This window comes from Anastrepha ludens, chromosome 6 (genome assembly GCF_028408465.1).
Source record: "Anastrepha ludens isolate Willacy chromosome 6, idAnaLude1.1, whole genome shotgun sequence".
Lineage (NCBI taxonomy): Eukaryota > Metazoa > Arthropoda > Insecta > Diptera > Tephritidae > Anastrepha > Anastrepha ludens.
In genome coordinates, this window is record NC_071502.1 from 88874310 (window position 1) to 89162667 (window position 288358).

General features: G+C 37.2%; 9 protein-coding genes and 1 long non-coding RNA gene across 12 annotated transcripts; 4 read left to right on the forward strand and 6 right to left on the reverse strand.

The window, feature by feature from the left end:
* The first annotated feature begins 1326 nt into the window (after window positions 1-1326).
* LOC128867671 (procathepsin L) lies at window positions 1327-26072 on the forward strand. Its single transcript, XM_054109105.1, has 3 exons — window positions 1327-1596; window positions 19908-20273; window positions 25164-26072. The coding sequence occupies exons 2-3, from the start codon at window positions 19936-19938 to the stop codon at window positions 25873-25875; spliced, it is 1050 nt and encodes a 349-aa protein (XP_053965080.1). The 5' UTR covers window positions 1327-1596; window positions 19908-19935; the 3' UTR covers window positions 25876-26072.
* LOC128867672 (uncharacterized) lies at window positions 9841-11484 on the reverse strand. Its single transcript, XR_008455006.1, has 2 exons — window positions 11149-11484; window positions 9841-11093 (listed from the first exon to the last, which is right to left on the reverse strand). It is a non-coding gene; the product is annotated as an uncharacterized LOC128867672 (long non-coding RNA).
* A 6273-nt stretch (window positions 26073-32345) lies between the features above and the next one.
* On the forward strand, window positions 32346-32988 carry LOC128867968 (protein CTLA-2-beta). The gene is made up of 2 exons (XM_054109617.1): window positions 32346-32506; window positions 32571-32988. Exons 1-2 carry the CDS (start codon window positions 32375-32377, stop codon window positions 32829-32831), a joined length of 393 nt encoding a protein of 130 aa, XP_053965592.1. The 5' UTR covers window positions 32346-32374; the 3' UTR covers window positions 32832-32988.
* An 11173-nt stretch (window positions 32989-44161) lies between these two features.
* LOC128866348 (synaptogyrin) lies at window positions 44162-90324 on the reverse strand. Of its 3 annotated transcripts, none has more exons than XM_054106994.1 (6): window positions 90175-90324; window positions 89223-89462; window positions 54274-54508; window positions 54001-54140; window positions 48307-48484; window positions 44162-48231 (listed from the first exon to the last, which is right to left on the reverse strand). In XM_054106994.1, exons 2-6 carry the CDS (start codon window positions 89349-89351, stop codon window positions 48173-48175), a joined length of 741 nt encoding a protein of 246 aa, XP_053962969.1. In that variant the 5' UTR covers window positions 89352-89462; window positions 90175-90324; the 3' UTR covers window positions 44162-48172. The 3 variants fall into 3 exon arrangements, with proteins under 3 accessions (XP_053962969.1, XP_053962968.1, XP_053962967.1); XM_054106993.1 differs by having other exon boundaries at window positions 90080-90324; XM_054106992.1 differs by having other exon boundaries at window positions 89886-90324.
* A 5932-nt stretch (window positions 90325-96256) lies between these two features.
* LOC128868647 (probable enoyl-CoA hydratase, mitochondrial) lies at window positions 96257-103113 on the reverse strand. Its single transcript, XM_054110960.1, has 4 exons — window positions 103029-103113; window positions 102813-102936; window positions 96559-97277; window positions 96257-96458 (listed from the first exon to the last, which is right to left on the reverse strand). The coding sequence occupies exons 2-4, from the start codon at window positions 102907-102909 to the stop codon at window positions 96393-96395; spliced, it is 882 nt and encodes a 293-aa protein (XP_053966935.1). The 5' UTR covers window positions 102910-102936; window positions 103029-103113; the 3' UTR covers window positions 96257-96392.
* Window positions 103114-104389: 1276 nt separating this feature from the next.
* Window positions 104390-107219, reverse strand: LOC128868644 (rac GTPase-activating protein 1). The gene is made up of 4 exons (XM_054110956.1): window positions 106917-107219; window positions 105907-106861; window positions 105032-105843; window positions 104390-104951 (listed from the first exon to the last, which is right to left on the reverse strand). Exons 1-4 carry the CDS (start codon window positions 107002-107004, stop codon window positions 104881-104883), a joined length of 1926 nt encoding a protein of 641 aa, XP_053966931.1. The 5' UTR covers window positions 107005-107219; the 3' UTR covers window positions 104390-104880.
* Window positions 107220-107544: 325 nt separating this feature from the next.
* On the forward strand, window positions 107545-109083 carry LOC128868645 (enoyl-[acyl-carrier-protein] reductase, mitochondrial). Its single transcript, XM_054110957.1, has 2 exons — window positions 107545-107886; window positions 107961-109083. The coding sequence occupies exons 1-2, from the start codon at window positions 107649-107651 to the stop codon at window positions 108818-108820; spliced, it is 1098 nt and encodes a 365-aa protein (XP_053966932.1). The 5' UTR covers window positions 107545-107648; the 3' UTR covers window positions 108821-109083.
* A 305-nt stretch (window positions 109084-109388) lies between these two features.
* Window positions 109389-110248, reverse strand: LOC128868646 (proteasome subunit beta type-6). The gene has a single exon (XM_054110958.1). The coding sequence runs from the start codon at window positions 110139-110141 to the stop codon at window positions 109482-109484; it is 660 nt and encodes a 219-aa protein (XP_053966933.1). The 5' UTR covers window positions 110142-110248; the 3' UTR covers window positions 109389-109481.
* A 5946-nt stretch (window positions 110249-116194) lies between these two features.
* Window positions 116195-153204, forward strand: LOC128866177 (uncharacterized). The gene is made up of 2 exons (XM_054106705.1): window positions 116195-116621; window positions 151960-153204. Exons 1-2 carry the CDS (start codon window positions 116489-116491, stop codon window positions 152973-152975), a joined length of 1149 nt encoding a protein of 382 aa, XP_053962680.1. The 5' UTR covers window positions 116195-116488; the 3' UTR covers window positions 152976-153204.
* Window positions 153205-154264: 1060 nt separating this feature from the next.
* Window positions 154265-157559, reverse strand: LOC128866176 (SET and MYND domain-containing protein 4). Its single transcript, XM_054106704.1, has 3 exons — window positions 156610-157559; window positions 155430-156553; window positions 154265-155351 (listed from the first exon to the last, which is right to left on the reverse strand). The coding sequence occupies exons 1-3, from the start codon at window positions 156871-156873 to the stop codon at window positions 155015-155017; spliced, it is 1725 nt and encodes a 574-aa protein (XP_053962679.1). The 5' UTR covers window positions 156874-157559; the 3' UTR covers window positions 154265-155014.
* Between the last annotated feature and the right edge of the window lie 130799 nt (window positions 157560-288358).

The following is a 288358-nucleotide window of genomic DNA, read 5'->3' on the forward strand; positions in this document are numbered from 1 at the left end:
GACCCACTTTTCATCGCCAGTCACAATTCGATGCAAAAAACCCTTTCTTTTGTGCCGTTGAAGCAGTTGTTCGCATGCCATAAAACGGCGTTCAACGTCTCTTGGCTTCAATTCATACGGCACCCAATGGCCTACCTTTCGGATCATTCCCATGGCTTTTAAACGTTTGGAAATGGTTGATTGATCAACTCCCAAAGTTTTTGCAACCTCTTCTTGCGTTTGAGCCGGATCTTGATCGAGCAATTCCTCCAATTCGGTATCCATGAACTTTGGCGGCGCACCCTCGCGTTCTTCGTCTTCCAAGCCAAAATCACCACTTTTAAAGCGTGCAAACCACTTCTGGCACGTTCGCTCAGATAGAGCATGCTCACCATAAACTTCCACCAAGATACGATGACTTTCGGCTGCTTTTTTCTTCATATTAAAATAATGAAGAAGAATTCCCCGCAAAAACACATTATTTGGCACGAAATTCGACATTTTCAAGTGTGGTAAAAATATTGTTGTTTACGCTTCAAATAAAAAACTTATACTGACGTTTGTGCCTTACGACAGTAGCTCTCCAATGAATGTTTGGAAATGTGGATCGATGGAATAATAATCAAGTTACGCCATCTGTTGTAAAACCGTAACGAACTTATTCATAGTCCTATTATTAATAAAACTAATTTCTCTTGTCCGATTGATTTTAGATGAATCTCCAAGGACTTGTGTTGATCATCGCAAGGGACTTCTGGAGAAACGGGCTCCACACAAATAGCGATAACTTTTACAATTATTAATTTTTTTTGGAAATTTTGCTAAAGTCAAGTCGAAAAATTATGGTTTTGCAATGTTTTTATTTTTGTAAAATAAAGAAATTGGCTAGCAAAAAAAAATTATTGAAAATCATAATATTTTCGGGCCTCTGAATACTCCTAACTCCTTAATGCTTGACAGATAAAAGGCGCTACATCGATTTCAATTATTTTATCAAAAGCACACAGATGCATAAGTACGAGTATTTACTTTACATGATTTCACTTAGATATAATAAAAATATTCTTTGCTGAATTTAAAAATTCACTCTCGTGAGTTAAAAATTATATGAATAATAAAAAAGAATTTAATTTCGTGTATTAAGAAAAATGTCTATTTTATCATCTGCTCTATTGGGAAACCCATTACTTTCATACGTACTTACAAACACTCATACACATCAGTATTTATTTCGTGCGGGGCAGCCCGTTGATTTGACGACCAAATCGAAGATTGAATGAAACTTTGGTGCTGTTATAAATATGTTTTCAAACAATAAAATCGGTTTATTTCAACTTCATTGTTAGGTGCTAACGGACGGCACGGCGGATTGCCACGCAACTCGCGGATTTATACAAGAAAACGAACACATTAGCCATACGTACTGGTGTGTATATGAAACGGAAAGTGAATAAAAGTGAAGTGTGAGGGAGTTTTTTTTCGTTTGTTTACGTAAACCGGACAACGTATTATTTATTATTGCATATCAACAAAAGTTGCATTGCCGGAAGTGTGACGAAACTAAAGCGCATCGGTCGATGATAGAAAAAATTTAAATAATATTACTGCAGTATTTGTGTAAGTGAAAGAAAATCGGCAATAATGAAAGTTGAAATTACAAAATTGTGCTTTACGAAGGAAACTCACAATAATTAATTACAATTAAAGTTAATTTTACTGTTAACTAAAATTAAATTAAAATTTCTTATTATTAGATAGTTATTAAAATATGATTTAGAAACGCATACAAATTTTGTGTTAATTCAAATTTTACAATGTTTGCAGAGCTGTAAAATATCAAATGATAAAAAGTGATTTGTCTAAAAATAGTTTAATAAAAAACAAAATAAATTAGTTTCTTTCACTATTTTTAAAGGTATCGCTACTTTGTGTAAGCGATGCCAGCGTTTCGCATGATGCCTATCTTAAAGCGACCTACTATAATTCAGTGCCTTGGCCAAAGCTTTTCCCAATATCACTAAATAATAAAAAAACGGTGCTTGTCGACAGCGAGGTGTTCCAATATTATTGAAAATTTCAAAGAACTTTACCAACTCATGTCCACCTTATTAGATCCTTCAACTGTTTCTTCCCTGTCTCACTTTCGGAAACAGTCCTACAGAACTGCTACGTGAGTCTTGCAATAAATTTGTCTTCGTACCAGGATTTTCAAGTATACGATCATTAGAGGCATTTAGGTCAATCGAAAAGTGTCCTAAGTGTATAAATGCTTAGAGAACCCGACACAATAACCAACAATTTTTTAATTGCTTGAAGAGTCATACAAAGTTTTCTTCGGTACCTTGCGGACCCATTAATATATTTTTAGCTGCTTAAAGTTTATTACATACAATAATACGACATTTACGACACCAGGGTGGGTACTCCACTTATGTACTACATAACTTCGAAATGCAAACCTGTGATAAGAAATTATTATAATTTTCTTTATTTGAGTTCATTGATTCGTTTAACTATTGTATTATGCTTTAACACATCGTGTTTAGTCCAGCAGTGCAAGTTTTCGAGAGTTTGCAATTAAAACTCGACAAGATACCGTCAAAATTGGGAAAAAGACGAAAAAATTAAAATTTTATTACCAGTTTGTTCGACTTACTGATTGGCATCTAAATTTATACGAGTATAATAGCCTTGATTTTGTTTTGTTTTACTAAATTTAACACAGGATTCCGAACAAATCGTTTCGAAATATCCAGAAAAAAAGTTTGATGAAAATTGATCAGCACGCAAACAAATCGCAGATTGATTGTTTAACACAGAATCCCACACAAATTGTTTGGATATCTTTGAAGGTCTTAGTACTTAATTCTCTTGAAATTTGCCTCTTACAGAAAATAGTGTATTCAATATATTTGCATCGCATTTAATATTTCTAGATCACGCCTTTAAACTATATATTTCTGTTGTCAACTAAGTTTATGATGCTTCGTTAGTTGTGAAATCGTGTTGCTCAACTGAAGACAATAACAAAGTAGGCAATAATAAATGCCGAGTGCATTTCTGTTAATAAAAGATTTCTCTTAAAATTAACATCTGCTGTTCGGAAGCAGCATGAAACTCTCGTAGTGGTGAATTGATGAAGAAGAGTTTGATCTAAACTTTAGCATTGTGTAAGCTTTTACAGTTACTAAATGCTCGTTACGGAATGAATGGTTGAAAGCAAATTTTCCTTTTGTAACTCTACCCTAAACCCATATGCAGTCTTATGCTAAAGTTGAAGATCGCTTTAAATTATTGCTTAATTCTAAAGAACACAATTATCAAAAACGGGAAGAACTCATTTATTTAAGTATTGGTAAAAAAATATGTGACATGGGCTACTAAAGTCCGGCTAGTAAACTACTGCGCATACACAAACTTGGTTTAAGTCAAAATATGAAAGCTCTGTAGTAGCCACTATTAAGTACGGACCCTAAAATTATTAAACCGAAACAACCGAAATCGACGCTATAAAACGCGAAATGCTTGACAAGGTGATGAGAAACAAAGAAAAAGGATCGCAGTTTCGGATTGCTAAGAAAGGTGGCCACTTGATTGATATTGTATTCAAAAAATTGTTTTAATAAATTGTTAATAACCAAACCAAATAAAAATACCTCACTTATACAAATCAGTTGTTTTTTTTTCAAAGTTATTCAATGTTTTCATACCAACATAAAAGATGGCGCACCTTGTATTGCTCGGAATTTTTGAGTAATCGCGTTGTTGCACGGATAGTCCAGTCAAAAGAGACAAAAAAAAATAGCCAACTAAGTAATTTTAGGAGTATGCGAGTTTATGGTTTTATTATGTAAAACCCATGAACTTAAATTTGAGTTTTCGGGGTCGGGGGTTGTGTCCCGCGGCCGCCATATTGGAAATAAGGGTGCAACTGGTTTTTGCGATTATCTCGTGAATTTCGAAAGTTACGAAAATTTTGTTAAATACTTTTTTGTAGATAATAATATTATCTACAACTTTCATTCAAAACTTTTTATTGTAAAATTAATCATAAAGAAGTTATAAACAAAATTACGCGAAAAATTAAGGGATGAATTTTTTTCAAGCGTAATAACTTTTTGTTTATTGATTTTATGGAAAATATACATCAGAGCTTTTTTATAGAGCATTCTTTTGTAAACATTTTTGTCCATAAGTTTTTTCGCTATCTTTATTTAGTCTTATGATTTTGAGCTGCTAAGCGGAGCAACCATTACATTAGCGAAGCGCGTACATGATTACACAGGCCGACAAAATTTAACCAACATTCAGACCCAGAAACCAGACCATATATTTCCGAAGGTTTATGATGTGCTGAATCCAAATCTGGCCTCAGAATTGCTCTATCAGCTCTGGTTTTCGAGATATCCTAACCTAAAAGTGCAAAAAACACCGTTTTTGCCAATATTTGAGATAATGTAGCCTTGCAGATATTTTCTTTCACCAAAATTAAAGGATGGCATCTTTAAATACAAGCCTTCTTTTTTCAAATGGCGTTGAGTTTGCTCAAATATCATTTTTTTTCGCTGAGATATCGCATTTTGAAATTTTCATGTTTCTAAATTTTCCTACACCTGAAAATCGATTGAGATGGCATAGACATGATATAGTCGATTACTAATTTTCTTGAATTGAGTCTTATTTTTCTTAAAATTTTGTCTCACACCATAAGTGTGCTAACTCACACTATCTAACCCACGGGTACCGAGTCAGACACAGCCCTAACCCCTAGAAACCACCCCTACCATACCGCAAGCAAGTGTAGGGGTGTGGTGAGTCAGCACACTTATGGTGTGAGGCAAAATTTTAAGAAAAATAATACTCAATTCAAGAAAATTAGTAATCGACTATATCATGTCTATGCCATCTCAATCGATTTTCAGGTGTAGGAAAATTTAGAAACATGAAAACCAGAGCTGATAGAGCAATTCTGAGGCCAGATTTGGATTCAGCACATCATAAACCTTTGGAAATATATGGTCTGGTTTCTGGGTCTGAATGTTGGTTAAATTTTGTCGGCCTGTGTAATCATGTACGCGCTTCGCTAATGTAATGGTTGCTCCGCTTAGCAGCTCAAAATCATAAGACTAAATAAAGATAGCGAAAAAACTTATAGACAAAAATGTTTACAAAAGAATGCTCTATAAAAAAGCTCTGATGTATATTTTCCATAAAATCAATAAAAAAAAAGTTATTCGCTTGAAAAAAATTCATCCCTTAATTTTTCGCGTAATTTTGTTTATAACTTCTTTATGATTAATTTTACAATAAAAAGTTTTGAATGAAAGTTGTAGATAATATTATTATCTACAAAAAAGTATTTAACAAAATTTTCGTAACTTTCGAAATTCACGAGATAATCGCAAAAACCAATTGCACCCTTATTTCCAAGATGGCGGCCGCGGGACACAACCCCCGACCCCGAAAACTCAAACTTAAGTTCACAGTGATGGACTTTACATAATAAAACCATAAACTCGCATACTCCTAAAATTACTAAGTTAAATCTTCTTTTGACTGGACTAGGAGTTCTGCTCATATTTCTCAAATAAAAAAGTTTTCACTTTCAAAGCAATTATGCAATTTTCTAAACTCGAAGATTTATGAATAAAAAATTTTTAATTTCAAGTCTTACAATTTTTCTTTTTATGAAATTGTATTGCATAACGTACTTTCATCGTAAATTCCTCAACGTGCCAAGTACGGCATGGACTTTTGGCCTAACGGATATTCCGAAATTTTCTTTCCTTGGAGTTCTTAATTCATATTTCGCGGCTGAGAACTAAATCTAAAACTTCTCGAAAAAAACACTTAAAGCTTCAACCCATTTCAAACATTCAAGGGGTCATAGTTGAACATTTCAAACATTCAATGGGTTATAGCTGAACTTGGCTCCTCCATTTGTTATTATGCTGCGTTCCACTTAACAGAATTTTGCTCACGCCTCTGCTATTTATTGCCGTTCTCGTAAAATGCGAATATAAAAAGAGTACAAAAAATTAACTTTTCTTAATATTAAATGAAGTTAAGAAGACGCAATCACAGTTTGTAACATCTCTTTCCAAAAAACCTTTATTAAAGATCGGCGAATGTATGCAGTTCAGATATTCTTTCTCACATTCTTTCTGAGTTTCTGTATTAGGTCAATCAATATTACATATACGTCTCAATGTGCAAGGCACTGAAAGCTACTTGTAACTTTTTGAAATATAGCATGCTTACACGGTGGCACAAAATTAATCATCCAATGTTGTTTTTCACTAAATAAAAAACAAAATGATTTTAAGTGATGGAAATCTTTATTTTGATCTTTACGCACTCCATGGCTTGTCTTTTTGTATGCCGCAGCTGTCTAGTTCACAAGTGTCAAATATAATTGACCTGTGACATTTTTAAATATTATAAATTTTTTAATTCTTCTTCTTCTTCTTCTTCTTAATTGGCGCGATAACCGCTTACGCGATTTTGGCCGAGTTTAAAAAAGCGCGCCAGTCGTTTCTTTCTCGTGCTAACCGGCGCCAATTGGACACACCAAGTGAAGCCAAGTCCTTCTCCACCTGATCTTTCCAACGCAGAGGAGGCCTTCCTCTTCCTCTACTACCACCAGCTGGTACCGCATCGAATACTTTCAAAGCCGGAGCGTTTGTATCCATTCGGACGACATGACCCAGCCAACGAAGCCGCTGGATCTTTATTCGCTGCGCTATGTCTATGTCGTCGTAAAGCTCATACAGCTCATCGTTCCATCGTCTGCGATATTCGCCGTTGCCAACGTGCAAAGGTCCAAAAATCTTACGCAGAATCTTTCTCTCGAACACTCCAAGCGTCGCTTCATCGGATGTTGTCATCGTCCAAGCTTCTGCGCCATACGTTAGGACGGGCATGATGAGAGTCTTGTAGAGTGTTAGTTTTGTTCGTCGAGAGAGGACTTTACTGCTCAGTTGCCTACTTAGTCCAAAGTAGCACTTGTTGGCAAGAGAGATTCTACGTTGGATTTCAAGGCTGACATTGTTATCGGTGTTAATGCTGGTTCCTAAATAAACGAAGTCTTTTACAACCTCAAAATTATAACTGTCAACAGTGACGTGAGTGCCGATACGCGAGTGCGCCGACTGTTTGTTTGAAGACAGGAGGTACTTCGTTTTGTCCTCGTTCACCACCAAACCCATTCGCTTTGCCTCTTTATCCAGTTTGGAGAAGGCAGAACTCACAGCGCGGTTGTTAAGGCCGATGATGTCAATATCATCGGCATACGCCAACAATTGTACGCTCTTATAAAATATTGTGCCTGAGCGATTAAGTTCTGCGGCTCGTACGATGCTCTCCAACATCAGGTTAAAGAAGTCACACGACAGCGAGTCACCCTGTCTGAAACCTCGTTTGGTATCAAACGGCTCGGAGAGGTCCTTCCCAATTCTGACGGTGCTGCTGGTGTTGAGCAACGTCATCTTACACAGCCGTATTAGTTTTGCGGGGATACCAAATTCAGACATAGCGGCATACAGGTAACTCCTCGAATGCAGCTTTGAAGTCGACGAAAAGATGGTGTGTGTCGATTCTCCTTTCATGGGTCTTTTCCAAGATTTGGCGTATTGTAAATATTTGGTCGATGGTAGACTTTCCAGGTCTGAAGCCACACTGATAAGGTCCAATCAGTTGGTTGACAGTGGGCTTCATCCTTTCACACAATACGCTCGCTAGGACCTTATAGGCGATATTTAGAAGACTAATCCCGCGGTAATTGGCACAAATTGCAGGATCGCCCTTCTTATGGATTGGGCAGAGCACACTTAAATTCCAATCGGCAGGCATGCTTTCATCCGACCATATTTTGCATAGGAGTTGATGCATGCACCTTACCAGCTCCTCGCCGCCATGTTTGAATAGCTCAGCCGGCAGTCCGTCGGCGCCCCCGGCTTTGTTGTTCTTTAGCCGTGATATTGCTATTCTCACCTCGTCATGGTCGGGTAACGGAACGACAATTCCGTCGTCAACGATTGGGGTATCGGGATCTTCACATTCTCTATGACATGCGCAGCTGTCCCCGTTTAGCAGGTTCGAGAAGTGTTCCCTCCATAATTTAAGATTGCTCTGTACGTCAGTCACCAGATCGCCGTCTTTGTTCTTACAGGAAAACGCCCCGGTCTTAAAACCTTCTGTAAGCCGCCGAACTTTCTGGTAGAATTTTCGGGCGTTGTTCCTATTGGCCAGCATCTCAAGCTCCTCGCACTCACGTATTTCGGCCTCTCGTTTCTTCTGTCGGATAATACGTCTCTCTTCCTTTTTCAGGTCTCTGTAGCGATCCCACATGGCTCGCGTTGCGCCCGATCGCAGCGTGGCTCTATAGGCAGCATCCTTTCTTTCTGCGGCAGCATGACATTCCTCGTCGTACCAATTGCTTTTTCGGGCTCGCCGGAATCCGATTTCTTCTTCGGCGGCGGTACGTAGGGAGCGAGAAATGTTGCTCCATTGCTCGCGCATGCCGATTTGTTGGGCAGTGCTCTCCGAGAGCAGGAGTGAGAGTCGAGTAGCGAATCTTCTGGCTGTCTGTTGTGATTGCAGCTTTTCGATGTCGAACATTCTTTGCGCAGGTAGATGTACGTTTTTTGCTGCACAGAGGCGGGTGCGCAGTTTGGCTGCAACAAGGTAATGATCCGAGTCGATGTTGGGTCCTCGGATCGTACGTACATCTAATACACTAGAAGCGTGTCTTCCATCTATCACAACATGATCGATCTGGTTTCGCGTTTTTCGATCAGGAGACAGCCAGGTAGCTTGGTGGATTTTTTTATGCTGGAATCTGGTGCTGCAGACTACCATGTTTCGGGCCCCGGCGAAGTCGATCAGCCTCTGTCCGTTACCGGATGTTTCGTTGTGCAGGCTGAATTTTCCGACTGTGGGACCAAAAATTGAAGTCGCCAAGCACGATTTTTATGTCGTGGCGGGGGCAGCGCTCATAGGAACGTTCCAAGCGCTCATAGAAGGAATCTTTGGTCGCATCGTCCTTCTCTTCCGTCGGAGCGTGGGCGCAAATTAGCGATATGTTAAAAAAACGCGCTTTGATGCGGATTGTTGCGAGACGCTCGTCCACCGGAGTGAACGACAGTACTTGGCGACGAAGTCTCTCTCCCACAACAAATCCGACACCGAATTTGCGCTCCTTTACATGGCAGCTGTAGTAGACGTCGCAAGGTCCTATGTTTTTCTTACCTTGCCCCGTCCATCGCATCTCTTGGATGGCAGTGATGTCAGCCTTTACTCTCACGAGGACATCAACCAGCCGGGCAGAGGCACCTTCCCCATTAAGGGACCGGACATTCCAGGTGCATGCCCTCAAATCATATTCCTTATTTCGTTTGCAGGGGTCGTCATCAGTAAAGGCAGTTCTCATCCGAGGCTTTGCAGTTCTTTTCATTGGGGGGGATTTTTAAGTGGCGGGTCCCAAACCCAGCGCACAACCAGCTATCCTGGAATGTTTCGCCTTCTCACGTTAGCTCACTCCCGAACGGGTGTTCGGAAGCTACCCAGAGGATACGTGGGCTAATCCCGGCCGTTGTGAGCTGCTTGAACCATATGTAGAAGAATCGTCCTGGCCACTCCCAAGTGAATGGCGATCAGTAACTTTCCCCACTTGCGTGGACTTCTACACATGGTGATTAATTCTGAGCCACCTTGTAGAATCCATGATTTCTGTGGCAACGTTCTCTAAAACCAAGAAAATCACTCTTTTTGATAGCTACCCACATTTGAGAAACACTCTTGTAATTTTCTTGAGTATTTACAGCCAATGCATCTTGAAAAAAATTTACAGTCACAGCTTAATCATATTTCGGACGACTCTATTCGTACCTCAGAAACTTAAAGTTTTGATTTAATGAAATCAATTAAATCTTTCAAATCATCACAGTACACAAAAGATTCCATGACGTCCGACTCTTTGTTTCCTATTATTTGTAATATTACGGTCCTTTTACTTACAATAAATTAAACTGATTTTCATACTATTCTCGTTATGCGCTGTGGCTTCTTTTATCATCGCGAACCGAAAACTCTGAAGTAAAATGTTCCATGAGTATTAAAATAATCTATGAATACTAAAATTTTTGGCCTTTTTAAAAGGACAAAATAATTTCTATCTGAATTTTAAAACGTTTTAAACGGACCCGTAAGAAAAATCCAGGTTGGCAGGGTCTCTTACCGATTGGCCAATCAATAAATATGTGACCGATACTAAAATTGGCTTTTCTCGCCAGTCACCGTTAGCCGATCTCGATTTTGTTGCGAAAATTAGGACTTTATAACCACACGCAGAATAAGAAAATCCGGGATTAGAAAACTTTCAATTTAAAACTGGGTCATCGTATTGTGTTTTTATAATTAATTCAACTGGAAAAAGTCTACTGAAATGTGAATATGAGCAAAACCTTGGAGAGCTCAGAAAATATATTTTTGTATATAAAGGGCCTTTCAAAAGACGCACCAAGCTGTCGTTCTAAAACAAAATATGAAAAAATGCAGTCCCTTTGAGATTGCACAATTTTTATTCAAAATGAGGCTCTTAACAATTATATGTAAAAACGACATCCATTAAATGCCCCCCATTAACACGTCTACAGGCTGTCATACGAGAATAAAAATTGTCAGGGACTCACTCACACATTGTCGCATTGAGTTGAGCACTCTCGATCCGAATGTTGTGTTTCAGCTATAGAATCGTTATTGACTTATTCGCATAGATTTTACTTTTCAAAAAACCCTAGTCTGGTCTACCAGTTCTTTTTCCATCCTCAACAGAACCAGTTTCTTGAAATTCTTCCACCAACCTTTGACTACTCATTCGGGCGATTACTTCCACCAAAAAAATTGCGAATTTTGCGATATGTTCTTGTTCAAGATCGACAATTTTCATAATAAGTTTTAATAATTTTAAAGCGTTGTTCCATCATGTAAAATTGTAGATCCATCTACTTGACAAACATCAAAGATGGCAAAGCAAAAGGTACCTGTCGCTGATGTAGTGGCGCGAATTCAACAAGATCCAATCTATAGACAATTCCGCTTGGTTCCGTTTATTTCTAAAATTTAAATTAACAAGTACATAAATATAATAAATAATTAAAAAATATTCACCACGATGCGTTCTTCCACTTCCTGGCTGACCGGCGACTGCTTAAAGTATGTTCTCGTCCTGTTTATATACAATTTTAAGTGAACGGTTTTACAAATTGCATTTACCGTAAGCAGCCAGAAAAGTGGAGAAATTCATCCCGCTTTACAAAACCGGTGGTTATATACATAAACTGGAGAAATAAGAAACAGCAGATTTACAATAACAAACGGCGAATAACATAAGCTGGAGAAATGATAAACGGCAAATTTACAAGAACAAAAAATAAAGAAAAATAACTTAAATGAGTAGACGCGTAATTAAGCGAAACTCCGCAACAGTATCGACTAGGAATTATACACTACTGACCTCTAAGCGCTACTTTTGAAAGACCTTTTACATATTTCTAATTATTTTAAAATGCCGTTATATATAAAATTGTTAATATATTACAGTCTTTGAAAAGAAACTCTTTCACGTCAAAAATCAAATGTTTGTCGAGGTGCACCGATTTTGGGAAAAACCATTTCTTATATGATCTTTCATACATTATGTGGGATGACTCGCACAAACAACCACGCAAAGCATTCACGGCTACAGCAGCCATCAACAAATTACCTATAAAATTAAAAATTAAAAATTACATAAAAGTCCAAAACACTGTATCACTTCGCATAACCCATCATTGTCATCTTGTACGACTGCCACGCAGCTGCTGAATATGAATTGTAATTTGTATGAAGTTGGTGGGCAGCCAACGTTGTATTTGTACGTATGTATGCAAATAACCATCATGCTTATGTTGATCTATGTATTTGTTCACTTATGCCGGTTTGATGATTTGTTTGATTTGTTTTTTCGTTTTTTTTTTTTTTGAAGTGGTTTTGTTTTCGTGCTTCAAGATGATTATGCACTAGAGTTTCACCTTTCTTTGATTTTATAATTTTTGATAGTGGAAAATTTGACCCACAGATGAAAGCTATAGGAGCAATAAATGGCAGTTGCGGCACAGGAAATAGTGCAAGTGGTTTAACTAATGATGTGGGAGGTGTACAGGTGGTGACTTGCATATATAGATATGTAAGTAGAAGTGCATTCCCTGCAGAGAAGTCTGAAGTAGTGAAATAAATTACTGTACTCGTAAACAAAACTTTACTCATAGCTCATCACTGGATATATTTTGTTATTGTAAATTTAAGCCTATTAGTTAATCATATTGAGCTTATTAATGATCTTAGTTAGATAGTGCGACCTAAATTAGATCAACTGGAAATCTTAAAACATCCTAATTTATTTGATTTTGAGAAGATCTTCATTATTTTAAGATTTGCGATCATAATTTTTGGTATGTGACTTGTACAATAAAGGTGAAATTTTAAAATTTATTTTTTTTATTATATTTTTGTTGACGGCTGCCGTAGCCAAATGGGTTGGTGCGCGACTACCATTTGGAATTCACAGATAGAACGTAGGCTCGAATCTCGGTGAAACACCAAAATTAAGAAAAACATTTTTCTAATAACGGTCGCCCCTCGGCAGGCAATGGCAAATCTCCGAGTGTATTTCTGCCATGAAAAGCTCTTCATAAAAAACCATTTGCCGTTCAAAGTCGGCTGAAAAGTGTAGGTTCCCCGATTTGTGAAACAACATCAAGATGCACGCCACAAATAGGAGGAGGCGCTCGGCCAAACACTTAACTGAAGTGTAGGCGTTGTAAAATTTGTTTTATTTTTTTTAAACTAGCATTATATTCCGGGAGGCGGGTCATTTTGACCTCATCATTTCATGCCGACTGATTTTAATACTGAAGGCAGACGCTATGCAATGGATGACGAAACCAGCCGTCAGTTGGTCCGGCGGACACATATGAAAGTACATATAATAATGATGATCAGCTGCGTTTATAGCGGTGGAAAGACCGTCAGCCGAAGCATTGAAAATTCCGCGCGCCGCCGAAATGTATGAACGCAATGATACATTCCTGGCTCGGCTGACGGTCTTCCCACCGCTATAAACACAGCTGACCATCATTATCATATTTTCATATGTGTCCAAAATTAAAAAATTTTTATGAAAAAAACTTTTTATGAAAAAAAACTTTTTTTTTTAATTTTTATTCACAAAGTATATAATTATGCATAGGAAGAAAAGAGCGCTCAAGTGTCTTTCCAACAGTATTAATTTTTTTAAGTTCCTCAAAATTTTTTTGAAATATAAAATTTTTAATTTTTCGAAAATCTAATTTTTGACCCCTTACAGCCTATGTAATATAATTTGAGCAAAAATAGTCATAAGCTCTTTAAATAGGTAGTATAAGCGTGACCCGACCATATTTTTACCTTTATAGCTGTTTCCACACATTAATTTTAAATATTTTTTTACTAAAGCTCCTATTTCGCACTTCGACGGCGCACATCTCGGTTTCGGAGGCTCACTTTGAAAATCGGAGAAATTACCTTTTCACTTATTACCAAATCTCTTCAAAAAAAATTGATTTGTTTCAATACCTGGAAAAAAGTCGATTGCCAGCCAGATTGATGTAGGCACATCTGAAGTTTTTTTATTTTTATTTTTGAAAATATTTTTTTGAAAAATGAGACAGAATCAAGGCAGAATGAAAATAATTCCTGTGGCACACTTCAAATCATTACACTATGATAAATATAAATATGTACACATAATAAAAAACACATACATAAGAAATGTAGAATTAAGTTTTCAAATTTTCATTTCACATCAGTTCAAATCAAGTGTAATGTCCTACAGGGTCCATAACAACAGGCTTTTTTGCGGTCTCATCTTCACTGCCTTCATTGCTACGAAATGCGGCAGGCTTAAACTTCGCAGTTGTGTTATTATTTTTTCTTTTATACTTATACAAATACTTTTGTGGTCAAGTGTGCGCACGGGTTGGTCGCTCCTTTCACTTTTCAAGTGATTTTATACAAATACTGCGTGGCAGTTGAATGCCGCTGAAGGCGTTTTGGTGCTTCAAAATCAAGTTGAATGGTAATAAATTTTTTCTGCCTCTGCTCTTCAAATGATTTTCGAATAAGCCACTTGATAATTTGTACTTTTGCCAATAGTCTCCCCTAAAATGGAGAGAAAAAATGTAATGAGCAAGACCTTTCTCTATATATTTAACACTGAATGCAGTACTTTATTTTGGCGGAGGGGAATTACATGTTAGCTAACCGCCCAAAAAACATGAGAGAAAAGCAACACTTGCTGTAGCCGAGTAAAAATATGCATGACTGCATGTATATATATATATAGACACATTCAAATCAGGAAAGTAACCGAAAATTCTCAACTTTTTCAAAAAAAAAAAAAAATTATTAAATAAAAAACAACATATAAAATGTATGTCTAAAATAAGAAAGGGAAATATGATTTTTGAAATTCATACATAATTATCAACGCCGCATATACGAGTAAATTGAGTCACTAAAAAATATTACACCTCGCTGTACTGCGAGGATTGCCTTTTATATTTTGCGCCCAGTAAAAAAATTATGAAAATGGCTTTATTTTTTTTCTTGAAAGTCAATGCACTTCCGCATTTGCTTGAAAGAGGTGGATACCTCCACTTTAATAGTGGATGCCCCCAAAACGAGCAGCTTAGAGGCTTCAACAGCTTCTTCAGGCGATGAAAAACGTTGGTCTTGCTTTATATTTTTGATGTTTGCGAATAAAAAGAAATCATTAGGTGGCAAATCACGGTTCTAAGGCGAATGATCCATTAACTCGAACTTTTGAGTGTTCAAAAGCTCTGTTGTGTGAGCGCGTGAAGGATGATTTGTTTCCAACGGTAAGTTCTCCTTAATTCTCTGAAAACTTCTGGTAAACAAATGATGGTGTACCTCGCAGTTTCTCAAGTGGTGCAGTTGCGTCATAATCAGATTTCCCAAAAAAACAGGCGACCATTTGATTTGAGGTGATTCTTTCGCGAACAATTTTTGTTGGATTAAGCTCGCCTTGGAACACTCATACTGTCGACTGCTTCCGACTCATATGCGTAGATCCAAGATTTGTCATCTGTTAGGAGCTCATAGATGTGCTTTGAACCACCACGGCTCAATTCCTTCAACGTTTCTTTATACCAAACGACACGCGTCGACATTTGGAAAATTATCAAATTATGCACTACCCAACAAGAGCAAATCTTCTTGACGACCAACTGTTTATGCAATATTGAATGTATGCTGGTGACGATGTGTCACATGACGATCTTTCGTTATCAATTGACGCACTTCATCGATTGTTTCTAGCACAAGAACGATTTTGGGACGATCTTCACGAAATTCCTCATGCAAAAATCAACGGCAGTGCACTCCTGTCATCATAAATCGTTGCATGAAAATTTTCACGAGTTAAATCTCTTTGCAGGAAACCCACTACCTCGTTTATTGCCTTTGATAAGGCCGATCAAACGGCTTCAATGTCAATGAATCTGGATTTGCATTTGCATTATCTGTCAGAAAAATGTCCCAGATAAGTTGGTTTATATAATCCAATCCCAATACATTGATTTCCAATCTAGAGTACTACACGATGGTAGGCTATCTGACCCAATCTAAGCAGTCACGGGAGTGAGACAAAGATGTATCCTGTCGTCACTTCTATTTCTAATCGAGGTTGATGACGTGCTGAGCAACGCTCTTGATGCCCAACCAGAGCAGAGGTGTTCTTTGAAACCCAATCAGCATGGAACATTAGGATGGCCTCGACTATGCTGATGACATTGCTGGCGCAACAAATGGGACACATGCAACGCAAGCTAAATTATATAGCTTCGCATGGTGAATGTGTTGACTGGGTACTAATGTTGGAAAAACGAAATCTATGGTCATTAATGATACTCGGCCTGGCACTTTAACGCTGTGCGGTCAATCTATCGAAATTATTAATAGGTAGGTAGCCAAGTCACACCAGACGGCAGCACAACTGCTGACAACGAACACAGGATATTCAAAGCCAGGGCGTATTTCGCCACACCTAAAATCATGTGGCACTCTAAACAGTTGACTACCAGAACAAAGCTCCAAAGCTGAGGATTTTTAACTCAAATGTTAAGTCTGTGCCGCGAAATATGGTCTGTAGCAGTCTTAAGCACAAAAAGAATTTAACTTTTATAAATCGCTGCCTATTCTGCGTATCATGCCACCATTCAACCTCTGCTATGATTTGGTGAGCCGTGTCTTGTAAAGGCACATCTTCACCGTTTTCCATTTCCTCTCTTCCGTTTCATCTATTACATCTCTCGATTTCTGCTAAGATTTCTGGTTAAGACCGGAGCAAAAGTGTACCAGGAGGATGTCTTAGAAGGCGTGGTGACGCAGTTGAGCAGTACTGTCTTCAATGGCGAGCGTTGAATCTTCTTGTCTATAAGACAAAAATCACCGAGCGGTGGTTAAAAACGATATTCCTGAGTTCATAGCCGCAGATGATTGGCCGTCTGGAAATGCAGATCTGAATCCATTTGACTACACAGTTTGCGGTCAGAATTGGCGAACATGGCCTGTCAAAGACTTCACAAAAATTTTGAAAGTCTCAAACAATCTTTGGTTCGAGCAGTGATATCAATATCCATGGAAACCGTGCGCGCTGCAACAGCTAAAAGACCTAATATTTTGAAGGTTTGTGTAAAAGCAAATGGTGACCATTTCGAATGAAAATTAAAAATTGTTTTTCTTAATATTTATATGATTAAATAAAATGGACTTCATTAAAAAAGGTATACTAATTTCATATCTATAACAGACTAAACTTGTAACAGAACTTATGGCGGAAAGAAGTATATCCATTGTTGACTTCCTCTACAGTCTATTAAAGGAGACCGGATTGAGAGTTATTTCTGCAATTAAAGGGTTTGGGTGCGATTGGAGTCTTATATTGTGTGATGTGGCAAGTTTTTATTTCTTCAGCTATTGTGAGAAATTTGAGATAACGATGTATTTAGGCATTTGTTGTTGTTGTTGTATGTAGTACACTCAACGCTGTCAGTGTAGTGCAGATTACCAGTCGTCTTCGTCTAGCTCATCTAACGGTAGGCCCAGGAAGCTTGCTGTTTCGACAGGCTGGGTCCAGAGGGAGAGGGGTGTTAGGTGACTAGGTTTGATGGGGTATGTGAGTAGGTTGTTAGTGTCTTGCGGGGTGTCTTCACATGCCGGACATATGTTTGGTATGTCGAGGTGAATTCTCGATTGGTAGGAGTTTAACCAGAACGACATTGTGCCAAGGTTACGCGGGCCTCTCGGAGAAGCTCTTCGTCTGCAATCGGTGGTGCTTGGACTCCGATAACGGCATTCGGCAAGAAGATGCTAAGTGTCTCCCAATGAATGTCATTAACTGTCTGCCTGTACAATGTCTGGTCCAGTAGTTGTCGGTCTGTTTTGTCCTGGATTTCGTCGATGTAATTGAGGAGGTGTCTCCTGACGGGCTTGTGAGACGGCTCTGGCTCAAGTAGGTGTCTGCATGGGTGAGACCAACGATAGCACCCTACCAGAAATCGCTTGCTGAGCAGTTTGTTGACCTCCTTCACAGGAAGCATCTGTGCCTCTTTATGTAGGTGTTACAGAATAGACATCAGCAGGCATCCCGTCGCTGACCGAATACCAGTATTTTGGCAAGTCTGAAGCTTCGTCCACAGGGTATCACTAGTTCCAAGCGACCAGACAGGCACAGCGTAGTTTAGAACCGGCCAGCCAATTGCCTTAAATGTCGCCAGCAACATTTCTTTGTCTTTGCCCCAAGTGCTGCCAGCAAGCGATTTGAGGACCTTTTTGCGATTTTGGACTTTAGTGGCAATAGCGATTGTATGCGCAGAGCTTTACTTCTCTGTCAAAGGTTACACCCAAAATTTTGGGATGGTTAATAGTCAGAATTGGTGTGACGACTTTTATCTTAAGTTGCAGTTTGACCTCCTTTGTCCAGGTGGTGAAAAAGGTCGTCTTGAACTTCGTGGGGAGAGTTGTAAATTCCTCGCAGTGAAGAAGCGAGAAAGGCAGGCGAGGTATTCGTTTACTTTGGCGTACAGGCCATCAATGTCATTGCCCGACTCCATCATCGTACAATAATCGGCGTAGAAGGCCAGGAGAGGGAGTCTCCCAGGTGTCTCGGGGAGTTTCGAGATGTAGAAGTTGAAAAGCTTTCACCCTGCGTAACCTGGTGTTATTTTCCTATGTTTGCAGTTTTGGTCTCGAAATATCACCGATGATTGTCGACCACTCAGATAGTTCGCGGACCACCTCTTCAGCCCTGGCGGGAGTGTCGACTGTAAAATGTCATCTAATAGCGTGGCGTTGCTGACAATATCGAAAGCCTTCTTTAGGTCCACTGCTACTAGGACAGTCCTCTTGCAGGGCGGTTTTGGTTGAGCCCGCGGTTGATCTGGGTATTTATGACGGTGAGTGCTGGGGTGGTGCTGTGCACTCTTCGAAAGCCATGGTGGTGTGAGGCTTGATCGTTGTTTCGTTTAGAGTGGGCTTCAAGAGTCTTCACTACTGGGGAAGGGAAAGTTATGGACCGATAAGACTCCTCTTGGTTTGCGGGTTTCCCAGGTTTCAGTAGTGGGACCTCCTTCCCTTATTTCCACTTGTCAGGAATTACGAGAGTGTACATGGAGATATTGAAAACCCTTATGAGGTACTCCACTCCCAATGGACCAAGCCTTTTCAACATCACCATGTTTAGTCCGTCAGGGCCAATTGCTTTTAATACTTTCATTTTGTTGATATTATATGGTTTGTTTCGTATTATGCTAAAAAATACCAAACTTTTGGATAAAACTGTCGAATTACAGCTCATCGTCAACGTAGTATTGCAAAGGCGCAAAGTATAAAAGGCAACTTTCATCTTCAAAATAAAGTTAGAATCAATTTGATACCTCACACAGTTTTTTTTGTTTTTTTATTTAAGTTTATTTTCTTATCATTCTTATCTGATCATCATTTACATTTATATTACAGATGATAATGGGGCTTAGAAAATATGTATCTGAATAGAGGCGCGAGGTTTTCTCAACGGTTTGACACTTTGATATATATCAATAAAAATATCGGAAGTATTTACAGTCACAATCGCTCAATGCCATCAGCTTGAGAATTCAGCTCGTTAGTGTAAATGTATTTTAGCTCTTAATCAGGTATTTTCACACTGATTCAAATGCATAAAAGTTACTATATAAACGCGTGGCAAATCCAAATTAAAGCTATTTTAAAATCATGTATATGTGTGAGTGCATATGTATTTAATACATGCATACGTAGCCACTAAGTGAGCAGTGGAGTCTCGACCTCAATATTGAAAGCAGCATTTGAAATATTTTACTAATTAATTAGCTAAATAATTTAAATTTTTATAAGAGCTGACTAATGATTTAAGTATTTTTTCTAGAGAATCCTAAAACTTGACGCCAATGCCTACGTCAAAGTTAAACAAACCGTGCGCGTCGCGGTACTTTACTTTATTTGCGTTACTCATTAAGTAAAATTTCTTTCTGAGCTTAGATTTAAAATCTAACAAATAAATAAATGAATACTCGTACATGGAGGTGGATCGTCAAATGAAGTATCATTCAATAGCTGTGTGATTTATAGCGAATGATGCTATATTTATAACTATTTTAACTACAGTTAAGTACTTGCAAATATGAACTAGAAATTAGCACTTTTCATATGTTTAATTTATCGCTCTAAACAAGCAATGACAATTTCTAAGCCACTTTATTTTTATGGGTAAGAAAATATCCCCTTCATATTTGCTTTTTTACATTTTACAGCTTTCTAAAAACTCAACTGTTATAAAAAATGTACTTCGCACGCTTTTCACATCTTCTGTTGCCCGCAACTGTTTGTTGCCTCCTCATTTGGCACACGCCCACATTGGCTCAACAAACTTTTCGCAAATTATGTGATGTACAAAATTTCGATGACTATCTGACACAAGCGGGCAAAGTTTATACGGATGCAAAGGAACGGGCATATCGTGAATCAATCTTTATTGCGAAGAAATCGTTGGTGGATTTGACAAATAAAAATGCCGCACTGGGGATTAGTTCCTTCCAATTAACCATTAATCCGTTGGCGGATTTGACGCGTCAGGAAGTGGGCAGATTGACGGCATCAAGGATCACATTTATTGGCGAGTGAGTAGAAATGAAATTTGTAATTGGTAATTGCAAAAGGCGGAATAAGAGGCGTCAAAACCACAACCATAGCCATAGTCATAAGCATAAAGTTTATCTCGCTTAGTTGTGGTATAAACATAAACAGCTGTTTTGAAGTAGAAGTAGCAACAATAGCAATAATAAACAAACAAAAATAAGAAAATCCAAAATGTGATAAGAAAATCATCAAGTCATCCAATTTTTCGCCATTTACATATATCTAATTTAATTTTTTTTTTTAAAAAAGGACAAACCTTGCTACAAAAAATCGCGTAAAAAGTTGTAATTCCATGCGCATCGAGGAAAAGTTGTAGAAGCTTAGGTTAGGTAAGGTTAAGTTGAAGCGGTTGTCCCCTGTGGGATACACTCAGGCTCATGGCTCATGGCTCATACCGCGTGGGGATGGTTCCTCCCTTATCCCTCCTAAAACTAATACTTTTCAATATACATTTCAAAAATTTTGTAAGGTCCTTAATTTCGACAGAGCCGAGATCTTCTAATTCATTAAAGGATTGTCCACCCAAAATGGCGAGCCTACGTCTGGATAAAGCAGGACAATGACACAGAAGGTGCGGGATCTTCTCTTCCTCGTCCAGAAAACTTCTACAGAAGTCATGTGTTTGCACACCCATTCTCTGGGCATGCCTACCGATTAGGCAGTGCCCCGTAATATATTAACTGAAATCAGTGTTTTGAAACTGTGCTTATCTCTTCTTAGTAGAAATTCCGTGCGTTTAGCATTGAGAGTCGCCAATTACGCCATCTTTCATTCTACTCTTACAATTTCTTCGCGGATACGAAGTTTACATATTTGCAAGGGTATGCCTCAATCATTATCTATGTACTCATCAGTCAATTTGGTACCGATTTTCGCTAGTTCATCGGCTCTGCAGCTCCCCTCAATATCACAACGGCCAGGAACCCATGTTATCATTAGGTGAAATAACTTAGCGATCTCGTTGAGAGATGCGCGGCATTTCATGGCTACCTTGGAGGTTGTCAACTATATTGTGAGGTATTTTATTGCCGCCTGGCTATCAGTGAAAATGTACATGTAGATGTCATCTCCAGGTATCGCATCACTTTAATTATTGCCATCAATTCAGCCTGAAAGACACTATAGTAGTTGGGAAGCCGAAAACTGAAGGAGAACCCCAGATGCTCGGAGTATACACCTCCGCCCACCCTGCCTTCGAGCTTTGAGCCATCTGTGTATACATGGATGGACTCGCTCTGTCTTACCACGTCCCGTTCAGACTCTTCCCTCGAGGGTAAGATGGTAAATTTAAAAACAATTTTTTTTAAATTAATATGACTTGACTTCTTCTAAATAAATGCGTAGTTTTCCAAAACCCTTTTAACAAACTAAGCAAAAGTTGTCATATTTTCCTCACAGTTGGAGAATTAACGCAACGAACAATTAAAATAAAATACGCTAAGCCTTTAGCGTATGACAGAATCGTGACTTACGGCCATTTTCGCATCTCACCAATAGAGCATAGACAGCTGGTTGCACTGATGGCGGGCCACTTTCTGTGGGCGAATCACATGGAAAAGGTAGGCATCTCAGACAGTGCACCCTGCCCTCAGTGCACCCTGCCCGGCTTGTGGAGAGGAGGATGAGACGGCCGACCTCTTTCTGCGCGCCTGCCCGTCCTTCACTCGAATCAGGTTTGAGGTCTTTGGCACTAATGTATTTAGAAGAGACCACCTTGGCTCCTTGGCACCACAAGATCTACTCGGATATCTTCGGAGGTCGTGTATATTTAACGAAAAGTAAAGGGAACCCGAGTGCAGTACAATGGACTTGTCTGAGTGCTATAGTGGCTAGTTTGTCCCAACAAAAAATAATGCAATTCGTCAACCAAAAATTTTTCAGTTACGAAACTACGGCAACGCACGCACACTGCTCTAGACTTAAAAGTAACTCAACAAACTTCAGCTTTTGGTTTCGGATTCTTAAGTTCAAATTCAGAAAATACAAAATACAAGTTTATTCCTTAGAAGTGATATTATTGCCTTCAAAGTACTTCCCATCAAGTGCAACGCACTTATGCCAATTTTTGATCCAGCTGTCGATACGTTTCGTGAACTCTATTTTCGGTATAGAAATCAGAAACATCTTCGGTTTTACCTTTAGATTACTTCCTTTCTGCTGTTAAAACCCGTTCTTCCTAGTAGTTTTTCGACTGTTGATGGCTGTTTGATGTTATTCGTTTCGTTTTTGGCCGAAAATTCACATAAAATGATTTCACTGATGATGGTGCGTTGGTTTGAACCATACCCACGAGCTTCCCCTAAATCCTTTCTTTTTTTGGCGAATTGATTTACGTAAACGTCTCATACCGCAGAAATAATAACTTACTAACTGCCTGACCTCATTGCAAAAACTCGTGTAATCCACATAAACTATGATCCATAAAAACCATGAGCATCGCTCTTCTTTTTGACTGAAAACGACGCGGTTTTTGGTTGCATTCGAAATTCTCGCCTCACTCGCCTGATGTCTGGATTGCGTGTCGTATTCATAAACCCACATGGCCATGCCTCGTCTCCAGTAATAAAGCGTTTGATAAATTAAGGTCGGATTCAGTCTTGAAAATCATGTATTTTGCGAATCAACGCGGTCCCTTTTTTGCATGAAATTCAGGACCTTTGGGACCAGCTTTGCAACGACATGCCGCAAACCCTACAACGCAGGAATAACTGAAGTTATGAAATCGTGTCCAGCAGAGTCACTGAATGTCATACTAAATCTGTTACCAATAGACTACGACTAACAGCAGCAAATACCGACATCTGAATAAAAAAGGGTGTTGGAATGCTAGGATGTTTGGTCATAATACAAATTTTGATAGCTGAAGACTAAACGGCCATCCATCAGACTACATTGCCACTACCCTAGACTACCCTTGAATTTAGACGCGAAAGGAATGGGAGTTAAATTTAGTAGTCAAGTAGTCGCACTTTACGCCGATGAATCCAAGATGGATTACGGCGTCGAAGCGGGTGTATATTCGTAAGTCCTCGAAACTTCCAAATCCTTTCCCCTGGGGAATCGGAATAGCATCTTTCAAGCAGAGGTTCTCGGGATAAGGGAAGCTTGCAGGATAATCAAACATCGTCCACAACAACTATCGGAAGTAGTTATTTTTATAGATAGTCAAGCAGCCATCTTAGCTATAAAGTCACCAACAACTAATTCCAAAAATTGTCAGACAATACAAAGAAGAATTAAATGCCTTAGCACGCAGAACAGACATCACTCTCATTTGGGTACCTGGCCATAGGAACATAGAAGGAAATGAGAAAGCTGATGAGTGAAAGCAGTGAGCTTCTCCCAAAACGTCTACAAAAGGAAGATTTACTTGCGATTCCAGAAGCAGGCTGTTGAAAAATGGACCAACACCGATACCTGCAAAATAGCGAAGGAGACGTGGCCAGATTACAATAAGTCCAGAACTGACGCGCTTTTAATAAAGCCAAGAACAGACAACTACAGAGTTACCGGTAACGTATAATGAATGACAATATCCGACCTTTGGCTTATCGGAGACCATTCTAGGAAGATGGGTTCGTCGCATAACAGTAGATGTAGAATCTGCAATCAAGAAGATTCTGGGGAGACAGTTTTCCACTATCTATGTGAGTGCCCAAGTCTGGCTGCAGTACGACAGAGAATTCTGGGAGAATTCTCAATGAACAACTTAGTAGAAATTGCAGGAAAGAAAATAATTGACATAGGCAGATTTATAGTCATTTACAGTTTGGTTAAATAATGGTAGTGGTTTCACTAGTGGTGTACCAAAATGGCACGTTTGGTGCTAATAGAGTCTGGGATGTGGCATTCAGACAGCACCTCTACCAACCAACCAATCAACAACGCCTTGAACGGACCCATCCCCTGCCAATTCTCCGACCTTTAATTAAAAGTTTAGTGATTTGAACTGTTTCTGAAATTAGCAGTAGGTATTTTAATAATATTGCCGTAAAATAAATGATTATATTTAAAATTCTGTTAACACTTCGAATAATGAGGGGAAGTGCTTACATATTTTCCTTATACCTATGTACGGATGCAGAATTTTTACAATACAGAACACAAGAAGTTAAAAAAAATTCAAATGAGCCGATCTACGGCTGCCACATTATTGACTTGACTTGTGCTCGACTGTTAAAATAGGACGGAATATTGCCGCTCGTCTTGAGAGGAAAATATGGATACAAGCAGATGGTGAATTTGCAAATGTGTAAGTGGGTAAGTGTGTTGGAAATTGAGCGACAATTGCTGAAAATTGCCGATTTGTACATTAAGTGGACCGATAGTGCTCACATTTTCTATAATTCAATACTTTGTAGGAATAAAAGTTTAAAGTTGTATGTCATTGTGATATTACTTAATTTATATTTTAATAAACCAGCGCATGGTGGTCAAAGTTCGGTTTCCGCTTGAACTCAGACACTCATCTACTGGTGAATAAATTTTTTGTTTGTTTTGCTTTTTTTTTTTTTTTTGTTTTTGACCACACAACAATACTATTCATGTATCGAATTCGACTTAATGGTGAAGTTTAATGGCTTTAAATATTCATTGACCAGCCTTGTGAATTCTATGAGTGACTAACCTACTTATGGTTAAAGCGAAACTATGGTTGTGATTATTATTTTTATTTTGTTTGTTTCTCTGTATTACATTTCTAAATGATCCAAAAACAATAATGAATATTTCATAAAAGAGCTAATCTAAAATGCATTGTGAAGGTATTATAAATAGCGATAAATTATAATATTACCCGAGTATATCCGCCTTTTGCATATACAATTTTTTTTCTTTCACATTTGCTTATTATCTCCTCTTTCTAACCGCAGGGAAATCACCTCCAAACATACCAACTTCGTCACTGCTAAAGCGAATATCCAAAATTTGCCTGACTCATTTGATTGGCGTGAAAAGGGCGGTGTTACGCCACCCGGATTTCAGGGTTTCGATTGCGGTTCATGTTGGTCATTTGCCACTGCTGCCGCACTCGAGGGTCACCTCTTTCGCCGCACTGGCATACTGGTGCCACTTTCACAACAGAATCTGGTCGATTGTGCCGAGGAGTATGGCAATATGGGCTGCGATGGTGGCTTTCAGGAGTACGGCTTCGAATATATACGCGATTATGGCATTTCGATAGCGAACAATTACCCCTACACACAAATGGAGAATGCGCAATGCCATCGCAACGATACGGGCAAAGGTGTACAGATACGTGATTATGCACGCATTAAGCCCGGTGATGAGGAGAAAATGAAGGAGGTCATTGCAACGCTGGGGCCTTTGGCTTGTTCCATCAACGGTTCGCCTATATCATTTGAGCAATACATGGGCGGCATATACGATGATAACGAATGCAATCAGGGAGAGGTGAATCATTCGGTGGTGGTGGTCGGTTATGGCAGTGAAAATGGGCGCGACTATTGGATTATTAAGAATTCGTATTCGGAAAATTGGGGCGAAGGTGGCTTTATGCGTGTGCTGCGGAATGCGAATAGCTTTTGTGGCATTGCCAGTGAGTGCAGTTATCCAATATTGTAGAAAAAAGTGGCAGAGGCAGAGGCTAATTTTGTAAGGTACATAGATAAGTAGTACAATGTAACGGTACTAATGAGAGTATTATAATGTTTTTGTTTTTGTGGTATTGAAATAATTTCTAGAACAATTTTTTTACTATTTTAAGAAACAAATGTTGTTAAGTGACTATTTCTATTTATATTTATGTTGAATAAAGTGAAAATATTAAAAAAAAAAACGTTTATAATAATCACAACAAGATAACAAGCACATTTGCAGTAAAATTAAAGGCCACTGGCCTGTATTTGACACTTGTGACGTAAATTTTAGATGCTATAATCTTTGTTTAATTACTTCGGAATATTTAGCTTGAAAAAAAAAAAAAAAGAACTCAGAATCTCAAGGTGTGCAAGAATTGAAATGTATGTAAGTATAAATAAATAAATTGTTTTCACTTTTAATATTTAATGAAAAAACAAATATAGTATATGTATATATGTAAATATATACAAAAACAAATAAACAAATAAGGCCATTAAAATAGGTACGTTGCCTTTATCTAACGATTTCCTTGTGCCGCTCGAAAAATTTCAATAATTGTGAATTGTTGTGAATTTAAAATATCCGTTATATATACATATATATATATTTTTTTTTATTTTACCACCATTAAGTAATTGGTGTGAGGTGTTGAAATTAAAATATCCCTTCCCTTTGCAAGAGATCATTATTGGCTTAAGTGGTAGGTAGGTGAAATGGTTGAAGTGCCAGTCTCTCACTTCTCAAGTAGCATTAAAGCGCCGTTTTGATTCCATTATGAGACCTCCAACAGCAGATATCTACAGCCAGCCAGAGCTGTTGATATAACGGAGAAGATTGATGGAATTTAGATTGGCGCACTGCCCAAGTTGTCGAAGAAAGGAGCACCCAGTGATCTTAATCGTCTAGCTGCCAAACCCGGTCATTAACAGAGAAAGTGCTCTACAGTCTCCTTCTCTGAAAGGTCCTCACAGCTTCTGCAAAGGGGGCTAAGTGGTAACCCTAGCTTTTCCGCGTGTGTGCCGATCGTCCAGAGACTGATAAACACAGCTACGAGTTTGGAAGTTGAAAGGCGTGGAATCCAAAGGACTTTCTGAGACCTTCGGATATCGTATTGGGGCCAAAGGGTTTTCGAAATAGCACATGAAATAATTTGTGTAGTTCCCCCTTTAACAACTGTCATGGGGATACCGATGACCGGATAGGAGGTCTCTGAGGCCAATTCAGTCCCTTTCTTGGCAAGTTCATCAGCAATTTCATTTCCCTCTATCTTCCTATGTCCTGGAACCCAGATTAGAGAAATTTTAACTGCACACCCAAGAGATTTGATCTCCTCCTTACAATAGTTTACTAATTTCATTCTGCACCATAGCGTCGTGAGAGCCTTGATCGCGGTTTGACTATCGGAGAAAATGTTAATATCTCCCTCGCTCCCGCACTCCCTAAGCATTTTGCATGCCTGCAGGATCGCAAAGACTTCTGCTTGAAAAACATTAGCAGTATGCGGCAGTTTAACGGAGATAGATAAATTGGCTGATTTAGAGAAACTCCTGCTCCGAATCCCGATTCCATCTTGGAATCGTCAGTGAAGTCAGAGGTGCAAGCTTCTGTGCAGATTTTCCCCTCGATCCAATCCTGTCTGCTTGGAAAGTTTGGCCTAGCACGGCTCTCAAACTCTAGTTAGCGGATAGAGAGATATGTTCAAAGTTTGGAGAAATACGGTGTTAACTGCCCGAAAATGCTACCCTGTCCCTTGAGAGATTGCCTCCAGATGCCAATCTCGTTTAACCGGATTGCACTTTGAGCTGCGATGAAAATGACGGAAAAGTCGATGGGAAGTAAGTGCAAAAGGACATTCAGGGCAACACTGGGGCAAGTTTTACATAGTCCGGTGATGCCAAAGCATGCAATTTAGTGTTATTATAGCCCTTCCGAAGAGCTTCCCACCAAACCAGGCTTCCATATGTTAAAATTGGTAAAACCACTGCGTTGTACATCCACAGCACAACCTGTAGCTTGAGTCCCCATTTTTTATCGAACATAGATTTGCAGGAGTAGAAGGCTATACCCTTCTTTACCCGATTTTCAATGTGTAGCTTCCAATGGAGTTTGGAGTCAAGTATCACTCCAAGATACCTAACTTCCGATGAGAGCGGGAGAACGTGGTTGTTTAATTTGGGAAGTCGAAAGGGTGGAGGTTTATATATTCTGGTAAATAGCACCATCTCCGTTTTGTCAGAGTTGACTCGGAAGCAGCTAGTGGTAGCCCAGCGACTGAGTACAGCCTTGATGACCTTTCCAAAATCTCAACCATGACTGAGGGAAATGGTCCCGATAGCCTCAGGAACAAGTCATCGACGTATGCTACAACCTTAACCCCACCCTTATTTAACATTATCAGAACTTCGTCAATAGTAACTAGCCAAAGTAGGGGCGGACGGACACCACCATGCGGCGTCGCCCTGTGAACGAATCCTGTGACTTTAGCGCCTCTTGCCACCGCATTAACTTCCCTACAGCCAAGCAGGGACGAGATCCTCTGTCTCTGGTCTTTCCACCTCTAGGCTAAATGAATTGTTTGCCTTCTAGAGATTTTTTAACATTCCCTACGACCCCGTGTAAGGCTGATTCGGTGGATTTACCTCTCAGGTAAGCACGTTGAGCTTTAGTGGTATTTAGTTAAAAAAATTTCTAACATAACATGGATATCTATAATTATATAAGGGAGAATGGGGAGTTGTGAGACGGGTTTTGTTTTTGGACCCGTATTACTCAAAATCTTAATATTCTGCATATGTCAACGATGGAATCTTTAGTCAATGAATACTGGAAGCTATTGGTATGGCCTATTTAACAAAACTACAATTTTCCTTAAAATTAAAATTGTATATAATAATATAAAATATAATATATTACAAAATACAAAAATGTGGGGAGTTGTGAGACACCATGGTTTAAATCAATAAAAATGACTTATTTTAGTTGTTAGTTCTTTATTAAGATGAAAAATAAAAAAGAAAAGACAATTGTTATAAAAAAGTGTATAAAAAATGCCATGCCATCAATCTGATGATTCGGAGTGAGAATATGTATAATAACCAGTTCGTAAATTGGCACACTTTAGGTGCACAGCTCGATCGCATACATTGCAATTGTTGTTGTTTCGGCGTAACTTTTTCGGCATTGCACCTTTGCAGATGATGCAAAAATGATATATATACAAACAATGCATGAATATTGCGAGGTACTTATGAAAGATGCGTTAAAACGTCGAAAAAAACGGTGTCTCACAACTCCCCACGTTTGTTGTCTTACAACTCCCCAAATCGTTTTTTTATAAATGGCCGCGTAGTCATAAACACATTGAACGTTCATGCCCAAGTGAATGTGTAAATTCAAAGCTAATAGGACAATGAATAATTTGTATATATTAACATTTGCAATTTGCTTCAACAACTGATCGAATGTATCGCAAAACAAATGATGAAAAAAACTTACCGAGGAATTCCAAAACACAGTAACTGGAGAGACGCGTCGAATGCGGGTAAATATGACCAATGCTAGCTGAAAAGTGAGATCGCATCGAGAACACTTGTTGACACTTAAAATCGAATGTAAACAAATGAATAATGCCAAAAGGTAACAATGTCTCACAACTCCCTGTGTCTCACAACTCCCCATTTTCCCCTACGGTTATCAATATAGAAGTATCGCATTTTAAATTGAAATAAAACAACGAAAATTCAAATGGATTGGGCAATCTTTATTATTTTTAGCTAGCACCTTTCATGGCATTCATTTTCTAAAGGTAATCCCTTTCAAATGTTGGCCGCAACTGCACCGAAATTCGGTCATCCCTAAACACGAAGTTGAATGACTCGCTTGAGGACTTCGGTCTGTGTCTTGTGTATAACTTTAGTAATGTTGGCTTCCAATGCCTCTATCGAAGCTGATTTATCCACAATGCATTTAGACTTAACATACACCCTCAAATAAATTTTCCAAGGTGTGATATCACACGATCTTTGTGCACAAGCCACTGATCCGAAACGAGAGATAATTAGCTCACCGTATTGACCACGTAGTAAATCCAATGTTTCACTGGCTGTGTGGCAAGTAGCGCTGTCTTGTTAGAGCCAAATGTTGTGGAGATAACAGGCTTCAATTTCCGGCATCAAAAAGTCGTTTATCATGGCACTATAGCGTTTTACCATTCACTATTACATTGACGTCCGCCTCGTCTCTGAAGAAATATTGGCCGCTGATTCCTCCAGTCCATAGGCCACACCAAACAATTGTTTTCAATCGACGTAAGTAATGGCTGCTCTTGAATGGCTTCGGGTTGCTCTTTAGCCCAAATACGGCAATTTTGCTTTCCGACTTAGCCATTAAGCCAAAAATGGGCTCATCGCTGAATACCCTAAGTTAGTCTCAGTGCGCGATGAACACTTTTCTCAGCGGTTCTTCTCGCTAGCGCGAACTGAAGCCAAATGAAATCTAAATGTGCACCTGTTCCGTATATTTCCAGAATTTTTGTAGAACTTTTCCATCCCTCATTATTTGAAATCCTCCTTTGTTGGTTCATTTTAGAGGGCTCTCAAATGCAGTATAAAAAAGTGGATGCAGGTTTTTTGTGGGCCGTAGCTACTATTTGCTAATGCGTCTCCCAACTGTATTAAAGAATATCTCAGACAATTATGGTACATCGCTTGCAGACTAAAGCCCTGTCTTCGAACTTTTTTCTCTTCATTGAATAAAAATTTCACGCAGCTCGTTCAAAACACAACATGAAATTCGCAGCAGACGTGTTTTATTGAAACTAAATAAGAGGCTTCTTGTCTCAATTCCTGCTCATTAGAAAAATAGATAGATAGTTATTAACCGCTTAAGCCTAAGAGACCTTCAGCATCTCTCATGAATGCTAACAATTTTTGGTAGATGAATTATTAACGCATACGGGTTAGACTCAATAGGAATCTCAGTCTCTCAATGACCAACACCAAATATTCTGTAAATATGCTTGGGCATCTCATCCAATCCAACCGGTGCATGTGACCGGCTGGGAAATGTCACCGCAACCACTTAGTGTTTTTTCTACCGAACAGTGCCTTCTACTTTCTGTGGACACCGATTGCTCGTCAGTACTTACACACTTGAGTTGACCCACTCAGTAATTGGAATAATGAATATCACCAGCTAAGTCACATAATAATTCCGCTCCAGTAAAGTTCCTCCTCTTAACATCTGTTTGCGCGGCTTCTTTGCCTTCGATCTCGCAAGTGCCGGAAATCCGTTCAGTTATTTTTTTTTTTGCTGCCAGAAGCTGAAAGGTGTCACTTGAGACTTATGCTGACGCAGGTCAAAACCGTCAACATCTCAGTTTGAAGAAAATTTGCTTCAAGACTTCGTTACCATACCCATATATGAGTTTGGGAAAAAGAAGTCCATTATTTTTGCGTAAAATTTTTACAAAAATGGTTTAAAACTATTTTATAATCGATCTTTAGCTCTTGGGCGATACTTAGACTACAAATATGCCGGTAGACTTTGATTATTTCTGTGATGCTATCGACATTTTCGACATTTTCTTTAACATCAAAATTGGCTGAACGGAATTGACGAAAACAAAATTGCCCCTAATCAGCTGTTACAATATCGCCACCATAAACACCATTCACAACTTCAGCGGCCTGGAGTGCATTTCGCGTATATCAAAAAAAAAAAATGTAAAATGAACAGAATCTTCTCTTTGTTGGCTTCCATTGTTAACACTCTGTAACTCACAACTTATGGAACATATGTACCTATATGTACCTTCTCCGCCTGCTCATCTATACTATTGAGTATATGTAGAATTTAGGTGTGCAAGCCAGACTCTCCAAACTTCGTAATCGAGAATATGAACTTTGAATTTCCCGCCGAGGCATGCTTTTCTAGTCATATAGTCAGTAGTCTTGCACCCTCCCAACCGGCGATTTTTGCATTTCAGAAATTTGCTATCAGCAGAGTTCCGCCGGATAACCATTTATGCATCTCTATCGATACTAAAATTTCGAATTGCCTACCCATGTACTCTGTGTAGAACTCCTATGTTTTTGTGCTCTTATTTTCTGCTCCCTTAACTTTGCTCCATTTTTTTTATTTGACAAATTTATTAGCGTCTGATTATACGCGGATGCCAGAATAATAATTAAACGCTAATGAGGAATAAATTGTGTACACAGCTTTGTTCACTACCATCCATTGGAACTCATTATCAAGCTGCCTATTAAAAGGCCAATGAAAACAAATTAAGAAAAAAACATTGATTGCTTCAAACGCTTATCTGAAGCGCGTGCATGGACCCCACATGCACACACCCGCACAAAATAGCACAGCTTAGGTTCATTAAACAAAGCTTAAGGTGTAGTATAAATTTGGACGCAGCTGCTAAATATTCAAGTATTTCATAACTTGCTGCAAAGCCCTCAAGTTCAAGAGGAGAATGGAGACCTTTCTAAAGTCATCACACTTCAAGGTATCACTGCTGCTCACACTCTCAATGGCAGCAGTTGTTTGCAGCAGCGCCTATGGGGTGATGGATGATTGCAGTAATGAGAGTTGGCATTTGTACAAAGTAGGAATTAGAAGGGGAGAGTGTTTGATGCGGGAAAATTTTAACTATTTTTCTATCTCTACAGACTCAATTCCAAAAGCAATATGGTTCAACGGTCGAGGATGCGCGTCGACGCTTAATATTTTGTAATAACATGCACATGATTTACGCACACAACGAGCGTTATAAGAGAGGTGAGGTAACTTTTGAAATGGGCGTTAATCAGTTCGCCGATTTGACCACTGAAGAATTTCGTCGTTGGTTGCATGGTGGGAGTATTGGTGGTGGTGGAGGAGTAGTCGGCGAGAGTTTCACTAGTGCTGGACCATATTCTAAAAGACATTAAGTTGATGCGAATATTGTATTTCTTATTTAATTATTAGTCCCAAGTATTTATTTTTTTAATTAAATTAAAAATTAATATTTATATTAAAATAATTTTTGTTTTTCACACGTAGAACATTATTTAACCTTAAAGAAATTTTACTAATTAAATTTACTCAAAAGATTTCTTCCGTGCATTTTGTAAAACTTAAATTTGGATGTCTTTACTACCAGAAAACACCTTCCACATGAGTAATTTTATTTCCAACTTACCTATTTGTTATAGCCTATAACGGGTGATGACAAAAAATGAGACTTTTATTAAACGTATCTAATTTAAAAGCTAACCCATCGCAGGAGTAGGCGAAAATTTTTTTTTTTTTTTTTGTAGCTATGGATATTTTAGCTCGCTACCAAGGCGTAATTATTAAAGGTGGTTTCGGCAAAACCACTGTGACTGTGAGTCCAGAATGAAACAAGGCGAATTTATTCTTTGTTTTCTACTTTCCCAAGGCTTTGCTTTGGCAATCAAGCGTGCAAAACATTATTGTTGGTCTGGTGACACCATCTTGAATGAAAGCGCCTTGATCGGTACGTAGTTTCTGTTTCCAGAAAGAGACAATAGTTTTCATAAAGATGGCGTTGAAGCAACCATCCACGAGCTCATTTGCCAGTTCTAAAAAAACTGAAAGTCTTGACAATCTAGGAGTTCCTAAATCTGCTTTATATATAATTCTTTATTTACTCATTTATTTATCGAGTCTATGAGCATGGAAAAAGAGCGAGGCAGTTGAAGAATTTCATTGATCATGACTAATCGGGGCCTATCCAACCAAAGAGGTTGTCTGTAAAGTAGGTTTACTGACGATAGTTTAACGTGACAGAGTCTTAAGAAAATACTGATGGAATGGTTGCATTTTTCAAAAGAAAATTTTAATTTTATTTGTTTGATAGATATTTTGTATAGATATAGAGGAGGAGGTAAATGGAATTGCAATGGAATAGGTCAAGTTACATTTACACAAACGTGAAAAATGACGAAACAAATTCAAGAAAAATATCTTCAATTTCGATTGTGCATCAGACGTTAATAAGTCAACAACACTAAGAGGCAACATCATCGATTTGCCTTTTTCAAGACACTTTACACTCGAAACCCTCTCTTTCATTTCCTACTTCTCTTAACATCGTCCTATTCTCAACAGAGAAATGGTTCATTACCATGCAGACAGGAAGAAGGCACATGCAAATACAAGTATGTGAATTTATATACCTACATATGCGCATATACATACATATATAATATATGCTCACTCAAGTAGGACAGAGCCAGATGTCGAACGTTGCCGAACGCGGGGACCGATTGTGCTCTTTGTCGTTCGTTCCGCGCTCTCGCTTGCAGTTCAAGCACATTAGCTTATGCGCATGCTTTGCATGCTTATATACATATATTAGTATACAACATATCTTATAAGGTATGTGGTAAATATTACCATACATTTTTTCCTTCATATATATTGTAATATAATAAAAAAATTGTAATATATATAAAAGTAATGCTCTACATCGCAATATCCGTTAAAGGAATTTCGAAGTCAAGTGACCTTACAGCGAACCAAGAACTACACCTGAATTAATGTTTAGGCAAAATTTTGATTCCTTTTCTTAAAAAGTGCCATTGTGATGGAAAAATGTATTATGGCCTGCAAAAGTGGCGTCCCATTATAGCGTTAAAGCGTTGGAGTTAAAAAAAAAAACAAAGAACTAAGCTGTACCAAAATACTGGAATCCCACAAACTTGTTCTACTATCGTCCAATAGAGGATGGCTCTGGAAGTTTAAGTTCAGTGACATACAAGAACAACTGTAGAGCTAAAAACCGCGAAGAACACAAAAAAGGAATCTGTGCATGTATTTGTAAAATAGACAAAAATGCGATCCCACAGACATTCCTGACATATGGCTGATGAGGGTTTTTTTCAATTATAAATTAATTTTTCTTAATACTTAAGACTAATAACAGTTTAGTCTGTACCATCAAAAATGGATTTGTTTGAAGGCAGCATTAAGGGAATATAAACGTGAATATGCGTTTAAACAAGAGTGCGTAATTTTTCATCGTAAAAATACTCGGCCTCATTTCGCTGTAACGGTTAACAATTATTTACAAACCTGTGGAGGGGAAATTCGATTAAAACTGCCATCTCTATTTAAATCTCATAGTTATACTCTTTCTATATATTGTTTCTTGATATTTTCACTCGCTTTACTCAATGCAGGAAGCTCTCTCAGGTATACGGTATACTTGGCTTGGTTTTTTCTCTCTCTCTCACCTCAAAAGATGAACTCTGTTTTTGACAAAAGTATCCAGAGAGATTACAATTGCGGCCGCCGTAGCCGAATGGTTGGTGTGTGACTACCATTCGGAATTCAGAGAGAACGTAGGCTCGTTTCACAAAAAAATAGTAGATCTCTCCATTTGTGGAACAACTTCAAGCCGCACGCCACAAATAGGAGGAGGAGCTCAGCCAAACACCCAAAAAGGGTGTACGTGCCAATTATATATCTATCCAGAGAGATTTCCATAACAAAGGACTTCGTTGGGCAAAATTTATATAAAAGCATGCCCGTTGTTGCATAACTCAATTCCTATTTTTGTAAATAAAAATTGTTTTTTCTTTTGAAGTAAACATACCGATTTAGTGAGTAAAATGAATACAAATTTAATTTAATTTTATCAATTTATTTCTTTATATATTATTTATTCTTATATATGCCATAATAATATCAACTGAACAAAATGCCAATACTTACATAAGTATTTATAAATGTATGCATGAGTATTTGCCATTCAGCGAAAACATTTTACTAATTTTATATAATTTATTTTATGGGGTTTCTTTCAATTTTTCATTTTTTTATATCTCTGTATATGTGTATTTATTTTTATTGTTGCCAGTTATCTTTGTTTATCAGTTTTGTGTACAGTTGTTTACTGTTTGGAATTTTTTAGTTCTTGTTTAGGATTGGCTCTATATATGATACTTTTACTACATTTTATTTTATTTTACTTTTTCATTACTTTTTCCCTTATGTCTTGTGTGTATTTTTATGTGTTTGATCTAAGTTTACCAATATAACGCACATCTACTACAACTATAAGTAAATACATGAAGCTACATTTGTGTTAGTACTTATCTATGGATGTATTTTAAGAATGTATAGGTAGGTATATGTATATGTGTGTATGTATGTATTTAAATTATGTTATAATGCGATTTAATTGTATTAAACCACTTTCTTCGAGTCACAAATTGTTAAATGAAAACCTAAAGCGAAAAAGGAGGAAAAATACTGATGTCGAAAAAATTATTTAAATGCCTAAATAAAAAATTAAGTTAAATAAGTAAATCGTGTTCTAATGAAATATTTACCTTTTTTGGAATAACAAAAAAAATTAAATAAAAATGTAATTTAAATAAATAAATCGTGTTCCACTTTAAATATTTAAGTTTCAAATTTGAATCAAAATTTAAGTGAATAATACTTTTCAAAATTATCTATAATTTTATTGAGAATATAAAGTAACCCATATCCGGAATATATCTCAGTGCACGCATGGGGAAAAGCTGTTCAGAGATGTATGGTACTGCCTAGCAGACCGTAATTCGGCTCTGAGCGAATTTGACAGCTATGCCGACGGTATTCGTTTTGTGTTTCACTAAGCGAAAGCTAAATTTTGTGAAACAGAAAACGAATGACGTCAGCATTATAGAATTCAAAGGTCTCCTCAAAATTTTTTTCACCATACCCAACGAGGTATCTATCTGGTATCTATCTATCATCCTTGCAGCGCACGCATAAGCTTTCGCGCGCTCTTTACAATGTTTAAAGTTTTAAAAACGAGTTGCGGTCACTTTTTTTTGCTGCTAACGCTAGATTGGTAGCTGTGAAGACCTCATTAAAGTGCGGTCAGTTTTTAACGCAATGTTTAAGTTCCAAATTTAAATTCATTTATATATATTTATAATTTATTGTACAATATAATTCAATACTAGGTTTGCTGCTTGTAAGCAGCTTTCTCGTTCTCTCTTAACAAATCGGCTCTCTGGGTTGCTAACTCTCAAAATTTGAGTAAAAGTGAAGGAGAAGTGAAATTTGTAGGAGAAACTCGCTCAGGTATCGGCATGTCCAAGATGGAGGAAGTGCTTTCTAGGTCAGATTACTTTAAAAATACATAAGTTATCGTAGTAGTCATCGTGCATTTAGCAATATATCCACAACACCGCAAGTTTTGCTACTCGTGGTCTGTTGCAAACTGATGAAACCGAGTGGCTTCGGCTGGAAAATTGAAAACGCTTTCTTTCTGATGATGAGGTGATGCTAAATTAATTCGAACTAGCATTTAACAAAGAGCGAAATAGAGAGATGAGTAGGATAGGCTCCACGAAGGGGCGTTGGAATACATTCCAGACTTCATTATAAGAAAGCAGTGATTGGCGGAACATGTTTCCAATGAGACTATCTTTTCACGTATGAATGGCGTTTCAGAGTGCTGGAAAGTACAAGGCCGAAGCGACAGCGCGTTTTTCTCAAAATGGTGTTTTCAAAGTCGGTGACGAACCCTCCTCGAAAACGGCTAGACCGATTAGTCTCACATTTTAACTCGAGCTTCTTAAATATATTTTTTAGTAATTAATCGAAGATTTTTTATCACCGATAAATATTTTTTTTTTTCATAAACAATTTAAGGCCGAAATTTTGGTCAAAAATTTATTTTTTTTTTTTGAGAAACCGCCATTTTGACCAAAAAATTTATTTGCCTTCGATTAATTACTAGATTTAATATTACTTTAACGAAATCTGTTTTTTTTTATTTCAGAGGATCCAGTTCAGAGATATAGTGATCATCGCAAAACGTTTTGTTAGAGAGGAGCTGCCGGAGATCAGCTGTAGCTCCCAAATATGTACTAATTTTTAGATCAATAAATTTAAAAGTTTTCTCAAAAAAATGTCTGGAAAATTCGCTTTTTTTCGGCTTTCTAACAGTATATAACCTCTGAAGTGTCCAGAGTACTTAAAATTTTAAACCACTTCTGTTTGTTTCCGTTTATGTGGAAAAACAATTTTTTCTACCTATTTTACCAAAAGGGATATAATTTTTTCCATACATATAATTAAATATGCCCGTGAATATGGATGCAAATATATGTCGAAAAAAATAAAAGTTTAAAAAAGTTCTTTTCAAAAAAAACCAAAAAAAAATGTATACTCGTATTTATGTGCACAACGTTGGTAATCGTAATGGCGTGCCTAAGCATAACAGAGGCCATGAAAACTATGCCAACTGCTGGCATGAAAGCGCGTTTAAATTTACCACCGCTACATTTAGTAATACAAGAGGAAGCTACTATGCAAGCACTCTCTTTTCGTATGAAAGAAACACTTAAACCAGGAGATCTTACTGCACTCCTCAATATCTTGAACAAGATTCAACACACAGTATGCATAACCCAAGCGAATGACTACACGGAACCTGTACTCAATTTTATAAAGAGATACATGGTTATCTTCTCGTCTAAGGAAGAGTGGAACACTAACCCAACATGGCTAAATGATGACTCACAAAAATGGTACACAGATGGTTTCAAAACGCTCCCAGGAGTAGGAGCAGGTATAGTGGGGCTTAGAGCACACAAATATCCTAACACTAAGTACAGATACCACAATTTTCCATGCGGAGCTCTTTGCCATAATGGAAACAATGGGAATCATATCCAAAAGAGGGTTCGAGAAAGTAAAAATTAAAATACTCTCAGACAGCCAATCGGTTCTCAAAGCCTTGAATAGCTCCACATTCAAGTCAAAAGTCCCAACAGAGTGTATTAATACACTCAACAAACTGGCCACTCACAACCAGGTCTCACTGGTTTGGGTACCAAGGCATGAGGGACACGAAGGGAGTGCGAAGGCAGACTTTTATGTATGCCAAAAAAGGGGCAAAAGAGCTATTTATTGTTCCAACCCCATTTTTCGGCTTTAACAAAAATAATATAAAACAAGGTACCGAAAAATGGATCCAAACTAAAATCAGGGAACACTGGAACAGCGCAAGCGGCCTTAATCACTCCAAAAAGTTTTTGAACTTCAATGCCAACAGAGCAAAATCTGCGCTAACCCTAGATGAAAAAGGCTTCAGTGTACTCTGTGGAGCACTTACAGGTCACTTTGCCTGGAATAAACCCTTTAACAAATAGGATTATCTAGTACAAGATCAAGCAGGTTCTGCTATGATGAAGTCTATGGAACACTGAATCACCAACTGTGAGGAATTAGGCCACAGGAGACACAGTATCCTGGGCTCGTACCTACTGGTTCATTCTGTGGTGTACTAAATAATTGTAATTAAGTAATTAGGTGCGCACATTAGATCAATCTGGTCGCAGTGCATAAAGGCCTTAACCTAACCCGTACAACCATTACCATTACCCAACGTTAGCTTAATATAAAAAGGAAAAGCTAAAAAGAAATAAATTGCAGTGATTTGGTATTCTCGTCCCCTCAGTCAAAGATAACCATGCCCATAAATCCTTGCTTCATTTGGGCATGCAGCTCAATCGTATAAATGTTGTGACTGAACAATAAACAGCAGATTTGATTACCCGGCTTTTAGAACTATTTAGTATTTGTGTAGGTGTTCCCTTATCAAGTGACAGTAAACAAACCTCAAATAAGGTAATGACTAGAAAAATTGTATACTTATTTGTATTTAAGTGCAATTAAATTTAAAAAATTACCCACAAAGTAATAATTCAACTTTCGGAACTGATAACAACTTCTTGGGAAATTAAGCAAAGCAAACATAGTAAAATAATAGAATATGCGATCGCGAAAAATAGACTAATAAACACGAATGAAGAAAATGGTAAATAAAAGTTACTCATAATTATTGAGGTTTAAACAAATGTAAATAAAGAAATAGAAATTTAAGTCTACTAGGTGAAGTCCAAAATAAACAAAAACTGGCGACATAAAAATGTTTTTGATGGCGCCTTCTTTTTAATGAGTTAGTGCATCCCTAGCTGACTTCCAGTGAAAGCTTGGTAGCATTCGGTTCAGTGGAAGCGAAGTTATTGTGTCTAAAGTGTCAGTATGTTTGTGTCATCGGTACAAAAATGAGTTTCGGAGAAAGAGCTAATATCAAATTTGGTTTTAAAATCGAAACATTTGAATTAATGAAAAAAGTTTACGGCGATGATTGTCTATCTCCTGCCAGAGTTCAAGAGTGGCTTACACGTTTCAGAGATGGTTGTGAGGACATACATGACAATGAACATTCGAGCCGCCCAAAATCAGTAATCACCGAAAACTCATCGAAATTCTTCGTAAATTTATCAAAAACGATGATGAAATTCATGGAATCGTAGTTGAATATCTCCAAAACATCAATTTATTGCATTTTAACTGATCATTTGGGCTTACGAAAGGTCTATCTATGCACGTTTCATTCCGCACAAGTTAACTGAGGACCAAAAATTGCTCAGAATTCAACATTCAAAAGACCTCATGAAAGAGGCGAGAAAAGACGAGAATTTCCTTTTCCACCTTGGAACAGGTGATGAAACGTGGTGTTTCCAACATGAACCTGAAATTAAGCGTCAAAGTGCCGAATGGAAGGCCCCAGACGAGCCACCAACAAAAAAATCGCGTTTGGAGAAGTCGATGCTCATTTGTTTTTACAATTCCAAGGGAATTATCGACAAGGAGTTCGTGCCAACGGGCCAAACCGTCAATGCAATTTTCTATCTTGTCATTTTGAAGCATTTGTTGCATCGCATTCGTCAAATCCGCCTAAATGCCGCGAAGGAGGAAGCTGGCGCTTATTGCATGATAATACACCAATTCATAGATCCACTCTTGTGACTGATTTTTTGGCTAGAAACCGCATTTTAACCATCAATCACCGTATTCGCCTAATATGGCTCCCTGTCTTCTACCTATTCGGTAAATTGCATTTGGCCATGAAAGCAAAAGGTTTTTCGTCCCTAGAGGCCATCTAAAAGGCTTGTACCGACATCCTGAAGGACATTCCCGTCAATGACCTGAAATACTCTTTCGAAAAGCTTTTAGATCACGCAGAACAGTGTATCGTGGCCAGAGGGGACTATTTTGAATAAATAAACTCAAAGTTATCAGAACAAAGCTTCTGACGTTTCTATTTTAGCTCAGTCTTGTTTGTTTTGGACTTCACCTTGCACAGTTTGCATGTGTTCGAGCTTCCACTGTTATTTTTTTATATAGATATGTAGCAACTCGTTCTAAGAGAAAATTCAATAACAGTGGCAACATCGCAATTTCTATCAGTAAAATATTGAGAATCTGCCGCTCAGCACTAATACAACAATACAAACTATTTTAATGTGTAATGAAATTGAGAACGAAAAGTAAGTTGTTTGGAATAAATGTTATTTTGAACATTAAAACATAGTTTATTTATTGATTTTAATGAAAAATTAAGTTCGACTGAAACCAAGTCGTTGGTTGATTGGCCTTTGGAAATGAGCTTAATTTGAAAAATAAATCGGTTTCTTACAGCAAAGTACTGGAAAATTTAAAATTGATCAGATATTCCACCACTTGTCGCAGCGGTGCACACTGCTCTCGCCGCTAGCGAACAATCAGGTGCCTTTCGTTAGCTTCGGTAGGAAGTCTAATTTGTATATCCCAGATATAGATCAATGCTTAAATCCAGAGAACCTATTAATGGGATCTCAGCACACTTTCTACACCGACGAATCCAAAACCCGCGCGGGTAGCGGATCTGGATGGTACTTGGATGAAGACACTAAGTACTCTTACGCTACAGGAGAGATGGCTACGGTATTTTTACTGTATTCTGTAATGTAGCATACAGGCTGATTGAGAAGCAGTGGCGGGGTAGTAGTATTGGAATTTGTAGTGACAGTCAAGTTGCACTGAGAGCCCTTGCTAACCTACCTCTCGAAATTAGTCGGTGAATGTAAGCCATAACTGATCACTGTTGCAAAACAGAACAAAGATTATCTTTTATGGCTACCTGGACTTTGTGGTATTACAGGAAACGAGTTGGATTATAAACTGGCTAATGAAGGCCCTCCAAGCATACCACTAGGCCATGAACCCTTTCTAGGTGTCAATTCTGCATCCATTCAACTAATAGAATTAGGCTTAGGCTGTTGGGGTGCGATGTACTGAGTATGGGTAAAGTTCATACTCTTCCTCTTTCGGATCTCTAAAGATTCATCAATGAATCCAAAAGATTGGCGGGAGAGTGAACTCAAATCAAATTTTTCAGTCATATACCCATCTATCCTGCCTCTCTATTCCTTCTACTGTAATCTAGCCGGGTGTAATACAATGATCTTCCTGACTGAGGGCTTGGAATTGTCTAACCATTTGTACTGTAATCGCTTTAAAGAAGAAAGAGATGCACTAGAAAGAGTTTTGGAGCATTCTACAGCTCGAAACACCCTCACGAGAGATATGTGTTCAACTTGCGGCAAGTGGGAGTCAGTTCAAGCTTTCGCAGCAAAAATCATAATGTGTCTACGCCATATTGACGAGAGCGCAAGGCACGGCAGCAATTAATAGTAGCAACACCAGGCCAGACGCAGCATCACCATTAGCAGCAGTGTAGCAGTGAGGCTGATCGAAATTGACGGACCGACGACAACCAAAGACACTTCACTCATAAACTCGCAATGGCGTAGACACACAAGAAGACGAGCCTATATGTAGCACAAAGATGGCTACAAAAATGGTAGACCCAGACGTGGGTGAATAGAATTGATCCTTTTTATGGATGCCGTCATGGGCCGCCTCGAAGTAATGCGGGAAGTAGTCCCGGAAAGGGTTTAGAAGAAGAGAAAAGACTGTTTTAGTTGACACATCACTCAACGCAGTAGACGACAATGGCTGTAAGTGCGAAAGAAATTTGGATCCTACCTCACCCACCAGCAAAAAATAAAAACAACAAAAAAACCTTATCACACCAATTAATGACAATTAGTTATTTTGGCCTGAATCTTTGTGTAAATATTTTTAAACTAAGAAATTAACGAAAATGTGTTTTAATTAGTTTGGAAATACATTTTTTTGAAATAATAATACAAAAGTTTTGTATACAATATTATACAATCAAATTTCTTGCGGAAATATTGTAGTAACCAATAAGTCACCTTAGGTATTAGTACCAACAAAAATATGTATACATAAAGACAGAAAGTCCCAAAGAGTCTCGTTACCTAAGCTCTCCTATCTCATTCCACCACGCAAATGTTAAATTGGTTTCTGTATGAGGTATTAATAGAATTTCCCCTCTATTAATTTTAAAATTTCCCACAGCTATTCGAAAACGCGCTGAAAAAATAATTTTAAATCTCGGACCACTTTGCAAATGCCGAAATCTCAAGGTTTTGAACGTACAATCGCGTAAAAGGGCTACGGAATATTTCGGCATTCAGCACTGAAGTCGTAAAATTTGTTTGTCTGGTTCATTGTGCTAAAATATGATATTCGCACTACTCTTCACATTCAGAGCGTGTATGTGTAAGCATGTTTTGGGTGTCTACATTTATTTAACATTCTGTTAAGCGTCGCTGATTCGGCTGATGCTGTAATGTTGTATCAATAAATAATCCTTCACTGGCATTTAAATAGTCTCTGATTACTTTTTTGAATGTATTTTTAATTAAATAATGTTTTGTTTTGTTAGTAGCAATTTATATAATTTTTTCAAACATAACTTTAATTTTATTTAAATCAATTTGATACACGGCACCCAACAGAAGGTTAAGAAATAATGAGCTGTATATTTCAGCAAATTTTTTGTATGCTAATTTGTTGATTTACATTTAAATTAGGTTAAATTTGAATAAAAATGTGATTAGAGAAATCTTAACTTAAGATATTTGCAACGATTACTCAGCTGGCCACTGTTTGTTTTTGTATCTTGAACAAGTATTACATTTGTTTAAAAATTAAATTAGAGGTGCCATAGCCATAACCACAGACATCTGCTGATCGAACCAACCTATAGGCAAAACTGTAAGCGATTTGAGGTGACATTAATGAATAAACCACTAATTTCTTCGCACTGCTCATTTTGCTATGCTTTATTTAGGCTCTGCACTTTGGAAATGCACACATAAATGACAATATATTTAAATCTCAGCTGTTTATGGCTATGGAGCCAGCATTAACACCAATAACAATGTCAGCCTTGAAATCCAACGTAGAATCTCTCTTGCCAACAAGTGCTACTTTGGACTAAGTAGGCAACTGAGCAGTAAAGTCCTCTCTCGACGAACAAAACTAACACTCTACAAGACTCTCATCATGCCCGTCCTAACGTATGGCGCAGAAGCTTGGACGATGACAACATCCGATGAAGCGACGCTTGGAGTGTTCGAGAGAAAGATTCTGCGTACGATTTTTGGACCTTTGCACGTTGGCAATGGCGAATATCGCAGACGATGGAACGATGAGCTGTATGAGCTTTACGACGACATAGACATAGCGCAGCGAATAAAGATCCAGCGGCTACGTTGGCTGGGTCATGTCGTCCGAATGGATACAAACGCTTCGGCTTTGAAAGTATTCGATGCGGTACCAGCTGGTGGTAGCAGAGGAAGGGGGCGGCCTCCTCTGCGTTGGAAAGATCAGGTGGAGAAGGACTTGGCTTCACTTGGTGTGTCCAACTGGCGCCGGTTAGCACGAGAAAGAAACGACTGGCGCGCTTTGCTAAACTCGGCCAAAATCGCGTAAGCGGTTATAGCGCCAATTAAGAAGAAGAAGAAGTTTATGGCTATGGCACCAATAATAGGTGATAGTAAATATCGTTACGGTTAAGGCCGCGGTTAAGATTATGGTGTTATGGTATGACACCTCTAATTTAACCTTTACAGTTCGTCTCCTATAACAAAGCTTTTTTACGCACTTACATACATAACATCTGAGTTTACAGCAAAAACAAAAAAACAAAAAACCGTACAACGACAACTGTCTACTTATAATCTGCAAAAACCTTTGACATCACCATTCAACAAATTTTAAATCAAGATTTATTGAAGCAAATTACGAACTGAAAAATGCAAACGATAGGGAAAGTTTTCAACTGATACAAATATGTGTATTAACACATACATACATATGTATGTATATGTCGCATATGTCGATAAAGCGGATTGCAAAAGCCGATAAAAACCATGGTGAAAAGATTTCTAATGCGAGCCGTTAGCCGGCTCTCAGCGAATTATACAGAATCTGCGAATGAGCAGTGCCGCAGCAAGAGTTATGAATCGGTTTGTTTACGAAAAAACTAAGAATGTGTGAGTGATATACACGTTGCGTTGCCGTCTTAACAAACTGCCGTCCAACTGATTGGACGAGTGTGTGAATACATGTGAAATGGTCGTGCAGAACTCGGCTGGGGAATCACTCCCGTCACATGGCAGCCGATGTTCCCGACACAATTTTCTTTTTCATCAAACCTTGGATAAAGACCAACATAACAGAACTTGGAACCACCGATTTCACTCGCAACTCTGCCATAAGTTCATATAAAACTGTATGCTTATTGTTTCATACAAATTTTAAGCGCAAACATATGCGTGTTAAAAACGGCTACAGTCACATCAAATAAGCTATTTTCGAAAATAATTTCTAAATACATTTATTATTAGGAATTTTAAAATCGAAGATATGCAATTCACTGCTCACAATTTACCTAAGGGCGAAACTTGAGAATCTACTTAATTTAACACAGAAGAAATCTACACATTCCTAAGTTACGTTAAGTTAAGTTAAGTTGAAATAAATCGCTAACACATATTTGCATTTTCAAAAAGTTGGTCGAAATATTACGTTAAGTTAGTTAATTAAGTATACACTTACTGAGTTTTTAGCGTATATTTATATAGTGATACCTCCCTTGGGCATACACTCACCGTTGGTCGACTTTTGCCCGTTCAAGAGAGGTGTCCACTCAAAAGAGCGTAACTTTTTCCCATACATAAGATTTGGGAAAGAAAAAATATTCGCTCAGGGGAAGTGTCTGGCTAATAAATAGAGATGTCCGACTAATAAATAGAGAAGTCCGTTAGGAGCGGTGACATTTGCGTGGTGAAACGATTTTTAGAGGTGTACTACCTAGCAGAGCGTTACTCGGCTCTGAGCGAATTTGACAGCTATGCCGACGTTATTCGTTTTGTGTTTCACTAAGCTAAAGCTAAATTTTGTGAAACACAAAACGAATGGCGTAGAATTCAAAGTTCCCCTCAAAAATTTGTTCCCCATATCTAAGGAGCAAATCTGGTATCTATAATCCTTGTTACATTTCTATTTGTGTCATAAAAATGGTAAATTTCTAAAAGAAGAGTAGCGAAAAATTTATTTTTGCTTTATAAAAATTATACATTAAATAAATCCTGGGATCTCCTAAGCTTAAGCCCGATAGTACGGGATGTGGCAAAATTTTAGAGTAAGGCTGACGAAAATTTTGCTTAAAAAAAAAAAAAATATATGTATAAATCTCGGCACACCCAGGGTTCGGGATGTGGAAAAAAATTAAAAAAAACGGGTAACGAAAAATTTATTTTTGCTTCCAAAAAAAAAAAAAACATTACATATAAAACTCGGCATCCCCAAAGCTTAAGCCCGATAGTTCAGGATGTGGCAAAATTTTAAAAAAGGGTAACAAAAAATTTATTTTTATTTAAAAAAAGTAAATAAAAATCAATCGAAAACAATAAATCTCGGCATCCCCTAAGCCTAATCCCGCTAGTTCGGTAATGAAAAAAATAATAATGCGAAATTGTGGATACCCGTATCAGATGCCTTAACGACAACAAACACAAACATCTAAGTATGTTTTATGAGTTTTCGTTATTGTTGTTATATTTATTGTTAATTTTCTATAACTAAATAATAAGTTATTCAAAAACCACTAATTTTCTACGATTTACTTTAGTAGGTATGTAAATTTCAATGTTATTGTGCATACATAAATATTAAATATATATATGTATGTATGCACGTGTGAGTTACCGGTATGCATAGTGACATAAAGAGATTATTTGCATATGTATGTGTGTATATGAATTTATGACATTCGAAATGTATTCTTAATTCTTGCCGGCTTTGTTGATATTTTGTATGTAAATTTACAAACATTCGCTTGTTTGCTGTAAATTTTAAAAATTTTCCAGTTATTTATTTTAAATTATTGGCTTGCTTATGTATACATTAGGGTTGTGTGTTTTGTTAATTTACCAGCAATAAATAACTTGTTTATTCGCAAAGTCTACATAATCAGCTATAGAAGCTTACAATTGGTCACTGCAAAAATATGTGTCTATATGTGTGTATGTATGCGTCTGGGCATACATACATATGTGATTACATTTAATAAGTGTTCCTTCGCTCCATGCCTCTAACTTTTATTAACAAATATTTTTTTACTAATAACTACTTATTTATTTCCACTTACGTGTATTTCTCAAGTTGAAGCCAAAGCATTTTACAACTTTTTTGCATTTTATTACATTTTCACGCGCTGTACACACCTATGATAAACAGCAATTCATCGTTTAAATGCGACATAGAATTAATTTATAAAATTTACACAATTACAATTATAAACTTTTGCACTTAAGTGTTTGCTTTTAATTTAATCGCTTTTTCATGATTTTTTTTTTCTTTTGTAAGACACGCGCACTCATAGTTAGAAATATTAGTTGAAAAAATATTAAAATAGAAGTCTTGCGTACACAGTAAGTCTTCCGCCGCCTCAGCCTCCTCAGAGTAAGCTTTTTTGCATAATTTCTTTTAAAGAAATCGCATCGACTCGGAGTCAACTCTAATTCCAACTATGAATGCACGTCATTTCATTTGTGAGCGCCATTTTACAATTCGGTTGGTAGTAGTGCATACGGGTGTATCTGTGTATGTGTGTATGCATGTGGTGTGTTTAGTTCTTCAGTTTCTTTGCTGCTGCTAACTTTTTGCACAAGTTTTTTGTTTTTGCACTCAATTGCAAATACATAAATTTACATTTTCTTTAATTTTATTTCAAATGAGTATATTTGTATATTTGTCTACATATGCATGTATGTGTGTATGTATATGTTTGCTATCGGTGTTTTCGGTTCAATTTGTTATTTGTTTGTTTTAATTTAAAAAATTAGCTTGAGTTTTGCTACTGCTGCTGCTGCTTTCTACAGCACAAATCAAGCGACGCTCTTAAAGTACCCAATTCCATGAGCCTAATTGGCAATCACTTGCCAATCGTTTTTGCTCATATTTTGTTATTTTGGCTTATCTTGCTCTAATAGGTGGGCTGTTGATATTCCATGCCTTGCTGTTCCATTCCTTGCTGTTCCATGCCTATTTGTTACGAAAAGAAAAATAATCAAAATATTATTTTTTATGTGAATTTATTGCAAAATAATTCAGGCATACCTTGTTGTTGTTGGCCACTGAACGGCGACTTACTGTACTGATCGTTGTCGTTGTCCATGGAGTAGCTGGTGTAAGCTTGCTGATGCACCACGTTCGCTGGGTCTGTTTCAAAGGCAGATGTGAATTCATCGCCGGCGCCGATAAGAAAACGTTTGTAGGCGAGAAAGGCGCAAAGGGCCTGCGTTTACATGAAAAGAATGGGGCATAATTTTGAAAAAAAAAGTTATTGCATGGATGCTCTTATAAATATTTGACTGCGTAACATAATACATACAAATTTCTAACTAAGAAAGATTTAAATGTATAAAACCACATTTAAATCTTTCAATTTCCAAATATATTAATGACTTTTAAGGTAATTGCTTATGATTGACATAATATTCATTTTATTTGCATGAAATACACACTTAATTTGTGCACAGAACAACACTCAAATTATTTAAGATCTATCTGCTTTATGAAAAAAGTCTCATTTCAAACCCTTTCGAAGGCAGGACTAATCCATAGGAAGTCCTTCGCTTTCTAATTATGATCAAATCAGGCTGGAAAAATGGTTTGTACTAAAGTTAAGACCTTTAAGAATCTCTGTCTTCATCATTATTTTTATCTTACCTTTTTCTTTATCTTTGGTTTTGTCTTTGTGTTTTTCTTTATCTTTAGCTCTATCTCTAACTCTATCTCTATCTCTATCACTATCTATATCTCTATCTCTATCTCTATCTCTATCTCTATCTCTATCTCTATCTCTATCTCTATCTCTATCTCTATCTCTATCTCTATCTCTATCTCTATCTCTATCTTTATCTCTATCTCTATCTCTATCTCTATCTCTATCTCTATCTTTATCTCTATCTCTATCTTTATCTCTATCTCTATCTCTATCTCTATCTCTATCCCTATCTCTATCTCTATCTCTGTCTCTTTATCTATCTCTATCTGTATCTGTATCTTTATCTCTATTTCTATTTCTATCTCTATATCTATCTCTATCTGTATCTGTATCTGTATCTGTATCTGTATCTGTATATGCATCTGTATCTGTATCTGCATCTGGATTTGTATCTTTATCTCGATCTATATCTCTATCTTTATCTTTATCCAAGCACAAGACAATAACCATCTCTTTCTATGCCCGCTTATTCTTACTCATCTAATACCCTTCTCTTGCTGATACCATCACTCAAACCTTAACTTTCCTAGACCAATTGAAATATGATATCAATGGCTACTATTGATGGTCTAACCGCAGGAATTAATAAGCAGCTACAGCAATAATAACAACCTCTCTGAACCATGTAATACCAAACGTGATTCCAAGTATAGTGACTCCTGATGATGACTATAATGCTGAAAAATATTATTCGAGCTGCAGTACTAAATCGTTCAGGTGTAATCTTTTCAAAAGAGCGTACGATTGGTGGCGTATGCTTGATATGGATCGCTGACTTCAACAACTGCGTTTTCTGCCTTTTTAAAACTGGATAAAGAAGCAAAGTCAATGAGTCTGCAGGTTAACGAGGGCAAAAAGAAAACTTCAGTCGAAAGTTATTATTTCAATGCCGTGGAAAACCTCCTTTGCCTGGGAAACAAGCAGCACCATTAAAATTGTTAGCCTTGGCATTCAAGTGCAGCATTGCAATTCAGGAGTAAAATCCTTTCTCGCCAAACACAGCCCAAACCCTCATCATACCCGTCCTATTAAATGGCGCAGAATCCTAAACAGTGTCAAGAACTGATTAAGAGGTCCCCAGAATCTTCGGGGGAAAAAATCAGTAGAGGATCACTATTAAAGTGCGTCATAGGTGCTGTAAACTGAATAAAGATCCACCTGTTCGACTAGATAGGTTATGTCATGGAAATGGATACTTTCTAGCTCTGGTGCCCATTGAAGCTAATGGAGGAAATATATAGGAAGGCCTCCTCTGCATTAAACACACCTCGAGGTTTCTAATTGGCACTAATTACCCCGCCCCACAATGCGCCAGCTTATTCCGCACTGTCTGTCAAGAGCTTTCTAGCCAAACATAGCATGCGAGTCTAAAACCATCAGGGATCGAACTGTCATCCGAACACCGACAGCCACCCGATCGAATTAAACCAAGGGTGTAAGTAAATTGTAAAAACGTTTAACTAAATATGGTTTTTGTAATAAATTTATTATAAGACGAATTTTAATAAACTCAACTCCAACCAAAAAGATGTCATGGTGCAGTATAGGGCAAACAAAGAGTGCAATTAGAAGCCCTACGGGACAGCTTAGGGAGACCAGTAGCTGAAATTTTTCATCTCCATCACTTTCACTAGAACTCATATATGAAAACAAAGTCGGATGAGTGATAAAGATCGCGAAGAGGCACCGAAAAAATTCGAAGATACTCAACTACAACAATTATTGGATGAAGAGGCACGTCGAACCCTTGATGATATGTCTAAAGATTTGGATGTTGATGGTAAACGTTTGCACGTGATGGGAATGGTCCAGAAAGCAGGTAACTATGGCACCCAGGAGGAGAAGGAGAGGGATATCGAGAGGCGTTTGTTAACGTGTGAGATGCTTCTTGAACGGCAGAAAAGAAAAGGTTTTCTGCATCGCTACCGGCGATGAAAAATGGATCTATTATGATAACCTTAAGCGTCGAAAATGTTGGAGCCTGCAAGGTGAACCAGGTCCATCGGCAGCGAAAAAAATATTCATGCTTCAAAGGTTATGATGTGCATCTGGTGGGATCAGAAGTCTGACATATATTATGAACTCCTTAAACCATTTGAAACAATCACTGGCAATCCTTACCAACTGCAGCTAATGCGTTTGAATCTAGCTCTCAAAGAAAAGAGGCCGGAATGGGGCGGTACACGTGACAAACTGATTTTGGTGCATGACAACGCCAGACCACATGTTGCTAAATCGGTCCAGAAATATTAAGAGGGACTTGCCCTAACGTCGTATGCCCCAGGCATTGCACCTTCGGATTACCATCTGATCCGATCAATGCAGTCAGCCCTTATTGAAGAGCGGTTCACTTTTTACGAGAGCATCGGAAACAGGCTCAGTGAATGGATCAAGTCAAAAGAACTCGAATTTTTCGTCAGAGGAATCCGTATGCTACCTGAAAGATAGGGTAAAGTTGTAGCTTCCAATAGCACATACTTCACATAATATTCTTGTATTATTTAATTGTTTAAACAATTCGTAACTTTGCTTAAGAAAGTACGAAAACTTATTCCCAACAGTTTTGAGAGTTCCACGTTATTATGACTTAAAATACGAACCAAAGAATTGTGGAACTTAAAAACTGTTGTGAATTGAAAATAAGCTACGATCCGTTTGCATTTGTTGGTTTGAATGCGATTCAGATTATACGATTGGCGTATCACGTAATTTTCTTTCGAACGGTTGTGGATCGGTATACGGATGTGATGATTCCACCCCAGATTTAGACGCCAGGTTTTTCGCCGTGTACATCTACGAGGTGTGTTCAAAAAGTATCGCGAATTTTGAACTTTCGCAGGTTACGTAGATTCGAATTTCAATTCTTTTGTGGCGATATGTTGGTACTCATGCTGACGAGTTCGGCAAGTTTGAATTTTCAGTTAATTACACTGTGTGACAAAAAAAAAATTAAATATACTTTTACGGAGACCTAGCACAAACACGTCCTTATTCCCATTTAGCGTAAGTTATACCTACATACCAAATTAGCAAAAAACAAAAAAAAAATGTTAAAACCCACACAATTCTATTAATTTTAATTCAATTACAGTCAAATATAGCTCATTCGACGCAAAATTATATTTACTATTACAGTAGTGTAAAAAAAACATCGTCAATATCGGTTAATATCGTAAAAATTATGACAAAGTTAAACAAATAGAGAAAAAATAAAAAAATTCCAAATACTTCCGTCTACAGTCTCGTCAGTTGTCATTTCAGAAAAATTGTCAAAACACTGTCAAAAAGGCTTGTTTTTGTTCTTTCAAACTAAAAAAACAAATTCGAAATCGGATCGAAATTGGCAAAGTTAGGAGTGATTGTTCACATCAACCTACTGAAAAACGGTTTTATGGCCATAAAATGAGATTTTGGGGGTGTATTGGAAATTTCTCCTATACCATTTTTCTTAGTTTTACTATACCTGCAAGTTGTACTAGGTCTCCATAAAAGTATAATATCGCTGTCGCACAGTGTTATAGACAGCTGCTTTGCTTGCACGTGTTTCGGCTTGACTTCGATTTTAACCTATTCAAAAAGATGGCTCAAAGAACCTGTATCAAATTTTGTGTGAAAAACGAAATTAAGTGCGCGGATGCATTCCGAATGGAGAAGCTACTTTGAACCCAAGCAAAGTTTATCGGTGCTACAAAAAGTTCTCAGAAGGCCGAGAAGATGTGAACGATGAAAAGCATGCCAGACGCCCGAGCACTTCAACAACAGACGAAAAAATTGATGAAGTGAAGAAAATGGTATTGGCCAATCGTCGAGTCACCGTTAGAGAAGATGCTGAGGACCTAGACATATCGATTCGCTCGTGCCATTCAATTTTTTTCAATGATTTGGGCGTGAGACGGGTCGCCGCAAAATTCGTACCAAAACTGCTTAATTTCGACCAAAAGCAGCATCGCATGAACATTGCTAATGAGATGTTGGACTCTGTCCGCGACGATCCAAATTTGCTCCAGAGGGTCATAACTGGTGACGAATCGTGAGTTTATGGTTATGACGTGGAAACTAAAGATCAATGCTCTCAATGGAAGCTGCCGTACGAACCAAGACCGAAAAAAGCGAGCCAAGTTCGGTGGAATGTAAACGTTTTGCTTACCGTTTTCTTCGATTGCACGGGCGTTGTGCATCATGAGTTCTTGCCTCACGGTAAAACGGTGACTAAGGAATATTACCTGCAAGTTATGCGCAATTTGCGCGCAGAAATCCGCCAGAAACGCCCGAATTTGTGGAAGAACAAAATTTTGTGGGAGAACAAATCTTGCATCACGATAACGCCTCTGCTCACACATCGTTGCTTGTGCGCGACTTTGAGGCCAAAAACAACAAACTAATGATGCCACAACCATCGTGTTCCCCAGATCTGGCCCCCGGAACTTTTTCTTGTTCCCGAAACTGAAGAGGCCAATGAAAGGACGACGCTACGCTACGCTACAATTGACAAGTTAAAGACGGCATCGAAGGAGGAGCTGAACAAGATAAACAAAATGATTTTTTGAAGTGCTTCGAAGATTGGAAAAAACGTCGGCACAATTGCTTAATATCTCATGGAGATTACTTTGAAGGGGACAAAATATATATTAATGAATAAATAAATAATTTTTGAAAAAACACAAATTCGCGATACGTTTTGGACACACCTCGTTCAAGCTGAGAAAGAAAAAATGACAGACGACTGGCAGGAGCTGAAGTAACAAGATTTCCAGTAATGCTGCGAACAATTTTAGATTCCCATGGAGAGTAAATAAATATCCAATCACATAACTTATTTTAACGCATTAGACCCTTAAACATACCTATATCCACTATCTATACCTTAGTACCGCATTAATACCCGAACAGAGTGGATGCATACATTTCTCAAGAATAGTTATATAAACCTAACTGGAATAGACTTTCAATTATAGATTTACCAAAACTTTTTATATCATCAACTCTTATTTTATATTCTCTTATTTCCATCTCTACTTACTCACCCACACAAAAATGGAAAAGAATGAGAAAACAATGGCCGCCTGCATGTTTCCAACGCCGATACCTCCGGGTGGCATGGGTGACGAGGACCATTGTGACCACAAGTACACGAACGAAATGAAGTACATGAAAGCCCAGGCAGCTAAAAATTTTAATAATAATAAAAGAAGTTTATTTTAATTAATTTTTTTACACACAATTTCTCTGCTTCTCTGCAGCTGTGTAAATATGTGCTGACATATGTACTTTATGCATGTCAAGTCAATTCAACTTACCTGAGAATCCCATATCCGCCATCACATACCGTTTCCGGCTCTTCACCGATGACATGCGTTCGAATAGGAACTCACCACCGATGAAAGCCATCGACGCCAAAAAACCGAAAACACCAATTGTATTGCCATACTTGCATGCCATGCCATCACCATTGTACAGACACACTTCCTTGCCATTCTCGTCGGTGCGCCAACCCTCCGATGAAATGCAGCCGAAGACAATGATAGAAAATAGCTGAAAGCACAACGAACAAGAACAGAGAAATTATAGAAATATTAGCTGTGCATGTGCATGTACATATATGTATGTAGATGTAGATGTGGACTTGTAGGAATGTTTGTAATTTTGGATGAGTGTTTGTTGAGTATTGTATGATGCACTGTGTTAATTATTATGCAAGCAGTTGAATGTATTTTCAATTATGAAATTCCCTGCCACACTGTTAATGGACTGAAAAAGAAATATGACTTTGAGAATTTTTTAACCTTGAAAATCATATTTATTTTTTGCTTTGATTGCTGTACTATACATATATACAAACTTACATATGTATATGTATGTAAAGTGTTTGTGGTCAAGGGAAATTGGAAAGAGAGGAAAAATGTTTTATTAATTCTTTACAAACTACTTTTTATAAAACTACAAAAAATTAGCTTTGCATTATAAACATACAAGTGTATGTGTATTTTTTCGACAGCGATCATAGCAGCTTCGCATTCTTCAAATACATAAAGTTTCGTATATAAGAAAAATATTCCATAAGAGCATAGGGCCAAAGTCAATTGCGAGCCATTTAATTTTTAAAAGAATTTATTTTTATTTACTGCGAAGTTAAGGTGAATATTAATACGAGTATTAACGAAGGCAATATGAGGTACCTACCCACCTGGTGAAATGGTTGAAGCGCCGGTCTGGCACTCCTCAAGTAGCACTAAAGCGCCGTTTTGATACCTTTATGAGACCTCAAATAGGCAGATATCCACCACCAGCCAGAGTTGTTTTGATGTAATGGAGAAGATTGATAGGATTTAGGTTGTCGCGCTGCCCCAGGTTATCGAAGAAAGGAGCGTCCAGTGACCTTAGTCGTCTAGCTGCAAAACCCGGACATTTACATAGAAAATGCTTAACAGTCTCCTTCTCTGAAATGTCCCCACAGTTTCTGCAATGGGGGTTAAATGCTAACGCTAGCTTTTCCGCGTGTGTGCCAATCGTCCAGTGACCAGTAAACACAGCTACGAGTTTGGAAATCGAAAGGCGATGGGTCCAAAGGACTTTCTAAGTCTTTCGTATATTGTACTGGGGCCAAAGGGTTTTCGAAATAGCACATGAAGAAATGGAGCTTCATCTTTTCTGCGCTTTGCTGAGAAATAATTTGTGCAGTTCCCCTTTAACAACCGTCAGGGGGATAACGATGACCACGTAGGAGGTCTCTTAGGCCAATTCAGTCCACTTTCTGGCAAGCTCATCAACAATTTCATTTCCCTCTATGTTCCTATGTCCTGGAATCCAGATCAGATTTGTTCTCCTCCTTACCAGAGGTTACTAGTTTCGTTCTGCGCCATGGCGTCGTCAACGCCTTGGCCAGTATCGCAAAGGCTTCTGCCTGAAAACACTAGCAGTGTATTCGGCAGTTTAAAGGAGACAGATAAACTGTCTGATTTAGAGAAAACTCCTGCCCCGACTACCGATTCCATCTTGGAGCCTTCAGTGAAGACGGAGGTGCAAGCTTCGGTGCAGATTTTCCCTTCGGTCCAATTCTGCCTATGTGGAAAGATTGCCCTAGCACGACCCTCAAACTCTAGTTTGCGTATAGAGAGGTCTGTTCGAAGTTCGGAGAAATACGGTGTTAACTGCCTGAAAATGCTACCATGTCCCTTGAGAGATTACCTCCAGAGGCTAATCTCGTTTAACCTTGAGCTGCGATGGAAATAACGTGAAAGTCGATGGGAAATAAGTGCAAAGGGACATTCAAAGCAGCACTGGGACAAATTTTACATGCTCCGGTGATGCCAATGCATGCAGTCCTTTACACCCTCCTCAGTTTAGTGTTATTATAGCTCTTCCAAAGAGCTTCCCACCAAACCAGGCACCCATACGTTGAAACTGGAAAAACCCCTGCGTTGTACATCCAAAGAACGACCTGTGGCTTGAGTCCCTATTGACGTGATAACGTCTTATAATTCGATTTAGCCGGCTGCACGCACGAAAAAATGTGTCGTTACCTTGCTCATTAGTGTTACCTTGCTCATTTGTCGTTCCCTGGCTCATTAGTGTTACCTTCCTCATTGCCGTTACCTTGCTCATTTGTCGTTACCTTGCTCATTGCCGTTACCTTGAATGAACTGCAAGCGAAAGCGCGGAACGAACGACAAAGCAAACGAACGGCAAAGTTCGACATCTGGCTCTGTCCTACTCGAGTGAGCATATATATGTATGTATATGCGCATTTGTATATAAATTCACATACTTGTATTTGCATATACCTTCTTCCTGTGTGCATGGTAATGAACCATTTCTCTGTTGAGAATAGGACGATGATAGAAAAAGTAGGAAATGAAAGGGAGTGTTTCAAGTGTAAAGTGTCTTGAAAAAGGCAAATCGATGATGGTGCCTCTTAGTGTTGTTGACTTATTAACGTTTGAAGCACAATCGAAATTGAACATATCTTTCATGAATTTGATAAATGTTTCGTCATTTTCCACGTTTGTGTAAATGTAACTTGACCTATTCCATTGCAATTCCATTTACCTGCTCCTCTATATCCATACAAAATATCTATCAAACAAATAAAATTAAAATTGAAGGAAATGGTCCCGATACCCTCAGCACCAAGTCAGCGACGTATGCTACTACCTTAACCCCACCTTTATTTAGCATTATCAAAACTTCGTCAACAGCATCTAGCCAAAGTAGGTGCGAAAAGCATTATGAATCAATTTTTTTTTTTTTTAACCTATACTTGAACAATTTTTACACGAAGAATTTAAGCCTCCAAAAGTAAAATATTCAACTCTAATGTCAAGTCCATCCTTATGTACGGCTGCAAAACTTGGAATATTGCAACCACAGGCTTGCAGCTCTTGCAAGTATTTGTGAATCGTTGCCTCCGTAGGGTACTTCGCATCTTCTGGCCCAACACCTTATACAACCAAAACTTATGGACCATGACAAACTAAACTACAATGCGAACGGAAATACTCAAAAGTAAGTGGGGGTGGCTTGGACACATTTTAAGAAGAGATCCGAATGACATCAACCTTAATGCGATTGATTGTAACCTGCAAGACAGCCGACGCTGAGACAGACCATCAGTAACCTGGAGAAGAACCTTAGAAACGGGAATAGCAAAGACAAAGAAAAGTTAGAACGACTGGCGTCCGACAAAAACCAATGGAGTAAGCTTGTTGTGGCCCTTTGTGCCCTCGCGGAATCTTAGGAACTTATATATATATATATATTGTTGTTTTATTCAAATAACCACAAAATTGTGCTACAAAGCTAATTATTGTATTTTTTTAATATTACAATACGAAAAGTGTATGTAATTTTTTTATATGTAAATTAAACTAAGATTTACAAAAAAATTAAAAAAAAACTTTAACTTTAAAAAATTTACTTAAACACTTTACACTTAACAAAAACGAAAAACAATTAAATTTAAAATAAAAAAAAAATATTGAAAACATTTTTGATTAAAAATATTAAATTTTTATTAAAAACTTTTTTTATTAAAAGTATTAAATTTTTATTAAAAAAAAAATTTTATGAAAAATATATTATTAAAAAAAATGTTTATTAAAAATATTAAAAAAATGTTTAACCGATCATTTTTCTTTTACAATTAACAACGTATACACAGATATTTTAGTTTTAAATCCTTTTCGTTTTCAACATGAGAAGTCTTATTTCTACTATCATAGCCATTGGCTGCTTTTATTTTCCTAAAGAGCGACTCTTTCTAAATTTATGGAGCTCGAAATTGACTTTATAGTTATGCTCTAGTGGCCTTTTTCTATGTAGGATCCATAACTGTTAAAAACGATGACGAAAAAAATCGTTTCATATAAATTGACCCACCCTAATGTGCATACATACTCGTATGTAGTTATATCTGCACAAGGTCTGAAAAGTATTAATATTATTTGTTAAATTCTACACGTACAGTATATAAAATTAAGTTTCCCGTTCTTTATATGATGTTATAAAATGTTTTCAAATTTATTTTGACCTTCACAAATAGAACTTAAGCGTCACTTAGCTACTCGTTCTTAGTCACATAGGCATTGCATATTGAGTATTCCTTGATTGCTGTGCCTTGGCCTACCTCTCGCGCGCACACAAACACACACCCATGGGAAAAGGTGCACAGGCCGATTTGAGCCACAAAAATTTAACTTTATTTCACTCGAATGCAATATAAAATTTTATTATCGAAATTGAACGTGCAAATGCCAGCAAGGATTCCTGCATAGCTGATGGCATTAAATATTTTAACTGAATTCAAGTGGCATTTCTAAGTGAGTAGACGCTTAGTTAGTGGGAAAATAAAAAGCCAAACATTTAAGTTGAATTATGAATTTGGTTAAGAAAGCCGCCTTTTGGATAGAATGACAATTTTCGAAAATGCGAGTTCTGAAGTCAAACTACACAAATTCTGCGGAACGAAATGAATCGTTTTACACGTGAACAATATTGGGAAATATTGCAAAAATATTGGGTAAGGATTGAAAAATTTGCCGGAAATTTACTCGAAAAATTATCATTACTAGCGAAGCGCGGCGTTCATAACAAACGAAACTGCGGCATCTGGGGATCGGAAAATCTACAATTGATCGCCGTGAAGTCAATGCATTCTCAGATAGTTGGGTGCGAATTTTAGAGCGGTCACATCATTGGCACATCTCGGCTTTGTCTGGCCGTCTCGGCGATGCCAATACGAGGTAGCCAAGCTGTCACTCGAATTTTTCTGTGGAATGCCGTGAAATGCCGATGTGTTGTGAAAACTCTACGTAAGTTCTTAGGGTAAATATTGAGCAAGCCATTCGTGAGCTGGAGCCTGAAATCGTCACCAACGTCTTCAAGAACTGGGTTAACAAGCTGCGCTACTGCGAAACCAGCTAAGTCAGCCACATCAATGAAATCGTGTTCCGTAAATAATGAAAATGTTTGTTTTTCGGGATAATGCACTAATATAGCGCAAAAAATTGATTTGAATTTTTAAAAAGAAACCACAGAATGGACTACCCGCTACACCAGACCCGATAGCATTGGTTTTTATATGTGTCTTACTTTAGAATTGTTAAGCCAATACAGATAATTTCAACTTACCTTGAGTCAAGGATTTTTAGTAAACTGTATATAAAACTTTCATCCTCGGCCTGTGTCAAATGCCGCCGAAGGCAGTCTGCTGTCTAACCTAAAAACTAAACTTGCAAAATAAACTATTTTTGAACTTTGTAAATATATTAGAAACAATTAACTTCGGTGAAAAGTAAAGCAGTAAGGGCGATAATTATTCAGGACTCAACTCGTGGAGTCAGTATATACCTACCATTGGAATTATTAAGGACCCAATGTGCCTGTCTTGCTTGAACGAGGTGGAAAGCCATGATCACTTTCTCTATGAGTGTCCTGCCTTTGCTAGTGAAGGACTACGAGTTTTGGGTTCCGATGTCGTGAGAATGAGTAATATTCGTTCTCTAAAACTGGAGGATATTTACAGATTTACCAAAGAATCTGGAAAATTCTCACTATATCTTTCCCTAATACTTTTCTCCTTTCACCCTTGACTATCTACCCTCTTTCCAGAGCTCTAAATACAATGGGCCTTTTAGCCTGAGTGTTTTAGGAGCCACCAAATCTCTTGGTGCTCTTTGGCTCAACCAATTCCAATTTCAATTTTAAGCAGTTACGAAATATAGAATATGTTATTGCCTTTAATTTGATATATAACCTGTTTTGATCAATTAACGAATTCTCCAGATATTAGAAGTTTTTCTGATCTACCTCTTTTCCTTAAATCCAAAACCATTATTTGGCGATGTCTCGAAAACTATAATATATGGCAGAGAAATATGTAGATTCTTGGATTCAGCGACCGATTGTACTAAGGGATTGAATGGTCCCGTTCCTGGTTGTTTTTTTTTTTTTTTTAATGTAAATTAGTTTTATTTTTTAGTCACTTGGACAAAAATCTATAAAATCAGCAACTATTATTTTTCCACCACCGAATGAAAGTATACTTTCCCAAGAGATCTTTGAAATGGAAAGGATAGAAAAATGATTCTAAAGTACTATATTTTGATAAATTTGAGTTATGTACGATCTCTACCAGAGTCATTTTAAAAGCCTGTCCAAAGTCATAGAGATGTCACGACTGGCACGTACTGAGATTATGTTTAGTTAGTAGCATCTCTTGGCATCTTTTTTGAACGAACTGTTCAAATGAGTGTCGTAAAAGTGGATAGAGAGCACCTCATACATTTTGACATAGACAACTGAGACAATATTATGAAGAAGCGTAAAGGACCAAATTGGCGTCACTTAAGAAGGAAATACTTATTAATCAAAAACTATGCCGCAAACCCGGAATAAACTTCTGAAGTAGCTATCACTCATCTAAATCCAGGAAATTACGCTAGTCTTTAGTTAAATTGCAGATTGCTGCTGTCATACATACATACATTTATACAGATTTGTGCATAAATTTCCTCTTGATTGTCGCACCAACACTCAGTGTTATCGTCCATTATCGAGTACCACTTCAACCAAAGCATCAATATCCATTATAATGAATTTGTACACAAATTACTTACATACACACATCATCTTGACGCTTTTTTACACAATCACGAACGCGCAAACATTCCTAAATATAAACAACTATGGTAAAAGCTTTTCGCACAATTGCACACACGCACTGGCTGTATTTTTCTTCCGCCGCCCACTAATCAATTCACTAAATTCTCATACCAAGTATCCAACAATTGGCCCAGTTACTTTGCGCGTTTTTTCCTTCATTATATGCATCGTTTTTATCACCATTACTTTTCTTCTTTTATGTATTTTCCAATGCCCATACATTGTCCATTCGTTCCTTTGCTTGCAGTTGACATCGACGCCGATGTCGATGCCGACGCCTACATTGTTATTACCATTGTTTTGTGATGCGAAGTGGTTGGCGTTATGTCGTAAAAAAATCTTCTGTCCTATTTACTGTTGTTGCTATTTAGACATTCTTTGCACGATAAGTAGTAGGAAGTGATGTATGACAAAGCTAAGGAAACGCGGTACAAATAGAAGCAGCTAAATAACAACAGCAACAGTCACAGTGGCTTGACTCATTCGTATGCGCAGAGCCGTGCATACACACATACTGGCATGAAAATGAAAAGAGAATGCGCTCGTGCAGCGATTATTGCTATATGGCGAGTCATGGTATGCCTTTATTGGATAGTTGCTTGAAGGCAGTTGGCAAGGAAGTGCAAAAACAAAAAGAGAGCGAATTCATGCATTAACATAAAAAGTGAATGCGAAACGTGTCTAAAATAGAGGACAACATAAGACGGTAAAAATAAAAGTGTACTCATATTTGATTGTAGGTATCCGTAGGGGGTTTAATATTTATGCAAGTTAATGTTTAAGCTTTTTTATATGAAAAAATATAACAATAATAATCGAAAAAATATAAAAAATTTCGGATCTCAGAAGAGTGGGGCGTATGAGTAATGTGAAGTGGCTTCTCTTTCACTTTTTTCACCTTTCGCTTTTATATTAAGAATTTTATATTTCAAAAAGAAAATCAATTTATTCATAAATAGTTGGCACCTGCACTTTTTTCTTGGCCAAGCTGCACCTCCAATTTGTGGTGTGCGTCTTGATGTTTTTCCACAAATGGAAGGACGGTGCGACGGAAAGTTTTATGTCGCCTCCGAATGGCAGATGGTTTTTATGAAGAGCTTTTTCATGTCAGAAATGCATTCACATGTTTGCCATTATTTTCCGAAGCGTAACCGCTCTTTTTTTGCCATTTGGTGTTTCTTGCCGGGCATTATCGAATTGTAGTCACTCACTTAAACATTCAGCTACGGCAGTGGTATATGTATTAAATAAATGAAGTTATTTATTATTGTTATCTTCTAATCTTAATACGATTGACCGATAGTCAAAATAGTGAGAAAATAAATTTTTCGGAAATTAAATCGAAAGTTTCAAGTAAGTAATACAAAATATGCATTAAAAAGAACGTAGCACTGTTAGGAGTGTTTCGGTAAAGTTGAGACGTGATTGATTTCACCTAAAATTAATTTGAAAGTCCATACATTTGTGATAATACATTAGTGCTTTTCAAAGCAAAAATTGCAAAAATTCCCTTCGGAAGCACTTGCTCGCATTCATTCAACAGAGACCAGTTAAAATTTGCCTGGTCTTCATAATGTATGCACTTGGTGATACATTTTTATATATAAAATACTCTTAAGCATAAAAGTACTGTTATTATAAAGAACGGGCCACAAAGATCTTTTAGGTCGCAGTGTTAAATAGCCTCATAATAACAATACTCAAAACAAAAAAAAATATTCATTAAAGTAAACTCTGCTTATTTTAATTATAAAGGTTAGGTTTTTAAGTTTTTGTACCCTTCACATTTATCTACTATTGAATTCTATGCGATTGCTTTTCGAGTCAATTACCTTTCGATTCATAAGTAAAATGAACTACATAAGCAACAAAAAGCATAACACAAACAACGGCATTTTCTCGTGACATAACTGTTCGCTCGTACTCGCTCCGTACTCGAAAGCCAATGAAAATAGTTATAAGGCGTGCTTTAAAAGAGAAGAGTGAACATTATTGGCTCTCAACTCCTGCTAACATTTGTTGTCGAGTGAATGTTGATCGTCTGCTGTACCGAATCAATGCTAACATCGGCAATTGCACTGAATCACACTGTGTGGAAAGAGAATCAAATGAGCTTCTGCAGAAGTTTAGTAAATACACATCAAGCCAACTATTCGTTTCAAAGGCCTTTTATGTTTGTATATATTTTTATTTATTCATTTTATCGAATCGACCAGTCAATGAATTTTAAATATTACCTACGATAATTACCGAAAAGGAAACCCGCAAATTGCTTTAGAATTAATTTACATTTACTGAAAGCTTTGCTAAAATTAGGTTTTCACAATTATGTTGCCAAGATATTTGTAAGGGCTTACTGTTCTGATAGTAGAATTTGGTTTGGTTTGGTGAATACAGTCATAATTATATTACATAAATTTTTATAAATAAATATGTAAATATAAATCTTAATACATTTATATAAATTTGTATCTATTTACATGTTTAATTTAATTTATGATGTGTGAAAAAGTGGCGTAAAATTAATCACCCTTTTGGAAAAATTATAATTTTGTAATCCGATAATAATATTATGAAAAGGGCAGACCCAGTGTATACATAGGGATTTCTAAGGATTTTAAAATTATAAGCATTAGATGAGCAGAATATGATAGCATGGGATCAATAAATTTCAGAGACTTAAGGGCATATTTCTGACAAATTTTCTGCACACGTTCGATTCCATTGATATCTTGCTGACTACATGGTCCGCAAATAAAATCAGCATATTCTAAATGAGACCTAACAAATGATGTGTAAAGTAACTTGGTGGTATGGGGATCAGAGAACTTAATGGCACTCCGTCTGACGAACATGGAGAAAAATTTTTGAAGTAATATAATTCATATGGCTATTAAAAGAAAATTTTGTATCATACACAACGCCAAGGTGCCTAATCTTACTGCCACACTGAAGGACACAAGTCGAGACACTGTACTTGGTACGCCCAATGTTAGATATTTTCGAGAAAGACATTTGAAAGCAGTGAAAGACGGGATTTTTGGCATCACTAGCAAACCCTATCAATATCGGTTTGTAGATGAATGGCATACTCCTGACTCTTGATTGCTGAGAAGTTCTGAAGGTCATCAGCATAAAGCAAAAATTTAGCTAATAAGAAACAACTTTTAATATCACTAATAAAAACACATATAAGAGTGGCCCCAAGCAGGGCCGTAGAGAGCATATCCGGGCCCCGGGGGAAAATTCGGGCCCCAGGGGAAAATTGCAAATGCGGGCCCTTTCCAATGATGTCTAATTCATATAACTACGTATAATCTCCAGTCGGGGCCCCTCTGAAAACTCCGGGCCCGGGGGAAAAAGTACCCGATCGCCCCCCCTCTCGTCGGGCCTGGCCTCAAGACACTGCCGCGCCGAACACCAGAGGTGGCAGCAACGACACGCTTCTTCAGAGACTTGCTTTTTGCATATATTATATACATATAAGTATAGCAGCGGCCCTAATTTGGATCCCTCTTTGGACTCTACATGTTCCTACTCTTTGTTCCTTATATTCACTTCTAACTTTTACTGTGTATGTACGTACGTAGCTCTAGATAGATTTTACTCAAATTTTTTCTAAACATTTTTAACAAAAATAAAAGTTAACTGTATTAATAAGTATATTTTATCCTAAAAAGTAAAAAAAAAATCATAAGAATATTAAAAGGTACCCACGATGTTTCTTCTTGAAAAACTCTCCACCTAAATTTTCAACATTATTACAAATATTACAAAATACTTGTTTTTAGTATTTCCTAAATCTTCATCTTCTATTCATACTTGAGTTCGGCAAATGAGTTATCCCATCTTACAGTAGTTTGTGATGCTAAATTTCTGTTCATATTCAACTGCATTACGATATCGCAAAGTCGTACTCTATGCTTACTTGCATTCGTCGCTTTAGCTCAGATTGCACTGATTCATATCATCTTCATATGGAGGTTGTACTACGAGGTGTGTTCAAAAAGTATCGCGACTTTTGTGTTTTTTCAAAAATTATTTATTTATTCATTAATATCGATTTTTTCCCCTTGAAAGTAATTCCCGTGAGGTATTATGCACATGTGCCAACGTTTTTTCCAAACGAAAAATCATTATTTTTATCTTGTTCAGCTCCTCCTTCGATGCCGTATTTATCTCGACAATCGTAGCGTAGCGTCGTCCTTTCATGGGCCTCTTCAGTTTCGGGAACAAGAAAAAGTCACAGCGGGTCAGATCTGGGGAACACGCTGGCTGTGGCACCATTAGTGTGTTGTTTTTGGCCAAAAAGTCGCGCACAAGCAACGATGTGTAAGCAGGTGCGTTATCGTGATGCAAGAGTCAATTTTTGTTCTCCACAAATCCGAGCGTTTCTGGCATATTGGTTAGCGCAAATTGCGCATAACTTGCAGGTAATATTCCTTATTGACCGTTTTACCCTTTGGCCAGAACTCATGATGTACAACGCCCCTGCAATCGAAGAAAACCGTAAGCAAAACTTTTACATTCGACCGAACTTGGCGCCCTTTTTTCGGTCTCGGTTCGTGCGGCAGCTTCTATTGAGAGGATTGAGCTTTGGTTTCCGCGTCATAACCATAAACCCACGATGCGTCACCAGTTATGACCCTCTGGAGCAAATTTGGGTTGTCGCGGACAGAGTCCAACATCTCATTAGCAATGTTCATGCGATGCTGCTTTTGGTACGAATTTTGAGGCGACCCGTCTCATGCCCAAATCATTGAAAAAAATCGAATGGCACGATCCAACTTCTCCAACGGTGATTCGACGATTGGCTCATACCATTTTCTTCACTTGATGAATTTTTTCGTCTGTTGTTGAAGTGCTCGGGCGTCCGGCATGCTTTTCGTCATTCACATATTCTCGGCCTTCTGAGAACTTTTTATACGACCGATAAACGTTGCTTTGGTTCAAAGTAGCTTCTCCATTCGGAATGCATCCGCGCACTTAATTTCGTTTTTCACACAAAATTTGATACAGGTTCTTTGATCCCTCTTTTTAAATAGGTAACAATCGAAGACGAGCCGAAACACGTGCAAGCAAAGCAGCTATCAACAATTAACTGAACATTCAAAATGGCCGAACTCGTCGGCATGAGTGAGAGACATGAGTACCAACATATCGCCACAAAAAAATGGAAATTCGAATATATGTACGTAACTTCCGAAAATTCAAAATTCGTGATACTTTTTGAACACACCTCATATGTCTGCCATATAAAACGGCTTGAGCGAACGTATTTTTCTATTTACTTTGTCGTCCTTTGCTTTTTAGTCGCTACGATTTTATGATCCGATGCCTTCCTAAGTATCTGTTAATTAGCTTCAAATCTCTAAATATTAGGAAAATTCCTCTAAATATTATTATATTGACATTTGTTTTTGATACGAATATAATGCGTGGTGCGATTGATTCGTCATTCTTACTTGAATGCATTCGTTTTGATAATCCATTCAAAAGCCGCCCAAAATGTGATATTTTTGTATTAGATTTAGTAAGAACATTAATGCTTCTGATTCAGCAATTGCTAGAGCGAAGAAATAACATATTCTTTCTTTATAGTTACATACATACATATGCTCCCAATTTTTTTTTTATCCAGATTTTTCCCTACCAAAATCTAGATTCAGGCAGATACTGACAAAATTAGTTTAGTTAGTAATTATTTGGTTGGCAACTAAGTAATTGCTGACTTTTTTTTTTAGAAAATCAAAGACAATTTTTTCATGGAACTAAGTAACTTTATTTTGTAATGTATTTCCCGTTTTGATCAATGACCTTTTGCCATCTTTCAGGCAGCATCATAATCCCACGTTCATAAAACTCCTGGTTTTTATTAGCAAAAAAACTGAATCAGGTACGATTTAACATCATCATCATAATTGAAATTTTTACCATTCAAGGGGTTTTGTAAAGATTGAAGCAAAAAGTTATCAGATGGTGCAAGGACAGGACTATATGGTGGATGTGGCAAAACATCTCAACCAAGCTCCAATAATTTTTACTGAATGGCCAAAGATGTGTGTGCCCTTGCATTGTCATGACGGAATACAATACTTTTTCGATTTGTCAATTCGGGCCGCTTTTCTTCAACTGCATTGTTTAATTTCGTTAGTTGTTCAGTGTAGACATCAAAATTGATCGTTCGGTTGGGTGCTAAGAGTTCAAAGTAGACAATTCCTTTGTAATCCCACCAAACTGATAACAAAACCTTCATTTGATGAATATTCGTTTTTGATGCTGTTTGCGTTGGTTCACCTGGCCTGCTCCACGATCTTTTCCGACGCTTGATATTGTTGTGAACAACCCATTTTTCATCGCCAGTTATCAGTCGTTTTAAAAATAGCAAATCGCAGCTGTTAATGCGTTGCGTTAAATGCGTTTCTTTCAGTTCGTGAGGAACCCATATAACGAGTTTTTAAACATAGCCAAGTTGTTTTAAGTGATTTTCAATGCACGAAGCTTCTCTGCAATCTCACGTGTTGCACTGTGTCGATCCGAATCGATTATTGCTTTGATTGGGGCGTCATCAACTTCAACTGGACGACCAGAGCGTTTTTCGTCTTTGAGTGAAAAATCAGCAGAACGAAATTTGGCAACCAATTTTGACACTGCCGTTCTTTTAAGGCTTCGTTACCATAAACAGCACATAACTTTTTATGAGCTTGCGATGCGGTTTTCCCTTTGCGGAAATAAAAAAGCAAAATATGACATTTGCGTCCCTTTTGATTCTCCATTTTTCAACGAACGCCAAACGAAAACCACGCAACCGATCCACAAACTAAAAATTCAACTGAAGCCATATATGAGTAATTGTGCATTTACTTAGTTGCCAACCCATAGAAACATAATTTAAATTTAATTTAAACAGATTTTTTTATTTTTCCGATCATAACTAAATAAATATTGTAAATAAATAAAATTTATTTCAAACATTTTTCCAGCTAATTTTTTCTCAAATCTGTAGTTTCTCAAGTCTACAAATAAATCGATTTTCAGAAAATTTTACGACAATAAGCAAAATAGATCAAAATTAGATCAGTTGAATGGAATCGCTCAGCTCTCCTTTTAGTGAAGCCAGTTGTGTATTACAGCATTCCAGAATAAAGTTAAGACAAGTGAAAATTCGATACATTTTTCGGTAGCACTACGGACAAGGTAACAAGACGGAGTAAGAAACCACAAAATATGGGTATAGGTACCCATTACGTCATTGAATGCAAGAGTGTTGCTCTGTGGCGCTGGTAGCCCAAATATCGAAAATGTGGATAAAATTATGGGAATCCTAGAGTTTAATCACTATGTGAGCACTCATACTATTGCGCGGGTATTAATATTTAATTAGTCTGTAGACTAAATATTTGTAACCACTTGCATAGGCATAATTATAACTGCAAGTAGGTTTATTCCATCGTCGTTAAGAACATTTTACTTCACCTAATATAAATTTTCAAACCCCTCCAAAGTCATCACATTTGCCTGTAGCACGGATGCCCTTGCTGCATGCCATTCATCTCCACTATCAAAGCTGCATTATCTGTTTTCTATACCAACATCAACGACAATGAGTTGTGAAAATTATTGATTACACTTATCCTTATGTAAACATCACATACACATATGTATATACAACTACATATACAAACTTTGAAAAAAAAGGTATGTATATTTGCATGCTCAGCGTCATCTCCCACACCCGTCATCTCAAAGTAATAAATGAATAATTGAACCCTTAGCCCGCTGCGAAAGTTCAATAAAAGGAAGAAAAAGCCAAGATCACCCACACATGGACGTTAGAAAATGGAATTAGAGGCGTCAGTGGCGCCGCTATGCACTCAAGCGAATCTATAGCATTTAACAGCAAAGCTGAGAGTTGTGAACAAAAGTCAACGTATGGATGACCCAGTTTAAAACGGAACAACAAACATTATTTTTGCACTATTTTTGTTGTACTCGTCAAGGCCAAGTTTACAAAGCTATGTTAACGAGCTGGCAACGGCGACTACGCAATCATGGCTGCCAACCAGGATTTGGATTAAATTAAACGTTTATAGGCAATACGAAATCCACATACAAACATACACACACACACCTACTTTTGCTAATGGATATTGAAAATTAGAGTAATAAAATAGTAGAAGAGAACCATAAAAGAAAAAACTAACACATCCACATACACTTACTCATTTATATATGTAAGTATGAGTACATGAACTAGTGAACAGGAGGGGGCATTGGATAATAAAAGAGCAATTCACTGTTGTAATCATCGCATGGGAAATATTTAGAAATAATGCTTTCCATTGCTTTGCTACCAACAACAACAATAGAGGCACAGCAGAGGAGAACTTATGCAATAGCAATGACAGCAGCAAGCACTTTGTAAATGGCACGTCAACTAACGGGCACAAGCCAATGCACAGCTGACGCCTCTAAACCATGTGCTGGGTGGGGGCGCGTGGGAGTGGGGTTGGTTTGGGAAGACTTTGTTCGCACAAAATGTATAATATACTCGTATATGTACGTAAACAAATATACCTTTGTGTGTGTGTATTTTGTTGTATGGGTTTATATCAAGTATAAATAAAGGACTTGCATGGCAGCAACTAATGACTAAGACAAACGTTGTGAATTGAAGAGCATTGCATGTCCTTGTGCGGGCGAATGGACGAAGACACGAGTAAGCGAGCATGCTCAGCTGAGCAGCAGATGATTTCAATGTGAGCTAACTGACATATGTACATAAATGCACACTAGTAGGAAAAAGTTAGAGCATACAAGTACAGAGAATCGCAAGAGCGTTTCTTTCGCATAATAAGTGGCACAACTTATTCTTTTCATTTATATTTCTTGAAAAGCACAAGAGAAGGTATAAATTGTATCAAGTAAAAAATATATTTCAAATTATATTCTCCAATATTCAAGTGCGATTATTCTATTTTAGCCAAGATATTTCTGACAACGTAATTTACTTCAATGGCGGGCGCTAAAAAAAAACATCATTATTGATTGAAGATAATGGGCTTGTACAGACTTGAGCTTCAACAAGATGGAACACCATGCCATAGTCATCAAAAAGTCGATGTGAAGTGGTCACCTTATACTCTTTGTGGACTACTGGGAAAATGTCTATTTCATTAGAACAGTCTAAAAGTGGTTCAGGTTTCGGAAACTTAGATTTTTCGGATGTGCTATTTAGTCTAGTCAACAATCAATGAATTACCACAAATTCTCAGGTTTTGGCGTTGGCGTACACAAAAAACGTTCCAGGTAGGGACAATTGAGAGCACAAAATGGCAGTTGACTTGAAGGGGAAGTTCTAAATTCCTACTGCAAAATTGTCACTATCGAGGATTTGTAAGCAAGTAAACAGCTGATTAAAGACAGTTGCAATTTAAATAATCAAACAAAGCGACAAAGAAGCGATTTTACAGTTTAAAAAACAAGAAATTCAATAGAGATTACATTCAATACTTTTGTAATAAAGAAATATTAGCGTTTGCTTAGTAAATTTGAACCATGTAAACAGCGTGCCTGCGGACTTTTTTGTATGTTGTTGTTTAAGAGAAAGTTTTGCACTACTCTCTTGCAAGCCGCTGCTGAATAATTTTCATTGGAGATTAATTCGAACAAGCTGATTATAAAAATATGAATAAAATCTTATAAAAATTAAGTATAAAATTTTTAAACTTTTCTGTGTTTTGTCATTATTTATTTATTATTAGTGCTATTATTATTATTCATTTATTGTTGTAAAGTATTACATCTGTATTAGAAATTAAATTTTTAAAATAAAAAAAAAAATTTCAATAAAACAAAACAAAAAAACTGAAATTAAGAAAAAAACTTAAATCTTAAAACTTAAAACTATAATTCTGTATTGTAAAAGTCTGCTCTCTAAAAATTCTTTATTGCGAAATGATGTATTTTAAAAATCTCTACTGCAAAATTGTATATTGTCAAACTTCTGCTTTTTGAAATTCCGTATTAAAAATTCGAAGAACCGTACATATTTACGTATTTTTAATACAGAAGCTTATAAAAGGTGGCGCAAAATTAATCATCCAATTTTGCTTTTGAATATTTTTTTACTAAATAAAAACAAAAATAATTTTGAGTTATGGAAATCTTTATTTTGCTTTATGCTCCATTGTTTATCTGTCTGTATGATATAGCTGTGCAACTGTCAAATATGATTGACGTACGACTCCATTTGCAAATATTACGATAGGGCGATTAATTTTGCGCCACTTTGTATTATTAAAATAAATAAATATTATTAATAAAAATATATAATATTTCTTTATTATAAGAGATGTGTATGTGTCGATATTCCAGTAGGAGCTCTTCGTATCTACATTCTTGGATTTCCTTACATTAACATCGCGTAATTTCGATGCATAAAATGTGGCAGTACTTTGACTTACACTGAAGAGCAAAACTGTAACAAAATGTAATACTTTCTATTTCAACACATTTTTTTTTAGACATGTTTTAACAAATCAAATATTTTTTTTGCATAACTTTATTGGCATGTATGTACTCTCTCTCTCAAACCGGTTTGGTGTCAATGCAACAACAACAACACTAGTAGCAAGCAATAATGCAAATAAAGACAAATGTTACAGTTTTGCTCTCACTCTTAATTTTCAAATTTTCCGTTATTTTTCTCGTAATTATATATTTGGTGGATTTTTAATTATTATAAACGTGACCGTGAATAAGACAAAATGTTAAATCGGGAAGTACAACGCCAAATAATTGATTTGCTGAAGAAGGGCGAGTCTATAAGAAAAATAGCTAAAAAATTCGAAGTGAGCCACATGGCTGTGCAAAGGCTGCGGAAAAATGTACCAGACGCTGTTCCCAGTAACAAAGGAGGCCGGCCAAGGAAGATAAGCGACCGCGATGCCCGCCATCTGGCAAATTTGGTAACAAGCAGCAAGGCGGTCACTCCCAAAGAAGCACTAAAGATACTGGATATTGATGCCAGTCAGTGGACAGCCAGGCGCAGCCTGTCAAAACTGGGGCTAAAGGCAGCGGAGAAGAAAACCAAGCCAATGCTGACAAAAAGACATGTGCGGTTGAGGCGGGATTTTGTTGCGGCTCACCAAAGCTGGACAGTTGAAGATTGGGATCAGGTACGTCTTTATAAATGGATTATAAAAGACCTTTTTTCATAAAATTTCAAAACGATTGCAGGTTATTTGGTCTGATGAAACCAAAATCAATCGATTTCAGTCAGATGGTCGGGCCTGGTATTGGGTTAAAGACCCAAATGCAGTCCAGCCACATCACATCAAGCAGACAGTAAAACATGGTGGTGGCTCCATTATGGTGTGGGGCTGCATTTCCAAAAATGGTGTGGGTCCTTTAGTACGAATAGACGGTATAATGCGGAAAGAGGAATACCTGGCCATATTGCAACAAAATCTGCCGGGTGTAGTGGAAAGTATGGGTCTTGCTGCTGAAAAAGTAATTTTTCAGCAAGACAATGACCCTAAGCACACCGCACATGTTGTACGAAATTGGATGCAACGCCAAAAATTTCGTAACTTGAAGTGGCCTCCACAATCACTGAACCCAATCGAAAATTTATGGAGTCATGTAAAATCGAAGCTTGCCGAATATTCAAGTCCGCCCAGTGGAGTTAATGAGCTGTGGGAGCGAACACGCGATGTATGGGATGCTATTTCGACTGACTTTGTCTTGAGGTATACACGAATCGTATCCACGAGCTGAAAAAATCCAAAGGATATTGGACATCTTATTAATATTTATTTTATTTATTGTAAAAAATAAAAAATGGGTTGAGTGCAAAACTGTAACATTTGTCTTTATTTGCATTATTGCTTGCTACTAGTGTTGTTGTTGTTGCATTGACACCAAACCGGTTTGAGAGAGAGAGTACATACATGCCAATAAAGTTATGCAAAAAAAATATTTGATTTGTTAAAACATGTCTAAACAAAAATGTGTTGAAGTAGAAAGTATTACATTTTGTTACAGTTTTGCTCTTCAGTGTACATACGACAATAAAGGCAGTTAGAGGTTCACATATGGATGAATATATTTTAACATCAATACCTATACCTTCAACCTATGGGGACTCTGCTCTATCGCGTGCACGAGTTTTCCAGTGGTACAAAACGTTCAAAGAGGGCCGAACATCGGTTGAAAACCTTCCTCATGAACGGCGTCCAGCAACATCAGTAAACGACGAAAACATCGGAAAAGTAAAGGAAATTGTGCTTGAAAATCGCACAAATCGCAAAATCGGTTAACGCTGAATATTATTTAGACGTTTTAAAGCGTTTGCGCGAGAACATTCGTCTTAAAAGGAAGGAATTGTGGGACAACAAGTCATGGTTCTTGCTTCACGATAATGCACCAGCTCACACATCACGTCTTGTTCGAGATTATTTGAAGAAAAATAATGTTAATATCGTTCCGCAAGCACCGTATTCGGCTGATATGGCTCCATGTGACTTTTTCCTGTTTCCCAAGCTCAAGTTGCCGCTCCGTGGAAAACATTTTGAGACAATTGAAGCCATGAAAGAGAATTCGAAGAACACACTCGAGCTTGACTTGTTTACAGTAGCACAGAAAACAAACTATGTGACATATCACGCTGAAATTTGCCATGTAAGCTTATAACAGTCCTAGCAAAAAACAAAAAATTTATTTTTGGCCATATGTCATCCGCGGACCGTTTTATTGATAACGTCTCGTTCATATTTGAGCAGAAGGTATTATTGTTGGATTACCATTTCTTCATGTATTTTTTCTATGGAGAAAATTCGCAACACCGTCAAGAGAAAAAATTATAAGAAATCAACGGAATTCTCTAGCAACTTAAAGCTCGCACTTCATTGTACTAAAATTCAATGGGCTATAATATTCAATGGTACCGGATTTTTTCTTTAATTCTGAATCAAAGATATGCAATTCTTTTCAAAATTGGCCCAATTATTATTTGCCAAATGGCACGAAAGTCCATATTTAATATTTCTTTTTACCTAAGTAAAAGAAAAACTTGCATAAAATTTCAGCGAAATCGAAGCGCGTCTACTATTTGTGGCGACGTTTCACTGCGCATCGAATCAATTCAATCAATTCAAATTCCCCTAAGCTGCGACCACTGCAACGGCAATCGTTTGGAGAGTACCCCATTTTATTCAATAAATAGTGGCTAGTAGTGATTCTGATCCTAATAAGAGCACTAGGACTTTCTCTATAGAATTTAGGCCGGATATGACATACTATTAAGTGCGTTTTTGTTCGCCTTTTCTAGGGAGCTTGCTTTAAGACAAGTTTTCCAGGATGATACCGGAGCGATGAGAGGTATTGGTAATCATATCAGACAATTCATTCACTTGCAGTTCTCTGGTATATCTCTCATTCCTAGTACATATGTGTGTCTTATATTCAATATGCGACTATGCAAAGCATTTAAAAATATTATAATAATAACTGCCTTCGATTCGCCGTGCAAGTGATCTAACAACTATCATAAATAAACACTGGAATAGAGCTGCTAAAAATGTCATACCTACCTAATTTTTCCGGCAGATGACTTTTAAACGTTTGTTAATTTGAATGAAGTAATATATACAATATTGTAATTAGTCTTCTAAGATTTTTTTTTTTTTTTGGAAAAATAAATGAATCTAAGTACCTTTTTTTTTTGTTGGGACAGACTAGCAAGTACAGCACTCAGAACAAATTAAGCCCATTGTACTGCACTCTGATTCCCTTTTAATTTTCTTTAAATCTACCGAGTAGATCTTGTGGTGCCAAGGACAAAGATGATCGCTTCTTAGCACATCAGTGCCAAAGATCTCAAGCCTGATTCGAGCGAAGACCGGGTAGACGCACATAAAGTGGTCAGCCGCCTCATGCTCCTCTCCACAAGCTGGGCAGAGTGGACTGTCTAGGGTGCCTACCTTTTCCATTTGTTTCGCCCAAAAAAGTGGCTCTGGATCTGCGACAGTCGGTCGGACATGACAGGTAACATCAGTTTTGTCCATCTTCAACCTCTCTCAGCCTACCAAGCTCGCTTGTGGGTTTAAGTAACCTATTTGCTAACCGTGGCTTTGATACCTGCAGAAGGGAGTGGCAGGGCGGGCTCTGAGTCAAAGAAGTTGGCCTTAGAGCCCATCCTAACTAAAGAGTCAGAGATCTCGTTACCCGCGATACCCACGTACCCCAGACCAGTGTTAGCATCAAGCTGTTATGTCCACTGATATAGTTCAGTCTGCATTTACAGGGCTCAACTACCCTTGAAGTTGTTGGAGGCCTGTCTAAGGCCATGAGCGCAGCTTTGCTGTCACTGCAGACGCACATAGATCTTCCTCTCCATCTGTTTTCCATAACAAAGTTCATCGCTTCTTGAATAGCATAAACCTCCGCTTCAAACACAGATGCGTATATTTCAAGAACAAAGTATAGTTTTGTCCAGCTGGATTCCACGTAGACACCAGAGCCAGAAATGTGCTCAGTCCTAGAACCATCCGTGAAAATGCGAAAACAGTATTTGCCAGGCTCATTTTCAGGGTTTGACCACAATTGAGACTTTGGCAGCACCACACTGCACCATCTCTTTTCAAGTACGACTCTTGATCGCTTGGAGTTTACTATCTATCTATTTATCCATCTAAATAGCATTTATTTGGAAGTAGAGTAGAATGGGGTAAGATAGGTATGGGGGCACAATAGGTAGGTGGGGTTTTCGTCGCACTGTTTTTGCAGAGGTCACTCGTCTTATGTGAATTGAATACGTGGTGGGGAACAACGTTTGCGACTGTCATTTCGGCCGTCACCATTCATTAGTTATCCTAGTTCTGGCGTCGTTTAGTTTTTTGTGAGCTTTTCTCCGACATAGCATTTTTTTTATTCTACGGTGCAGTGCATTTAATGTATGTAAATATTTGTCAGGTGAGTTTTATTTTACGTAGAAAATAATGCTGAACACGAATAATGTGTTAGTTTTTTGATATTATTGTTTAAAAAAAAAATAGCGACACTAACATAAAACATGTGCTTGGGGGCGCTATAGGTCAGCCGTCTGGGGGCATTATAGGTCACTACTTTTAATTGAATAAAATAAATTTTAATTGTTTTTGCAGCAAAATGGTGCGTAATTATGTGCGAAAAACGCCGAAACGAAATGAAGAGGATGTAAAAAACGCAATCGCGGCAGTCCGAGATGGCGCTAGTGTTCGATCAGCCTCTAAACAATTTAAAATTCCGTTCGTAAATAAAAGTTAAAACGTTAATTTCCAAGCCATGTACATTGTTCTTTTCCTCTCACACATAGTAACCTATCGTGCCCCCCGATTTTGAAAATATCGAAAAAAAGTACCTTTGTCTTATTGAATGCAGCTTCCAAAAAATATTTAGCCAAACATAAGTCAGTATAACCAAAATGTTAGCAGATAAATACCCTTTCAAAATCTTGCTTATTTTTCAAAATCAATGCAAAAACACCGTAGCAAGAGCTCTCCAAAAAAAAAAAATGACCTATCTTACCCCATTCTACTCTACTTATGTAGAAACATTTGTTGCTTCAACTCGTTTCTTGTGATGCTCGTGATCAGTCAACACCCTTTGTGTTCTCGTTCTGCTCAATATTGTTGTTGACTGTAGATCATTGCAAGCATCGGACTGAGAGTGAACCAAAAGAGAATTCGCAAAGTTGAAGCAGCAAAAGACTTTTTATATGAAACTCTCTTGAAGGAGAGTTGTTGGCATTGAAAATAAAGAGTTATACCAGTTGTGAGGTATAACCATACTCACTAGCGACGAGACTTACTCGATATCTTTGTTGTTACTTTCCCATGAGCAGAGCCCATGCATAGTGAGCAGAGAAAAATACAAAAAAAGCGAAATGCATGTTTTTTTCTTTTAATTTTTAACATTTATCAAAATTTTTGGGGATCGGATAAAAATTGTTCGACATTTGTGACGGGAAATAAAAAGAGGTATTAAATAATAAAACCCGTAAGGGAGCAGAGGTCGCGGTCGACCAAGAAACACTTAGAGAAGGTCGATGTTGCGCGAACAAGCAGATACCGACATCTCATGGGACGGTGCAAAAACAACAGCACAGAACTATGTACGATGGAAGAGTCTTGTCGTGGTCCTATGTTCCCGATAGGAGTGAACAAGGAAAAAAATATAATAAATAATATCGATTTAATACTAAATTTACGGAAAAGTGTATTTTTCTTATGGAAATTCAATAGTAATTTTTAAAGCGTTGGTGGCACAAGTAAAAAAAATAAAAAAATTAAAAATAATAAATAACAAAAAATAAAAATAGATATCTCATTGTTTGGCACCCTAGAACAAATTTAGGGGTAGCATCAAGAAACAGAAAAAAACGTGCATACAATGGAAGAAAATATAATATATCCATAAGAAAATAGCTGCTCTGAATACTTTCGAGGCACACTGTTTCAATACATGTATTTATGTATAAGTATTTGTGAACGCTGCTGACAGATTGGGTCTACAAGGGTAGCGAAAGGATACGCCTTTGTCTGGTAAGAATTGAAAATTGTGTGGCAAGCAGCGCACAAAGGACTGGGAAAGAGCTGTACGCGTGCATACATAAATAATTTTGCCTCGCTAATAACATCACACACATGCATATACATATGTACATACATACAGCTATAAATTAATGTTTTCCCTGTAAATATCAAAGCTACGATCAACTCAAATCAGATTGTCAACAATCAAGTAACGAGTTCATATTTCAGTTTAATAACCATGTAGAAATTGTGTGTGACACGTAGGGAACTTTGAAGGGCAATAATATAAATATATTTACTTATACATACATATATGTATATGTGAGCACATATGTGTGGTGATCCGTGTAGTTACTATGCAAAATTCGAATAAATTAATTCGAACTATTTTGCATTAAGTTTTAAATGTGGCGAATTGGAGAAAAAGTAGAGAAGTCTTATTAGACAAAATCAACAAACGAAGTAAGAGTTTTTACGAGAGTGGCCTATATATTTTGCGCCCAATAATGAAACACACTAAAATAATAATGAAAATGGCTTTAGCGTTTTTCAAAATATTCTCCTTGGAAGTCAATACATTTCTGCATTCGCTTGAATCAATTTTCACAGTACTTTGCCACTTAGAAGTGGATGCCTCCAAAACGAGCTGTTTAAAGGCTTCAACAGGTGAACAGGCTTCTTCAGGCGATAAAAAGGTTGATCAAGGCGTATCTATAGATGGTGATATCAGTAGAACAGCTGATTAATTTGCTTTGGCCGAATTCGGCACATCTCCTGAAAATTTCGGTCAAGGCGAATTTTTCTTTGTTTACATTTTTCATTGCTTCTTACATTAAAACTTAACTCTTTGGCTACAGGCTGTGGCCTAAGTTTAAACGCGCGTAAAACAGAACTAATGCTATTTATGGCCAGACATAAGGTACCAATTTGTACCCTATCAAATATTAACGGACAAACCCTCTCACTTTCAACCAGTGCAAAGTACTTATGGGTAATTCTGGACTCCAAACTTAGCTGGAAATTCAACATTGAAGAACGGGAAAAGAAAACAGAAATCGCTTTATATGCCTGTAAACGTATGCTAGGATGAAGATGGGGTCTTCAACCCAAGTTGGTTGCATACGGCGGTTATACGACCAATTTTAACGTATGGCTCTGTGGTTTGGTGGAAAGCCCTAGAGAGAGAATACAACATCAAATTATTTGGCAGAATACAAAGATCAGCCTGTGCAATAACAGTCGCTGCAATCAGACCATGTCCTAGGGAGGCTCTGAACGCACTGACACTCGTTATTCCGGTAGATCTACATATCAAGAAGATGACAACCCTGAGTGCATTTAGGTTAAATGAAGCGGGTCGCTGAAAGGAAAAAAGTCTATTATTGCGACAAACCCAGTATACCTCGAAAAGGACTGATTACATCGTCCCGACGGTAACATTCAATAGAAATTTTGTCACTCTCTTTCCATCTAGGAAGGAATGGAATAAGGGATTCTCACTAAACAACTTCGACACTACAGTTTATACAGAGGGCAGTAAAATGGATTGTGGTGTTGGAGCTGGTATATATTCTCATAGACTTAAAATTGAAAAATCAGTGCGTCTCCCTAATGCTTGCAGTGTCTTTCAGGCGGAAGCACTGCCAATTGGGGAAGCTTTTAGGTTACTAATCATAGATCCCTCTTTTAAGGGCAATATCGCTATTCTTTCGGATAGCCAAGCTGCAATCCAGGCACTGGATTCGGCGACAACAACCTCTAAGCAGAACTAGCCTAGAACAGAAGCAGAACTAGAAGGTGGTACCTTGAGTGAAAACCATAAAGTTTTCTTAATCTGGGTCCCAGAACATCGGAGCATTGAAGGTAATGAAAAAGCAGATGAACTGGCAAGAAGGGGATCTGCCATAAATAACGATCTTGCAGAATCGGATGCAGAGACCAGACGAAATGCAAAATTAGCACAATGTTATGGCCCACCTACAACCATAAGCAAATGTCAACCTTGAACAGCATGAAATGACGGAACGCCTGGAGACTAAAGGCAGTCATAACCGGCTTCTGGTGTGTCGGAGAACAAGCTGCCAAAATGGGCATACCTCACAACACACACTGACACAGTTGCGAACAACCGGAGAAAAAGGAAGCAATATTCCATTTCCTCTACGAATGCCCTGCCCTCTACGAATTTGCCTACCCTGGGCAAAACGCTGTTCGAGAGTCTCGAGCAACTGTCTGGCTTAGATGTCAACTACCCAATAACGTTCCTGAACCGCACAGACTGGATATAGTCATGCTGCAAATAACCGTTAAATAAGTTGGTAACGAGGATGTGGCAACAAAACGGTGCGGAAGCGCTAGTTGGATTCTGGATGAATCACCACATAAACCAACCAGCAACATTAAAACAACAACAAAAAACATTTGTTAAATCTACCTCCGGTTAGAAACAATTTTCAACAAAATCAACAAGGTAAAGTAAAAAGTATTGTAGAGTAGGCAATATTTTTGTCTTAAGTGCTTCAATTTATAATTTAAAATTTCAGATCTTAGTTATAGCTAGAGCTAGTGAGGGATTAGTACGTTCATATATGGTATGTCAAGATGCCGCGGAGGGCGATGTGCTTATTTTCGTAGACTCACATACTGAAATTAACCAGCAGTGGGCTGAACCTCCTGTCCACGCAGTAAAGCATGAAAACTCTACTACAGCCGTTCCGGTTGTGGATCTGATTAGTCCCTATAAGCTTGAATATAGCGCAAGTCCTTTGGTGCATTATGGCTTTAATTGGCTGTTACATTACAATTGCACCGCTTTGGCAAAAGGCACTGTGAAAAAAAATGAAGATTTTAAACACGTCCATTTAAAACACTAACAATGGCTGGTGGCTTATTTGCGGCAAATCGACAGTTTTTCAAACAAATTGGTGCTTACGATAACGGAATGGAGGGGGTGAAAATATTGAAAAATCTTTAAAAATATATGCGTGCTTCCACGTAGGACACATTTTCTGCAAAAAACGACGCTATTGCGACCACGAAACACAATTCTTTAAGTACCGTTCACGTATGGATGTACGAATACAACGAGTTTCGTTTACGTTTCTTTTTTATTTATAACCCAATTCCCCCTGCAAATAATTATTTTGACACTTGAGTGCTCAAAAACTCTCTTGCGAGAGCCGGTACATAAGAACTCGTATTGTCTTGGTTAAAGATGATTCGTCTGCCGAAAATTTCTGGCAAACAAATGGTTGTGTATCGCTCAGAATTGGCTGTTTTAAGTTTCTCTAGTGGGATAATTGCGACATAAGCAGAGTTCCCGAAAAACATGCGACCATTTGCTTTGCAATGCTTCTTCCGTAAACAACGTTTGTTGAATTAAGTTCGTATTGGAACACCCATATCGTCAAATTGCTGTTTTATTTTCGGCTCTCACGCATGGATGCAAGATTCGCCACTTGTTACGATATCATAGACGGGCTTTGAATCACCGCGTCTGAATTTCTTCAACATTTCTTTACTCAAAAAGTCTAAGTAAGTTGATCAATGCATTCCTGTCTCGATAATCTACGTAGAAAATCGTAAGAAATCAACGTACGAAAATTTTCACGACTTCACTCCATTAAAGCAAGGGCGACAACTGGAGAAGACCTGCATTTGAAAAGAAACTCCACGAGTGTCTAGGGTAGGTCCCTAGTACACAGATGGCTCGAAGACCACAAAGGCATAGACGCTGTAATTTACGACCCCAGAACCAAGCGGCCTGGGCTGATGGGCAGGTTTCCAAGGTTCTTCCAACCGGAAATGTATGACATTTGTCTATGAGCACAGATCAACTTAGATAGAAATCTCCGGATTGAGCGAATTGCCATTCTGAGTGATATTCAGGCGGCACTCATGGCCCTATCGTCCTGTAGGATCGAATCCTCACTGGTCCTTGAGTGCATCAAGAAACTTAATTTACTAGGAACGCACAATTGCATCCGGCTAATTTGGATCCCAGGACACAGGGGTATAACGGGGACCGCAAATGCGGACGCATTGGCAAGAGGGACTGCGGCCTCGCCTTTAAAAGGACCCGAGCCCCTCCTTGGTATGGGACAACACATCTCCAATGAGAAGCTCAGGTGAAGAGCTGGGGCTAAAGGAGATTTGCTGGTATCAAAACACGGGATTATGCCAGGCGAAATCCCTTCTTGCCGAACACCATCAGCAACTACGCGGTGTGGAGATCAAAGAATGAGAAGCCCATTCCATGATAAAAATCAGCGCAAAAAGTGGCGACGAATAGGCCACACGCTTAGAAAACCACCAGATAGCATCACGAGAGTGGCACTGAAAAAAGGAATAAACAAAGGTCGTAAGTGAAAACGTTGCACGTAAGTTTATGCTAAAAAATACCAAACTTTTCAATAAAAGCATCGAAACACAGCTCGAAAACGTAGTGTTACAAAGGCGCAAAATATAAAAGCCAACCCTCGTATTACTTACAATAATTTGCGGTTGGGTTTCATATTTCGTATGGTATGGATTTGTATGTAAGTAGCTGCTTTCGATTCACGCACACCTTGCGTAGTAATGAATAAAATGAAGTAATTCACCCCGAATCCAATGTTTTGTATGATTTGGCAGCACTGCATTGTTTTCCATTTCTTTTGAAAGCATTGCGTCCGAAAGTAAGCAAAATGGTTTAATCCCGACGCACGACGGTCAGAAGCCAAGCGTCCTGCTCCTCGCCCCAAATGGCTCAAACTGTTATGAAATTCCACTGCTTTTCAAAGCATTGTGCCTAAAGTATACAAGGTTAGGTTAGGTTAGCCTGGTTGACATTAGGCCACGAATAGGCCTTTTGGTCCCTAGCAATACCAGATGGAGACCAACCTCTATAAATATTGAAAGTAGGAATCCCAAAGTATGCAAAGTATAATACAAAAATTATCCCTACTTACACTTGTCGCTTGTGAACTAAGCAGCTATAAACGAAGACGCTTGTCTATCGCTAAATTGGTTTTACTTTCACAGAAAAATGTTTCCCTTGGCGGGCAGTGGAATTTTCTTCCGTTCAGAGAAGTGATAAATCGAAAGCAAAAAATATTTCAAAACTACTCGTACTTACTTTTGTTTCTTCCTCCATCATGTTTTAGTTCTTAATTTGCAAACTGTAAACACAAGCCAACTTATGTGTATATGTATGTATGTACATATCCGAATAGGCAAAACAGCTAATTGTGTATTCCAAAGACGTCTCCAAATACGGGTGGTATATTAATCGATATACTCGTGCAGAGATAAAGAATTTTAAGTCAAATGTTCTGCGTCAATTGTCGCTATTTTCCAGTACAAAAGCGTCGACTGAAAATTAAAATTCGGTTTTAAGGGCATAAAAATCGCCGTGGGATTTTACATTTTACCCCATGCGGCCTAATGAGAGAGTACATATTGAGGTGTACTCAAACTATGGCGCATACGACAGTTGGATGTTAAAGGGCACAGCAATTTAGTCGGATAACTAAACACATGCGTACATTCAGAATTTTTATTTGGACTTTTACTTTACTAAATTATATGTGAAGATATTCAGATTATTCCTATTTTTATTTTTCCCCCTTTTTGTGTTTGCATAATACGAGTAATAATACTAAATAACTCAAATATGTGGTGTGTGCCAACTGTAAGTTCTTATACGATATGAAAGACAATTTCTGGAACTTATAATCAACAGAGGGAGGTAAAAAAAGCTAATAAGCTAAAAAGCTTTAATATTTAAATAAATTTAGTTGGTTTTAAGTATTTAGTAACTATGTTTTCTATGGCGCTGTGAAAAAAAATGGAAAATGGAGAGTGAAATATTGTGATTCGATTAATTCATACAGATATGTTTTATATACATTTGGCTTTTGCTACAGAATTGGCAGGTACTGGAGTGTTTTGTATTAAAAAGATATTGGTGTGTCCTATGTCCCTGACGGATTCTTTCAAATTTATTGATGTCGATTCTATTGGAAATTCATCAACTTCAGCTTTTCAAATACGATCCGATATTTTATTTCAGAGAATTGCGTGTTTTATACCAATCGGTGCGTTATTAAAAGTGCATTAGAAAGACAATAAATCATGTATCTCTCTTCGAATTTGTAACCCAGAGAATTTCTTCTTGTATCTTACTTTGCGCACTCATTCACGTAACAGTAAATACCTAAATACGCGCGATATTTTTGTGATTAGTGTTAATTACCACAAAAGCACACAAATCACCAACGCTTACAGCTGGGACTGATTTGCGTGTTGTTTGTGTTTAATTGTCAATTGTGGCTGCTAACCCTAAAAGAAGGCAACAGAAAATAAAAAAGCACGCCACCGCACTCAAGGCATAGAGAGCGATGTGCGTTTGTACATTGATAAGCAATGGCAATTAATGCCTTTAATAAATGTTTATTACTTCATATAAATTTAGTTATAAAAAATAAAATGAAATAAAAAAATAAACATAAATTGAAATAATAAAATTAAATTAATTAATATTAAAAATGCATTAATAAAATAAGAAATACATTAAAATAAAATAATATTAAATTAAGTAAAATATAATAAATGGAACAAATAAAAAAGTTTAACAAAATTTTTTAAAATAATATAAAATTGAATTAAGTTAAACTAAACAGAGTAGAAATAAAAAAATGATTTAAAATAATATTAAATTAAATTAAGTTAAATTAAAATATTGTTTTAATTAAAATATTATTGGTTGGTTAGTTGGTTGATTTAAGGGTGACCCCGCATCGGAGTGCCACATAGACCGCAAGTTGGGTCCGTTGTGTTGCCCTAGAGCTCAGTATATTATATGATTTTCCCACCTAACCGAGATTTTTATTATAGATTTTGGCCCAAGATATATTATTATGTAATTCGTTTCGAGAATTTAATGAGAGATTCGATTTTCAGGTCCGAGAGTACTGAAAGATTTTGAATTGTTGGAGAAAATATTATTAATTATTTATTTTTATTAAAATACTGATTTAAATTTCATTAAATAAAAAGGAATAGGAATAGAATTAAAAAGTAAAAATTAAATCAAATAAATTCAAAATAAAATGGTTTAAGTTAAAATAAAATTAAAATAATTAATAATAGTAATAAAATATTAAAGAATAAATAGAAAATAAAACATTTAAATTGAACGAAATAAATTTAAATTAAATATAATAGAATGGAATAAAATACAAAAATTAAATAAATGGTTTAAAATAATATTAAATTACATTACTAAATAAACTAAAATAAAATAAAAAATTGAAATAAATTTTATGAAATAAAAAGGAATAGGAATGAAATGAAAAAATAAAAATATTATTTAAATAAAAAAAATATTTAAAATAGGAATGAAATAAAAATAATAAAAAAATTATTTAAACTAAAAAAATATATAACAAAATAAAACAGAAAAAATAAAATGAAATAAAAAACTAAATAAAATGGTTTAAAGTAAAATAAAATTTTAAAAATAAAATAAAATAAAACATAAAAGAATTAAATAAAATGAAGCAAAATTAAATAGTATAGAATAGAGTAAAATAAAACAAAATAAAATTAAATGAAACAGAATAGGAAAAAATAAAATAAAATAAAATAAAATAAAATAAAATGCAATGTAATAATATAAAATAAAATAAGGTAAAATAGAATATATAGCAAATTTAATCTATTTAATTAAATTAAATTAAATTGGATTAAAATTAAATGGAGTTAAATTATATACAATAGAGTAAAATGAAATAATATAATTAATATGATCATAATTAATAATAAAAATAAAAATATTAGGTAAAGTAAAATCACAAAATTAACAAAATTAGTTTTGATTGAATAGAAAATATAAAATGAAATTTGATTAAATAAAATGAGGGAATATAAAATAAAACTAAATAGAATAAAATACAAGGAAAAAAATTAAAAGAGGAAATAAATTAATATTAAAAACATAAATAAAATAAAATGAAGTAAAATAAAAATAAACAAATTAAATTTAATGAAATAGACAAGATAAAATAAAATTTAATTAAATAAAATGAGAAAATACATAATAATATAATATTAAAAAAATTAATTTAATAAAATGAGGTAAAATAAAAAAAAGAAATTCAATTAACTTTAATTAAATATACTAAAAAATTAAACAATTTATTTATAAAGGAATATAGAAGTAAATAAGATAATATTATTGGTGCGCAACTAAGTTCTCGCTGTTTTTTATGAAAATACAACTTTATTCAGGAAAAATGGTTACAAGTGAATAATTGAAAGTACTGCCCATCGCTGGCTACTACTTTTTCCCATCTTTCTGGTAGATCTCGTATACCGTCGCGGTAAAACTGTTCATCTTTTGAGACTATCCACGGATCAAGCCATTTTTTGAAGTCTTCATATGAATGTAACTGCTGGTCAGCTACACCATGCGCCATCTATCGGAACAGGTGATAATCGGACGGCGCAATATCTGTAGAATGTGGCGGATGGGGTAGGAATTCCCATTTCAGTGTTTCCAGGTAGGTATTGACGGATTTGGCAACGTGAAAAAACGACGTTCAACATCCCTTGGTTTTAACTCATAAGGATCCCAAGTCCCCTGTTTGTGAATCACTCCCAAAGCATGCAATCGCTTGGAAACGGATTGGCGGGTTACTCCTAATACTGAAGCAAGCTTTTCTTGCATTTGACATCCTCATTGAGCAATGCCTCCAACTCAGCGTTTTCGAAGGTTTTTGGCCTTCCTTCACACGGACGGTCGTCAACATTAAAATCACCGACTTTGAAGCGACGGAACCAATCTCGGCAAGTTGTTTCACTTAAAGCAGCATCTCCATAAACTTTTTGTAGCTTTCGATGCGCTTCAGCCGCCGTTTTTTTTTTTTCGAATGCAAGAGGAAAATCAACACTTCCCGCAAATGACGATTATTCGGCACAAAATCAGCCATTTTCACAAAACCAAAAGTATACCAAAATATACCAAAACAAAATCACTAATGTGTCGAAGCAGTTTGTTTATCATATGTCTAAGCTTGGTTTATGAGGTTTAGGTTATGTTAGAATCGACTAGCACACACTGCTAATAAATTAAATTAAATAAAATTAATTAAAATGAAATATAATAATAATGCTGAATTTAATAGATAGAATACAATAAAGTAAAACCAAATAACAAAATGAAAGAAAGTAAAATGAAATAAAAAATTAAAAAATAAAAAATAAAGAAAAAATTAAATTAATAAAACTAAAATAAAAAATAAAGCACTTAAAAAAAACAACAAAAAAAATTAATTCAAATTACAATAAATTAAATTAACTTAAATAGGGTACTTTGTTCCACCGAGGAATATATATATTCATAAATATATACATAACTAAAATAAATTTAAATAAAATGAGCAAAATTTAACAAAAATACTGTAAAATAAAATGAAGCAAAATAAAATTCTAAGACTAATTGTAGATACATTTCATTATTTATTAAAAAAGTCAGACTTTGATACATTCCTTTTATAATAACGATTTTAAAAATATGGTACTGTATCCACTAACTACGTTAAGCCATTAGCTGTGACATTGCTAAATTAAATCAAATGAATTAAAAAAAAATTAATATAAAGAAATAAAAAATTAATTAAAATAAAATAACAATTAAAAGTAAAAATAAAATAAAAATTAAAAATAAAAATAAAAGTAAAAAGAAATATTGTACAATATAAAAAATATAAAAACATGTTTTATACTTTCTATATAAGAAACGTATATATATATTAAATTAGCATTTAAATATTTTATTATCCAACTCCAGATACTGAAGACACATTACTGACACCCTTTACTTAACATACTTAAGCCCTAGGCTCCAAATAGGAGTTAAAGCAACCTATTACTAACTGGCTGTATAATTTGCGCAACATTTTTAAAATATACGATATTAAAAGCCGGGTAAAGAGGAGGAAATAAAAACGAAAGTAAAAAAAAAAAATGTCCCTTAAGTCACGCTGTCATCGCGGACCGCATTCTTAAAATAAAGGGTGATTTCGTAGCTATTATCTTTTTAAACAGTTGGTTTAAACAGATTACGCACGTTTCGTGTTTTCTTTCATTGTCAAACATCTTCAGTTTGGTCTATAATTTAACCATGAATCGTCTTACAAACGAGCGACGCTTGCAAATCATTGAATTTTATTATAAAAATGCATGTTCTGTTATGAAAGTTTAAAGTCGAAAAATTGTGTTCAGCGACGAAGCTCATTTTTTGATCAATGGGTATGTAAATAAGCAGAATTGTCGATTTTGGAGTGAAGATCAGCTAAAAGAATTGCAAGAGCTACCAATGTATCCAGAAAAGGTCACAGTTTGGTGCGGTTTATGGGCTGGAGGTATCATTGGACCGTACTTCTTCAAAGATGCTGCGAATCGTAACTGTGAATGGTGAGCGCTACCGTGAAATGATATCCAACTTTTTTTTGCCCAAAATGCAAGAGCTTGACTTGCATGACATGTGGCACATGCCACACAGCAGGCGTAACAATGGACTTGTTGAGAGGCGAGTTCGGTGAACATTTTATTTCACGTTCGGGACCTGTCAATTGGCCACCCAGATCGTGATATATAACGCCTTTAGATTATTTTTTGTCAGGCTATGTTAAAGCTCATGTCTATTCAGATAAGCCTGCTTCAATTAACGTATTGGAAGACAACATTAAAGCATTTATATGTGAGATACCGGCCGAAACATTGGAAAGAGTATGCCAAAATTGCACTAAGCGGATGGACCATTTGCATGAAATAATCGTCAAACATTAAATAATATGGACTATACTATCGATTTAAATAAAAATTTCATGCATTTTTCTGAATTTTTTTGAAAAACTTTTCTATAGATCTTAAAAAATCACCCTTTACTTGAAACCTGCTGATTCGTTGATACATATACTGATTAGCAAATTGCTTTTTAGAACCCCCTGCCAGTTCCTTCCATCTCTAGTCTACAATTAATATAATGATTAAATATTTTATGCGCACAGGAAGCCGATAGTCCGGAGATATTAATAACCTCCTGGTATAACAGGCAGTGAGTAGCTGTCTGGGCATTAGGTTCAAATGAACTCTCTGATAAGGGACCACTCCCTCTATACATACTTAAATAGAACTAAGTAATTTAATTTTAAATAAAAAGGTATAAATGAAATAAAAATTTGTATAAATGTATAATTTTAACTCAATCAACTTTTTTTGCGGACTTTAGAATCGATAAATTATTTGCCTGATTATTTCGCATTGATCACATTTGGGACAAAATGCTCTTTCAATTTTCGCGTTTGTGCAATGATATTTCTCACAGGCGGGTTTTCGCAAAAAATATTTTTAAGTTACTTAACAATTAAGTTGGGCTTACAACATTTGAAATGGCTTTTTTTAGAAAAAGTGTCACTCTATGTACATACACATATCCGAAAATATGCCTACCAACGTCAACTTACCCAACAGAGGGCACGTATCACCACTTGAGGCTTCATCGCGAATGTGAGTGGATCAAAGGCGCCACCCGCTTTGCCACCGCCATACGCGCCACCAGCATTCATATTCAGAATCTGAGCTAAGACATCCATTCTGTTGGTTTGTGTTTGTGTTTTGCGGGTGCAGCAATTGATAGTTTTATTTTAAATAATTTTATAGTATATATATTTTTTTTTTGTTTTGTTTTTTGTCCTTATGCAAATCTGGAAAAAATATGAGTATTATTTTATAAGCTATTTTCTTGTCGCTTTTGCAAAACTATAATTTGAAATATTTCCTTTTGTTGATTACAAAACCGAAAATACACACACACACGCATACGCACGCGTTTTTGAAACAACTTTAGAGGACGAACGCGCACATACACCTGCAACTGTGTCGATGGTATGAGGCACTACGGCATTCCAACGCGTACACATAACCGTTAACGCGCACTTATGCTTTCACATGGCAGTGTTAATGAAATTAACCTTTCCAAAGCATTTATGCACACAATCACTCACTCGCTTGACACTTTTGTATGAAAAATATTTACTGCTCAGAGCAGAATTTCGCACAAATTTTGCAAAATATGGAAATTGCGCTTGAAATATTTCGTTTTGCTTGTGAGTGTGTGGTGTACTTACATCTTCAATTATGTATGTGTGTATGTATGTATTGAGTTATTTTTTTCGTTTATTTTCTATTGCATTTATTTAAATCTCTTTCGCCAACATTCAGAAGTGGCCAAGAAAAGCGCGCCAATAATTCTCACTTCCCACACTTTTCTTTTCTATTCATTTATTATTTATTTAGAAACAATTTCTTGATTCCTACATACATATATTTTCACTATACTCGTATCACTCTGGCGAGTGGGTGTGTGTGTGTGTGTAAAATATTATTTATTGTAGCGACGCTCCAACAGCTCCTTACTATATGTGTGTATACTACGCTTATTCGTTGCTCGTTTGCTCGGATTGCAGCAGAGCCACTAGCCGTGCCTTTACAATAGCAGTACACTTTTTTCCGGAAACAAGAAAAGTACTGAAATCGTTGCGCGAGCTTTTCCAACTGTTTTCTTCTACCTTCAAATTTTCACGAGCAAGCCAATAGAACCAGTATCATAACTGTGTAGGGGTGTGTATGAAATTCTGCGCATCAATGATGCGACGAGTATAAATTGTGAGAAGTGTATATGTGTATGTGCATGTCCGAGGTGCCTTCAGGAGAGGTTGGCATGACTGGATGGCTGATAAAAGTGTAAACACATGAAAAGCTTTGCAAATAAGTCTTTGGGTGAATGAAAGCTCTATGAAGCTAAATTAATGGGGATGTGCGTTGGTGAAAAGCACTACCATCAAGAATTTGAGAATCACAAAAAGGGACAGCGACAAACTAACTGAGAGCTAAGAACTGCCAAGCTAAATAAAATTATCAGAGAATTTACAGACATTTTTACTAAACCGTTGGTTTTATTAACGGATTGGTGTTTTTGTTTTTGCTTTTTTTCTAGGCAAGCCGTGTGCCTCGAATTGCTCATTTAATTCGTTTAAGTCGTATCGTGATCACGTCTAACTAGCACGACGAAGAGAGGTGCGAGGAAAACGGTTTCAAATTCTGAATTTCATCTAATGAGTTACTGTTAATAGGTATTGTCAAACATTTAGTGGTAATTATGGCATGAAATTATCTAAAAAACTTAATTTTTTTAAGTTTTTTTTCATTATGGGATTATATACAGTTAGAAAGCCAAAAAAAAGCGAATTTTCCAGAATTTTTTCAGAGAAAACTTTTAAAATTATTGATCTAAAAATTTGTACGCATATTATGTTATCTTTTAACTGTATTTTAAGACTTAGTATTAGTAAAAATATTTATTTGGAAAGGAGCTACAGCTGATCTCCTCTCAAAAAAGACGTTTTGCGGTGACCTCTGTGTCTCTGAACTGGATCCTCTGAAATTAAAGAGCCAAACAGATTTCGTTAAAGTAAGGTTTAATCTAGTAAATAATCGAAGGAATAAGCAAATTATTATTTTTTTTTTGACAAAATGGCGGTTTCCCAAAAAAAAAAAAAATCGATTTTTGATCAAAATTTCGGGCTTAAATTGTTTATAAAAAAATATATATATTTATCGGTGAAGAAAAATCTTCGATTCATTACTAAAAAATATATTTAAAAAGCTCGTGTTAAAATTTGAGACCTTTCGGTTCAGCTGTTTTCGAGTAATGTTGGTCACCGACTTTGAAAACACCATTTTGAGTACAGCCTTGCACTTTCAAGCACTCTGAAAATATTCACCGTAATGATATTAAATTTTCTGTGTGTATTTTTAAATATATGTATGTACAGTAAGAAAAAACAATAAATCCATTTCGTTTTTTAATTCTAACTGTATATAACCCCTTCATGCAATCTGAATGGTGTATAATCATAGCCCTGCGTTAACTCAATTTCCGAGAATTCGCTCTCAGAGATAAAAATATTAAAAAAAGTACATGAATGCAAAACCAGTAACATTTGTAAGTTTTACAAACAACTGATTAAATTGTTGGCGGGAAAAATCAGAAAAAGGAAAAACAAAATCAGTTGAGCTACCGCGTATTAAATTTAAAAAAAAATAGAGCAAATTAAATTCAAAATAACGAGCTTTACATCATATGACTTTATTTTGCCCACAACAATTCGTTCCATTTCATCTTCGCTGTCAGCTGAAGATCATTCCATTAGCAATTGTTTTTTTGTATTTTCCTTGCTTCCGTCTATGCATATGTATATGAGATATTGCCAAATAAGTTAGTAACCAAGAAGTACATGGTACAGTTTAAAACACAAAAGATACCTTCAATGTTTTATTTTTACTTTGCGATCAGCTGTTTTTCTCACTTGCAAATGCTTACAAGTAAAAATTTAACCAGTAAAAACTTGCAACTTCCCCTCAAAATGAAGTGCCATTTTGCTCTCTCACTTTCCCCTACTTTGCAAGTTTTTTGCGCACATGAACACCAACAACAAATCATTTGCTTCATCAACAGACCTAATATCATTTGGCAAATGTACGTTTCTGTACGTTTATATAAAAGGGGCAGAAGAGGAAAAAGTAAGCAAATTTCACATAAAGTCTTGTATTTGATAATACAAGGTGCATACGATAGATAAGCGCATGCATATATGTACTTGTGTGGTCTTGAGGGGGACCTCTTATCAGTGGCTTCAAAAAAAGGTGTTTTTTCTAAATTTTTGTTCGAGGCGAAAAAAGCGACACACAGGAATAATCTTTTGCATTTATTTGAAGGCATGACTGAAGAATAATAAACAATTTTTTAACATAAATAAAAAAACAAAATGGCGGACATATGAGGGATCTCGCACAGCTTCTCGTTGCGCGCTAGTAAAACGGCGTGTAAGATTGCGGTCGTAGTTTTCACCTGAAACACAAAAGAAAAATATTGTCTTATTCAGAAGGCTTTCCCGCATATAATAGACTACTCTTGTATAAAAATATGATAAAATAAACACACAATTAATTATTGAAAAAAAGTGCTTTTTTCGCTATTTTTTTCAAAAAAGGTGTTAAATAACATTAAAAAATGAATTTTTTTTGTATTTTGTTAGTTAATTAGTTGCGGTTTTGAAAACGTGTTTCAAAATTTTCAGAAGGTAGAGTGTATACACGAGAGACGTTACACAGGCCAATAACTCCGAATTGAATTCCGCTATAAAATTTTGAGGGCATATTCTCCTATAATATATCTATCGATTGCAATAAAAAAAATCAATTTTTTGAAGCCGACTGATAAGAGGCCCCCCTTAACTTCCCGAAACGTTTATTATTTTCCTTTTTGCTCTTTTTTAAATAATACATAAAGGACTACAACTCAACACAAGAAATTAAGAGGGATGCAGTTATCGTCGCTTTATATGCAAATCACACCGATTTAGAAATCTCTAATTTTTTCTAATCTATTGCAAAACGTAAAAAACACGAGAAACGTTCTGACACTGTCCGATCTGTAAAATTTATTCAACAAGTTTAGCGATCATTGACGAGGGCCTTTCAAAATGAATGAAGGCCCTTGCGAAGTAACTTAATGTTTTTGAGGGTTTTATTCATCGAGTTTTTCATGAAGGCCTCCGGTATAAAACTACTTTATGCGCGGAAGACAGTTTATAGTATGTGGGAGTAAATACGAGAATAGCGAGTTATCCGATCAAAACGCCTTGTAGGCATAATTAAACAACCTGAAGCGCCTGAGATGTTATGGTTTTTTATAGTACAGAATAGCAGATGGCATTGAACAGAATAGCAGATGGCTATATTACAGGCTGGTTGTTGTTGTTGTTGTTGTATACTTAACCCTGTCAGTGTTGTGTAGATTACCAATCGTGTTTTTCTAGCTCATATAACGGTAGGCCCAGGAAGCTTGCTGTTTCGACAGGTAGGAGTTGAGCCTGCTACAGTATCCAGAACGGCATTGTGCCAAAGTTACGCGGTCCTCTCGGGGTAGCTGAAGCTCTCCATCTGCTGTGGGGCAGCGATTACGGCATTCGGAAGTCGGAAACTTTAGAATTTGTTAAGTGTCTCCCGATGAATGTCGTTAATTGTCTGTCTAAACACTGTCCGGTCGAGAGTAATTGACTTGCTTGGGAGGAGGCTCTGCTTCAAGCAGGTGTCTAAATGGGTGAAACCTGCAGTAGCATCCTAGTAGAAACTGTTTGCTGAGTAGTTTGTTGTCCTCATTCACAGGGAGCATCTGTGTTTCATTGTGAAGGTGTTGAAGAGGGGACATCAGGAGGCATCCCGCCGCTGTTCGATTAGCAGTGTTTTGGCATTTCTGAAGCTTTGTTCACTGCATATCACTAGTTCCAGGCGACCAGACAGGCGCAGCGTAGTTTAGAGCCAGCCAGCCAATTGTTTTAAATGTCGCCAGCAAAATTTTTTTGTTATTGCCCCAAGTGCTGCCGACAAGTGATTTGAGGACCTTGTTGCGATTTTGAGCTTTAGTGGCAATTGCGGTTGTGTGCGCAGAGATGGAGAGCAAATAGTCAAAGGTTACACCCAAAATTTTGAGATTGTTAACAGTCGGAATTGGTGTGTCATCGACTTTGACCTTGAGTTGTAGTTTCAGCGCCTTTGTCCAAGTGGTAAAAAGAGTCGCCGCGGACTTAGTGGGAGGAAATTGTAAATTCCTCGCAGTGAAAAAGCGAGAAAGGTAGGTGTTCCAGGTCTGTAAAGTTTCCTGTTATCATGCACTCAAAGTTTCCAGCCACTGTTATAGTTTTAGGTGTTGTGAGCAACAAAGGACAACAATCCAATAATCATAAGACACCCCTAATTTTTCAAAGTATTTTAATGTATAGATTTCAGAAGCAAATAAAAACTTTACTCATCGATTAAAGTAACAAAATTTATCTGTTTCATTACAGAATTTAGAACTTTTTTAATAAATACATAAAGAAAATTTTTAGCAAAAATGTATTTCCAGGCGTTTCAAAATTATAAGACACTGTTCAATTAAAGTGATCGTTTAACAAACGAATACATTTTTCGAATTTTTTTTTCTGTCGTCTAGAATATTTTAGTATTCTATGGAATCACCATTTGCTTTAGCGACTCAAAATAACCTTTTTTTCATCGATTCTGCTAACTTTTTAAGTCAATTTACATCTAGAAAAGCCCATTCTGCCTTAATTGTCGCTTTAAGCTCGTTGGTGTTGTCAAATTGGCGATTGTTGGCGTAAACTCGTCTGAATAATATACCCCAAATGCTTTCTATTGGACTTAGATCTGGAGAACACGCCGGCCAGTCCATAGATTCTATGAAACAATCGGTCAGATACTGCCTTGTTTCCGTGTTTACGTTGATTCAGACGTTGTCTTGCTGAAAAACGAAGAGCACTTCCCGATTATCCCGAGTCCCCACTATTCATTCGGGATGATGTAAACTGAATATCAAGAGTTGCTTTCGATGTAAATTCACCACAAATCATAGCAGAACCTCCACCGATGTTGCTTTTTGGAAAATAAAAGGGGGCTCTCGCGCAAATCTCTCCAATAATTTAAAAAACCATCGGGTCCATCAAGATTCCATTTTTTTTTCATCCAAAAATTTAACCTTTTTAAAAAATAATATGAAATTGGGCAACATTAAAAATATTCCAAATATCTTACTGTGTCCCAGTTGGTGCTTAGGTTTTTTTCTGCAAGCTGAAGACGTGCCAGCTTGTGCCCTGGCAAAAGATGGGGTCCTTTTCTTATTTTTGATAATTTTAAATTATTGCACCTCTGTAATGTGCGCGAAACTGTTGTTTTTGAAACCTTATTTTGAACAACAGCGGCCAAGTTGGTGCAAGACTTAATCGAGTTAGAAAGCTTTTCTTATGATTGCTCGCTGTTCTCTACTTGATAGAGATAATTTTCCTCCAATGGGCTTCAAAATTTTGTAATTCTCAGGACTCCACAAAAAATTCCGGATAACACAAAGACTTCTGCCTGTTTTTTTTTTTTTGCAATTAATTTGAATAACAGGCCTGAATCCTTGTAGGCCAAAATTTTTCCACGCCCCTCTTGTGATAATATTGAACCCCTCGGCATTTTAAGTTAAATTGAATAAAATTACAATTAAAGTCATTCAAAATAACAATCAGCACCTTCTATCTCTTCAGAAGCTTACTTTCGACTAGTGCCTTATCAATATGAAACGCCCAAAAGACTAGCAAAAGGGCAGCTTCTTGGAAAACGATAACGGTTCTACAAAATAGAGTGAGCTTTCGCACCAGAAAGAATTGACGGAAGTCTTAAGTGTATAACTGTTAAAATGACGCAAAATAAAAGCTACTCCGGAAAGTAAAACTAGAAATTCAAAAATTGTATACCAAAGTTGGCTTATGATTATGAAACGCACCTTATGTATCTTGCCCTCCCAAAAATATGCAACGAAGTGCGTTTATAAATATATATATATATATATATATATGTTCTTAGAAAGGAAGAAATTACAACTCTAGTTAAAAAATCATTTGAAGTTAAAGAAATTTTACTGTTAAAATATAAATGTACATAATATAGAGATATAAATGCAAATTCTGACATGCAATTCCACGCAAATGAACAGTTGTTCAAATCCGAGAGCGTTACTCTGACTTAAAACTTTAGTTATTCTTGAAGTTCGCTGGGCGCTTCTCGACAAAGGCTGTCATACCTTCCTTGCGGTCCTCCTACGTATTGAAAAACAATAAATAAAAGAAATAAGTAAACAAATCCACACAGCAATAAATAATGCAGAACTTCTTTTTAGAAATTTTAGTTTATACTCACAGTCGAGAATGTCGCATGGAACGTCCTGCGTTCGAATTTCAGACCTTCTTGCAATGTGGTTTCATACGCTGTATTCACACTCTCCTTGCAAAGTTGCACAATCAGTCCTGAGTGTGTGCCAATCTTCTCACCCAACTTAACAGCTTCACTGACCAACTGATCTGCGGGCAGCACCTTGCTCACCAAACCCATTTTCTCCGCCTCAACGGCCGAGATCATGTTGCCGGTCAAGCAGATTTCCATAGCCTTGGACTTGCCAACAACGCGCGTCAAACGCTGAGTACCACCAGCGCCGGGGATGGTGCCCAATGCAATTTCTGGCTGACCGAATTTCGCCTTCTCTCCGGCATAAATGATATCGCACATCATGGCCAATTCACAGCCACCGCCCAAGGCGTAGCCATTTACAGCGGCAATAATCGGCTTCTGACAACGCGAAACACGCGTCCAGTCACTCAAGAAATTACCCATAATACATTGGGAATAGGTATTCGGTTGCATTTCTTTGATATCAGCGCCAGCGGCAAACGCCTTCTCGCTGCCGGTGATCACAATGGCGGCAATATTTCTATCACGCTCGTAGTCATCGAGCGCTTGACTCAACTCCTTCATGAGACCGTTGCATAGGGCATTGAGGGCTTTGGGGCGATTCAATGTGATGACGGCGACATTCTTCTTTTCGCCAGTTACTTCATGTTTGATGAATTCCAAATTGGTGGCTACAAAAACAAAATTACTCGGTGTATTAGGATTGCAATGTGTAAGAAAAGTAAATATCAAATTTTGTATTTGTATTTGGTCTTTGCGCACTTATGTATGCATGTACAGTAACTCACAGCTTATTTGATGCAGGCAAAAAAAATTATTAAAAATAAATTATAAAAAAAAATTATTAAATTCAAAATAACGTTGAGAGTTGGACTGTGTGCAGGTGTCTGTACTACATGCGGGCAGTTCCATATAAGTCAAGTTTTTACAATACCAGACGTATGCTTGGAATCGTTGTCTTGGTAGAACCTAAACGAATCCCTAATGCCCATTTTATCCACCCTTTGTACTAAATTATCTTTTAGCAGATCCAGATACATCTCTTTATTCATGTTTCCTTCGATAAATGTTAATTTCCGACACCTCAATAGGACATGCAGCCCCATACCATCACACTGCCCCCGCTGTGTTTAACTATAGAGCGCATATTCATGGTTGAAGCCCGGTGTTTGGTTTTCTCCAAACGCAGGACTTCCCATCAGACCTGAAAAGGTTAAATTTGCTTTCATCCGCAAAAACAACGGACTTCCAGAACGAAATGTCTTTGTTCAAATGTTGTCTGCAAAACTCTATTCTTTGTTTACTGTTACGAGCATTAATCAACGGCTTTTTTCGGGCAGTCCTTCCATGAAAATTTTCTTCGCGCAGCACTCTACGAACAGTTTCTGGGTTACAGATCTTGCCTAAGTATTTTTCGACTTCGTTCCTTTATTTTGGAGCGCGTAAATCGGGTTTTTCTTTAACTTTGCGAACAATCCACCTCTTATCTCCATCATTAAATATTTTATTTGGCGCAGATCTGCCCTAATCTTCTATTCTGTCTTCGTGGCGAAACCTTTCTATAATATGCTGGACAATTGAGGAACTAAAAGTCACAATTTGACGTTGGCTTTTGACCTCTTTATAATGACAAATAACGTCTTCCCTTTTTTCAAGTGAGGTCCGTTTTTTCAAGTTGTCCTATTGTAAACAAAATTAATATTATTCAACTTTTCTTTACAAAAATTCTTTGAGAATGACTTAAGACGCCAAGTTAAACAGAAAATAAATACATTTTACTGTTATGGCATTCTCAGAGAAAATATATAATACCCTACATCATTTAAGCTGTGATCAAAAATGAGAAATATGAGAAAATTATTTGTTTCTATATTTTTTCAGCAAGCTTTGTTTTTGTTATTGTTATTTCTGCAATGGTAAACAGTACATACATATCTCATTACAAGTCGCATACATTTTTTTATTAAATTTAATAAACATCGCGGCATTTTCTTTTTTTCTAAAAAAGTATTACCTGCATCAAATAAGCTTTGAGTCACTGTACATATTAGGAATGTACATTTTTTCGATTTTAACGATCCCGAGATCTTCGGGATCTCGCTATTTCAATTTCGGAAATAAACAAAGGATTTTGTCCAAAAAAAAATTGTAAAAGTAAGAAAATGTATAATATGACACGTTCACATATAAGCAGATTATCTACTTTTTCGTGCTTAACTCCCAATCCGTAATTAAAATGCGAGATTACCCATACAAATTTTCTCTCCCGTAATTTGAGATTATAAAATAACCCAAGATTATAACCATGCTTTTTTAAATACAACCCTGTTTTATCGGTATATATTTTAACGAAAGACAAACGTCAAAGTAAAAACTAAATAAAATGGCCGCCAGCAAAGAAAACAGGTTTGTAGACATAATTCTAATCAAATTTTTCTTAAATATTACTAATTATGCATTAATTTTACAGAAAAAAGCCTGTTGTTGTTGTTGTAGCAGCATAAACATTCCCCATACTTACATACGGGGAATGCTGCTGGAGTGACAGTCCTTGGCCGGATATAAATCCGGGTCGTTTCGGTAACGTAGAACCGACTGTCGTGGAAACGGAAACCTGTCTCCATAGACGCTTTGGCCGGTTATTGCTTATTATAAAACGTAATATCGAATTTCGAATGCGTATTACTGCCATACTTTATTGAAACCTCAGTAGACGTCGCTTATGGATTTCCTTCAACTGTCTATTACTAGCAGGCATTTGCGCAATTAATATAGTTAAACCTTTTCCGTGTCTTTTCTTTGTACCGTTAATAATAATTAAACAAACCATAGACTCCAAAATATTCCACCAAAGCAATTTCTATGAAGAAAAGCCTTTCAACGCAGTGTTGACAGCTCAAAGTACTAAGATTTTCAGGCGAGACGAAAAACGTTTTATGTAAAAATTATTGTAATATTTAAAGAAAATATTGTTCCATCATGAAAATATACAACATTGAAGAAGGTTCTACTATATTTTTTTCAATTTTATATTATGTTTGCGAAAATAACACAAAATTTTGATTTATGACTCTTTAACTGAAATTTTTTCGATTAACTAGTGATATTATCTTAAGTTGTGCCTTTTTAACTGATAAAATGTTTTAATTTTATAAGTTTCCTAACATAATTGAACTCACTTTTCACAACTAAAGAGGCACAATGCAAAATAATATACCACGAAATTTATTACTTTTTACAGTTATAGAGGCAGAACTCAAAATAAAACTCTTTATGTGTAATAAAAGTAATCAGCTGTTCTTGAGCCCATTAACGCAACTAAAAATAATTATCTTTAGTTGATCGTGCAAAAGCAACACACTTGACATAAAAATAGACATAACTGTATTTTTCCAGTTAAAGAAGATATATAGTTATGTGAACGAAAAATGTACAGCAGCTAGAAATGTGTACTCTGAATTAATTTATGCAAAAAACTCAGTTTTGGAAAATTTCGAGTTGTGACCCTTTTGTATTTAGGGTGCGATATGTGAACGTACTTTTAATCACCCTATCGGAAGCCTCCCCTCGGCAGTCAGTTCTACGTTATTGGAACGAAGCTGATTTATATCCGGCCTATCTATCTTTATCGGATGATTTATAATTATTGCAAATGGCATCGTACGTCATTCATATTAGACACTTGTGAATTAAAACGCTGCAGTGTACAAATAGACAAGCGTTAAGGCAAAAATAACGATTTCCATCGCTTAAAATCATTTTTTATCTAGTAAAAAAGTTAGTCGAAAACAAAATTGGATGGTGAACTTTTTTATCTCGTACCATTTAAGCGAAAGTATTAGACTTTAATACATATTCATTTACGTTAAAATAAAATGAAGGAAGTAAATGCAGCTTTTTACAACAGAAACATATCCATATTTGGCATTATTATCATATCTAAAGTTTTTTTTTCGTTTTACTAAAATAATAGGTTTTAATACATATTCATTTATGTTAAAATAGAAAGTCAAGGAAGTCAATGCAATTTTTTACAACAGCGGTATGCATTCCTATATTTGATCTACAGATATGTATATTAATGTGGTTTGCACTTCGACCTCATGGTCTTTTGTGCCCCTCTACCTCATCCAAGCCCAATTTCTTATTAAACTCAGGATGGAGCTGGGTTGGATTGAGCGTATGTGCCTTTCCTGTGACTACAGTTGGCCAATATATCTCAACCTTCTCCGCACTGAATTCCAGGAGAAGGTGCATTCGAGTATTTCTATATTAAATATTTCTATATTCAAAAGAAAAAATAAATAAAAACGTTCCAACATATCCATATTTGCAAAAAAGTTAATATCAAAGTTGTTTTTTTTTTTTTTGCTATGAAGAAGAAATTTTCTGCTACCATTTCGTATGCTTCGTAAGAAATTATTGTACAAATTCCGTAAATCCCTGGATTGTAGGCAAACAGTCACGGGTCTCTGGACTTTTATGGTGCTCACACTCACCAACGTAAACGTACGCCCGTATACGCGGACACAATTAAACTAATGAGAGCCACATGTAAATGAATTCTCACCGCCATTCCGTTCCGTAGTATCGTAGCTGATACGGGCCTACGGGCGTACGTTTACGTTGGTGAGTGTAAGCACCATTAAAAACACCAAAATTCCGGGATCACAGAATTGGCATCTCTTGTCTCATATATAACTTTTGTTTACCCTAAACGACACTCTTGCACAATTTAGACACTGAGGTGCGCGTGATGACAACAATTAGCAGTTACATTAGTTGCGCTCGAGAACACAATAATTTGTAATATGGTAGTTATTTCTCATTTTTGCAAGCAGACGTTCGTTAACGCCGAAAAATTATTCATCACTGAGAGAGCAAAATGACTGTTCGATGCTAGAGAGGCAAAATTTTGTGCTGGAGAAATTTTAGCCAGCAACAATCATCCGGCACAAAAACAAAAGATTGAACAAAATTTATTTCTTTGTGCACTTCTGGCCTTGAGCTGTCCTGAAATTTATAAACACAAACGACAAAGTGCAAAATGTAACCACAAATGTGGTTATGTGAGCATATAAGGTAAAATTATGCTAATTTTTTTGGACAACACAAAAATTTCCAAACTATCTCAGCTGGTATCTCTTCTTCTGCCGGTCTTGCAAGTGATGGACATTTTTTTTTTGTTTTTTCTGCTCTTTGAGAGTATTTTTGCTTACGCTCTTGATTTGGATTAATGACTGGTGATGGCTAATTTTGTTATCGAAAACAATTGTAATGAGAGAAACTATTAGTTGTGACTTTTTATAAACAATGCATATGAAAACGATATACTAGTATTATATAATATTTTTCATTTACTATATATGGAATTGCTATAGGTGGAGAAGATTTATTGTTTTTCCCCGTCGCTAGAAAAAAATGAGTAGTTCGCTAGGCACTTTTGTAATTATTCGTAATAATAATATAAACAATTATTTGGAGCTCGGCTTTGTTGCGGGGCAGCAATATAATTTGTATACACGCGCCTGCATATGCAAATAAAGCGCAACACCCGGCATTTGTGGTTTATTGAACTAATTACATGCATACAGAAGTGAACCAGGAATGCGAGAATAAATTTGTTTCTGTACATCGTACAAGTGCACATAAATGTGCAGCCCTTCTTACAATTTTTTATTTTTTTATTTTTAGATAAAATTTTTTATTTTTAGTGTTTAATTATTATGAATTTTAAGTTTAATTAAGAAATTATTTACTTATTTCTTTACCACCATACTTCTCGCATATGCACATACATATATGTAAAAGACAACGATAGAGAATTGTATGAAGCGACAGTCAAGCCAAACCAAAACACGCTGCTCAAAATTAGTTGCTCAGTCATCATTGCGTAACCGAGAATTTAACACAAAACAACTTTCACATTCCAATTATTAGCTTTGCACTTGCATTCAGCAATAGAAATGCAGATGCATCAAAGAAAGCAATGTGCAAATACCCAATAACACCTATGCAAGTGCATAGATATGTTTCCTTTCCAAAGTTCAAGTTCCGGGCTCTTGCAAATGTAAATACATATGTACATCTGTATATACATACGCGTAAGATTATTTTAGAGGTGATAAGCTGACACGGTGAAGAAACATTCTATCATCCTCGATAAGTTGATATTTTGTGTAAAATTGACAATGGTTCTTACTAACCTGAAGCAAAGAAACGTGGCGTTAGATGCGGCTGCTTTGCGGCTACTTGGAGTACATGTTGAACGCGGCCAGCCAGTAACTTTGCAATGTTCGCCATCTTTATATTTACTGAATATAACACCCACTACAATAGAAATGTATATACAGGTTATAGTATTTTCACATTTTATTATTTTCTGAGTAAATTTGCCAGTACCACCAGCGCGCGTTACTTACGCTTCCAAGTGTAGAAACGGAATAAATAGCTGTAGAGAATTTACAAAGCTGAGAGGGTGCAAATGCAGAAGAGACTCTGATAAGTGTCGCGATTTCGCTAAGCTTTTTGGGCACCGAGAGTATAAGAATAAAATTTGAGAGTACGTTGATCGTTGGCAGCTTCGTTGTGCCGGTTCTTATTATCTTGACTACGAATGTGTATTTGTGTGTGGCTGCTCCACATGAACTATACACGTATAAGTTTGCCTTGATCCCATCGAAAAGTATGTAAATATATTTGTTTTTATATTCCGTTATGTGGGGTGGCGCTCAATTTATTTTACGCAACTGGATTACATCTTTAATTTAAGCCAATGTTAAAAGTTGTAACAGTTTGCATTAAATTCTAATCGAAAATGAAGACCACTGAAGTGAGTTGCGCAATAAATGCACGGCTACTATATTCGTTTTTAAATAAAATGTTTAAAATTGATTACAACTTTAAATTGGAACTTGGACAAAGGCATAAATTAAGCAAGGCTGGCGGTGGCGAGTAGGACACAGGCTTGTAAAAATACCCCATTAAACAACATACCCCCAACAACAACCCCATTAAATAATGTCACTGAATACGCTCCCATATCGTCAAGTGTCTTCTTTGTAGTTATTTCTGAATTTCAGTTGTAAATAGCAAAAATACTAGATTTCGTAGAGATGTTTCCTAAAGGAAGAAACTTATCGGCTTCCCACAAAACAACAACTGTTTGAGCTTGATAACAAGCCATAACGGCATACAGTAACAACAACGGCATACAGTACAAGTAACAAATTCACAATCTCTTGACTCGTGAATGTCGTTGGTATTAAGAAGAGCACAAACGCTCCGCTCCCATAAGAGCCTCGGATTTATATCCGATCAAGGACTGTCACTTCAGCAGCATTCTTCGTATATGTATGTATGAGGAATGTTTATTCTGCTACAATAACAACAAACAAAAAAGCTTACTGAAAATCGTGATGTGAGTACCGTAAGCGAAGAGCTTCAGCAACCTCGGAACAGACGCATTTCTCTGTCACAATTATTTGTCTGCTATTGTAACAGGTTGATCTCGTACCTATTCAAATTATATAACACAGGCTCGGCATGTTTAAACCTGCTTATCCAGAACTTACCCCGCCAAAATTGCACGTTTCCTTGTCTACCGTAAAATGATATCGATGACAACTTATGGTTTAACCGCTTTAAACAGAGTTTGAGCTACTACAACAACCACCCCTCATAGACTTTTTAGGAATACTACCTGAGTTACAGCAAAGATCTACGCATTCCTGTGACATCTACTTACTTGTACTTAATACATAAAATAAAAATTACTACTAAATTCACTTCAGAAATATTCAACATTTGAATTTTTATTGTAAACATAAAAGAAGTGCCTATTTTAAGGCGTATTTGTAAAAGATTATAAAAAAAATATTACTTTTCTACTTTTAAGTATCCACTCATGTACGGTATGGGTCATGACCATTTCCTTTGCGATTCTAAGCGAGGAATTTAGATATACTATATGTACGTACAGCGGTCGTACTCATATAATATAAATTTATTATGACAAGTGATTGAAAATTATAATCAAAAATATTTAATTCAAAGCAAGGTACTTAAGATATGCTAATCAAATTGTAATTCATTGCGAAGTGTAAATGTGTGCCATCAAAATAAATTGTGTTGATAGCAAACTAACGAATATAAATTGCAAACGCAACTTGTAATAAATGTAAAAATCTATGTATGAATATAAAGTGTTCAAAATATTTTATGACAATATTTAATATTTCGACGGTTTTTTTTTTAAATGGCTTTAAAGATTTTTCACTTTTTATTAGGATAAGGCGGCGTGGCGTGGAATTTCCGCTTTTTGAGTGTGCTTTTAAATGGTGTAGCTGCGAACGTTAGAACAAAAAGAAATGCCATTGATTATTTTAACATATAACAATCACAACACAATCAAGGGCTAACTCACCATAGAGGGAATAGAGAGACTCCTTATTGTTGCGACTCGGTGTGCGCGTAATTGTATTGGACGAACCGTTTGTTTGATGATTCTCCTTATCTACTTCCAGTGAAATGTATTGCGTCCAATAATCACCAGCGATCTTCAACAGATTTTGCATGGTGGTGAACTGCATGTATACTTCTGTAAAGATAGCGTGACGATCAGGATCTGCTGACGAATAACCAACAATTGTTGGACCAAATACACGTGCAATATTATCAATCGGCATCAAAACTTCGCGACATTCTGCCACACGTTGAAAATGCAAAATCAAGAATGCTAAAGTATCGCGATTTGCTTGCGGCATAACATCAATTGCCTTAAAAAGGTCTCTTTGTATCTCAGCTTCAGTGGGCTGTTGCACTGCATTGCAGAAATCTATCCATAAATTAGTAGGTATAAGTGGCTCACGTAGTGAACGCAAAAAATCTTTGACACAACCGCACAGCACATGCACATCAATATTGCCCAGGTGTGGTGTGTGTTTGCCACGCAAGAAACGCTCCTTCAACGCCTTTACCTCACGCTCCGAACCCGACACACGATATATACCGACCTCATTGAGCCCGCGCGATTCAATTTCGTTAACGCAGTGCACAATAAGGGCTGGTACCATCGGTGCCACACTCGGTGCATAATCACTTATGTATCCCATCATACCCTTGGTGGTGGGTGTGCCTGACTGCGGAACGCAGCTTACTGTAAGTACCAAACGACAATCTGCATGACAACGAACTGGACAATCCCGGCAGCGCATACCAACTGTACCGAAACGGATTCTGTAAGCCAATAACGAATTAGCAAATAATTTGAAAAAAAAAAAACAAATTTAAAAAACTTACTTTTTTTGGCAGTGTGTACAAGTGTCGGTGCGTATGAAAGTACGTGATGCGAAATTGTGTTGACGCATCAACTGGCCACGCATGGTGGATATTTGGGGCGAACATAAATTAACGGCTGGTGGGCATTTAATTGCAGTCATCGGTGTTATTGGTGGAGCAGTAGCATTCTTGTATGGTGTGCCAGTAGGTGTTGTGCAAACAACTTCCACTGGACTGTCTTCTTTGTCCAAAGCAACTGTAGCAGTAATTGGCTTAACCGGCATAGATTCAATGGTCGATTCAGCGCGTATGGCACCATTTCCGTCTTGTGGAATGGTAACTTTCGTAGTAGCACAAATGCGGTCTGCAGCAGGTGCCACATCTAACACATGTTGTTGTGTACCTACGCCACTACGACGTGTAGTAGATCGTCTTGAAGAAGCAGATGGCGTTGTTGGCAGCCCACCACCACTAACACGCGAGCGCTTTCCGCCAACACAAGGTATAGGATTTTTCGGCAAAGAAGGACGATGCTTCTGCCAGGCGGCGGAAGGGCGAATATCGAGGAAATCATCCTCCGATTGCGTAATAGACAAGTCGGATAGAAATGAACCTGTAGAGTTGATATCATTGCCGTATTTTTCTTCAACAACTCGGTTCATAGATCTTCGCTTGCGTGGCAAAGTGTTTAGAAATGCTAGCTTGTCTCTTGTTTCATTGTTTATGTTGCAATCTTTTTGAACCAAATCCGCTACTGCTATTATTTTCTTTTCCATTTGGTCGCGCTCATGTTCTGCCTCTCGTCGCAACTTGTTTTCTACCTCGAGCAATCGGCGTGCATGATATAATTTTGTTTCTAAATCTGCCATTGATTCGAGCGAAGCATCCAGTTCTTTCTGTATGCGTTGAGCTTCCTTGGCAGTTTCCAAGCATTCTTGACGGAATTGATCTTGTAAACGTAGTACACGTAGAAATTCTACCGGGGAAAGGGTTAGTATCGGGTGCATATTTTAACTATGATGGGAATTTACCTTCTTCTGCGGTGCCATCGGTTAGTACTTGTATGCAACGACGAATATCGTCAAACGTCGCCAAAGTGGACAACGCGGCTGCGGACATATTTATGCTATGTTTCTTCTTTAATACCGTTTAATCACTTTAAGTACAAGTTTACCGCTACTATATCTAACAATTTTCAATGTATTTAGGCAATCTAATCTCTTTACATGTGTGCAATTCACAAATAAAAACAGTTTCTGCAAAATAGCGCACAGATTTGTGCTTTCGAAGAAATTTTTGAGGCAGTTGACCGTTGAATTGAAACAACAAAACCACAGCTGCTGTCAAATGACACGCCGTTAGTTATACTTCAGTGGAAAAGATGCCAGATGTCAGCGCAGAAATTTATCAAAATTTTTTTTAATAATATTTATAATTATTTTTTGAACTGTATAATTTTTAAGCACAAATTTTGTATGAATTTTGAGGTTTACATGATGCAAAGCCAACTTAAATCAAGAATAGATATAATAAGTATAAGTATAATAAGTATAAGTATAAGTATAAGTACCAGATAAAATATGGCACGGAGACTTGAAAATCACTCAACTGTACTCTTTGTTTTCATATGTCTCCATTTTTATATTTCAAAGATACGGTTGAATTGCACACCTGTGTTACATCGAGCAGCTGTTTCTTTCGATTCTGACGGGTGGGAAAAATTAGCAACCAATTTTTACGAATATCTGTGATAACAAGCCGGCATGTTTCTAGCCAATTTATGTCAACACACTCGCTATGTGCTGCGAAGCCCAATCAAATCTCTAGAGTTTGCTCGTAGTATGAGCGTAATGGTAAAATCGCTCAAGTACGCCAAACATGGCGAACCGGTTGAAGTGATGGAGATTGTCGAGGATCAGCTGCAGCAACCAAAGGATAATGAAGTGTTGGTAAAAGTGCTAGCAGCACCCATTAATCCCGCAGATATAAACACAATACAAGGTAATTGTAGTAGCAAACGCATATAGCTTATCTTTCATTTTATGGTTCCACCCTATAATAGTATCTAAATTTAGGTAAATATCCAGTTAAACCAAAGTTTCCTGCCGTTGGTGGCAACGAGTGTGTGGCTGAAGTTGTATCAGTTGGTAAGAAGGTTTCAAAATTGTCTACGGGACAACATGTTATACCTTTCGCCACTGGCTTGGGCACTTGGACTTCCCACGCTATTTTCGCCGAAGAGCAACTTATGCCTGTATCATCGAAAATAGGACTTGCCGAAGCTGCCACTCTTACCGTTAATCCCTGTACAGCCTATCGTATGCTGAAGGATTTTGTAGCTCTCAGTCCAGATGATTGTGTTATACAGAACGGCGCAAATAGCGCGGTTGGGCAAGCAGTGCATCAATTATGTAAAGCATGGAATATAAAATCTGTGGGCATTGTACGGGATCGTCCGGATATTGGACCTTTAAAGAATTATTTAAAATCGCTTGGTGCTACTGAAGTATTAACAGAAGAAGAAATACGTTCTAGTCCACTTTTCAAAGAGAAACATTTGCCCCGACCGCGCTTAGCGCTGAACTGTGTCGGTGGTAAAAGTGCGACTGAGGTGTCGCGACATTTGGCCGACAAAGGTGTTATGGTTACCTATGGGGGTATGTCGCGTGAGCCGGTTGTTGCTAGTACAGCGGCTCTGATCTTTAAAGATATAGCATTCCGTGGTTTCTGGATGACTCGTTGGACAAAGGAAAATTTCGACTCACCACAGCGTACACAAATGTTCAATGAATTATGTGGAATGATTGAGGAAGGTAAATTCGTTGCACCGGTACATGAGATGGTACCATTTCAACAGTTCAAGGAAGCTATGGCGGCAGCTCTAAACTTCAAAGGATTCACTGGCAAGAAATTCATATTGGATATGCAAAATTAATCAAATTAAATGTGTATGTATCTATTGTTGTTTGTTTTGGGAACTTTAAAATTCAATTTTTTCTAATCAAAAATTGTATTGGCTACTGAAAATTAATTCATGCAAATCCAATGCATACGTGCACACATTTATTTTGTATAAGTACTAGGTGTCGTTGTAATTGAGATAATTGACTTCAGAATAAGGTAACAGAATGCACTAATTTGTTATGTAAATGTATAATTCACCCAATAAATGTTTCAAGGCAACTTTACACTACTCCACACTGCAGATCTTAAACATAACATTGGTTTGTAAAATGGCAGACAAAAATTGCTAAGTCAGGATTTATCTCCAGTGTGCAGTCCGCGTTCTTGTAATAGCGTACACATTCCCCACAAATGTTAGGAGAACACTGGTGGAGTGTCAGCTATGTGGAGAACGGTGATGTGTGTGTAGTTGTTATTACTAGCAGTAGTACCTGAAGTTTTACGCCGTAAGATATTATTTATAAGTTGTTTCCCATGGCTGATACGAGCTCGAATGTTTGCTGAGCCAACGAATAGATAATAGACAAATGAAATTAACATTCTTACGTTTTTTTCGCAAATATTTATTTGTAATAACACATTTGTAAAAATCCTTTGTTAGTAAATCATTTATTATCGAAAAAAAGTACTCTTTAATTGCCGATTTCAATTGGATTACCAGACTCTGTATTGAAGAACACTCTCCGTTCGATGCCATCCTCTGTGATAATGCCAACACGTACCACACCACCTGAGCTACCATCATGGTAGATGGCATGTTTCACAGCTTTCACTACAAAAGCCACACAATCTTCTTTGCTCATTTGAGGGCGGTAAGCTTCACGCACAAAGCCATAGATATAGCTTGAACCCGAGCCGCCAATTGTCACCGACTCGCGTTTCAACATGCCACCCAGTGGCACAGAATACACTTGTCCCCCATTACGTTTGTCCCAACCAGCAACAATAATACCAGCCAGTAAGCTGTCACGATAGTTGTAGCAATAATTGCGGAATTCTGATGCTGCTTCTGCTACCAGTGGCTCTTCACCGGACTGATTTTCGTGATAATTCAAAGAGTAGGCGACAATATCAGCAATGGCCTGTGTATCGGCAGCGGAACCACTGCGGCAGCAATAGATTTTATCCGTAATGCGAGTCAATTTGTCTGTAACACGATTGGCTACGAAAAGGCCAGTGCTAGTGCGCGAGTCAGCTCCAATAACTACGCCTCCATCGAATTCCACGGCCATGATGGTGGTACCTGTGCTGACGGCATTATCATGGATACCATAGTCTTGTGAGAAATCCATGTTGCTATATATATTGAATTATATGAAAATTTTAACACAGCGGTTAGCACAAACAAAAATGCGATTCTTCTCCGGTGACTGTGTGTATTTAGAAATGACAGCAAATGCCAAATAGTTAAGTCATGTTCGTGACATTTATGATGCTGCCAGATGATAGCTTCGATTAAATGACTAATTGGAGATTTCGATGGAAATGGAGGAATCTGTGCGTGTATTTATAACTAATTAGCAGGAAAAAATACATTTGTAATAATTATTATCGATAGCACAGAAAACACAGGGTTGTATAGCGAAAGGATATTTATAATATGAGATTATTTTATAAGCACGGATTTCGGGAGAGATAATTTTGTATGCGTAGTCTCGCGTTTTAATAACGTATTGGGAGTCAAGCTCGAAAAACTGTATAATCTCGATATAACTTTACAACACTGGTGATATCTGTCAAAAAATACCATATATGGGAAACTTGGGAACAAAAATAAAATAAGAGTAGTAATTCTGCTGATGAAAATATACATTTCGCCTTGGGAATTCTGATTAATCTTTGGTTTATTTCGAAATAGAATATTTGGGAAATATTTTTAATATAGGCCGAAATATAAATTATAATTTATTTGGTGTCTTTATAAAATTAAATACTACGCAACACGATTTTATTTAGTTGCTTCCTTTCTTTAATTTTATTTGTGTTAACAGCTGGGCGATATTACCTAAGTACCCTCCAGGGGCGCATTCACAAAATTCGGTTTTTTTTTAACTGAGTAATAGCATTGGACTAAGTAGACAACTGAGTAGTAAAGTCCTCTATCGACAAACAACAACTAACACTCTACATGGCTCTCATCATGCCCGTCCTAACGCATGGCGCAAGAGCTTGGACCAATGTGGATTTATTATACATAGGTGACAGCATTCACCCAGCTGAATTTTTCGCCATAGATATGGCTTACGTCAAAATGATATGCTCTGGTTGTATGTATTGGTATGTTTACATTCGTATGTTTACATTTGATTACTGATTTTGACGTGATGCTTGGACCAAACGCAACAACAAATACATGGAGGGTTTTACTTATATGTGGTTGCTGTCACCTATAATAAATTCGCCTTGGCTTGGACGATGACAATATCCAATGAGGCGTGCCTTGGAGTGTTTGAGAGAAAGATTGTGCAGAAGATTTTTGGACCTTTGCACGTTGGCGACGGCGTAGCGAATATAGATCCCAGCGGCTATGTATTCAAATTGTCTTTTTGGTAGACGGTGGCGTTGATCCGGATTACCGTATTATCGAGTGGTATGCAAATTTGCGCACTGGCTGGGATCGTACCCAGTTGTCTCGATTGTTGCCCTCAAGGATGATATTTATAATATATACTTATATACAATTGGTGCTTATGGCGTTAGTCCAGATTACCGGGACAGTTAATCTGATTAAAATTGTAGTGTAACAGACGACTGTTACGTGAATTAGTGAACAGTTGATTTGTTTGGTGGAGAGTTTTGTCAGTAAAAGGTAGATCGCAGGCAGTCAATACGGGTATTAGCATCCCTGTACTAAAAAAAAATTATATATTTTAAAAATATTAAATTGCAATTTTTTAATAAAAAAAAAAAAAATTGATTATTTCTCATTCACAATTCATTCACTGGTGTTTACCGGCAGTGTTGCCACCGAAAATTCCTCTAATACGCCTAAATTGTGGGTATTAAGCTGAGTAGTTGATCCGGATTAGTTGCACTTTTAATTAAGGGGCTATATACAGTTAGAATTTTCAAAAAATCGATTGTTTTTATTTTTTTTTCTTAATGTAAGTACATATATTTAAGAATACACATAGAAAATTTAAAGTCGATGACCAACATTACACGAAAACGGCTGAATCGATTAGTCTCAAATTTTAGCACGAGCTTCTTAAATATATTTTTTAGTAATTAATCGAAGATTTATTCTCACCGATAGAAATTTTTTTTCAAGCAATTTAAGGCCGAAATTTTAGTAAAAAATCGATTTTTTTGAGTTGAGAAACCGCCATTTTGTCAAAAAAATTTATTTTGCTTATTCCTTCGATTAGTTACTAGATTTAACATTACTTTAACGAAATCGGTTTTTTAATTTCAGAGGATCCAGTTCAGAGATATAGAGACCGCAAAACGTCTTTTTTGAGAGCAGCTCCCGGAGATCAGCTGTAGCTCCTTTCCAAACAAATATTTTTACTTTACTTTATAAATATACTTTATACTAAGTCTTAAAATACAGTTAAAAGGTAACATAATAGATGTACAAATTTTTAGACCAATAAATTTAAAAGTTTTCTCAGACAAAATTTTGGAAAATTTGCTTTCTTTCGGCCTTCTAACTGTATATAACCCGTTATATAATCCTGACTAGCTTATTTTGTGTTGTTTGTTTAAATGCATCTTTCTAAACTACCCAGTGTTTTTTTGCAGGTCGGTTATAAAATAATAAAAATGTAAATGCGGAAGGTACCTGATGGTAGTTTCACCAAAAGCGGTAAATTGTGCCAACCACACGTGGAGCACACTTTCAAAAATACTAAATGCCGTTAAGCCATTCAGTTTTCGAGCTAGATTGTGCCTAAACTGTTCAGATATTCGATTCCATAGAAAACTTATGCGGGAATAAGGCGAATATTCATAAGTCAATTCTCCTTGTGTTGGCCGACGTGAACATGATGTTTTGCAGTTGTGCAGATTAGTTAACTTACTGTTAGTAGTCTGGCTCAATCCTCAACTTTTGGAAACAGGGCATTCAGCAAAGCGTTTGTATTTGCAGCAAATTTATCAAGTCCGTTCTTAGACACTTTCCTTTAGAGTTCATCGAATGCCTTCTCTACCGTAATACCATGATACCAAGGCATGCGGTTCAGATTAACTCCGTGTTGTCGAAGATATTGTATACTCGTAGATCTTTAACATTTTTGAGTACCTCGCGAGTTAAAAATAAAAAAAATAGTTGGCGCGTACACTTCTGTTAGATGTTTGGCAGAACTCCTTTTCCTACTGCGTGCGTCTTGATGTTATTCCACAAACCTCCACCTTGGAGTTAGTTTTTACCAAATTAGGGGTAGGCGGGTTTTCAGCGAGCGTGGACCATCGTAACATACTTACCAGCTTTATCGACATACTAATTCCATACAGCTCGGCTGGAAAACCGCTCTCAAAAAGAGTTGCTGGGAAAAGATACCAGATCCTTCTTCGATACACATCTGTGAAGATTATAATTCTCTCATTACTTAGAATGATGCCCGATGAACACTTCTGCCGGGGAAGTTAACGTTGAAGTTGTGTCAAAAGGCGACTGTGTGATTTGATGGTCACAGCTTTTATGTTACATTTTTTGTCTTTTTAAGATAGAGACATGATCTCTGTCCGCCATCCGCAGCCTCTTAGAGGTCTTAAGCCTTAAGGCACTCTTGCTTGCAGATAATTAAAAATACTACAATAATTTTTTGCTTATAATTTTTGGCTTTCAAAACTTAGGACTTGTTATAATTGGCGCGTACGTCCTATATTGAATAAATGAAAACAAAGTTTACACTTCGACCTTAAGATCTTTTGTGCCCTCTACTCATCCAGGACCTCATCCAAACACAGTTGAGTCAATGAAACTAGAATAAAGCTGGCTCGGATTGAGGATATGTTGCCTTTCTTCTGGCCGTACCAGGGTGAGCTGTCGACTTCTTCTTCTCGCTATGACATCACATTTGAGTAGAATTTTTTTTGATGTTTGTCTGGAACTGATCGCAGAAAGAATAGCCTCGCTGCATAATCTGCAGTGACCTATGAGAATGCCAGTGAGCATTCTTAGTTTGTCCTTGGGGAGGTTTATGAGATTAGGTAGGGCACCAATCTCTCTCTTTTGATTAGGTAGGGCACCAATGTTAGGTATTTGGATGAAATTATTCTCCAATTTCGGGTGTGAGTCTTCTTAAACGTACGCTGGGTATTTCACTCTCGATTTCGCACCTATTTTCATGTGAAAATATTTTCAATTTCAAATGATGGTTAAGATAAGATTTTACAGTTACAGTCTGCGTCAGAAGGTTAGTGTTGACGCCAGTACTAACTCAGGTTAGTGTCGTTGGAAACTTTCCCGTAAACGCAACCAAACAAAAATGAATGAGAAGTACGCGAAGCGGTATTTTTATCGGAAATTATCTTACGCCACGGGTACAAAAGATATTAAAAAATCAAAAAAGTGTGTTGTGATGTAGAATCAGCGGTATTAAGTGTACAAAAATGTTGATGACTTTTCCGAGCGTGGCTTGAAGCGAGTGACGACAAAAAAGCAGGATAAAGCGATCGTCCAACTTTTTAAGCGGGACCCTTCTTTGCGACTACGCCAAGCACGCTCAATTCTTGCTAAAAAGGAAATAGGTGTGAGTATCAACACCATCGAACGACGACTGAAAGAGGCGGACATATCTTACCGTCCCATATATCAAAAGCACATTGAGAATCAACAAAACAAGAAAATGGCTTCACAGCAATGGGCTGGCGTTCCCAGTCCCCAGACGCCAATCCCATTGAAAATGAGTGGGGAACTATGAAAACGTAGGCCAGTCCATGATTTGAAGCAACTCGTGCGTCAAGTTCGCAAAATCTAGTCCTGTTTGTCGACGAGCTACGCAGAAAAGCTGGTTCAAAGCATGAAGAAGAAGCCAGGCTATACTCGACAACGATGACGACTACACGGCTTTTTGAGTAATTGTGACTCGTAGTTTTGTACATACTTTCATGCAAAAAAATTTTAAATTTATATATATCTTCGGTTCCTCTTTTCTGACACAGACTGTATATACGTTTTAAAACCACCTTGGATTGATTTAATGCTGAAGCTTTACAGCCGGCAACTTATTGCTTCAGTGGTGTAATTATTTCACTTGTATTATTCCCTTGTTGCTTCTTAAATTTGCTGCTTCACAAATAATATTTGCTTATTTAGTACATTTAATATTTATTTACTTTAATTGCAATTTAGCGACACAGTGGCACACATAAATATTAAAAGTGCAACACACATAAATCCTTTTCCAAAAATTGTCGATGGCATAAATACCGGGCGGTGGATCAATAACTTTCACTACTATGCCTTTGGCAAGTCCAAGTAAGGTATTCTCTCTAGTAGCTGTCAGCTGTCTCTAGCGGCTTACATATTATATCTAACTATATGCATACATACATACATGGGCACATATATATAAAAGATTTACAAGTAATAAACTGGCATTACCATTATTAGGAAACCCTCTCTCCCCAACAATTATTTCATTTGCATTTGCATATACTTATGTATGTATGTAGGTATATCTAAATTAAGGTATAAAGTGTGTACATATACACACACACATGTATTTTTTAGTATACATCTTGGCGCTTACTCTTTTATTTACACGCCAACCAAATAATAAAACACAAAAAAAAAAACAAAAAACGAAGTAGTTACATACCTTATATCGCTCGAATTGAAGATTCGGAATGGAGTACGTGGAGTAAGTCTGAGTGTTAGCCTAAAATGCAGGTCTTGCGTGTCGTGCAGTCCGCCAACTCTACAATTCGGTTAAAATAAAAATAAAACACTGTTAATCTATAGTATCGCAAGTAAGTACTATATACATACATACATACATACATACTTATAAGAAATTCATATTTCTCCACATACCAAAGTGACGGCAGGTAGCCTGCTCGATTGTCTTACTACCTGAGTGACTGACTGCCCGATTGCCTGACTGACGACGACTTGTTCACTTGTTTGCTTGCTAGCGATAATGCTGCTACTAATTGTCCTGCAAGCTCCAATGCGATGACGATGCGAACCAACACGAACGCGCTGGCGTTAACATCGCTGGCTCCAATGCTTGTTCAACGCTTGCAGCGCTTTCTGGGGGCAACGAGCGGTACGCGCGCGCCAACCAACAATGAAAACAGTGACAACATCAGGCGCACTTCAGTCAGTCGCACAGCGTACATGTATGTAGTTAGTGTTTATGTATGTGTGTATGTGTGTGGCTGGTGACGGTGTGGGGGCGCTTGTGTAACATATTGACTCCTGTGTACGCCTTCGTTCTGATTGAGTCAGTCTTCATTTGGATCGCTGGTTTGTTAGACGTTGCGCTCCGGCTAAATTGTGTGCTAAGAAAATAAATTAACGAAAAGAAAGCGAAAGAGTTTGTTATCATATCGAAAATCTATCGTTAAGATATTTTGATTATTTGGTTTTTAAAACAGAAGCACTGTTGACTCGCTCGCATCTAACTACTGTTTACTGGCTACCCCGCGTGTGGCGGGTGGTTTATTTACACACGTCAACAACACCACCATGGCGTCCTTGAGTCGCCAATGTAATCCGCGCGCCAATGTCTTTCTAATGGTCAACTTGGGCTGTGAAATGCTCTATGTGATTGATCAGCGTTTGAAGGCGCAACAAATTTGTGAGGAAAAGTCAACACAAGGTAAACAAAAACAAAAATAAAAACAAAGGTTCTGCTGAGGGTATGTGTGCACGAGGAGCGTGGAGGAGTGCGTGTATATGGGGTGAAATTAGCAATTGAAAATTGGCGGCTTTTGTGCGGTAAATGAACAAGCATTATGGGAATTCGAAGCGGGTGGGCTAATATAATATTTAGAATTCGAATATGAATGGATATGTGTGTATGGGTATGCGCTTACTCAAATTAGACTGCAAGCCAATACAAATTGGAGAAATAATGAGAACCCATCAACTAGGCAAACATTCTTATTGGAATATGAAATTAATGGAATTGTGTGAAAAATTGGTATGCAACGGAATGTGTTATTAAAATGTGGTGAAAACACATTAAAATGAAATAAAATAAAATAAAACAAAATAAAATAAATGCGGTGAAATAAAATCAAGTGAAACAACTTAAATAAAACAAAGTTAAATAAAACACAATATAAAATATATAATAAAATAAAGCAGAGTAAAGTAAAATAAAACGTGAAATAAGATTAATTAAATAAAATTAAAATGTAATAAAAATAAAATAAGTTAAATTAAAATTGAATTAAATATAATTTAAAAAAATATTGAACAAAATATATTATAATAGAAAATAAAATAAAATAAGTTAAACTGGAATGAAATAAAATGAAATTGAATAGAAAAAAATTGAATAAAATACAATAGAAAATAAAACAAAATAAGTTAAACTGAAATCAAATAAAACATAGTAGAGTAAAACAAAATGGCATGAAAGTGAAAATAAATTAAAATTAAGTTAAATAAAATTAGAATGTAATAAAAATAAAATAAGATAAAATGAGTTAAATTAAAATAAAATAAAACAGAGTAAAATAAAATGAAATAAAATTCAATTAAATAGAAATAAAATAAGTTACAACTATATTAGGTTGAATAAGTTAAATTGAAATAAAATTAGAGTGAATAAAATAAGATAAGATAAAGTGGCAGAAAATAAGTTAAACTAAATAAAAAAAATATAAAATAATATTAATAATTTAAATTAAAACAAAACAGAGTAAAGTAAAATAAATAACTTAAGTCCAATGAAACACATTAAAGTAAAATAAAATGAAATGAAATAAATAAAATAGAATAAATTAAAATTTAATTAAAATATAATTAAAAATAAGATAAAATAAGTTAAACAAAAATAATAAAATAAAATAAAACAGATTAAAATAAAATGAATGAATATGGGGAAAACATATAACATAGGGCAACACAACGGACCCAACTTGCGGTCTATGTTGCACTTCGATGCGGGGTCACCCTTAAACCAACCAACCCAAAATAAAATGAAAAGAAATTAAATAAAATTAATTAAGTTAAAGTCAAATAAAATAAAACAGAGTAAAGTAAAATAAAAGAAAATAAAATAAATTAATTTAAATTCAAATAAAATAAAACGGTACAATAAAATAAAATAATGTAACATTAAAATATTTAAATTAAAATGAAATCAAATAAAATTAAAATTTAATCAAATAAAATTAAAATAAATAAAATTAAAAGTGAATATAAAATAACATTTAAAATAAAAGTAACAAAATAAAAGTTTTTTTTTTAATAAAGTGGCTTTAAATAAAATTGAGCAAAATTAAGAGGAACAAAAATTTAAAAAAACCTAAATTAAAATATAATAAAAGAATTAACTGGGACACAATAAAAAAAGGGTGGAATAAATTAAAAATAAGATTTAAAACATATAAATTACACCAAATTTAACCACGCAATAAATATTCTATTATATATAAATAAATATTTCGGGTTTTATAACTTGATCCGAAAAATTTCTAAATAGTCTGTCATCTTACTTTTTGGCCCCAATCTCAATTATCTGTACAAAATACGATAATAAACTTTCTCAAAGATTCTAAACTTATTTACTTCATATACCAGCCCTACATATGTACATACATACATACTTTCGAAATTCAACATAGTACATAACTCTATTAGAAGTAGCAAATCTAGTAAATGTACTTTTTAATTACACTTAAACAAATTTTGAAAAAAAGTTGAAAATTTGAAGTAATAAGATTGGTATAGATTTTATTCTGTGCATTTTTTTAAATTTAAGTTGCTCAATACATTTTTAAGAGCAACACAATGTATGTGTTTCATCATCATCACCCTGTTTCTCCCATCGGAGCATAGGCCTCAATGTGTTTGAACAACGAATTTGTGCTCATATAATTAATTTGGACAAAATTCATGTTGCATTAAAGGTTAAAAATGTATTAAACAAAGTATTATAAGCCCGCGTACACACAAAAAAAAATTCGAACGAAATAATGGACTAAAAATAATTAAAACCTGAGTTAGCAGTTACATTCACACATAGGATGTGCCGCCGCTTTAACTGTTATTGGTGCCCTTAAGTTTTTGATTCACTTCAGTAAGTTGTAGATAACATACAAATAATTTAATGAAGCAAAATAAAATAAACTTAAATAAAAGCAAAACAAAAAATAAATATTTTGTAAGTAATACAATAAAACAAAACTAAACTACTTAAAAACAATTAAAATACAAGCAAAAAAAATGTACCTAAAAAATTTATTCCGCATTCAAGCACGAAAATATAATTTTATTGCTGGGTGCTATAACTTAAATACTTAGCAGCACCTATACATGCTTAAACGGCACTGTTTAAAACTCACTCCTCCTACGATCGACAATTTGCATACAATAGTTAATTCTTAACCTGCATAATGTCGCAAGTTTTGTCACAACGGAACTTGCTAAATTAATCCTTAATTTAAATTAATTCAACTCAATTCAAGATCAACGTTTAACGTTTTTGCGCCCGTAATACTGGCACTGCTCCGTTCATAATGTGTTTACTGATTGCCGAATTTATTGCACTTGAAGAAGCGTGCAATTTTCTCTTAATATCTTCTCTTTCTTTTTGTTAATCCAACAATTGGCCTTGTTGACATTCTGATATTTTTTTATAGCTCTTTCATTGAAAACGCAATGCGGCATAAATTTACAATTGTGTTGCAAACACAAAGAAACAAAAACCTCGGTACTTGCGGCCAAATATTTAATGATTTTTTGTTTTTACTTACATATGGACATGCATACATGCATACATACATACAAACATGTATTTAGGTTTGAACTGACAATTAGCAACTGGTTGATTACACTATACAACAAAAATGATGTGCATATGTAGATATTTTTTATATTTGGTTGGCTGTAAAGTATTACGTACTTCTTTTAAGCTAAATTAATATCATATGTGAATAGCGGGAAAGCGGGTAAGGGGGAACTTTCTTCAACCTACTCTTACTTTTCTCTATACTATTCCTACTCATAGGGAAATTTAGTTCACACTTCAAACAAAGCCATATCTATGCCCTGCAGGCTTACGAAGAAATACTCTTTTAGAAAGGCAAAGCTTGACATGCGCTGTGCTGGACATGCGCACGCGTATAGCTTAGAGTATTCCGCTTAAAATTATCAGACACTCCAAGGAATCTGATTATTTAGACTCGATTCAGCAGATTTCTCGTTTGATGAAATATTTCTATATCCTTGAATGCAGTACTAATTGAAGTTATGCCGTTGAAGATAAAATGTGAGAATATTCGATATTTTCGATTACGATTTATTTATTCATAACGAAAGCGAGTTTGTAGGCGAAAGTGTTTAAGGTCCACCAGCGCTGCTGACTGCCGCTCGCCCGTTCTACGTTACCGGAACGACACGGATTTATATCCGGCCAAGGACTGTCACTCCAGCAGCATTTGCTGTACATGTATGGGGAATGTTTTGGCTGCAACAACAACAACATCAACAGGTGATTTGCATAGAACTCGACTTGAAACCCCTTACAATATTCTAGGGAGTCGCTGCGGATGCTAGATTTAAGCTATATTACCATTTCAATCTACTTGTATATGATTTAAAAGTAGAAATTGCAGAAAACCTGAAACATAACAATATATGAAACTAGAAGATTTGTACGGCATATCGCAGAGGACACCAAAAGTCATGGTTTATAATACCACTGAAGACATGAAGCAGCAAAATATAATAATAAGAAAAAAATTTCTGTAGCCATTACTTTCAACAGGCAAACTTCTCGTAAAAACTAATTGTCTTTTAAGATGTGATACACAGTGAAACCTCTCCGTTGGGCGGACAGTCACCGATTGTCAAAGTTGACAAGCGTTGACAAAAGTAGACTGACGGAGACTGTCCGATCAAGAGACTGGTCCACTCAAGGGGAGGGTCGCTTATTTCAGAAATGTTTAATTTTTTAATTAATTGAATATTATTTTTTATTTGAATAAAATATATATCAAATGAAATACATATAATAAAAATAAGGTAAAACAAAGTAAAATAAAATAAAATGAAATGAATTAAAGTAAATCAAAACTAAATTAAATTTAATTAAAACGTAAAAAAAAGTTCAATTAAAATTAAAAAAAATAAAATTGATTCAAGTAAAAGGAAATGAAATAAAATTAAATTCAATAGAATTAAAACACTATAATATGAAATATACTAAAAATAAGTTAAAGCAGTGTAAAGCAAAATGAAACAAAATAAATTAAAACTAAATTAAATAAAATTCGAATGTATTAAAAAATAAAATAAAACAAGTTAAATTAAAATTAAGTAAAACAAATCAAAGTAAAATAAAATGAAACCAATTAAAGTAAATTAAATAAAATTAAAATCAAATAAAATAAAATTTATTCAAGTAAAAGGAAATGAAATAAAATTAAATTCAATAGAGTTAAAAAAATATAAAATGAAATACAATGTAATAAAAATATGGTAAAGCAGAGTAAAACAAAATAAAATAAAATCAAATGAAATAAAATAAATCAAAACTAAATTAAAAAAAACTAAAATGTAATAAAAAAATAAAATAACTAAATTAATATTAAACAAAAAAAAAAAGATCAAAATAAAATGAAATAAAATAAATTAAAACTAAATGAAAATATAATAAGTTAAATTGAATTAAAATTAGGCAGAATAAATTAAGATAAAAATAACAAAAACTAAAATAAAATATATCGGCATTACATCATTCAAACAAAAATGTGTACGTATTTTTGCAAAAGCGCATAGGTGCAAATAAAGTAATAACGAAAATCTAAAATAAATATTACATTTCGGTCAATAAACTATAAGTGCGCAACTAAGTTCCCGCTGTTTGTCAATAGATGCCGCCAGCAGTGTTGCTAGTCAGTGTTGCTAACATAACCTAAACGTCATAAACCGAGCTTAGACATTTGGTAAACAAACTGCTTCGACACATTAGTGGTTTTGTTTTGGTATCTTTTGGTATACTTTTGGTTTTGTGAAAATGTCTGATTTTGTGCTGAATAATCGTCATTTGGGGGAAGTATTGATTTTCCTCTTTCATTCGAAAAAAGTTTATGGAGACACTGCTTTAAGTGAAACAACGTGCCGAGATTGGTTCCGTCCTTTCAAAAGCGGTGATTTCGACGACCGTCCGACCCTTCGAAGACGCTGAATTTGCCCATTGCTCAATGAGGATCCGTGTCAAACGCAAAAAGAGCTGGCTTCAGTATAAGGACTTACCCGCCGATCCATTTCCAAGCGATTGCATGCTTTGGGAATGATTCAGAAACAGGGGACTTGGGTTCCTTATGAGTTAAAACCAAGGGATGTTGAACGTCGTTTTTTCGCCTGTGAACAACTGCTCCAGTGGCAAAAAAGGAAGGGGTTTCTTCATCGCATCGAGACGGGTGATGAAAAATGGATTCATTACAGCAATCCAAAGAAAAGAAAGTCATGAGGACTGCCCGGTCATGCTTCTACGTCGCCGCCTCGGCAAAATATTCACGCTGCGAAGGTTATGCTATGTGCATTTTTGGTGGGACCAAGTTGGTGTTATTTATTATGAATTGTTAAAACCAAGCGAAACCATCACTGGGGATCGGTATCGACTTCAATTGATGCGATTGAGGGGAGCACTGCGCGAGAAGCGGCCGAAATACGCGGAGAGACATGAAAAAGTAATTCTACAGCGTGACAATGCTCGGCCTCACGTTGCCAAACCCGTTAAAACATATCTTGAAACACTGAAATGGGAAAACCTACCCCACCCGCCACATTCTACAAATATTGCGCCGTCCGATTATCACCTGTTCCGATCAATGGCACATTGACTAGCTGACCAGCAGTTATATTCATATGAAGACATCAAAAAATGACTTGATCCGTGAATAGCCTCAACAGATGAACAGTTTTACCGGGACGGTATACGAGATCTACCAGAATGATGGGGAAAAGTAATAGCCAACGATGGGCAATATTTTCAATGGTTCACTTGTAACCATTTTTCCTGAATAAAGCTGCATTTTCAACAGAAAAACAGCGAGAACTTAGTTGCGCACCAATACATAAAACTAGATAATTAGATTCATTACATCAAAAACTTGGAAATTGTCGATTGCAGTAATTTTTTTTGTTTTTTTTTTAAAGCAAACTAATTGGCAGATGGTTTTACAATTTTTTTGTAACAATTCGAAACTAGTAAAGGCATTGTCCCCCCACATCCATTTTGACCGAATAATCTCTTTATTTTTGACGATGAGCGCAGCTTTTCCCAATTTTGAACCTAATATGGAAAATCGGACTTATTTTTTTTTAATTTCATGCAGAGACTCAGTGATGACATTATTTTATCTGGAAAAATTATGTTTGCTAGATTTGCAACACAGGTTTTTGTTTGATTTGTTATTAAAAGAAATCTTAATGTCCTCTAGTTCGCGTCCGTTGAAGTGAGGTGTTTGTGCCAATTTTATGAAAAATAACTGTCCGTACCCGGCCAAGAGAGTGTCCGCTTAAGAGAGAGAGTGAGTAATTTGTTCCGCAATTTATACTTAAAACTTGGTATAGGCAAAAATGTCCGATCCAGGGAGATGCCCGTTAGGAGAGGTGTTATTGTAACTACAATACATATTTACATAGGCATACATATGTAGTACTAAAAGTTCACCCATTTATAAAAACCAAATGGTTTATGAGCTCATCCTGTTTAATTTATCTGTTACAGTTTAAAGGTTTACAGTTACATCTTTAACCGTTTTTAATGTCATAATTTTTTAAAAGATCTGTTGATTAGTGTTACGTTTGTCCACACACAATTAAGCGAAATGCATCGTCAATGGCGGTTGTACCCTTTGACAAGATATTGCGGATATTCTAAGAATATGCACGAACATACATACATATGCACATAAGTTCGTAAGTATGTACAATAAAAATTAAATTTCATAGGCATTCGCTTGAACGGATGATTTTGTATTTTTGTATTTGTTTATCAATTGATTGATTTTTATTGATCGCAACTATCGAAAGCAAATTATTCTGGAAAATAGCTAATAAACGAGAGCAATTAACAGAAATTGTATGAATATTGGCAAATGGATATATATACATATACAGTGCACTCGCGGTAACTCGAATAGCCGCTAAGTCGAACGACGTGCTAACTCGAACACATTTTTTTCCCTATTGACTAGTTTGTAACTCGAACAATATTAAAGCGCTATAACTCGAACAAAAAAACAAATTTATTTGTACACACATTCTTTTCAAACATGTACATTTTGTACATACATACATATGTAATAGTATATGTATATAAATTATATGTATACTAGTGTATTGTCCATATGAATATTTCGACGTTAATATCCCCTTAGTTTTCTGGGAACAACATCTTGCATTGACCAAATTGCTTTAAATTTGTCATTTGTAGTGTATCAGTGCATGTGAGTAATGGATCGTAAAAGGTTGAAGTGTTTAACATTAAAAGAGAGGGCTGAAGTCCTTAACAAAATTAAACGTGGATGTAGTTTTACTTCTCTAGCGAAGGAATATGGGGTAGCCAAGTCCACCATAAGTCTTATAAAAAAGAAAGACAAGGCAATTTTAAAAGCAGTAAACAACACGTTTTTGGGTCCTGGGAAGAGGAGAACTTTAAAAGCTCCTGAGTTTCCTAAAATGAAAGCCGCTTTATACAAATGGTTTCTGTCCCAAAGAAAAAAGAATTACCCAATAAGTGGACTCATCTTGAAAGAACATAACATGAAAAACATAATTTACAGGTCGAATTTACGCTTTATGATGTTAACAAATGGAATGATGGTGCCGAATTTACCGACACAGAAGTAATAATTGAAACTAGTGATTCTGAGTCTGAGTTTAACAACACAACTGAGACATGTGAGCGGATATCATCTGAGGAGGCAGTTAGCTCTATCAATAAGGTAATTCAGTGGGCCACAACTGAACAAGTAAGCCCCGCAAAGGTTAACACTCTTCAATTGCTGCGTGAAAAAGTCATATTCAACATTGCTGCAGGCAAGAAAAGACAAACACACATTACAACTTTCTTTTCGGCCTAACTTTTCTGTTAAAGCTGACTTTTTTTGTGTAACTGACACAAAGACTGCCAAATATTTGATGAAAAATATTGAAACGAATTAATTATTTTAAACATATTCATGTTCATATCCATATGTAAATAAATAAATAAATTTAATTGAAAAAAATCGATATCGAAGACTGTTTTTTTAACATAGCACACTCAATTGATAAGTCGAACAAATTCGATAAATCGAACAGCGCCTGTTTTAATTAGTTCGAGTTATCGCGAGTGCACTGTATGTATATAAATATGTAGTATATGTAGGCGTATGTGTGTTTGTGTAGAAATGTGCATTAGGGCCTCTCCATTACGAGTATCAGAAAATCTTTTATTTTTAAGTAAATTGCCAAATTGGCAGAAAAAATCGTATGTTAAAGCATCATCATTTTTCTATCTACGAGATGTGAATTACGCAAGTGTCAAAGCGACCAATCGCTGCTTAGCGCAAATCCTTCTCTATCGAACGCAGTAGCTCTTGCTGCTCTAAATAAATCAGTAAATTCAGTGACATATTTCGCATTAGAGTTGATTTTTTGCAGTTGCTGCGACGCTTTTTACTAAACTGCGAGAAAAAAAAGGATTCAAAATATGGAAAGATGAATCATGAATTCTCCACGCCATAACCAAGCACAACCTTATTCATCATATATAACTTCGTGCGACCTATATTTGTTTCTGAAAAGGAAATTCGTATTAAACGGAAAAAGATTTAGGCACACGTTTAATGCAGCTAGCAGAATAAGAGGGTGGTGGCGGAACTTCTCTCTCTATCTAAAGGAGCATTTGGCTCATCGTCAAAGTTGTTTGCGGCAAGATGTTGGCTTCCTGGAAAACAACATCCTTCTTATTTGCCAATTCTGTTCACTTTTTAGTCTATTCTCTGCTTTAATTTGTTTGCTTAAATTGGTTGTTGATAGTAGATGTCTTATGCGAAAAGCTCACAGTGCATGAATCTCTTCCGGTCTCACCAAATACTCAGCAAAACCTTCTTAGACGTTAATACTGGATTGCCGCTCATTTGATCGTTTTTTCTTTTAGGTTCACGTATGTGACCTATTATTCATCATCTGCTACAAAGATTAGTCGACTTCGTTAAGCTTTAGTAAATAATCGTAGGTGTCAGCTCGTTTTCCCGAGTGTTTTTTGTTTAATTTCGTGTGGTACCTCGTCGAGCTTCTTCATGAGACCAGCCTTATGCTAAAGATTCCAAACGGATTTCTTGTAAATCTACTGTACAGTAATGAAATAAGTGCTCATATGCTGGTCCGACTCCACGAGTTTTATGATTTTATTGACATTTTTGACAATTGGTCTACAAGACAATTGGTCTCTTTGTTATTCGAGACTATATTGGACTCATAAATAGCACAGTTTTTGGTCGCCTATTCCGCCTCTGATTTGGGGCTTGGTGATAGCGAAGAATGTGTCGATTTTTATAGTTTTTAGCTCTATTTTGTGTATGATGGCTGGCACACAACTTCTAAAGAAATTTCTTTTATATGTAAGACCACCCTAAATTCGCGGTGGCCCATGTTTACATTGCGAGATACATACATAAGTACATACGTACATAGCATCCCACAAAACACTTTGCTGAGTATTTTTTACTTCACCAAACATAACGGTACATATTATGAGGAAGCAGCATGAAGAGAAACATTAGGCCGATTATTGTCCACATATCCACATAAGTAGATAAAAAAGCCGTACTAATAAAATATAAAAAGTTGTATTACTTCTGTAATAAACTCCTGCAACCGTCCATACTTTTGAAGTTTTAATTCAAATTATTCACCAGAGATTTTTATGATGCCAAGCGCTGAACACGAATACAGAACGTTTTTGGAGTTTTTGACAAATCTTAGCCTTAAAGTTATCTACAATTTTATCAATAAAATGATCTTACGTCTTCTTCCATTGTAGCGCCGTTTTATTATCTATTATTTGAAAAGCAACAAAAAAGGCAGAATACAAGCAAATCGTTTAATCGAATGGATCGTATTGCTTATGACATCTTCTTGTGCCGTAACTGTTACCTCGCTCTGTACTCGAAAGGCAATTAAATTAGTCAAACGACCAACCGTTCTTGCTTCAGAAGAGAAGAGTGAACTTCATTGCCCCTCAACTCTTGTTAACATTTTTTGTAGAGTGAATGCTGATCGGCTTCTAAACCGAATTAAAGCTAACAACAGCAATGAAAAACGAATGAGCTTGTGCAGGAGTTTAGTGGATAATCAACAATAGTAAATACACCCAAAGAAACACATCTGCAGTAGCATTGATTGATTATGCCATATATGGCACAAAAATCTCAAATCAACATACTTCTATGTGGTGTTTCGTTATTCTTCGGCTAGACAGTTGCACGCAAAGCTCATTACACAGATTTATTATGCGACAGCTCTCATGACATGCCACGCTATGCTAAATGTGTACTTATTAATGATAGGTGCAAGATTGTGCATATTGAAGTGTATAAGTGTTGTGCATACTAACACTGCCGTATTTGTAGAGGTGAGAATTTTGAAGAGTGTCAAAATAGCAAAGATTTGTAAACAAAAATGAAAAAAGTAAGGTTATGATAAGGTAAAGAAATAAAGGTGGAGAATAGAAAGAAAAAAGTTGTTTGCAATAAAAAAAAATTAATGAAAAAAAGTTCTACTATTAGGTAAAACATGTAAAAGTATTATATAATATATACATATTTATATTATCAAGGAATACGAAACAAAAAAATTGATACTCTACAGTATTTGCCACATGGCACCGCTTTAACTATTTATTATTCATCATAAGTTCATTCAATTATGTCGAAGTAGGCCAAAGGCCATGTAAATTTTAATTTGCCGTTCTTTCTTTAAAAACTTTTGAAAATAGACGGGTACACTTCCATTTTCTTAAAAGCTACTTTACCAAACTAGCTAGCTATTGATTTCTCTTCTACCTAAATAACCAACCGCTCGAACTTTGGCCGAAAATTTCTTTAATATTCTTGTTAAAAAATTGCGTAGTTTTTGTAAAATTCCTCCATTCAAAGTCAAGATTTTCCATTCAAAAAAAGCTGTTTGCTCAACCATCGAGTGGTATCTAAAAAAAAAAAATATTATCCATAGTATTGTAGCACAAATAAATGTATGTAAATATTTTTTGGGAAATTAAAAAAAACTTTTTTAGTTTTGAGTTCGGCTTGAAACTGATAAAATTTATTTATTTCATTTATTTATTTATCAATTAGTATTTTAGCCGAAAGTCTTAGTTACTCGAGCTCCTATGTTGTAGTTAGGCGATTTATCGTTTAATTTCTGTATTATAAATAAATAGTATTTTTTTATTGCTTCCAAAAAAATATTACACCCGTTTATACATATTAACAAAAAGTAATTTTTTTAAAGGTATTTGTGATAGTTAAGTGATACTGTAAGGCCATTGTTCTTCAGGATCATTTAGGAATATATAATTTATTTTTAAGATATTTACTATGATAGTTTAGATAAGTAAATAAGCATATTTCTTATTATTATATTACATGAGGTCTGTTGGTGTTTTTCGTTTAAGGCTCTTTTAATTGAATTTTTCTTCAGCGGGAGCTTCTTCATCGTCGGATTTGTGTGCGTTAGAAGTCTGCTTATATGCCTTCTGCTCGCAGTTTATATATGTAGGCTTGTCAACTGTGTCGATGTTTAAGTCGCGCTGAATGTCAGCGTTTGATATATACCATGGTGCATTTATGGAAGTGCAACTTCTTAGGCGTCGATGGACGAGCGAGAATGGAGAGTAAAATTTCAAGGCCATGCAACATTTTGGGCATTTTCGTTCCGCGAGAGAGAAAAAAGATATAACGTAGAGGAAAAGGAGAGTGAGAGCTATACCTTATGTATATCTTAGATACACTTGAGCCTATTTTTCCTTGTGGTTGCTATTTTCTAGTGAGAAATAACACTGTCTACTTTTTGGAGCTTGTTTGTTGGTGCAAACTTGTAGGAAATACATTTCTCGTGCCTACTTTTTTGCGCTATATTTCATTGGTGCCTAGTGTTTGGGGCATTTTGTGGTCCCAATTTTTTGGCGTTTTTTGTTTGGTGCCTACTTTTTGGCGCTTATTTTCGTTCCCTGGCTAGTGCTTGTGCGTACTATAAAGTGCTATCCATTCCGGCGTCGGATTTATTGGTATTGCCTTGCGGTAATTTGTGCCGTTGCTGCGGTCCTGGAATGTTGCGTTTGTGCGGGTGATAAACCCTCGGAGTAGTGCGCGTTGTTGTCACGGTTCGTGTTCGGCGTTTACCTACACCGGTCGACCCTTCTCCGTTTTTTGTAAATTTTGTCTATTTGTATTCTCTGCAAATGTTGTGAATTTATTTAGATATATATTCTTTCTCTCTCATTCTCTCTAGGGTCTCTTCCTCTTTCTTTGTCTGCCTTGAAAGTTTCACTTCTTTTATGTGTACTACGCTACACGCACTTTTTTATTGTTCTAAGTATCTTCGGCTAGGCACGTTGCAGTATTGTCAAATTGGATTTAGAAGCTGTGAACCATACTTCCAAATTGATGCAACTGTCGTTATGTATGTAGATTAAGGTTTCGTTTTGCAGCGAGAGCTTTGACTGAGGTCCTGCAGCCAAACATAAAATTTTCTATCTAGGACGTAGCTTTTGAGCATTAGAAAGTAGTCATTTGGCAACCAAGATTGAAGTTTACGCAGTAATCCAGGGTGCCATGCTTTGTCAAAGGCTTTAGCTACGTCGAGATATACAGCCACGCATACTTGTTTATTGAGCAGTCTTTGTTAAATTTGAGAGTGAATCTATGCACTTGTTGGATTGTCGAATGTTTTCGACTAAATCCGAACTGATGTTGGGGAATTCAATTTATTTTGTTATGATAGGCTCTGTGAGATTGAAGAGTAGCTTCTCAAATATTTTTGAAATTGTCGGCAGCAGACTTATTGGTCGGTACGACGAACCATCTTTGTTGGGCTTTGGGATCGCAATGATTTCGGCAATTTTCCATGTATTTGGGACGTATTTGAACTTTATAGCAGCGTTGAAAACGTTCCTAAGATAAATTATTGCTCTGTCGGGCATATGATTTAAAATTTTTCCCGAGATGAGGTCATATCCAGGGGACTTGTTATTTTTGAATGTCGAAATTAATTGCTTTATCTCTGTTATATATGTATATATTTGGCGCGTACACCCTTTTTGGGTGTTTGGCCGAGCTCCTCCTCCTATTTGGGGTGTGCGTCTTGATGTTGTTGCACAAATGGAGGGGCCTACAGTTTCAAGCCGACTCCGAACAGCAGATATTTTTATGAGGAGCTTTTTCATGGCAGAAATACACCCGGAGGTTTGCCGTTACCTGCCGATGGGCGACTTCTATTAGGAAATTTTTTTTCTTAATTTTGGTGTTTCACCGAGGTTCGAATCTACGTTTTCTCTGTGAATTCCGAATGTTAGTCACGCACCAACCCATTCGGCTACGGCGGCCGCCGCTTTATCTCTGTTAGTGAGGTATTTTTGATGATTTGCTCGTCTTTATTACTCTTTGTATGAGTCAAATCGAATTTGGTGTTATTTTCATTTTAAATATATTTTTTAAATGTTGAGCTAAACAAGTTGCTTTTTTCGATGATGCTCGGGTCCATTGTCCATTTGTGGTTCTTATTGGAGGGAGCTGTATTGTAGCTCCGACCATCTTTTTTGTCGCCTGCCACAATGTATAGTTTGTAGATTTTGTTGCATCAATATTTTTAACCAAATTCTTTAGTTATTTGTCTTTTTCATGTTTTAATAGTTCTATAATCATCTGTATATCTTGTAGCCTGCCATTTTTTTCTCAGTTTTCTCTTTTGTTTTAGTTTTTTTTAATTGCGCCAGGAAGTTATATTTTATATAGGGTTTTCCAATAACAGGTGTTATTGGTGAATGGATTGCGCTATCGAGAGTTGGTTAACGATTTTTTATGGCCGGAATTGGATGGTATTGATCTGGACAACGCTTATTTTCAACAAGATGGCGCTACGTGCCACAGAAGCAACGAAACCATTGATCTTTTACGGGAGAAGTTTCCGGACCGTGTTATCTCTCGTAGAGGTAATCACAATTGCCCACCGAGACCTTGTGACTTTTTTCTTTGGGGCCACGTGACAGAGAAGGTCTACGCCAACAGCCCCGGGTCGATTCAAGACATCAAAGATGAACTTCGTCAGGCTATCGAAGACATAGGGCAGCCACTTTGATATCGGTTATGGAAAATTTCATGAAAACGATATTGTCCTGTAAGCTGGGTCGAGGTGGTCATTTACCAGATGTTATTTTCCACTATTAAAGCCATACCTTCCTCCTTATAATGAAATGAACATCCGATCACTTATATTAAAAAATAACATTTTTCTTTGAATATCAAAATAACACCTCTTATTGGAGAACCCTTTATTATAGTTTGAAGTTGTAGAGCTGGTGTAGGTCGGCCTAGTGACATAATAGTCGTGTCATTAAAAAAAGCTATTGCAGTTTCATTATTGTTGATAGTTTTTAATGGGATTTTTCTGCCCACGCTTTGTTGCATTATTTCCATAAAAGCCTTGAATTGTCAGGTGAATGGTCAGACGAAAGTTCAAGGCAGAATTTAATGGTCAGCATTTTTAAATTTCTTGATTTTTTTATGAAAAAGTCCCGCAAGTCTGGTACTTTGCTAACACAAGTTGACCAGTAAGTGGGTTCCCCTGTGCTTAGTATTCGAACCAAAAATTTCCTACAGACTACTTAGGAGAAATAAAAGTCGATATACGAGAGAACGGCCGCCACAGCCGAATGGGTTGGTGCGTGACTACCATTCGGAATTCATAGAGAATGTAGGTTCGAATCTCGGTGAAAGACCAAAATAAAGGAAAAGTGTTTTCTAATAGCGGTCGCTCTTCGGCAGGCAATGGCAAACCTCCGAGTGTATTTTTGCCATGAAGAAGCTCCTCGTAAAAAAAATATCTGCCGTTCGGAATCGGCTTGAAACTGTAGGTCCCTCTATTTGTAGAACAACATCAAGACGAACGCCACAAATAGGAGGAGGAGCTCGCCCAAACACCCAAAAAGGGTGTACGCGCCAATTATATATATATACGAGAGATCTACGTTATAATTTTCTTCCTTTCACCATGCACTGGACATTTAAATTTCGGTTCTGCCCGAACTATTCGAGTAAAGAAACTCTTTTACAATATAAGAAATAATTTTTCATAGAATAGAGGTGCATTTCAATGGAAGACAATTATGTTTAATAGTTGGTTTAATAAGAATAAATGCAGGTTAAACTCAGAAAATTAGTTTTTGGTCCTCAAAATTCGTGTGTTAAGTTACTCATGACTTTCTCATACAAATTTCGAATACAAGGAATGTGAAATGAAAATTTACTTTTACGAGCATACAGAAATAACTCTCTACGTGCAAGAAGGTTATCAATTATCAATATACAAGTAAACGTCACAAACCTGTCAAGGTTGCATGCATCGCGCTGCTATAAAATACTCATATTATTACTGCCACAAAGCAAGGGCCCGCATGCCCGATGTCCACATGTGTATTTTAGTGGTATTTAAATTTCAAATAGAAGCAATATTTTTAAAAGCAAATGATTTATTATTAAGCCCGGCCGATATTACTTTAAAAAAAAAAATATTAAATTTACGATTTTGAAGCACCACTGCTGCAAAGAGACAACACAGAAAAGAAAAAAAATCAACAAATAATTTCAAAATTATCATAATAAATCAATTTATCTCTTCCCTCAAATAACCCCTTATATGTATGGTACACACATACATACTCTTATATGACTGATACAAAACCAAAAAAGAAAAAAAAAAGTAACATTTAAGGATAGGCAGCTGAGTGGCCAACCCTTCCTTTAAGTCACATTACCACTGGGTGTGGTTTTAATGGCAGTGGTCAATGTTCAAAGGCTTCCTTTATGTTTCAATTCAAATGTATAGGTTTTTCTTGAACTGCCTATTGAGAAATAAAAAGAAATAAAAACTCTACATTAACTAATTCAAATGACCTTATTTATGTTCTCTTATTTATGTTTCGTGAAAAATTGAGATGACATAAAAATTTATTATTACAAATTCTATTTTATGATAAGAGCAGATAATAAAGGGTCCTTCGCGCTCGATTTGCTCCTTTATAATCCAATTAAGCACATATTCTAAATGGAAATCCATTATCTGTTTATTAATTTGTGGTATGGCGGTCTCCAATGTACAGATGTTGATCTTTTCTCTGAAATTTTCGATTAAATGAAACACAATTGGCTCCTTTTCTTAGAAATTTCAAGCAGAAATCTATCTTTCAAAGCTTCAACTGGCGCTGATTTACTAAAAAAGCTTCATATTTGAGATGAACTCACAGAATAAAGTCCAATGGCGTTAAATCTGCCAATCCTCAGGGTCGAATTGTTGAAGAATATCGTGAAATTACGCCTACTCGATATTTCGGTTGATTCGAAATTCGTTGAATTACATTTGTCCGATTTATGCCAAAATTTTTCCAATTCCAACCGCTCCGTATTGGTGGTGTGGCATGTGACATCGTCTCGTTGCAACTACATATCTTTATTACCTAAAATATCATCAATACAATAAAAAACGCTTGCATGAAAAAGTGTCCATACATAAAAGAAGGACACGGCAGTTGGTTCTACGTAACCGGAACGACCCGGATTTATATCCGGCCAAGGACTGTCACTTCAGCAGCATTCCCAGTATATGTATGGGGATTGTTTATGCTGCTACAACAACAACAACAACAACAACAACAACAACAACATGTAAAAACCTTAGAAAACAAAACTTATCTAGATTTGGCTACTTTGTTTTTGTTTCTTGTTCATTAACTTATTGTTTCTTATTAACTTATTAAAATTCTGTAAAAAAATCAAAAAGGTCACATAACGAAATTTGTTTAAACTATTTTTATATACTTAGTCTTGTCATAAATTCTGCGACAAATTTACAATACATACAACGAGAGTAAATTCGCAGAAAAAAGTTCCGTTATTTTTGCTTTTGTTTGTATTCATTGCCTACTCATAAATTATACTCATATCAGTTTCGTGCAAATTTCGCTTAGAGAACGTTAATTTATAGAGAAGTCTCAATGACGGGAACGCATGGAATTTTGAGGAGTATTCGTATACATTAAAGTTCTTTGTTTCTCTTGTTAATAATTGAGCGGAGAGCTAAGAAAATCGAATTGCAATGATTACATTACAAAATGTGGTAAAAGTTGAAGTGAGAGTGAGTTACTATTTCGAGAATGTTTGAAGTAGTCCTCCTCCCGTGGTTCGAATCAATGCAGCCATGAAAGCCGTTCATGAAAGAATTCGCAAAAATCTTCTTAGAAAGCAGAAAAGCATGTCCAGGAAAATAAATGTATCGACCAGCTCCATGTCAAGAATAATTAGAGATGATCTCCGCATGCCTTTCGTCGCTCAACTGGTCATCTTTCGACAATACACTTGAAGAAACTTAGACTTGGCACAGGCAAACAGCTTCTTCGGTTGCACGCGGCCAATAGCCATGAAAATATTAATACACTGTTGAAGAAGTTTTTAATTAGCAAAACGACAAAATCTATGCTAAAACTTCTAAGGATGCAAAAATGGGCAGCGTCCTGTGTCCTATGAGTGGATCTTCCAGCAAGATTCCAACCGAGCCCATAAGGCAAAAACCACCCAGCAGTAGCTAAAAAATAATATTCCTGGGATCATAGCCACAGAAGATTAACCTTCTGGAAGTGTAGATGTGAATCCACTGGATTACAGTTTGTCGTGAGATTTGAGAAACATGGCCTCACAGAAATTTGGAGAGTCTCAAATAATCTTTGGTTCGAGTAATGACGTCAATATCTATGGAAACCGTGAGTGCTGCAATAGCTAAATGGCCTAATCGTTTGAAGGCTTGAGTAAAAGCAAATGGTAACCATTTCGAACGAAAATTTGACACAATTTTTTTGTTTTGTAATTTTTAGACTTTTTAAACAAACTTTATTCAAAAAAGTGTTATAATTTCATATCTATAACGGACTTAACCTCTAACAGAACTTATGGCAGGACTATGTACATGCATGCGAAAAGTACGCCACTACACACTGGAGTAAATTTCACCCAATCACTTTTTTAGATCTGCATAAATTCGGTGCACACCAACTGCATCTGAGGACTTACTACATGAATTCGAAGAGTAAAATCGGCATTGCTAAAATACAGTTAAGGTATATTTCCAGATGTTAGCAATAAACAAACTACAACCCATCAAACATGGGGGTGGGGTGACTTCCACTCCAATGTGTCTTCCCAAGCTTAGATTAGGTTAGGTTGAGTTGACCGGCTGAAAGCCATCACATAGTCTTATTGGTCCTTAGTGGTACCAGATGGAGCTTCATCCTTACTTTTTCTTGTATGGTGTAGGCTTATTTTAATAAGCCTGCGTTTTTTACGAATCTAAGTAAGCTCTGAAGCTCTCATATTGTAGAGCTCCTAATCATTTCATTCGGGTTCTAGCTAATTCAGGGCAAGAACATAGAAGGTGTTTAGCGTTTCCCTCTCTTCTAGTTCATTGAAAAATTTGCAGCTATCGTTGTTAGCAATTCCCATCTTTTATGCATGTGCCGCTAGCAAATTGTGGCCTGTCAGCATACCTACAATAGTTCTGCTTCCTTTTCTGGACAGAGCTAATATAGTACGAATCAGACGTGTTTGTCTGCATCCTGTGTACTCATGATTTCGCGGTTTTACAAGTGGCTAGATTATTCCACCTCCTGTCTATTCGTGTTTTCATGTCCGCAGCGAGGCCATTGCACATATACCGTTCTTAAAGGTTTCAGTATGTCGTTTTCTTGTTCGAATTGCATGTAAACAGCGCTTTTGGCGATTTCTTCTACAATTTCGTTTCCTGCAATGCCTTTATGTCCGGGTAGTCAATAGATGTGTAACCGTCTGTCTGCGACTAGTCTCTCTATAGCTTCCCTGGTCCTAAGAACGTTTTTGGATGAAATTTCATATGAGTTTATTGCCTTCATTGCCGCTTGTCTGTCAACGTATATATTTATGTTGGAGTTGCTGTTGTTGTTGTTGTAGCAGCTTAAACATTCCCCATACATGGACGGGGAATGCTGCTAGAGTGACAATCCTTGGCCGGATATAAATCCGAGGTCGTTCCGGTAACTTAGAATCGACTGTCATGGGAACGGCTGAAATTGCTCGATGTCCTTGCTAGTGCTATTTCTGCAGCCTTTCCTACCGCAAAGACTTCTGCTTGAAAAATACTGCAATGACCAGGGAGCTTGATTGGCCGCCTGATGTCCAGCCTTGCGCAATAAATCCCTGCACCTACTCCGTCCATCATTTTCGAGCCGTCAGTAAATATATTAAGCGTATTGGGGCTATGTTTCATACCTCTTTTCCCAAGGTTACTATTAAAAAAGGCGAACAAACAGAAATGAGATCGGATTGACTACCAACCGCACTGGTTTCTTAAAGTGTTATTATAAGCGTTTTCTTTACATTAAAATAAATTGTAAATTGTAAATTGTTTACGTTATTGACTTGAACGGTGTTTTTGTTGTACTTTTAAAAAGAAAGCCCAGTCTGATTTCACGTACTCTATAAATTTCGAAATTTTGTCATCGTCGAAGTCGTATAAAGATTCGATAAGACAAAAATAAGCCTCTTTAGAAAGTTTATTTGTATAAAAGAAATCTTGCAGAATATTCTTATCTCGAGATAAGTTAAGTTATCAAATGTTCACATATTATATAAAATTTAAAATATACTTACATGCATACATACATACATTTACATACATATAATTCCAGACTAGTATATCACAAGCAATTGACCAGCTTTCTGTGCATTACAGTAAATACCCAAAAATTGTAAAAGTTTTCTCAACTTTCGTGATTTTTGGGTCCAATTAAATCCTCACTCCTGGTACAGTCTCGGGCATGACGCACACTATTACCAGTGTATTGCATCTACATAAGCATACATAGGGATACATATGTACATATGCGCTTATGCACTCGTATAAGTACTAAAACCCCAAATTAAACATTACCCTATAAAAAACTAAATTTCCGTTACAAAAACCACGCACTGCACCACACCGCACCGCACACATTGTAATCCGCTGACCCAATCGTTTTATGCCCGTTTTGACGCAAGGCTTTAAGGCGTATTAAGATTTAATGACTGTTTATGGCATTTTGCGTGCTGCTTAGTTTGTAGGCTCTCTGAGTGAGGGTGCTTTTGGTTGCTGCTGCTGCTGCTGCTGCTGCTGTTGTTGTTGTTCGTAGGTATATGAGTGCGCGCAAGTGCTATATGTACATTTGTACAAATGCAAAGGCAGTAACGAGGAGTGGACATGTGGGTACGAAAATGTTTACTCATATGCTCGAATGCGTGTACTTTTTTGTGTGCAACTGTAGAGGATTGTGATTTTGGGTATGTTAATGAAAACTGGTTGTCACTTGTATTAATGTATTAAGATATGTATGTGATAAATATTGCAGGTAGAATATCATACCAATATGGGCAATCAAGGCACCTAGAGATCCTACGTTCTTATAGTTATACTTGTGTACATTCATATGTATGTATGTGTGTGTGAGTGTGCAGTACGAATCGTACATACCTTTAATTTCCTTTGGTGCTGTTGGTCAATTCACTTTCATTTGCTAGTCTTTTATATTATTTTTTTTATTGTCGTTGCCTTTGCTTTACAAGTTTTTTAGTTTGATTTTTATTGGCAAAGCCCAATTCACGTACAATCGTACACAAGTACAGCTATGACCAAAATATTAGGAACTTCATGAGTGTATCAACCTGACATATTTTTTTTTTTGAGAAAGGATCGATTTTTAACATTTACCTCAACCGAATAAAACTACCTTTTAGTTAATCGTAGTATTTTTCGTCCGATTTATAATTAAAAACGTGTTTTAAATTAATACAGAAATTATTAGTATATATATAAATTGGCGCGTACACCCGTTTTTGGGTGTTTGGCCGAGCTCCTTCTCCTATTTGTGGTGTGCGCGTCTTGATGTTGTTCCACAAATGGAAATTATTAGTACAATTGAAAAAAATACTAATTTATTTGTTGACATTTTTTTTTTATTATTTTCATAAACAAATCTTAATAATTTGTTAGTAATTTTTATTAAACTATTTTTTTTTAAATTTTTGCTTTTAGCTCTCTCCTCATTTGAAATGGTGTTTTTTGGGTGTTTCTTTAAAAGCATGTAAAATGGAAACGAAAAAAATGATTTTTTCTTTTTGTTTTCAGTATTTTATTTTCTGATCGATTGGTAAAAAACAAAAGTTTTTATTCGCCATACGAGGTTCATTCAAAAAGTTGTATTTTGCTTCATTTACTTGTATTCAGGTTGGAAAGTAAAATTATTATATACAAATATTTCCTTATTCAAACCAAAATTTTCAAATTTCCCTCTTTTCCGTTATTTAAGGTTTGGTACCAACCAAAGTTTTCACATTTTTCTCAAGAATTTTTTTTTCATATTAAAATTTATTTGATTGATTGACATGAATATTTACATCAAATATTATTAACAATTTTTTTTGTTTTGTTTTTTCAATGAAAAATCCTGCTAGTAGAGCTGACTGAAGTTAGGCTTATTAAAAAGCAAATGACCTGATATTTCAAGTTTGAAGGAACCCAAGCAAAAAAAAAAACAAATCGTTATTAACACATTACATTCCGTGTGCACACATTTGTGCTTTTCATTGAACTTCACGTAAATCCTGTGTACACATATTTGTGCGTTTTGTTGAATTTGAACTCAAACGTCTCTATCAAATAAGAGAAAACGCCTGTACAAGATAATGAGCGAGGTAACGGTTAATTTCAAATTGTTTTCATCCGTAAAGTTAAATAATCTCGTCTGATCTCAAATTTCTCATAACTCTCAAATTTCTCAAGAACTTTCACTTGAGTTCTCATTTGTCCCGTATAGTAACTATCTCACAAGAGTTTTTATTTCCCCGTGTGATCTTTCTTTGTCTATTATATAGTCTCCCGTGGAATTTCGCATGGTTTAGCACATACTTCAAATTTGGTGTACAAAAACCGGTATTTTCTATATAAGAACGATTTATTTGCAGTTTTGAATATAACTCGACGTAAACAAATACATATAAACTAAAATTATTTTTAGAAACCATTTCAGGCAAGGTAAAAAAATCGTGTAAAAACTGTTATTATACAGAATACCGTTATATATAGGTAGCTATATATACTATATATATTATATATATATTTATTGATATTAAATTTTATAGCAAATTCCATATTTTTGAACCCATAAAGCGGAACATGGATGAAATCGAAAACGTAAATTTTAAAACGATTTTGAGAATATCCTCTCAGACATTCCCAGCGAATATGCAGAAAGTGATGAGCCTTCTGATTCTATAATTCCCGTACCAAGACAACGAGTAATGAGATTGTCAGATTCCTCGGAAAATGAAGTAGTGGACGAAAATTTGGATTGGTCAGAAACTGATATGCCGAGAAATCTAAGGGATTTTGAAATTGCTTCAGGAATGAAAATATTTCCAGAAAATCGTGCAGGGCAGATAATGTAACATCGCTTTTTATTGGTGATGATCTTTTCTCTACTAAATATACATATGCGAAGAAAGAAATAAATATTACTCCCAAAATCGTCACAAATACAAAAAAGTGATGCACACTGCAAAGTGGTATGATGTAACTAATAACGAACTGAAAAAGTGGTTTGCCCTGGCAATAATTAAGGGCTGGGCAATATAATAATATAAAAGCTGATTGTTGGTCAACACACCCTCTGATTGAAATGCCTATTTCCCCGAAAACTATGACCCGTAATATATTCCAATAAATTCTGGCATTCCTTCATTTTTCAGATAATTCTATTATACCATCAAATTCGAACCGTTTCATCTTTTCTTCTTGTCATACCAATAAAAAGTACTAAGCTGTTTAATTATCTATGCAACAAAATTATTAAAATATATTATCATTTTAAAACTACTGAACTATATTATTGTACAACTTCTAATTGTTTATACTTTTGGTTATTCGAAGCTGTTTGTTAAAATTTCTGAAGCTAAAACGCATTTAAAATATAATTATTTATTTTTTTTTTTTAATTTGCCCCGGTGCCAGAAGAAAGTTTGTTAGAAATTACTCCGGTAGATAATGTGTTAATAAAGAGTAGATTTGTTGTTTTGACATACATTTCTTCTTCTTCTTTCTTAGCATGACAGTCCTGGGCGTACCACTGCTTCCGCACCTATCTTTCTTCAGATTTCTCGATTCGATGCCAATCGCCACGAGTTTTGTATGTTCAGCTCTTTGAGGTCATTAATAACCGAATCCATCCACCTTTTCTTTGGTTCGCTTCGCAAACGGTTGCTACTTGAAGACTCGTTTTGGTGCTTTTTGCTCTGGCATTATTTCTACATTTCCAAGCCAGTGTATTCGGGATTTTATATATTTTATGATCTTTCGCCGCTTTGTAAGGTGTTCAAGTTCTAGATTTTACTATGCACTACAATGGTAAATTTCAAAAAAAAAAATCTAAAATGGCGGATAAATTTAGAAATTTTATTTAAGCCGGAATTTTTTTGAAAATTTGATAAATATTAATTAATAATTATGATCATAATTTATGGTGCAAAGACTTTTGCCCAAAATAAGTCGCAAAAATGTTAGCTTGATCGGACTAATAGTAGTGTTTAAAAAACAAAAAAAAAAGGAAAACAAATTGGAAGAAAAACCCTAACACCGTCCACAAGAAAAAATTGTCAAAAATCAAATTCATAATAAAATTCAACGGGCTATAAAATTGCATAACCAGAAAAATTCTGGTTAAAAATTTTGGTGAAATCTTGAAAAATCTCCAAAAATTTTAAACAAAGTTTGAAGCTCTGCGTTACATGGTTTTTATTGTAGTATGAACTATGTTTTTATAAAAAAGTAGTGGGCAGTTTATAATGTTGCAATGGGGTGTATGTGACAAGAAATTGTAGGGGTACGAATTTATAGCGGTTAGGGCAAGAGATAATAGCCAAACACGTAAAATGCCCGCCCTGAGTGTTTGAGATGCTACACGTCAAATACCCGACTTGCGCTTGAAACTTTTTTAGCAAAATAAGGTTTTCGGCAACACTTCCACAAATGTTTGCTCCTGCAATTACTTGTCAAAAAATTTTCGTTTAACAACTGCGCTGAAAACATTTCCCTTGCCACATCTGATGGCTCGTTTAGGAACGCACATTGAAGGCACAGAAATTGAGTCATATAGGCAAAAAAAATTCAGTAATATTTTTTATTCTTTATTATGCCAATATGCAGCAGCATAAGCCTGTTCATGTGTCTGTTATTTTAGCCACAGCTGTATATGAATACATACGAACATTTTCATGTACCTTTTTACCTGCCTGCTACTCAGATTGCTTATTTGTTGCCACAATTTCAAAAGTCAATTGCACGCCATTGCGCTCATTCAGTTGTTTTTATACCCGCGCGCTGTTGCACCCAAGGGTATTATAGTTTTGTTCACATATTTATACATACAGGGTGAACGATATGAAGTGTTACCAACTTCACACTGCATGTATATGTAAAACAGCTCATGACATCAACATCAAAATTGTTCTAATGACAGTTCAATATATTGTTTATAAGCCATCAAAAGCATTTGCGTCTCAGTTTTGTTCAATTTTTTTTCTGTGATGGAATTCAAACGTAATAGTGTGATTGCGTTATATTTGGCTGCAAAATCACAACCAGCCATTGTTCGTGAGCTCAGTCACCTCAAAGTGAATAAAATGTTTGTGTATCGCACTATAAAACGTCAACAAAGATACTGGTAGCATTGCAAAACGCTATGGAGGTGGGCCAAAAAAACCGCAACAGCGCCAGACATGGTTCGGAAAGTAAAGGCTCGACTTGAACGAAATCCACGTCGAAGTGGAAGAAAAATGGCCAAAGAACTGAAAATATCGCAAGACAGCATTCGACGCATATTGAAAAATGAGCTCAAGGTCAAGGCTTACAAGTTGCAAAACGCACACGATATTTCACCCCAGCAAAAATAAGTTCGGTGCGAAAGAGCAAAGGAGTTGTTGCGCTTGCACGAACGTGGCGAACTTCCTAACATTGTGTTTTCTGATGAAACAAATTTCGCTCCAACAGGACTCGCACCGTCTCATAAAGCTCGTGTGAACCAAGAATGGTTAAAAAATCTTGTTCCACACTTCATTTCGTCCACATAAAGGTTTTCGAATTCGCCAGACGCGAATCCGATGGACTATTCCATCAGGTCCATTTTGGAGAGCAAGGTGAGGACAAAAAAATATGCCAGCGTGGATGCGCTGAAAAAACGATTATACGAGAATGGGCCAAAATACCTCTAGATCAGATTCGTGCAGCATGCAACTCATTTTTTTACCGTTTGAGGGCTATAGTCAAGGCAAAAGGTGGTAATATCGAGCTAAAGTGAATATTGTGAAAATTTTAATTATTTTTGAACAATTTTGTCTTTGAAATCAATAAAAACTAATTTCACGTAAAAAAGTTATGGTGTTTTAATAGGTAACGCTTCATATCGTTCACCCTGTATATTGTTGCATATAACAGCATAAATAAATCGAGATAGTTATATAATAGATATATTTATATATACCAAAATACTCAGAAGGATGAGAGGAGTCAACCTAGCCATATCTGTCCGCCCGTTCACGTGCACGATAACGCGAGTAAAAAATAATATTATTATTATATAATATTTATCATTAAATTTATACTTTACAAATTAATTCATAAAATATATTTTGGAGGCTCGGTTACTGGACCATTTTGCTTCGCGCGCATGTTCATATTTCACGCAGCAAATTGTGTTTTTTGAAGACGTCGCTTAGTATCTTAATCGTAACTTCCTTCCTGCAGTCTAGAATTGTAGTTAGATTGCTGCTGTAGCTCGAGATGGGGCAGTCCTTTAGAATGTGTTCTATGCTAAGGAGTGTATTACACCGCCTGCATTGTCGTGGGGTTACGCGGTTGTAGTAGCGGTCAGATATAAATTTTGTTACACCTACCTTTGTGGTAATTTGGTCGTTCGCATTTGAGGTTGTGAGGCCTTAAGAAACATGTTGACAACTCCCACAAGCTATCTCTTAATGTTCTGAGATACGATCTATGGAAGTTTGTCATTACTGTGGTTAAGCAAGGAGTCTCCGCTACGAGTGGGATGTTAAACGTTTGTGTCGCAGATTTGTCCGCTATCTCATTGCCTGTTATTCCCATATGACCTGGTATCCATATTAGTTTAATTTCGTTCTGTCTATTTGTTCTTCCCATTACATATCGGTGCGGTTCACTGTTTCTATTTATTAGTGTTTTTAACACACTCAAGCTGTCCGAGAATATGGCGGCCCGTTTGCTGTTTTTGGCAGCGTGGCGAACGGCAAAACTAATTGCTGTTAGTTCGGCGTTGAAAATACCAGCATTTGGTGGAAGAAGTGCTTGATGGATTGTTTGAAAGGTTCCGTCCTTCCGTTGTTCTACAACAGCATAAGACGGTGATTCTTCGAGTAAAGAGTCACCGGTATAATAAAAAATATCAGCTTACAATTTGCTTTAAATGTTAGGATAAAAATTAATATATTTCAGTGAAACTACACGTACTTATGTCACTCTTTGCTCAAGGCAGTTTGTTATTGAAAATGGTCAATAACCACGCCCATTTTCCATATAAGGGACATTTTCAAAAAAGAACAAAACGAGACAAGATATCACATCCTTGTTATAAACGAAGCAAAGTTACTCAAATTTCATATGAATAACGGGCAACACCACGACCAATTTTGGGTAAATGCGACTATCACGTTAACGATTTAATAAAACTCGCCCAAGCTTGGTCCACAAATTGCTCGCCACCTCATTTAGCTTAGCAAATAAATATTATTGAAAAGTTTTTTTAATAGCGCTCGCACTTCAAAAGACCATGAAAAAGCTCGTCAAAAAAAATCATTTGCCGTTCGGAGTCTTAAAACTGTAGGTCTCTACATTTGTGGAACACCATTTAGACGCACCAAAAATAGGGGAAGGAACTCGGCGAAACAGCCAATAAAGGGTGTAAGAGCAAAATACATATATAGGACTAATAGGCCCGGCGCAATGGGCCCGTTCCGTCCGGTGCGGCAACGAATTTGACTGACAGGTTATGCGTTTTGAGTCGAAGGCCGTGCCGGAATGCACAAAAACTGGAAACTTTCTACTTTTGCCGTACGGCAACTGCGGCGAAAAAGACAACTATTCAGAGAAGAAAAATTTTGTAACGCGCAAATTTTTATAGATGGTGTTTTCTTTTATATCAAATTAAATACAGAAAATAAATGGAATTTAAATGAATTGAGGCAATACAAATGCACTCTTATCTTTTCGATAAAAGCTTGAAAGAGTAAAGAAAAGGCTAGGCTTAACCAAGTTGTCCTGCAAAATGAAAGTGCGTACTAATCCCGAAATTATGATCGCACCCACCGTCTACGACTATCATAAATTCTCCCTCTACATCCAACCTGTCGAAACAGCAAGTTTCCTGAGCCTACCTTTAGATGAGTTAGACGAAGACGAGCGGTGAGCGGTGATATATGTATGTATACTACAATGCAGGGCCGTGGAGAGAGTATTCGGGCCCCGGGGGAAACTTGAGATGCGGGCTCCTTGAAATTTTTTTATTTATCAAAATGCGTATTATGTTATAGTGATATAACATTTAAACATTGAAAAACTCATTGATAAAATTTTTGATAGAATTAATTATGAAATATTGATTAAAATGAATTTTAGAAAACTCTTCAGCAGATCTTTAATTCTTTAATTTAATTCTTTATCAACGTAAGGACAAATTGCTTTGAAGAATAACTACGTTTCAAAATTGGTCTTCATTTAAAATACAACTATCTAAATTTTATCTAATCATCACTATAATTATTAATTACCTTATGAATCAGTAGCATAAAATGTTCCATTTTAATAAGAGCTCAATAATATATACTTTTGTATCACCATATTATATTTATTCTTCGTAATCGTGATCATAACATTCGAAATGGTGACACCAAAAAAAGTCTGTGACGGAACTCTGGTAGAAGTATTAGTTACTATATTTTTACAAGCAGGAAATTTCTTGGAATTACCCTCGAGCCCGGGCCCCTCTGAAAACTCCGGGCCCGGGGGAAAAAGTACCCGATCCCCCTCCCCCTCTCGTCGGGCCTGCTACAATGACAAGGCTTAGTATTGTTGCTACAACAACAACAACAACTACTACCATAAATTCTATTCTAAGTGGGTTTTCTTTCGCTTCAATAAGTGTATAAACACACGAAATATGGTATTTGCTTTCACGAAAAGAACATCTGCTGATTTTTTGTTTATAAGCGGGAATACTTTCATTGTGGCACCACAGTACGTTTTACACGTCACATCAGTCAAATTCGTTACCGCAATGGACGAGTCGGTCTCATTGAGACGGGTCTATAGGCTTGCATCCGTCGGATGTTAGAATAGGTATGTTCATGTAAAAATTATCCGGTAACTTGCAAATAACTTAATTTTCCAGAATTCGCTATAACAAAAAAGTAAATGAACGCAAAACCGGTAACAATTTGCAAGTTTCACGAACAGCTGATTAAATTGTTGGCGGGAAGAATCACAAAAAATGAAATTTTTCCAGTAGATGTTCCTTAAGGTGTTATAGACAGTTAGGAGGCCGAAAAAAGCGAATTTTCCAGCTTCCAGCGAATTTTTTCTGAGAAAGCTTTAAATTTTATTGATCTAAAAATTTGTTATTATTATTATACAATATTATTATATTCTTATTATGTTACCTTTTAACTGTATTTTAAGACTTAATATTAGTAAAAATATTTATTTGTAAAGAAGCTACAGTTGATATCCGGGAGCTATTCTCAGAAAAGACGTTTTGCGGTGACCACTAATCTCTTAAATGGATCCTCTGAAATTAAAAAACCAAACAAATTTCAATAAAGTAATATTAAATCTGGTAACTAATCGAAGGAATAAGCATAAAAATATGTTTTGAAAATTTGGCGGCTTCTCAAAAAAAAAAAATCAATTTTTTACCAAAATGGCGGCCTTAAATTGCTTATAAAAAATATTTATCGATGAGAAAAAGTCTTCGATTAATTACTAAAAAATATATTTAAGAAGCTGGTATTAAAATTTGAGTCTAATCGGGTTAGCCGTTTTCGAGTAATGTTGCCCACCGACTTTGAAAACACCATTTTTTTTAATTCTAACTAAATTAAATAAATAAAATAAAATGCAAAATAACGAGCTTTGCATCAAATTTCAATTCGTGTTTATTTTTACTTTGCGATCAGCTGTGTTTCTCACTTGCAAATTCTTACAAGTACAAATTAATCCAGTAAAAACGTACAACTTCTCCTCAAAGCGAAATGTCATTTTGCTCTCTTACTTTCCCCTACTTTGCAAGTTTTTTGTGTACAGGAACACCAAAGCTTGATAGTTTGTAACAAATTATTTGCTTCATTAACAGACTTAATCTATAACTCTGATTGTCCATGCATTCGCTTGGTTTCAAAAATTAAAAGCCAACCTATATTAATATTTACTAAAATGTGCGTTGGTATATAGAGTTCGGTCCGCACTGAATTTAGCCTCCCTTACTTGTTTATTTTGTTGTTGCTGTTGTTGTTTGCGCTTTTATTTTATCGCAATGGCACTTTCGGTTTGTTTAATTTTCAAATCAAACCGACCAACATCACTTCAAGTTCGCTTGGTTGGTGTTTGCCAGTCCATTTAGCAATGGCACTGATTATTTCATTTCGTTATATTTTATGTCTATACGAGTTCAAATATTTACAGATATATGTTATTTATGTTACATATGTTCGGATTTGTTGAACAACAATAGAAGTAGCTGGTAGTAACAACAAAGTACAACCGTATCGAAAGTAATAATACTCATACATATGCACATATTTGTAAAGTAACACTAGTTTATGACTTTGTAGTTGGGATTTTATGGTGTTACACTTACTATAAACCAAGAACACGTACAAACACATTAAGTCAACACACAAAATACATTATCTTTATTTATGGATGAGTGTAGGTATGTTTGTTAGTACTTAATGACCAGATTATGAATGCATTCTGCTGCACTACTGACTGTCCTTTTGACCATATGCGTCATTCCCACTGCAAATACTCAGCAAGAAGATAAGAGAAAAAGGAGTATAAGAAGCAGTGGCAGAATACCCATAGATTGTGGTTAATGGCAGAGTGCCCCCTCTCCGTAATATACACAAAAGTAGTTTGCTGTGATTTCTCTCTTTCTTCGTCTTGACCCACCTCCGCGCCAGTAGCTTTGGTAAGCATGCGAACGTGCCAATTTGTTGAGTCTTGAAGCTTTGCGACTCTGCTGCCATATATCTACATACATACATACGTATGTATGTGTATGTATGCAAGTCAACATATAAACATTTTTTACAGTGCGGTCAAGCTGCTTCATACATTTACTGCAAGGATAATTGCTTTTCTTTCCACTTATTATATTTTATTTAAACATATTATTTTCCAGATGTCGTGTGAACATATTTCTGGCTTTTTATTTTACACAAATTTATTTAAGAACTTGTCATACCCTGCATTGGAGCTACCAGAGAACGTGAATTTACGGAAGCGGAAGAGAGCCGCAGTTAGAAGTTTCATGAATTTACGTTCTCTGGAGCTACCAGTTTATAACATTCATACATACATACACACATCCATATATACATTTTTTTGTTGAATAGCTCGCACTCGCTTATTGCCTTTAAAATTTGCCCTCATTCTAAGGAAAATAGAAATAGCGAGGCACGTAAAATAGGTGCCCGACTTGGCGTCATACTGGATGATTCCTTTCCAATTCCTCCAAATACACATCTACGCTTTATTGGTTGTTGTTTTAGTTGTTGTATACTTAGCCCTGTCAGTGTAGTGTAGACTACCAGACGTCTTCGTCTAACTCATCTAACGGTAGGCCCAGGAAACTTGCTGTTTCGACAGGCTGGGTCTAGAGGGAGAGGGGCGCTAGGTGAGTGGCTTTGATGGGGCATGTGAATAGGTCGGTAGTGCCTTCATTATATTGGCCGGTTTTATAGGTTATGTCACATTTCTCAACGACAGTTAGCTTCGCTTCAAAAGTGAATGGACTTTGTTATGTTTAAGCAAAGAATCGAAGGCGTTATTTTGGCTAACATTTTTATGTTGCGTCAATTCTCTTTATGTGACCGGTCTCATGTAAATAGTTCCAAACGGTTTTCTGGCTGATTCTCAGCTATTGGGCTAACGGATAAGTGCTTATACGCTGATTTAATTCCACAAATTATATGATTTTATCAACATTTTCGCCGATTGGGCTACCAGAGCTTGATTCAACTTCGATTTTTCTAGTACCAGTACAGAATTGTGGGAACCGTCGCTTTGCTGTTGCCTTCCATACTGCGTTGGGCCCATAAATTGCACAACTATTATTGGCAACCTGCTTCGACTTTTTGCCATGGTTGCAGAAGAATGATTCGAATTTTCTCTTTTTCACATCCATTTTGGAAAGTTGCAATAGAGAACTGATTTGATCAAGCGCAAAACTGTCAAGCAATCATGACCTTTTGTGATGTATTCATACATTGGAGATATGGCTCACTAAAGATATCTAAGTCAAAGTGGGCAGAACTTTTTACTTCAGTTCTTCATTGAGGCTTGTTCAGCCCAAGAGAGCCGCAGTTAGAAGTTTAGAATATTCTAGTAAGGTGGGTCCCATGCTCTAGGCTAAGGCTGAGAAGAAAGCAAATATAAGATATCACTTTTCTGTTCTGAGTTCAAATGCGAATGCGTCAGAACTGACCTTAATATCATTTTTCAAAATATTTCAACCCAAATGCCTCCTAGCTAGTAAATTTTTGGCAGATATATTGTATATATAGAATGTCCTTAGTCCTGCCATAAGTTCTGTTACAAGTAAAGTCCGTTATAGATATGAAATTGTAATACTTTTTTAATGATGTCAGTTTTATTTAATAATAAAAAAGATTGATATTATTTAATATTAAAAAAATTATAAATTTTCATTCGAAATAGTAATCATTTGATTAGCTATTGCAGCACTCACGGTTTCCATGGATATTAACGTCGCTACTCGAACCAAAGATTGTTTGAGGCTTTCAAATTTCTGTGAGGTCTTTGAAAGGCCATGTTTTTAAATTCTGACGACAAACTGTAATCCAGTGGATTCACCTACACTTCCAGATGTCTAATCCTTTGCGACTGTGGACCCAGGAATATTGTTTTTTAGCCACTGCTAGGTGGTTTTTGCCTTATGGGCGGGAGCGGAATCTTGCTGGAAGATCTAACGTTCGCCATTGAAGAGAGTACGGCTCAACTGCTTCACCACGCATTCTAAGACATCCTCTTGGTACACTTTTGCCCCGCTTTTAACCCCTTTTTCGTAGAAATGAAGAAATGTAACACCTTTACAAGACACTCCCACCTAAACCATTACGGAGGCTGGATGCTGGCTACGCTGAACCTTTCGAACAACATTTTTTGCGTCTTAAAAACTTCTTCAACAGTGAAAATTTTGTTTGACATAAGAAAAATGTAAAAAATTCCTTTTGAAAAATTTCGAGCTGTGTCACACAAAGCGAATCTTTACAAGATGATGTTATTTCATCAGCTGTTTGGTGCCTGATTGTCGATGTGAGAGCATTCGTATCTTTCTTCCTACTTCTACTTCCTTCGGGTGTAATTTGACAAAAGTTCACTAATTCGTTGTATTTGTAGAATCGTTTTTTAGGTCTGTTCAGCCTTTGTGTTAGGATCAGCTTGATGTGCTACCGTTTTTTTCTGAAAATAAGACACTATCTTACTTTCTTTTTCGGTCCAAAATACGCGCTAGTGCTTATTTTCGGGGGAAGGCAAAAATAAAAGTATATTTATATATTTTTATTTAATATTTATTTAACACAGAATACAGTAATTTAAATGTATTCAATTACATATCCATCCATCTTCTTCTGGAACATCATCATAAATAAATTTCTGATTTTCTTCCAAATCCATTTCCTGTTGAATCATTGGTCCGAATCTCGCATGTCCTCCGATATAGCTGTCGTTAAATGAATACTTCTTGTCTAAGTAGCCTGTTCGTAGTGCATTGGAAACATCAGTATCAGTTATTTTGTCCCAATTCACAACTTTTTGTAAGCCTGGTTTTACAAAATTACCTCGTTGATTTCTCACCATTCTGTTTTCAATATACTCATTGATTTCCATCCGCAAATGATACTTGAATGAATGATCGTCTATTGCAATGTCAAGTGTCTGGAGGTAACCAGCCATTCCTGCCGGAATCATTATTTGATCAATCTTCCTCTCAGCAAGAAAGTTTTTTCATGCCTTTAACGCGGTGAGTACTGGCTAAATACCCAATTAGTAAACCTTTATTCTGACCGCTCAACAGTGGGGCAGCATAAAAGCAGCCCAGGCTGCACCAGGCTTTTTCACTTTCAAAGACATAAATTTCTGAAACACGTTGAATCTGTTCTTTTTACCTTTAGTAATTAAAAATGCCAGTACTTTCTTGGCATCTAAACGAATCGCCAAAATACAGGTAACACGTGCACCATCGTAACCGGTAGAAAAAACGTGAATTGACGAAGAAAATTTGTGGTGAACTATCGTTAGAGCTCCTTGGCTGAGAATTACCGCGGTCTCATCGATAGCAATCATGTTGGAGAGTTGGTAACTTCATTGTCTTCCAGCTTAAACAATGTTGTTGATCTCCTTAGATACAGTTTATATATTTTTTAAGGAAGTTGTTCAACCAGTGTGACAATGCTTTATAAATCCTTCTGTGGATATATCAAATTCAATTGCTGTTTCAAGGGCAAATTTTTGAATATCACCCCTGCGCACAACCAAGCCTCTCCTGCTTGATATCCATTGCCCGATCTTCCACCTTAGAAAACAACGGCGGAAAAATGCTATTTTCAAATATAGGTATGTGATCGGATGTTTATTTCATTATAAAGAGGAAGGTATGCCGTTAATAGTGGAAAATAACATCAGGCAAATGACCACCACGACCACGCTTACAGGACAATATCTTTTTCATGAAATTTTCCATAACCGAATTGTAAAGTGGCTACGCTATGTACTCGCCAGCCTCACGAATTCCATCTTTGAGGTCTTGAATTGACCCTGGGCTGTTGGCGTAGACCTTCTCTTTCACGTGGCCCCAAAGAAAAAGTCACAAGGTGTTAAATCACAAGATCTCGGTGGCCAATTGTGATTACCTCTTCGAGAGATAACACGGTCCGAAAACTACCACTACCCGTAAAAGACCAATGGGTTCGTTGCTTGTGTGGCACATAGCACCGTCTTGTTGCGGCCATAGAAAATCGTTAATTATCTCTCGATAGCGCAATCCATTCACCAATAACACGTTATTGGAAACCCCTTTACTACATAGATAAATATATTATAGTTTAGCTTTTTTTAACGAATTCTTTTTATCACATAATTGTAACTAGGGCTTCTTTTCGGGGGATGTTTTATTGTATAAAAAGTTCCGAAATTCACGATAGGTCTTACTTTCAGAGGATGTCTTATTTTCAGAAAAAGACAGCACGTGCACACTCTCTTTTAGCTCTATTAATCGTGGCTCGCACATTTTTATGAATCCTGCTAATTTTTTCCTTTTCAATACTCTTTTGCAGTTATTCACGATGTGACCGTCGTACTACTGGAGCCAAAATTCATCGATTCTCTGATCGTCGGCTCGGCGCACAACAATTCTCAACTACTTACCGTCGATCATTGCAAATACATGTTGAACGACATAGCCACCTCATCCATTATGCGTCTCGATAAAAGTTCCATGGACAAGCTGTGGAATCTCATGACAATGATCTACAAGTGGCAACTTTTCATCTCCAAACACCCACAAAATTTACTCGACATCACTTTTCGCCACCTAGAAGCCATCAGTCGACTACGGCCCGATGCGAAACGAACAATGCTCGTGGATTTCACAAAAAATGTGCTTCTAGACTTCTGGAATGCACTGGGCGATGACGGGCAGTGGGGTGTGTATCTCACGAATAAGGCGTGGCTGCAATGCTTCAATACGAAAATTTCATTACTCATCCGCCTCGGGTTCCAATCATTGGATGGCACATTTGTGCGGGCAGTGGATGCGAGTTATTACAGTGAATTTGTTGAAACCATCGGTGAGAATATCTATGTGAAGAGCGTTGAAATAGCGGAACAACAGCGACCAGACACCGATGCCAGCACAGGTGGGGTGGCGAAGCAACGCGTCGATCATCTAGCAGAGCTGCTAAATTTGCCACAAACGGATAGTGAAGAGCTGCAGCCAATCGATGCGAATAGCTTCCAAAAGCAATTCGAACAGAATTTGCAACAGTGCAATATTTTATTTTTCGATTTGGATGTGAATGAGGTGACGGACACAGCGAGCAAGTTGGCTGATGGTGGAGAGGAGCAGTTAGATGATGCAGAAACGGGTGCTAAAGCAAATATTGTTGCTGGTGGTGGTGGTGGTGGTGCGACACTACCCGATTCCTCGACGATGTTGGTGCCGTCGAAACGACGCGCTCAAGGTGAATTTGTGCAGCTGCCGGCGGTGTATAATCGCAATGCGGATGCAGGGCGCGCAAGCGCATTGGGTTTAAACAGAGATTTGCTAGATTTATATAGCAAAATACTGTGAGCAGATGAGGGAGGTGGTGCAGCAAGCAGGGGAGTAGTGGAAGTTTGAGGGAAATAACGGTTTCACTTTACACACATACATACACATATACATATGTACAAGTATATATAAGTACTCTTATGGCGCACACGCGCATGTGCACATGTACATATGTATATGTGAAATTAAAAAAGCGACATTTATGCGCTGTTAGTTTCATCTATTAAAATAAATTTTATTTTTATTTTTATTTTTTTTGTTTCATTTGGGTTTGCTTTGTGAAGTTAGTGTTGTTGATTTCTTGTTTGCTTATTATTCGTTTCGTTTTTTGTTTTGTTTTTAATATCTCTTTAACTGCGTTTACATACAATAAAATGCTTCTGAATAAATAAGAAATTACATATGCGAGAAAAATAAAGAAAATAAAATGTATAAGAAGGCTCTCACTGAGTTGTTTTTAATGTATAGAAAATCTAAATATTAAGTAAATTTAATATTAACCTGGTCGCACTTTTTATACCAATTCAGTAGAAAGTACTATATTAAGAAACTTTTTGTGTGTATTTTCAGTCGTACTTTAATAAAAAAAGAAAACTCACAAATCGAGTTGGTTATGTTAACTCAGTCCGTTTGTAATTTTCTAATTTTTCATTGATGCCTTTTGTTTTAGTTTAGAATTTTATTTTCAGCATTTAACCTGCTGAGAGCTGTTAACTCTTCCATGAAGAGTTGGATAATCGATAGAAAATATATTTATTTTCAACTAACTTGCAAGCAATTGAGTAGAATTTTGCTTTAAAAACTATGCAAGAAATGTTTATATACGAAATACCAGTACTTTTCGCGCTTTTTGCAAGGAATTCAGGCGCATTCATTAAAGGTGGTAGCACTAGAGCAACAACAATGTTTTCTACGTTTGATTGTCAAAGAAAAGTATTGGCAAAATAGAGAACAAAAATGCATCCGCCTTGTTTCATTCTGGGCTGACAGCCACATGGACACGGCGAAAGAAAAAAACAAAACACGTCAGCTGATTTACCGATAGATTCGCCTTGTTTCAAAATTAATTGCAAACACAAATTTCACTTTTTGACACGATTTTGATAATCATACAAAGTCTTAATGTAATTATGTAAATTTAAGTTTCTCCTCAAATTGTTAACACATTGTAAATATTGTTCTTTTTCACAATAAAAAATATACAAACATATTATTTGTCCCTCGCAAACTCAAGCCCGTTTCAACTTGAATTATTAGTCCGTATGAAAGAAAATATGCCTTCCTGTCTTTACTTGTGCGAAATGAAAGTCATTACGTTTTTCCGAATTATGAGCTTAGAAAATATACACAAAAAGTTTGTTCAATACACTTGTGCCTATACAAAATCTCCAGCAGCATTTAAAGCTTTTAAGCTTAGGCCAAAAAAGTCATTCGATATGCCGCAAAATACAATAGCTAAAACATTTGCTTGATTTGTTGGCGTTAAATTGCAAACTGGCGCAAAAAATAAATAAACTTTCGTCTGAAATACACTAAAGATTTGATTTTTCACATACTCGTACATACAAATGCCATATGTTTACAGGTATGAAAGTGAAAAATTGTTACTATTCTTTTGTTTTGCAATTCGATATGATTTCTATGCGCGTATTTTCGTGAGGCTACGCCAGAGCGGCGTTCATTTCAGCACCAGTCTGAGCTTAAAATACAACAGCACTCTGAATTTTAAATAAATAGCTTAGTGTTACGCAGTTTTCGCCTCATTTTTGTGTGTGTCCCTTTCGTCCTGGTTGTTAGGTTTAGAAAAAATTATGCTATTAAAGCCAACACTTGAGTGAGTTGTTTGCAAGAAAATTCCTTTTCGCCACGTCGATCTCTTAATTTATGGCAACATTTCATCGTGTATGTATGGGTTTATGCGCATGTTGTGTATGTTATGTTTTAAAAGTATGATTCAATTAAAGAAAAACAAAATTTTACTTTTATCGTCAGCGAAACAATGTTAGCATACGCGTGGTGCGTGCGCGTGTGTGTGTGTGTTTCTGGTGGCAATTAGCATTTTACATTTTAGCTTTTAGCGGCACCGCGTCGACGAGTATGTGCAGCGCCATTTTCAAGCACTCTTCGGCCGAGCTAATTTGGGCGCAGGGATAGGCGTTCGCATGTTGCGTCAGGAATTCACAGTATTTACGATAATTCTCCAATGCAAAATCATAATCATATTTGACCAGACTCTTCATGTCCGTCTCGTCATTCACAAAGGGTACGAACAGTTTTGGTTGTAGTTTGCTATAGTTGGGATAGTCATTCTCGCAGGCTTCGCATTTACAGGTGAAACGATACTGCATAGATAGTGTTTCGATGCGCTGCGCTTTTGTGAAAATTGCGAAATGTGCGCTGCAGAAGAACAAAAAAAAAATGACGTTAACAAAACAAAAATTTTTTTAAATGAATTTAATCGATTTCATAACGCACCCATATGTGTCGTACAGCATGCCGCCGGCAGGTATTGGACGGAAGACGAACAGATATGCCTTTGTGCCCTGGTACACACGCAGTGTATTTGGCGCACACGAATGATTTAGTAGCGATAGAAAGGCGAATGCGCCAGACGAATGTGTTGTATCGTCTTTTGTCTCGTTCACTTGCTCCACCAAATCAATGCCGTGCATGTTGGATGGTGATGTCTGCAGATGTCGGAATAGTAATTCGGTAAAGAAATTCTCACCCTCCTCACCGCCGAGAAACTCTTTCAATGGGGTATGCTCGATAACAAAGTGCTTCAGTACAGCGCATACGACGGAACGTTGAAACAGATCTGATACGGAACGCAAATGCTGATTCGTTACTAGACCGTGTATGGCACGATAGTGCTCGCGTGGCGTAAAATTCGTATAGTCCAAGTCGAACGCAGACTTATTTTGATTTTCCGGTTCCTCGCAGAAAGCCATCAACTCTTCGATGGTGGGGAAGTGCTCGATTGCCGATAGGCAGACACGCAACGCAATGCCGTGAATTTTGTTGAACATTTTATGCAGTAAGTCAATAATAGGACATTCATATTTGTGGAAAGTTGCGACAGCACGATCGCGACAATCTTCCGAACAGAACATTACAGAGCAACAACTCTCACAGGGTATTAACGATAAGTAATTTTCCACTTTGCAGGTGGCACATCGTATGTAACGCATCGGTGGCAAGAGTGTCGAGCAAAATGGTTCTTCGGTGGCAATAAGATCGCCGACAACCAATTCACGTTTTGTGGAGATGAAGCGACCCTCCTCCTCAGTATAGTGCAATTCGAGACAATCAGCAATATTGGGTACTTGTGGGTGTGGTTCGAAGGACATTTGAAAATCGAATGGCTGCACATCGGGTGGTTGTGTGGCTAGCATTTGACGGCAGTCCTTCTCGCGCTTATCCAATTTATGCATTAGACGCGCCGGATAGCTAGCTTTGCGTGCTAATTCGATATTGACCAGACATTCACGAAAGCGTTTCCATTCGAAGAGCACCGCTGAACGATTGGCGTATCCTATGGAGAGATTCTCGGAACCAGGCTCCGAATAGCAAATGCTTTTATTGTATAGCTCCAGAGCCTGTAAATAGAAATGATTAGTATATTTGTGGATTTTAGTGAAAAATTGTATAGTACTTGAAAATATTTGCGGTTTTTAAGCGAGAACTGCTCATTGCCTAACATTCGAAAATCAGAGCTCTTCTTATTGCACTTTTCCTCGCGCAATTTTCCATTTAATAAAATTTTGTCAATGTACTTAAAGTCGATCAGTACATGTTCTACAAAGTTAACTTTGGAATAATTCTCTTTCAGTTCATTAAATTTGCCTGATATGATGCCAATTAGCTTCCAATCATTCAGCTTCTTGACAAGATCGTCGCTAACATCATACACATCCATGATGGCGACAATTGTGGCGGCAGTTTTGACGGACAGTTGATGGTGTTATCGCGGAGAGTATAATTTCCAATCAGACATACAATATTATGCTGGCAAATGTTAACAGAAAATGGCGCTGCTGCAATGCAGCTAACTACCGGGAAATCGCGTAATCCAAATTGGAGCCTTCAATTCTTATACACTTTGGTGCTGTTGGTTGTCGCAGGTGCATGCCGTTCTTTCAGCCACAATTTTTGCGAGAATTTTCTGCTCCCGTTTGACAGCTGCCCGCGCTTGAGATTCTTCTGGCAGCAGCCGCATGCAAAGTCGGCACACAGCACGCAACACACCACTCTCTTTTAGCTCACAGCACTCTGGGACCGTCTTGCACCGCCTGTTTTTCAATTACGTTTCGCTGCTGTACCTCGTAAACTTGGGCAAGTAGTTAACACTTGCCGGTGGAAATTACACATGTACTTGTTGATTTGTTATAAAAATTTCAGTAGTTTAACCAAAAAATTCCTACAAAAATTATCACAAAAATATGTTCGAAGATTTCATCTTCTTTTCTGCGAGCTGTCAGAAATGTCAGTAAGCAGCAAGACTGTGTGCGTGCGGCTCTCGTGGTACGGCAGCAAGTGTTACCGAATCGATTGGTTGAATTAACTTAAAAAAGTAAACGTTTTGTAAAAATACAACTTTTCGGCGGCAGGTTGAATGAAAGTCTGCACAAAAATATACTTTTTAGAAAAATTTAGAGGTGAATGATTATGTACTCAGCGCAAATTTGTGCATTTTCTAGCACTTCACTTAGCAGATGTAAATAAATGTGTAGAATGTGGCGCACGTGCAATAGTATGGCAGCACACAAAGCAACAACAATGCGTCATTTAACGAGTCTCGAAGTAGTGTTGTGAAGCTATGCAACAGGGTGACACATGTGAAGGTAGCATTTTTTGAACAATTAAATAAATACATGAATATAATAATTTGTAAATAATTTCTTGCAATTTTCAATTCAAGCGCGATACGCTGGATTTCAAGAGTCAATACAATTTGCAGAGAACGTAATATACATTAACGTTCTCTGAAATTTGTATATCAGGACGATAACATAAAACGTAATGGTATATTTAGTTTGAAATAATTTGTATGGAAATCTCATGCTAATAATTATATTCAAATAATTTAAATTTTCCCGATTGCAGATGGGGATGTTCAATGAGTTTTATACATTCTGATTCTCTAATGCAAAAACTATAACAAATAATTTGAATTGCGTACTGATAGACTTACTCTGTTTTATGATGCTTTTAATATGGCCAGATGGCGCTAAATGCAGGGTTGTGCGCTACAATACTGAGACATTGCGCCCTCTACAGGGGTTGGGTAGAACATATTTGAGTTTACTTTGTTTGCTCACAAATGTCCAATACGCGTACGCTTTTTACCGCAAGATGCTTGCCGCAAAACCGACTCGATGGGATTCTTTTTCAGCAGTGGAGAAAGTTGTACTGACTGCCCGCTGGCTAATGCCAACAATGTCGATATCATCAGCGTAAGTGAGCAGCATTTCCCTTTTATAGCTTATGAGTATTTGAATGCTTTTCGTTAGCTCATTACCTCCGGCCGTGAAGAGCTCTGCCGGCAGGCCATCCACACCCGCATATTTCTTGTTCTTAAGCCCTGTAATAGCTCTCGAGACCTCGTCATAGTCGGGTGGTAGAACGTCGACACCGTCATCAGAAACTGCACTACTCGGATCAACTTCTCCATTGGTGGGGGTGTTCACGTCATCACCATTTAGATAGAGCGAAGTGCTCGTATGATTTGAATTTGAGCTGCCGAGAATATTAGCAGAGTTAGCAACAATGCCTTTGAGAGTTTTTACCTCAGTAGTTAGCTTAGGGAGAGAGTGGCATCTTTTGTTTCGAGCTTAGAGTGCGAAGAGCAAATTTCTGCAATAAGATTATCTGATATTGGTATTAGTTGTGTTTTTTCCTTCATGCAGAGCATTTACAGCAGAGAGTATGTGACTAGTTTCCGTTATAAGCGCAACTATTACTTTGACAACAACACACAATGTAATTTGTTGTTTATTATTGTGCACATTTGTACTGCCAAATTCTTTATTTTTTATTTCAGACGGAGGAACTGATAAAGTTTGAGACCAAATAGAAGAGCGTCTATCGGCAGAGCAGGTCGTGCAAAGATACAGTTATACAGTAAGAAATCTATATCTGTCTGAAGTAAATCAACACAGTCAAGGTGAAAGAACTCTTCATATTCAGCACTCTGCACTTTCGAGTGAGGACGATCAACCTTTTGTCCACACACATACACACACGACATATTTATCTTGTTTTATTTTTGTTTTATTTTAATTCAAACTATAACTAGGATTGCCCTTAGTATAATTTAAAGTCACTGTCTTATAATTTTTGACGTGATAACGTCTTATAATTCGATTTAGCCGGCTGCACGCACGAAAAAATGTGTCGTTACCTTGATCATTAGTGTTACCTTGCTCATATGTCGTTACCTTGCTCATTGCCGTTACCTTGCTCATTTGTCGTTATCTTGAATGAACTGCAATCGAAAGCGCGGAACGAACGACAAAGCAAACAAAGCAAACGAACGGCAACGTTCGACATCTTGCTCTCTCCTACTTAAGTGAGCGTATATATGTATGTATATGCGCATATGTACATATATAAATTCACGTATTTGTACTTGCATATGCATAAGAAGTGATTATTATTAATTTGATTTACTTGAAGAATTTAAAATAAAACCAAGTTTGTTAATAATACCTATTGTTTTAATGTTATTATTATTAATTTTTGTATTTAATATGTTGTATACTAATATATGTATACTAGTATGCAACTCCCGAAAATCGGGTGGGCTTTTTCCCCACGGAAAGTAAACAGCATATGTGACACTTTTTTTTCACAGATCTTTACGTTTTAAAAAATTTTAAGAAGGATGGTAAAAAAAATGTTCAAAGTTCATATTCATTTATGATTTGATAATGGCTGCATACATAAAAATATACATGTACACACATAGAATACAATACAAAGAAAAAAAAAACACTTAAAAATGTATATCTCTGTCAAAAAATTCGTTGATTTGATGGGTAATAGTGTTCTTTTAAATGGCGTTGGGCATCGTCTATTACTATAAAATTTTTCTGAGAATAGCCCAAATACAGTTTACCTTTGAAATAGTATCAAATAAATAACTAATTTGTCTCTCTCTCCTCATTTTTTAAAACTATTTAAAATTTTGAGTTTTGCAAAAAGGATCAAACGCACACAAAATTTTTAAATACATACATACGTTTATATATTGTAGTTCAATTGTACCATATATGAACGAAAACAAAATTGGATGCTTCTACCAATCATATCCAATACGTGACGTTTCAAACATTTATCACTTACTTACCTGCTCTATTCCTCCACTTAAAGTAGGAACTCTTCTACGAACTCTTCTTGGTCGTCCTCTAGGCATATTTTAAAATTAAATATGGATGTACTTTTTTCTTAAAATAAATTCTATTTTGCGTCTGTCCAAAACTCTTTCTAATTTACACTGTTACCGTTGTTTTAAGTGAATTGTTAAATTTCAATTCAATTGTCAATTCATACCAATTATTGCCATCACAACAAAATTTTGAAAAAAATTCGCAGCACCCGCTGCACATATTTATTAGTAAAGAGAACAAAACAAAACAATTATTGAGAATCCAAATGTATACAATGCTGTGCTCATTAGAAAGAGAACTAAACAAAGCAAACGTACTCATACCTATATATGCGTATATTTGTGTGTCATCCCGCTTTGCATAGGCATCGCTGTTATCAATATGAAAATTTTGATAACTTTACACGCAAATATTTCATGAACAAATTAACCAATTTTAATTTTTATAATTTTCCGGAAATATGTTCATCAAAACCTTTCTTTTGATATATATTTCATATCTGTACATATTGTAGTTTAGTCAGAATAAGCGCCATGTTTTAAAATAATACTATAGATAAACATGCATATACATATACAATTTCGCGCAATTTTCAAAAAGAACAAATCTATATGTAAAGATGCATACAAATCATATGGGCATATCAAATATACGAATCTATTCCGTATGCAAGCAAATGTAAGCTAATGTGCTTGAACTGCAAGCGAGAGCGCGGAACGAACGACAAAGAGGACAATCGGCCCCCGCGTTCGGCAACGTTCGACATCTGGCTCTGTCCTACTTGAGTAAGCATATATATGTATGTATATGCGCATTTGTATATAAATTCTTCTTCTTCTTCTTCTTAATTGGCGCGATAACCGCTTACGCGATTTTGGCCGAGATTAACAAAGCGCGCCAGTCGTTTCTTTCTCGTGCTAACCGGCGCCAATTGGACACTCCAAGTGAAGCCAAGTCCCTCTCCACCTGATCTTTCCAACGCAGAGGAGGCCGCCCTCTTCCTCTGCTACCACCAGCTGGTACCGCATCGAATACTTTCAAAGCCGGAGCGTTTGTATCCATTCGGACGACATGACCCAGCCAACGAAGCCGCTGGATCTTTATTCGCTGCGCTATGTCTATGTCGTCGTAAAGCTCATACAGCTCATCGTTCCATCGTCTACGATATTCGCCGTTGCCAACGTGCAAAGGTCCAAAAATCTTACGCAGAATCTTTCTCTCGAACACTCCAAGCGTCGCTTCATCGGATGTTGTCATCGTCCAAGCTTCTGCGCCATACGTTAGGACGGGCATGATGAGAGTCTTGTAGAGTGTTAGTTTTGTTCGACGAGAGAGGACTTTACAGCTCAATTGCCTACTTAGTCCAAAGTAGCACTTGTTGGCAAGAGAGATTCTACGTTGGATTTCAAGGCTGACATTGTTATCGGTGTTAATGCTGGTTCCTAAATACACGAAGTCTTTTACAACCTCAAAATTATAACTGCCAACAGTGACGTGGGTGCCGATACGCGAGTGCGCCGACTGTTTGTTTGGAGACAGGAGGTACTTCGTTTTGTCCTCGTTCACCACCAAACCCATTCGCTTTGCCTCTTTATCCAGTTTGGAGAAGGCAGAACTAACAGCGCGGTTGTTAAGGCCGATGATGTCAATATCATCGGCGTACGCCAGCAATTGTACGCTCTTATAAAAAATTGTGCCTGAGCGATTAAGTTCTGCGGCTCGTACGATGCTCTCCAACATCAGGTTAAAGAAGTCACACGACAGCGAGTCACCCTGTCTGAAACCTCGTTTGGTATCAAACGGCTCGGAGAGGTCCTTCCCAATTCTGACGGCGCTGCTGGTGTTGAGCAACGTCATCTTACATAGCCGTATTAGTTTTGCGGGGATACCAAATTCAGACATCGCGGCATACAGGTAACTCCTTTCCGTACTGTCGAATGCAGCTTTGAAGTCGACGAAAAGATGGTGTGTGTCGATTCTCCTTTCATGGGTCTTTTCCAAGATTTGGCGTATTGTGAATATTTGGTCTATGGTAGACTTTCCAGGTCTGAAGCCACACTGATAAGGTCCAATCAGTTGGTTGACGGTGGGCTTCAGCCTTTCACACAATACGCTCGCTAGAACCTTATAGGCGATATTTAGAAGACTAATCCCGCGGTAATTGGCACAAATTGCAGGATCGCCCTTCTTATGGATTGGGCAGAGCACACTTAAATTCCAATCGGCAGGCATGTTTTCATCCGACCATATTCTGCATAGGAGCTGATGCATGCACCTTACCAGCTCCTCGCCGCCATGTTTGAATAGCTCAGCCGGCAGTCCGTCGGCGCCCGCGGCTTTGTTGTTCTTTAGCCGTGATATTGCTATTCTCACCTCGTCATGGTCGGGTAACGGAACGACAATTCCGTCGTCAACGATTGGGGTATCGGGATCTTCACATTCTCTATGACATGCGCAGCTGTTACCGTTTAACAGGTTCGAGAAGTGTTCCCTCCATAATTTATTTATTTATTTATTTTATTTATTTATTTATTTATTGTCTTTGAATGGATACATTCTTACAGACTATATTAAGCTAATGTACAATAGTTTATTAGTTACTAAGAAAAGAACGATTTAAGATGATTGACTAAGATGCCATACGGCCATGTAAAATCAGCACCAGAAGAATTGAAAAACATATTTAAATCTGAACATGCCCTAGGAATCGGAGCATTCATCCCATAGTTGGTTCTCGAGAAGCCAATTTTAAAGGTTTCGTACTGTCGGAGCCTCATATTGGGTATATTAAATTGAATTTTACTTAAGAGGGAAGGACAATCAATAGATCCAGAAATAATACGAATAATAAATGAGCACGATAGAATAGACCGTCTGCTATCAAGTGGTTTTAAGTCAATTAGTAAACATCGAGAGCGGTACGATGGTACAGGTTCAGAAAAGTTTAAAGATCGGAGCGCAAAACGAAGAAAGACTTTCTGCACTCTCTCAATCCGATTAGACAGACCTATTTGGTACGGTCTCCAAATAATAGCGGCATACTCTAATCTTGATCTAACAAAAGCACAATACAATGTTTTGAGAGTGTGTGGGTTGGTAAATGCAGAACAATTTCGGCGAACGAATGCTAGCATCGCATATGATCGTCTTATGACGTGGTTAACATGGCTGGTGAAATTCAGCTTAGAGTCGAAAATAACGCCTAAGTCTTTAATTTCCTCAACGGATTGCAAAGGTAAGCCAGCAATATTATACGAAGTATGCAAAGTGTTGTTTGATTTAGCATATTTTACGTGAAAGCATTTGCTAATATTTAGTGACAGATGGTTTAAATAGCACCAGTTCCGGACATTGTGCAAGTCAGGTTTGATCATCAGCATACAACAAGTGTTCTGCAAATGAAAAGCAAGAACCAATATCGTTAATAAAGAGTATAAAGAGGAGGGGTCCTAGAATACTTCCCTGTGGGACACCGGAGGATGCAATAAATGCACGGGATGTCGTATTATCGACGGCTACAACGCAGTGTCTGTTGGACAAATATGATTTGATCCAAGACAAAAAAGTGGAGTGTATACCCAATGATGCAAGCTTCGACAAGAGTATTCGGTGCGATACTTTGTCAAACGCTTTAGAGAAGTCTGTATAAATTGCATCAACTTGAGATCTGTTCTGGAAGGCTGAAATGCAGTAATCATTGAAAATAGACAAGTTAGTGACAGTGGAGCGACTTGCAACGAAACCATGTTGGTTGGTAGATATTAGGCCTTTGACAGCAAAATATAACTTATCATTTACTGTTATCTCAAAAAGTTTTGAGACAGACGAAAGCTTCGAAATCGGTCTGTAATTGCTAACATCGTTTTTATTTCCACTCTTAAATATAGGCGTAATGGAAGTAAATTTCCAGTCGTCAACAAAGATACCAGAGGACAACGATTTATTGAATATAATTGTAAAAGGCTCAGCGAGACACAAGCAATTCTTCAGCAAAATGCCCGAAAGGCCATCCGAGTCAGTTTTCGTTGTAGACTTAAGCTTCGTAATACCCTTGACGACATCAGTAACAGATAGGTACAAAGTCCCAAAATTTAGAGGTGAAAAACTATTAGAGGGCAAACTAGAATCGGAGTCTAGGTCGGGTTCAAAATTAGAGCAAAAAAAGTCAGCAAATAAATTGGCAGATTCTATGGCAGAATTTGCATATTTACCATTATAAAAAACATTGTTTGGCACCATTGAGCAAGACTTTTTTGATTTGATGAATTGCCAAAAGGCCTTCGAATCCGAAATAATATTGTTTTCGAAATTCAAGATGTAATTTCTATATAAGAACTTGTTCAAACAGTTAAACTCTTTTAAATGGCATTGAAATTTTGAGAAGTGCATTGGGTCTCCAGACCTTTTATACAGTTTAGAGAATTTGTTTTTTAGATTCTTTAGGTGCCTAAGCCGTTTGGTATGCCAAGGTGACTTATATACTTTCTTATGATAAATAGGAATGTGCTTCAAACAGAGCTCAGAAACCTTAGTCTTAAAAAAATGAAAACAAGAGGTAACATCATTGTCGTGGAAGGCATTACCCCAGTCAATACTTAATAAAATTTCGTTAAAAATTGAGAAGTCGCATAAGTTGTAGTTAAATTTGATGTTAGGCTTATCGGATACCTCAGAAAACTCATAAAATTCCAACTCAAGAGAAAGAGGAACATGATGTTTATCAGTTAAAGATATGGGAGCAATGCCTTCAGACAATGTGTAGTTGATGTTATTTAAAATGAACACTAGATCTAGGATTCTATTAAGGCTATTATAAAAACCATTGATTTGTGATAAATCAATGCTTAAAAAGCTATCAACGACATGAATTTCGGCTGAAGAATTTACATTAGAAGCCATAAAAGCAGCCGAGTTTCTAAGTGGGGACCAATTCAGGCGACATAAATTAAAATCACCGAGGACACAAAGATGACTGTCACCAGCTATGCTTGATGCTAATGACACAACATTGTCAGAATGTGCAAAGTATAAATGATCCGGACTATTCGGCGGAATGTAGGATGCACACACATAAACTGTTCCAGATGAGCCATAAACACGTACACAAAGCTGATCGATGAGTGTGTCAGAGTTGGTAAGTGTAACCAATGATGCCCGAAATTTTCTCCGAACAGCAATGAGAACACCACCTCCTCTGGAACATCCAGATTTGACAGGGTCACGGTCTTTACGGAAAACATCGTACAAATTGAGGTCAAAAATTTCACAGTCGAAGAAATTTTCATTCAGCCAAGATTCAACGAATACAAAAATATCAAAATCTAAGAAAGAACTTTTCATATATACCGTGGAGCATTTAGTCCGAAGTCCAGATATATTTTGAAAATACAATTTTAATAACTTATTACTAGCGATGGAGTTAGCTGCAGAAGTTACGGAATTAGAGGTGGAGTGACGTCTTTTTGAAAAAAAGTGAATGGCCGAATTTTTACGTTCGTAGGCCATATATCCGCATTTAAAAGCTTATCATAGGAAAATTCAGATACGCCTAGCTTAAAGTTGATTTTCTTGAAATCCTTTACGAGGGTATCCTTTTTGATAAGCATATAGCAGGAAAGAAATTTGCGGTCAATTTCTGCATGTTTCGCAACATAATCAACAATATCGGCAGCTGTCACAGTGTTTGAGAAGGACGATATGTGCAGCCACTTCATGTTAGGAACTACACTTAATTCACTATTTTGGTTTGAACCAATAACTAAAGGTTGCTTAAGCTTTTTCCTATTAGCTCTAGTTACGGTTTTCCATTCACGTGTACGATTTGATGTAGGTGCAAGAGAAGTCGGCAATGCCGACGCTTTTCTGCAAGTTGATGTTGATGGGAGAACGGACGTAGTAGCAGCAGCAGCAGCAATTGGCGTCAGCTTCACTTTAGCTGTATTAGTAACAGCAGCGCTATAAGAGAGCGGCGCATCACCAGCAGCAGCATGAGAGTGCGAAGCAGAGGAAAACGAATTAGTCTCACCATGCGGAGCAGCAACAATAGGCACGTTTACAGGCGACGTAGCAGCAGTCACTGATAGTGATTCCTGTCTCTTCGATTTGCTTTTCGCATTTTTTGTGTTCCTTGCATGACACTCACATGCAAGAACACAAGCATTAAGGTCTTTCACCTCAGCGGTTAGCTGTACCAGAGCAGAGGAGACATCAACCGTTTGATGTTTTTGTAACTCCTTCACTTCTGCACACAAATCACTTATTTGCGAAATCAGCAACTGCTTATCCACTTTGAGAGAGCTAATTGCAGCCATCGCACGAGCATTTTCCGATCTCAGTGCAGCAATTTCTCTGATAATTGTATTCAGACTGATATCTAAATTGTTTACGTCATCAGCTGATGTTGATTTCGGCAGTTGTTGATGTGGTGATAATTGTGTACTTAGATTAGCTGGATTCACAGGTACATTATCAGCAGTGGCAATTTCGTCATCCAGGTTAATGGGAGTTGATGGTGCTCGAAGGGATTGTCGTCGAGCAGCGGCACACTTATCACATATGAATTGCTTACCCGATTTAAGCAAGAATTCAAGATTGCTCTGTACGTCAGTCACCAGATCACCGTCTTTGTTCTTACAGGACAACGCCCCGGTCTTAAAACCTTCTGTATATAAATTCACACATTTGTATTTGCATATGCCTTCTTCCTGTGTGCATGGTAATGAACCATTTCTCTGTTGAGAATAGGACGATGATAGAAAAAGTAGGAAATGAAAGGGAGTGTTTCGAGTTTAAAGTGTCTTGAAAAAGGCTCTTAGTGTTGTTGACTTATTAACGTCTGATGCACAATCGAAATTGAAGATATCTTTCATGAATTTGATAAGTGTTTCGTCATTTTTCACGTTTGTGTAAATGTTACTTGACCTATTCCATTGCAATTCCATTTACCTCCTCCTCTATATCCATACAAAATATCTATCAAACAAATAAAATTAAAATTTTGTTTTGAAAATTGCAACCATTCCATCAATATTTTCTTATGACGTTGTCACGTTAAACTATCGACAGTAAAGCGACTTTACAGACAATCGCTTTTTTTTGATATCAAAATTACTTTAGAGCAAAAATACAGAGCGATTAGTGAAACATGTCCGATAGGTGCGATTACTTTCGGAATATGTCTAAAAGTTTCAGACCAATCAGAGCAAATTATATTTCAGCAGGTAGTCTTTGTTGTTCAATAGAATTTGGTTTAATTGAATACTCGTAAACCAAAAATTAAATTTAAAGACACAAAAACCGAATTAGTTGCTATTAAACTTCTTCCGGCACATATATTAGCCCACTACGGGAGCGCATCATAGTTCGTCATTTCAAGCATTTCATGAGCTCGACCTGATTTTACTCTCCCACATCTCATGCGATTCACTCTGCAATATTCTACCTACGTGCAATTTTTTATTGCAATTCCTACGCATTTTTTTAATGAGTAACATCTTACTTTCACTAAGTTCACGCTGCTTATAATTTTCGTATTTCTTTTTCTCATGCTTCTCACCTTTCACTTCAATGAACATTCAGTCAGCCGCGCCGAGCTGCTGCGGTTTTACTAAAATGTTCATATTAAAAAGTATAGTACGCAAAAGTATTCAAGCGAAAGTAGTGACCGTAAAATATTGCATAAGTTTTGCTGTTTTATGATGTGACCTGAAAAAATGAACAACTTAATTTTCACAGGTTAAGTTATTTAAGCATTTTGTGCGTACATCTTTAAACATTTTAACGCGGATATGTCTATGTGCAACAGGCATTTAGATGCATATTAATTACTTCACAATATCAGTATCAAGAAAAGACTAAAATCTATTAGAAATTATAACTTTTTTCTATTTTTCATATTTATGAAGAAATTATTTTAATTTAAAAGAAAAATTTTAAAATTTGAATTTTACAACTAATTACAGCAACGTGCCGGTGAACTCGAATTTCATATACGTACAATATATGCTGGCACACAGGGTGTTAAAATGCTAAGCTTCTCCGAAAAAGGCATTTATTTACCTCCATAAAAAATGTGCACGTGGCGTATACGTAACTCGTTCTCATATCAGAGTTTTGCATATTAATTATGATGCTCTAGAAAACACTGCGTGCTGAAAACGTTTAATTTCAAACTTTTGCCTAATAAGCACCGTAAAGTACAGAAGTAAGTGCAAAGTTTTGTAAAAATGCTCCTTTTAACATTTTTCTACAAAAGTTTGCATAAGAGTAGCATAACAAATTGGACTGATTTCGGCACGAAAAAAAAATTATCTCACGGCTCGGCCTTAACTGTGCAGCACCTTTATTTTTTTATGCTTATGCACTTATATATATATACATAAATAAATATAATTAGTGCGCGCATCCTTTGTTAGCTGCTTGGCCGCACTCCTCCTTCAATTTGTGCAGTGCGTGTTTATGTTGCTCCTACAGTTTTATGCCGCCTCGGAACGGCGCACACTGGGGATTTAGCGGAAGAAAGTCAAATTTGCAACATACCTACGCAATGTTTAATGGTATTTCTAAATTCCAGAATAGAACCAACAATAAAATCAAAAAGAATTACTAAACTTCGACTTACAGTTTTTTTTTATAGATATGTCAAAAGTATAATTTTTTTATAGTATTGAACTGACTAAGAAAAAACTTCAAAGCCCAAGGTGGTTTCTTTTCCTTTTGCTTGAACCGACTTCCAATTTTTTATTTTTCCTTTAGGGTACGATATTTTTATATATTTTAGCCGGAAGAACAAAGGCTGTGAAGCATTTGATTATCTATTTATAATTAATTTTACGAAAAAAAAAATATCATATTCCTTCATATTCTTGGATCTGCAAGTTGAGCTACATTTACCTACGGTCAGAAACTAGTATCAACGTGTTGCTTAATAGCGTCTCTTTCAGTTTTAATCAATTGCAGGTGCCACCAGGCGCCACTGATTATTTTTTGGCAATGATAATAACTAAACGCTTTCTAGTGTGTGCGTAATGATAACGAAACACTTTTAATTTTGTTTTGACATTTTGAGGGTAATTCAGAATTATGAACCTACATGTATCCTGTGCGTAAATATTTGCTGGCTTATATTAATAGGTCTATTTATAAGTTCGTGCGGTTTTACAACAGATGGCGTAACTTGATTATTATTCCATCGATCCACATTTCCAAACATTCATTGGAGAGCTACTGTCGTAAGGCACAAACGTCAGTATAAGTTTTTTATTTGAAGCGTAAACAACAATATTTTTACCACACTTGAAAATGTCGAATTTCGTGCCAAATAATGTGTTTTTGCGGGGAATTCTTCTTCATTATTTTAATATGAAGAAAAAAGCAGCCGAAAGTCATCGTATCTTGGTGGAAGTTTATGGTGAGCATGCTCTATCTGAGCGAACGTGCCAGAAGTGGTTTGCACGCTTTAAAAGTGGTGATTTTGGCTTGGAAGACGAAGAACGCGAGGGTGCGCCGCCAAAGTTCATGGATACCGAATTGGAGGAATTGCTCGATCAAGATCCGGCTCAAACGCAAGAAGAGGTTGCAAAAACTTTGGGAGTTGATCAATCAACCATTTCCAAACGTTTAAAAGCCATGGGAATGATCCGAAAGGTAGGCCATTGGGTGCCGTATGAATTGAAGCCAAGAGACGTTGAACGCCGTTTTATGGCATGCGAACAACTGCTTCAACGGCACAAAAGAAAGGGTTTTTTGCATCGAATTGTGACTGGCGACGAAAAGTGGGTCCATTACGACAATCCAAAACGTCGGGCAACGTATGGATACCCTGGCCATGCTTCAACATCGACGTCGGCGCAGAATATTCATGGCCTGAAGGTTATGCTGTGTATCTGGTGGGACCAGCTGGGTGTTGTGTATTATGAGCTACTGAAACCGAATGAAACGATTACGGGGGATGTCTACCGACGACAATTGATGCGTTTGAGCCGAGCACTGCGAGAAAAACGGCCGCAATACGCCGATAGACACGACAAAGTTATTTTGCAACATGACAATGCTCGGCCACATGTTGCACAAGTGGTCAAAACATACTTAGAAACGCTCAAATGGGATGTCCTACCCCACCCGCCGTATAGTCCAGACCTTGCGCCATCCGATTACTATCTCTTCCGATCGATGCAACATGGCCTGGCTGACCAGCACTTCCGTAATTACGATGAAGTCAAAAAATGGATCGATTCGTGGATTGCGGCAAAACCGACCGAATTTTTCACAAAGGGAATCCGTGAATTGCCAGAAAGATGGGAAAAAGTAGTAGTAAGCGATGGACAATATTTTGAATATTAAATTTGTAACCATTTTACGTCAATAAAGTTTCAAATTTCGAAAAAAAACCGCACGAACTTATTCATAGTCCTATTAATATAATAAAAAAAAAAAAAAAAAAAAATTAAAATTTATGAATTTTAAAAAACATTGTTTTTTAAATTTTTTTTTTTTAAATAATATAGTTTTTAAACATGTTCTTTTCATACACATGTTCTTTTCATACACACTTCGTTAGTAGTAAAAATGTAAATATTTTTTGGGATGTATACTTTTTTTCGCATCTCTGTAGAAAAATCCCCAGTGTGCGGCGGATGGTTTTTTTTAAGTGGAGCTTTTTCATGGCAGAGAGTTGCCGTAGTTTACCGATTGGACGACCGCTATTGGAAAAAATCGTTTTTCTATCATTTCATTATTTATGCCCGCAGTGGATTTTGAACCCGGGATGGTAGTCACGTAAAAACCCAATTAATCTGAATAATAAATCTTAATGAGCCCAATGTCGAAGCACAAAGACCAGCAAAGTGATAACGACGATGAATCGACATTTCCACCCTATGAATATCTCATAACAGATTTTTTTGTTTTTCAAAGTACAATTCGGAAGCGTTGTTCTGGCGTTAAACGATTGTTGATGACTTGCCAAACCTTGAACTGAACAAGAATTTCAATACAGTTTCAGCTTCGTAGCTATCAATATCGATAGTTCTCCTGTAGCTAAAAAACACCTCGCTTGTGTGCGACGCAGTTCCTAAGCATATCCCTGTGGGCAGGGGTCCATATTATGCTTATGGTGCATTGTGAAGTTAGCTCATTTCAGGATTGCTCTAGATTAGATGATTGACTGCGAGGAGATGTCTATTAAATGTATCGGATTAAAGACAGTTTTGTTCTCAAAATAAGAAGTAATTGGGTGCCCAGTAGCCTTAGAAATTATGATCTGAAGATTCACATTTTTTTCACATTAGTTCAGCCTCTGCCACGCTACGGTGGTCAAGTAGATGAAGGCTTAAGTTTACTTATAGATTCTTGCAGATAATCCTACTCCTACCCAGTCGTTTAGCCATTAAACCTGATTCTAGATCTCTCACGTTTTCCAATTAATTTCTATGAGGAACTCTTATAGGAAACTTTATGTCAAAAGAACAGCTAAAAAATATTGACAAACTTATGCTCACAAGAAGCTCTGAGTCCAGTTTTGGGCTATCATGAAAATTCTTAAAACGGTAATAGATGCTTTTTGTAGGGTGTGAACTCTCTATAACAAATGCAATAGAGCTTCCTATCCAAGCTCCCGGATCTTCTGGTGAGTCATTAAAGTTGTGTTCGGCCTGATGTTCTTTGGTTGGACATAATACCTTTCCTACTTGCCAGCTCTACCCAGTTCTCATTGATCGCCTCCTTAAATCTGATAAATTGTTGACAGTAGATGTCCAAAGGGAGTGCTGGAACTGATAAGAGCAGCTTATAATGGCTAATTCTCTTTCAATCCCATCAAACATACACCAACCTTGTAAGTAAAACCTTGGAATTTTATTCGGGCATACCGATCGTTTGGGTCGACTCATCGCGATTTGACCCCTCTATCTTTTTCGGCTGTTGTTTCCTTATGCGATCCCCAAAGTACATTTTTTTAAGTCAATTAGCATTCGCTTTAAAATAGGTTGACTTCATCACGTTTCAGCAAAGGCGTCCAAGGTTTTTTTGCGTAAATTTGTATGACACCCAAACAACGAGCTCTTTTTGTGACCAGTCTTATACAAATTGTTTCAAATAGTTTTCTGGCTAAACCTTAGTTCCTTTGCAAAGGAATAATTACCCACACGCCGGTCCGATTCGCTGATTTCTATGAATTTATCGAAATATTCAACGACTGGCCTATCAAAAGGTGTCGCTAGACGTGGTTATGCTCACACCTTTACTGTGAAATGTTGTTTAAAGACTTTCGTACATGCGACTTGCGACTTGCATGCCACTTGAATTCGGAGGCAGGTGGATTTTTTTTGGGGAGCAGACTTAGAATAGAGAAATGCCAATACACAACCGCAGAAGTTTTCAAATCGATTCGCAGCTCATAATAATTTAAGTATCGCAAATGTATTTCCAATAGGGCTTTTACCAAACATTTTATGAATGTGTTGATATTAATACTCTTCTCTTCGCACGCCAGACAACGGTAAAATATATACACGAGTACATATGTCTCTATCATCCATGTGAAGCCCATAAAATTCTCTTAAAAGTGGCATTCAAATATTGTAACGCTTTAAAATGTGCCAGCGAACTGGTAACGAGGACATTTAGAGTATAAAAATGAGTAATCCTTTAAAATGTGCCAGCGTTTTAGATTTTTATGTTAAAAAGTATAAATACTTATGTGCAATAAATGTGCGAGGATATTCTAAAAGCCGGTGGGTTAAGTGAGGAAAATCCACATAAAAGCCATGCGAATGGTGAAACGCGAAAGACACAGAAGGATAATGGGTTTTTTGTTAGAAAAGTATGCGTGGGGTAATGACCAGCGATGACACGTGTATTCTACGAGGTGATGTGGGAATGAGTTAAGAGCTGATTAAAATATACAAATAAAAGTACAGAAAATGGTTTAAAGCAAATATATGCTGAAAGCAGCGACCGCAAACAATGATTATTTTAAAATGTTTAATGGAAATGGTGAAAATGTCCCGCAATTGTTATCAATTAATTAAGCATGATTTCGTTTTTATCCCATACTAAAAAAAAAATTAAAATTAAATTACATTGTTTTCCAAAATTTATTTCTATAATTGGTTTCATTTCAGATGAGAAAAAATTTAAGTTTCTGAAGAGAAAAATTAAAATTAAGTTAGATTCTTAAAATTAACTTAGATTCTTCTTCATGGTTTCTATTTTTATCCAATACTAATAAAAATTAAAATTAAAATAAATTTTTTTCTCGAAACTTACTTCTAAAAATGGTTTCATTTCTGGTGGGAAAAAATTAAAATAAAATTAAATTCTTCAATGTGTCAAAATTTTTATTTTTATCCAATACTAATAGAAATTAAATTTAAATTAGTTTTTTTTCCAAATATACTTTTAAAATTGGTGTCACTTCTGGTGAGAAAAAATTAAAATTAAATTAGATTCTTCTTCATGGTTTCTATTTTTATCCAATACTAATCCATATTAAAATTATATTAAATTTTTCTTCCGAAATTTACTTCTAAAATTGGGTTCATTTCTGATGAGAAAAAATGTAACTTTCTGAAAATAAAAAATAAAAATAAAATTAAATTCTTCAATAAGTCAAGATTTCTATTTTTATCAAATACTAATAAAAATTAAAATTAAATTAGTTTTTTTTCCAAATATACTTTTAAAATTGGTGTTACTTCTGGTGAGAAGAAATTTAACTTTCTGAAGAGAAAAAATTAAAATTAAATTAGATTCTTAAAATTAACTTAGATTCTTCTTCATGATTTCTATTTTTATCCAATACTAATCCATATTAAAATTAAATTAAATTTTTCTTCCGAAATTTACTTTTAAAGTTGGTGTCGCTTCTGATGAGAAAAAATTAAATTTTCTGAAGAGAAACAATTAAATTCGATTTTTTAATTAGTCATGATTTTTACTTTTATCTCACACTAATCAAATTAAGTTTTTTCCCCAAAATTACTTCAAAAATTGCTTTCATTTACGATGAGAAAAAATTAAAATCAAATTAGATCATGACTAATTAATGATTTCTATTTTTATTCGATTTTTCAATTAGTCACATTTCTATCTTTTCTTAATATTCTGATTAAAAGTTGAAAATTTTGACGGCAATTTTTTGAAATTTTTTTGAATTTTTAAGAGTTTTGACTAATGAAAGTTCAAGAAGTAGACGTACATTTTTTATAGTATAAACCCATTCCAATACTTCTTGAATTCAAACGTCACTCCAAAAATACTTTTAATTACAATAAAATGCTCGAAGTCATAATTTACGTGAAAAAAATTAACGCAGCAGCAGGTCTTTTTATGCGTAAATGTATGTATGTACAAATCTACGTACTAACAGCAATGCTAGTTGTTGTACGTGTACATAAATATTCATTTGTAGTAACATAAGCGGCTCAATATCGTTCTCCATGATCTGTTTATATTCGACATTGCCATGAATTTAAAAAGAGCAAATAATAAGCAACAAAAAGCAAATAAGAGCAAATAAAATGCAATACAAGAACACAATTTCCCATTTTGTTACTTTTTGTTGTAAAAATTTGTGCCAACAATTTGTTCACATGGAATTCACTATAAGGCCGATTAGTTATTTAGCATAAGAAGCAACACTACCGTTAACATTAACACTAAGAAAATGTATATATACATAACTCTTGCTCTGCAAATAAAAAGAATATCGATACAGCTGTGCTCGCAATGCTCGAGGCGAATAGAAAAAATCGGTTAACACTGCAAACATTTTCTGTACGAATTTCCGAGTTAAAGAAACCGAACTACAAAAGAAACAAATAATGGCAGTTCGAGAAGGATTTTGTTCTTTTTTATTTAGTTATATACTGTAATTAGACACGATTTCCATTTACATTAGAACCGAATATTTTAGTAATTATAATTTTTAGCTTGCCTCACCAATTAAGATAATTCAAGGGTGTGTTGCTCTGCCTTTTTAACACTCTTTTCAATACCACCTAATCACATATTTACGCATCATACGCCAGTTAAAGGGCAAAAAGTTCACATAAAAAAAAAATATATATATGTATATATACATAAAAATTGAAAGCTGCATTAAATTCGCATAAAGGCGCATCCTCACGCAATACGGTGCGGTTTTTATTTGCGTGGATTACGTGCGCAGCAGCGCATGCCAGCCCATACACACATATTGAAGTAAAGTAAATATGTAGGTACAATTTAGTGAGATGATATTTACGAGGGCATGATGAAAAGTTTGCAGTCTGATCCAAAATAAGAGGAACGTGCAGTAGTAAAATATTTTTATATTTCGAAGGTCAAATACCATTTAAATTAAAGCAGAAATTCATGCAACACTGAAACCTTCTTCAACATATGAAATTATCAAAAAGGTGGGTTTCCGTATTTAAAAAGGTCACAAAAGCACTGCTGATGCTTTTCGTACAGGGCACCCGGTTGAGATCACAGCTGCCGGAACGATCGAAAAAAGTCACAAAATCGTACTAGAAGACAGAAAATTCAAAGTGAGTCGGATAGCTGAGACTACTGGGATGTTAATTGCACCTGCGCGTAATATTTTACAAGAACATTTGAGCAAGGAGAAGTTTTTTCTTAGGTGATGCTGAGTTTGCTAGCGCTCCACTTTCACTATGGCGCTCAAACATCCTTCACTGTAAAGGCTGGAATCAACGACTTCAAGTGTATAGTATTTACTTCCCATGTCAGAAAATCCATCACATTTAGCTCCAAGCGCCTGCTATTTGTTTTCTCATTTAATAAAATGGCTTGGAAGTAAAAAAAATGGGTAGAACGAGGAAGTTGTCAATGCTGTAAAAACGTATTTCGAGGAGCTTGACGAATTAGGCTAAGAAAGGTGTTTTTGCATAAGAGCCCCATTATGATAACTGTACTAGGCTTGATGGACTGTTGGCGTTCTGCTTATAAATATATTTTACGAGGGGTGCCTTTTATATGTCGGGATTAGAGAACAAAAACCAATTTTAATCATCGAATATTACTTTATTGTTTTTCAAAATACTCTCCATGAAGATCTATACACTTTTGCATGCGTTTGAACCAATTGTCGAAGCACTTTTGCCACTCTGAATGAGGTACCTCCAAAACATGCATTCTGAATGGTGCAGCCGCTTCTTCAGGTGTCGAAAAACGTTGACCTCTCAGTTTGTTTTTTACGTACGGGAATAAAAAGAAGTCATTCGGTGCCAAGTCAGGACTATACGGCGGATGACCCATTAATTCGATGTTTTTGGTGCTCAAAAATGCAGTTGTTTGAGCCGATGTGTGAGAGCTCGCATTGTCCTGGTGAAGAGTGATCCGTCTTTGGCGATTGGTTTTTCCTAATTTCTTGGAAGACAACTGGCAAAAAAATGGTTGTGTACCACTCAGAATTTACTGCTCTGCGTTGTTCTAGGGGTACGGTTGCGACATGTCCAGTTTTTCCGAAAAAACAGGCGACCATTTGCTTGGAAGTGCTTCGTGCGCGAACAACTTTTTTTGGATTTGGCTCATCTTGAAACACCCATACAGTCGACTGCTGTTTACTGTCATAGACTTGTTTCGAAGCCCCCGATCGTATTTTTTGAGCATTTCCTTCGACCAATCGACACGAGCCTTTTTTTGAGCGATTGACAAATTGTGTGGGATCCAACGCGAATAAATTTTTTTGACAGTCAAATGTTTATGCAATATTGGATGTATACTGGTCCCACTAATGCCTAAGATTGTCTCAATCTCACGATAGGTCACATGACGATCTTGTAATATCAGTTCGCGCACAGCATTAATGGTTTTCGGAACAACAACTGATTTTGAACGACCTTCACGAAATTCGTCTTGGAGTGAACTACAACCACGATTGAATTCACCATACCATCGATAAACACTGGTCCTTGATGGAGCTTCATCGCCAAAAAATGAATTAAGTTGCTGAGTTAATCCACGTCGAAAGTTGTAAAAAATATTCGCACGAAAATGTTCGCGATTTAATTCCATTTTTGGACCGAGATGAATCTTTTAAGTTACTGTAAATAACACAAATGGCGCTGGTATTTCAAAACGTTCTGAGTACGTAAAAGCCAAAAAATGTCAAACTTTGCGATACAGCTGTCAAGGCACCCCTCCTATTGCAATAAAAAGTAAAAAATATCAACATTTCTGCATCGGTCCTAAAACTTTTCATCCCACCCTCGTATCTTCATATACATATATTCATGTTTGTATATAAAAAATAAATATAATGCAAAAGCGTAAATATCAGCGTCTAAGTGACTTTGACACAAGGATGCTTATTGCTTTCACACGCATAAAATTTCCACACACACACACACACATATGCAAACGGCAAGGTTCGCTTGATACATGGTAGGCATAAAATTAATGACAACCATTTTCAAATAATTTTCAGTACTCGGATTTGAAAAATAAACACATATAGCCCAGTCTTCTAAAATCCAAGTGCAGAAGGAAAGGAAAGGAAAGGAAAAGCAAATGAGTGAATGTTTTGATGGCAAGAGTTCAGCTGAGTGAGAGAAGAACTGGTAAAGCGGAAGGTTTCAACAAGTGGCTTTCAGCTAAAATGCGAAGGAAGAAAAGTTCATTTCCATTTCTTCCCTGCTGTACCATCTGCGAGTTTATGAAGATATGTATGTATGTGTATATCGTATATATGTATGTCCTTGAGAAGGGAAGTGTGTTTGCGCGGCATAGTACACGGCTGTACATTTCTATGTGCTCAATTCTGTTTCGGAATATCAGAGCTTTGCTCCAGTCTTCTACTACATACCTTTTCTACTCCACTTGGTATGAGACAAAGTTTTTGCTGCGCCCTGTAACGCCGAACGCATTAAATGTGGCAGCAGGTACTTAGTTTTCGCGGTAATTTAACTCATAAACCAGACACGCTCATAAACCAGACATCATACTAGTGGCCTTTATGCGGGTAAATAAAAATCAGTGCCAATCTTTGCTTTGCCGCATCTTTCCTTTCCGCTCCAGATACGAGCTGGTGTAAAATTAAAGAATTAAGTGCGGATGCGAAATGCGGCTGCTATTACAGAGTACTTTTTGTGCGTGCAATATCGCTCAGATGTGGGTCGGAGAAGAATATATATATATATATATATATATAATTGGCGCGTACACTCTTTTTGGGTGTTTGGCCGAGCTCCTCCTCCTATTGGTGGTGTGCGCCTTGATGTTGTTCCACAAATAATGGAGGGACCTACAGCTTCAAACCGACTCCGAACGGCAGATATTTTTTATGAGGAGCTTTTTCATGGCAGAAATACATTCGGAGGTTTGCCATAGCCTGCCGAGGGGCGACCTCTATTAGAAAAATGTTTTTCTTTATTATGGTGTTTCACCGAGATTCGAACCGACGTTCTTTCTGTGAATTCCGAATGGTAGTCACGCACCAACCCATTCGGCTAGGGCGGGTCGGAGAAGAATACGGAACAATAAAAATGATAAACAGTCTCTTATGGTATCAACCAACTGTTAATTCGATAACGATTTCTCGGAAGAGATATACCAAAAATGTAATACGTTTTCTCTGGTAGTGATTTTATCTACGCCGAGAACTCTGTAATAGGACTTTCAACTTTTACTTTGAGTAAAAGCGGAAATCTAATTTAATACCGAATACTTCGATTTAAGCTCATTTGGGTTCCCGGCCACGGTGGGCTGATGAGCTGACTAGAAAGGCGACTCTCGAGACGGTTTCACCGCGCGATCAGTGGATTGGGGTTCCCTTGAGATATCAATGGTCTGCTTCTGGTCTGCTCCCAACTCAGCGAGGTGCTGGGTTAGTGCGCAAAGTGCAACATCGCGGATAGATCCGAGGTACTCGAGAGAACTTCTGACGCTAACAAAGTCGCATCCCTCGAATTTAGTGGATGCTGTTACCGGGCATTGCCCGTTAGGTATCCATGTATTGAGTCTAGCGAGCCCTTTCTGCAGAAGCTGTCTTCTCGTGGAATCATTTAGCCTTCCGTTGGAATCATCTTAACACCGTCCCAGCTACCCTGCTCTCGTCGGGCTAAGATTTTGCTACAGTCGCGGATATAATATAATAGATTTAAACAGTACACACCTGGTGAATATTATCGGCTGATGGAAGCGGTTAACGCAATGAAATTGGCCACCGTTTTGTCGTCATCCTCCAATTAAAGACCTCTTCAGCCAGCCATTTATCCTAATCTTTTTTTTTTCCTTGTTCACTCCTCTCGGGAGCATATGGCTTTGACTAGACTCCTTCATCGAACACGGTTCTGTGCTGTTGTTTTTGCACCGTCCCATAAGATGTCGGCATCTGTTAATTCGCGCAGCATCGACCATCTCCAAGTGTTTGGTGATCGCCCGCGACCTCTGCTCCCTTGTGGGTTCCAGTCCAGTGTCATTCCTGCGATGCTATCTGGTGGTTTTCTCAATGTGTCAGCTATCCATCGCCACTTTCTGCGTTTGATTTGCCTGAGGATGGATTCCTCGTTCGTTAATCTGATGGTGTTTGGCCAAAATATTCTGCAGATGATGAGGAGGCATTTGTTGATGAAGGTTTGAAGACCTCGAGACCAGCTATGTTTTACTTCCGTACAACAATACGGACTTCACGCATGAGCCGAATATTCATAGTTTAGTGCGCCTGAAGATTTGCGAACTCCCCCATACTGAATGCCTACAGAAAGGTGGCGAAGCAAGTAAATAAATCGGCCAGAAACGATAAGAGAAAGTTTGTTGAAGATCTTGCAAGCGATGCCGAAGTGGCAGCAGGAGTAAGCAACCTGAGACAGCTGTACCGCATAGCAGGCTGCCTAACCAACCAGCCGATCTGAGATCTGAATGGTGCCTTGCTGACTTCCAATGATGACCAGATCGGCAGGTGGAAGGAAAACTTTGAAGCAACTATCAACATTGTTCTTAGAAGTATACCTAGCTTAGAAGTGGGCAGCACAACAACCAGCAATAAAATAACAACATCCTATCCCAGCCTAGTGGAGATTAAGGATACAATTAAGAAGCTGAAGTTGAACAAAGCTGCGGGCGAAGATGGGTCACAGCCTGAACTAATGATTGCCGACCCGCAAATATCAGCGGAAGCTCTTCATCCCCACATCACCGCCGTCTGGAGCAATGAAAAGCTGCCTCCGTTCGGGACAAAAGGCATCATAGTGAAAGAAAGACGACCAGTCCAAGAAAGGCGACCTGCGTGACTGCGGCAGCTGGCTAGGAATAACCCATGCTGGTCGTAGACTTTAAGAAGGCGTCAAATGAGAAGCAATATGCTTGGCATTGAGTAGAAAGGGAGTTCCCGCCAAGATAATCCGCCTCATTAAAGCCATCTACGAGAACTCCCAACTGGCAGTGCTTCACAAAGGGGATCCATTCACTACCAACGCAGGCGTAAGGCATCGTCCTTGATGACGTCATGAGCCATATCCTAACTTAATCTGATCTAATTTAATTTAATTGGGGTCTTCAAAATTCAATGGCGTCCTCCGTTTTGTCAGATTGACTCCAGTTTAAGAGTTAACGGTATTTTAGAATTACATGTAGCCAATGTACCCTTGCACGATAGAATGTTGGAATGTTAAAAAAAAAACCATGTTAATATTATTTTTTATACAATTACATTTTCCCATTAAAGGAAGGAAATGTGGTATCAGACTTTTGCGGTAGGAACAGATTTTCAACTTTCTAACGCGCTGTCATGATTTTCTTTTCTCCATCTGTAGAAATTTTTTGCCTTCAGAGATCCCAGGTTAAAGCGGAGTTAGTACTTTTTACAAGGAAATACAAGATTCCTAAGTGGACACCTCCGAGGCTGGAAGGAGTTGAGTTGACATCAAAAACATCGTCGTGGAGATTAAATGTGGAAGAAAGAGCAAAGAAAGCCTTTAATGCCTTATACGCATTCCGAAGAATGCTCGGTAAGACTTAGGGCTTATCACCTCGACTCAAATATTGGATATGCATGGCGGTCATTAGGCCAATAATGCTCTATGGTTGGCTAGTATGGTGGACGGCACACTTACGTTAAAATATTGGAAAGCGTGCAAAGGATGGCAGGTATATGTGTAACCGGGCTATGAACACAACTCCAACAGCGGCAATAGAAAGAATTCTCAACTGGCATCCAATCAAATTAGTAGTAAGAAACCCAGCCAAAAGATCTGCTCCCAGACTGGATTTAAATGGAAGGTCAGATAACGTGGTTTCACGAGTTAAATTTGGCAAACAGTCAAGCGTCATTGCAGAGCAAAATGAATGGCAGAAAGGTCTAGAGGGCCATACCATTCATACAATTTCTTTACAGATGGGTCCAAAAATGGCGGAAGGAATAAGAGAGGCTGACTTTTGAAAGCAATTTGATCTCCAAAAGTCTTTTAAAGTTGCTGAATGAGAGAGCTGATGAGCACGCTAAGGCAGGTATTCGCTTGCCGAGATTGAGTACGTCAGACATACGAGTATACCCGTCACTCTCCTTTCAAAAACGGAACTAAATGAGGAACTAGCTCTGGAAGCGTAGTTGATATGACAACACTCAGCCTCGTTTAAAACTGTCAAAATTATGCTAAGAACTTGGAGTACCAAAACTGCAAACTTTATTTCATCACTGTATAGGAAAGGCTGCAAAATATTGGTTGGAGTACTGACGGGACACTTCCTCATACCACATCATGCACCCAAAATAACATTGGAAGATTAGATTAGATTCGATTTGTGGGGGTTGGACAAGGCTAAGCACTCAGTCAGTAGACCATTGTACTACATCCGGATAGATTTCAGTAGAAAGAATAGAGATAGGAAAGATAAAAAGTGGATGGTAAGTCGGATAAATTAGTTTGAGGTGACTCTTCCACAAATCTCTTGGTGAATTTTAAGAGATCCGGAAGAGGAAGAGTATGAACTTTATCCATACTCAGTATATCGCAACCCAATATCCTAAGTCTGATTCTGGAAAATGCAGGGCAGCTACAGGGAAAATGCTCTGCAGTGTCGTCATTCTCAGGACAGGATAGGCATATCGGCTGTCTACGACTCCCATGGTAGCCAAATGCTACCCATAGGCGTTGTGCCCTGTGACTACACCCACCAGTACTCTCAGGTCCTTTCTGCTGAGTTTTAGGAGAAAGGTCGCTATTTTCCTGTTCGGCACTCTGCTCGAGTTCAACCGAGACAAACGTCTGCTAGGGGTAGACCCCATGAAGTCGTCAATCCATAGTCGAATCGATGCGGAATCGCCACCTAGGAAGGGTTCAGGGCCTAGTGGCATACTCTTGGGTAAATCCTGGGGTCTGAACCCTAAAATGACCTACTGGATCTACACCCAAATGGTAAGACCTTTTGTACTATATAGGGCTTTGGTATGATGGGTTAAAACAAATTAAACTACTGCTATATCAGAACTGTGTAAACTACAAAGGCTGGCGTGCCTAAGCATAACAGGGGCCATGAGAACAACCCCAACTGCTGGCATGGAAGTGCTTTTAAATTTACCACCGCTACATTTAGCAATACTAGAGGAAGCTACTACGCTACGCTCGTCCACTCTCTTTTCATTTGAAAGAAAAACTAAAACCAGGAGATCTTACTGCACTCCTCAACATCCTGAACAATATTCAACATACAGTATGCATAACCAAAGCGATTGACTACACGGAACCTGTACTCAATTTTAAAAGAGATACAAGGTTATCTTCCAGTCTAGGGAAGAGTAGAACATTAACCCAACATGGCTAAGTGATGACTCACAAAAATGATACACTGATGGTTCCAGAACGCTCCAAGGAGTACGAGCAGTAATAGTGGGGCTTAGAGCACACAAATCTCTAACACTAAGTACAAATACCACAATTTTCCATGCGGAGCTCTTCGCCATAATGGAAACAGTGGAAATCATATCGCAAAGAGGGTTCGAGAAAGAAAAAATTAAATAACTTTCGGACAGCCAATCGATTTTCAAAGCCTTGAATAACTTCACATTCAATTTAAAAGTCCTAATAGAGTGTAACAATGCACTCAACAAACTGGCCACTCATATTCAGGTCTCACTGATTTGGGTACCAGGAGATGAGAGACACGAGGAAACGAGAAGGCAGACTTTTATGCTAAAAAGGGGGCAGAAGAACTATTTATTGCACTAACCCCATTTTTCGGCTTTAATAAAAATAATATTTATAAAACAAGGAACCAAAAAATGGAGCCAAACTAAAGTCAGGGAACACTGGAACGGCACAAGCGGCCTTAATCACTCCAAAAACGTTTTGATCTTCAATGCCAACAGAGCAAAATCTGCTCTAACCCTAGATAAAAAGGGTCGCAGATTACCTTGTGGAGCACTTACTGGTCAATTTATCTATAATAAACACTTCAACACAATAGGGTTATCCAATAAGGGGTGTCATTGTGGTATTCAAAGAAAACTGCTATTTCTTAATATAAATGATCGGATATTTATTTCATTATAAAGAGAAAGGTATGCCGTTAATAGTGGAAAATAACATCGGGCAAATGACCACCACGACCACGCTTACAGGACAATATCCTTTTCATGAAATTTTCCATAATCGAATTGCAAAGTGGCTGCCCTATGTCCTCGACAGTCTCACGAATTCCATCTTTGATGTCTTGAGCTGTTGGCGTAGACCTTCTCTTTCACGTGGCCCTAAAGAAAAAAGTCACAAGGTGTTAAATCACAAGATCTCGGTGGCCAATTGTGATCACCTCTTCGAGAGATAACACGGTCCGGAAACTATTCCCGTAAAAGACCAACGGTTTCGTTGCTAGTGTGGCACGTAGCGCCGTCTTGTTGAAAATAAACGTTATCCAGATCAATACCATCCAATTCCGGCCATAAAAAATAAATCATTAATCATCCAACGATAGCGATAGATAACTCCCGTTATTGGAAAACCCTATAGTACAAGATCATGCAGGTTCTGTTGTGATGAAGAGGAATCTATGGAACACTTAATCACCAACTATGAGGCATTAGGCCACAGCAGACACGATACTGGGGCTCGTACCTACTACATACAGGAGGAAGACCTACAATTGCTCCCTCCTAAGGAGCTGGTTCAATTCCTCGGTATAGTAAATAATTATGATTAAGTAATTAGGAGCGCACAATAGATCAATCTGATCGCAGTGCATAAAGGCTTTAGCCTAACCCATACAACCATTAGCATTACCAAGTTCAGAGAACATATGAATAACGAAACAAAAAAACTATCATCGAACAAAATTAGTGCTTTCCAAAGAAATGACCAGGTGACATTTTTTTATGTAGTTTTTGTAGAAATTTGAAATCAACAATTTGTTGTCACTTGGATTTATTAATATTCCATATTATAGCAGTTGGTGTAGGATTTAACAAATTTTATTGACAAATTGGCATTTATATACCTCAGCTTCCGTGCGTACATATATACTTATAAATATAAAAAAAAATCGACTCCAATGAAAAGCTTGCATCATAAATTTACGCGTTTCAATACGAACATTTCAGCTATTCGCCGGATAGAGGCTGGCGGCTGCAGGCTGCCATACAGCACAACTTTTATCCTTCTATACTTTCTAAGGCATTTTCCTTAAAGGGGTGCACTCTGTGCTTTTTGGCATGGACATTTAATTTTCGTTGAAGTGTTTATAGATGCACGTAGCTTGCCATATGCCACTTTACATATGCTACATGCCACAAGCCACATGCAGCATTTTAGCGTAGCAGCGTACATTTCGGTGTGCTTAAAAGATATTGAGGGGGAGCTGAAATGGGGGTGCACCGCGCAGAGCTGCTCATCGAGTATGCTATGCAAAACATGAGGGGAGTATGTGCTGTAGCAGAGGGTGGACATGCATTTTAAATGCTCTCCGTTTACTTATCAAGTGCTTCGATAGTTGGCAGATAGTGCAGCAGAGGCAACGCAGACTATGAATAATGCTTTGCTGATGCTGTTGCGTGCAACAAGGGGCGAGTTGGTGCGTTTGAATATGTTTGCACAGGAGCGGATTTAGTGCCCATTGGGCTCCTTGAGTACACTAGCAGTACTGAAGTTATGAAACCAGGTTTTGTGGGTTGGTGACGGAGTGTACCTTTTTGGGACACTTATATATAATATATGTATATATATATATATATTATATATTGGGTAGTCGAAAAAGTCTTTTCGTATTTTGTCGTTGGAGTCATCTATTTCCAGCGTTACCAATCACATTGTGTCATATCATATGGTGTTAGAAAGGTGATATTTTAGGCTTCATTTAACCGAAAAAAAAATTAAATTCGGAGAAGTTGAAAAAAAGTTATAGCTGTTCAAAAATGAGTGAAAATAATGCAGGAATTCGCTATATTTTTAAATTTTTGTACAATATAAAAAAGGGAAGAATACCACGCAAGCCACCAATGAAATTTGTGAGGTTTACGGAGACGACGCTGAAGCGAATGGTAACAGGAGATGAAAAGTGGATAAAATACGACAATAATGTGCGAAAAAGATCATGTGCAAGGTTGGTGAAGCTCAACAAATGGTCGCAAAGCCAGGATTGACGCCTCGAAAGGTTATGCTGTGTGTTTGTTGGGATTGGAAAGGAATCATCCACTATGAGCTGCTCCAGCCTGCTCGAACGATTGATTTTACACTTTACTGCCAACAACTGATGAGATTGAAGCAAGCAATCGAAAAAAAACGGCCAGAACTGATCAGCAGAAAGGGCGTCGTCTTCCATCAGGACAACGCTAGGCCACTCACATCTTTGATGACTCGGCAAAAACTGGGAGAGCGTGGCTGGGAAGTTTTGATGCATCCACCATATAGCCCTGACCTTGCACCATCGGACTACCATTTGCTTCGGTCAATGCAGAACTCCCTTAATGGAGTATGGTTGGCTTCAAGAGAAGCCTGTGAAAATTACTTGTCGCAGTTTTTCGCCAAGAAACCACAAAAGTTTTACACTGATGGAATAATGTCTCTAGAAGAAAAATGGCAAAAGGTGGTCGACCAAAATGGTACATATTTGGTTTAATAAAGTTAATTATAAATATAAAAAAATGAGTTGAAGTTTGATTAGAAATACGAAAAGACTTTTTCGACTACCCAATATATAACATATACATACATACATAAAATAATTGGCGCTTACACCCTTTTTGGTTGTTTGGCCGAGCTCCTCCTCCTATTTGTGGCGTGCGCCTTAAGGTTGTTTCGCAAATGGTCTCTGTAAATTGCTTCTTAAAAAGTAAATTCTTACTTACGGTTTCTTTTTTCAATGTGAAAGTATGACCGTTTCGTAGGAAAATACGGAACTGTTTTTCCATTTCGTTATTTCATTTAGTAAGGATTTTTAACCACAAAAGTGTATTACGGTAATGGTTCGGTTGTACGGGTTAGGGTCTATTGTGCGCTTTAATTACTTAATCATAATTATTTGGTATACGGAGGAATCGAGGCAGCTCCTTAGATGGGAGCAATTGTAGGTTTTCCTCCTCTAGTAGGTACGAGCCCAGGATTCTGTGTCTCCTGTGGTCAAATGCCTCACAGTTGGTGATTATGTGTTCCACAGACTCCTGTTCATCACAACAGAATCAGCATGATCTTGTACTAGATAACCGTATTGTGTTAAAGTGTTTATTACAGGCGAAGCGACCTGTAAGTGCTCCACAGCGTAATCTAAGGCTCTTTTTATCTAGGCTTAGAGCAGATTTTGCTCAGTTGGCATTGAAGTTCGGCAGATGAGGCCTTAGCGTAATGTAGATTTGCCTGGATATACTTCATGTATTGGAGTAAGGTTGGAATAGGGTTGGATGGAGTGCTTTCGTCCTTTGCATCCAAAATCATAGCATCCATTTTGTCAGCCAATGCATCAGAATTGGGGGTCACTTGACTGAAACGGTAGCTTACCCTTTCTTTGTACTCCATCAAGCTGGCTGCTGATTTCTGGTCTACTGCTAGAACCAGTGTTACGTTTTAGTCTCTTTCAACTCTTCTTATCGTAAGCCAGATGTCGACGTGGAGGCTTTTATTTTGCCCCTGCAAAAAGCCCAGTATATTCGGGGTTTCCAAGGACTGGGAATTGGGAAAGTAGTCCACTGCGAGGTACCTGGGTGAGGTATCTTTCATTCCTCTGTGGTCCACATCCATCGTATCGCGTCAGTGAAAACCGCTTTTAACCAGTCCGTGGAAGGGCTGTCCTTACAATGCAGGACCGTGTACCCTGCTTTGTAGACCGCGCCCAAAAATGTCAGTTTTATGATCTGGTCTTTCTCCACCAGTATTTTCCCAAGAATAAAGTTCTGGATGGAGTCCATTTCCTCTGTTGTTATGGGCGTATTGGGATGATAGTCCCTTGAGAGCACTGTCATTTTGACACCTGCTACTACATCCTTGTAGGAGGCAAAGGGATGTGGTGGTGCTGTTTGCTGCTTGTTTCGCAGCTGCTGTTGGTGTTATTGCTGCGGCCTTGGATGTAGACGGTTTATCGTCTTTAGCCCGCTTTTTTGAGGTAGCCTCTGGTGATGTCTGTTCCGCCGACCTCTGCCGCTTTGGACCTGGCTTAATGCCATCTGGCATGGGGGGGGAGCAGAGCTTTGACATATGCCTCCTCTCTGCTGAGCCCTTTTTTAAGGAGGTAACTGAGCCTCTTTTTGCCTGCCCCGCTCAGTTTATTGGCTTGTTCGGCTGTATCTGTGCGGATGGTTGCTGTTTAGTTGTTTCAGCTGTTGAGACCACACCTAAGCTGTTTATCTGAGGCATTTCTGCCTCTGAGGTCCCGCCTTTGGGGTCTTGAGTGACGGCCCTTTGACACGCTCCATTGATGGTTGCTTCTTCTTCCTTGATGAGGTACTCGGTCCTCTGATGGTGAGCTATTATGGCTACACTCGCCACTTTTGCTTTTTTTTATTGGGAGAAAAGTATGTTTGATCCACCAGTAAGGCTCTTGTTGAAATGGAGTCTTGCCTGGGCGCTCCAAGTTCGCATATTAGCGACTAGATACCCCTAGGCACTCATCCATTGGCATATGCTGTTTCACCTTGGATTTGGGATTTACGTACAGTTTACTCTCCCTAGATTTTAGTCGCCTTTTACGACAGGCATACCTTACCTCGGGCAAATTCTAACCCCTGACTCGCTGGGGTCAGTGTACTATGTATTTTATAAAAAATATCGATATTACAAAATACATGGTTTCATACATACATATAGGTATGTATTTTCAGCACTTAAAATCCAAGAGTAAATTGGCATATTTTTTATTTCCCTTTTCTCAGCACTTTTTTGTTTTTATCATATGTCTTGAACATAAGCTGCTGTCCCAAACTTAGCTCTCCGAAAATGCACCGCCCTTTCAGGTCTCCAAATCCACTCCTGTATACTTACACTCATACATTTACATATAAAATACTCGTATGTGTGGCATATACCATAGCAAGCAGGCTATATCGGCATCATGCATCGATTCTGCTTTGAAGGAGCTAAATCTTCTTCAGAAGGTTTTGCTAAACGGTAACCTACTTCGCCTCTAAAGGTTAAATGTCAGACGCAGTAAAGAGAAAATAAATGTGGGCGGCGAACAAAAACTGCACTGAGATATGCGTGGCATGTAAATAAGGCAAGTGAGTCTTGCTTTTCTTTTTTTAATTGCGTAAAAAGTTATATAAACACATCGAAATTTTAAAAGCAGTAATTTTAAAAGCCGCTGAGAATAACGACATTAAGTAATATCACGACCATGAATGAAAGAAGAGCAACAAGCGAATAATTTAAACGAAGCAAGTGGATATTTCTCAGTGGAAATGACGGAGTTAAGGACAGTTAAGCAAAACAGGAAAACAGCGCAATTATAGCTTAATGTGGCACTTAATGGCGTTTTAATAAGTCAACGCCGGAATGGCTCGCTTGGAGCAAATTCGAAGTGAAAATATATATACAATACATACATACATATGGATACATACTCGTGAACAGAAAAAAAATTAAATTAAAATGGAAGGAAGAGAAACAAATAATAAGACCGTCAATAATACAAAAGCAAATAAGCGGCAGCGGCGGCAAGGATAATGACGTCCTTAGGGAATGCTAGTGTGACATGCTATTGCCCAATCTTCTCACAAGCTGGCACACAGTGTGCCGAAAAGCGATATTTTTGGAGAAATTTCAGTTACAAACAACTCATTTCATAAAATTTAATAATTTTCTTACATCTGTTTCATAAAATAAGAAAATTACGGGTAAGCGCCGAGCTTTGACTGGTTAGAGTATTACTTACTTACTTACTTTACTTAGGTGGCCACAAGAACCCGTTACCGAGTTACGGCCGACCTCACTAGCTCTCTCCAGGCGCCTCTGCTCTGCGCACGCCTTCTCCAGTTCTATACACAAAGCGAGCATAGGGTTTCCTCCACCTGGTCTTTCCACCGGTGCAATGGTCTTCCTCTGCGTCGGCTCCCTTGGACTTCGCCCTCGAACACCTTCTTTGTCTGGAGCTTCTTCATACATACGCACGACATGCCCTAGCCAACGCAGGCGGTAGATGGCGATGCGGTGAACTAAGTCAATGTCCGCGTAGAGCTCATACAGCTCGTGGTTCATTCTTTAACGGTAGTCTTCGCCAACGCGCACAGGACCGAAGATCTTACGAAGAACTTTTCTCTCGAACACCCCAAGAGCGGCTGCATCGCTTTGTGACACTACCCATGCCTCTGCGCCATAAAGCAACACGGGTATGATGAGCGTCTTGTAAAGTGTCAGTTTGGTCATGCGAGAGAGGGCTCGACTACTCAATTGCTTACTTAGCCCATAGTAACACCTATTAGCAAGAGTGATTCTCCGTTTGCTCTCCAGGCTGATATCGTTGCTGCTGTTAACGGCGGTGCCAAGATAAATAAATTCTGGCACAACTTCGAAGGTATAGTTGTCCGCAATGACGTGCGTTCCTACACACCGTATGTTCCGCGTTGTAGACAGCATATACTTCGTTTTACCCTCGTTCACCGCCAGATCCACTCGTAATGATTTCTTTTTGGATAGCAGAAAACGCAGCGGTGACATCTCACTTACACCGAACTCAGACATGGTGGCGTACAGGCAATCCCTTATCGGGCTATCGAACGCAGCTTTATAGTCGTCAAAGAGAAGATGGGTGTCGACTTGCTTTTCATGGGCCTTTTCCCAGGTTAGAGTATTAAGGCCGAGTTATTAAGTAACGAGCCCGCGCTGCAAAATATTTTATTTAAGTTTCATACAAATTGTCTTATTTTCACCTTCAATACCGACCTCTCTTCTGGTCCAAAAAATGCTCCATACGAATCTTTCATTTTTCTATACGGTCTTGGAAGTCTTTTTGAATGGGCTGATGGATTTTCTTGGCATTTAAATTTTTATATGCGAAGACCAAATCTCCTTCCGCTACTCTGATGCTACAAGCTAAAACTCTTATTGTCTATGAGTTTGTTTGGTTTCAAAATTAAAATCCAGCCCAAAATCAACTTCAATCAAATGATCAATCTGTTCGATTGTTCTTGGCTTCTTGTGCGATGGAGCTGAAAAAGAGACGTTGAGTGAAAAAGATAAGTGAAAAATACAAATATTTGAAAGAAAAGTTCTCAGAATAATTTTTGGCGCCGTCACAGTTGCACACGATGAATGGCGTACACGATGGAATGATGAACTGTTGGAACTAATTAAAAGCGCAACTATCGCGAGGGCTAGGCCACGTTATGAGAATGGACAGCTCAAGAGCCCAAAAGGAAATACTGGAGCCGAATGCATACACAAATAAAGCAAGAGGAGGACCAAATTCGAGATGGATAGATGACGTGAAGGAAGATCTGGAACAACTTAAACTGGAGAACTGTAAGGAAATGACACCAGACAGAGCAGCATGGAGGTGTACTATTCAGTAGGGCAAAGCTCATAAGAAGCTGTTGCGCCAAACGATGATGATGATGAATTGTTTTTAGTAAAAATCGTGTTTTTTTGGCTTCCATCTACTTCAAAAAACTAAAAATTCGAAAAAAATTCAGACAAGGAAATCTCGAGGAACATCTTTATACAAATGGATTTTGATTTTGCCAGGTTCTACTCATCGACGACGCTATTAGAAACAACTTTTTTCTTTTACATATTTAATCTGGTATCAAGGTAACCGGATGTAAGTCAAGCGCAAGCAAGCACCTTCTGTTACGGCGGCCACATTATAACCTGTAAATTAACAGAATAAACTAAAACTTTTTCTCTAACTCGCCAGCGAGATTGACAGGCTGAGAGAGGCTGCAGATGGACAAAACTTATGTTACCTGTCATGCCCGATCGATTGTCTCAGTTCCTCATATCACTAAGCAGAGGAAACTGTAAGAGGCTGGTTGGACTGATGACGGGCCACTTTCTATAGGCAAAGTACATGGAAAAGACAGACAGTGCACTCTGCCCAGCATGAGGAGATGAGGATGAGACAGCGGACCCCTTTCTGTGTATCTGCCCCGCCTTCGCTTGAATCAGGCTTGAGGTCTTTGGCAATAATGTGCTAAGAAGCGACCACCTTGGCTCTTTGACACCACGTGATCTACTCAGATTTCTTCGGAGGTCGAGTAGACTTAAAGCAAATTAAAAAGGGAATCCGAGTGCAGCACAATGGACTTAATTGTGTCTGAGTGCTGCACTTGCTTGTCTGTCCCGACAAAAAAAAAAAACTAAAACTATCGGGGTATTTACAATGCTGCTGTAAAGACGCATTGTTGTATGCCGCAAATCTTAAACGGCTAAAAATATATTTAGTGGGTACGTAAGGCACCGTCCAAGTCGGATTATGAATTTTCACACAGTTAGAGAACAGTTAGTTGTGGTTTCGAATCTTCTGAACATTTTTAAACCGATAAAAATATTTCGACATAAGGCAATACGACACTTTTGACACCTTGTGAGTCGCTTATATTTACGGGGGTCGTTTGAAAAATCCCTAAAAAGTCAGAGCGATGGCACTACTGCCGCATATCGAGGTTATGTTTAGTTAGTAGCATCTCTTCATCTCATGGAATCAGATCGGTGTATTTCCTTTTGTTTGGCATTCGTTTGAATCGAAGAAGTCGAGGGATTTAAAAAAAAGAACGAAAATAAATTTTGTGTGCTGACTAAACATTACTTCATGGTGGGCAAAACGACTCAGGAGACCAAAAAGATACACATAATGGTGACTCCGCACCTTCAATTAAAACAGTTTATAAGTGGTTTCAAACATCATTTTTGAAGTTGCAAAATGGGCACAAAAGACGCTAAATAAAATCTGGACGCCCTGTTGAAGTTACTGCTCCAGAAATCATTGATAAAATCCATGATATGGTGATGGATTGCCGAAGAGTGAATGTACGCGAGATTGCTAGTGCAATGCGCATCTCGAATAAATGGGCACGATAATATTTTGCATCAACATTTGAATATGACAAACCTATCCGCAAGATGGGAGCTGCGATTGTTCACGCTTGATCAAAAACGAAATCTTGTGAAGTGTTGCAAGGACGGTTTGCAGCTGTGCCAGAAGAATCCGCAAGACTTTAAGCACCGTTTCGTCACTGTGGATGAAACATGGATACATCACTACTCTGCTGAGACCAAAGAACAATCTAAAACAATGACTTACCAAAGGGGAATCTGCGCCAAAAAAGGTGAGAGCGTTCCATCAGACGGAAAGATTATGGCGTCTGTCTTCTGAGATTCGCAAGGAGTGGAAGAGGGAGAACTATATATATGTATATATATTTCTGAGTGTTTGGCCGATCTCCTCCTCCAATTTGTGGCGTGCGGTTAGATGTTGTTCCACAAATGGAGGGACCTACAGTTCCAAGCCGACTGCTAACTCAGGATATTTTGTATGAGGAGCTTTTTCTTGGCAGAAATACACTCGGAGGTTTGCCATTGCCTGCCGAGGGGTGACTGCTATTAGGAAAAACTTTTTATTTATTTTGGTGTTTCACCGAGATTCGAACCTACGTTCTCTCTGAATTCCGAATGGTAGTCACGCACCAACCCATTCGACTACGATCAAAACTATTACAGCTGCCTATTGTTCGCCGTTATTGGATCGTTTCAAAACCGATTGCAAGAAAAACACCACGATTGGCCTCAGCAGTTGTGGTCGCAAAATTATTGAAAATAGGATTTCAACTCGTTTCAGATCCCCCCTATACTCTAGACTTGGCTCACTCGGGTCTCGCGGGCTACTGTTACCCACTCTTACCCAACTGTTGCTGTTATTGTTACTCAGTTATTTGTTACCCAATTTGGAGCAATGGCTGGCGGAAAAACGATTTTATTCAAAGGAGGAAGTGATTGCAGTAACGAATAGATATTTTTCACACTTGAGAAAATCTTATTATTTGGAACGAATCAACAAACTGGAACAGTGTATAAGCGTAGAAGAATACTATGTCGAAAAATAAAAAAGGTTTACCCCAAACAATTATGTAGTTTTTATTTTTGCACCGACTTTTCAAACGACCCTCGTATATCACTTAAAAAAAAAATCTTAAATAATTCCTTTCTTATCGTTTAGTTATCGCCTTTTATTTGTTTGTGTTTAAACAACAAACACGCGGTGTTCCCAAGCGGTCCCCTATCCAAGTACTAACCGCTCCCGACGCTGCTTAATTTCGGTGATCGGACGAGAACCGAGAAAATCTGAGACTTAATTCTTAGTTCTCTCTCACACCTCATCTAGAAGTAAATTGCAACAAATTTACGCCTATTTCGTACCTTAATTTGTGTAATATGTATTTGCCTCAATCAATTTTAAATCACTGGTTGCTCACCACAATTCATTTTGTTAGTCATTTAGTTAATAAGATGCATCCATATGTGCAAAAATATCTACATATAATAGGCTTTTAAAAATTGCAATTGCTTTTTTAATGTTACGCTCAAGTAAGGTGGAAAAAGGCTAAGCATTTCAATTGCAATTTTGATATAAAATACTAGGTGAGTTTTTAACTCGAATGAATATTTCTATGACACCTCCGATGAATGACCTTAATTTGGATCAATGACGAGAAAAAAGAGGAGAAAGATTCTCACTAACAACTTCTGAATTCCTTCGAATTCTCAAAAGGCCGTTTTTCTATCATTCTCTCAAAAATAAGACAAACATTTTTTCATTCATAGATTTTTTCGAACAATAAATAACTATTGACCACAGTGCCTCACCACTCTCTCAATCTCTCCATAGGCAGCGGGTCACGTGTCTCATTGTGTGTGCGAGCGAGCACAAAAAACGAGCTGTTGACTGCCAATGAGAATGATAAAAGTTAAAATAAATGATGGTAATTAAAATGTAAATGCAAAGCAAAACAAAAAACGATATACTCAGTACAATAACAACACGCTGGAGGTGTTGCTAAGGCCTGCAGTTACAAAATGGTTAATGATAGAAGTGTAACAAAAGTAAAGGCCATTGGGGGTCTCTAATGGGTTGTAGGAGTCATGGCGTTACAGTAATATAGGGGGGAAAAATAATGCTAAATGGAAAGAGCAAAAGACAAGCAAAAAGATGGAAGGAATTAAAGTTTAGAAGACAAATGGAAAACGTTTGTAGGCAATTTAGCGCAAAAGTAAAGAAAAATTAAAAATAAAAATAGAAAATAAATAAATACAAATGGAAATGCTAAGAGCGGAAGCAGAGCCATGCAACAAATTAAGAGTTGCCGACTTAGTTATTTTAGTGTATCCTTTTTACACCAACGGGCAAACAAATTGGCAAGTGTTCAAATAACCTAAAGATAGCAATAAAGTAAGGGGAATGTTAAAAAAGCATATAAAAGTGATTGGGACATGGCAGGTAAGCGAGCAGTCAAAAATAAGCGGCTGAGTGAGGGTATACGAAGATAAATAGTACTGGCTCATTAAACATTACCTGCGGAAAGTGGTAATTGTAAAACAACAAAAAAATATAACAATAACAAAATACAGCTGCAATGCAAAGTAGTGCGAAGAAAGTGTTGTTTTTTTAAATAAAATAACACAAATTAATTTGTTTTTTAATCAGATACCAATAGTGGATATGTATTTTGCAGGCTCTTTTTAGTCGTTCGGGTTTTATATAAAGTACACAATTTCTTTACTGAGTTCGGTGCACTCGGTATTCTAACATTTTTCACTTAACGGTTATTTGCAACAGAAAAACGAAATTAAGCTAGACATATTCAATATTCGTAATACAATATAGTAATATTTGTCAATTTCAAAAAAAATGTATAAAAGGTTTTTTGTATGAAATTTACAAACATTTTAAACTTTTAATTAGAACATTTTTTATGTTAAATTTTTTTCGTTAATTTTTTATTTATTAAAAAAATAAATATATTAAAAAAATGAAAATGAAAAAAAGCTGAATGTTAATCCCAGATTATGCGTTTTATTCCAACTGTTAGAGTATTAAATATTCAAATTGGCAGCAAGACAAGCAATGACAAACCTCCAGGATGTTTTCTACTATAGAAAGAACGTCCCATTTGTATGATAAATTTAAGTTAATAATTGGGAAGAAAAGCTTGTTTCTTGAGGAGCATAATTTCGACCCAGCTTATAGAAAAGCCACCAGTGATGTTTTTGACAACATAGAAGAGTTTAATTAAAGATGAACCACACTTAAAATTTTTCATTCATTTGGTATACAAAATTTAGAAAAATTTTAAACTTTTTAATCAGAATATTTTTTATGCTACATTTTTTTTGTACATGTTATAATTTTAAAACAGTTTTTTGTACGAAATTCACAAAAATTTTACAAATTTCATAATATTGTCATACAAATTTTAAACTTTTTAATCAGAATTATACTAAATATTTTTCGTATATTTTTTATAAAAATGTTTTAATTTTATGAAATTTTTACACTTTTTACAAAATATTTTTTATGCTTAATTGTTTTTGTATATGTTTCATAAAATCGTTTAAATTTTATAAACATTTTTTTATACAAAATTCACAAACATTTTACAAATTTCAAAATATTGTCATACAAATTTTAAACTTTTTAGTCAGAATATTACTTATGCTACATTTTTTTTGTACATTTTTTAATTTAATTATTATTTTATTTAATTATTTTAATTTCATAAAAATTTTTTTTATACAAAATTCACAAAAATTTTATAAATTTCAAAATATTGCCATACAAATTTTCAACTTTTTATTCAGAATACTTTTTATGATAAATTGTTTTCGTAGGTGTTTTATAAAAATGTTTTAATTTTATAAATTTTTGTCATACAAATCTTTAAATTTTCAACTTTTTAATCAGAATATTTTTTATGCTACATTTTTTTCGTACATCTTTTTTAAAAATGTTTTAATTTAAATTTTATAAAAACTTTTTTGTATCAAATTCACAAAATTTTAACAAATTGTAAACTTTTTAACAGAGTATTTTTTATGCCATTTTCCCCCACATTTTTTATAAAAATACTTTAATTTTATAAATATTTTTTTGCACGAAATTCACAAAAATTTAACAAAATTTCAAAATATTGTCATACAAATTTTTTAACATTTTAATCAGAAGATTTAGAAAACTTCTGGGTACGCAGTTTCATAGCCCATTCAATTTTAATCGAGGAAGTTCGAAGTCGCTCAAAAATCGCGTTGATTTCTGACAATTCTCTTTTTGCACACGATGGAGAGAGTTTTTACTCATATAAGGGACGTGTTCGGAAGGATCAAAAATATTACGAATAATGTTAGAAGAACAAGTGACTTAATTATGTGAGCACAAGTGTATATCCACTGAAATAAGGAATAGAGCGATCGGATAAGCAATGGGATATCAAGGACGGCTGGTATTGAAAATGCGCAAAATTGAATTATAACCAAGCCTCCTTCCATGTAGGGGTGATTTAAAATAGAACAAAGTCATATATTTTGATGAATATTTTTTAATGAGCTTGAAAAAAATTAAACCGAATTTAATTCTAATGAATAAAGATTAAAAAAAAATATTTCAGTCTAATTCTTTGGTGGGAAAATTGGTGCGCTGCTCAATTATAAAAATTTCAATGAAGTTGCAATTTCTTTGGCAATGCTTTCTTACAAATGATGCAAAAGCTGCTTTTCTCAGATTCAGGTGACTATATGCCCCTTTTTGTGGGCATGAAAAAACTACAGCAACAACGCTTTGCTTACTTCCCTTCTAAATCTTTTGTAATATACTGCGAGTGACGTACCAGTGTAGTTGGCATCAGAAACTAAAAAAAAACAATAAAATTTATAAATTACTTAATACATGCTTGAAAAACCTTAGAATATTCATGTAATGCAATATTTGCATATATAATATGATTTCTAGTGGTAACAAATCGAAAATGAAGTGGCTCACAACTTCCACCTTTGCGGACTTAAGATTCCCCACTTTCGGCATGCTATTCGAAATAGCGGTGCACGAAATGGCCGTCGACGTATTCAATGCTTATGCGAAAATGCTTCTGTAAGCTTAACTGCAGTCTGCCAAAGATCACTTTTTGGTTTCATTCCCAAATGTATGGGTAAATTTCGAAAACACAAACAACAACAAAAAAAAAAAATACGAACAACACGTAATGACACGATGATTGGTGGATATAAAGTGCGCTTACTGAAAAGTCAAAAACAAGACACGTATTTGTTTTTGTCAAATTACGCTATGTGACTAATACTGACATGGCTGACGACTCCCCACTGTACATAACTCCCCACTCTCCGCTATATTTATGCATTTTCTTTAACATTTAAGTTGCGAATGAATAGAGCAGCTAATCTAATTTCGATTATTTCAATGTCCAACTGTCCATAAAACACATTCTAAAAAATACCAAAATGCGCGAATTAATAAATTTGGAAATAAAACGCCAACAAATTTGCCAACAAATCTTAACTTGACTATAAGCATAAATGTCTTTAAAAACATTTTTTTTTTTATTGTAATTTAAGCCTTTTCTTGGGTGCATACGTAAATGTGCATTATTTTTTTCAGATGCGTATAACACTGTGGAACAAATTCAGGTTAGCAAAAATTAGGTCCATTCTGAGAGTGGCGGGTGAAAATAGAGGCGAAATTAGAAGACCCGTATCACGCCGTTTTTTATGTTAGTTCGAATTTTTTTTTAATCGGCCTTCGAAGTTTGCAGTCAAATGCCGATTTTCAGTATATTGTTTCATAAATACCACAAAAATTTTCGAAATCAATTTTTTCAAAAATTGTAATTGTTGCACAGGTCTCTAGCAATAATTTGGCTTTTACAGATTGAAAAAATATCAATTAGTCGACGAGTTATAGCCAAAAAACCATATAAACAATTTTGCTCCAATTTCGAACTTCGAAGGCCGATTAAAAAAAAATTCGAACTAACATAAAAAAACGGCGCGATACGGGTCTTCTAATTTCGCCTCTATTTTCACCCGCCACTCTCAGAATGGACCTAATTTTTGCTAACCTGAATTTGTTGCACAGTGTAATAGCAACAACCTTCAATTGTTTATTTAAGTTTATATTTTTATTTAAGCTTATATTTCAATCATACCTGCACATAGTTTATACGCTCTTGTTTCGGTCACAAATCTGCACGCACGAAAGATTTCGCCATTCAAAGTGTATAAAAGTTGACAAGCTTGTCCGCTCCTTGTCTTTTGATTAACTATTATCCTAGCACTTATGCTCATTATTCTGTGCTTTTCAACAGGTAGTCTACTTTTTACCAGCGGCATTTGTTTGCTTAGCTTTTTTGTTATTTGCGTCATTTGGACATTTTTCTATTTCAACCCTGATTCTATTACCCTGCCTTGTACTGTAATTTTATGGATAAATATTAATAAAGCCTCACAGTAATCCGTAAACACTTGTTAACCGTTTTTGCTTCAGCTCTTCCTTCTACAATTTTCACAAGTTCCATTTCCTTTTTTAAGCAATAATATATTACTTATTTACATGAGAAATTACCAAATAAAGGCGCCCGTTGAAAATGAAGTTCACTCGTTTATTCTCAGCCTCATTTGCGACTACATTTGCTACAAAGGCCCGCTACAGACCTCTTACCACAATTTGTGTACATTTATGACCTTTTCATACGCTCTCAGTTCGCATTGTGCTGCTGGGTACATATTTACTCGTACTGGTTGTGGAAAACTCAATGTTAATCCCAAGATTATGTGTTTCATTCCAACTGTTCGGATATTAAATATTCAAATTGGCAGCAACGGCAGGCAATGACAAACCTTCGAGGGAATTCTACTATAGAAAAAACGTCCCATTTGTATGGCAAATTTAAGTCAATAAGCGGAAAGGAAGAAAAGCTTATATCTTGAGGAGCATCATTTCGAGTCAGTTCATTGAAAAGGCGGCAGTGATTTTTTTGACAACATAGAACAGTTTATGATCAATGATCCACAACACTTAAAATTTCTTACTCCTTTAATAAGAAGCGTTCAAAAGTAAACCATCAGGATGTCGGTAAAAGCATTTCGCATACTTTTTAGTACCCAAAATAAAGGGTTAAAGGTTATTTGGAATGAATTGCGCTCTCGAGAGATGGTTAACGATGATTTTTTATGGCCGGAATCGGATGGTATTGAACTGGACAATGTTTATTTTCAACAAGACGGCGCTACGTGCCACACAAGCAACGAAACCATTGATCTTTTACGGGCAAAGTTTCCGGACCGTGTTATCTCTCGAAGAGGTGATCACAATTGGCCAACGAGATCTTGTGATTTAACACCTTATGACTTTTTTCTTTGGTGCCACGTGAAAGGGAAGGTCTACGCCAACAGCCCAGGGTCGATTCAAGACCTCAAAGATGGAATTCGTGAGCTATCGAGTACATAGGGCAGCCGCTTTGCAATTCAGTTATGGAAAATTTCATGAAAAGGATATTGTCCAGTAAGCGTGGTCGTGGTGGTCATTTGCCTGATGCTATTTTCCACTATTAACGGCATACCTTCCTCTTTATAATGAAATAAGCAACCCATCATTTGTATTAAAAAATAGCACTTTTCTTTGAATATCAAAATAACACCTCTTATTGGAAAACCCTATACAAATATGTTTTCAAGAAATGAGATTTTTTATAAAAAATAGGCCACAAGTTTTGATTAAGAAAGTAGTGCCACTAGCCACTACCACACTAGCCTCCATTTTTGCGTTCTTCTGCCGAATAAGATGATTACGAGGGGGGCTCAATAAGTACCCGTGTTAGAATGAATACACCATTTTCTCAAAATTTGTTTTAATTTTTCATCATAGTCCCCTTTTAGAAAGATACACTTCTCCCAACGCTCTGGCCATTTTTTAACCTCTCCAATTATAGGATTTGTCGAACTCTCCAAAATACGCCTCTGTTTCGGCGATGACTTCTTCGTTTGAACTAAATTGTTTTCCCGCGAGCCATTTCTTCATGTTAAGCAACAAGAAAAAGTTGTAGCGGGCCAGATCAGGTGAATACGAGGCGTGCGGTGGCAATGCATGCAGTTTGGCGGCGACAATTCCACATGAATGTGCTGGTGCACAATTTTTCGTTCTGTGAAAGTGGTCCAAAAACTCGTTGTAGTATTGTCCAGTGATCGCTGTTCTTTTTTTCTAAAAAATCCAAGAGAATGAAGCCGTTCGCATGCCAAAAAATCATTGCCATGACCTTTTGGGTCGATTGGACTGTCTTCGCTTTCCTTGGAGCCGATTCACCGAGAGCAATCCATTGTTTTGTTTGTTGCCCAGTTTCTGGTGTGTAATGTTGAATCCAGGTTTCATCAACGGTGACAACTCGACGCAGAAATTTCTACGGATCTCGCTTAAATTGCTCCAAACACAATCGCGACACCCGTAAATTTTTTTATCGTCAACTTATCATGTAAAATATTACGTTCCGGTCGACACACCTATGGCCTCTATTACTTCACGCACTTTCGTTCGTCTATCAACGAGAATCATGCCGTGGACTTTGCGAATGATTTCCTCGGTAATCACGTCTGCTGGGCGTCCTGATCCAAGATGTTCGCCCACGTTTAAATTCGTTGAACCAATATCTAATAACGGTCATAGATGGCGAAGCGTCCAAATATACAGCATCCAACTTTGCTTTTAATTCCTCGCATTTTTTTCCATCCAAAAACCAAAAGCCAATTACTGAACGACACTGCTCTTTTTGCATCTTAGCGAAAATCACGAAATACATCTTACTCAAATACCTGCCAAATTCAAATAAACCTATCAATCAGTTTGAATTTTGTTTTGCCGTCGTTTGATAGATGGCAGCACATTTTTTTTTCTTTTTATTGAAACGTTATAAATAAATAGATACATTTCATGTTATTACACCTAGTTATATAACTAACAAGCAATTTTAGTTTGTGAATGTAGGAATCTACTTTTTAATATCCACTAGGTCCAGTGGTTTCGTCCTCGTCAGCCTCATAAGAGATGAGGCTTCAGCATTGATGTGTTGCTCAATCCTATTGGCATGCTTGACAGCGTAGAGATTTATCATTTCATTGTCTGTATGCAATTGTAGGTCTCTATGTAGGTCGTCATTCCGTATATACCAGGGGCCTTTTACGATGTCCCGGATTACCTTGTTTTGAAAACGTTGAATGATTTCTACATTTCTTTTTGCGGTGCATCCCCACAGTTGAGCTCCATAAGTCCACACTGGCCTAAGGATTTGTTTGTAAATTAACAATTTATTTTCAATGCGTAATTTAGACGTTCTGCCGATAAGCCAGTACAAGTTTCTATATTTTAAATTGAGTTCAGCGACTTTGGTTTTGACATGTTCCTTCCACCTGAGCTTAGTGTCTAATGTCATGCCCAAGTACTTTGCTGTACAAGCATACGGAACGTTTGCGGAAAATATTTGAATGGATTTGTATATAGATAACTTTTTTGATTGGGAAGTTTACGTGTACCGATTTAGTGTCGTTAAGTTTAATATTCCACAAACTAGTCCAGTTTGTTATTAAGTAATCGATTCCTGTAGCTTCGCAGTAGATTCATCCACGTTTTCGACAGCAGCCAGGACGCACGTATCGTCCGCAAACGTCGCTATTTTGCAGGATTTAGGAACAGACAAATCGGAAGTATACAACAAGTACAATATAGGTCCAAGTATGCTGCCTTGCGGAACGCCTGCATTGATTTTTCTAAGGCTGGTTTATGCCTGCCCATGTTTTACGCGAAAATATCGATCTTCAGTATAAGAAGTCAATAATTCGGTAAATTGCATCGGAAGTAACGTCTTAAGTTTATAGATCAGCCCCTCATGCCAGACTTTATCAAAAGCCTGAGCTACATCTAGGAAAATCGCATAGCAGATGTTATTTTTTTCCAGAGACTCTTCTATCGTGTGAACTATTCGATGAACTTAGTCTATCGTCGAGTGTTTTTCTCTGAAGCCAAATTGATGTGTTGGAATTAGTTGCATGAGTGAAATTATTTCTTTTAGGCGCAAGACAAATAGTTTCTCGAAAAGTTTTCCCATGAGTGGTAGTAATGAAATTGGGCGATATGAGGCTGCCTCGTTTGGATTTTTTTCCTGCTTTAGGGATCATTATGAGCTCTGAAATTTTCCAATGTAATGGGATATATTTCAGGCTGATGCACGCATTTATAATCGTTGTTAGTTTAATTAATGCCTTGTATGTTAGGTTTTTAAGAACAGCCGAAGTTATAAAGCCAAAACTGGGACTCTTCTTTGGTTTCAATTTAGATATTGTATTTGTGATGATACTTCCTCTGGTGTAAATAGTTCAATTTCGCAAAATTCTTGAACCGCTGGAGGTGGGGTGAAGCTATCATATCTTTCGTGGGGTTAAAATATCTTTTTAAGATGTTCCGCAAAGACCTCGGCTTTCTCAATGACGCTTTTTGCCCAAAACTTGGGATTTTTTTTATTTTTTTGATCGGAGGATTGTGGATAATTGGCTTTTTTAAATTAATAATTTTTATGTTCTTGTATTTTGTCTTTGAGCAATTTGGTCAGTTTGTTTAGCTCAGTTTTTAAAGGAGGAAATCTTGTTGCTTGCCATTTTTTTTTTAATTTTCTCTTTAAAAAAAATTGAAATTTTTTCGAAATTCAATATTTCAAAAAGTGTATTTTTTTTTTTAACTTTTTCCAAATCAAAAGGACATCTCAAACTTTAATTGAGCTGCCCAGTAGCTAAAATGAGTTGTTTTTGAGTAATGAATTTTTGAGTAAAAAACCTGTTTCGCACTTCTTGTTTTTTGCAAAATAAAAAATTCAACTTTAGTACTACTAAAATTTCAATTACTTTTTTGCAACTGTTTCTACTTGAAATCGCTCGTGTAAGTAATGACAATCATTTTGAACCCAGAATCATTAAAATCGGTTCATTTTTGACTAAGTTATGAGCATTTAAAAAAAATGTTTCCTATATAATTAAAAAAAAATCGATTTTGAGCCAAAAAACAAAATTGCCGATAAATCTTGAAAAACAATTTTTTGGGGCGAACAAAAAAATACGTGTCTCATTATTTTGACCAGAGAGCAACATATTTGAGTTACATCGAAATCGAAGAACATGACCCGAATAGCCCGGTTGAATTGAAATGGAAAGCATCAATGATGAATATAGGTGAGTGATTTGAATTTAGATCCAAGCCATCTTCAACTGATATCATATTGCTCGGAAATTGTCTGACGATAAAAAAGTCGATCAGGTCGTTGGATTTATCAGGATCAGTTGGTTTACCTTTAGATACTACTCGACAACCTAGATCTTCAGCGGCTTTCCAGAGTTCACGATCCTTGGTAGTTGTTAAGCGCGAGCCCCAATTAACGTGCTTGGCGTTAGATGGCAGCACATGATGATGCTAACACCAACGCGCTTCAGGAACGCCCTCTGTCATCAAACAAGGGTACTTATTGAACCGCCCTCGTATATGGTATTGAAATTTAACTAAGTATAATATGCCGAGCAATGTGAACAGTCGTTTTGCTTCGTATGCATCCACTCCATTAAACATTTTTGCATGCACTCCTTTCAACCAAAGCACAAAACAAATTAAATGAGTCAATTTAATTTACCTGGAATTGCATGCATATTATAAAGAATAATTGTTTTTTTATTGCTTTTTATACCATTTCATGTTAGTTGCGAACTCATAGCAATTACCCAGCACTAACACATTTCTAAGGCAAAAAAAAAGTTCGCTTACTCTGATTTGCACTAAATGAGATGGACAAATGTAAATTGCAAATTCAATCCAGTCAAAATAAAACATTTGCAATACTACTCTAATTGCCAAGCAAGCTGCTGCGAGTACGTGTGCTTCTCGGAATTATTTTACTATTTATATTTCCTTCCACTCATTTTTAAAAACTACCCAGAATAGCATAGATATTTCAAATTAATTTGTTGCAGCAGCTTACTTAATTAAAATTGATATCTAATCCGCTAGCCGAGTCGTAGCAACTGTTGCACAGGCAAATGGCAATAGCTCGCATGTCAGCCAGTTAAAGTTGCAACATGTGTCACCAGAGACAACGTCACCTTTCGTTAGTCATTTGCCATTGCATTGCATTGCTGTTTACTTTATTTTTTATTTTGTTGTTCTTCACATTCATGCATATGTATGTATGTACAATATGTATGTGCGTATTTTCTCAATGTTGTGCTTTGCGTGTTATTCCCAACTTGTCACTTTAATAGCTCAGCTCCGCTGGCTGCTAGTTGAGTCTTTTTCCGTTCGACCGCCTTTTTCCGCTTGTGATGGCATTCGCTCACTTAGCGTGGGAAGACTTAAACACGGCAATAAGTTGGACCATTAAATAAAGTGCAAAGATGCCAATTAAAGTGGTTAAAACAATTAATGGTAAGTAAAATTCCACGGAAGAAAATTTCATTTTGTAGCCGAGTGTAGGTGGTATGTGGAAATATTTTCATTAAGAGTTTTATAATTACATAAATGCATACATATTCGCAGTGAGCAGGTGAAATGGAGCATGAATAAAAATACATATCGTATATACAGTGGTTCAAACGTCTAATCGTACATGCAGAGGGCTCATCTTAAATATTAGTTTTAAAAGAGAAAATTTGCTTAATTTAAAATAATATACACTGATTTTATTTCATAATATCCTAATTTATTTCGTCATATACAAAAGTTTTAAGTTTTCACAACCATTTCTTAAAAAAAACAAAAACAAACAAAACAAAAGAAATTCATGTCCAAACGAATAATCGTACATAAGTAGACGTCGACCGTTATCCTATAAGCATTTTTTTCAAATTGCGTTTTGCACTGGACTATAAATAAATTCTTATTTAGTTATCCAGATTGCTTTAAGTGATAAACTTAATCGGTACGTAATGGCACCTTCAGGAAAACAGACAACGGTAGAAGAACGAAAATTAATAATTAAATTGCACGAATCGGGAAAAACTTTTAGAGAAATCGCAGTTTTAGTAAATAGAGCTCATTCTACCGTGCAATATATCATTAAAAGATATAAAAATGACCTCTCTATTGTAAATAAAAGTCGTGTTGGCCAAGGCAAGAAGCTAAGTGACCGCGATGAACGTTTGATTTTAAGGGAAGTGAAAAAAAATGCTTTTGTAACAGCAGTAGAAATTAACAGAGCGTTAAAAGAAAAGACTGATAAGATAGTTTGTGATGAGACAATCCGAAATGTTTTGAAAAGAAACAATTATCATGGCAGAATAGCACGAAAAAAGCCATACATAAGTCCTAAAAACAAAAAAGCTCGCATGAAATTTGCTACAGACTATATTACAAAAGATATTAACTTCTGGAAAACGGTAAAAATAAAATAAAATTTAAATTATTGGCACTAAATTTCTTTTTTGACAGGTATTATTCACAGACGAAAGTAAATTTAATTTAAAAGGGTCCGATGGAAAGTGCTACGTATGGCGAAAACCCAATGCAGAATTTGATTGTAAAAATACAAAGCCTACTGTGAAACACGGTGGTGGATCAGTGATGGTGTGGGGGTGTGTTTCGAGTTCAGGTGTTGGAAATATTGATTTTATTGAAGGCAATATGGATAAATACAAGTATTTAGATATTTTAAAAAATAATGTGAAGCAAAGTGCCGAGCGTTTGGGGATAATAGACAATTTTGCTTTCTACCAGGACAACGATCCGAAACATACATCAATGGTTGCGAGGATGTGGCTTATTTATAATTGTCCAAAACTACTCCAAACCCCCGCACAATCACCTGATCTTAACGTAATTGAGCATGTATGGGAGGAATTGTCTAGAAGATTAAAGGACAAAGTCTTTCGAAATGTTAATGAGTTGAAAGAAACTCTACGAACTGAGTGGTATAATATTTCACCAGAAGTATGTAAAAACTTAGTAGAATCGATGCCAAAACGGTTGAGTGCTGTGCTTAAAGCTAAAGGACTCTCTACTAAGTATTAATTTTAAAAATATTTAGTTTGAGAGCATAAATTCAGTATTGTACGATTATTCGTTTGGACATGAATTTCTTTTGTTTTGTTTGTTTTTGGTTTTTTTTAAGAAAATGTTGTGAAAACTTAAAACTTTCGTATATGACGAAATAAATTAAGTTATTATGAAATAAAATCAGTGTATATTATTTTTAATTAAACAAATTTTCTCTTTCAAAACTAATATTGAAGATGAGCCCTCTGCATGTACGATTAGACGTTTGAACCACTGTACATGAAGATCTCATATGTGTTTCAGAGAGTATGAAAAGGTACAAAATGGTGGAGCGAGAGAAAATAAATCCGCCTTCAACGATGCACCTGCAGCAACAATGCAACCTGCAGTGAGTATACAGTTTCAAAGTCACTTAACAGAGTTGAGCTGAGAAAATGTATGTTGTCGACATTTTTTTTATCATTAACAGAGTTCAGAAAATATGGCATTAACACAGAATGTTAAAGAACTGAGAAGACGCGTCCTTTCTAAAGTGCCGGGTTTCTTAGCCTGTTGGCACTCTGAGTGGCATTTTCTTTGATAAATATTATTATTATTACAATATTATTAAATTTATACTTTACAAATTAATTTGTAAAATATATTTTCTTTGATAAATATATGTATCTATTAGTGGTTATGGCTTACCACGCTCAAATTCATAGCCAGTAATTATTTGATTCCTTTAGTGATTACAGGCTGAATGTCGCAGGCGGCTCCTATTTGCAAATATGCCTATGAAATGAGAAATTTTTTTCAATTTCAAACGTTTATTAACAAACAATTGTTACACATTTAATCTTCAAAATAATAGCCATCGCTAGCGACACATTTTTCCCATATCTCAGGCAATTTGTGGATGCCGCCGCCGTCTTTGGCCGCAAATCAATCATCGAGCCATTTTTTGGCTTCTTCGTGAGAATTCAAGCGCTGCTCGGAAAGTGCGTGGCCCATCGATGCAAACAAATGATAATCGGAAGGCGCCAAGTCTGGTGAGTAAGCCGCATGCATCAGCGGTTCCCATTCGTACGTCTCCACCAATTCCCGAGTCGCTCTTGTTCGATGTGGCGGTGCATAGTCATCAAGAAAAATTACTTTGTGATGCCGATCGGCATATTTTGGGCATTTTCGCTGTATAGCGCTGTTCAAATCGGCCAATTGTCGTTGGTAGCGTGCACTGTCAACTGTTTCAACTGGTTTTAATAGCTCGTACCAAATCATACCACGCTTGTCCCAGAAAACATTCAGCAGCCTTGCGGCCGAAGCGATTTGGTCTGGCCGTTGTTTTTGGCTTGTGGCCGCTCGTTTACGCTTGGGATTGGAGAAATACACCAATTTTTCATCATCCGTAGCGATTCGACGCAAAAGAGAACCGGGAGAGCGGCATTTCACAAGTCCGCAATCATCCTTTCAACGATGTCCGCAAATCGTAGTTCGAAGGCACGAAATTCGACATTTTTAAGAGCGACAAAAATGCATTGTTGTATGAAGCGTAGCAAACAATGAACCGAATATTGTTGACAGATGACAGACGAAAAAAACAAGACATTTGGGAAGGTTTAAAAGCGGCATCTATGGACTAATAGCTGAGAGTCTCATTTCATAGGTATATACGTAGGACAGTTCGCCTCATCGACCTTGCCCAAAATCAATGAACCAATACAAATAATCGTGGCCGCCGTAGCCGAATGGGTTGGTGCGTGACTACCATTCGGAATTCACAGAGAGAACGTAGGTTCGAATCTCGGTGAAACACCAAAATTAAGACAAAGCATTTTTCTAATAGCGGTCGCCTCTCGGCGGGCAATGGCAAACCTCCGATTGTATTTCTGCCATGAAAAAGCTCCTCATAAAAATATCTGCCGTCCGGAGTCGGCGTGAAACTGTAGGTCCCTCCATTTGTGAAACAACATCAAGACGCACACCACAAATAGGAAGAGGAGCTCGGCCAAACACCCATAAAGGGTGTACGCGCCAATTATATATATATAATATAAATAATCAGGTGGTGCACATCTTGGTACATTTATTGAATTAATTCTGATCGGGAACCGTACTTATTTCCGATTTTCTTACAAGCCTAAGAAGCCCCGTCGGCCGCATTGACCTTCAAGTATCTATTTAGAATGACAGGCAAAGACATGCCCAATATAGAGAGGCAGTTCCGTATATAAGGAAATTACTGTAGAGTCAATGGTTTTCCGTCCATGAACGGAACTACCACAGAGTTGTTAGTAGCTTCCCACTCATAATTCCATCCACTATTACTCGATCGACCGCGTATTTCGGGATGTACTTGAGTCTCAAACAGGGCAGTTATAACTAAGTTCTTCTCCAACTAGACGGAAACAGGAGGAATGGCCATTTGGGTTCATCTGGAGGTGGTCGATAACCATGTGAGACAGCCGTATCTAAATTCGAACTGCTTCGTTAGTGCCGATATGGCACTGTTGGATATTTCGTTTGTGAGTGCAACCACCCCGGCACCTTGGGCACCCTCGTTGTAGCTTCTCTATTTTTCTGGTAGCGTAGAAGAACTCGAAACGATTTCTTTTGATTATTTCCACCAACGCTTGATAACACACGCTGGTTTTAACATAGTGAATAGTTCCATAAGCCTCATTACGCCGATAATTGATAAGAAACGTGACGATCGTTGCTTTCGGCTGTTCTTTGGTAGCCAGTACTTTGTTACTGTTAAAATATTTTCGGCAGCTGTTAAGCAATAACCAAATCGACTAACTCTGTTAATAGGCTTGATTATCTTCTGACTGAATTGAAGAAGCATATTTTCTATAGAGTGAGCGTTTATCCCAAAGTAGCACTTGTTGGCTACAGTAGTAAAGTCCTCCCTCGACGAACAAAACTAACACTCTACAAGGCTCTTCTCATGCCTGTCCTAACGTATGGCGCAGAAGCGTGAACGATGAATATATCCGATGAAGCGTGGCTTGGTGTGTTTGAGAGAAAGATTCTGCGGAAGATTTTTGCACCTTTGCACGTTGGCGACGGCGAGTATCGTAGGCGATGGAACGATGAGCTTTATGACGACATAGACATAGCACAGGGTCTAAAGATCCAGCGGCTACGCTGGCTGGGACATGTCGTCCCATGTCGAGAATAAAACGCGCCGGGTCTGAAAGTATTCGATGTTGAACCAGCTGGTGGTAGCAGAGGAAGATGAATGGTTCCTCTGCGTTCGAAAGATCAGGTGGAGAAGGACTTGGCTTCACTTCGTGTGTTCAACTGGCGTTAGCACGTGAAAGAAACGACTGGCGCGCTTTGTTAAACTCGGCCAAAACCGGTAAGCGGTTATCGCGTCAATTAAGAAAAGGTATTTTGCGCGTGGTCCAGTTTATTTGTGAGTGTGGGCGCGGCTGTTTATTTTCTATTCATTAAACCTTCTTCCTACTATCGTGCGCCACAGTTCAAGATTTCTTGGTGAGTTATAGCGTCCATCCGGGAGAAATTCGTTTGCTATAGTAGCACTCCAGACCAGGGTAAGGCTACCTTAACTCGCTGATGAGACCCAATGATTGAGAAGCTCTATGCAGTGAACTGTGACCTTCTCTACCCTGAATTGTGGAAAAGCGTTAAAGATCACTGGGGTGGGCGTTCCCACAACAGTCGTTTCTACGTTAATGGAACGACCCGGATTTATATCCGGCCAAGGGCTGTCACTCCAGCAGCATTCTTCATATATGTGTGGGGAATGTTTATGCTACAACAACAACAAAAACAACAGCAGCACTGGAATGAGCTATGCTTTTATGGCGTAGCGGTTCTGTTTGCAATTCTTGCGCAGCCTGGTAAGGTTCCTATTACGTTTGAAGTTCGCAGCACATTTTTACCTTTGTAAAACAGGCATAAAAACATTTTTGGTTCATTTACTTGATACTCTTCCATTTTTCAATCCCACATCCGCTACTCTTCATAAGCTAATGAGGGCCCTGTAGGGCCAGTCACATAAACCTAGTCTATCTAAGTTATTTTTGTAGTATTTAGGTAGGTTCTCCGCAGAAATTTTGTTGTTCATAAGCCTCTAGTTAATTAAAGCTAGTCCATTTCAGCTATTATCCGTATGGGTGGCGCAAAATTATATATTCAATTTTGTTTTGTAATAACTTTTTTACTAAAAAAAATTGATTTTGAGTGATGAAAATCTTTTTACTACAGTTTTCTACCTCACAAGTGTTAAATATAATATAATATGATTGACTTACGGCGTCATTTGCAAAAATTATAAATCTTCCGATTAATTAATTTTGCGCCACCTTGTACATTATCCAACAGTTTTATATTGATTTGGACATAAAGAATGAAAAACTCGGGCTATGTACTCCCACTAAGTTGGTGTAGGATGTGTTAGGCTGGGGAATAAGTTCGTAGCGTTTTTACCGAAGACGTTTATTTAAACAAAAAACTATAAGTATGCCAATAAGTTAATCAATTATATATACGCCGTTGCTGTTTACAACCTCTTCCCACTTCTGGACCAATTTGTTCATGTCGTTCCGCCAAAAATCGCCTGGTCTGGTGTCAAAGAAGTTGTTGAGCTAGTTTTTAAGGACCTCTTTGTTATCGAAGTTAACGCCCATCATATGGCTTGCCAGGGAGCGGAAAAGATTGTAATGGGTCAGTGCAAGGTCCGGCGAATACGGGGGATGCTGAAGGACCTCCCATTCGAGCTCTTGGAGTGCGGCTTTGACGACTTGTGCAACATGGGTCCTTGAGTTCTCGTGAAGGAGTCTGGTTTGACCATGTCGATCAGATCTTTTCAGTCGAATAGCTTCATTCATGCGGTGTAGCTGAGCAATGTAGAGCTCCTTGTTGACCGTGGCATTCTTTTCGAGCATTTTCCAGTGCACCATGCCACTCCAGTCCCACCAAACACATATGATGATCTTCTTTGGATGAAGATCTGGCTGGACTCTCGGCTTTGGCGTATCTCCAGGAGCCACCTATACCTTTCTTTGCGACAAATTGATTCACAGGCACCATTTCTCATCTGCTGTGACGATTCGATACAAAAATCGCAGTTTATGACCGCCTGTTGCTCAATGGCGAGCGAGATGCTGAGAAGCAATTTGAAGGCGACTTTCTTTGCTTTTTCGTAAAGCTTGTAAGACACACAGGCTCCCAATTTTTTGGTAAATCCCATTGAATTGAATGATCGCAGTTCATTTCTTCCGCCAATTCTCGACTGGTTTGGCGACCGTTCTCCTTCAAAAGTGATTTCAGGCGTTTTTCATCGAATTCAGATGACCCTCCGCTGCGCGACGTGTTGTCGACGTCGAAGTTGCCATTTTGAACTTTGCAAACGCCTATCACGGCGGTACATGTCGTCAATGTCCTGGGCTGCTTCGGCAGCTTTTTTAACTCGATGAAAAGCAAGAAGCGTAGGTGCCGCAAATGTTGATTTTTGCCTGCTGGGTATTCCATTTCTAAGCCTCAACACTAATGAAAAATTGAATAGCTCAAAAGTACAACAAACATAGTTTTGTAAAGTAAAAGTAGTTTTATCGAATGAATACTTACCCTTTGTCAAACAGCAAACAAACCGTTTTAAAATAAAAAAAATATATACAGGGTTCGGCACTCGAAGTGTAACCAATTAAAAGGCCACAAATTTAGATGTAGAATTACTTTCACACAATTCAAAATAAAAAATATGTGAAAATAATACAAAATGAAGAATCCATTTACTTTTGCTCGATATGACCACCTTTTGCCTTAACTATGGCCTCGAGACGGTCCAGAAACGAATCGCAAGCTGCCCGAATGTGACTTGCAGGTATTTTGTCCCACTCTCGGGCAATGGATTTTTTCAGCGTCTCGAGACTGGTGGTTCTTTGAGTTCGGTCCTTGTTTTCCAAAACGGTCCAAAGAGAATAATCCACCGGATTCGCGTCTGATGAAATTGAGAGCCATTGTGTGGGCGTTATGAAGTTCGGAACGTTGTTTTTTAGCCGCTCTTGGTTCACTCGAGCTTTGGAGACCTAGCTACCTACCGATAAATTTTCGGCAGGTTCGATGAAAACGATTAAAGAGAGCCCATCTGCAGTTAAACCGTCTCAAACCATTACCTGTGGCTGCTGCTGCCTCCTGGTGGCCAATCGATGACTCAAATTCTCGTATCAACGGTCGATCAAATAAACCTTATCGTTTTGGGTGTTTACGAGTTGCTCAATTTGAAAAATTTTTTCGTCAGAAAACACAAAGTTCGGAAATTGACCGCTTTCGGCCAAGCGGAGTTGCTTCGCTCTCTCAAGCCTGACTTGTTGTTGTTTTGTTGTGAGATCTCGCGACTTTTGGATCTTATAAGGCTTGACTTTGAGATAATTTTTCAGTATACGGCGGATGCTACGGTCAGATATTTTCAGTTTTTTTGCCATTTGATTGGAACTTCCTCGGGGGTCAGCGATTTCGCTCAAGTCGCTTCTTCAATTTTTTAACCATTTCACGTGACGTTGCAGTCTTTTGATGACCACCTCCAGGACGTTCCGCGATGCTACCAGGTAGTTACTTGGTGGTAAGGAGTAATTGAACGCTAAGCAAAAATTTTATTTACTTTAAGCTGCTCGAGCTGACGTACAATCACTGGTTGTCATTTTCCAGCCAAATATAATGCAGTCGCATTATTACGTTTGAAATCCAGTACTGATTTTCTTTTCTTGTGTTTAGGTAGATAGGTGAAATGGTTGAAGTCCCGGTCTGGCACTACTCAAGTAGCACTAAAGCGCCGTTTTGATACCATTATGAGACTTCCAACAGGCAGATGTCTACAGCCAGCCAAAGCTGTTGATATAATGCTGAAGATTGATGGAATTTAGTTTGACGCACTGCCCCAGGCTGTCGAAGAAAGGAGCACTCAGTGATCTTAGCCGTCTAGCTGCCAAACCCGGACATTTACAGAGAAAGTGCTCAACAGTCTTCTTCTATGAAAGGTCTTTACAAGTTCTGCAGTGGGGGTTAAATGATGGTAACCCTGCTTTTCCGCAAGTGTGCCGATCGTCCAGTGACCGGTAAATACTGCTACGAGTTTAGAAATTGAATGGCGAGGAGTCCAAAGGAGTTTCTGAGCCCTCCGTATATTGAACTGTGGCCAAAGGGTTTTTGAAATAGCACACGAAGAAATGTTTTTCGTGTTTACTCTCGGCAAAATGCTTCCGCGTGCTTGTAAACAATACTCTGGTCTGTTATTTAGCCAACTAACAGACAGCTGATATCCGTGCATCAGCTGTGCGAGCGCTCTGAAGTTGGTTACACTCCGAGTGCCGACCCTATAATATTTGATCGAGAGGTATTGCTGACTTTTTTTTAGCTCGCATATATCTGCCTTCTCTTTCATATGCTATTACTTTGTCCCGATAACCTCCCTGGCTTGATGCTGCGGTACCGGCAGTGATTAGAATTACTTATCTATACACATAAAAGTGGTACATAAAATAGCCATGAGCCTTATTGTTGAGTATTGTCTAAATTAATTAATTCCTTATTTTATTCGGAGCTTCTCGTTGACTAAGAAATGGACAGAATAGTGGAATATATAAACGTAATCATTTGTGTAAAGAGAAAAGTCGTTGTTTTCAAAGTATTCGTGTTTTTCTATTCACACAAATACAATAAAAATATTTTTCCTAAAAAAAATTATCTAACTGACCTCAAATGTTATACATGGACATGACATCAGCCGCCTGCACGTGCAAGCACACTTTCCGCTCGGTCAATCAAAGTTTGTGGTAAATGTAAGAATTTCTTTATTTGCATTTTACATATTTACATTCATTACTTTTGCATGGCACTTTACGTTTGTGGTACGCCCACATATCAGTGCGAGTGTATGCAAGTATTCAAGTAATTCTCAGTAAGTGACCAAGATCAAAAGCACACAAACAACAGCAGCAGCAGCAGCGGCAGCAGAACTTATCTCTGCCAGCATCTTGAGTGCTCGCTGTGACATTTGATTACTACTGCTTTGCATGACAGGAAGCAAAAAAGAAAAATATAAAAAGCAAAAAAAAAAAAAAAATATATATTTATATATTTTAACAGAAATTTATTAGTAACTGTGGGTTTGTGCAATTCCAACCAATCTACAATAATAAACGGAGCAGCTGTCCAGTGCTTGACTTTCATACTTTCCAACTGTTATTTAGAAATTCACTCAAAAATTCTTATTGTGCGCACTTTTTCTACTCTTCTTCGAAACAAAGTAGTTTTATCGCTTACAGCATTTCATTTGATTAGTTTTGTTTTTATTGTATATTTTTATGTTTTTACGTTTGAGATTTGTTGTTGGTCCAATGTCAACATGTCTCTGTATGCCTGCCTGCAGTTGACCTCTGTGCAGTGAGTGAAGCGGCGTTTAGTTGTGACAAAAGCTTTTGTTGGCAAGTGGTAATATGTTTATACTTATGTATGTATTTGTGTATTTATTTATTTGTATATTTAGTATTTTCACGCTTGCTACCATTTTATCTACACACACTTACACCCATCACAGGGTGTTCCCAAAATGAGTTTTCTTTTGAAATTTAAGGTATTTTGAGGATTCTCAATTTTTCGCTTGTGAATTTTTGTCCATCGGTCGCTGTGACAACTTTGCGAAGAGAAATGAGATACTTTCCGGTTGAGAAACAAAGAAAAGTATTTAAGGGATTCGCTTAAAATCGAAAGCTCCAAAAATCTGCGAAGCACCGTTTGGGAGCGCGCTTTAATGTGGCCTCGTAAACAGAAGAGTTGAGAACAGTTGAGAAAATAACTATTGGACAGTTCAGTCAAATGCAAAGTATAAAAATAATAAATAAATAAATAATAAAAATATTCAAATGCTTCGGAAAAGTGTATTTAAAAAATAAATAAATAAAATTAAATTTTTTACAATTTTTATATATCACCTTGATGAAAAAGTTCTCGGAATATATTCAGAAAATTCAAAATAGAATTTCATTCCTCAAAATTTATTTTATCGCCTTCAACTGCAACGCACTTATGCCAGCGTTTAATTCAGCTCTAGAAACATTTCGAAGCATTTCTGGAACTCTATTTTCGGTATAGTCCTCAGAGACGTCTTAGAATTTTTCTTTTGATTACTTCCTGGAAATGAGCTTTCCGTAGTGGTTTTTTTGCCGCGATCAAACAGAAAAAATCGCAGAGAGTTCGATGTCTGTTGGATGGTATTCGTTCATTCGCATGCCAAGCAATGGCGATATAATTTTGGAAGGAGTGTGAAGATGTGCCAACCTAATAAAAAAAAAAAAAAAAAAAAAAAAAAAAAAAAAAAAAAAAAACAGAGCTCAAATCAGTCGGTTTAAAGAGGTAGAGTCACTTGGCGGTTGTTCTGGTAACTTTTGTATGAAGTTGATATGCTTAGTTCACTTTTCCAAAACTAGTTTTTGCCTCTTATCATTTTCTAGCGAGTATTCTTTGTTTCTTATTTCTTTTTTTTTTTTTTTTTTTTTTTGAGACCTACAACTACTGACTCAAAGAGCTTCTGCTTCGATCCTTTTTTAAAGTCTTACACATTTTATCCATGTTTTTGTATGTGACTGCTATTGAAAATTTTCCCAAGCCTCTGAGTGTATTTGTGCCTCCTGAGGAACTCTTCATTAAAAAAATCAACTGACGTTCCAAAGCGGCATTAAACTGTAGAATAACATCAAGACGCACATCTCAAATAGGTGGATGAGACAAACCTAACTTTCAGCAAAGGCAGCAGAAAGAAAATTACGAAAGTCTTTTCTTGTATATTTTCGGGACCTATTTGACTTGAAAGATCTTTCTTTATCTTCCTAATTGGCGCGATAACCGCTGCGATTTTTTTTAAGGCCGGCGGGCCAATTAGATGTCCTAAATTCAGTAGTTTTCGCGAAGCGTTGTAGGATGAGAAAAAAAACAGTTAGCCAAATGAATTTTGGGGATAGTTTAATATATATTTGAACTAAAAAAAAAATTTGTACAATCTCCAACAATATATTGTAAGCCGAGTTATCAATAGATTCCCAGAGCGCCTTGCCACTGAAGTATCCAACTTCTGTACAAGATACAACTTGCAATTTTCATCTGAAAACAAAAAAAAAAAGATTATTAATTTTGATGTAATTATCTTCGATGTGAACTAAGAAACACGTAAAATTCGAATTTTTGGGGAAGGTAGAAAAAAAAGTGGTTTTTCAAAGAAAAAAAAACTCTTCAACTGGGTCAAAAAGTCGCTTAAAAAAGTTTTTGGATGTTTTCTAGTTCACATAGAAGATAATTACATCAAAATTAATAATCAAATATATATTAAACTATCTCCAAAACTTCATTTGGCTAATTGTTTTTTCTCTCATCCTACAACGCTTCGCGAAAACTACTGAATTTAGGACATCTAATTGGCCCGCCGGCCTTAACTTTTAACAAGGCGCGCGCCAGTCGTTTCTTTCTCGAGCTAACCGGCGCCAGTTCAACACACCAAGTGAAGCTAAGTCATTCTCCACCTGATCTTTCCAACGCAGAGGAGGCCTTCGTCTTCTTCTGCTACCACCAGCAGGTATCGCATCGAATACTTTCAGAGCCGGAGTGTTCTATTTGCTTCGCTATGTCTATGCCGTCGTAAAGCTCATACAGCTCATCGTTCCATCGCCTGCGACATTCGCCGTAGCCAATGTGTAAAGGTCTCAGAATCTTTCTCTCAAACACTCCAAGCGTCGCTTCGTCGGATGTCGTCGTCGTTCAATATCATCTACTCTGGTAGATCTCGTATACCGTTGCGGTAAAACTGTTCATCTTTTGAGGCTATCCACGGATCAAGCCATTTTTTGATGTCTTCATATGAATGGAACTGCTGGTCAGCTAGACTTTCTGGAGAATATTGCGGGTGGGGTAGGATTTCCCATTTCAGTACTTCCAGGTAGGTTTTAACGGGTTTGGAAACGTGAAGTCGAGCGTTGTCATGCTGTAGAATCACTTTTTCATGCCTTTCCGCGTATCGCGGCCGCTTTTCGCGCAGTGCTCGGTTCAATCGCATCAATTGAAGTCGATACCGATCCCCAGTGATGGTTTTGCTTGGATTTAACAGTTCATAATAAATAACACCAACTTGGTCCCACCAAATACATAGCATAACCTTCGGAGCGTGAATATTCGGCCGAGGCGACGTCGTAGAAGCATGACCGGGCAGTCCCCATGACTTTCTTTTCTTTGAATTGCTGTAATGAATCCATTCTTTATTACCCATCACAATGCGTCATACGATGAAGAAAACCCTTCCTTTGTTGCCGCTGGAGCAGTTGTTCACAGGCGAAAAAAACGACGTTCCACATTCCTTGGTTTTAACTCATAAGGAACCCAAGTCTCCTGTTTCTGAATCATTCCCAAAGCATGCAATCGCTTGGAAATGGATTGGCGGCTAACTCCAAATACTCAAGCAAGCTCTTCTTGCGTTTCACACGGATCCTCATTGAGCAATGGCTCCAATTCAGCGTCTTCGAAGGATTTTGGCCTTCCTTCACGCGGAAGGTCGTCAACATTAAAATCACCGTCTCTGAAACGACGGCACCAATCTCGGCACGTTGTTTCACTTAAAGCAGCATCTCCATAAAATTTTGTAGCTGTCGATGTGCTTCAGCCGCCGTTTTTTTCGAATGAAAGAGGAAAATCAACACTTCCCGCAAATGACGATTATTCGGCGAAAAATCAGACATTTTCACAAAACCAAAAGTATACCAAAAGATACCAAAACAAAATCACGAATGTGTCGAAGCAGTTTGTTTATCATATGTCTAAGCTTGGTTTATGACGTTTAGGTTATGTTAGAATCGACTAGCAAACACTTCTGGCGGCGTCTATTGAGAAACAGCGGGAACTTAGATGCGCACCTAATACTTTATTTTGTTTTATTATTTATATATTTTTTTTAATTAAATTTTATTTCATTTTGCTTCAATTTATTTTATTTTACATTCTTTTACTTTGAATATTTTTATTTGATTTTAGTGTTTAATATAATTAATTTTTTTTTATTTAGTTAAATTTTATCCGTTAATTTTTTTTTAATCTATTTTATTATATTTTATTTAACTTAGTTAAATTTTGCTTTATGTTAATTTACTCTATTTTATTTATTTTCTTATCTTTCATGTTATTTTATTCTACTCTATTTTGTTTAGTTTCTTTTCCCTCATATTAATTTATTTTGTTTTGTTTTATTTAATTTAATTTGACTTAATTAAATTTTTTTTTTAATTTACTCTATTTTTTATTTTTTTCATTTGGTTATATTTAAATTTTCTTAATTTGATTTATTCTGTTTTTTTATTAAATTTAATTTTATTTTATGTTATATTTTAAATTTTTTCAAATTAAATTAAATTAAAATTTATCTTATTTCAATTTATTTTTTTTAATTTAGTTATTTGTTTATGTTAATTAACTCAATTTCTTATTTTAGTTTATTCTACTTCATTTTGTTTTATTTTTTTCCCCTCTTTTTAATAGATTCTGTTTTGTTTTATTTAGTTTTTTTACTCTATTTTTTCATTTAGTTAAATTACAATTTTCTTAATTTGATTTATTCTACATTATTTGAATTTATTTCATTTTATTATTTAAATTTAAATTTTATAAATTAAGATTAAATGAAATTTCATGTTATTTTAATTTATTTCATGTTATTTAGTTACATTTTGTTTTATTTTAATTTACCCAATTTTATTTATTTTCTTATTTTTTATTTTATTTTTCTTCATTTTCATGTTTTGTTTTATTTTATTTTATTTTTTTTAATTTAATTTAATTTTATTTCATTTTATTTTATTTTATTTCATTTCATTTTATTTTATTTTATTTCATCCTACTTTATTTTCCTTTTTTAATTTTATTTTTGAATATAAACTTCCATTTGGTCACCCTCTATTTCTTGTCAAGTGCGTGGGTGTGCAGGTGTGCGCGTTTCCTGTGTCCATTTGTAAACACTCTTGATTGCTTGCTGACAGGCTTGAGGGTACTTTGGCTTTGCCAGGCCCACCATGTAGTAACATTTCCGTTTCCTGCGACACAACTTGGTTACATATCTACCAACTTACACATCTACATATACACAAATTATCGCCTTCATGTAGATATTTAAAGTTTCCTTTTTGCGTGTTTCGGTATTCATTCTGATTTTTCTGTTATCTGACGATTGCGTCAGTTGTTATCCGCCTCAACAGTTGCATCCTGTGTATCCTTTTTATTTCTGTAACGAGTTGCGCCATTTTGTGCGTAACCAAAGGTCAAAACTATCGCAACATTTTCTACCATTTTGTTTTGCATTTTTCGTTAGTTTTACGCAATGTTGAAAGCGCTTACGTACTTCCACTACTACGACTGTCCCATCCAATCAATCTATTTTATCCTATTTGTTGTCAGCTTAGTTAAAAATAAAATAATGCCTCCATCAAATGTTTAAAGGTAACAAGGTCGCCGACGAGATGACAGAAAGGGGTTTCTCATGGGCTGGGTTTAGTTGATGAGTACTGGGGATTCGATGGATTTGCGCTACACCTTTGCTTACGCATTAAAATTGAATTAGATGAGGCAGAGGATACAAGCGATCCACTCGTACTTGAATCATAAATGCATGCCAGTTTTGCGACTCATTCCATGTTGATAAAGTGCCTAGGAGGCATCAGTCTACAGACTACAATTATTTTGTCCTGCATTAGTGAAAGTAATGGGTTGAACTCACACATAAGCGATGCCAACTTCGTAGACTAAGGGAAGCAACCTTCAAAAGCAAATTAAAAACAAATAAAGAGTAAAATTATGATTGCACTCAAAAATCCTAGGGAGTCGATTACACTGCTCCACAATTCTGCTTTAAAAATAATCTTTTCTCAAGCATCGCAGAAAGATTTGAATATAATAATATTAAGGATCTTGAGCCTAGGTTAATGGCTATATGCACTGATGGCCCAAGGGTAATTAATGTGGTCGGCCGCGACATTCACGACGGACTGTGATAAAGAGAGTGGTTTGCTGCTGGGGCGTCAAGGAGTTTCTCCAAATGTCAAATTCTTCGTAAAATTCTTTCTATTAACTCACGACGTAGCCGGAATGGAACATAGGCCGCGCAAACCGTCTGTTGAAACTAAACAGGAAAAACATGAGAATTCTTCTCGGGATCCTAACAGGCATTTTCTGATTGGCAGGCATGCCAGTAGACTGGGAGCACCTTATAACGACTATTGCAGAAGCTGTAACGACATTGAAGAAGAAGGGACTATAGAATACTTTCTATGCGGGTGCATGGTTCTGGATAGAAGAAGGTTCAATATTTTAGGAAAAAGTTCCCTGAATAACTTGGCAGAAGTAGCCAATATAAAAATAACAAGCCTTGTTAGATATATTAAAGCCACATGTTGGTTCAATGAGGACAATGTAGAGGGAGAGAGAGGATAGCCCTGGTGGTATCACAATGGGCCTATAACAGGCCTAGGTGTGTCAACAGACAACCACTATACCTACCTTAACTCATTCACTCACTTTTTTCAAAATGTTTACCAATTTGTCACCGAAAGAGGATTTCTCGCACGTGCGTATCCTTATCTGTTCTTTCGCCCACTATCATCCACTCCATCTTTAATAATTCCACTCATTTTTGCAGTTACTAGTGCATTTAATCCCTTGCCACTCGTAAAAGCAATTTTTATTTTATTTTTCTTACACTCTTTTATTACTTTCTATATTTCTTGCTTTATTATTTATTTCACATTCACATTATTAAGATTCTTTTCGATTTTCTAAGAACCTGAAAAGTTCACAAATTTATTTACCTTAATGCAGCTTGCCATTTGGAGCATAGAAATTAGATTTCATCAGGTAATCTCGAACTCTTCTTCTACCCAGTTTTTTTGGCCCTTTTCAGCCAAATAACAGCGCATGAAATTATTTTACCTGTTGCGAAATGAATGCATTCATTTGGCTTGCATTCACATTTATTTATATTCTCTACACAGTCCAAATGATATTGCAGCAACAATAACAATAATGCATTGAAATTGTAATTTTAAGTTAATATTCTGCGAAATCTCTAAAGAAAAGTAACCGAAAAAATTTGTGTATAGAAATGAAGAAATTAAGGTCAAATATGCTTCGGTGTTGAAGTGACGCAAAGATAATTTCCTAGAAAATAATCTTTACAGTATTTTATGCACGTATGTATGAGTGCTGATTGAACTCAAAGCAAAGAACGGAAAATATCAAGAAGCTACAATACCTGACTGTTCTGCTCCTTGAACTCACTACGCCAAAAAGCAAATGGTTTCGACTGCTATTCCTATTTGAACGAGTTGGTTTTACGTGTGGATAAATAATTAAAGTGTGTATATGCGGGGCAGCTGGGCGGACCTGCATTTTCTGACTTTTATATATTCTTTGCTCATTAAAGCAGTAGTAGCAAGGATCCATTTTTATAGTTACTAGAAACCTCGACAGACAATTTCAGAACCAGCCAGTGCTGGGTTGATTAAATTAAGTAAGCTACAGAAGCTTTGGGAAGCAGATACTTGCGCCCAAATACCACCTCAAATAGGCGACAAGTCCCTACTGACCCGAAAAGTAGTGAAATAACTAAGTATTCAACGAGGCTGCTTACATTCTGGACCCAGATACGGCATGCGGCTACGAAAGCAGCAAAGGTCACGGGAATGTTAAGTAGATTTCTGGCAAACATCGGTGGGGCAACACAGAGCAAAATAGGGCTAATCATGGCAGGCACAAACTCAATTCTCCTGAACGGCAGCGAAGTATGGGGAATTGTGCTAAACTGCAAAGCCAAGCGCAAAGCACTGGAGGCTGTGCAACGCACAGCGGCACTCAGAGTTACCTCAGTTGATCAGCGGAGTGATACCCGTGACCTCATAGCCCGGGAACGAATGGATGCGTGGGATTCCAAGAAGAAACACGCCATCATTAGCGTCGTGGCGGATGGGCGTCGAAATTAGTTCCAACAGTAAGAAAATGGGTCCAAAGGAGCTTCAGGGAAGTGAATTACTTCTTAACTCAGTTCCTCTCGGGAGATCTCAGTTCGGATATCTCAAGTGCATATACTGCGAAGCGCGTTTTCCAGTTGTAACAGATGACTCGCGGAAGGCGATGCTGTGAGGAAGTAAATTGGCGACATCGCGCCGAGCAACATAATCAGCAAAATGCTCGAACGCGACGACCGCTAGAACGCGCTAAAGATATACATCGAGAATGCATCACGGAAAAAAAGATAGACCTCGATACATTGCAACAAAGCGCAGCTGCACAGACAGAGACACAAGAAGACGAGCCTATAGCATGAAAGCTGGCTACAAATATGGTGGGCCCAGGCATGGGAGAATAGAATTGGTTCTTTATAGATGCCGTTCTGGACCCTCCCGAAGTAATACAGAAAGAAGGTCCGGAAAGGGGTGTCTTCCCAGAAGGAGAAGAGGGATTGTTTTAGTGGCCACACCACTCGATACAGTAGACGACGGTCGGTTGCGAAGGTATTTGGAACCCTACCTCACCCAGCAAAAAAGAAAAAGAAAAGAAAATGGTGGTTTTCGCTTTCTTAACACCAGAACATCAGATTTGCTCATTAGGTATTCACTATCATTATTTTCTTCTTCTTAATTGGCGCGATAACCGCTTACGCGATTTTGGCCGAGTTTAAAAAAGCGCGCCAGTCGTTTCTTTCCCGGCGCCAATTCGACACACCAAGTGAAGCCAAGTCCTTCTCCACCTGATCTTTCCAACGCAGAGGAGGCCTTCCTCTTCCTTTTCCTCTGCTACCACCAGCTGGCACCGCATCGAATACTTTCAAAGCCGGAGCGTTTGTATCCATTTGGACGACATGACCCAGCCAGTGTAGCCGCTGGATCTTTATTCGCTGCGCTATGTCTATGTCGTCGTAAAGCTCATACTGCTCTTCGTTCCTTCGCCTGCGATATTCGCCGTTGCCATCATGCAAAGGTCCAAAAATCTTACGCAGAATCTTTCTCTCGAGCACTCCAAGCGTTGATTCATCGGATGTTGTCATCGTCCAAGCTTCTGCGCCATACGATAGAACGGGTATGATGAGAGTCTTGTAGAGTGTTAGTTTTGTTCGTCGAGAGAGGACTTTACTGCTCAGTTGCCTACATAGTCCAAAGTAGCACTTGTTGGCAAGAGAGATTCTGCGTTGGATTTCAAGGCTGACATTGTTATCGGTGTTAATGCTGGTTAGTAAATACACGAAGTCTTTTACAACCTTAAAATTATAACTATCAACAGTGATGTGGGTGCCGATACACGAGTGCGCCGACTGTTTGTTTGATGACAGGAGGTACTTCGTTTTGTACTCGTTCACCACCAGACCCATTCGCTTTGCCTCTTTATCCGGTTTGGAGAAGGCAGAACTAACAGCGCGGTTCTTAAGGCCGATGATGTCAATATCATCGGCATACGCCAGCAATTGCATTCCATTATTTTAGCTTCTGATAATTGAAGTATTCCTAGAATTTGAGTAGTATTCCTAGAATACTGGCGTGAGAGTCAATATTCCAGGATGACAGAAACTATTTAGAAACTCAAGTAAATTAAACTATGCTGCTGGGTAACACATAGACTATCTAATTTGGGTGAATAAGGTAATAATGATGGCAGTGATGAGTGGATGAACCAAACTGCGCACATTCAAAGACCAACTTTCGTGCGAAGAGCCTAAGTTACGGTAGGAATAAATGAAAATGCTCGCTTATATCTTACGTTGACGACATTTTTTCATATTCTCATTTGAGATGATCCAATTTAGTGATGACCACCGCAACTACTTTCATATAGGCACTACAACAGCTTTTAAAAGCATTATTTCGCAGCAAAAAACCTGAGCATGACTTTTACTTAAATAAATTATAATATCTTCTCAGGAAAATTCCTCAAAAAATCCACTTTTTGGCCTCTTGATTGTGTCTATGAGCAATCACTTAATTAAAATGCCCATAGCAGCAGGAAAAAGTAAAGAAAGAAATAATATTCGCTTTTCAAATCATTCCAGATATAACCAGAATAACCAACACTAAAAGGCGTTCATTTCGTTTTTATTATATTTTATATCCAAAAGGTAAAATTTGAAAATTCTATTTCCGCTCCCCACCAGTTAGTGACAGCTGACATGAAATGTATTTTTGCTGTTATTAACAGGAGGCAGCAATTTTGCAATTGAGACATGAAACGACTACGTATGACATTTTTCCAATTTTTATCTCTTTTCTAATGCTTGTAAATTTCTTCTAAACCTGAAAAAGTTGAAAAATGATTATTTTGAGACAGATTATAGCGAAGAGGTCATAAAGAACGGTAACAAAAAAAAAATAATAGGTCTATTTATAAGTTCGTGCGGTTTTACAACAGATGGCGTAACTTGATTATTATTCCATCGATCCACATTTCCAAACATTCATTGGAGAGCTACTGTCGTAAGGCACAAACGTCAGTATAAGTTTTTTATTTGAAGCGTAAACAACAATATTTTTACCACACTTGAAAATGTCGAATTTCGTGCCAAATAATGTGTTTTTGCGGGGAATTCTTCTTCATTATTTTAATATGAAGAAAAAAGCAGCCGAAAGTCATCGTATCTTGGTGGAAGTTTATGGTGAGCATGCTCTATCTGAGCGAACGTGCCAGAAGTGGTTTGCACGCTTTAAAAGTGGTGATTTTGGCTTGGAAGACGAAGAACGCGAGGGTGCGCCGCCAAAGTTCATGGATACCGAATTGGAGGAATTGCTCGATCAAGATCCGGCTCAAACGCAAGAAGAGGTTGCAAAAACTTTGGGAGTTGATCAATCAACCATTTCCAAACGTTTAAAAGCCATGGGAATGATCCGAAAGGTAGGCCATTGGGTGCCGTATGAATTGAAGCCAAGAGACGTTGAACGCCGTTTTATGGCATGCGAACAACTGCTTCAACGGCACAAAAGAAAGGGTTTTTTGCATCGAATTGTGACTGGCGATGAAAAGTGGGTCCATTACGACAATCCAAAACGTCGGGCAACGTATGGATACCCTGGCCATGCTTCAACATCGACGTCGGCGCAGAATATTCATGGCCTGAAGGTTATGCTGTGTATCTGGTGGGACCAGCTGGGTGTTGTGTATTATGAGCTACTGAAACCGAATGAAACGATTACGGGGGATGTCTACCGACGACAATTGATGCGTTTGAGCCGAGCACTGCGAGAAAAACGGCCGCAATACGCCGATAGACACGACAAAGTTATTTTGCAACATGACAATGCTCGGCCACATGTTGCACAAGTGGTCAAAACATACTTAGAAACGCTCAAATGGGATGTCCTACCCCACCCGCCGTATAGTCCAGACCTTGCGCCATCCGATTACTATCTCTTCCGATCGATGCAACATGGCCTGGCTGACCAGCACTTCCGTAATTACGATGAAGTCAAAAAATGGATCGATTCGTGGATTGCGGCAAAACCGACCGAATTTTTCACAAAGGGAATCCGTGAATTGCCAGAAAGATGGGAAAAAGTAGTAGTAAGCGATGGACAATATTTTGAATATTAAATTTGTAACCATTTTACGTCAATAAAGTTTCAAATTTCGAAAAAAAACCGCACGAAAAAATAAAATAAAATAAAATCAACTAAAATAAGTGTAATAAGTGCCAGTATTTGAACACATCAAATGCAAGGAAAATGTTTAGAGTGCTTAAATAAATTAAAAAAATAAATAACTTAAAGTTACTTTATTATAATCAGCCCAGCCCACTTTTCACATACAATTAATCTAAAAATAAATAATAATTGGCTGTTAGGTGTTTGCCCGAGCTCATCCTCCTATTCGGCTACCGCGGCTGCAAATCTTTACAATAAATCCCATAAATATGTACGTATGTATGCAAATAACTCTGCTTCGAATACTTCAATTTGCACTTTGTTGTTTTTTTTTTATGTTAAAGCTTATCTTTTTTTGGAAAATTATATTATATATATATATAATTGGCGTGTACACCCTTTTTGGGTGTTTGGCCGAGCTCCTCCTCCTATTTGTGGTGTGCGCGTCTTGATGTTGTTCCACAAATGGAGGGACCTACAGTTTCAAGCCGACTCCGAACGGAAGATATTTTTATGAGGAGCTTTTTCATGGCAGAAATACGCTCGGAGGTTTGCCATTGCCTGCCGAGGGGCGACCGCTATTAGAAAAATGTTTTTATTAATTTTGGTTTCACCGATATTCGAACCAACGTTCTCTCTGTGAATTCCGAATGGTAATCACGCTTCAACCCATTCGGCTACGGCGGCTGCAAAAATACCAACCTTTAAATTGTTTCTTATATTTTCATTGATAAAACTATTTTTGTTTTTTAAGTTTTTTAAAATGCCCGCCTCTAAATTTCTTCTTATTTTTTCTTTAGTTAAAATAATTTTTTTTTTTAATTTTTTAAAATACCCAACTTAAAACTTTTTCATATTTTTTTAATAACAAAAATACTTTTTTTTTGTCAAGTTTTTTAAAACACCAACCGTTAAATTTTTTCTTATTTTTTCATTAATAAAAATATTTCAATTTTTTAATTTTTTTAAAACACCCATCCTTAAATTGTTTCTTATTTTGTCATCATTAAATTTTTTCTTAATTTTTTATTAATAAAAATATTTTTTTTTTAGTTTTTGAAAACATCCACCTTAAAATTTTTTTCTAACTTTTTTATTAATAGATATATTTTTTTTGATTTTTTTAAAACACCAAAAAAATAAATAATAAAAATATATACTTTTTTAATTTTTTTAAAACTCCCATCTTAATTTTTTTTTCCACTAATAAAAATATTTTTTTTTAATTTTTTTAAAACATCCAGCTTAAAATTTTTTTTATTTGTCCATTAATTAAAATATTTATTTTCTGATTTTTTTAAAACACCAATCTTTAAATTTTATCTTTTTTTCATTAATAAAAATATTTTTTTTTTAAGTTTTTTAAAACCGCCAGCTCAAACGTTTTTCTAATTTGTTCATTAATAGAAATATATATTTTTTTAATTTTTTATAAAACTTCCCACCTTAACTTTTTTTCTTATTTTTCCATAAATTTAAATATTTCTTTTTAAGTGTTTTAAAACACCCAGCTTAATTTTTTTTCTAATTTCTCCATTAATAAAAATATATATATATTTTATATATTTTTATTTTTTTTAAACATCCACCATCAAATTTTTTCTTTTTTTTTCATTAAAAAAATAAATTTTTTTTTAAATTTAAGAAGAATATAAGAAAAAAACCCACCTTTAAATTTTTCCTTTTTTTATATATAATTGGCGCGTACACCCCTTTTGGGTGTTTGGCCGAGCTCCTCCTCCTATTTGTCGTGTGCGTCTTGATGTTGTTCTACAAATAGAGGGACCTACAGTTTCAAGCCGAGTCCGAACGGCAGATTTTTGGGCGTTTCCGAGGGGCGTTTCACCGAGATTCGAACCAACGTTCTCTCTGTGAATTCCGAATGGTAGTCACGCACCAACCCATTCGGCTACGGCGGCCCCCTGTTTTTTACTTATTTTAGAATAAAATATATAAACATTTGTATTCTTTCAGGTTTCACTATTTTTATTCCAAATACGGCTCTTAACTATTGCCTATGCAAAATGATATCATTTAAATTTCCACCATGGGCGCGTCTACAGGCTGTCATACGAGGATTAAAATTTTCAAGGATTCGCTCTCACATTATCGCATTGAATTCAGCAATCTCGATCCGATTGTTGTGTTTCAGCTCTGGAATCATTTCTGGCTTATTCACATGGACTTTACTTTTCAAAAAACCTCACAAAAAGTAGTCTAATGGATTTAGATCGCAGCATCTACGTGCCCAGTTTATGCCACCATTACGTGAAATTAATCGACCGCGCAACTTAGATCGCATAATGGAAGGTTTTGCCGTGTTGTGTGACTTGTGGCTCCATCCTGTTGAAAACAAAGATTGTCTATGGCTATTTCTTCTAGTTCAGGCCACAAAAAATATTCAATAAGTTGTCTATAGCGATGCCCATTGGCAGTAAAAGCTCTTTCCATTTTCATATTCTAAGATAGTGGCGTCACTTTTGAAAAATCTTTTAAATTTATCAATATTTAGATTAAGTAAATTTTTAAACTATGTTCCTTGTAGCAATAATGGTAAAATATTATTGTATTATTATTATTAAATTGTAAGCTGTAGGCAATCTTTGCCGCATAAAGTCTTGCTGACTACTGGAAAATTACAACACTTTTGTGTGAAACAAAACTTGGTTTCCACTTTCTTATCATCACTTACTCTTTAAGATCATAAATATTCCAATATTTCTCAAATGTCAAAACAATAAATCATTCGCACAGTAATCGTTGGCTAGCCCTCAAGGAGCAATTTAAGTATTGCGAAAGAGACTGTAAGCCTACTTAACGGCGCAAACGGGTTGCTTATGATGAATGTAAGTACAATAAATATGTACAGGTTCAGTTGGTTGTTGTTATCGTATCTTTTAAATGCGTTTAGTTAGGAGTGTGGGCACTCTTTGCAGTTACTGATGCCGGTTAGTTCGGTTTTATTAATAGTAAAATTTCAATGGAAAAATTGGGTATTAAATAATAAGTAAATAAAAGAGGTAAGAGCGCTATGTGTTTTCGAGCATACATCGATTACATATATCAAGCGAAATTAGCTTATTCCTGTATTGAAATCTTTCGGAGCAGCTTTTTTAAGCTGACGTATGAAATGTGGCTGCCTTGCTGTAGCAGGAGCTGCGTAAAAGCCTAGTGAAAGTCGATGGCTAATCGGCGATAGGCATTTTTTATTTTTTTCATTGCCACTCTGTGAAAAAATATTTGTGATATTTAACGGATTTGCCACATGAATCACATTGGGTAAGGAAGTCGCTTTTCAGCTAGTTGCCCCAATTTGGAGTGACGCCGAAGCGTTTAACTTCTTAAAATTATAATTTCGTATAGTGTCGTGAGAGCCAAGTAGGATTTGCCTTGCTATTTAGTGATAAGAAATACTCTTATTTGCCTTTCTTTTTTTGAACTATACGGAATAGGCTTTTCTTTGCCTACTTCTCTTTTTATTCTCCCTTTTCCCCTCCTTCCTTTATCCCTTTATTCCTATTAAAAGTTGTGCATTCCTGTAAAATACAGCACGAGAGTAAAAATGGGCTCAGCTCAAACTTCTTCTGCTTCTTATTTGGCATAATAACCAAGGGTGGCAAAGCTTGTAGAACCTAAAATGCCTGCAATAGCATTACACAAATTTAGTAGCACTACACTTTCGAAATATTAAAACACTTTTTTTCCAAATTTTAGGGTATTTAAAGGTTAAAGAGATTATACTTCTGTTATACTGAAAGATTACCTTTTTAAAAACTCTTAACCAAAGCATTCCTTAAGCGTTAAATATATGTACAGGGTGCGCCATCTTTTATGTCGGTATGAAAACATTGAATAATTTTGAAAAAAAAAACTGATTTGTATAAGTGAGGTATTTTTATTTGGCTTGGTTATTTACAATTTGTTAAAACTAAACTACTAAACTAAAACTGAATACAATATCAATCAATTGGCCACCTTTATTAGCAATCACAAACTGCGATCTTTTTTCTGCGTTTGTCATAACCTTGTCAAGTAATTCGGGTTTTATAGCGTCGATTTCGGCACGAATGTTTGCCTTAAGCTGCTTAATAGTCTGCGGCTCGTTGGCGTAAACCTTACTTTTCAGATAACCCCACAAAAAGAAGTCCGTGGGGGTTAAGTCAGGTGATCTCGGGGACCAGTCGATGTCGCCTCTTTTTGACACTAGACGTTCCGGGAATTGACCTTGCACAAATTCAATTGTTGCATTTGCAATGTGGCATGGCGCACCGTCTTGCTGAAACCAGTAACCGTCTAAACCTTTCTCACGCATTTGCGGGCAGACATAATGAGCCAACATCCATCTATATCGGTTTTTATCGACCGTTTCGTTTTCTCGGTAAAAATATGGCGCAAATGCCGGCCCAACCAGTTACCTTCCGATCGTGCAATGGCGTTTCATGGATCTCGTGTGAATTCTCAGTTCCCCAAATGCCGCAATTTTGTTTATTCACGCTGATAGAGAGGTTAAAATGTGCCTGGTCAGCCATTAAAATTTACTTCCAAAAATTGGGTTAATTGTCAACCATTCGAGCGACTGTTTGGACGTATTTCAAGCGACGTGAATGGTCTGTCGTCAATATTCTTTGTGTCAATTGCACTTTATACGGAAACAAATTTAAATCATCCTTTAAAATGCGCCGTATTGTGGTTACACTGACGTCAAAATGCTGAGAGCGATGACGGTACGACACTGTTGGCTCCTGGGCAACGGTCTCTCTCGCTGCTTCAACAAGTTCATTGGAACGACTTGATCGTTGATCAACGGCATGTAGACGATCTCCTACTGTCGCGTGCTCAAAAAAATTCTACACCAAACCAGGAATAGTATTGCCCGACGCTGCCTGCTTGCCGCGATACTTTTTGCGATATGCGCGTTGAGTTAGAAAAATGGAATGACTATTTTCGATGTACAGCGACACTATTTCAGCGTGTTGCTTCGGTGTTAAGCGATCCATGGTTGAAATTGTACTGAACTGAAGTATCGAAAACATGTATGTTGAAGTCGATAGGTTGGTAAATGACCAAGTTATTCAGCCTTCACATACCGACATAAAAGACAAACTGTGCTGAAATTTGTGTTGAGTAAGGTTTGAGTTATCATGAATGGTTTAACGCCAGATCAATGCTTCCAATTTGGAAGTTGAATATACTTTAAAACTAAAGGCGTACAAGTATCGATTCGTCGTCACTCTATACTTGTTGGCCTTGTCCTTCGTCTTCTTCTTCTTCTTGATGGGCGCGATAACCGCTTAAGGAACTTTGGCCGAGTTGTACAAAGCTCGCCAGTGTTTTCTTTCTTGTGCAAACCGGTGGCAGTTGGAAACGCCAAGCGAAGCCAAGTCTTTCTCCACCTGATCGTTCGAACGCAGAGGAGGCCTTCCTCTTCCTTTTCCTCTGCTACCACCAGCTGGTACCGCATCGAATATTTTTAAACCCGGCGCGTTTGTACCCAGGACATGAGACGACATGACCCAGCCAACATAGCCGCTGGATCTTTATTCGCTGAGCTTTGTCTATGTCGTCGTAAAGCTTATACAGCTCATCGTTTCATTACTTGCAATGGTCTAAAAATCTTCCACAGAATCTCTCTTTCAAACACTCCAAGTGACGCCTCATCGGACATTGTCATCGTCCAAGCTTCTGTGTCATACGTTATGACGGGCATGATTGGAGCCTTGTGTTAGTTTTGTTCGTCGAGCGAGGACTTTACTATTCAGTTGCCTACTTAGTCCAAAGTAACACTTGTTGGCAATAGAGATTCTACGTTGGATTTCCCAGCTGACATTGTTATCGGTATTAAAGCAGGTTTCTTGGTTGTCTTTCGACTGCGGATTCTGGCTTAAAGAATAAATAAATAATTATCGCGTAAGCTTCTATTAGGTTTGGGCCGAGCTTCTCCTCCTATTTGTGGCATATGTTTTGATGTTGTTCCACAAATGGAGGGACCTACAGTTTCAAGTCGACTCCGAATGGCAAATAATTTTTATGAGGAGCTTTTCATGGCAGAAATACACTCGGAAGTTTGTCAATGCCTGCCGAGAGGCATTAGAGAAACATTTTTCTTCGCTTTGGTCTTTCACCGAGATTCGTACGTACGTTCTCCGAATGGTAGTCCCGCACCAACCCATTCGACTATGGCGGCCGCCTTGACTTACGTGTCTACAAAATGCAGCTCGTGCAAGAACTGACCAACGCTTGCGCAGCATTTTTGCTGTTTGGTCTCATTTAGATTTATTATTCAGATTTTTTGGAAAAGGTAATTAAATCATGTAACTTGTGACCGCGGCGGACATTTTGCGGATATCACATTCAAAAAAATGCCATGACATTTCCAACCAAATTACAATAAAAAAAGTCATTCCAACACTACTTCTGTTTCAAGTTTTCAAGCTCTTAAAACAGCACCCGTTATATCAGTGCCCTGGTTGGTGGGAAAACAAGCAAAAATGACTACTAACTTAATTGTAAATAAGTATACGCACAAACATGTGCGTATGTATGTCTGTATTACGTAAAAACAAAGTTGGGAAAATATCATCTAATTCAAATTTACACCTGCCTTGTGAGTGTCAAGAGTTGTACTTCTATTTCGCATTTGTTTTTCTGCACAGCTGCCCATTTATTTTTCCCTTTTTCTGTTTTCCATCTTCACCTTTTGCCCCCCTCTCCCTTTGCTCATAATTCCATTCTAGAATGTTATTTATGACGCTGTTCTACTTATGCTATTTACAGCTTTTGCTTGTTGTTCTTCCTTTTGTGCTTATCTGGATTTTTCCAATTTTTCTTGATTGTTGTTTGTTAGTGTCATAAAGGTAGCTTTGACAGCATTTCCAATGCCAAGTTTTTCCATACTCTGCTCCTTATTATTATTTTTACTTCTACACAATCAGACAACTCGCACCCTGTAGGAAACACAAATCACTTTAAATTCAAGCCTTATGCTCAATTAACTATTATCTGGTTGCTTTAAATTGGTTGGTAGTGGGTTAATTACAATAATATAAAGGGGTTTCCAATAACAGGTGTTTCAGGTGAATGGATTGCGCTATCGAGAGATGATTAATGATTTTTTATGGCCGGATTTGAATGGTACTGATCTGGACAACGTTTATTTTCAACAAGACGGCGCTACGTGCCACACAAGCAACGAAACTATTAATATTTTACGGAAAAAGTTTCCGGACCGTGTTATCTCTCGAAGAGGTGATCCCAATTGACCACCGAGATCTTGTGATTTAATACCTTGTGACTTTTTTCTTTGGGGCCACGTGAAAGAGAAGGTCCGCGCCAACAGTCCATGGTCGATTCAAGACATCAAACATGGAATTCGTGAGGATATCGAGGACATACATCGAGGAGCCACTTTGCAATTCGGTTATGGAAAACTTCATGAAAAGGATATTGTCCTGTAAGGGGGTCGTAGTGGTCATTTGCTGATGTTATTGTCCATTACTAACGGTATACCTTCCTCTTTATAATGAAATAAACAACCGATCATTTATATTAAAAAATAGCATTTTTCTTTGAAGAAGTGATTAAAAACCCTTTATAAAGTACATTTGTTTTGGTGCTATCGATGCGTACGTATGCAATTCTGAATTTAGCCATCAGGAGACCACTGAAGATACAATATATTTTTTATATACACAGTTTTTACAACTTTTTCCATCTTTTTTGAACATTAAATATTTTTGTATTACTCGTAAAATACAGCACAATTACTAATAAAAACCATATAAATTCCATTTCAAAATTGTATACCAAAATTGGAAAAATTCGGCAAAATTCATCCCTGTTTCACATTTTTAATTAAAGCTTCTAGAAAGATCTTTGGTATGCAGTTTTAAAGCTTTTTAAATTTTAATACAATAAATCCCGTTGATTTTTTATGATTTTTTTCTTGGCGTTGATGCGCATTTTCTCCGTATAGAAGCAAGTGTGGATTTGTAAGCTATTATATATATTAATCTATATTAACTCTCACCATCAGTGATATATATAAGTATTGTAGTAGGTGGCGCAAAATTAATATTAAATTTTGTTTTTCAATACTTTTTATAATAATTAAAAAACAAAAAAAGCAAACACAAAGAAATATTTATTTTGATCTTCACTCACTCCATAGCTTGTCTGTTTGTACACTACAGCTGTGTAGTTCACAAGTAGGAGACGAAGGAGTGATGATGATGAAAAACAGGGTAATTAATTGTGCCCCACTTTGTACCATTAAAAAATAACTACAGATTATCAGCCCGATTCTGAATATAAACTCTCACGAATTTGTTCCTTTCTTCCCCTTCCTCTTATCACACACGCACTTCGAAAAAGGAAAATTGTGTTGCGAGAAAAAGTAGATATCACAAAAGTAAAAATAGACGACGTGCTGGCGTTTTCAAATGAATTTTCGGCCAGCAAAGTGTGACGATATAAAAATATAACAATTTAAATACTTCCATGGAAAAAAATGCTAAACATTTATTTTTAGTTCAAAAACTATCAAAAGCTGTCAAATGGAATTACTAGTAAAGCAGATGGAAGGAAATCATGAAATCGCCAGAGGGAAGTAAGAGGTTGGCAGGTTGTGAAACAACTGAAAATGTGCCTAAATTAGAAATAGAAACATGAATATCTTAGCAATAATATTGTGTGTTTTGTGAAACAGTTTTATTTATATAAGTATCTTCTAGTATTAAAAAAGTGCAGTAATAAAAAGTCATAGTTTTAGTTGGAACTTTTTCTTTTAATTTTTTGTTAATATTATTTGAAGTTCTAGAAAATTCGATTATCACTTTACAGCTGCTTCTACAAATTGCTTCCAATTCTGTTTCTAAAGCTTTTTGCTAAATATTGTGCAGAGCTCAACTAAGTTACTTCGACGCTATTGCTGAATTGGGTAGCAACTTCTTCTGTCGCCACTTCTTTGCATAGAGTCGAGAACGCTTAAAAATGAATGCTTGTTTTACCTGGTGGTAGTGCACAGCACACATTTCTTCGCATTTCTGTAGAAAGGCTTTCAGCTGTGGGCAAGTGGGCGTTCGTTAGCTATCTCCGATGCAAGAGAGACGCTTAAAACTGTAAGCATTTCATTGAACTTTTTGTAAACAAACAAATTTATTTTTTGTGAAATCTGGTATTCTGTGCATTATTGCGCATTTGCCGGCCGGAAATTTGCAGTTTATAGTCAGAAGCGGTAAGTGGGCATTAATACTACTTTTTATTTGGTTGCATAGGCATTCCAATATGGCCGTAGCCGAATGGATTGGTGCGTGTCTACCATTCGGAGTTCAGAGAGAACATAGGTTCGAATCTCGGTGAAAGGCAAAATGAAGAAAAATATTTTTCTAATAGAGGTCGCTCCTCGGCAGGCAACGGCAAACCTCCGAGTGTATTTCTGTCATGAAAAGATCCTCATAAAAACTATTTGCCGTTCGGAGTCGGCTTGAGACTGTAGGTCCCTCCATTTGTGGAACAACATCAATACGCACACCACATATAGAAGGAGGAGCTCGGCCAAAACCATGCAATGGCTCATGGGTAGCAGATCAGCTCAAATTGCAGAAAACAAACTGGTATTCTTCATGCAGATTTTAAAACCAGTATGGAGTTATGGTACGCAGCTATGCGGATGCGCCAGTCAAAGTATATAATATAGTTAAAATAAACTCCGCTAACACGGGAATCGCAAAAATTGAAGTGGCCCATAAAGAAAGATTAATAAACGACAGCAATGAAGAAGCAAATAAGTTAATTAAAACCGACGGGTTAATACGAAGGCTCAGACACATTAAAGCGAGCGATCATTTGCAGTCATTTGTAAATATTTATGAGCTAGTCGCAATAAAAATTGAAAAAAAAAAAATATTTTTGTTAGAAAAAATTTCATGAAAATAATATGTTTTTTATTACAAAATACGTACGAATATTTATTAAAAAAAAAATTTTAGAACATCAGATAAAGTTTTCTCAATTAAAATTTTTCCAATGATGAACCATAAAAATAACAAAAATTGTGCGAGAGCGCAACTTGGGTTGAGGTTTGGGCAAAAATAAGCAACAGAAATGAGTTTCTGAACGCCAAAAACAGTGCGATACCATAAAAAACAATATTTGATCCAACTTTTCTTACTTTTTCTTGTATACAGGGCATTTTAAAAGCTTTTACTTTATTTATAGATAGCCTTTTAACAGCGTCGCCTTTTGAAAACTATGTGTGATGAATTGTAATGCGATATTTTTATCAAAAATTTTGGTATTTTTTAGCATAAATTTACATATAACGTTTTCACATACGAGCCTTATTTATTATTTTTTGAAAAATTTACCTGGCCGACAAGATGGAATTAACTTGTGAAAATTTTTGTGCGCTGAATGACTTCCTGGTCGGATGGATTTCGTGAAGATCGTCCAAAAACGTTTGTTTTACCAGAAACAATCGATGATAAGCGTCAATCAATAACGTAAGATCGTCATGTGACGATCATTGCGAGATAGAGACATCCTTGGATTTTGGTGGTACCAGCAATCATTCGATATTGCATGAAAATTTGGTCTTCAAGAAAATTTGTTCTCGTTGAATATCGCATAATTTGGCAATTGCGCTCAAAAAATAACTTGCATTAATTGGTGTAACGAAATGTTGAAGGCGTTGAGCCGCGGTGGTTCAAATTACGCCTATGAAATCTTAACAGGAGACAATTATTGGAGCTATTCATATAAGTCGTTAACAACACAATAATCCACACTCCAGGTGTTCAAAAACGAGCTTAATTCAACAAAAGTTGTTCGCAGAAGAGGCGCCTCAAAGCAAAAGATCGCATGTTACTGAAGTGTTTCGAAAATCTGGTCTTGTCGCAACTGTACCACTAGAGAAGCACTTAAAGCAGTGAATTGTGAGTCGTACGCAGTCATTTGTTTGTCAGAAGTTTGCGGAGAATCAAGGGGTTATATACGTACAGAATTTTCAAAAAGTCGATTTGTTTTTACAGATTATTAATCTTAGCATCAGGTGTAGCGACCTCGAGCGAAATTCACTTGAAAGTTTAAACTCGATTCTCTCGAAACTACTTTTTCCGGCACGGTCTGCATGATAACTCACACAGTTTTTTATAGTTTTTCATGCGTTTTTTTTTTTAATATTCGAAAGTATTTTTTTCTCTATAGTCCGGATTTTTCATATTTTTATTAAAAAATTTATAAACATAATTAAAGTGTCACATTTTTTGCCGTAAAACGAATACTTGGCAAATTTTTCGAAATTCAAAAATCCTGCTCGACAGACTATAACTACATCTTTATTTTACAAGAATTCTTTTACTTTTTACAGATCCATCAACATTTCAAGCAGAAATGATGCAGCCCGTGGAGCAACTGTTTTTCATAGTACTTTGGATCACGTGATTTATTATATACTAATTTTTTAAAGAAAAATTTAAGTAAATTTTTTTATAAGGTTTAAGTTAAATAGTTATCTCTTCCAAAAACAGGACGTATGTGACCCCTTAAGCGAAAACCAAACGCCGAAGATGAGTCATCCTTCACCAAGTCGATGCGAGCTCTCATGTATCGGCTCACATAAAAGAGTTTTTAAGCATTCGAAAGATCGAATTAATCTGCCATCTGCCTTACAGTGGCCTTATTTGACACCTGATGATTTCTTTTTATTCTCTCACAACATTTTTCAACGCCTGAACAAGCTGTAGAAGCTTTCATTTGGGGGACATCCACTTCTGATTGGCGAAAGTGCTTTGAAAATTGGTTCGAGTGAATGCAGAAAGGAGTGTATTTTGAAAAACAATAACGCAATTTTTATTACTGTTTTACTGTAGTTTTGTTATTAAAGGGTAGCAAGGGCCGATGTTGAATGTAAACCACACCTAAACGTCAAGTTTTTTTCTGCATTTCATTTGACATTTTTCAATTTCAGACTAACTCAATTTGAACCATGGAAAGATACATAATCGAGCAACGCGTTAAAGTTATTCAGGCTTATTATGAAAACGGGCGTTCAAATCAAAATGCATATCGCGCACTTCGTGATTTTTTCGGTTAATTTAATCATCCAAATGTGTGTACAATCGGAAAAATTGAGCAAAAGTTTGAACAAACCGGGTCTGTAGGTGATGAGAAAACACCAGTGCATGCTCGTACAGCTTTTTGCTCCTGTTCGCGATAGTGTGGTTGGAGAGCCGTCCACATTTTCACCTCAGTGGATTCGTCAATAAGCAGAATTGCCGCATTTGGGCGTATGATAATCTAAGAGTGATTGCCGCAAAACCAATGCACCCACAAAAAGTGACTGCTTGGTGCGGTTTATGGGCCAGCGGCATCAATTGGGCCGTATTTTTTCCAAAATGAGGCCGGTCAGGCAGTTACTCTGAATAGTGTTCGCTATTGTGAGATAATAACGAACTTTTCATGGCCCGAATTGGAAGATATGGATGTGGACGACATGTGGTTTCAACAGAACGGTGCCACTTGTCACACAGCTAACGAAACAATGGCTCTTTTGCGCAAAAATTTTATGGGCGAATAGTCTCACGCCGCGGCGAAGTCAATTGGCCGCCAAGATCATGTGATTTGACACCGTTGGACTTCTTTCTTTGGGGTTATTTGAAAGAAAAGTTGTACGTCGATAAGTCAGCAACAATTCAAGAGCTAAAGGATGATATAATTCGGCACATTAACGGCATATAACCTCAATTATGTCTTAGCGTCATAGGAAATTTGGACCATCGCCGAGGCCGCTATTGTGTTCCATACGTAATTGAGCCATACCAATATTATCATAATAAATAGAAATGACAATAATTTTCTAACAAAAGGGTATTTTATTCAAAATCAATACCGGCCCTTGAAACTTAACCACCCTCCTTGAAGATTTGGTTATGTGAGGTGTAAACTTTCGTCAACTTTTGGCCTTATAAAATACGTAAAATTTTTTGAACTGTGATATATCTCTTAATTTCTGTCCTCCCTGATGAGACAGGATGCTTCCAAGGATCCTTCGCTATGACTTTGGCTTCTTTAAAAGTTTTCCCTGCAGCGTTAAGCTCTTTTCGTGAGTTCCCTTCCAAGTGCACCTAAGGCGTTCTTTTTTTTACTGCCTTGCAGGTTCCAACTAATGCTTGCTTGTATATTTTTGTGGGACATGCTAATTGCACTTATAACATCGACAAACAGTTATTTTTCAAAGTTAATAATTTTTGCCATTAACACGTTGGCTGCCAATGTATCACTGGTGATCATTTCAAAAACCTACCCCCAGGTGCCAATGTATCACCGGTGATCATTTCAGAAAACTACCCCCAGGTGCCAATGTATCACCAGTGATACACGCCTAGGCCCCTAGATTTTAGGGGCTGGGACCCTAACGGAAGGAGTTTTGAGAAAAATGAAAGTTTATTTTAAAAGAAAAAATATTTTATTTCATAGTAAAATACAAAGTTTTGAAATAATACGAAATTAAAAATGAGAAAATTCAATTCAATTCTGGAAACAGAAAAAACTATATTTTTTGTTTTTAATTTTAATGTAGTTGTTGAAAATGTTTAAGACATAGGTATGGTGACCCTCGACATTGGGTGCAGTATGTTGCCACTAGTTTGGCCTTCTTCCTGGCGACTGACGACGAGTTTGTCGTCTTTAATTCTGAATAGCACATGCCGCAACGATGTCTCTTGCGCCTACCAACCTTTGTTGCTTCTGTCGACGTTATTAAAAAGTGTTTTCCCTGCGGAGGTGAGCGCGCTATTTTGTTTAAAGGCCAGAATCAATTCCTGCAAGACCTTGTCAACTTTATAAGTTTTTGACACTGTTTCAGAGGACTGGGCATTATCTGCGAAGTGAATGAATTTGAGCAAGATCTGGAACCGGTTACGAGCCATAACTTGTGGGACGAATGCGTTTTTGAACAATGTGCTTGGTTTCCAATAGTCGGTTATTGCAGGGTATTTTACCATTCCCATATACATGACTATGGCCAGAAACTCCATGATCTCCTGGCGATCAGTATCTTTCCACATATTCATCCTACTTCTGCTGCGAGTACCGATGCCTGTTACTTGAGAGTTTGCATTCCTATTTGTCTCTTCAACAATAATATCCAATATCTCATCGGTCAAAAACTTTCTGTAATATTGAAATGGCGTACCGGCATCATATTGCAAAACCTGGGGTGGATTGGTAAATTCTTCAAAGTCTCTCAGGTAGCAGGCGAGGTCCATGCTGTCGTAGTTTCCGTCTGTTCTTCATCTGCAGTATTATTAACATTTGTAGCACTAACATCGAGGTCTTCATCAATACTGTCATCACTCCTTGTATCACTGCCTGAATCTGGGATGTACTCATCTTCATCTGGACTAAAATCCTCACCACTAACACTGGAATTTTCCATTGCATTCAACGCATCACGTATTTCCTCGGACTTCACAACTTCACTTCACTATTTTTCACTGTAATTTGCAACCAACTGCTCGCTATGAACTCAAGTTTGATACTGATTTATTTTGATTTACTTGTTCGAAATGTGATCACCGGTGATCACATTTCAAAAAAAAATAAGAATCGTTTTAAAAAACGGCAAGTGGTCACCAGTGAACACAGCACAAAAACATGCTCATACGCGTCAGGAGCGTGACTTTTATTCCTGGTAAAAATATCTCGTTAAAATTCAAACGGGAACATGACTTTTTTTGCTTGGCACCTGGGGGTAGATTTTTTTTGTGATCACCGGTGATACTTGGCACCTGGGGGAGGTTTTTTTTTGTGATCACCGGTGATACGTGGCAGCCAACGTGTTAAACAAACTTCACTACTCGCTAAAAGCCACTTTAAATATTTCAATTTTATTAGACAATTACGAAATTCCCCACAGGGTCACACCTACATATGCATGTATGAACGTTTGTGTGTGTATGTGTGTACTACCTACCTACCCTGCACACGTTTGCATTTTTTATTGAATTGACTTCTCACCTGCGTTGCCTATTTTTCGGTGTCATTCATATCGGCGCTTCAAAATGTACACATATCCATACATAAGCAAATATGTACACACATACCTCCATATATGTTGTGTAAGTTGTAATAACTGTATTTGCGAACTGTCAACATGTTGCGACGCATCGATATTTCGCAAAAAAATATAAAATATAATAAACAAAACAACGCAACTTACACGAGCACTGCATAAATGCGAATTAAAAGTTGAAAATGCCACGTCAAACTACTTTCGTGCGAAGGCTGCATTAATGCGGTTTTACACTGTATGCAATTTGAAAGTACTGAAAATTATATGCACATGCGAATCGTGCGTATGTAAGTTGTTCAGAACTTTTCCCAGTCTTTTGTTATTAAGGGAAGGCGCAGGTAGACCTCAATTCCGATTACAGATTTAACCGACACATAATTTTTATAATCACACAATAATAATTTTCTTATTGTACCATAAATGGGCAACATCCAAGACGATGAGCTGGATGGAGCTGGGTTGAATTGAGCTTATGTGCTTTTCTTCTGGCTGTAGTTGGCCAAGACGTCTCAACCTTATCCGAGCTATAGCGCTGCATTCCAGGAGAATGTGCGTTGGAGTATCCGGAGATTGGTCGCAGAAGCGACAGGAGTCCATAGACCAAATTCCGATCATGTCAAAATAGCTTCGCAGTCTGCAGTGGCCCTTGAGAATGAGGAGGGTTATGAGTTTTTTAAACCTCTTTTGGTTGTACCTTCCCAATAGGGATTTCACTCGGCGTAGCTTCATAGTTTGGTGCCTGCAAACCTCCCTAGCCTGTCTAAGTTCATCTCTTTACATAGACAGATGGCATTCATCTCCGCTTGAAAGATTCTTGGTAAACTGCCCAACGGCATAGAGCGCTTGGTTCTGAGACCGTAAATTCCAGCGCCTATGCCTTCGGTTGGTCTTCGAGCCATCTCTGTGTGCCAGTGCAGGGTACACTTCTGAAGTTTCTTTTCAAATGCAGGTCTACTTCCGTTTAACTTATTATTCAGTTCAATTGTGAACTTGTTTCCGAATTTGATTACTTGAGTGATACCATCTCTGGTTAGCTGGGTAGAAGGGAGCTGCAGCCTTAGCACTTCCATGTTTTTAGATGACATCACTTTTCCTCTCCCGAAGCTTCTCCTAGTATTAATAAGTAGGATACGCTTGGCTGATTGCTGAATAATTAAATGAAGCGGTGTCAGCTCAAGCATCACCTCTATCGCAGCTGTAGGGCAGGTGCCCATGGCCTCCGTAATGCACACGCATACTAAGAGCTGAAGCTTAGTTAGCGCTACCCGCATCGTCGAGAGAGTGACTTCCGATGCCCAAGCGGCCGCTTCCTATGTCATCCTTTGACTTATTTTCATTAAGTATATCCATCTCAAGATCCTTGAGCTACAGCCCCAGGATTTTCTTGCTAAACGTTTGCAGATCGTGGGAACCTTTGTTGCTTTGGACAAGGTTGCGTCAGCATGCCTCTTTTAGCTAAGCTCGGCATCCAGGACAAGGCCAAGATACTTAACTTTGTTAAGCAACCCAATAGCGAGCCCGTCTACGCTGATCTCTTTCATTCCTGGCAAAGTTCTTTTCGTGGTGAAAGGAATAATGGCTGTTTTGGGTGGGGGGGTTTACATCCAGACCCACCCCAGCACACCATCTTTTTGTCGGGTTTAAAGCTCTTTTCAGTATATCGCAAAGAGTGTTCTCGAACCTGCCTCTCACTATAATTACGACGTCATCCGCGTATCCCCGACAGCGGATTCATTGTTTGTCAGCAAGTGTTGCAGGTCATCTACTACTAGGCGTCAAAGGAGCGGATAAGACGCCCACCCGCCGCTGTCCTATAGACACCTCTTACTTGTTTGTAGCAGGATAGTACTGTCCGCTGGATAGAACTGAATAGAACTGTTTCCTCACAGTCAAATCCACTCTAGAATTCTTACTCGCTCACTCCCTGAGAGGCTAAATTCTGATATTGGGAAAATTGCTTCCTTTTATCTCTTTTGTTTGATACTCATTTTAATGTCATAGATTGAATATAAGTATTTAAACCTATTTTTTGAAAAATTTAGTCCTTTGTAACTTAAAATTTAAAACTGAGTATACAACATTACTGCATACAATCTATAGCTTCATGTGCATATGAAAATTTTCCTCGATAAATTTTAGAGTTGCACGAATTTTTTAATACTCTTTAAGGAAGCAAACCCAAAACGCGCAGTGTACATTTATTTCCAAAAAGCCGCCTGGGTAATGCAATATCTACCAATTGTGCCTATTTATGCAAATCGAACACACCAAATCAACTGTAAACAAAGTAAAGAAAAAAAAAACGAAACCACTAACAAAAAATACTTCAATTGTACTCCCTTGTCACATCAGCAGCCCCTTTGCTTGTTGTGAAATTTTCATAAATATTTTTCACCTTGTTTTCAATCCACTTTTTTTCTTATTATACTGATTTCCATGAGTGTTTAGCGTTCAGCATCTATACATATAAATATTCGCGTTTGTGTGAGAGTTTTCTATTTTGTTTTGTGTATGTGTGTGTGCGTGTGAGTGAATGTGGTCGCTTGTGTGTGAAAAAGTCAAATTTACAAAATTGAAGATTATTTATGAATGTGCCATAGTGCGCCAGGCAGTTGGAAAGGCAGCCAAAATGGAAAACATATTCGCTATAACAACAACAAGAAATACGAATGAATACCAATTTATGTACATATGTACATACATACGTACACATACATATACGCAAAAACCATAAGCGCAAGTACGAGAAATGCGTGTGAGGGGTCTTAAATGAAGCCATTGACACCTGTGTGTGGCGACGAAATGAGAATTTGAGCAGGGCTTTCAGGCAGCATCAATGGGTACGCATCGTACGTGTTTGTGTGTGGCTGCAAGCGAAAAGTTCGCCCTTGCGGTGAGTGGCATGTGCTTGGGCTTGTACGCTTACATATACGAGTATATGTACGAGTATATTGGCCTCCATTTTCGCAGCTGAAGCAGAGAGTCAGTCATTATTATTTATTTAAATTTTCCATTTATGGTGGATTACTTCTCTTTAATTTCTTTCTTTTCAATAAAAAGGCCCCATATCCTGAGTATTTCGCTTTTCCATTATGGAAAATTATATAAAAAAATGGCGGCAATGCTTAGAATGCTTTGATTCACTTTAGTGAATTTTCTGCGAGGTATAAAATAAAACAAAAACAATATTAAGCTTAAAAATATATTGAGAACTTTATGGCAAGCTCTATAATTAAATGTATATTATATTTATTTTTTGAAAATGGAGCGTATTTTATAATATTGTAACTTATATTAGTTAAATTAATATATAATATAGTCTTTTAACCTCTCCTATACAGGGTGGCGCACGAATCGTGCTACAAAAACAAAACGTAATAACTTTTTTTCTAATCAATGTATTTAACTTTTTGTTTTTTTATTATATAGATAATTCAATTTTATTTTATGTAACTAATTAGTTTTGAAAATAATAGAACGTAAATGACCTCCATGCTCATTCACGCATATGCGACACCTGATGAGAAAATTGTTCATTGCGCACTGAAGGGTTGAAGTCGGGATCGCCTCAATTATTGTTGTGATGGACTGCTTCAATTCAGTCAAATTACTTGGTTTTGCTTTATACACCTCTTGTTTGAGATAACCCCATAAAAAAAAATCTGGTGCAGTGAGGTCAGGTGACCTTGGGGGCCAGCGGAAAGTGGAATTTCTGGATATCAATTTATTTCTAAATTTTCGTTGGAGCTCCTCCATAACCGGTCTGGCTATATGTGCAGTTGCTCCATCTTGCTGGAACCAAATGCTGTTAAAAGGGATACGTCTTCGCCGCAGTTCTGGATAAAAAAACTCCTTCAACATGTTTAAATAACTGTCCCCATTTACAGTCGCTGTTACACCGTTTTCTTCGAAGAAGTATGGCCCGACAATGCACCTTGATGAAACTGCGCACCACACTGTGACTCGTTCTGGGTGCAGTTCCATCTCATGGAGTATTTGCGGATTTGATTGACTCCATATACGGCAATTTTGCTTGTTTACATTGCCGTTTAGATCAAAATGGGCCTCATCAGACATAAACAAGCAATTTATGAAGTTGTTGTCTTCTTCGGCCATTTCAATAATTTTTTGGCAAAATTCCAGACGAATAGGCAAATCCAGAGGGTTTAATTTGCTTGTGATTTGAACTTTGTACGGAAACAAGTTTAAGTCATCATGAACTATCCGCTGCAATGACCGTCTGCTAACTCCAATTTGCGCCGACAAGTTACGAGTCGAAACTCTTGGATTTGCCTGAATTGACAATGCTACAGCCGCGATTGTGGCTTCGACCCGAACATGGGGATCTCGATGGTACGGTCTGCGTGCGATGCTTCCAGATTCAGCAAACATGTTCACCAGCCTCATAATGGTCCATCTGCTCGGGGGAGTGCCGCCAAACTCCCGCCTAAATTCCTTTTGGACGGAAATGATGGACTGCAAAGCATGGTACCGCTGCACTATCCAAATCCTCTTTTCGGTATCCCAAGCCTCCATTTTTTGTAAATCTAAATACTAATCTGCAAAATAAAAAAAAAAAGCCGATTACTCACACAGAAAAAAAGTTATTACGTTTTGTTTTTGTAGCACGATTCGTGCGCCACCCTGTAGTTGATTTTTGACCTGTCACAAAATGTTTGAACTTCCAAGGAAAATTCGCGTTTACGCTTTTCTTTACTACTGACGAAAATTCGCTTTTACGCTTTTCTTTACTACTGACGATTTTGCTTGGCCGCTCGATGCATCAGACGTTAATAAATCAACAACACTAAGAGGCACCATCATCGATTTGCCTTTTTTAAGACACCTTACACTCGAAACACTCCCTTTCATTTCCTACTTTTCCTATCATCGTCCTATTCTATCCAATAAATTAATAATAAAAACATTAAAACAACAGGTATTATTAACAACTAGTCGTCACTAATTATAAATTCGGTAAGGATGATGATGATTCAATTGGTTTTATTTGAAATTCTTCAAGTAAATCAAATTAAGAATCCTCATAGAGAAATAGTTCATTACCATGCACACAGGAAGAAGGCATATGCAAATACAAATATGTGAATTTATATACAAATTCGCATATACATACATATACATATATGGTCACTCAAGTAGGAGAAATCCAGATGTCGAACGTTGCCGAACGCGGGGGCCGATTGTGCCTCTTTATCGTTCGTTCCGCGCTCTCGCTTGCAGTTCAAGAAAGATGACGACGCATTTTTTGGTTCGTGCAGCCGGATACATCGAATTATAAGACGTTATCACGTCAAAAAGTTTGTTAAAATGCAGTTCTCAAGATTTTAGGGCCTTTTAAGACCAAATCTATTTTAATCTGTCATAAAATGTTGAAACTTTTAAGGAGATGTCGCTTTTACGATTGACACTCTAGCTTGGACGATCGAAAGCTCCGACTAAAGCTTAATAAAATTAAACTTCTAACATTTCAAGGACTTGCATTGTTGAAAATTTTAAGAAAAATTAACTTTTACATTTTGTGCTACTATTGACAAACTTCCCTCACCTGACTAAAACTAAATAATTCGCCATTGTGCACTAATATAATAAAAAATTTATTCAACCCTGCTGCTGGATATTCTTTTCCCCATTGATTACTACGTTAATTTTGTCTCTGGGCACAATTGGGGATACAGTTGGAATGCTCATTTACAATTTCTCCCTCTCTATTCGCTGATATGTTGGCTTAGTTGTGGGCTCTCGTAAAAAATATGAGAATATGCACAAGGTGAAGTCCAAAATAAACAAGATTGAGCTAACATAGAAATAAGCTTTGGAGCTTTGTTCGGAGTTTATTTATTCTGGCCTCGATACACTGTTTTGCGCGATCTAAAAGCTTTTCGAAAGAGTATTTCAGGTCATTGGAATGCCCTTCATGATGTCGGTATAAGCTTTTTTTATGACCTCTATGCACGCAAAACGTTTTCCTTTCATGACCATATACAATTTTCCGAATAGGTAGAAGTCACAGGGATCCGAATACGGTGAGCGATTGATGGTTAAAATGCGATGTCTAGTAAAAAAATAAATCACAAGAGTGGATAGATAAGATGGTACATTTTCATGCAATAAGCGCCAGCTTCCTCCTTCGCGGTGTTTATGGCGAATTCGACGAATGCGATGCAACAAACGCTTTACAGCGCCAAGATAGAAAAATGCATTGACGGTTTGGCCCATTGGCACGAACTCCTTGTGCACAATTCCCTTGGAATCGTCCAGCAGCGACTTGATTTTTAACTTTTCCAAACGCGATTTTTTGGGTGGTGGTTCGTCTGGGGCCTTTCATTCGGCACTTTGGCGCTTAGTTTCAGTTTCATGTTGGAAACACCACGCTTATCACCAGCTCCAAGGTGAAAAAGGAAGTTCTCGTCTTTTCTCGCCTCTTTAATGAGGTCTTTCGAATGTTGAATTCTGAGCAATTTTTTTGTCCTTAGTTAACTTGTGCGGAATGAAATATGCACAAACCTTTCGTAAGCCCAAATGATCAGTTAAAATGAGATAAATCGATGTTTTAGAGATATTCAACTCCGATTCCATGAATTTCAACGATGATTTCGGTTCATTTTTATGTCCTCACAATCATCTCTGAAACGTGTAAATCACTCATGAACTCTGGCACGAGATAGGCAATCATCGCCATATGCTTTGTAGGCGACATTAAATTTCCTTTAACACCTTAAGTGACGGTAAGGTTCCAACAAGCATTTCGGAGCTTCCCAGATTGGTGGACTATGCACTTCCGGCTACATTTGCCACCACAACGTTCACGACCCTCCTACCCTCAAGGGGCGAGTGGGAATGGGATGATGTGAGGCAGGGTGTACACGGATGGCTTAAAGTTCGAAAGTAGGGTGTGCGGAGGTGTATAATCCGAACTTCTGGGGATCTCCTTTACTGTTCGGCTTCCCGACTACTGCTGTGTCTTTCAGGCTGAAATAATGGAAATAATAAAAGCCGTGATACTCTGCCGGTACACGATACCGGGAGAATATATCTACATATTCACTGATAACCAGACGGCAATAAAATCTCACACAAAGCAGTCGACAACCTCTAAGATAGCCATGAAATGCTGCACACTTCTTAACGAGACGGCTGAGACATTTCTCTCAAAGTTCCATGGGTTTCTGGCCATTTTACTGTTGAGAGTAACTGCAGGGCCGATGAGCTAGCGAAACTTGGCACCAAGTTGACTGATGGGTACACAGACAAAATACAGACTTGTCAACCACTAATTTCTGAGTAAATTGTAAAAGGAGCGCAAGAAAGATGGTGTAAGGAACTCAACTGCCCGACAATTGTGGCCAACTCTCAATGCTAAACGTGCAGAATCTCTGCTAACCCAAAATAAGTACATACTTAGCACATTGATTTCCATTAAAATAGGGAGTGCAGACACGCTCTTTTCTCTCCCTAAATGATGAAGAAGAATAGACGATCTTGCACCTTCTGTGCCATAACTATAACCTTCTCTATCTCGAGACGTGGATTCACAACTTTAGTTAGAAATTTTTGTAATGAGTTGAAAGATCTCAGTACTGTGGAAATCAGTGATCTAAAATTTTTCAAAAGTTCACAATTGTTTTAGTAGAGATAAGGACAAGTCCCTCACATGGCATCACACTGGGCTATGAGCCTAAGTGCGCCCCAATAACTGCTGCAATCTAACCTAACCTACATATCGGCCGCAGGAGTTCGCAGATTCTTCTATAAAATGACAATAACACGTATTGTTTTTGCTTAACTATGCAGAACCTAACGGCTTGCCAGTAGGTACAAATGCCGCTCTTTTGCTCATCACGGTAATTCTGCTGAAATTCGCCTGGATCTCAATGTCCCTCCTCAACTGCATATGTACACGTCCCACATAATACTTTGGCGCTCACGCAGTGTTTGTTTGCTATGCGTGTCAATATGTTTGTGTATGTATTTGTATATTGATAACTAATACTAGCAATACCTGTTTTTGGCAAATAGAATTGAAAAAAGGAAAAAATTATCTTATGAGAAAATTTGTAATAGAAAAATATATGTAGAGGGTATCACATCAGCCAGACGTTGGCAGCCAATTGACAGCTAAACCAAATATTCTCATTTAAATTGCAATTTGTAGAGCTGACTAGAAAGTTGAAAATTCATATTTCGTACAAAGACATTTGTCTGTTTGTATTTTAGTAGATAATTATTTCGTCACTTTGAGTAAATAATTGGGATTATAATAAGGCTGAAGCAGAATGGAGAGTACAAAGTAAATATTTGTCAATAAATGAAATAATATAATAAAAAAAATAGTAGGACAAAAAAAAAATGAAAATTTAAAAGCACTTACAATAGTTAGAAAATATCGCGGAATATAACGAAACTATTTACATTTTCTTTGATATATTGTGCATTCAACAAGTGATTTTAATCGCGGATAGAAGCACGTGCTGTTAAAAAATAAAATGGAGTCTTCGAACGCGTATAAGAGGCATATTTTTGTTTTTTTGTTTTTATAAAAGTGGTAAAAATGCAACAACTGCTGCTGCAGAAATAAATACTGTTCACGCAGGATACCGTTGACTGCGCAAAAGTGGTTTTCAAAATTCCGAAGTAGTAACTGTGTCCTGAAGTCTTTAACTCCGACGCTTTGCTCGAACTCGTGGAAGCTGAGCCAAATTTGGCACTCGACATGATAGCTCAGAGGTTAAATTCATCCCATGGAACAGTTCACAGGCACCTGGTTCAGTTGGGAAAGGTTTCAGAGCTCGAAAAATGGGTTTCGCGTAGACCTTCCGTCGCCAACCTTCAGCAGAGAGTGAATGTGTGTTCTCAGCTGCTGCAACGGCTTGAAATGAAAAATGAATCCTTTACAATAATCCTGTTCGCAAACACCAAAGGTTAAATAAAGATGAAACACCAGGACCGACCCCTAGAGATGGCCTTCACCGTAAGAAGATTCTCCTGTCTATTTGGAGGGATATGGCCGGTATTTTTTATTATGAACTTCTGGAACCAAACCAGATGATAACTGCTGATTATTATTCCCATCAGCCATCAAACCTGAATGAGGCTCTTAACAAAAATCGACCGTCTTTAGTAAATAGACGCAAAGTTTTGTTTCACCACGCCAACGCAAGACCTAATACTGCAAGGCAAACATTAGTCAAGCTGAACGAGCTCGGATTGGCGCTAATGCCGCATCCATCATACTCTCCAGATATTGCACCTTGTGATTATCACCTTTTCCGTGGACTTCAATCCCATATGAGTAACAAGAACTACTCCTCAAAAGAAGCTATAAAAAGGAATATCGAAGCGTGTTTTTGCTCCAAGGACAACAAATTTTTTGAGCAGGGAATTAAAAATTTACCTAAACGTTGGGAAGACATTGTAAATAATGAAAGAAAATATATTTTTAATTAATAAATACTTTACACACGTTTTTTATTAATTTTAAAACCACCTTTAAAAAACGCACGAGCGTATGGACTGACTCGATGTTTACAGCACAGTCAAAATTTTGTAAAGTGGTCGAAGAAAAACTAGTCAAGCTAAATTCATGTAGATTATATAAACTATCTTTTCCATGTTGTTGCGAGTAGATCTAACTTTACTTTTGGCTATTATCGGTACTTATTTTTGGTCATGATTATTTTTTATTATTATTCTGAGTTTTTTTAGACTCTTTCATAATAATTTTTGCCGTCTTTGTGAATGACTCAATTCAATTTACTTACTGGGTTGTTCGGAAATTAATTTCGTTTTTTCCCGACAGACGATTTAATTGAATTTTTTCACAGCTAACTTAAGTCGCATTGTCATTATATGTTTTGACAGCTGATATAGCAAGGCTTGTGTGTGAATAAGTTCCATTAATTTTACGCAGTTGTTTTGGGTCGGTACCCTTTTAAATATGGAGAAGAATATGCAGCATTTTCGTCATATTTTACTTTTTTACTATAGAAAAGGTAAAAATGCTGTTCAAGCCAGAAAGAAATTAACCGACGTGTATGGAGAAGATGTGTTGACAATACGCCAGTACCAGAACTGGTTGCGGTAATTTTAATGTCGAAGTTGCAGCACGTTCTGGAAGGCCGGTTGAAGCTGATAAATGCACGATAAAGGCGTTAGTTGATGCACACCAGCGAATAACAACACGTGAGATCGGTTTGAGGTTATATTTTTCGAATTCAACTGTTTATGACCATCTAAAATGCCTGGGTTTAACCTCGAAGCTCGATATATGGGAAAAAAATTTGTGTCGCCGCGTTGACATCTGTGCTTCACTCCTCAAACGTCACGAAAACGATCCATATTTGAAGCGCATCATTACTGGGGATGAAAAATGGGCTGTATCATATATAACAATGTCAAACGCAAGAGATCATGGAGCAGAAAAGATGAACCGGCTCAAAGCATTTCAAAATCTAAATAAATTCACAACATTTGCAGAGAATACAAATAGACAAAATTTACAAAAAACGGAGAAGGATCGACCGGTGTAGGTAAACACCACTTCATCACTCGCACAAGCGCAGGATTCCAGGACCGCAGCAACGGCACAAATTATCGCAAGGCAATACCAAGAAATCTGACCCCGGAATGGATAGCACTTTATAGTACGCACAAGCACTAGCCAGGAAATGGAAATAAGCGCTAAAAAGTAGGCACCAGAAAGCGCAAAAAAAAAAATGAGATCAAAAAAACGCCCCAAACAGTAGGCACAAAGGAAATATAACACCAAAAAGTAGGCCCCAAAAATATATTTCCTACAAGTTTGCGCCAACAAACAAGCGCCAAAAAGTAGGCAGCGTTATTTTTCACTAGAAATTAGCAACCACAAAGAAAAACTCAGGAAAAATTGCCTAAAGTGTATCTAAGGTATAGCTCTCTCTCTCCTTTTCCTCTACGTTATATCTTTTTTCTCTCTCGCGGAACGAAAATGCCCAAAACGTTGGATGGCCTTGAAAGTTTACTCTCCATTCTCGCTCGTCCATCGACGCCTAAATATTCTGCTGAGCTCAGACTCGGATTAAATCTATCTTTAACTTTTGCATGGTACAAAATTTGTTTCGGTCTGTGTAATCTTTAATTTGTGAACATTTTTTTGTATGAGCCTGAGCGCATGTTGAACTATTTAAGTTATTAAAACTCTATATATAAGAGGTGGCACAAAATTAATCACACTATCGGAAGATTTATACTTTCTGCAAATGACGACGTACGTCAATCATATCTGACATTTGCCAACTAGACAGCTGCAGTGTACAAACCGATAGGCAACGAAGCGCGCAAAGAGCAAAATAAAGATTTCTATCACTCAAAATCAGATTTTTAAGGTTATTCAAAAAAAAAAAAAAAAAGGATGATTAATTTTGCGCCACCTTGTACATAATAAAGTGTTCAGGATGATGAAGAAAAATTGATTAACCCTTCATTAGGCACGTGGTCTACAATGGTAGACCACGTCTTTTCAAAGTCGTGCAACTCCTTAAATTTGTCTCTTAAATTACCTAAGCTTTTTAATAGCTGTTTATAATTAATCTCTTTATCCAATTAGTGCATTCAGTGCGGGTTTGACGTACAGTTGTAAATTTTATCAAGGTCTGAACAGTGCTGGTCTACATATGTAGACCACGTGACTAACGACGTTACTTTTTCTTGCGGCAATATTACTTGATATGTTAAATATTTGAATTAAGTTCAGTTAAGTTTTGCTTATATTTTTTTACAAGAGTGTGCTAATTTAATTAGTTTCAGATAATATTATGTCTGATTCCAAAAAAAAAAAACGATTGGAAAGCAGCAAAAATCCGCTCTCCGAACTATCAAGTAGTGAAGAAAGTGCTATGGATGCTAAAGAAAAAGCTTACATATTTGGGAACTGTGAGAAAAAATAAACGCGAAGTTCCCAAAGAATTCTTTCCCAGGAAGAATCGTAAAGAAAAGTCAAGTATTTTTGGTTTCCAAGAAAATTGTATACTAGTGTCGTACTGCCCAAAAAAACCGGTCAGTGATCCTGATATCATCTATGCACCATGATAACGCAATAGATGAGCAAACAAATGATGAAAAAAACCAAGTGATTTTCTTGAAAAATGCGCTTGGGAGCTCATTCGACCACAAATTGAAGTTAGATCAAAGAATCCTCGACTACCCATGGAAATGAGGCAGCGAGCCCACAACCTTCTTGGCATCCTAAGCATTGCACCACAACCCACTCAATCACCAAGTAACTATGTCGGACGTTGTCATATTTGCCCTCGCAATATGAACAAATCATCCCGAAAGTCGTGTACTAAATGCGGCAGATTTCCTTGCAAAAATCATATGAGGGAAAGTTGCACGGAATGTCTCAGTGAGGAAATATAAGCAGTTTTCAGAAACCATAACATATAAGTTTTGTACTGAACTTTTATTTTTTTATTTAAAGAATTGAATTTTACATATTTTCATTTTAAGTTTTACGAATAATAAAAACACTTTTGTAAATCGTCCATTAGTTATAAGAAAAAACTTTTATGAATTGCAATAAATGTTAAAAAACACATACATTCACGTTTTTATTGAATTTACAGAAGATACACAAATATTTTAGTGAAAATATTAGTTTATATTCCTCACATTAAATCACAGAATATACTTATGAAGTATTATTGAGAAACACAAATGAATAACACTTTTAGTCATAATATTAAAATGGTCTACGATTGTAGACCACGTGCCTAACCACGTTACAAAAATCCACGTGCCTAACGAAGGGTTAAACAAATGTGTCTGCGCGTGATAGAAAGAGAAAATTTTTATATCTGAATGAAACATCGTACCTTTGTTGCCCTCAACCCAAGGTGAGGTTGGTATAGAAAATAAACAAAATCGGGTATATTAACCTCGCCAAATTACATTACTACGCCGCCGTAGCTTAAAAATATTAGATATATATATTTTTTTTGTGATTCCCGCTTAGACCCTTTATTGGTTATTTGACCGAGCGCCTCCTCTTCGTTGTGGTGTGAGTCTTGATGATTTTTCACAAATGGAAGGATCTACAGTTTTATGCTGCTCTTGAGGAGTTTTTTCAAAGCAGAAATACACTTGAAGTTTTGTGATTGCTCGCCCAGTGGTGACCGCTATTAGAAAAACCTTTTTCTATTACTTTGGCATTTTATGTCCGCAGATTCGGCGCCGCAGTAAAAGCTGCTAATTCCACTTTTCGGCCAAAATAACGAGCTTAGTTTTTTATTTATAACTTCAAACTTAAAATCTATGCAAAAAAAAAATTATTTCTTGTGAGGACAATTAGTAGAGTATACAAAAGTTGGCACAAGTTTTGAAGGTAGTACGTAGTTTTTACCTAATAATGTTTTTCGCTCTACTGCAATATTTATTTTATTTAACTGCGACATCAGTACTTTTTTCCCCTTATTCACTCCTCTCGGGAGCATAGGGCCTCCACAAGACTTGTCTTGCGTTGGTTTCGTTAATCTATTTGATTTCTAACAGGGTAAATGATTAACCTGCCGCTACCAGTCCTAAATAGCGAGAATGACCACCTGTCGTTGCTTAGGAACAACGCCTTCTTGCTGCTTGGAGCGCCATCTGTGTATGAAATTTTTCTGGCAGAAGGATCGCACAGACTGTTGAGGACTTCGCTAAATTTGGTGTGTTTACGCTTTCACCGCGGTTGCTTGCTTTTTATTGCTGGCGCCACTGATGCAATGTGCAACTGTGTGTTTTTCTTTGTTTTTTGCTTGTTTTAGCAGGCACAACGCAAATAATTCGCTGACTATTGTGCGGGAAAAGGATAAGTTTTTCGGTTTGATGAATGAGATTTTTATTTTTAAAAACAGGGAAAGTAGGTAAATTTGGAAAAGTGCGAGGACTTTGTTTTGCATGGGATTCGAGCCCACAACCTTTCGGATGGCAGGCTAGTGCACTTGCGCTAGACTACCGAGGCCATAGAAAGTAGTTAGTAGAAAGAATTTGCTCCCATTCTGTATACGGGATAGTCAGAGAAATAGTGCGCGTATTTTAAAAATTGCAAAAAATATAAAGGGCACTTGGCATCTGAGAGTAGGTGCGTTGGTCTGCGAAGTTATTTTTTTTTTTAACTATCCAAAACTTGCTGAACACATCACATTCGAATTTATCAGGAATATTCAGTGCCTCCTCCATACGGCAAATAATTTTTAAGCGAGGCTTTTCCATAGCGAATATGCATATACCAGAAAATTTGCGTTTGCCTGCCGAGTGGCGACCGCTATTATGATTAACTTTCTTTACTTGTACAATTTAATGCGTGATATCCGTCGTGAGCCTCGAATCCGGCACCAATATCACTAATCCACACTCATCCCACACGGCAAACGAATTCCATTATTATTAAAGCTTTGCCAAATTCCCAAATTATCTCAAGCATGCATCACTTGTTCACGATATGCCGCGAGGAAAATAAACAAAATCACAGATGGCCTCTTCCATGACTTAAATCTACATACGAAAGTATGTAGGTCATGCCCACGCAACTGAGCAACTGAAAAATGAAGCAAAATTAACTGGCCAAATATGCTAAGCAGAGCATAAAATATATTTGTGGATGTTGACTTTTGTGCTTCCTATTAAATTTGTGCAGTTATGTAAATAGAAATTTGAATCCGTGGAAATTGCCAAAGATACAAAGTTTAAAATATCAGCAATAATTACTAAAAAATAAAAAATATCGCAGGATATAAATCAATAAAGCGTTTAGCTGCAAAAAGCGCGTGCTCGACTCACTAGTAATTTAATCTTTACTTTAATTGAAACGATCATGAATTCTTTGTAATGAAATGCAGTTCAGGGAAGTGCTTTGGCAGCTAATAACCCATCGAAATTCAGACAAATTACTTAAGAAAAAATACATTTTTTTATGATTTTCTTTCAATATTTGGTTTTATATGACTACTATAAAAAGATCATAAGCGAATAGAATAGAAAAAACATTTTAAAAGAACACAAAAATTAAAAGCAAAAACAATAGTCACTTCAAACACAGCCTTCAAGAATGCCTTTCTACATTTGCAGTTAATACCTTTAAGTTATATGTTTCAAACTTGTTGCCAGGGTAGAGCAGGCCATCGACAGGATGGATATAGAGGGGACTTTTGATAATGCCACTTTTGGCAGTATGTGCAGCTCAGCCAGTAGGCACGGCGTAGACCGGGTGCTACTAAATTAGATTCGTTCGATGGTGGCCCAAAGAATCGTCTCGGTACGAGCAGAGGATGATCTGCTGGAGTCATTCGGGGTTAATAGAGGCTGCCCGCAAGGTCCTCTACTCACCACCTTAAACGATTCGGGAGTCTACGCACAAGCATATGCGGACCATGTTGCTTGTTTGATAACAGGCCCTTCGCTTATGACCATCTGCAGGAAAGTCCACAAACCTCTGGATATAACTGAGACTTGATGCTGTGCTAATGGGCTATCGGCAAACCCCACCAAAACTGGTATTGTCCTCTTTACCAGAAGGTAGAAGTGTGATGGACTCGTTCTGCCTAAGCTAAACGGAGTCACAACCCAGCTATCCAAAGAAATCAAATATCTTGGAGTAGGTTAGGTTGGTTAGGTGGAAGCGGTTGTCCTGTGGGACACACTCAGGCTCAAAGCCCATTGTGATGCCGCGTGGGGAGCTTTCCCTATTTCTCGTAAAACCAGTGTGTGCTTTTCAAAAATTTTAGAATACCTCCTATTTCTCGATAGAAAACTTCTTTGGAAGGCACACGTTGAATTGAAACAAAGACATCCAAAGCACTGACAGCTTTCAAGAAGTGCAAGGGTGTTTTTGGGTAAACATGAGGTCTTTCTCCTAGTAGGATCCTATGGATCTACGCGGCTATGAAAATACCTATTATCACCCATGCATCAGTGGTCTGGATGCGCGGACTCACTCTAGTGGGAGTCAGGAGGACCTTATCAAGACTACAACGTACTGTGGCCATCTGTTGCACCGGAGCTTTTCCGACTATGTGCGGAGAGCAAAGGCTTCTTTCGAACAACTCGTGAAATATAACTGTACTTGTGCAAAGCTTGGCGCACTGCTTTATGAAACTTCGATCCCACACTCATCTCTAAGCAATATTTCTCGCTAATTTTGAAGCGCTCTCTAAATTCAATAAGAAGCGATGGCTTTAGTTAAATAAATGCAAGTGACTTGAATATTTTAGTATGCCAATACATTTTCTTGACAAAGTGTAAGCTGGTATTCAAAGCAACGCTTAGTGTTAAATTATAATCATTGGGAAACGAAAAGCGGCGATGCTTTACTAACTCTCGAGCACGCCACATAGACCTATCTTTGAGTAATAAATCGTAATTTGAGGTTTATTCTTTACACTTCCGACAATTAGATTTCAGATTTATTAATCGCGAACGAGAATCACATTTCATTCAACCTAAAACTGGAAGTGTTACAATCTGTGTAGCAAGTTGGTTGGCATCAGTAATCATTCATTAAATTTCATTCTGAAAATCATAGCATATGTACTCACCTTTGAACTTTACTGTGATTCTATAAGTACAGTGCAGCAGCTACTCAGCATGGGTGTTAAAATTTCTACTCTGGACGAAAGTATTATTTGCCATATAAGAAATTTTTACTTTTTACAAATTTTTACTTTTTTCTCATAAATGAGAAAATCATCTGCACGATACCATAACTCAAGGGAGTGTCAGTTTGGTACCTTAATTATTTCACCAACGTTTTTTGAAGTGAAACTTCTTTAGGCGCGTCGGGGGCCCCAAGGCAGATTGAAAATAGGCGAGTGAAACGGTAAGTTCGGAGCGTTACCGAAATCCGTCAAATGGGCGGGGCCAAGGAGCAACTGCTCCTTCCCACTCTCGCCTATTCTGAAATGTATATAGCACACAAGTAAGCATTGAAGTAGACTGGCGACATGCAGGCAACCGACAATCGACAACCGACAACGGGTATTATAGATAGCCATAGCCCGTGCAAATGAGTGCTGTGTGTGAGTATCAGATAAAGCGCCGATTGAATGTGTGTAAGCGGGAAAGCAATAAGAAACTGCTGTGAAGTAAATAGATGGTAGGTATGGAGGAGACGAAGCGATACAATGAGTGCGTTTGCCAAACGAGTGACGATAGTTGAAGTAGAAGGTTGTAAAATGACATTTCAACCGTTTCGGTGATCAAAGCAAATTGATTAACGCGCCAAAAGTAGGAAAAAAATACCATTGGAAGTGCAAAGAAATGTCAGCGTCAAGTGCAACACTGCACCCAAGTGTCAAATTTGAAGCTAATAAGGACAAAAATAAATAGTACAAATTTATGTGGAGTGATATAGAAAAAAAATGAAAACCTGAATTTAACACGAGAGAGGGGGGAGAGATCTAAACCGGGGCTCCCATGCATGGAACAACCAACTTAGAAGTTTCACTTCTACCGTGCGTGAGTCTGACAGACCCTAGTTTTTTTTTTCACCATCACGTCAAATTTTGATTTTTGACGAATCTCTAAGTTTCATTTAGGACCCAGCACTAAAAAAATTATCGTGATTCTTTAAATTTAAAAAGAGAAATGAACGTGAGGAAGAGCCAAGGCGAATCTATTAAAGGTGGTGTTGGTAAATCAGCTGAGTTGTTTGTTTTTCGCCGTGTCCATGTGTCTGTCAGCTCAGAATGATACAAGGCGAATTCATTATTTGTTTTCTAGTTTCTCAATACTTTGCTTTGAGAATCAAACGTACAGGCCACTGTTGTTGGTACAGCATTAAAAAATATTTCTTTTTCAAAAAAGTTTTTGCTGAAATATGTGAAAAATATTTTTGAAAATTTCCTTCATATGCTTTTGGGTAACAGAAAAAAGACGAATGCCAAGAAAATTCAAAATTTTTGTTTTTTATAACAAATGAAAATATGTTTTTCTCACAGTTGCAGTTAAGAAAAGAAATTTCGAAAAAAAAAAAATAATTTAACTCCAAAAATATTTTTGGAAATTTCTTTCATATATGTTTATGCTTTTGGGTATCAGGTGAAAGGCGAATGCTAAGAAAATTCAAAAATTTATATTTTTTTCATAAAATATTTCAGTTTCAGTAAGGAAAAAACTTCGTAGAAAAAAATTATTTTAATTTTATAAAAGTATTATATTAGTATTAGAAAGAAAAATATTTAGAGAATTCAAAAATATCTTTTTGTTCTAAGCAGTTGTTGCTAAAAAGAGAGAAAAATGTTTTGGAAAATTTACATCATAAGCATTTGGGTATCCGAAAAAATAATTATTTTAATCCTATAAAAGTGTTATAAAGGGTGGTTAAATTTCAAGGGCCGATGTTGAATGTGAACCACACCTAAACGTCAAGTTGTTTTCTGCATTTCATTTGACATTTTTCAATTTCAGACTAAATCAATTTGAACTATGGAATGATACATAATCGAGCAACGCGATAAAGTTATTCAGGCTTATTATGAAAACGGGCGATCAAATTAAAATGCATATCGCGCACTTTGTGATTTTTTTGGTCAATTTAATCGTCTAAATGTGCGTACAATCGGAAAAATTGTGCAAAAGTTTGAACAAACCGGGTATGTAGGAGATGTAAAAACACCAGTGCATGCTCGTACAGCTCGTACTGCAAAAAATATTGCTGCGATATTGTGGTTGAAAAGTCGTCCACCTCAACTCGTCGTCGGGCCCAACAATTGCACCTCTCACGCTCGTCGTTGATGAACATTATGCATAAAGACTAAATGCAAGTCTTACAAGGTGCAATTGACTCAAGAACTAAAGCCTCTTGACCTTTTCAAACGTCGTCAATGGTCAGAATGGTGGCAGGAAATGGCAACAGTGAATGACCAATTTTCGAAGAAAATCATATTCAGTGATGAGGCACATTTTCACCTCAGTGGATTCGTCAATAAACATAATTGCTGTGAATAGTGTTCGCTATCGTGAGATGATAATGAACTTTTTATTTCCCGAATTGGAAGATATGGGTGTGGACGATATGTGGTTTCAACAGGACGGTGTCACTTGTCACACAGCTAACGAAACAATGGCTCTTTTGCGCGAAAAATTTGATGGCCGAATAATCTCACGTCGCGGCGATTTCAATTGGCCGCCAAGATCAGGTACGTCGATAAGTCAGCAACAATTGAAGAGCTAAAAGATGAGATAATTCGGCACATTAACGGATGGAGGTGTGCCGCCGAAGTCGCGGCGGCCATTTGGCCTCTGTGTTGTTCCATACGTAATTAAACCATATCAATAGTATTATTATAATAAAGATAAATGACAATAGTTTCTTAAAAAAATTGAATTTTATTCAAAATCAATACCGGCCCTTAAAACTTAAACATCCTTTAGAAAGAAAAATATTTAGAGTTCAAAAATATGTTTTCCTAACAATCCTTGCTAAAAAATGTTGAAAATATTTTTGTATCAGATGAAAGATAAATGTCAACAAAATTTAAAAATATGTTTTTTTTCATGAGTTAATTATATTATATGAATAATTTTTTTTTTCCAAAAAAAGTGTAAAATATTTTGTCGTCCTTCACTATTCAGCTGTTTTTAACGGGAACGTGTCATTATTCTGTATTACAAAATTCTGGGTGACAAAATTCTGTGAATTGCAAACAAATTCTGCTCTTTAAAATTCTGCTTTTTTAAAATTCTGCCTTTTAAAATTCTGCTTTCTAAAATTCTGCTTTTTTCAAATTTCTGCATGTTTAATGCGAAAAATTCTGCTTTATTCAAGTTTTGTGATTTTCGTCATACAAGAAGTAACAAAATAAACATTTATTCCATAAATATACATATATTTAAGCGATAACAATATTTTAGTTTAGGCAATTACAATATTTTTTGGAATTCTTTTTAAATATGTAGTGTGACTTAATTCATTTCTTTTCTTAATCATTTTTTGCAGCTGTTCGTTTTTTTTGGAAGAGTTCCACGCAAAAATACTGTGGATTGCGTAGCCGGAGTTGAACTGATGAGGGTTATTTTTTTGAAGCGCGGCCGAAGGCCGCCCACGCGAAAAGGAGTTCTACGCAAAAATACTGTGGATTCTATCGAAACTGAAGAAAAAATTATTATTATTATTTTTTATTTAATATCTCGAATAATAATAAAAAATAATAATAATAATAAATTAAATAATTACATTACCTCTTTAACATTGTTAACATTGTATTTTAATACAGAATTTTGTAATACAGAATTTTGTAATACAGAATTTTGAAAGCAGAATTTTAGAAAGCAGAATTTTAAAAAAGCAGAATTTTGTACATACAGAATTTCGACACCAACCCGTTTTTAACTATTGGTTAAACTAATATTTGTGCATTGATTAATTACAGTCAATTATTAGTCGAACTGAAACTGTAAAATAAAAAGTGGTTGGTTAATATATTTGTATTAGTTAACTTATGACCGTAAAAACAGCCCATAGTAGTTTCTATTACATTTTTATTTGGAAAAAATTCCGTGAGTATCTTTGAGGATATTGAAGGGTAAACATTTTAAAAGAACTTTTGACTCATTTTTTGGAAGGAATTATGAAGAAAAAAATATTATAAATATGTATCATATTTTTATATATAGAATATTTATATATATATATGGGGCATTCTTTCTCAACGGGAGACCCCTATCCATCCAAAAATGTTTTTGACCTAGAGAGTTCTAATAGGGCTTAAAATTTAGCTCTTTTTATCTACTTTTCAATGCAGAGTGGCCAAAAACGAAATTCAAGATTAATATGGCTAAAATTTAATATGGCTAAAAATGTAATCAAAATTCATTCAACGGAAAAAATTCATTTCAACGGAAAGAGTTGTACGAGGTCTCAAAATTTAGCTAATCAAGTTTACTTTAAAATACAAAATGAAAAATTAAAAAATTCAAAATGGCGGATCCAATATGGCGGACGGATTTTTGAAAAAACTCATGAATTCGCATGACACTCGTTACTCAGGGGTTTTTGGAGTCACTGATTACAAATCTGATGTTGGTTTTTAAAAATTCAAAATGGCGGATCCAATATGGCGGACGAATTTTTGAAAAAACTCATGAATTCGCATGAAACTCGTTACTCAGGGGTTTTTTTAGTCGATGATTACGAATCTTTTGTTAGTTTCAAAAAATTTAAGAAGGTGGATCCAATATGGCGGACGGATTTTTGAAAAAACTCATGAATTCGCATTTACATTTTTAGCCATATTAAATGAGCCATTTTGAATTTCGTTTCTACATTGAAAAGTAGATAAAAAGAGCTAAATTTTAAGCCTTATTAGAACTCTCTAGGTCAAAAACATTTTTGGATGGATAGGGGTCTCCCGTTGAGAAATAATGCCCACATATAGTTTTTTTTTTGAATTCTCTTGATATCCTCCTTCCATTTCATACCAATAAGTCTTAGTCATAAAATTGTATACAATTAGGATACATTTTTTAATGCTGTGTTCTAACTGAAATCATGAGACTCTTTGAAACAGATCCTGCCGTGTTTGTGAAAAACCAGAAGCACAGAATTACTACTATTCCGTAAGAGTTACCATCACGCACATCTTGATTTTCTTATATGTGCAAAAGATGCAAATACTTTAACTTTTGACATGGCACTGCAAAATATAAATAAGTTTTAGTTTCGTTTATATTTGTTAATTTTCTGAATTTTGTATATCTTTCGCTTCATGTTGTCAACATTTTTGTCTGACCGCAATCGAGTTAAATCGTTTGTAAGTGGCTTTTCGAAAAATATATTTGTCAATTCAAATCTGCTGGAATTTGATTAATCGCCATGCTATTTATTATGGAAAATATCCATTTAAATTTCAGCAAATCTCGCTGCATCCTCACACACGCGTGCCCCGCTTGAACACATAGCTTCACACACACAACAACAACTCAATACTTAAATATACATGTTTACCAACAACTGATCAACTCCATGGGATTACAATTCCCAGAATAACAAATAACAGATAACCAACAGCTAACAACGAAATCACAAAAATACGCAGACAAGCAAATTAAAACGCCAATACATTTATAAATAGTCAATAGTTAGTGATTGTAATTGAATGTAAACAATTAGAATGAGACTAATTGAAAGTAATCACCATTTGACTGGAAAACGAATTCAGGAATAAATGCAAAACAACAAATAATAAATAGGGTTGGGAGTGGGTGACAGGAGAGTTAGCAGAGGGGGCACACGCACAAATGGGGGAAATTAAAAATAAATGCAAATGTGAAATTCAGAAGGCAGAATTAATACGATTAGACCAGAAAACTGAGCGTATATGGTGAGCAAACATAGGAGTTCTGAACTACTTTAGTACGAGTATTATTTGAAGGTGAAGCAGCTTGTCTTTCATCGTTTTCTGTAATTGATATTTTTAGCATGGGAAAATTCATAGGAAATGTCAATTGTCCGCCTCTGCATAAATATTATAGCAGTTAAGTAATAACAAAAAGAAAAGAAAAAACGAAAAAAAGAAAATACATATGATTTGCGCCATCAACATTTATAATCATCTAATTCTAATTTCAGGATACCGAACGTATGAGGCATTCTCATTTATTGTAATAGCAGAATATTTGTTTTGCATACACCTCTAATTGGTCATTTTACAACTGGTACATTTCTAATTACCCTCGAACTAGTAGGACCGCTCCATTAAATTTCAGTTCATCAAATGGAATGTTAGCTTATAACTGCATAATATATACATATATGCTAACATATATGAGTATAACTAAACACGCTAATTGCGTAAACGAGAAGAGCAAAGAGAATAGTGAGTAAGATGAATTGGTTGCTTTGAACAACAATAATACAAATAAGATATCTGTTGACCAATAAGATTTGTCGCGAAAAAATACGCGTGCTTTAATACAGACACATGCCCCACAAAGTCTGCGTTCACCCTACAATGAATGAAGTGAATGAAACACACAACCTGATTTATATGTTTATTATAACTTTTTTTTTTAGTGTATGGAATTTATTTATTTTTTTTTCAAGTTGAAGGTCATTAAATTTTATTAAATGTAGCTTAACTAGTTTTAAAAATAATTGAATTTAAATGCCCCCCATGCTCGTTGACACAAGTGCGGCATCTTAGTAAAAAGTTGTTCATTGCTGCTTTGAGAGTTGCGACAGGAATAGCCGCAATTGTTGCCCGAATGGATTGTTTTAGTTCATCCAAATTTGTTGGCTTTGTTTTATAAACTTCTTGTTTACATAAACCCCACAAGAAAAAGTCAGGTGCAGTAAGGTCAGGCGACCTGGGGGGCCAACGAAATTCGGAGTTTCTTGAAATCAGTTTATTGGGAAATTTTCGCCGCAACTCTGTCATAACAGTCTGGGCTATGTGAGACGTTGCCCCATCTTGTTGAAACCACACAGAGTTGAAAGGAATTCTCTTTCGGCATAGTTCTGGATAGAAAACTTCTTTCAGCATTTTCAAATAACGGTCTCCAGTAACCGTAACGGTGTGACCATTTTCTTCAAAAAAATAAGGCCCGACAATACAGCGTGAAGAAACCGCACACCACACTGTCACGCGAAGAGGATGCAATTCCGTCTCGTGGAGTATCTGTGGGTTAGAAGTGCTCCATATTCGACAATTTTGTTTGTTCACATTGCCGTTTAAATCGAAATGGGCCTCATCAGACATGAAAAGGCAGTTTAACATGTTGTGGTCTTCTTCCACCATTTGCAGGATCTTCTGGCAAAATTCCAAGCGAATCGGCAAGTCTGCTGCATTCAGTTTGTTAACCATTTGAATTTTGTAGGGAAATAAGTCTAAATCTTTGTGCATTATTGTTTGCAAAGACTGTCGGCTGACACCAAGTTGAGCAGATAAGCTTCTTGTTGAAAGCCTTGGATTGCTTTGTATAGCTGCAGCTACAGCAGCGATCGTTTCCTCCGTCCGAACTGGTGGGTTTCGATGATAAGGCCTTCTTGCGACTGTTCCTTGCTCAGCAAAATTATTCACCAGTCTCATTATGGTCCATCTGCTCGGGGGATCGCCGCCAAACATCCGCCTGTACTCTCTCTGTACCAAAACTACGGACTCCAGTGCGTGATAGCGGCGGACTATCCAAATTCTTGTTTGCGTGTCCCAGTTATCCATTTTAATAAATTTTAAAGATCAATCTGCAAATTAAAACAAAAATGGAACAGATAACTTAAAAAGAAAAAAAGTTATTCAATTTTTTTTTGGTAGCGGCTTTCATCAGTCACCCTGTGTGTTTAAGTTTCAAAAACAAAAATAAATTTCAAGATTCCTCACATAAGTTTTTAGATAACTGTGAATAATGGCTGCAACAAGTAAATAAAGCGACCATAAAGTCTGCGTTCAGTCTTAAGGTCTAATACAAAAACATGATATGCTATATGCAAAAATTAAATCTAATACAGGGTGCGCCATCTCGAGCTTCGGTATGGAAATATTGAATAACTTTGCTATCCATTGTCAGACGGACTTGAGAAAAAATAATTTGGAAACGTCAATTCAGTACAATTTTAACGATGAATAACTTTACACCTAAAGAACGCGCGGAAATTGTGACCATGTATTTGGAAAATGGTCGTTCAATTGCGCTTGCTCAACGTGCATACCGTCGAAAATACCGCGGTCGTAAAGTGCCTTCTGATAACACCATACGCAATCTGACTAAAAATTTTGAAGAATCGGGGCACAGACAATCCCCACATTATCCACGGGAAGCCACTGCATGACCAGAAAGTCACTGTTTGGGCCGGCATTAGCGCTAAAACCATCATCGGGCCATTTTTCTTTCGTGAAGGCGAAACCGTCGATGGCGACCGTTATCGGTGGATTTTGGCGCACTATGTGATTCCAGAAATGCGCAAAATAAATTTATTGAACTTCTGGTTTCAACAAGACGGCGCCCCATGCCACATGACGATCAAAACGATGAACTTTTTGAAGCTAAAGTTCCCTGGCCGGTTGATGTCGAAAGGTGGCGATGTTGAGTGGCCTCCAAGATCGCCGGATTTTTTTTTTGTGGGACTATTTAAAAAGTAGAGTATACGCCAACAAGCCCACTACATTGGAAGCGCTCAGGACCAACATTAGATCTGAAATAGAGGCAATATCACCCGAAATGCTAGCAAAATTAATGGAAAATTCGAAAAAAAGAGCACAATATTGTGTGGCTCGTAAAGGTGGTAATTTGTTGGATTTTGTGTTCTAAGTGCGGTTGAAACAGATTGTAAAGGACAAAACCAAATAAAAAAACACCAACAAACATTCAATTTTGCTAGTTGCTAAAGTTATTCAATATTTCCATACCGAAGCTCGAGATGGCGCACCCTGTATTTAGTTGGATATCCACGTTGCTTCAGGACTTCACTCAGCCTATTTGGCATTGAACTTACTAGTTTCTCTGTTTCCTCTGCTGTTATCTTCCTCCATTCTACCTGAATGACACTCCGCAAAACGTCTTTACTAGTAATCACTTGCTGACGAATTCTTTTTTCCAATAGATCCCACAGATGCTCGATGGGGTTAAGATCTGGGGACTGTGGCGGTGCCTATTTGGCATTGAACTTACTAGTTTCTCTGTTTCCTCTGCTGTTATCTTCCTCCATTCTACCTGAATGACACTCCGCAAAACCTCTTTACTAGTAATCACTTGCTGACGAATTCTTTTTTCCAATAGATCCCACAGATGCTCGATGGGGTTAAGATCTGGGGACTGTGGCGGTGTTTTAAGCTGCTTTGGGGCGTTGTAGAAGAGCCAAAGCTTAACGATCTCGGCTGTGTGCTTCGGGTCGTTATCTTGTTGAAACCAAAATGTTCTTGATAAGCCCAGATTTTCTGCACTTTGCTTTAAATTCCGTTTTAGTATGTTCAAGTATCCCCATTTATCCATTGTCGAATCAATAAATCCACCCCATTTGCCGCCATGCAGCCCCAAACCATAACCCCGCCACCTCCGTGCTTAACCGTGCCAACAAGATTTTGCTTTTCAAGAGCAGTTCCAGGTTTTCGCCAAACAATTTGACGGCTTTTTATTCCGAATATACAAAATTCACTTTCGTCTGAAAATATTACTTTTTTACAGAACGCGGGAGGCTTATTTATGTACCCCATTAGCAAACTGAATGCGTTTACGTCGGGTCACAAGAGAAATGAAAGGCTTTCTTCGGTCGACTCTGCCATGGTATCCAGCTTGACGTAGAACTTTTCAGTGCAAATACTTTTTTTAAATGCTTGATTTATGTTTTCAACTAATTTTGAGGATGTAATCCGGGAGTTAAACTTTGCCAAGTTGATTATAGAACGCTCTTCCCGGGTCGATAATTTTTTCGGATGCCCTGACCTGGGCTTAGATGTAAAAATTCCAGTTTGCCGAAAATTTGTTACAACTCGCTGAATAGAGGAATACGTTCTCCCAATAGATTTTCCAATATTTCGGAAACTTTTTCTGTCTTTCCACATTTTTATAATTATTTTCCTCTCAGAAACGCTTATTTCTCTTCCATTTCCTTCCATGTTCTTTAATTATCTCCAGTTATAAATAAAATGATCAACTAAGCTTTGTTAACATTCAGTCGAAGTAATCCGCAATCAAAAATTATATTACAAACAAGGAAAAATATCTTAAAATGAACGGTATCATTAAAATAAACAGGCTGAATGCAGACTTTTTGGTGCCACATTTACATGCTGCTGAAATTATTTTCCCGTTATCTAAAAAGTGAAGTGGGGAATCTTTTTTTTTTAAAAGCTGGGAATGTAGTGAATAAACAAATTGTAAAGATTTCAATTTAATCATAATATTCTATTTTGTTTTTAATAAATTTAAGAAGGCTATTCGGGTGATCGCAGACTTTGTGGGGCATGTGTACATTGCGTTTTACAATGTACAACGTTATACCATTAAGACTACAGCCGAGCTCGAATAGCCCGTGCGATCCAACAATACAAAGAAAGTATATTATGCCATGCTATAGAGCGTAGGCATATGGATATTCGTATATGTATATTAAAACCTGCAAGAGCCTTCGCATAAAACGGAGGATCGGCAATTAATGAGAAAGAGCGATTGATGGTGGATCGTACTAGCAAATGGTTTTGTTGTTATAATTTGTTTTCGTTGACGCGTAGAGAACTTGACAATATGCACGATGGAGAGAACAATGTTTCTATCAATCTTAGACAATATGTTGGCGTGGATAGAGGCTTCAAGTGCAGTTACGCTGACTACGCTGCTTGCGCAGGTAGGCCAACTGTGTCTAAATGTATGACTTAACGGTACTCATTTTGTATTTATTTTTTTATTTTATTTTGTTTAAGTCTATGATTATAAAAATCCTCCTGATATATTTTTATTTTAGTTACTTAAATTAAATCGAATTACAGTATTTGCTTAAAATTAAGTCTTATATGAAAGGACAAAAGAGAGCTACTATGAATAGTGGGATGCAATTCTCAAATGCAATAGAGATCTTGACATAGCAAAATCCAGGTCAAATAGTCTGTTGGTACTATTTAACTCAGTAAGAGCTCTCGTAATAGTTTGATTTAACTGTTTCGACATTACTTGGATAGTAAAAGCGCAAAGTTTAATGAGGAACACTGAGGCCCCATCTTTTGCCAATAGCGCCCTTGCATTCATACAGGGCTATTTTTGTCTTCCTTATCCTCTCCTCAATGTTAGGCTTCCACGTTAGATTGCTGTCCGGGATCACACCAAGCTACTTCACCTCACGTCAGAAAACACGAACGGCGCTCTCTCTATTGAGGGGAGTTGAACTCTGGGTATTTTATATTTCCTCGCGAATAAGGCGAGCTCCGTCTCAAGAGGATTCATCTAGAAGCCGCAATCCGCTGCCCATTTAACAACTACCTTCAGATATCCCTGCATCAAATCGTACAGGGTATCTACAAGATTTCCTCTAACACTTATTGCCACGTCGTCCGCGTAGGCAATCACCCTGCAGCCTTTTCTCACCACTGACTAAAATGATTTATGAATGTAAAACTAGGGTTAAGCGTCACACTTAGTTCAGAAAACTCTTTAACTTTAGAAAGAACAGCATTTCACAAAGTATAAGGAATAACATTCAGAGTTTTTGAAAACGTGACGTGAAGAAATTTTTTGATATTAAGTGAAAGCTTATTTTGGACACTCCAAGCCGCAAGGTTCTTTAAATCTTGCTGCACTAAAGAAGTATCTAAAATAAGTAAAGGGTGTCTGCAGGCGGGGAGGGGAGGCACATATTATCACCCCTCCTGTGGAGCCGGACGGCCTCCTTCACTTGCTGATAAACAATGGAATCCGCTGTCAGACATACGCGAATGAAGTTGTATTTAAAGCGAAAGGCAGGTTTGAGAACACTCTTTCGGATAAATACACAGCAAATAACTTTAATCCTAATGTGTGTGAAGAGGTGGGTCTGGATGTAAACCCTTCCAAAACAGCCATTATTCCTTTAGCCACGAAAAGAGCTTTACCAGGAATGAAAGAGATCATCATAGACGGGGTTGCTATTGGTTTGATCAGTGAAGTTAAATATCTTGGCCTTGTCCTGGATGCCGTGCTTAGCTGGAAGAGACATGCTGACGCAATCTTGCCCAAAAGAACAAAGGTTCTTACGATATGCAGACGTCTAGCAGGAAAATCTTGGGGCTGTAGCCCAAGGATCTTGAGATGGATATACTTATTGAAAACAAGTCAAAGGATGCCATATGGAGCGGTCGTTTGAGCATTGGTAGTCACTCTCTCGACGATGCTAGTAGCGCTAACCAAGCTTCAGCTCTTAGTATGCGTGTGCATTACGGGGGCGATGGGGACCTGCCCTACAGCTGCGATAGAGGTAATGCTTGAGCTGACTCCGCTTCATATAGCAATTAGCCAAGCGTATCCTGCTGAATATTACCAAGGAAGGCTTCAGGAGAGGAAAACTGATGCCATCTAAAAACTTGGAAGTGCTAAGGCTACAGCTTCCACTTACCCAGCTACCCAGAGATGATATCACTCAAGTAATCAAATTCGGAAAGAAGTTCTGAATTGAACTGACCAAAGAGTTAAACAGAAGTAGACTTGCATTCGAAAAGAAACTTCAAGAGTGTACGCTGCTCTGGTACACAGATGGCTCGAAGACCCCAGAAGGCATAGGCGCTAGAATTTACGGTCCCAGAACCAAGCGCTCTGTGCCGATGGGTAGTTTTCCAAGCATCTTCTAAGCGGAGATGTATGTCATCTGTCTATGTGAAGAGAAAAACTTCGACAGAAATTTTCGGAATGAGCGAATCGCCATTCTGAGTGACAGTCAGTCGGCATTTATGGTCCTATCGTCCTGTGAAATCACATCTTCACTGGTCCCTGAGTGTGGCGAGAAACTTAATCTACAAAGAACGCACAATTGCATCCAGATAATTTGGATTCCAGGACACAGGGACGCATAGCGGACACACTGGCAAGAGAGGCTGCGGCCTCGCCTTTAATAGGACCCTTCTCCTTGATGGTGTGTTGTCCCTTCCTTGCTATGTGGCAACACACCTTCAAGAAGAGGAAGCTTAGGAGAGAAGAATTAGGGCTAGGGAAGAATTGGCACCAAACTATAGGGCTACGCCTGGGAAATCTTTACTGGTAGGATTTAACCAAAAGAGGTTTAAAAAATTCATAATTCAATTCAGGCCACTGCAGACTGCGAAGTCATCTTCACATGATCGGGCGTTAATCTATGAGCACTTGTCGTCTCTTCGACCAAACTCAGGAGTCTCAAATTCACCTTCTTCTGGAATACAGCGCTGTAGCGCGAAGAAGGTTGAGGCATCTTGGCTCATGGCCAATTCAACCCAGCACCATCCTGAGTTTAATAAGGGAACTGGGTCTGGATGAGGTACTGTGATGAATAGAGGGCACAAAAGACCATGAGATCGAAGTGCAAATCTCATAAATATTCTAGTCTAATCTAAAGAAGTATCCGATTGGCAAGTAACTTTACTAAACAGTTTTAGATCGCCGGAATAGAGTAAAAATTTGAATTCAAAAATACATCATTTTTAAAATTCTATTATTGTAATTTTCTTTAAAATTTATTGCCTTTTTGTAACTTCTCAATGACTTGTTTTGCTGAATGTTCAATGCAGCACTTCTAATTTTCAAATGCATTCTATGTTTGAAATGAAGTGATCTCAGTTGAGAACAACAAAAAAAAAAATGCCCTTTTGACAATCCAATGATAGATACTAACGTACTTATAAATTTGCACAATGCCATTGATACACAGCTGCTCGGCTGCATGCCACACATGTCGCGCTATATGCAACACAACACTCCGCTGATAATAGCGCGCCCTGCTGCGTTTCAACTATGTCGCTTACGAGGTAATCATAACGAGTATTTTCGCAAAAAAAAAAATAATATACATATATAGGTATGTATATGGCATAATCTGAGCACCAGCAGAAGCATTGGTATGTTACAACAAGAATGACAATGAGGTAAACTTGCAGGTGGCCAACAGCATGCGGTCTTCTGAATATTTTCTGTGATTTCGGTGGAGATAGAAAAAGTTAAAGAAATAAGTACTGCATAACATTGGACCGTCTCATGCAGATGACATCGCCTGGCTACCTTAGCTACGGTATGTATTTATGTAGAACAAATTGTGGAGCAAAGTAAGGGTGTAATGGCATGTTAGAAGAGTACGTACTCTGGGTATGCGATTACAATTAAACTACAGGCTTGATACCTGCTTACCACTGTAATGTTTTCCAAGCGGAAGTACCCGCAATTAAAGAAGAAGTGGATTGCTTGCTTACTTCTGTAATTACAGTAAAGGACATCAGCGAAAATTAGGGCATTGGGCTCTTTGTTTGTGCATTCAAAATTAGTCGAGGAATGCTTGAATTCTCTCTCAATTGCATCTGAATACTTCGACATAAGGAGAAACTGCTGAGCTGATGAGCTGGCTACACAACAGACCCGGAGACGGTTTCACCGCAAAATGAGAGTATTGACGTTCTCTTGAGAAGCTGTGATCAGTTCTTGCAAAGTTGGGCCACGCGTCAACTCAGCGAGCGCTGGGCTAGTGAGCAAACGTGCAAAGTCGTGAGATCCTTCTAGCCATGGGTAGATCGGAGGCACTTGAGGAAACTTTTAAGACTAACAAAGCCGCAGCTCTCGAATTTCGTAGGTATCCTTACCGGACATGGTCCGTTAGGTGTCCATGCGGTGAGGCTTGGGATTGTTTCAAGTCTTTTCTGCAGAAGCTATCTGGAGGACGCGGTGGAATCATCTTAGCGCTTTCTTCTCAGCTACCCTGCTCCCGTCGTGCAAAGGTTTAGACATCTGGGCTCTCAAATTTTCGCTACACTTGCGGATATTGCGGATGTAAATATCATCAACCTGGGGAAATTCATCAGTAAGTTGAAGCGGTTAATGCGAACGTAAATCGACGCCGTTGGTCGTCATCCTCTAATCTAAAGCCCGTTCTTCCTCTCTGGTTCCCCCTGCCCGGTTCCTGCCCTTCCCTTTTCCCCTCCCTTCCCTCCTGAATGGTATCATAACGTAAAAATTTTAAATATTTGTCCAAGTGGGCCCCTCATAAGGGGTTGGCATTTATCCTAACCTATCCTAACCCAACTTCCAAAAACCTTACATCCCTAATGAAGGCTAAGGATTATCAGATATCTGTATTCTTAACTGTCAAAGGATCAGCATATTTTACCCTAAAACTAAGCTTTTTGAAAATGAGCTCACATTTATTTCAAAACATGCTGATATTTATCTATGCAATGGCGTATCCAAAACCCCGAATTGCGTTTGTTGCATCACTCCACTTAGTCATCATTCGTCGCTGTAGCGTGACTAAGAAATTGCTTGATATTTGTTTTTGTATATGGAATTGTATATGTATGTATGTATGTATGCATGTATGTATGTATGTATGTATATATGTATGCATGTATGTATGTATATATGCATGTACGTATGTATGTATGTTTGTGTGTATGTGTGTATGTCCTATATACCTTTCTGCCCTGTGCGTGTACGTGGGTATTTAATGCGCTTGTAAAGGGCAGCAGTTTCTCTAGTTTTTCTACCTTTTTGTCACTTATATATGTAGTATTCATATTCATATTACAGTTCACTTTGTTACTATTTATTTTTATTTCATATTTGCAGAGGCGTTGACATGCTGTCACTGCTATTGAAGTGACATTGACAGCTGTCTGAGCTTTTCTGTGTGCGCTGGTGCGCCAGCAGCAGGTGACATACATGCATACATATGTACGAGTATGCACTAGGGATGTATATTTTTTTGATTTCTATGATCCCGGGATTTTCGGGATATCAATAATATGATACAATACTGGTTTCGGGATTTAGGTATTCATTCTTTTGCAACAACTGAACACAAAAAAATTGCATCATTAGTGTTTGAGAAGCTCCCTGCCATATGTAGGAGAAAACAAAGTAAGCAAATGTGGTTGAAAAAAATTTATATATTTTTAAGTCTCGCACAAATAAAGCGGAATAGGCGACAAGTAGCAGATTTTAATACAAATACATTTAAGTTAAAATAAAAAGCCAACAGAGGCACGCATATGCATGCACCCTTTTTTAAGAAAAACAAAAACAAAAACAACAACTGTCAAACATAACCGCATATACTTCTCTGGATTTTTTGCTATAGAGAGGAAATTTTCTGCTTTCATTTCAAATGTTGGGAAGAAATTGCAATTCCCAATAATCGTGGGATTTTTCGGGTCTTAAAAATGATCGGGATCGCGGAGTTTCGGGATTTTCATCACTAAAGTGCCCAAATATTTTCTTTATATAATATTTCGATATGTTCAAATCCTTTTATAAATTTGAGTACGCTGCACATAAAAAGGAAGGAAACCTAAGCTTGTGTGGAATTATAAACGTTGTTTGTCCATAAAACCATAAAATTTTGCAAAAAGGTTACCTATATTATAACCTGAACTCCACTTTGAATACCAACCAGTAATTTTAGCCATTTCAAAAAGCAAAATTATAATATTGGTGCATAACTAAGTTCTCGCTGTTGTTTTGATGAAAATACAACTTTATTCTGAAAAAATGGTTACAAGTGAATCATTGAAAGTATTGGCCATCACTGGCTACTACTTTTTTCCATCTTTCTGGTAGGTTTCGCATACTGCCGCGGTAAAACTCTTCATCTTTTGAGGCTATCCACCGATCACGCCATTTTTTGATGTCTTCATATGAATGGAACTGCTGGTCAGCTAGGCCATGTGCCACCTATTGGAACAGGTGATAATCAGACGGCATAATATCTGGAGAATATGGCGGGTGGGGTAAGATTTCCCATTTCGGTGTCTCCAGATAGGTTTTAACGGGTTTGGCAACGTGAGGCCGAGCGTTGTCATGCTGTAGAATCACTTTTTCATGCATCTCCGCGTATTGCGGCCGCTTCTCGCGCAGTGCTCAGCTCAATCGCATCAATTGAAGTCAATACCGATCCCCAGTGATGGTTTCGCTTGGTTGGTTTCGCAGTTCACAATAAATAACACCAGCTTGGTCCCACCAAATACATAGCTTAGCCTTCGCAGCGTGAATATTCGGCCGAGGTGGCGACGTAGAAGCATGACCGGGCAGTCCCCATGACTTTCTTTTCTTTGGATTGCTGTAATGAATCCATTTTTTATCACCCGTCACGATGCGAAAAAGAAAACCCTTCCCGCTGGAACAGTTGTTCACAGGCGAAAAAAGGACGTTCAACATCCCTTGGTTTTAACTCATAAGGAACCCAATTCCCCTGTTTGTGAATCACCCTCAAAACATGCAATCGCTTGGAAATGGATTGGCGGGTAACTGAATAATAATACTGAAACCAGCTCTTTGTTTGACGCTGATCCTCATTGGGCAATGCCTCCAATTCAGCGTCTTCGGTTTTTTGGTTTTTGGTCTTCCTTCACGCGGACGGTCGTCAACATTAAAATCAATCTCGGCACGTTGTTTCACTTAAAGCAGCATCTCCATAAACTTTTTGTAGCTCTCGATGCGCTTCAGCCGCCGTCTTTTTTCGAATGAAAGAGGAAAGATAATACTTCCCGCAAATGACGATTATTTGGCACAAAATCAGAAGTATACCAAAAGATGGCAAAACAAAATCACTTGTCGAAGCATTTTGTTTACCATATATCTAAGCTTGGTTTATGATGTTTAGGTTATGTTAGAATCGACTAGCGCACACTGCTGGCGGCTTCTATTGACAAACAGCGGGAACTTAGTTGCGCACCGAATATTTTTTTGCTGCTCTTACAGTTTACATCTTCTTCTACTCAAGGTTACAAATAAATACAATGTCAAAAAAATTTGCGATAGTCAACAGAGAATATTTTTCCCTCTAACGATGTTATGCGCCTGAACCCATGGACACCAACTTGCCTTAGATCTGCATGAAGACCTTGGCTTATAAGTTTCACTTAACTGTAAAATTAAATACTAACCTCCACAATATAACTTCACTGCACGCGCGGATATATACGCAGTTTTTTTTTCAAGAAATCATATTTTCGGAGGAGGCGTGGCCAGGACGATTTTTCTACATATGGTTCAAGCAGCTCACAACTTCCGGGATTCGCCCAAATATCCTCTGGGTAGTTTCCGAACACCCGCTCAGGAGTGGGCCACCGTGGAAAAGCGAAGCATTCCAGGATAGCTGGTTGTGCGCGGGGTTTGGGGATCCGTCAGTTAAAAGTCCACTCCAATAAAAAGATATACAAAGCCTCGGATGAGAACTTCCTATACTGATGACGACCCCCGCAAACGAACTAAGGAATACGATTTGAGGGCATGCACCTGGAACGCCTCTTAATGGGGAAGTTGCCTTGCGTCGTCTACTACAGCTGCCATGTAAAGGAGCGCAAATACGGTGCCGAATTTGTTGTGGGGAGAGACTTCGTCGCCAAATACTGCCGTCCCCTCCGGTGAACGAGCGTCTCGCAATAATCCGCATTAAAGCCCGATTTTTTAACATTTCGCTCATTTCGACCCACGCCTCGACGAAAGAGAAGGACGATGCGACTAAAGATTCTTTCTGTGAGCGCCTGGAACGTTTCTATGAGCGCTGCCCCCGACACTACATAAAGATCGTGCTTGGCAACCTCAACGCCAGGGTGGGCAAGGAGGGAATTTTCGGTCCCATAGTCGGAAAATTCAGCCTGCACAACGAAACATCCGGTAACGGACAGAGGCTGATCGACTTCGCCTGGGCCCGAAACATGGTAGTCTGCAGCACCAGATTCCAGCATAAGAAGATACACCAGGTAGCTTGGCTGTCTCCTGATCCGAAAATGCGAAACCAGATCGATCATGTTGTGATAGATGGAAGACACGCTTCTAGTGTATTAGATGTACGTACGATCCGAGGACACAACATCGACTCGGATCATTACCTTGTTGCAGCCGAACTAGGTACACGCCTCTGTGCAGCAAAAAGCGTACACCTATCTACGCATCGAAAAGCTGCAATCAAAACAGACAGCTAGAAGATTCGCCACTTGACTCTCACTCCTGCTCTCAGAGAGTATTGCCAACAAATCGGCATGCACGAGCAATGGAGAAACATTTCTCATTCTCTACAATTCGTAGAATTGTAACGATGCTCTGTGAAAAGTGTTCATCGAGCACTCAGGGCAACTTATGGCGTTAAGCGATGAGGCCCATTTTTGGCTTAAAAGCTACGTCATGCAGAATTGCCATATTTGAGCCGAAGAGCGACCCGAAGCCATTCAAGAGCAGTCATTACATCTATTGAAAGCCATCGTTTGGTGCGGTCTATGGACTGGAGGAATCATCGGCCCATATTTTTTCAGAGACGAGGCGGACGCCAATATAACAGTGAATGGCGAACACTATCGCGGCATAATAAATGACTTTTTGATGCCCGAAATTGATGCTTGCGGTCTTCACAACATTTGTCTCCAACAAGACGATGGCACTACTTGCCATACAGCCCGCAAAATATTGAATTTACTGCGTCATCGTCATTTATCCCTCGTCACGGACGAGTGGATTGGACACCAAGATCGTGGGATATTCATTTTTGGACTTTTATTTGTGGGGGTATGTAGGGTCTAAATGCTTTTTGGATAAACCAATTTCGATAGAGGCATTGGAGGCCAACTTTATTAAAGTTATTCACGAGTTACCGACCGAAGTCCTCCAGCGAGTCGTTCAAAATTGATATTTACGGATGGCCGACATACGGCGTAGTTGCGGGAATATCTTTAAAAAATAAATGTCATGAATGGTTCTACAGAAAAATAATAAAATTGCACAATCAATTTAAAAATTCGTTGTCTTATTTCAATTTGAAATCCGATACCTCTAAATCGATCACCCTTCACAACTCTCTTACGTTAGAATAAATTAATAGGACTATGAATAAGTTCGTGCGGTTTTACAACAGATGTCGTAACTTGATTATTATTCCATCGATCCACATTTCCAAACATTCATTGGAGAGCTACTGTCGTAAGGCACAAACGTCAGTATAAGTTTTTTATTTGAAGCGTAAACAACAATATTTTTACCACACTTGAAAATGTCGAATTTCGTGCCAAATAATGTGTTTTTGCGGGGAATTCTTCTTCATTATTTTAATATGAAGAAAAAAGCAGCCGAAAGTCATCGTATCTTGGTGGAAGTTTATGGTGAGCATGCTCTATCTGAGCGAACGTGCCAGAAGTGGTTTGCACGCTTTAAAAGTGGTGATTTTGGCTTGGAAGACGAAGAACGCGAGGGTGCGCCGCCAAAGTTCATGGATACCGAATTGGAGGAATTGCTCGATCAAGATCCGGCTCAAACGCAAGAAGAGGTTGCAAAAACTTTGGGAGTTGATCAATCAACCATTTCCAAACGTTTAAAAGCCATGGGAATGATCCGAAAGGTAGGCCATTGGGTGCCGTATGAATTGAAGCCAAGAGACGTTGAACGCCGTTTTATGGCATGCGAACAACTGCTTCAACGGCACAAAAGAAAGGGTTTTTTGCATCGAATTGTGACTGGCGATGAAAAGTGGGTCCATTACGACAATCCAAAACGTCGGGCAACGTATGGATACCCTGGCCATGCTTCAACATCGACGTCGGCGCAGAATATTCATGGCCTGAAGGTTATGCTGTGTATCTGGTGGGACCAGCTGGGTGTTGTGTATTATGAGCTACTGAAACCGAATGAAACGATTACGGGGGATGTCTACCGACGACAATTGATGCGTTTGAGCCGAGCACTGCGAGAAAAACGGCCGCAATACGCCGATAGACACGACATAGTTATTTTGCAACATGACAATGCTCGGCCACATGTTGCACAAGTGGTCAAAACATACTTAGAAACGCTCAAATGGGATGTCCTACCCCACCCGCCGTATAGTCCAGACCTTGCGCCATCCGATTACTATCTCTTCCGATCGATGCAACATGGCCTGGCTGACCAGCACTTCCGTAATTACGATGAAGTCAAAAAATGGATCGATTCGTGGATTGCGGCAAAACCGACCGAATTTTTCACAAAGGGAATCCGTGAATTGCCAGAAAGATGGGAAAAAGTAGTAGTAAGCGATGGACAATATTTTGAATATTAAATTTGTAACCATTTTACGTCAATAAAGTTTCAAATTTCGAAAAAAACCGCACGAACTTATTCATATTCCTATTATATGGGGAAAAATATTCGGGGAAATTACATTTAAATAATTTAGTAAAAAGGTTGTTTAAATATAAAATTGGATGATTAAATTTGCGCCACCTTGTAGTACTATTGAAGCCGAATTTTAAGTCTGATATTGACGTCAAGGGTGAATAATAAGTCAGAGCTCATGTTACCATCAAAAATCAATTCAGATGGAGAGTATTGAATATATTCAGCAACACTGGTTAAATGAATTAAACGGGTGGTTTTTTCAGAACCCAACTCTTTTTCCACCAAAAATATCTCAGAGTTTTGGAGTTAGAGATATGGAATACATGAAATGCATATTTTCGTTTTTATTAAATTTTTTTCAAGTACGTTTAACTCATAGGTGCTCAATGCCTTTGACAACCCCTAGTGAAATTTTCCAAGGTATCCTTTTGTAGAACATATTAACCCCTTAATACCCAGCTTAAGAGGGCTTTTGAAAAATTTTTGAAAAAAAAAAATGGGCTAAATAGTCACACAACGGTGGGATTCAATGGGTTAAAATGTTCTACCAAAAATTGTATCATTGAATTTTAATAAAAGTCTTCTATGGCGAAATTTAAGAAAAATCAATATTTGTACTGGATTTACCATATTATTTAATATGGCATCTGATCGATATTGCGAAACTTTAATACACTGTAAAAAAATTGTTAACCCAGTTGGGGTTTTACTATTCTACATGAGTACTTTCATTTGAAATTGGTTTGGTTTGGGTCCGAGCCGATGACCTGAAAATTGTCGCACTGTGATATAAGCCCTCGATATAGTCGGATGTTTCAACATTTTCCAGATAGAATCGGAAATTTGAGGAATCAGAATCCAAATCGTCACTCTTACGCGGTGGAAGGGAAAATGCAAACCATTGTGGCCAGTTGAGTAGACAGCGGGCTGAGTTAAGAAATATTGAATGTCACTTTCACCGCACGCATACAAAAAAAAGCTGCCTACCACAGTTTGTGGTTTCTTGTTGTTCTCTGAATTTACGAGCAATCGAGGGATTGGTGCCTCTACTACACACCACTCAACTACTGTAACCAGATTTTCGCCTTTGTAGGAGCTATAATACACGTATGTGTCTGTGTACGTATAAGTATAAGTAAATCTGCATGCACCTGGGAAGGCAAACGCACGCATACGAAATTCAGATTAAGCCGCTGAATGAACAATTTTATAATTCAATTCAATTTTATAAAAATGGACGAACATATTTTTTAAGTATCGAAATTCAAAGTAATTAATAGACAAAAGTTTGTGATTTTTTTTCACAAAATGCATTAATTAAAATGGCTTCTCGAATTAAATCTAATTATTGAGAATTTCTCTTCAATTTATTAAATTCGCTCAGACATAAATGAAATGAAATGCGATATGCCAAAGAGATTTTATTTCTGCTAATTGGAGCGGAAATTAAACAAAAAAAAAAGAACTCAAAAAACAAAAAAAAAAAAACAAAAACAAAACACAAAACACGAAACAGAAAGTCTCAAAATAAGCAAATGAAGTAACACAAAAATCAGCAGTGAGATATAAATTGATGAATTCATAAATGTCATTGATTTAAATTGAAAACCTACGCGTGCCGATGTCCTTGTAATACAAAGTAAAGCCTGCTCGACACTCACACACACACACACACATGCAATCGATTTCGCTCAATGGCAACGACTGGCAATTAACTGTATTTCGCAAAATTTTAACAAATTTGACTTATACCAACATTCTAATGTAAAGGGTGTTCCAGTGGGTTGTTATTTCTGTGAAGTGAAACGGAGACCAAAATGCAATAAGAGTTTGTTTGTCTGTTTTTGTTTGAAAGTTTGGTATACATCATTAATGATGAATATAAGAATATACTTTTTTTTTGACATAGAAAGATAGATTGGTATATGAAGTTTGCACTTCGTCCTCATGGTCCTTTTTATCCTCTACTCATCACAGTACTTCATTCACACCCAGTTCATTTATTAAACACAGGATGGAGCTGGGTTGAATTGAGCGTATGAGCCTTTCTTCTGGCTGCAGTTGGCTCAATCTTCTCCGCGCTACAGCACTGCATTTTAGAAGAAGGTGCATTGGAGTGTTCTGAGTTTGGTCGCAGAAACGGCAGGAGTCCGTAGACTTAATCCCGATCTTGTGCAGATGACTTTGCCGTCTGCAGAGGCCTGTGGCATGACCGTAAGCATTCTCAGTTTATCTTAAGGGAAGGTTAGGAGTTGTTTAAACCTCTTTTGGTTGTACACTCCCCATAGTTTCGTACCAGCAAACCTCCCTTAGCCCTAGCTCTTCACTTCTAAGCTTCTCCTTGATGGTGTGTCGTCCCATAGCAAGGAAGAGCTCGAGTCCTATTAAAGGCGAGGCCGCAGCCTCTCTCGGCAATGCATCCGCTATGCGTCCCTGTGTCCTGGGATCCAAAGTACCAGTGAGGATCCGATCTCACAGTACGATATGGCCATGAGTGTTGCCTGACTGTCATTCAAAATGGCAATTTGTTCATTCCGAATATTTCCTAAGTTTATCACTGCACATAGACGATTGTTTGGTTCTGGAACCGTAAATTCCAGCGCCTATGCCTTCGAGTCATCTGTGTACCAGTGCAGCGTACATTGCTGGAACTTCTTTTCAAATGCAGGTCTACTCCAGTTCAACTTATTGTTCAGTTCAATTCTGAACTTGACATACTCTCAAGGTGCCAGAAGGAAGCAGTTTATAGAGTTTTTGATATTGTCATCAGTTTTTGGCGTGGAATTACCAATAACATTTACTCGGTTAACCTAAAAATGCACAAACCACTAAACAAAAAAGAAGAACAAAAGAAGGCCGTTGCTAAAAATTGAACGCCATACATTTTTTGTTAAATTATTATTTATTATTATTTACTAAAATAAAAACATAGATTTTAAACCTGCTATACAATGACCATCGACTCCGAATATAAGTTCTTAGCGTTACAACGCACCCAGAGCAAAGCAATTTGTTCCCTGGACTATTATTGTCGAGCTGTTGCGTATGTTTTGAACTGCATTTTAGCAGGGACAGCTTTTGATAGCTGATGTAACGAATTTGATGAATGACATATTTTAGCGCTTTGTGGATAGCAAAAGCCTTGGCCGTAAATACAGATGCGTGAGCAGGAAGCGTACTACTTTTAATGGTACTGCCGTTCGATGAGGTAACTGCAAAGGCGGTTGTTTTTTTGTGGCTTAAAAATGGAATATCCAGTAAGCAAAAATTAATATTTTCGGCACCTGCTTTTCTTTGCTTTTCATCGAGGTCGAAAAGCTGCCGAAGCACCCTTAACATTTGCGACGTGTGTGGAGAAGGTGTCATAGGCGAGTCTACAGCACAGAAATAACTTGCAAAGTTCAAAAATGGTAACTTTGACGTCGATGACACATCCCGCAGCGGAAGGTCTTCTGAATTCGATGAAGAACGTCCCAAATCACTTTTGAAGGAGAACGGTCACCAAACCAGTTGTGAATTGGCAGAAAAAATTAGCTGCAATCATAGGACGATTCTCAATCACCTTCATTCAATGGAATTTACTGAAACATTGGGAGTCTATGTATCCCACGAGCTCAACGAAAAAACAAAGAAAGTCGCCTTTAAACTGTTTTTCAGCATCTCGCCCGCCATCGAGCAACACGCGGTACTTGCAATACCTTACACCTTCGTCGAAGCATAGACTTACGTTTATATTTTCTTCTGTGTTTAGAAGCACTAATTACGAATTTATGGAGACTAGAGTTCGGAGAGTGTAGTAGCTTATGTATCAGTTGGATCGTTGTGTCGTACATCTTTTCTCTTAGTGTAGGTAAACCAGTTTCGTCTAAAATGCATTTCACAGGTGATGTTGGAGATGCGTTTATGCTGCGTCGAATCGCAGCATTATATACTGAGTCTAGTTGCTATAATGGCTTTTGTGACGCTTGTGAGTGTATTGGAGTGTATACAAGATCGTTTACTCCATAAATATTTAATATGTTTAGTTTCTTGCATCTCAATGGGATGATGACTAAAACTACTGATGGCGGAGAGTCTTGGGGTATACCAGTTTGAAGAGGATATGCTTTAGAAGAAGTGTTAGTTACGCCGACTCGAAATTGTAGGTGTATCATGAAAGCTCTTACTATTTTAAAAGCTTTCGGACCAATCTTCCATAATGCAAGTTGGCTTAAAAACGCGATCAAAAGCTTTCTCGACATCAGCAGCCTGAATTGGGGCATGGTTTTTAGTGGGAAAAAGTCGGACATTGTACTGCAATTCCGCCAGTGTTCAACGAATTTCTTCTCATCCCACTTTCCGAGAAATTCATTAATGTAACATTTGTTAAGCTCACACAAAGCTCAGTACCAATTAGAGGAATGTCTGTTAGATGATCAGTCATTTAATCTCCCTCATAACTCTCATGCAGAGAAATCCAACCTTATAATACTGTGTTGAAGCTCTCAAAAGTTCGGGCAGTCATTTACCGTTTTTGAGGTGATTACAGGTGATAGATGTACTTTCAAGGCCACCTGACTATTTGAAAGAATGTAAGTATGGGTTCCTCTCATTTTTCTAAGCAGACATTACCTCACACATCTCTAATCGCATGTGTTTCTGCCTGGAAGATTATCGAAAGTTTGCTAAGATCTTTAAATGTTCTTTCATAGCCCCACTTTTTAGATCTTAGATGCCTTTTAAATTATAAATCAATTCCCAAATTATCTGTTGTATCGAAAGTTTTTGAATTTTAGGGTAAAACGTCTGATTAGTCCTAAACAGCATGGTTTTGAAGTTGCAAATTTACGTCTTATCAGCCTTCCATAAAATCTCCGATACGATTGTAGTAACAAAATTGACATGTTTTGGTTTTCATTCGGCTTTTCTTGATTCAATTCGATCCTTTTTAATAAAGAGGTGCAGTTGTGTAGTTATGGATGGGGTTTCTTCGAAACAGTTTATGCTGAAATAAGAAATTCTAGTGATTCAGCCGTCCTAAAGTTTGAGCTGAATAATTTATTTTCCTGGTGCCTTATGAATCGTCTAAAATCACATTTTCTAAGCTTCAAAACTCCCTTATAATTATACACATCTTGCTTCGTCTGATATGATTTAGGGGTTTTCTTTGCTTCTAAGCTCAATTTTATCAGTCACTTAAATTATGCCGTTTTCCAATCATCGCGCTTCACATACCCATACCCTCTTAAGACTCTATACACTGCATTTGTTCGGTCCAAATTAGATTATGCTGCTCTTATTTCTAGATTTTATCAAGCAGTTCATATAAATTGAGTGGGGAGGGTTAAAAAAAATGTTGTTCGTTTCGCACTACATTGACTCAATTTGTCGGACCCGAAACCACCATACAAATCTCGTTGTCGATTGATTAGTCTTTTCCTATTAAGAGACACAGGTACTAGTCAGACAGTCTCATTTATCTTTGATCTCGTTAAAGGCAAAATTGACTGCCCGGGCTAAGAGACCCGAGATACAGTTTAATGTTCCTAGCAGAAATTTTCGTCGTTTTAAGATTTTTTGCATTGGATTTAGTGGGACATTATATAGTGCTAATGCGCTATGCGTTAGAAGGTGGTCTGACTTTAATTATCTCTCAAACTTTTTGGGTTTGGACATTTCTAGCACATAGGTAGGTTGGTTGGTTAAAGTGGTGATTCTTCCAGAATCCAACTAGCGCTTCCGCGCCATTTTGTTGCCACATCCTCGTTACCAACTTGTTTAACGGTTATTTACAGCATAACTATAACCAGTCTGTGCGGTTAAGGAACCTTGTTAGGTTGTTAACGTCTAAGCCAGATGGTTGGTCGAGATTCCCGAACAGCGGTTGGCCCAGGGTTAACATTCTGTCCTTCCATAGGGCAGGGCTTTCACAGAGGAAATGGAAGATTGTCTCCTTTTTCTACGGTTGTTTGCAACTGTGGCAGTATGTATTGTGAGGGATACCCATTTTGGCTGCTTGTTCTCCGATAGACCAAAAGCCAGTTATGACTGCCGTTAGTCTCCAGGCGTCCCGTCGTTTCATTCTTATTAATGCCGACGATTGCTTGAGGTTGTAAATGGGCCATAACGTTCTGCTAATTTTGCATTTCGTCTGGACTTTCCACCTACAGTCCGCGATTCGGAGGTATTTTAGGGAAATTGTACTCTTGACTGCACCTAATGGTGTGAGTACCGATTCTGCAAGAGCGTTATTCATGGCAGATCCCCCTCTTGCCAGTTCATCTGCTTTTTCGTTACCTTCAATGTTCCGATGGCCCGGGACCCAGATTAAGGTAACTTCATGGTTTTCACTCAAGATGGTGAGGCTATTCCTACTTTGTTCCATCACTTTAGAGGTTGTTGTAGCTGAACCCAGTGCCTGGATTGCAGCTTGGCTATCCGAGAGAATAGCGATATTACCCTTAAAGAGAAATCTGCGATTAGTAGCCTATAGGCTTCCCCAATTGCCAGTACTTCCGCCTAGAAGACATAGGTAGGTATTTCAAATGCAATTCAATTACAAAAATATTTTCTATGTAAGAAATCAAAATAGTACTTAGTAAATATTTATTATTGTATCTTAGTTGTATAATTATTGATTTTCATTTCATTTTCAAATTCAATTTTAACTTTGCCGAATTGGTTGGTGCGTGACTACCATTCGGAATTCACAGAGAGAACGTAGGTTCGAATCTCCGTGGAACACCAAAATTTTGAAAAACAGTTTTCTAATAGCGGTCGCCCCTCGGCAGGCAATGGCTAACCTCCGAGTGTATTTCTGCCATGAAAAAGCTCCTCATAAAAATATCTGCCGTTAGGAGTCGGCTTGAAACTGTAGGCCCCTCCATCAACATCAAGACGCACACCACAAAAAGGAGGAGGAGCAATTTAATGGATTCTTAGGGTGATAATCTAACTGTACCAAACTTTTTAATCTCAAATATTGTAAAATTTGTACTTTAGTTTTTTAATTAATATCTTAAATGCCTATTCTGCACTTTGTTAGACATTAATGAATAAATAAATAAACTTAAAGCGCTCAAACGAGCTTCTTTTTCAATTGAAATGGGAAGCGGTGATATGTATAAGAGCACAGCTATTGCGTCAGTTCGCTATATTTTCATTGCAGAGGCGAGGCGATACAATTTGTTGTTGATATCATTTACCGCCTTTCGTTGCTTACTTTAGTTCGCCATGCTAGGAAAGTGTAAGTAGCATAACAGCGGCAGTAACAGGGTTTAACAGCGGTAGGGAATGTCCGGTAAGTCATTCTGGAGCTCGAAACTCATGTTTTTCCAGAAAGCCTTGCCTTTTGCAGACAAAGAATGCTCTTGCAGCTTTTGCAGTTATTGTCTCGGGACGAGAGTGCCAAGTACGCCTTTTATCAAGATTGACGCCAAATAGTTCGCTTCGGTGGAGAGTCAAAGAGTTGATTCATTTAGCACAGGGCATTTGAGGTTGATGTGGGCACTAGCGCACTTTTCGATGGGTTAATAGAAATATTTTTCTATTACATCATTAGTTTATTTTGCTAAATTACTAATGTCCAAAAAAGAGGAGGGAGTACTCCCCCTTGTGGACAACCTTGATAGTATTTTTATTGTTCCTTCACGTCAGCCCCACTGTTACTGTTCCATTTTCTGATAATAAGAACAGCGGGCATGCACATTTATTTACCCCACAAAGTTTCAAGCGCGCGTAAAGAAGTTTTTACTAAAAAAACCAAAGCAAAAAATTTTAAAAAATTCTGCGGCATAAGAAGATGAGTAACAACACCAGCACTTATTCCAATAATGACCAGCATTTATATAATAAAATTGTTGTGTTATCTTTATATATATATATATAATTGGCGCGTACACCCTTTTTGGGTGTTTGGCCGAGCTCCTCCTCCTATTTGTGGTGTGCGTCTTGATGTTGTTCCACAAATGGAGGGGCCTACAGTTTTAAGCCGACTCCGAACGTCAGAAATTTTTTTATGAGGAGCTTTTTCATGGCAGAAATACACTCGGAGGTTTGCCATTGCCTGCCGAGGGGCGACCGCTATTAGAAAAATGTTTTTCTTAATTTTGGTGTTTCGCCGAGATTCGAACCTACGTTCTCTCTGTGAATTCCGAATGGTAGTCACACACCAACCCATTCGACTACGGCAGCCTTTATCTTTGCTATGAATTATTATCACTGCATACCTTTTAAAAGTAAGCAATTTTTAACATTTGCGTAATAAACGCGATCGATCGTTCTTTATATAAATTTAAAAAAAATATTTTAATTACGCACCTCAGTGGTTTTCTTGCGAATGCTTTGTGCTTCCTACGAGCATACCTGCCCACTATGTGTTTATGGCGGCGTATCAAGCAATACCTACGCATTAAAATGCTTTAGCCAGTTTAGTGTCATGCGCCTGCAGTTAAATATTTATGTGTGTGTGCGTATCTTATTACCAACCCTCTGATGCAGTTCACACAAAGCAGGAAAACTGCACAATTACGCCAGCACACCTTTGACTATCTTCGGTCACCTTTGACCGAGGCCGCCTGCAGTATGGCGCACATTTTACAATTTCCAGTAACCAGGTTGGTTAGTATTGTATTTACTACGATTTGCTTTCGCTTTATTGTTCATTAAGCTTTAACAGGCCAGTCATTCGTTCGTTCATTCATTAAAATATTCTCTGCATGACATCACCTGACATACGAGTACTTGCTTAAGACGTAGCAAGTGTAGTAAAATTGCTATGAAAAATATATTAGAGTGTGTGTGCTTGTGTGTGTGGTACGCGAAAATTCTAGGCGACTCATCGCTCGATAGCAGCGTCGTTCATTCAGAAAATTTTATGAATCTTGCGGTGTGCGCTTAGCATGACGCCACCTATTGAATTTTTTCGTGCTTTCTAAGTTGAATTGGTACAGAACAAACAAGTGGGCATAGCCTCTCGCCTACGTACGGCCGTTGTGGTGGTAGTCATGGCGTATGAGTAACCACAAGCAAAGGCGACTTCGGACAAAAGTTAGTGTCAACTTTACTGAGTTTTTTCGTTTCACATTTCTTTTCCCTCAATCCACAACACAATTTTTCTTGGCAAGCACAAAATAAACAACAATGAATGGT

Excerpts from the sequence above, each read along its gene's own strand:
- LOC128867671 (XM_054109105.1), top strand. The coding sequence starts at position 19,936 with ATGTACTTCGCACGCTTTTCACATCTTCTGTTGCCCGCAACTGTTTGT. Across the intron at positions 20,274-25,163 it reads AGGATCACATTTATTGGCGA|GGAAATCACCTCCAAACATA; the intron begins GTGAGTAGAAAT and ends TTCTAACCGCAG.
- LOC128867968 (XM_054109617.1), top strand. The coding sequence starts at position 32,375 with ATGGAGACCTTTCTAAAGTCATCACACTTCAAGGTATCACTGCTGCTC. Across the intron at positions 32,507-32,570 it reads AGAGTTGGCATTTGTACAAA|ACTCAATTCCAAAAGCAATA; the intron begins GTAGGAATTAGA and ends CTATCTCTACAG.
- LOC128866348 (XM_054106994.1), bottom strand. The coding sequence starts at position 89,351 with ATGGATGTCTTAGCTCAGATTCTGAATATGAATGCTGGTGGCGCGTAT. Across the intron at positions 54,141-54,273 it reads GGCGGATATGGGATTCTCAG|CTGCCTGGGCTTTCATGTAC; the intron begins GTAAGTTGAATT and ends TAAAATTTTTAG. Across the intron at positions 48,232-48,306 it reads CAGTGGCCAACAACAACAAG|GCATGGAACAGCAAGGAATG; the intron begins GTATGCCTGAAT and ends CGTAACAAATAG.
- LOC128868647 (XM_054110960.1), bottom strand. The coding sequence starts at position 102,909 with ATGGCGAACATTGCAAAGTTACTGGCTGGCCGCGTTCAACATGTACTC. Across the intron at positions 97,278-102,812 it reads GCCACGTTTCTTTGCTTCAG|CCACCAATTTGGAATTCATC; the intron begins GTTAGTAAGAAC and ends TTGTTTTTGTAG. Across the intron at positions 96,459-96,558 it reads TCCATGCGACATTCTCGACT|GAGGACCGCAAGGAAGGTAT; the intron begins GTGAGTATAAAC and ends TTCAATACGTAG.
- LOC128868644 (XM_054110956.1), bottom strand. The coding sequence starts at position 107,004 with ATGTCCGCAGCCGCGTTGTCCACTTTGGCGACGTTTGACGATATTCGT. Across the intron at positions 106,862-106,916 it reads CGATGGCACCGCAGAAGAAG|AATTTCTACGTGTACTACGT; the intron begins GTAAATTCCCAT and ends TTTCCCCGGTAG. Across the intron at positions 104,952-105,031 it reads GTCTCTCTATTCCCTCTATG|CTACACCATTTAAAAGCACA; the intron begins GTGAGTTAGCCC and ends TAACGTTCGCAG.
- LOC128868645 (XM_054110957.1), top strand. The coding sequence starts at position 107,649 with ATGTTTCTAGCCAATTTATGTCAACACACTCGCTATGTGCTGCGAAGC. Across the intron at positions 107,887-107,960 it reads AGATATAAACACAATACAAG|GTAAATATCCAGTTAAACCA; the intron begins GTAATTGTAGTA and ends ATCTAAATTTAG.
- LOC128868646 (XM_054110958.1), bottom strand. The coding sequence starts at position 110,141 with ATGGATTTCTCACAAGACTATGGTATCCATGATAATGCCGTCAGCACA.
- LOC128866177 (XM_054106705.1), top strand. The coding sequence starts at position 116,489 with ATGGCGTCCTTGAGTCGCCAATGTAATCCGCGCGCCAATGTCTTTCTA. Across the intron at positions 116,622-151,959 it reads TGAGGAAAAGTCAACACAAG|TTATTCACGATGTGACCGTC; the intron begins GTAAACAAAAAC and ends ACTCTTTTGCAG.
- LOC128866176 (XM_054106704.1), bottom strand. The coding sequence starts at position 156,873 with ATGGATGTGTATGATGTTAGCGACGATCTTGTCAAGAAGCTGAATGAT. Across the intron at positions 156,554-156,609 it reads AAAACCGCAAATATTTTCAA|GCTCTGGAGCTATACAATAA; the intron begins GTACTATACAAT and ends TTCTATTTACAG. Across the intron at positions 155,352-155,429 it reads ATGCTGTACGACACATATGG|CGCACATTTCGCAATTTTCA; the intron begins GTGCGTTATGAA and ends GTTCTTCTGCAG.